At 42.1% G+C, this 210,993-nt stretch overlaps 7 protein-coding genes, 1 long non-coding RNA gene, 1 other non-coding gene and 1 pseudogene across 34 annotated transcripts; 5 read left to right on the top strand and 5 right to left on the bottom strand.

The window, feature by feature from the left end:
* Positions 1 to 5,949: 5,949 nt before the first annotated feature.
* STK36 (serine/threonine kinase 36) lies at positions 5,950 to 31,102 on the bottom strand. Of its 4 annotated transcripts, none has more exons than XM_020904759.2 (27): positions 30,956 to 31,102; positions 30,151 to 30,325; positions 29,084 to 29,224; positions 28,887 to 28,964; positions 27,651 to 27,781; positions 27,161 to 27,410; positions 25,948 to 26,041; positions 25,498 to 25,667; positions 25,145 to 25,332; positions 24,536 to 24,635; positions 22,601 to 22,744; positions 17,465 to 17,644; positions 16,544 to 16,641; positions 15,999 to 16,104; positions 14,392 to 14,542; positions 14,077 to 14,204; positions 13,124 to 13,228; positions 12,672 to 12,770; positions 12,497 to 12,585; positions 12,156 to 12,219; positions 11,861 to 11,971; positions 10,595 to 10,669; positions 9,984 to 10,158; positions 9,572 to 9,719; positions 9,236 to 9,383; positions 7,945 to 8,691; positions 5,950 to 6,529 (listed from the first exon to the last, which is right to left on the bottom strand). In XM_020904759.2, exons 2-27 carry the CDS (start codon positions 30,232 to 30,234, stop codon positions 6,386 to 6,388), a joined length of 3,948 nt encoding a protein of 1,315 aa, XP_020760418.1. In that variant the 5' UTR covers positions 30,235 to 30,325; positions 30,956 to 31,102; the 3' UTR covers positions 5,950 to 6,385. The 4 variants fall into 4 exon arrangements, with proteins under 4 accessions (XP_020760418.1, XP_020760417.1, XP_020760420.1 ...); XM_020904758.2 differs by lacking the exon at positions 30,956 to 31,102 and adding an exon at positions 30,783 to 30,891; XM_020904761.2 differs by lacking the exon at positions 30,956 to 31,102 and adding an exon at positions 30,783 to 30,891 and having other exon boundaries at positions 16,544 to 16,638.
* Positions 31,103 to 31,124: 22 nt separating this feature from the next.
* Positions 31,125 to 40,022, top strand: RNF25 (ring finger protein 25). The gene is made up of 10 exons (XM_020904763.2): positions 31,125 to 31,257; positions 33,646 to 33,720; positions 33,947 to 34,049; positions 34,138 to 34,205; positions 34,304 to 34,373; positions 37,235 to 37,306; positions 37,403 to 37,546; positions 37,877 to 37,969; positions 39,030 to 39,164; positions 39,379 to 40,022. Exons 1-10 carry the CDS (start codon positions 31,217 to 31,219, stop codon positions 39,943 to 39,945), a joined length of 1,368 nt encoding a protein of 455 aa, XP_020760422.1. The 5' UTR covers positions 31,125 to 31,216; the 3' UTR covers positions 39,946 to 40,022.
* Positions 40,023 to 40,466: 444 nt separating this feature from the next.
* On the bottom strand, positions 40,467 to 45,288 carry BCS1L (BCS1 homolog, ubiquinol-cytochrome c reductase complex chaperone). Of its 7 annotated transcripts, none has more exons than XM_020904755.2 (8): positions 45,200 to 45,288; positions 42,590 to 42,958; positions 42,349 to 42,488; positions 41,947 to 42,141; positions 41,666 to 41,729; positions 41,266 to 41,435; positions 40,923 to 41,040; positions 40,467 to 40,779 (listed from the first exon to the last, which is right to left on the bottom strand). In XM_020904755.2, the coding sequence occupies exons 2-8, from the start codon at positions 42,907 to 42,909 to the stop codon at positions 40,527 to 40,529; spliced, it is 1,260 nt and encodes a 419-aa protein (XP_020760414.1). In that variant the 5' UTR covers positions 42,910 to 42,958; positions 45,200 to 45,288; the 3' UTR covers positions 40,467 to 40,526. The 7 variants fall into 7 exon arrangements, with proteins under 7 accessions (XP_020760414.1, XP_020760413.1, XP_020760410.1 ...); XM_020904754.2 differs by having other exon boundaries at positions 45,117 to 45,204; XM_020904751.2 differs by lacking the exon at positions 45,200 to 45,288 and adding an exon at positions 44,161 to 44,248.
* Positions 44,219 to 63,301, top strand: ZNF142 (zinc finger protein 142). 4 transcript variants are annotated; one of them, XM_020904729.2, is made up of 10 exons: positions 44,219 to 44,308; positions 44,816 to 44,968; positions 47,533 to 47,846; positions 49,998 to 50,597; positions 51,899 to 52,033; positions 53,178 to 54,002; positions 56,522 to 56,699; positions 57,640 to 60,571; positions 61,325 to 61,430; positions 62,364 to 63,301. In XM_020904729.2, exons 3-10 carry the CDS (start codon positions 47,567 to 47,569, stop codon positions 62,831 to 62,833), a joined length of 5,526 nt encoding a protein of 1,841 aa, XP_020760388.2. In that variant the 5' UTR covers positions 44,219 to 44,308; positions 44,816 to 44,968; positions 47,533 to 47,566; the 3' UTR covers positions 62,834 to 63,301. The 4 variants fall into 4 exon arrangements, with proteins under 4 accessions (XP_020760388.2, XP_020760387.2, XP_020760389.2 ...); XM_020904728.2 differs by lacking the exon at positions 44,219 to 44,308 and adding an exon at positions 44,398 to 44,560; XM_020904730.2 differs by lacking the exon at positions 44,219 to 44,308 and adding an exon at positions 44,567 to 44,648.
* On the bottom strand, positions 63,090 to 87,048 carry PLCD4 (phospholipase C delta 4). Of its 6 annotated transcripts, XM_070458641.1 has the most exons (16): positions 86,846 to 87,048; positions 82,018 to 82,118; positions 81,725 to 81,883; positions 80,300 to 80,528; positions 79,062 to 79,197; positions 78,264 to 78,495; positions 72,194 to 72,395; positions 71,109 to 71,253; positions 70,147 to 70,299; positions 68,360 to 68,527; positions 66,993 to 67,149; positions 66,560 to 66,676; positions 66,151 to 66,323; positions 65,264 to 65,399; positions 64,789 to 64,938; positions 64,002 to 64,700 (listed from the first exon to the last, which is right to left on the bottom strand). In XM_070458641.1, exons 2-16 carry the CDS (start codon positions 82,037 to 82,039, stop codon positions 64,594 to 64,596), a joined length of 2,286 nt encoding a protein of 761 aa, XP_070314742.1. In that variant the 5' UTR covers positions 82,040 to 82,118; positions 86,846 to 87,048; the 3' UTR covers positions 64,002 to 64,593. The 6 variants fall into 6 exon arrangements, with proteins under 6 accessions (XP_070314739.1, XP_070314742.1, XP_070314738.1 ...); XM_070458638.1 differs by lacking the exons at positions 80,300 to 80,528; positions 81,725 to 81,883; positions 82,018 to 82,118; positions 86,846 to 87,048 and adding exons at positions 63,090 to 63,717; positions 67,277 to 67,372; positions 79,923 to 80,213 and having other exon boundaries at positions 64,556 to 64,700; positions 79,062 to 79,182; XM_070458637.1 differs by lacking the exons at positions 80,300 to 80,528; positions 81,725 to 81,883; positions 82,018 to 82,118; positions 86,846 to 87,048 and adding exons at positions 67,277 to 67,372; positions 79,923 to 80,212 and having other exon boundaries at positions 64,002 to 64,350; positions 64,556 to 64,700; positions 79,062 to 79,182.
* On the top strand, positions 85,203 to 93,894 carry LOC110144744 (uncharacterized). The gene is made up of 3 exons (XR_002315962.2): positions 85,203 to 85,289; positions 87,590 to 87,723; positions 93,611 to 93,894. It is a non-coding gene; the product is annotated as an uncharacterized lncRNA (long non-coding RNA).
* A 341-nt stretch (positions 93,895 to 94,235) lies between these two features.
* CNOT9 (CCR4-NOT transcription complex subunit 9) lies at positions 94,236 to 123,110 on the bottom strand. 2 transcript variants are annotated; one of them, XM_020904756.2, is made up of 8 exons: positions 122,943 to 123,110; positions 112,448 to 112,627; positions 111,145 to 111,260; positions 108,440 to 108,549; positions 103,318 to 103,427; positions 98,495 to 98,593; positions 97,968 to 98,059; positions 94,236 to 96,563 (listed from the first exon to the last, which is right to left on the bottom strand). In XM_020904756.2, the coding sequence occupies exons 1-8, from the start codon at positions 122,964 to 122,966 to the stop codon at positions 96,395 to 96,397; spliced, it is 900 nt and encodes a 299-aa protein (XP_020760415.1). In that variant the 5' UTR covers positions 122,967 to 123,110; the 3' UTR covers positions 94,236 to 96,394. The 2 variants fall into 2 exon arrangements, with proteins under 2 accessions (XP_020760415.1, XP_070314746.1); XM_070458645.1 differs by lacking the exon at positions 122,943 to 123,110 and adding an exon at positions 121,677 to 121,778.
* LOC110144743 (small ribosomal subunit protein uS19 pseudogene) lies at positions 99,010 to 108,197 on the top strand (annotated as a pseudogene).
* LOC139032305 (small nucleolar RNA SNORA72) lies at positions 109,569 to 109,700 on the bottom strand. Its single transcript, XR_011484835.1, has one exon. It is a non-coding gene; the product is annotated as a small nucleolar RNA SNORA72 (small nucleolar RNA).
* Positions 123,111 to 123,197: 87 nt separating the features above from the next.
* On the top strand, positions 123,198 to 207,486 carry USP37 (ubiquitin specific peptidase 37). 8 transcript variants are annotated; one of them, XM_020904737.2, is made up of 25 exons: positions 123,198 to 123,266; positions 128,602 to 128,742; positions 133,213 to 133,436; positions 136,825 to 136,996; positions 140,143 to 140,243; positions 142,817 to 142,995; positions 143,313 to 143,390; positions 153,485 to 153,582; positions 155,576 to 155,660; positions 163,361 to 163,522; positions 173,256 to 173,387; positions 173,546 to 173,669; positions 174,488 to 174,678; positions 176,425 to 176,542; positions 177,779 to 177,858; positions 182,014 to 182,178; positions 183,677 to 183,742; positions 186,497 to 186,638; positions 188,536 to 188,791; positions 199,106 to 199,272; positions 201,415 to 201,475; positions 203,764 to 203,879; positions 205,192 to 205,261; positions 205,996 to 206,134; positions 206,631 to 207,486. In XM_020904737.2, exons 3-25 carry the CDS (start codon positions 133,281 to 133,283, stop codon positions 206,716 to 206,718), a joined length of 2,946 nt encoding a protein of 981 aa, XP_020760396.1. In that variant the 5' UTR covers positions 123,198 to 123,266; positions 128,602 to 128,742; positions 133,213 to 133,280; the 3' UTR covers positions 206,719 to 207,486. The 8 variants fall into 8 exon arrangements, with proteins under 8 accessions (XP_020760396.1, XP_020760393.1, XP_020760392.1 ...); XM_020904734.2 differs by lacking the exon at positions 123,198 to 123,266 and adding an exon at positions 123,533 to 123,745 and having other exon boundaries at positions 128,602 to 128,697; XM_020904733.2 differs by lacking the exon at positions 123,198 to 123,266 and adding an exon at positions 123,533 to 123,745.
* The last annotated feature ends 3,507 nt before the right edge of the window (positions 207,487 to 210,993 follow it).

Here is a 210,993-nt window from a genome sequence, read left to right as displayed (position 1 = left end):
GTGTGTGTGTGTGTGTGTGCGTGCGTGCGCACTTTAAAATACTACAGCAAACACTGTAGTAGCAATAAGCACACCTAACACCCAGGTCTTAGTTTCTAATATCACTCCATTACCAGGAACCAGGGCTTCCCTGGTGGTAAAGAATACACCTGCAATGTGGGAGACCTGGGTTCAATCCCTGGGTTGGGAAGATTCCTTGGAGAAGATGATGGCAACCAACTCCAGTATTCTTGCCTGGAGAATCCCATGGACAGAGGAGCCTGGAGGGCTACAGTCCATAGGGTCGCAAAGAGTTGGACATGACTGAGCAACTAAGCACAGCAGGAACCAGGGCTCCTCTGAGAAATGGCTGATTCTAGGACTAGGGCAGGAAATACACAAAATGAGCCGGAAGCGCCTGGTGGTGCCAGAAAGAAAGTTACCAAAACAAACCAAAACAACAGACTGGTGGGAAGATGTAACAGGAGCTAACTCAAAGAACTCCCAATGACCAAAGTTGCAATACTTGGAGCAATAAAATTAAAGTAACAGTGCTTTTATAACCCAAAGTATAAAACAAATATCCATGAGTCATTGGTATAAATAAATGGTTGAGGACTCCCCTGGTGGCTCAGTGGTAAAGACTCTGCCTACCAATGCAGGAGACATGGGTTTGATCCTTGGTCCAGGAAGATCCCACATGCCGCAGAGCAACTAAGGCCTTGTGCCACAACTGCTGAGCCGATGTGCTCCAGAGCCCATGCCCTGCAGCAAGAGAAGCCACCGCAATGAGAAACCGACTCACTGCAACTAGAGAAAGCCTGCATGCAGCAATGAAGAACCAGTGAAGCCAAAAATGAATAAAATTTAAAAATAAATAAATAAATAAATGGTTGAATGTGTTCACAAATGTGATAAAGAGCCAACTCTCCTATGCAGAAGAATTAAAAGAAAAAATGTAGATATTCAGCCCTAAAGGTGGGGAAGCATAACCCACATTCCTTAAGTTTAGGGTGTGCAGAGTGACTTCTTTCCAAAGAGTACAGTATGGAAGGTGGGGGGGGGGGGGGGAGGGTTTGGTAGCGTAAGGCAAAAGTAGTAACAGTAGAAAAATCTGACAAACACTTCAGCCAGGTGATCAAGGTCGATATCACGTAGATAGTATATGCCCTTGATAGATGATGAAAATGGCATTTTGCTTTTGTGATTTCCCTCCCCAAAAGTCATTAACTCCAGTCCAGTCGTGAGAAACACCAGGCAAATTCCAGTAGAGGAGCATCCTGCAAAATGCCTGACCAGTACTTCTCAAAATTGTCAAGGTTATCAAAAACTAGATATTTCTAAAGAAACTCTTACAGCCAGAGGAGCCCAAGGAAACAACTAAATGATGTGTAATGAGATCCTGGAATAGAAAAAGGACACTGGGTAACAATTAAGGAACTCTGAATAAAATGCAGGTTTTAGTTGATAATACAGTTCACTCTTAATGTTTGAACCACATGAATTCACTTATTCGTGAATGTTTTTCAGTAAATACACACTACAGTACTACATAATACACAGTTGGTTGAACCCTCAGGTATGGAGGGCTGACTATAAAGTTATACTCAGATTTTCAACTGTGTGGGGGTAACCGCCCCCCCAAGCCCTAAGTTCTTAAAGGGTCAACTGTGTATCAATGTTGATTCCACTAACTGTAACAAATATATCAAAATAATGTAAGATGCTAATAGGGGAAATTGTGTATAGATAGAGGCAAGGTATAATATATGAACTCTTTGTACTATGTGCTCAATTTTTCTGTAAGTCTAAAACTGTTCTAAAATATAAAGTATATATAATCCTAAAAAAAAAAACTAGCAATAGAAATTTGCCTAGTCCACCTTAACCAAATTATAGATGTAACTTCACCAATAATGGGAATAAGTAACATCATCAGCCTCCAGATACAATGTACTAAGAGAACACATCATCACTTACAAGTGTTTCTACCAAAAATGTATAACCAGCATCAAATCACACACACAAAAAATCAGATACACCCAAACATCAGATTTACACAAACCAAAAAGAAATATCAGACACACACAAAATATCAATCACTATCATAAAATTAAGGAAGGAATGAGGAATGGTTCTAGATTTGAGGCAGAAGAGATCTCATAACCAAACACAAAGCATGATCTTGGGTTGGAACCTAGACCAGGAGAAAAACTGGTATAAAGAACATTATTGGAACAACTGGGATATGATGGCTGTAGGTTAAATCATATTATATCAATGTTGAATTTCTTATACTGTGATTATGTAAGTAAATATCCTTGCTCTTAAGAAATACAAGTCTTGGGGGGCTGCACTGCATGGCATGCAGGGAAGTTCCCCAACCAGGGATCAAACCTGTGCTCCCTGCACTGGAACTGCAGAGTCTTAACCACTGGACTGCCAGGGAAGTCCCCGAAATGCAAGTTTTCCAACAGTAAAGGAGCATGGTATTTACAGCTTACTGTCATATGGTTCAGAAAAATACGATAAAACCAACTGTGGCAAAATGTTAACAGTTCGTGAATCTGGGTGAAGGGTGTATGGGAATTCTTCACACTGTTCTTATTATTTCCAAAAAATAATTTAAAACTATAGCAATAACAGGCTGAGCACCAAAGAATTGATGTTTTTGAATTGTGGTGCTGGAGAAGACTCTTGAGAGTCCCTTGGACAGCAAAGAGATCAAACCAGTCAATCCTAAAGGAAATCAGCCCTGAATATTCACTGGAAGGATGGATGTTGAAGGTGAAACTCCAATACTTTGGCCACCTAATGTGAAGAGCTGACTCACTGGAAAAGGTCCTGATGCTGGGAAAGACTGAGGCAGGAGAGGAAGGGGGTGACAAAGGTTGAGATGGTTAGATGGTATCACCAGCTCAATGGACATGAATTTGAGCAAACTCTGGGAGATGGTGAAGGACAGGGAATCCTGGTGTGCTACAGTTCATGGGGTCACAAAGAATCAGACACAACTCAGTGACCCAACAACAACAGATAGCAATAACAAAATTTAAAATGGAACAGGTAGAACCAGTGTGACAAAATGTTGATGGCGGCTGAATTTGTGAGATCAGGATATGGGTATTTCACCTGCCATTCTCTCTACTTTTTTTGTGTTTGAAAACTTTAAGCTCCCACGTTCACTTTCACTGAAATGAGGTGTCACAGTGGTATCAGGAGTTGGAACGTGGACAAGTCAGGCTGCTCTGAGACCTGCTTGTGATTCTGCCATAATGCATCTCAGGGCAACTGTGGTTGTAAAAGAAGTGAATCTGACAGCTGGGGAAATTCTTCCCAACAAGGTTTTCTTTATTGGGCTTGCCTGAATTTATAGATTAGAGAAGGTCCTTTCATAGTAAGACAATTAATGAAAGTGAAAAAAAGGGTTTAAAAAAAAAAAGAAAACTTTAAGCTCCTTCTCCCCTCCCCAAAAGTTAAAATACATACACCCTTGTATGCACATATGCTCAGTCACTTCAGTCATGTCAGACTCTTTGCAACGCTATGGACATAGCCCACAAGGCTCCTCTGTCCATGGGATTCTCCGGGCAAGAATACTGGAGTGGGTTGCCATTTCCTTCATGTATGCATGTAAAAGAAGCACAAATCCTCAGGCCTTCCAGACATTCTCTAAATTCCAGGCACCACTCAGACTTCACTCCAAATCCCCTCAGCACTGTGATAACTGCTGGGTGTAAAACTGTTTACACATTTCTAATCCTCTAGATTGTAAACTCACAGGGATGGGAACATATTTTCTAATTATGCTTCCTCTAAACTGATTGTTGTTTGATGCAATACATAGCCTAGAAAGTTTTCATGTGTGACTTCTCTACATTAAACTGTTTCTGTACCAGACAAGCAAGATATTTCAAGCTAGTATTTAACAAATTATTTGGAAAAGACAATTCTTTTACAAGGTAATTTCCCCCTAATTTATCACTTAAGAAAAAAATATCCAGATTTAAAGACACAATACTGTATACATATTTGTCTTAATGTAGACAGGTCTTAGGGAAGTACTGCTGTTTCGATAAATCCAAAAACCCAAAAGTTCTGATTTCTTAGAGATAAAAGTACTCAAAGTAATCAAAGTACTCATGGATAGCATTATATGTTGTCCAGGATTTGTTTTAAAATACTCAAGTAAAAAAAGGATAAGGTAGCTACTGAAGTGGCGATGGCATTCACTGAACTAATCTTTTTGTGTGTACCTTTGAAAATTTCCAACTAATAGACATACATGTTCAAAATTAAACTCGAGCTTCCCTACCCATTACCACTTCACTAATGGCCTTCCCCATTTCAGTTAACAGGAATTCCATCCTTCCAGCTGTTCAGGCCAAAAAGTCATCCTTGACTGCTTTCCTTTGTTACATTCTCACATCCAGTCAGTCCAGAAAAGTTATTTTCTCCATGTTCAGAATATATCCAAAATCTGGCTACTTTTTACCATTCCATTGGCACCACCCCAGTCCAGGACACCACTATCTCGAGTGAGGAGTATTACAAAGCCTCCTAAGTACTCCCCACTTCCCATCCTCCCCACTCCCCTGTCCGTTCACAACACCAGAATAAAGGGCAATCTTCTAGAACATAAGGTAGATCTTAGAACTCCTCTGATCAAACTCTCTAATAGATCCCTGCTCTGTGTAAAGTACAAGGTCTGCAAGGCCTACATCTGGTCCCCATTACCTTCCTGTCCTCATTTCCTATGATTCTCCCCCTTCTTCACTTCTTTCATCCAAAATGGCCTTCTCACAGCTCCTACAGCACTCCAGGCATACTTCCATCTCAGGGCCTTTGAAGACCATTCTCCCTGCATAGTTGTTTTCCTGAGAGAGCTGTACTGCTTCACTCAAATGTTTTTGTTCAAACGTCACCTTCTAAGTAAGGCCTACCCCGGCTATCCAACTCAGCTCTCCTCATCCCCTTCTTCCTGCTTTACATTTCTCTGGAGCTTTTATCACATTCCTACATACTAAAAACCCTACATACATACTAAACAATTCACTCAGTTTAATAAGCTCTCTACCTCCCTGACCAGAATGGAAAGTCTCTGACAAACAAGCACTGTTTTACCTCCAATGCCTAGAATGGTATCTGGCATATAGAAAGGACTCAATAAATACATGTTGTAGAAAACAGACTGGGGGTTGCCAAGTGGGGAGGGGCCTGGGTGAGCTCCTGAAATGGGAGAGGGCTGGATTGGGAGTCTGAGCTTAACAGATGCAAACTGTATATATAGAATGGATAAATAAAAAGGTCTCACTCTATAGCACAGGCAACTATCTTCAATATCCTGTGATAAACCATAATGGAAAAGAATATGAAAAAGAACTGTTGTTCAGTTGTCTCCAACTCTTTGTGACCCCATGGACTGCAGCATGCCAAACTTCCTGGTCTTTCACTATCTCCCGGAGTTTGCTTAAACTCGTATCCATTGAGTCAGTGATGCCATCCAACCATCTCATCCTCAGTTGCCCCCTTCTCCCCCTGTCCTCAATCTTTCCCAGCAAAAGAATACATATATACATACATATATAACTGAGTCACTTTGCTATATAGCAGTAATTAACACAACATGGTAATTCAACTATATTTCAATAAAAAAATAAATGTAGGGACTTCCCTGGTGGTCCAGTGGTTATGAATCCACCTTCCAACGCAAGGAACATGAATTCAGTCCCTGATTGGGGAACTAGGATCCTACATGCGTTGGGGCAACTAAGCTGGCTCACTGCAACTACTGAGCCCACACACCCCACAACTAGAGAAACATGTGCATCCTGAAAAAAAGATCCTGTGTGCTGCAACAAAGACCCGACACAACCAAATAAATAAACTAAAAATAAATAAGTGTTAAAAATAAATTTAAAAACAAATAAATATGTTGAATTGAAATGAAATAATCTGGATAGGAAGAAATTATGGTGGTCTCTAGAAAACATGTTATTTTTGCCAAAATATAAATACAGACAATGGGCAATGAAAATAAGGTCTAAATAAAAGAACCTGCTGGGAAGATTTCAGGAGCTCCAGAAAGGAAGAAAACCTCTCAGGCAGAAGGTGTCCTGGAAGCATGTCCCTGGGGTTTAAAGGCACATTATTGGAGAAAAGACCCTTTGATGTAGAGAAGAAACACGTCTCCTGTGGCACCAACAATCATGAAGTTTACTGGTTAAAATCATCCTGAATCTGGGGGAAAGGAGGAGCTTTATACATAAATCTCTTCTAGGTTCTCCTTCTCAAATCAGCTGATTGGCGGCTTGTCTGTTTCAGTCTCTTTAGTAGGTGGCTTGTTGAGCAGAAGGAAGGGTTGGCAACAGTAGGGCAACAAAGGTTGGACCCCAGGAAGCTGGGGTCATGTACTATGTGTTGGCCTCAGGAGGTGGATGAGTTTCCTGCAGTGTTTGGCAGAGGCAGGCCTGGGACTGCTGTGTGGGAGTAACTGATTCCCCAAAGAGAGCAAGGCTAATTTCTCACTGGCGCCCAGGGATACCAGCGCCTGTGGGGCAGAGAGAGATGACAAAACACAACATGCAGAGTACTCTCATTTGGCCCAGCAATTCCCACTCTAGAAAAGAAAGAAAAAGAATATGAGCTCTCGGGGATTGAAAATAGATTATGTGGGAAAAGACAGACTTTGGAGACAGGAACCACTAGGACCAGACTACTTCCATTCTCTTTGGTCACAGACCATGAGACCAAGGCACCAAAGGACCCATGAACTTGTCCCCAGGAAGAGATAATAAATGCAGCAACCAGAAGGTGAGACTCCCAACCATGGGTCTAGGCCAGTGGGAATTACCACCAAAAATCTCTTTTATTATTTCCTCACACAGACTACAGAAAATTCTGTAGTATATATCATCACCATCCTGTTAAAACTTCTCTTCTGCAAGAACTGCCCAAACGCCACCACATGGAGCTATTATAATTTGGGGGGTTGGCTTTACCATGGGCTTCCCTGGTGGCTCAAGACAGTAAAGAATCCGCCTACAATGTGGGAGACCTGGGTTCAATCTCTGGGTTGGGAAAATACCCTGGAGGAGGGCACGGCAACCCACTCCAGTATTCTTGCCTGGAGAATCCACATGGACAGAGGAGCCTGGAGGGCGACAGTCCATGGGGTCTCAAAGAGTAGGACACGACTGAGCGACTAAGCACACATAGCATACAACTTTATCACAGGTAGATGTGTGATTTTCAATTGTGCTGTTTATATACTGAAAATTGAGCAAAAAAAAAACCACAACAGAATAAAGCAGTGGTTAAGAGCATGGGCTCGAGAGACAGTCCAATGGTTAAGAGTTCAAGCTTCTACTTCAGGAGCCACAGGTTCAATCAGGAAGAGAACTAAGATCCGGTATCCCAAATGGCATAACCGAAAAGAGCATGGGCTCTGGACTCAGACTCTTGAGTTGAAAAGCCCATCGCCACATGTTAGCTCTGTGACTGGGACAAGTGATTAAATTCTTTGTGCCTCAGTTTCATTGCCTGCCAAATGAGAAGGATAGCTTAAACCAGATAATAAATGTAAAATGCTTAGCATGGTACTTTTCACATGGTTAAGCGCTAAAAAAGATAGCATCTTCACGGCCCTCAGTAAAAAACGACTCTATGCCTCAGCACCTCTAGTCTTCCCTCCCCCTCTCCTGCACAGCCTCCAGAAGACAGCAACACTGCTCCTTGAAAACCCAGGCATTGCCAAGCCCAATGGAGCCCTCTTCAGGCCCCTTCCCATCTCCAGGTGGGAGATATTAGGTGAAAAACTCATGTCCAAGTCATGCCTCCTGAGTTTCCTGCTCCCAGAGAAGGAGGCAGCTTGGGTTTCCAGATGTCCCAATTCCTTAAAGACTATCTCAGAAAAAATGTGAAAACAGCCCTGTCGTGGTGATTCACATGTCCCCTGGGATGTACCTGATGGATGCAAGGCTCCTGTCGGAGGCTGCGGAGAGCAACGAGGGCGGCTTCCTTCACACTTGGCTGGGGGTCTCCACATGCCATCTCCAGGAGCCGCTGGGGCACTTGGCACTGTAAAAGCTCCTCCCCCAGACCCTCAGGCCCCAGGTTGCCCAGAGCTGATACAGCATTGCGCCGGATACCAGCCTGAGGATCTTCAAGCAACTGGGTCATACCAGGTACTGCGGCTGCCAGGGCAGGTCCCAGGGGACCAGCTTTATAGGCTGCGTTGCCTACAGCAAAGCTGGCTCCACGCCGCACAGCAGGGTCCTTGTCTCCGAGCCCCAGCAGCAGAAGGTTGAGCAGTCCTGCCTGGCTCTGCAGGGCCCCACGCAGGGCCATGCTGTGTTGGAGCAAGTGTCCCAGGAGCCCATAAGTACGAGCCCGCACAGAAGTCTCTAGGTGGCTCAGGAGGCTGCGCAGGGGCCGATAGGATTCATCAGAGCCAGCCAGGAGTTCGTGGATAAAAGACAAATGGCTAGGAGACAGTAACCGGGCAGTGTGGGCCAGGAGGGAGAGAAGGTCAGACGTCAGCAGAGGCTGGTCACCCAGGAGGGCAATGGAGAGGAATGAGACGGTGGTTCTAGGGGAGGCAGCCACTGTGTTCACAAACTGGTTGAGAAAAGCAGGCTCCGAGAGGGCCAGGCGTGTGAGAAGACTGATGGGCAGCTCAACTTGTGTCAGAGGGAGATGGTGACAGCAGACCTGAAGAAGGGGGAGGGGTGCAGGCAAAACAGTTCAGGGAGAGGGAGAATGCACTGCTGAGAAGTTACTAGAAATAGCCCAAAGCCTGGGGGAGAGAGAAGCCAAGTTCTGCAGAGAACACCACAGAGGGTTGGAAGACCTGGGTCACAGCACCGCACGTGAGACAGACACCACCTGGAGCCTGGGAGAACATGTCCTTCCCAAGGCCAGGCCGTGGTCTGCAAGGCCTCAGTCTCTCTCTCTTCAGAGACCTACTCACTGCTTAGTGCCAACAATCGCCAGAGAAGCGATTCCTGGCTGAGGAGCAGCGTCTCCAGGGCCTAGACCAGGACAAGAGAATCAAGAGAATCCAGACAAGTGACTGATGGAGAGAGGAGTCATCAGCCCAGCTCCAACCACATGCCTCTGTTCAGGCTTGCATGCTTCCTCCACTCCAGTCTCAGATGCTGTATGCCTCCAGGGACCTGGGAGAGCCCTAGAGCTGCCAGGAAGTGAATGTGACACAAGGTTGACCACCTTCCTGCCTGGGTGGCTTCCCTCGTACCTGAAGTAGGTGGGCGGTGACTTCTGAGTCTGTGAGGTCAGCCAAGACACCTTCAAGGAGGTCAGCATCCACATCCAGGGCAAAAGGGAAGCAGAGGAGCTGGCAGACAGAGAGCACCACGACGGGGAGAAACTCAGACCCTTGTGGCCTAAGGAGGGCAGCGTGGAAGGATGGACTCAGTCTGGCTCACCCAGCCTTCCATTTCTTCCCCCATCCCTCCTTCCCCAACCTCAGTAATCACATTTCTTGCCTCACAGCTCAAGCTGTCAGCTCTCTCTCTCCTGCCTCCCCCCGTCCATCCCACCCATAATAGCAGAACTGAAATTTTCAACTCACGCCTGACCCAGGTGATGCAAGAAGCTGGGCGAAAGCAGATGCTTCAGGGTGGACATGAGGATACTTCCACGCTGAGACAGGTGACTCAGGCATAACTGGGGCTCCTGGGTAAAGGTGGCCATGGCCAAGCTCAGCAGGGCTGCCATGCCTGGAAACACCAACAGTGGAGACCCAGTGGAGCAGGCAAGAGGTCTAGGTGCCCCTGCATCCCCATGGTTCTCAGGGCCACCACCTGTTCCCTGATGCCTACCCCATCCTTGAGCAGCTTCCGCACAGACTCTGCCATCCCCTCCCAAGGCAGCTGCACTAGTAGCCCTCTCCGTGGGCCAACCCACTTCCAGGCTGTTTACTCTTGAAGAGGGATCAGTATGCTGGCCCGACAAAAGGAGCCACGCTGTCAGAAGTGAGATACCTTGGGGTGAGATCAGTGTCCAGTCTGGCTCTGGGCTTTGTGGGCTAGACAGCGACACCTCCTCTTCCTGTGTAGATGCCTCCCTGGGGAGCCTCAGAGCCATGAAGAAGCGGTGCCACAAAACGGTCCACATCTCTGAGCTGGCCACGTCCCTTATTGGATTACCCTTCCCCTGCTAAAGCCAAAATTGAGAAGGGGAGAAGGGGGAGGGCCAAGTCAAGAGTCAAAATGCCTTTTTTCCACTCTTCTTCCTGATCTAAAAGGAAGGGGAGTCCCAGAAACAATTATTTCTGTTTTCCGACCTAGGATTTCTGTGTTGTCTCAGTTTCCTCTCTTATCACATCTTAACCCCCCTGACCTCTCAACCCATGTGTATGCTTACTGGAAACCAGGCAATTACAGCTTTCTTTCCACTGAATCCCAAGGGATGCAGCTGAATGGTTCCCCTTAAAGGGTCTGTACTGGGGCAGATGGGCCCAATCTAAGGCCATCACTGGTTGTCTGAGAGGGGAGGTGACTATGTGGCTTCTTCCTTCCTCTTGGCCAGTGGCCCCCCAAAGCACCCAGTTTCTCTCTCCTTAGTTCCCACGCATCCTGGGATGCAGCTGTACCTGGGTAAGGAGCTGCAGCAGAAGGATGAGGAGGCCGTCATAGAATCCACAGCCACCAGGTGGAGTCAGCCGGACCTGGTAGAGAGAGGCAGGAAGAGAGCAGATCCCTGAGAGGGGTGAGCTGACCGCACAGACCTGCGCAGCCAACTCCAAGTCAGGCAGAAGGAGTTCTTCTTTGGCCCAGAGTAGTGGGGAGAGTTCTTTTAGACTTAGGAGTCTTGGGTGGATGGATGAACAGCGTGCTCAGTCATGTCTGACTCTTTGGGATCCCACAGACTGCAGTCTGCCAGACTCCTCTGTCCATGGAATTTTCCAGGCAAGCATACTGGAGTGGGTTGCCATTTCCTCCTCCAGGGGATCTTCCTGACCTAGGGATAAAACCCACATCTCCTGCAGCTCCTGCAATGGCAGGCAGATTCTTTATCACTCTGTGTCTTGGTTCCTGCCTATTCATTCAATGACTATCTCTGTCCTAAAGACACGCAGTTTGGTAGGGTAACCAGCCACAGAAACAACTACAGTTTAGGAAGACACTTATTGAGCAAGAGGCTCTGAGGTAGGGGCTATGGAGAGGAGGAGGGATAGTTGAGATGCTAACTTTGCCCTTAGAGGTAGGAAATGGATGGGATTCAAAGTTTCAAAGGCAGACAAGGGGGAGAAGGCACAGCTTATATAAAAGACAGGTCATGAAGGGCCACAGTGAATTTTTGAAATGTGAACTCTTTTGTAGAGGAGGATTAGACAGCCCAGGGCTAACAGATGAGCTCTGTGTAGCCTGCTAGCAAATGTGGACATTAACCCAGGAACTGTGGGAAGCTGCTGAGGACCTACACAAGCTCCATCCATATAGGCAAGACTAGTGCCTGGTACTCAGTACATATTTATGTGTGAAATAATGACTGGTTGAGCAATTGGGCAGGTTTTCCTTTAAGAAAGCTCACTTTGGCATCAGGGAAGAACACTAGAGAGTAGAGATCCTTCAGGAGGCAAGTGCCAGAGCCTGAGGAAGAGAGCAAGAGGGAGGGGAGGAGGGAGAAAGACGATGCCTCTTCCTCCCCCTTCAGAGGTCCTGTGTGTTAACAACAAATCTAAAGCCCCGACAGTCAGGGCTCAGAGGGACCTATTATCCAAGGGCAGAAGGACAGGACAGGAAAGACTCCTGGATTCCCTCCAGGCTTACTGGAACTTCAGGCTTTTCTCCCTGAACACAGACCTTATCTGACTCAGAGAAGACACATGTCTGCATTCGGCGCTGGTAGGACTCACCTCTGCAGGGGCGGACAGGGCATGTGTGGCTGCAGCGATCCACTCCACAGGCTGGAGGTCAAAAGGCACCCCTTGCTGACCAAGCTGCCCCAACAGACAGGCTGCCGCACTCTGTGGAGAGTCAGATGAGGAGGAGGAATGTCCCAATCTGAATGGTACTCAGGACAGGTGGAGAGGGTGTCTGTCTCCAGAAGAATGCCTCACAAACAGCTGCACATTAGGAAACAACTCTCCTGCTCCCAGAAGGAGGGATGATAGGGTGAAAAGGGGAGGAAGATGAAGGCTGAGAACTCACCACAAGAGAGACGACGTGCGAATGTGTAAAGACAGTAGCAATCTCACTGCCGAGCTTCTCCATTCTGGAATAAGGAGATACATCAGGGATGCAGCCGTGTGAAAGGAGGCTGTGAGTGACCTGCCCTCTCCCTTGGCTGGCGCTCTCCACCAAAGCTGCATGTCCACCTCCAGGGCACAGAGCTGGTGGGAATCTAGGTCTCTTCTTTGCAGAGAAACCTTCACTCTGTCCTAGTCCCTCCCAAGGACAGGCTGTATGGTGTCACTCCCCATAATCTATGTCAGGGTGACCTACGTGGGTGGAAGGTATCCATGTCAGGGTGACCCTACTTTATGACTCACCCAGAAGGCAGATCTTGGAGGCGGAGGACAAGAAGGGAGAGGAGGTAGAGAGTCACTTCAGTAGACTCTTCCCTATCCACTACCTTTACCTATAAAGGAAACCCAAGGCATCAGAGTGTCCTCTGATTGAGATGGTAGGACCCCTAAGAGATGCCCACTTGTGGCACTGGCCTACCTTGCCCTGGGCCAACTTCAACAGTGACTCCAAGGCCAGGGGTTCTTGCCCGAGAAGATGGCATAAGCGCTCACTGACGTGGCAGCAGGAGTACAGAACCTAAAGAGTGTGGGAAGGAGTTGGTCAGGGAGGCAGGTCCTAGACTGGAAGGCTCAGCTGAAAGCAGGCTAGCCTCTCGACAGATTTAGGGGTGTCAGAGAAATTCAGGCCACGTCCACCTCTTGCTGAGAGACTGAGATGCAGACACAACTCAGTTCTAGTGAGGACTGGCTCACATCTGGGCCATCTCAGCTGAACTGATTTAAAAGCAGGAAGGGGTCCTCCTCTCCGGGGGGGCAGTGGCAGGGGTGTCTCTCATCTCTCTCTGTTTCTCTCAGTGTCTCTTTCTCTCTTTCTCATTCCTGGAAGTGAAAAAGAAATCTGAGGGGCCAAGAGTTCTGGGCAGGCAGTACCTTGAGAAGGGGTAGGCACAAGATGGGATGCTGCAGGGCAGAGATGAGGGACGACCTCAGGTGGTTGCTGTCTTTGGTGAGCTGATCAGCCAGATGCTGAGAGATCTGTGGAGACATACCTGAAGACTCGATCCCATTCCCTTTATTCCAACCCTATTCCTCTCATATCTCCAACTAATCAGGACTCTTAACCCCTTGCTTTCCACTCTTTCCCAGATTCACCAGGAACCTCAGACCTCATTCTATCCCATCTTCATGCTCAGTGGAAAAGCAAGACAAGGCCAAGGTAAGTCCCACTGCAGGCGCGTACAGAGGAAACTGTTGCTGGCCAAAAGGGAGCAGGAAATCTGAACCCTGAACCCTTGAGCAAGCATCACTGGCGGCTTCAGATCAGCCACCCCACCACATGGGCAGTTTGTCAAGGAACTCTTCAATCAGCTGGCCAAGGGCCCTGGGATTCTGGCTACGTCATGTTCGACAAGTGGCCCAAACCTAGTGGTTAGCATCTGCTTCTGGAAGTACTGAGTAAAGGCAGGCAGAGAAGCTTGTTTTTCCGCTTTTCTGAGACACTGGGGCCAACCTCCCCAACCCTGGCAACAGCGACAACAAGAACAAATAACTGTAGTTCAGGATTTCCCGGGTGGTCCAGTGGGTCGAGAATCTGCCTGCCAGTGCAAGGGACATGGGTTTGATCCCTGGCTCAGGAAGATCCCACATGCAGCAGGGCAACTAATCCCATGCAGCACAATCACTGAATCCCCACACTATAGCCTGTGCCCTGCAACAAGAGAGGCTACCCTAATGAGAAGCCCACTCGTCGCAACCAGAGAGTAGCCCCCGTTCTCTGAAACTAGAGAAAGCTTGAATGGAGCAACCAAGACCCAGCGCAGCCATAAATAAATAAATAAATAAAACTTAAAATAAAAATTGAAAAAAAAATTTGTAGCTTAGACCTGCTCCTTGGCTTCCCAGCAGCCTGGCAGCCCCACGGGAGCGGTGCACATGGCTGCCAACGCCGAAGAAATGGCTCCAGGCAGATCCTCACTCTGCTCCCGCACGGGCTGGCTCACCTGGGGGGCGCCTGTGAGAAAGGCAAAGAATGCAGAAAGGCATGGGTTGTTTCAGATTCTCTCTTCTTTCTCTCAGTTCATAGTTACTTAATACTCGCTAAATGCCAGACACTATTCTAGGCAACCGGCAGGATAAAGAGCAGGGCTGGTCCTGCTGACAAGTCACTCAAGAGAACCTCCCCTCCCCATTCCCGTTACCTGGGGGGCTATGGAAAGGGAACTGTGGAACTGTCAAGCCATGAAGGAGCCCGTCCAACACAGCCCGATGTGTAGTCAGCAGGCTGGAGTAGAAGGCTTTGGAGATGGTCCAGCTATTCCCGTCCATCGCTTCACACAGAACAGTAAAGCACTAGGGGAGACAGGCAGGGTTCACATTAGCACATCAGAAACCATACTGGACTCAAGGTAAGGAGCAAGGGTTCCCGGAGAACCTTAGAAAGGAGGAGGAAAACACAGGGGGACCAGTTGTTGAATTCTAAGTATTCCTCACACAGAAACTGCAGAGTAATTGCCTTCATGTTTGGGAACAGGAATTTTAGGTGTCAATCCTTCTATTTTGATCAGCTGCTCCCTAAATGATATTTTTCAAAGTAGTATCGTGGACCCCGAGTATAAGAATTCCCGGGGATTCGTCGGTCCTTCCCAACCTGGTCTTCAGTATTTATTCCAAACTCCCCATGCTACTCACTGCACAGTGACATATGAGAAGTGCTGACCAATAATGTGAGTCATTACTGGCCAAAATTTAGGTTAGACCTTAACAGCTTCCTGACCAGAAAGGATGAGGGATATTAAGACAAGCTCCCAGACTAGAAGAGATTGAATGGACTGCTAGCTGGAGGTAGGACTGCAGCCCACATCTGGGCTCCCAGTTGCCAGTCTGAAACTAATCAGACAATTGTTTCCTTCCTTGCACATGTTCCTCTCTTAACGGTCTCTTCTGAGACCAGTCAGAACTTGGCTATTTTCTCTTTCAATCCCCCCTTCCTGTCCCTCACATGCAGAGTCCAGGAGGGGTGACCTATCTAGGTTGCTAGTCTGTAGGACAAACAAGGTTGGGAATACTAGCTGATCTGTAAGTCTGTTCAAGAAGAAATCACTTCTATTTGTGGTTCCCTAAAATAGGTCACACTGCATACTGCTTCTGCACCTTAATATACATTACTGTTTCTGCCTGGAATGTCCTCCCTGCTTACTTTTCTCATCCACCTGGCAAACTTCTGGGCATCCTTCAAATCCTAGCAGAAACTATTTCCTTCTTCAAGATTTCTTCTATGACCCTACAGACTTCCCCAATGATCCACTGGTTAGGACTCCACACTTCCACTATAGGGGGGTCCCAGCTTGATCCATGGCTAGGGAACTAAGATCTTGCGTGCTGTGTGGTGCAGCCAAAAAAAGATTTTTCCTATGACCCTGCAGGTAGTGTGAATCTTCCTCAGTGGTGCTTCTGTGTTTTATATGAAGTTCTAGTATACTTTTATTTTAATATTTATTTATTTGGCTGTACCATCTTGGTTGCAGCATGAGGGATCTAGTTCCCTGGAGTCTTAGCCACTGGACCACAAGGGAAGTCCTTCTATTGTACTTTTCACACTGTTGTCCTTTATCACATTTATCCTACTAGACTAGTCCTGATCCCTTGAAGATACAGACTTCCTCTGACTCAGATGGTATACGGCACATAGTTGGCAGGCAACAAACATTTGTTGTATTACTTGATCTAACCCTATATAGCCATGAGAAGGAGAATGGGAGGAACATGGGGAAAAACAGAGAGAAATCTGGAAGGGAGAGCAGATTACCATAAGGCTGTCCCTCCGCAAAGCCTGCTCAGAGTCATCTGGCTGGGCCAGCAGTTTCCCCAACAGGTCCAGAAAGAGGCTGGCGGCCTCCTGAAATACCTGTAGGCTGGGAAAAAATGAGTCCTGGTTTCTTCTCATCTCTCTATTAAATGCCCACATGTGGAGAATGTGGGTAGGAAAATCTCTGCAAAGGAACACCTCAGAATGCTCTCCCTCTCTCTCTTCACACATACAGAGTCTCACATACACACCTCCAGGCCTCTTCTCTGCCATTTTCTCTAGCTTATTCCCACCCTGAGCCTTCCATTCAGTGTATGGTGACTAACGCTGACCTTTAGAACCTGAAATTCTGTGGGCAAATTTGGAGGTGACTCAAGATCCTTAAAAGGACTTGCTGGACTCTGAGAGGTCACTCAGCTGACCCCTAAACCTGTCACAAATCATGGCTTCTCCCTATTCAGCCTCTTCCTAATGGGGAGAGGAAGAAATGAGGGTAGAAACTGAAGCCAAACTGGCCAACAGCGCAAGACTGCCTCTCATCCCACCTGTCACCTGTCTGGCTCCTCTCCAGATTGAAGGTGCAGGCAAAGTAGGCCTGAATCACGGCCACCAGGTCCCGTACGAAGGCCCCATACCAACACTGCTGCCAGGGAAGAGGACAGAGAGTTAGGGCAACTCAGGGGACAGAAACAAAGACCAAGGGAAAAATGGGTCAGAGATCCAGTTAGGTGACCAAACAGAAAGGGACAGAGTGAAGTGAACCTTTAGACAGAGAGAGGAGATCTCAAGGTCACAAGTGGTGGCCAACAGGCTATGAACAGCCCAAAATGTGTCCTGTTTGGTTTGACAGCATTTTGGAGTGTAGCAGGTTCTATTTTTCAAAATAGCACAAATTCTCTTCTAAATGCCTTAAAAACATGCAAGACTAACACTCATCAGCAGAGTGCACTCAGCCACCCGAGCCTTGGCCCCAGTAAACACTTCTGCATTCCATCCTCTCGGTTCAGCTGTGGCGGGACACAGCATGGGCACATGGATGTGGAGTCTCAACCTGAGCTCTCCCGAGGATCGTCTCCATGACCATTTACAGGGTAGTGCCCATGGGTGAGTTAATCTCTGAATATTGAGAAATTACATAGAGAAATCTGGATTTCTAGCTTCTCTTAGAAAACTGGAGGATGTGGCACCATAAGCCCATTTTCCCACCGAGCAACAGTGAGCTGGATGGGCCTGGGCACGGGACCTCAATTCCTCACATTCCTGCTATTCAAACAGTCATACATGGTCTACTCCCCTGATGACATTATCTGCCTGGCCTCGGAAGGCAAGAGAATTTGCAACTCGTAATCTACTAAGTAGATAGGAAGAAGAGAAAGAAAAGGCAGAGGGGCCGATAGAGATGGCAGTTCGAAGAAAAGAAATCCATAGAGAAGAAATGCCGGTCAGTCCTGAGAGGCAGCACTTACCTGCTGGATACTGTTGCTCTCCTGGCTGTGTCTGAGGAGGCTGAGCAGCAGCCCGGGAAGCCCAGCCTCACGGCAGAAGGAATACAAGGGAATAGAGTCACTGCAGCTGGAGAGGAGACCGCTCAGGACCCGGAGTGCAGGAAGGATGCGGGAAGCACCCTCCAGGACGCCTTTTAGGATCTGGGTGACACGAGGGAAAGAGGCAGTAATCCGTGTCTTGAGAGATAAAAGAGAGTCACAGCAACCAAGTGTCCCCAGGACACTGACAAAGAAGATCCAATGTTCTTACTCCTTTTTGTGGAAATCTAAAACCCAGAGAAGGAGAAGAGAGAAACAGGGAAAGTGCACCAGGAAAGGGGACTACAGGTGGCCAGGGCCCCTGACGTAGAGGGGACTAAGGGGGAGCGGGGTCCCCCCTCAGTCAGGGACAGACCTAGTGGCCATTCCTACCTGCTCCCTTCCTTCTCCAGCCCTTCACCTTAAAATAAAATGAAATGAAACCACACACATTTCTGAAAATTAAAAACAATGGGCACAAAACAGTGCTGTTCAACTCCACAAAGACAAAACAGTATTATTCAGCTCTACCTCCGGGGTTAACGAACTGTGACCTGCAGGCCAGATCCAGCCTACTACTTATTTTCATACAGCTTATAAGCTAAGGACAGTACTATATTTAAATAGTTATTTTTTAAAAGGTTATTTTTCAAAAGAAGACTAACATTTACATCAAGTACTTTACAATATGCCACTCATCTTTCTAAATCTGCTCACTTATTTACTCAGTCTTTACAATAACCTTAGTTGCTGCTGCTGCTGCTGCTAAGTCACTTCAGTCGTGTCCGACTCTGTGTTACTGTAGAGTAAATACAACTACCAACTTTATGGATAAGGAGACTGAAGCTTCCAGACAGGTTAAGTAAACAGTCAATAATCACACACGGGGGCTCCCCTGGTGGCTCAGTGGTAAAGAAATCCTCCTGCCAATGCAAGAGACATGGGTTCGATCCCTGGTCCAGGAAGATCCCACATCCCAGGAGGAGCAACTATGTCCATGCGCCACAACTACTGAGCCCTTGCTCTAGAGCCCAGGAGCCGCAAGTACTGAAGCCCATGCACCCTAGAGCCTGTGCTCCACAACAAGAGAAGCCACCTCGATGAGAAACCCTTGTACTGCCACCAAGAGTAGTACCCACTCACCACAACTAGAGAAAGCCTGGCAGCCAGAGACCCGGCACAGCCATAAATAAACACACACAGTAGTTAGCTGGAATTCCAACTCAGAAAGTTTTACCCTGGAGGCAGAATTGTTAACCTCCTTTCCCAGTGAAAAATTATCTGACACAAGGAGGACATGTAGGGGCCAAACGAGAGATGCAGGGTGCCAAGACAATGCAATGGTAAAAGGAGAGTCTTTTCAACCAGTGGTGCTGGGGTGATTATATATCCACATGCAAAAAGATGAATTTAGATCCCTACCTCAAAATATATGTAAGAATCAACTCAAAATGAGTCAGAGACATAAATGTCAGAGCTAAAATTCTGGAAAGTTTTAAAAAAAAATAGGAGAAAATCTTTAAGACTTTGGGTTTAAAAAAAGATTTCTTAATAAAATATCAGAAGCAAAATCCACAAAGGGAAAAAATGGTAACTGGACTTCAAAATCCAAAACCTTTGTGCTTCAAAAGACATAAGACTAAAAGGACAGATTAAGACTGGGAGAAAAAATTCACAAATTGCACATCCAATAAATGTCTTGTATCCAGAATACATAAAGAACTCTTGCAACTCAATAAGAACTCAACTTTAAAATAAGCAAAGGAAATAATTAGATATTTCACCAAAGAAGATATACAAATGGCTAGTAAGCACATGAAAAGATGCTTACATTAGTCATTAGCAAAATGCAAATTAAAATAGCAATGAGATACTATTTTACACTCACTAGGATGACTACACTCAAAAAGACAGATAATAGTACATGTTGGCTGACTTTAATTTTTTGGGTTCCAAAATCACTGAAGATGGTGATTGCAGCCATGAAATCAAAAGACACTGATTCCTTGGAAGGAAGGTTATGACCAACCAAAAGAGCACATTAAAAAGCAGAGACATTACTTTGTCAACAAAGGTCCGTCTAGTCAAGGCTATGGTTTTTCCAGTAGTCATGTATGGATGTGAGAGTTGGACTATAAAGAAAGCTGAGTGCCAAAGAATTGATGCTTTTGAACTGTGGTGTTGGAGAAGACTCTTGAGAGTCCCTTGGACTGCAAGGAATCCAACCAGTCCATCCTAAAGGCGATCAGTCCTGGGTGTTCATTGGAAGGACTGATGCTGAAGCTGAAATGCCAATATTTTGGCCACCTGATGTGAAGAGCTGACTCATTTGTAAAGATTGAAGTTGGGAGGGATAGGATATTGGGAAAGATTGAAGGCAGGAGGAGAAGCGAACGACAGAGGATGAGATGGTTAGATGGCATCACCAACTCAATGGACATGAGTTTGGGTAAACTCCGGGATTTGGTGATGGACAGGGAGGCCTGGCATGCCGCGGTTCATGGGGTCGCAAAGAGTCAGACACGACTAAGCGACTGAACTGAACTGAACTGAATACCTGTTGGCAAAGATGTAGAGAAATGAAGACCCTCATACATTGCTGGGAATGCAAAACGGTATAGCCATTTTGGAAAACAGTTTAGCAGTTTCTTAAACATAAATTTACTATCTGACTCAGTAATTCCACTCCTATGCATAGGCCCAAGAGAAATGAAAAAATCATTTCATTTCAAAACTAAACGTTCAGCTGTTCAGTCGTGTCCAACTCTTTGCAATCCCATGGACTGCAGCACACCAGACTTCCCTGTCCATCACCAACTCCCGGATCTTACTCAAACTCATGACCACTGAGTCAATTATGTCATCCAACTATCTCATCCTCTGTTGTCCCCTTCTCATCCTGCCTTCTATCTTTCCCAGCATCTGGGTCTTTTCAAATGAGTCAGGTCTTCACATCAGGTGGCCAAAGTACTGGAGTTTCAGCTTCAGCATCAGTCCTTTCAGTGAACATTCAGGACTGATTTCCTTTAGGATTGACTGGTTTGATCTTCTTGCTGTCCAAGGGACTCTCAAGAGTATTCTCTAACACCACAGTTCAAAAGCATCAGTTCTTTGGCACTCAGCTTTCCTTATGGTCCAACTCTCACATCCATACATGACGACTGGAAAAAACATAGCTTTGACTAGAAGGACCTTTGTTGGCAAAGTAATGTCTCTGCTTTTTAATATGCTATCTAGGTTTGTCACAGCTTTTTTTCCAAGGAGCAAGAGTCTTTTAAGTTCATGGCTGCAGTCACCATCTATAGTGATTTTGGAGCCCAAGAAAATTAAGTCTGTCACTGTTTCCATTGTTTTCCCCTCCACATGCCATGAAGTGATGGGATCACATGCCATGATCTTAGTTTTCTGAATGTTGAGTTTTAAGCCAACTTTTTCACTCTCCTCTTTCACTTTCATCAAGAGGCTCTTCAGTTCCTCTTTGCTTTCTGCCATAAGGGTGGTGTCATCTGCATATCTGAGATTATTGATATTTCTTCCGGCAATCTTGATTCCAGCTTGTGCTTCATCCAGCCTGTCATTTCGCATGATGTACTCTGAACAGAAGTTAAATAAACAGGGTGACAACATACAGCCTTGATGTACTCCTTTCCTAGTTTGGAACCAGCCCATTGTTACACGTCCAGGACTAATTATTGCTTCTTGGCCTGCATACAGATTTCTCAGGAGGCAGGTAAGGTGGTCTGGTATTCCCATCTCTTGAAGAATTTTCCACAGTTTGTTGTGATCCACACAGTCAAAAGCTTTGGCATAGTCAATAAAGCAGAAGTAGATGTTTTTCTGGAGCTCTCTCACTTTTTCTATGATCCAATGGATGTTGGCAATTTGATCTCTGGTTTCTTTGCCTTTTCTAAATTCAGCTTAAATATCTAAGTTCTCGGTTCACATACTGTTGAAGCCTGGCTTGGAGAATTTTGAGCATTACTTTCCTAGCCTGTGAGATGAGTACAACTGTGCAGTAGTTTGAATATTGCCTTTCTTTGGGATTGGAATGAAAACTGACATTTTCCAGAAATGAAACAGAAAACATGTTCACAAAAAGATTTCCTCATGGATGTTCAAAGTAGCATTGTTTATAAAAGCCAAAAAGTGGAAACAACCCAAATTTCCATCAATTTGTGGAACAAATAAACAAAAACATGATACATACATACAATAGAATACTAATTAGTAGTAAAAAGGAACTAAGTACTGATATAGGCTACAACGTGAATGAAACTTCAAAAAACATTATGCTAAGAGAAAGGAGCCAAATACTATCTATTGTACGATCATGTTTATGTGAAATATTCAGAAAAGACAAATCTATGAGACAGAAAGCAATCTCCTTGTAAGTGCTATGAGTAGGAATGATGAGTAACTGTAAATAGCTAGGGATTACCTTTTTGGGGTGATGGAAATATTCTAAAACTGAATTATGGTGATCATTAGTATAGCTGTATTAGCAAGTATAATAAATTGTTACATCTGTATTTTTAATTTTGTCAAAAATTTTGTATAAATGTGTTTTCTCTCATTAGAGAAGTAGCTATGGGGCTACCCTGGCAGTTCTGTGGTTAAGACTTCGCCTTCCAGTGTAGGGAGTGTGAGTTCAATCCCTGGTCAGGGAGCTAAGCTCCCACATGCCTCTGACCAAAACACTAGAACATAAAACAACAGAAGCAATACTGTAACAAATTCAACAAAGACTTTAACAATGGTCCACATAAAAAAAAAATCTTTAAAAAAGAAGCAGTTAAATGATACCCTCCCTTTTTTTCCCTCTTGGCAGTCAATGCCTAAAAAGTTTACAGCTGAAAGCTTGCTTATCCTTGCTCTGAAGAATCCTTTTTCCCTTTAGAAAAACCCAAGGTCTGCTCTTTCTGTAAACTAAAAGAAGTTACCGAACCTACCTGAATTAAACAGACAGTAGTGAAAGAAAATTGGAAAGGGAATTTCTCCTTATGCTGATTAATGTTTTCTAACACCTCATCTGTGAAAACAGTCTCCAGTCCCATCCATGGGTATCCTTCTGTCGGTTACCTGCTCTCCAGTCTCATGCAGCTGACTCTGGATGCGCTGGCAGAAGTCAGGATTGCACAGCAGGGTGAGAGGGGCCTTCAGCTGGACGGGCACAGGTTCAGTAGTCTCTAGCAGGTGTTGCCACTCATCATCGCTGTCTTGCTCCTGAAGCATCAGGGAAAGAAAGAGGTCAGGAGGAGTGTGTCAGGTTCGAGGCAATAGCTCCCACCCTGGGGAATCATTAAAGTAAAGTGAAAGTGTTAGTCGCTCAGTCATGTTGGACTCTTTGCGACCACAGGGACCGTAGCCCCCCAGGCTCCTCTATCCATGGGATTCTCCAGGCAAGAACACTGGCATGGGTTCCCATTCCCTTCTCCAGAGGATCTTCCTGAACCAGGGATCAAACCCAGGTCTCCCACATTGCAGGCAGATTCTTTACTCGGGAAGACCAAGGAATCATGAAGTAACTGCAAAAAGTCAGTGACTCCTTTGGCACAGTTGTATTTTTTTCAGCCATCAATTTAAAAAGACACAGTTGGCAGTATGTGAGAGGTCTTGAAAAGTCTCTTGGAGAACACTAGCATGTGTACATAAAGAGATATCTAGGAAAATGTCCACTGCATGGTTTATAATAACAACATCATAAAGCTAGTCAGTAAGGGAACAATAAATCATGGCACATCCATGTTAGGAAACACTAAGAAGTTATTAAAAACACTATGATTTCCCTGGTGGTCCAGTGGTTAAGAATCCGCCAGCCAGAGCAGGGGACACAGGTTGGATCCCACATGCCATGCAGCAACTAAGCCTACATGCCACAACTACTGAAGCCCATGTGCCCTAGATCCTGTGCACCGCAAGAGAAGCCACCACGCTATAAGACTGCTCACTGCAACTAGAGAGTAGCCCTCTCTTGCCACAACTAGAGAAAGCCTGCATGCAGCAACAAAGACCCAGCACAGCCAAAAATAAACAAAGCAAATCTTAAAAAAAAAAAAAAGATTGTACTGACAGTGCATCACTCAGGTACCATTTCTACCAAAAATGCATGACTCAAATCTAACCATGTGGAAGTAGCAATCTGAGGAACATTCTACAAAATAACTGACCTGGGTACCTAAAAACTGTCAATCATGAAAAACAAAGAAAGAGTAGGAACTATTTCACATTAAAGGAGACTAACGAAGTACAACAACTAAACGCGGTGAACGACACTGGACTGGATTGTGGATCAGGTGGAAAATGTGTTTTTGCTATAAACATTACTGGAGCAACTGGGAAAATCAAAATATAGATTGTAGATTAAGGAACAAAATCATATCAATGTCAGATTTCTGACTTCTAGTGCAAGTGCATCACCTAGCTCTTAGCAAATATGCACTAAAGTCTTTGGCAATGAAGGGGCAGATCTGCAACTCACCCTAAAATGAATTTTAACAACTGGTGAATCTGAGTAAAAGGGTATATAGGAATTCTTGGTGCTATTTTCACAGTTATTCTTTAAATTTGAAACCTTTTCAAAATAAAAAGTTAAAACCCTAAAAAAACAAAAGATTGAAGTAGATGTAGAAAAATCTTTACAACAGATTATATGGTAAGAGATACATGAGGCAAAACAATACCTACAGTCTGGACTCAGTAATGTAAAAACAGCCAAACTATATATTCTATGTGGCTACATACATATGTATAAACGCACAGAAAGTCTGGAAGGAGACAGACACCTCAGGACTGAGATAAGGCTCAAAGGGGACTTTCCTTTTTACTTATGTATTCCAATTTTTTATAATTAAATGTTCACACACTATGCAATTAAAATCTATGAATAAGAAGGAAGCACTTTTTAACACAAGGGGACTCATCCTTAGATGGTTGGGAATCACTGTTCCAGAAAACCGCTACTAAGACCTAACATCCAAGGCAGGGACAAAGCCAAGAGGAGCCTCTAGGGCTCACCTCATTTTCCAGATCCACCGCATCAAGGCTCTGCTGGCCCATCACCTCTGGCCTCAGCTCTGGGAGCGCTCGCTCACAGTCCTGGGTGATCCAGTTTTCCCTGCCAGAGGAAGCAGGGAGTAGGATGAGTACCAGACCTGTGAGGTTAAGGTTAACTTGTCCTTCCCTCTAGGTCCAGCGTAGGAATGGAAAGCCATAGAGGACTGGCAAGAGATCTCCTTCTAGGATCTGGCCAGGACAGCATATGTTCACTACACACATATCTTTGACTGCCCTCCCACTGTGAATCTTATTTTCAAATCTACCTTGGTGGTTTTCCCCTGGAGCTCTCAAATCAAATAATCTTTCCGTGTGTCTGGAGACGATTTTTTGTTTCCTTTTCAGTTAATGTACAACCGAGACATACAGAAAGGAAAGTTCCCATGCCTCCTGATAAAATCAGGAAAGCATATGGAATCAGAATTCAAGAGCCCAAAACTTAAGACTCCCAGGGCCCTGTCCACATTTAGGCAGTGATGAGTGACAGGAACCATTCTGCATTTGCTTTGACTGGAGCCAAACCTCTGCAAGTCACATCATCCTACAGATCCTGGGTTCTACCCTCCTCACCGAGGTGCAGGGGGTGCCTCTCCAGCACCCCACTCAGCCCAGCTGCTCTTCATTTCTGAGGCTACAACCCCAGTTAAGAGGCCTGGTTCCTGAGGAGTGTGCTTGAGTTTGGGCAGAGGGGCTGTGCCAGGAGCCACCTTGCTGGTCCTATCTTCTTGCTCAAGGGGAGGTCCTGTGTTCTGGTGTTTCTGCAGGAAATGGGCAGGAGACACTGAGTCAGAACTATCTGGCTGCCATAAGACACTATGAATTCCATTTGAAGCCCATTCCCAACCCTAGAAAGTCACCCTCCTGCTCTTGCTTCCCCAGTCACTAGTCTGGCTAGGTCACACATACCCCTCTGCCCCACTCACCTTCTGCTTGGCCTCCTCAGCCATACGTTTACAGGCTTGCCGCAATAAGTGAGATCGATTGCCCTTGGGTGCCAGCCGATGAGCCTGTTGGTCCTTTAGAACCTGAAGTTCTGGGGGTAAGCGACTGGTGAATGGGGTACCAAAATCTGGGCCTGCTGGCTCGGTTAGTACTACAGAAAGAGAAGAGGGAACACATGATCATACAGGAGCTGTGCCACTGTTTCCACTTGGCCAGGGACAATGGCAGCATCTTTAGGCTTCTGTGCAAAGAGGCCCTTTTGATAAAGTGACAAAGAGGAGAGGGGGTTGCAAGGGAAGTGCAGGGTCATGCAAAATGCTAAAAAGAAAATTCAAGCTGGAGGGGTAAAGAATATACGTTGGATCCAGATGTTGGGGCCAGGGGTTATACTGGGTAGAAGTGCAAGAGCCCTGGGAACCCTAAGGACTCACTGGTGACGCAACCAGCAATAAAGGGGTGATGTAAGAGGTCTGGCCAGGACAGACGCTGCCGGGGGTCCTTGGTGAGCAGTCCCTGAAGAAAGTTCTGTGGAAAGAAAGGGTACCTCATCAGTCTGCACTTCTCCATAGGCTCTCAAACTCATCAGAACTGGTCAACCAAGACTTTAAAAAACTTATTTATTTATTTGGCTGTGTTGGGTCTTAGTTGCAACATTTGGGAGCTTTTGTTGTGGAGCACAGAATAGCTTTGGCACATGGGCTTAGCTGCTCCATGGGATGTGGGATCTTGGTTCCCCGACCAGGGATCCAACCTATGTCCCCTACATCGCAAAGCAGATTCTTTTTTTTTCTTGCAAAGCAGATTCTTAACCAATGGACCACCAGGGAAGTGCCCAGAGTGCATTCTTACAGCACATGTCTTAAAAGCTGAGCACACACACATTTATTTATCGCATGCTCTCCATGCAGGGATCAAACCCATGCCCCCTGCAGTGGAAGGCCGAGTCTTAACCACTGGACCACCAAAGAAGTCCCTCCTTTGTTCAGATTCTTTTTGGTCATTCTTTGGGCCTCCTTAACTAAACAGGTTTGGGAGAAACCTGTCTCTTTTCATCTTAGCTAAAATAAAGGAAAGTTATAATGAGATTTTACTCTAGGAGAAGGCTGCATTTAGACTTTATTGAAGGCCCAAATCAGGCCCTTGAAACAAAAGGGTCAACTCTTTTTCCTCCCTCCCTGGCCTACTGAGATTTAACTGCAATGAACAGGCACCATCTCTATACTCTGCTCCTAATCAGTGAGCTAGCTCCACTAGCTCTGGCCATTTGGATATCTAAAGATTGTTCCTTTCAGGAAGAGGACTGTCGGCTATGTTGGCAAATCTAGAAATCATTCAGACATTGCATCTGATAGGAAATTAGGAGAATAGAGAGTGTGTAAAGGGACCAGTAACTGTTTCTGAGATTTTGAAATTTCTTCTTCATTTTAATATAGGACCACCTGGCAGACTCTTAGGACTGGCAGACCTTAGGTCACCCTCCCAGAATAAGCCCCTGCAGTACAAAAGCAAGGCAGCTTGCCTCAGCTCCTGCATTAATTCAGTAACTGTAAAGTGCAACCCCAGCTCTGGAAAAAAAAACTGTGGAAAAGGGAATAGGACAGAGACAGGTTTCTGATGCAAAAGCGATCTGTCAGTATCCATTACCTTGAAGCAGGGACTAATGGTGGGAGGCCAGCGCACAGGGTCCTTGAGAATAAGGCTGACCAGCTGAAAGATGCTCGTGGTATAGAAGGGAGGGGTGCCTACTGCCAGCTCATACAATATACAGCCCACCGACCAGAGGTCCGCAGTGTGGTCATAAGGTCGTTCCTCCACCAACTCTGGGGACATGTAGAGGGGTGTGCCTTTGATGGATGTCAGCACCATCGTGTTAGTGCTCATAGCCCGGGCAAACCTGCAAGGAGATGATGGAATGAAAATGGAGAGAAGATATTCAGTCAAAACTAGAGCTGCTCACTGCTAACTATTACTGTGTGAGATTGCCCCAACCTGAACAGAGAGAACGCCTTCTAAAAGACCCAGCAGGAATCCCATTCTGCAGCTCAGGTTCTAAAAGGAGGCCCAGGGAAGTCAAGCATACAGTACAAGCCTCCCTGCAAAACCAGAAGTGGCGACACAAGGTCAGGCTCCTCACCCAAAGTCACAGAGCTTGATACCACCACCCTTGGCAAGAAGGATGTTCTGAGGCTTCATGTCTCGGTGGAGGATACGGTGGGAATGCAAGTAGTACAGGGCTGATACCAACTGGGCAGCAATGGCCTGAACCTACAGGTCAAACAGGCAGGCGGGAGGAAGAAAGGGGAGGTCAAAGGAAGGAGCCCAAGGACTCCACCCTAATAGTACTGTAGACATGACCTCCTCTTCCCTCCCTTTCTTCCAGAGCATCACACAATATCTTTCTTAGTTCTTGTCTTTCATTTGTTTATTCATTTGTTTGAGGGAAATACATTGAGTCTCACTGACTAGCTGCATGACCACAGGCAAATTATCTTGTGCCTCACAGATTCATCATCTATTGATAAGGCAACAATAATGATATTACTTGTCTCATAGGATCATTGTGAGGATTTAAATGAGTTCAAGCATGTAAAGTGATGGAACACTCAGAATGGTGCCTGGCACTTAGTAAGCATTCATATATATTAACTGTTATTACATAAGACGAAGTCCCTGTCCCAAGAGAAGTAGCCAGACAAACAACAAGACAGATAAAATAAACAAGGTGATGACTTACAAATAACGATGGTTGTTTGGAAGGAAGCAGAATGCTGTGACAGGAAGTCCTGATGGGGGCCTACTTGCCAGAGTACACAGAAATCCCTGGAATGAATATGGCTGGAGAATGTGTTCAACCTACTGCTAACCACTGTGTCTTGGTGGTGAATCCTGCCTTAACCACAACTCTTATCCCTTCCTATCTCTCTGGTACCACCACACCTGGACTTCTTTCCTAAAGGTGCCTAACAACAGGAATAATATTAGCCTCCTAAAATAATAGCTAACTATTGAATTAGTGTTTTTCAGGTGCTCTTTCAAACACTTTACATGAATCAACTCATTAATCTTACCATTAGTGCCTTACAAGGTAGACTTTATTATCATTTCCATTTTAAAATGAGGAAAATGAATAAAGAGAGGTTAAACTAATTTGCCCAAGAAGACCCAGCTAGAAAGTATCAGATCTAATCTCTGCATTTAGAGAACTTGGGTTCTGGTTTTCACATACTTTACTGTCATACCACATTACCTCCATATGTACATAGACTCTTATATTTTACTCAGGAGTTTCCAGAATAGAGACTCTCAGCTCTCCCTACAGTCCTTAACCTGAGGAGAAGTCAGGGGCGGGAGAAGTTTCAGCTGGGAATACCTGGTCTTCTGGAAGTTTTCCATCGTCTTCGAGGATCTGAAAGAGCTCTCCTTCAGCATAGTCTGTCACCACCACCACCTGCAGGGAATAGGCAGTGCTGCTGATGGCTCCAAATGTATGCATTTTGAGGCTGGGAAATTCCCAGGACTCTTCCTCTTGGGGAGAAGTGACCCCCCCCCCTCCAAACCAAAGCACACCTCTTTGTCAGTCTCAAAGCTATCAAGCATATGCACAATGTTGGGGTGCCGCAGACCCCGCATGATTTCAATCTCCCGTTGCAGATTCCTCAGCTCCTTCTCTGAGCGTCCCAATTTTGGAATGAACTTGAGGGCCACCACCTGTCAGTGGTAAGGTCAAGAGTCAAGGCCTAATCGCACTATTGAAACATTAGCCTCAGGGCTCCAGAGCTAACTTTAGATTGTCTGAGAGCAATTCTCACTGTATTTTGCTAGTCTCCCACTCCACTTTACCAATGGTACCCTCCATGGGTACCCTCCAACTGACCTTACCCCAGCTTCCCCTGCCTCTTGCCCTAGGAGGAAACCACCTTTGCCAGTTAGATTCTTTTGGTGGATTCTGGGAGAGGTGTTCTGATCTGGATAAAGAACTCAAGGTTTAAGGGATTTATGAGAAAGGGAAGGAAGGAAAAATGAAGAGGGCAGAATAGAGTTCAAGTGGTTTATACCTTCCTGTATGGTAAGTGGAAGCGTTAGTTGCTCAGTCGTGTCTGACTCTTTGAGACCCCATGGACTGTGGCCCACCGGGCTCCTCTGTCCATGGGGTTTCCCAGGCAGGAATACTGAAGTGGGCTGCCATTCCCTTCTCCAGATCTTCTCAAACCAGGGATTGAAACTGGGTCCCCGCACTGCAGACATATTCTTCACAGTCTGAGCCACCCAGGAAGCCCCAGACACTACTACTACTCATAACAATAATTTGTTGTTTGCTAGGTACCAGACACTGTGTCAAGTGATTCAGTGTGACATCACACTTAATCCTCAAACCCCATCACTCAGACACTGTTCTTAATTTCATTCTATAAATGAGAAAATTGAGACATAGAAAGGTTGAGTAACTTGTCTATAGTTCTAAGACTAGAAAGTGGTGGAGCTATGACCTGAACCCAAGTAAGCCAATTTCAGAGCTCATATTCCATAAATATGAAGGAGTCATATAGGAATACAGGTCACTGCTCTGGTCCCATACTCCACTGGGGTTCAGAGTGTGGAATCCCACCCAAGAGATGTCCCTCCTTGATCACCACCTGAGCACTGTATTTTCTTCGACCCTTGTACACCCTCCCAAAAGAGCCTTCTCCAATCATCTCCAATACGTGGTACTTTTCCATGACAGAGATTTCAGGATCCCTCAGAAGGAAGTAAGTAGAGATGGTGACGAAGGGCTACAGCTCCAAGGACAGTTCCACACATCTGGGAGGCCTGGCTCGGGCACGGAAGAAAGGGGAACGTTAGCCGCCTTGCCTTTTCTTTTTTTTTTCATAACAATCCAGGTCTCATAAACAAGGTATGGTGCAGTGGATGAAAAGATGATATCTTGGAGCAGACCGCCTCCTGTAGTTCTCCTTCCTTTTCTCCTGCTGCCCCCCAACTGAACCTCGTTCCCACCCAACCCCGAGACCCATACCCCGTCCATCCAGCCCAACCCATCCGACCCTAGGCCCCTTCACACGGCCTCTCCCCTCGGCCTCTCCCCTCGGCCCCGCCCTCTCCACTCAGCCTCACCGCCCCCCGACCCCGCCCCCTCCGCCCAGCCTCGCTCCCGCCGACCCCGCCCCTCTCCGTCCAGCCTCGCCCACCGACCCCGCCCCTTCCAGCCACCCCAAAGTTCCTGCCACCCCAAAGTTCCTGCCACTGCCACCCTCCTCAGCACCCTCACCCCGCGCGCTCAGCAGACAGGAAACCCTCTCTTACGCCCAGCCTAGGAGCTTCAAGCTCCTCAGGCCGAGGGACGCCGGCCCTGGCCTTCAGCTCCGCCCCTTCTGGCTGCCTTCGTACTTTGCCTGAGTTAGCGTTCTTCTCCACCCCCACTGCCGGTCTCTTTAGACTCACATTGTTACCAATTTTACTCGGTAGAACTGGTCAGAGGTTCGGAGAACAGAGAGGTTCGGGGGTGTGGGCGAGACAGTGGGCCGCCCATAGGCACTTCCTAAGGGCACTTCCGAACCGTCCCTTGGCCATCAGGACCATCTAAGGACCCGGAGTCGGCGGTTGCCTAGAAACGGCCGCTAGCCACACTCCCTCCCCTGTTTAACTCGACGCCTCCGACTGCCCAGAGTGTATTTCCGGTTCCGGCTGCGGGCCGCGGAAGACATGGCGGTGTCTGCGTCGGCAGCTGCAGGGGATGAGGACTGGTAACTTTGGGGGCATGGGCTTTGGCTGACCGCCTGGATCCGGTCCAGGGGACTAGCGGCAGCCGCGGACGGTCCGTACGGCGGGTGTGTGTGGCCGGGCGAGGGATGAGGGATGTTAAAGACGCTGACATTTCTACTTAAGAGAGTTCTGAGCTGAGGAGCGGGTGGGTGGTGGAGGGGCGTTTATCTGCCCGGGAGACTGCATTAGCGCCGGCCTGGCCAGTTCGGGCCGCGCCTTATCTGGTTCGATCATGCGACTTCACCCCTTGCCATTTTCTCTATCTGAAGTGGATTCGCTCAGGGTCCCGGTGCGGGGGAATGCTTGTTTATCACATCTCTCCCCCATGCCTTATCTCCGGAACCGATATCCTCCAGTCCCCCGTTCCTCATTCCCATTGAATCAGTCTATTTCGCTGAGGCTTTTCGCAGCCTCAGCCTTCTCCCTTAGCGATAGCACTAATGAGGATTGTTGTCTGAATAAAGCTTTACGCCTCACAAAAGCTCTCTTAGTCCTTCTCTTAAGCATTCTTAACAAGGGGACCATAACCTAGAAGGACTCTGAGGTTTGGAAATAGATAAATATGGGTTCACTTCACATTTTATTAGCTATGTGATGCCGACCAGGCCACCTAGCTTCTGTGAGTCAGTGTCCTCAAATGTTAAAATAAAAAAAAGTGGGTGTGTCATCCACCTCAGAATAGCTGAGAGACTCAAAATGGATTTGTAACATACAGAAGCCTCCTTTTCATTAGCAACTTTGTGCACCTGAGGAGACAACTTGACCTGAAGAGGTAAAATGATTTGCCAAAAGGTACATAGTTATCACTAGGTATCCAGGTTATCTGATTCCAAAACTTACGTTCTTAGTTCTAGGGCATTTTACAGTTCCCCCTCCCCTTTTTTTCTATTGGCATCTTACCACCGTCCCATCCCATATCTCACATCCAGAGCCCAAGTCACAGGTAGGGTGTGTGAAGTATTGAAGGAACTCTTAATGGAGGCTGTACCTCAGTGTTTCATTGATTCAGGGAGCCCAGCCAGTGCTGGCCTTTTCTGAGACCTCCTAGATGTGGTTTACAACTTATTCAGAGGGACTTTAAGATTCTAAGGGGACACTTTGTGCCATGACAAGGGCAGTATTGATTGTACAGTTAGTCTGTGGTGCTCTAACATTCTGACACTCTTGCCAACCAGAACCACTCAATTGTTATCTACATTATCTATTTTATATATTGTCTGCTTAAGACTTAAAAAGACTTTTAAAGTTTTGAGAATCAATCTTTCTCTGTACACACACACACACATATATCAAGCTAGGGCAACTCTGTTCTTAGTGAAGAAGGGATAAGATATAGGTATGAAAAAGCAAACCACACATGTATCTTTCCACATATTATCTGGGTAAAGCTGTGCCCTCAAGCCAGCCACTCATCTTCAGTGGCATTACACCTCCTGTTTCTTTTAAGGAAACATGTGTCTTCTGATTTACATCAGGACCACAGGATCTTGACCTGGACAGGTTGAGCTAGATCAGTCAGACTACAGGGATCATAAAGTATTGAGTATTAACTACATCCTTCTGTCTTTCCTTTTATGGGAAAAGGTTATACACAAACAGGAAAAAAAGGGGGACATAGACTAACTACTATAGTCAGAATACTATTAGGCACTTCACATGAACAAATCAACTTTCATCCTCATGATAACCCTAGAGTGGGTGATAGTATCTGTATGTGTTAGATGGGGTAATTCAGGCTGACAGATAAAAGAAACTACGCAGATCACATAGCTGGTAAGTGACTGGTACCTGTTCCTCATTCCAAGGCTGATGGCTCTTCCTTTGCAGCACAGCCTTTACAGCACATAGATATGTTCTGTTCAGGTTGGTACCTCCTTTGAGGAGGTTTGCAATGACTGATATTGGTTGGCAGTGTGCGTAGACTCTGGGATCCATGATGAACACTGGTGTAAGGAAAACCAGAAGTGGTACTGGTAACTTTAATGCCAATCAATGAATGTCATATTTCTGGATCAGGGAGATGGCCACTAACAGCCAACAGTGCAGTGAAACTTAAAACAGGGAGCTGAAAACCTTGCTCTGGTCCCAGTTCTGCCTCCGTTAAGCCTTGAAATTTGGGCTAGTCTTTTCATCTTTTTGGGAATCTGTTTCCTCATCTTTTGGCAGAAATGATCTTTAAAACTCTGATTCCCATGCTTCCTACCTGGCCACTTGACAAATTAGAAACATTTCCTGAATTTTTATGAAGGTTAGCAAGAGAATACACTCAGACAGATGGCCATTTTTCTACAAAGCCAGCCTTCGTTGACCTTAGTAGGACTTAATATGAAGAGTTGTAACAGTAAGTCAATCTCCCCCTGTCTCTCTAGGGTCCTTCCCTCTGAAGTTGAAGTGTTAGAGTCTATCTACTTGGATGAACTACAGGTGGTTAAAGGAAATGGCAGGTACGTGTTCAACTGGAGAGGGGCAGGAGTCTCCTTGGTAATAAGAGGATTCCATGCAGTATATGTGAGCCTTGATTCAAAAATACTTCTGTCATGTGGACAAACATTGTTCCTTTAATCACCCCAAAAGAAAGATCCTGATGCTCACTTCTTCTGCCCACTTCACTCGCTTGCCATCAAGCCCCTGCACAATCACATCCCAGGTCTCCACTTCATCCATCTGCAGGTTGTCACCGTGGGAAATCTACATCACCCTGCACCCTGCCACTGCAGAGGACCAGGATTCCCAGTATGTCTGCTTCACTTTGGTGCTTCAGGTCCCAACACAGGTGAGGCCTCTATGGCAGCAACGGGAGGAAGGGAAGAGGCCTTGGGGGCAGAGGGCTTTAGCAGTAACATGTTATTTTCTCCCTCTAGTATCCCCATGAGGTGCCACAGATCTCTATCCGTAACCCCCGAGGACTCTCAGATGAACAGATCCACAAGTGAGTCGGGCTAGTCAGAGCAGGGAAAACGTGGGAAGCAGCTCAGTCTGGAGAGGGAAGGGGGCAGGCCTCATGTCTGCTTTGCCCTCTCCCGCCAGGATCTCACAGGCGCTGAGCCACGTGGCTGAGGCTGGGCTGGGTACTGCCATGCTCTATGAACTCATCGAGGTAAGAGGTGTGCTAGCCTGTGGAAATAAACGTTCTTCCCTTCCAGCTACAGCAGTTTCTCTCAACAGAGGTTATGGGTCTAGAATCTTAAATGTCTGGAGACATTCATTTAGTTCTTGTTTAGGTAAGGCCTAAACTGATCCAGAAAGATGAGACTGTCTTCTGTTTCAAAAAATTACCCCAAAAGGCAGTTCTGTAGCTTCCCCAAGTTGCCTATTCCAGCATCTTGACAAAATTATTTTTCCTCTTTAACTTGTATTTTTCGTGCTTCACAAAGGGTGTGTTTCTTACTCTCCTGGCATTGGCAACTGATAGTGGCTGGAGATCTTGCCTGGAGGGTCTAGCCATAAATGAACATTTGAAGGGTAGTCTGCCATTTCAGTTCAGTTCAGTCGCTTAGTCACGTCTGACTCTTTGCAAACCCAGGGACTGCAGCACACCAGGCCTCCCTGTCCATCACCAACTCCCGGAGTTTACTCAAACTCATGTCCATTGAGTCGGTGATGCCATCCAACCGTCTCCTCCTCTGTCATCCCCTTCTCCTCCTGCCTTCAATCTTTCCCAGCATCAGGGTCTTTTCCAATGAGTCAGTTCTTCATATCAGGTGGCCAGAGTATTGGAGCTTCAGCATCAGTCCTTCCAGTGAATATTCGGGACTGATTTCCTTTAGGATGGACTGGTTGGATTTCCTTGCAGTCCAAGAGACTCTCAAGAGTCTTCTCCAACCCACAGGTCAAAAGCATCAATTCTTCAGCAGTCAGCTTTCTTTATAGTCCAACTCTCAAATTGATACATAACTACTGGAAGAACCGTAGCTTTGACTAGACAGACCTTTGTTGGCAAAGTAATATGTCTGTGTTTTAATATGCTATCTAGGTTGGTCATAACTTTTCTTCTAAGGATCAAGCGTCTTTTAATTTCATGGCTGCAGTCACCATCTGCAGTGATTTTGGAGCCCAAAAAAATAAAGTCTGTCACTGTTTCCATTGCTTCCCCATCCATTTGCCATGAAGTGATGGGACCAGATGCCCTGATTTTAGTTTTCTGAATGTTGAGTTTTAAGCCAACTTTTTTACTCTCCTCTTTCACTTTTATCAAGAGGCTCTTTAGTTCTTCACTTTCTGCCGTAAGGATGGTGTCTTCTGCATATCTGAGATTATTGATACTTGTCCCAGCAATCTTGATTCCAGCTTGTGCTTCATCCAGCCCAGTGTTTCTCATGATGTACTCTGCATAAAGTTAAATAAGCAGGGTGACAGTACACAGCCTTGACGTACTCCTTTCCCAATTTGGAACCAGTCTGTTGTTCCATGTCCAGTTCTAACTGTTGCTTCCTGACCTGCATACAGATTTCTCAGGAAGTAGGTCAGGTGGTCTGGTATTCCCATCTCTCTACGAATTTTTCACAGTTTGTTGTGATCCACACAGTCAGAGGCTTTGGCATAGTCAATAAAGCAGAAGGTGTTTTTCTGAACTCTTGCTTTTTCGATGATCCAACAGATGTTGCCAATTTGATCTCCTCTGTCTTTGGTTCCTCTGCCTTTTCTAAAACCAGCTTGAACATCCGGAAATTCACAGTTCACGTACTGTTGAAGCCTGGCTTGGAGAATTTTGAACATTACTTAACTAGCATGTGAGATGAGTGCAATTGTGTGGTAGTTTAAGCGTTCTTTGGCATTGCCTTTCTTAGGGATTGGAATGAAAACTGACCTTTTCCAGTCCTGTGGCCACTGCTGAGTTTTGCAAATTTTCTGGCACATTGAGTGCAGCACTTTGACAGCATCATCTTTTAGGATTTAAAACAGCTCAACTGGGATTCCGTCACCTCCACTAGCTTTGTTCGTACTGATGCTTCCTAAGGTCCACTTGACTTCACATTCCAAGATGTCTGGCTCTAGGTGAGTGATCACACGATCGTGATTATCTGGGTCATAGAGATCTTTTGTGTATAGTTCTGTGTATTCTTGCCACCTCTTCTGAATATCTTCTTCTTCTGTTAGGTCCATACCATTTCTGTTCTTTATTGTGCCCATCTTTCCATGAAATGTTCCCTTGGTATCTATACTTTTCTTGAAGAGATCTCTGGTAGTCTGCCAATGGAGCTGACTAGAAAGAGTCATGGTTCTTTTCCTCAGAGTTTCTACCCTAATGAAGGAAACAACCCACATGAAATTATGCCTAGAGCTACAAGTTAATATACACAGCTAACTTTTGTTTGAGATCAGAAACACAAATGCAGCCTTGTTTTCCTCTGCTTTCAGTTTTTAAGGAAAATGTTCATAAAAGAATGCAGGTGGGTGGCCTGGAGTCAGAATGGGCATGGAGCACTGTAGCATTTCTGAATCAGCCTCCAGATGCAGCTTTGAACTTTGTGGAATTCCAGAGTAGTCGCTATCCAAGTGATAGCGCACATGTGTATTTCATAGCTTGCTGCCTTTCCAATTCTCTGTCTGTCTGGGGTGTCCATGCCTTCCCTTTCTTTCTGAAAGCTGACTCCACAAGAGGCTCATTGAGGGAGAGATACTTAAAGAAAGGCCTCCCAGGAGATGTGAGTTTTACCTGAACACTATTTTTTGTAAGTTGTTTTTATTTTCATCCCCAGGATGTATTTCAAGTGGCTTAATGAGTGGAAAAACAATTAAATTGGGTTTTGGAGCTAGGTAGATTTGCGGGGGAGGGGTGGGGCATAGGGAGGGATTGATTCTAAGCAGAGATAATCACCAGGACTGAAATGTATTAACACAGGCAAACTGGCCCCGTGGGAGACAGCCCCACCAGTCACTCCTGGGAATAGCTGACAAGCTTCGTTCACCATTCCGGCCCCTGCCTCCCTATTTGAACAACTTTTTCTCTCCTCTCAGAAAGGGAAGGAAATTCTCACGGATAACAACATCCCCCATGGCCAGTGCGTCATCTGCCTCTATGGTTTCCAGGTGGGTTACTCTCTTGGGACCTGGGGGTCTGCAGGTGACAGACACAGGAGCTCGGGGGAGAGTGCTGACAGTGTCCCACCTCCCCCCTCCCTCCAGGAGAAGGAGGCCTTTACCAAAACACCCTGTTACCACTATTTCCACTGCCACTGCCTGGCCCGGTACATCCAGCACATGGAGCATGAGCTGCAGGCCCAGGGACGGGAGCGAGAGCAGGAACGGCAGCATGCCGCACCCGAACAGGTCAACTCCTCACCCGTTTGCATGACTCACGGCCTTTCTATCCCTCCATTCCAGGGCCTTCTTAGCTTTTTCAGGGTCATAGGTACCTTTGAGATGAATGAAAGTTCACCTCTGTCCAGGAAAAAGGGCATCCTTATAGCTACGTAATCATATTGTATGTGGTTTCAGAAGGTTCCCAGACCTCTAGCTCGGCAGCCTCTGCTCTGTCCCCGCTCACTACTGGGTGGGTAGGCCCGTGCCCCTTTGTCCCAAGCCTCCGCAGTTGAGGCTGGCCAGCTGGCGAGTGCCCTGGGCTGGGAAGCAGGGGTGTGATTTTGCCTCTCTTTACAGAAGGCCGTTGGTGTGCAGTGCCCGGTGTGCAGAGAGCCCCTTGTGTATGATCTTGCCTCCCTGAAAGCAGCCCCTGAACCCCAGCAGCCCATGGTAAGAGAACTCTCTTCTAATCTAAATCAAGATCAGTGGCATCTTGTCTGCTTCGAATGGGACTTCTGGAATTGGGCTTAAGCTGCCTGAGCCCTCTCTGTAAAGCGTGGCCCCCAGCAGAAATCTAAAGTTTGTTCCAAATGAGCCCAATCATTGGGCTCATTGAGTTCAGTTCAGTCACTCAGTCACGTCTGACTCTTTGTGACCCCATGAACCGCAGCACGCCAGGCCTCCCTGTGCATCACCAACTCCCGGAGTTTACCCAAACTCATGTCCATTGAGTCGGTGATGCCATCCAACCATCTCATCCTCTGTCGTCCCCTTCTCCTCCCGCTTTCAATCTTTCCCAGCATCAGGGTCTTTTCAGATGAGTCAGGTGTTCTCATCAGGTGGCCAAAGTATTGGAGTTTCAGCTTCAGCATCAGTCTTTCCAATGAACACTCAGGACTGAGCTCCTTTAGGATGGACTGGTTCGATCTTGCAGTCCAAGGGACTCTCAAGAGTCTTCTCCAACACCACAGTTCAAAAGCATCAGTTCTTTAGCACTGAGCTTTCTTTATAGTCCAGTCTCACATCCATACATGACTACTGGAAAAACTATTGCCTTGACTAGATGGACCTTTGTTGGCAAAGTAATGTCTCTGCTTTTTAATATGCTGTCTAGGTTGGTCATAACTTTTCTTCCAAGGAGTAAGCGTCTTTTAATTTCATGGCTGCACTTCTCCAAGTCTTCTCCAACACAACTTCTCAGTCATGTCCAACTCTTTGTGACCCCATGGACTATACAATCCATGGAATTCTCCAGGCCAGAATACTGGAGTGGGTAGCCTATCTCTTCTCCAGCGGATCTTCCCGACCCAGGAATCAAACCAGGGTCTCCTGCATTGCAGGCTGATTCTTTACCAACTGAGCTATGAAGGAAGCCCTCTAATGAGCGTAATCCAAGGGATAAAACCAAGAACCTTGAGCCCATCTCCTGAGGCAGTCTGGAAGAGCAGGGATTTCAGGTCTGCCTTCTGTTTATTCTTCCCTCCGTTCCACTCTGCTCCTTTCCCTCCAGGAGCTGTACCAGCCTGATGCAGAGAGCTTGCGCCAGCAAGAAGAGCGCAAGAGGCTGTACCAGAGACAGCAGGAGAGGGGGGGCATCATCGACCTTGAGGCTGAACGTAACCGGTACTTTATCAGCCTTCAGCAGGTGAGAGAAGGGTTTCCCTCTCCTCCCTTGATGACAGCTACCTTCCTAACCAGCACCCTCCTGCCATGGCCCGCGTGTGATCTTTGCTCTACCCTGGGAGGTCTAGGTTGATGGCGGTCGGCTTGGACTCTGGGCAAGGGTCCTGCAGTTCCCTGCTCTAAGGAACTCTGTCTCTAAGGAATCTCTGTCACTGCCTTTGCTCACTTCCTCCTAGCCTCCTGCCCCTTTGGAACCCGAGTCAGCTATAGATGTCTCCGGAGGATCCCATCAGCCCAGCGCCCTTGCCACCGAACCATCCACCACATCAGCTACTCACACTGCCCTGTCAGCGCCTCTGCCTGTGGCCTCCCAGTACACATGTGAGAAGACCCCAGGGGCTGTAAAGCTGGGCGAGACCCAGAAAGCTGTGCTCGATCCCCGCCGGGCCAGTCGAGGCTCGAGGAGACAGCCTGAACGGAGGCACCTGAAAGGAGGGGAGTGCAATATCCTCAAAGGTACCAGTGACACCCAGGAACTGCAGTCTCCTGAGGGGCCCCTCAAGGAGTCCATGGACCTAAAGTCAGAGTCTCGTAACCAAGGGGGTGAAGGTCCTCCCCAAGATAAGGGGCCTGGCGAATGGCAGGGTCCCCCACCGCGCAGGACTCGGGACTGTGCCCACTGGGAACGCGCTAAGAGTCGGATACCGGCCTCCTCCTACCCCCGCCTGCCTCGGGGTCGGGGAGCCTACCGGCCTGGTACTCGAAGAGAACCTGTGAGCCTCGAGTCAGAGGATGGTTCCTAGCAGTACTGTGGGGGGACAGGGAATTGGGTCGGGAGTGGGTAATAAAGAGATTGGCCTTGTTTGGCTTTCCTTACTCAGCAGTGCCTAACCCGTGAAGTATGGCTCTTTCTAAATTTCTAGGAAGATGAGCATGCCAGAGTAGCCCCAATTTTGTTCTGAAGTCTCTTCTAAGAGATCGAGGTCTAGGTAAAGGAAGAGTGACATCTCAGCTAGAATAGTGGGTTCCAAGGAAAACTAGAAGAGGCCAACATTTAAGCAGACTATGCAGGCCCCACCCTGCTACATAAGCCACTGTATATGGGGCCGCATCTCTGTCTATATGTATTTGAATACCTTTAGGTGGAGGATAGTACTTTCCTGTTTACTACAATCTCTTTTTCCCATTTTGTCTTAGGGAGGCTGTGTCCCTAGTATTTGTATACGTGGATACCTGAGGGTCCCTGGAGGTATCTATGTTTACAGCCCCAGGATTTTACTCAGGTGCCAACACGGGGAGGTAGGAGGGAAGTCAGACACTAGAGTAGCTTGGCAGGTGTTTATTGATCTCCTGGAGGAGAAGAAAGCTGGGCACAGCCCAGCTGTCAGCTTCTCAGAGATTCTGCATTCTGAATGGCCCCTACAGGGTCATTTTTATACAGCATGAAGTGGCCCTGCACCTGGGCAGGACTGATCTGCATTGTAGCTTGAAGGACACGGTCTGCAAAGGTCTCAGCCAGGGAAGTTGCTTGCCCGGGGTAGAACCTCTGGAACATCTGGGTCAGTTGCCAGCGTGAGCAGTGGCCCACGTACTCCTTCATGTCTACTCGCCCGGGGCGTATCAGGGCAGGGTCAAGCCTAAAAGGAGAAGGCAGCGAAAGCAGTCGTGAGCTGCAGCGCCACTGGCACCCCCCAAAATGGTTCCTCCAAAACTCCTGATCTTCCAGAGACGCTGAGGGGGGTGGAGTCTTGCCTCCAGGTCTGAGTACCTCATTCCTTACCTGTCGACATGGTTGGTGGTCATGAATACTATGCGTGCTTCGGTGGAAGCCACACCGTCCAGGGCGTTGAGCAGCCCACTGAAGGTGAGCCGGCCTAGACCTTGGTACTTTATTGGGTCTGGAGGAAGGCAGAGAGGAAGCATGAGTGAGCACAGCCCTGCTTCAAATTAGCATCCCTCTCTGCTCCCTGCCTACCGTGCCCCCTACTTATCCCTGTCTCCAGTGGACTGATTGCTAACCCAGGTGTCCCCACCTGCTCTCTGGATTTCTCCTTTCCTCCACTGTTCCTCATTTAGAAAAACCCCCTCTCCCCACCTGTGCCGTGAACATCCCCCTCACTCACTCTCGGCGGCCAGGTCTCGACTGAGAAAGGCAGCATCCACGTCCTCCAAGAGCACCAGGCTCTGCTGTGGGGCCACGCTCAGCAGGTGGTTGAGCCGGTCATCTGAGAGGCTGGAGTCTGTGAGACTCAGCAGGCAGATGCTATGCTGCAGTTCCCCAGCCAGGGCTGTGCTATGGAGGAGGGGTGATAGGTAATTGGCAAGCTGGGAACTGGTCCTTGGGTCTAACTGCTTGTTCCTCCCAGTACTAGCTTTGAATCCGAGGCCTAACCCTTCCACCACCTCACACTATTGTTCCATGTGTCTCATGTTTTCCTGTTCCCCACGTTTGTTTCCCTTTCCAGCCCCACCAGCCCAATTTCTCTCCAGTTTGAGGGTTAAGAGAAGTTTGACTCTACTCACATAAAACTGCTCTTTCCGCAACCAGGGGGCCCATAGAGTAGGTAGCCACGTCTGTAGGGAATGCCTAGGAATACACCCAGGATGATCAAGACAAATGAATCATGTACTCTGCCCTAGATGTCCACACTCATCCCCAACCCTGCTCCCTGGAGGCCTGATGGCCTTGGCATTGGAAGAAATCATTCCTTTTAGGCAACCTTTATTTCCCCTTCATCTATGGGGATGAGGATAGAGCTTTGTATGTGCCCCATCTGGCCACCAAGACCTCAGCTGCTTCTCACCTCTGTCAGTGTACCACTTGGGGTTATCAATGAATTCCCGGATGTCTCTGACAATTCGGTCAGTCAGACCCTGTTCGAGAACCACAGAATTCAGAGGCCGCCGCCGGCGTGGATAGCCAAAGGGGCGCCATTCAGAGCCCACAGCAGTGTACATCACTGTCTTCCCTTCCTCCTGCTGCAGAGCTAGTTCTCGAGCTGGGAGGGGGAAGATGAGACAAAACCCATAATTACCCTTTGCCATACTACTAGGCAGAACTTCCCAAACGGTCCCCTGGCCCTGCTCCCATGGGCCCAGATCCTCCTATTTGGCCTCTCCAAGCTTCTCTTCCTTTGATGTCAAATACTCCATCCCTGCAACTGCCACTCCCTACCCCCAAAAAGGCTGTCTATGCCATCCCACACCTTCCTCTAGGATGTTGAAGAAAACTTTTCTGTCAGTGCCCAGAGCTGTGAAGGTGACAGATTCCCAAGGAGTCCCCGTTTGCAGGTCTATCATCTGCATCTCTCGGCTCCGTTCCACCCGGATCCATTTCCCCTGATACCTGAATAAGAACGAGCAAAATGAGGTGAACAAGCAGGCCAAGTCCACCTCCTCTCATTCTCCGTTTCCACTCTCAGAGCCCTCTCTGGCTTCCAGCCTTACCAGATAAAGTGGTTTCCAGGGCTGGGGACAAATTCAAACTTAGTGGAGATGCGGCCACTCTCGTGCTGAAGGTACGACGTCTCGACACTGAGGTGCTGAGTTCGGGTACTGTGGCGGGTAAGCCAGCTAAGCAACCAGGCATAGCTCCGGTCTCGAGCAGGGACTTCCAGTGTGATCATGTAATGGCGCCGGAATGCCACCAAGCCCAGTTGGGCACCCTTCCGGGCCAGGGCCAGGGCAGTGCCCAAACCCACCAGCCCAAATCCAGCCCCAAAGTAGGGATTGTCCTTCAGGGCCAGAACAAAGTCTGAGAGGGGCATCTTGAAAGGAAAACACTGAACCTCACGGGCCCCGAGGCATTTTCAAGACCTGGAGATGGGATAAAGCACAAGATTAGTTTAAAAAAAGGACAAATTCCTCTCCCACCCCACAGAAGCTGGGAGAGGAATGACAGGTCAGTATTACAATGTGCTTCAATATCCTCCCTTCGTGGGGTGGGGCTGGTGCTGGACCCAAGGGATGAGACTCTGAGCCATTTGTCCCATTTTGCCTTTCATTATCCTGTTTCATACCTGTGTCCTGCCAGACGACTATTCTGGAGATTCCTTAAATTTGACTGAATGATATAACTGACTTCAGGATAATAGATGGACAGCATTTTTGTGGTCCCTGGGACCAGCTGAGATAGAAAGGGGCCCACTGGCCAGAATGAGCAGGGGATGAAGAAGTTACTCTCTTCTGTCAACCTGTCAATATCCTCATGCCTTGCTATCGCGGATCATGTCCTCCAGATATCCTCTCATCTACTTTACATGCTAATACCCTGTTAGCCCTGCAATTACCTCCCACCTAAACTGTCTTCAAAATTAATTTTAATTCTTGAAGTGGCATCTTAGTGGATCTCCACTTTGGTCATGCTTCATTCACCAAACTGCTACACAGGGGTCGATTTTTCTTCATAAGGCTCCGCTTCAATGCCATTAGTTTTCCCTCCTCCAACACCTCCCAATGACTGGCTCTCAACAGGTCTCTGAATTAGGTGAAAACTCCTCTGCCTACACAACAAGGGGCCCACGTAGCTTTAATGGCTTAGTTCCCAATATTCTCTGTTGAACAAATATACAAGCCTCCTTCCTCCTTGATTCGGAATGGCCATTTTATTTCCCCCGATCTCTATAGAGTTCAAATCTCGCCCATCTGCTACCTTCTCCACGGAGATATACCCGAATTCCACCCCCTGCCCCGCAAAAAAATATGATTGGGCCTGATTCTAGGCTGTAAAATCCCGAAGGGGTAGGAGGTCAAATCGTTTCTAGCACACTTCACTCGACCGCCCGCCGGTTTGCTTTCTGCCGGCACGCAGTGCGGTGAATTGACAGCAGTGACCTCTGCTGAAGCTCAGAACAGGATCCAGAATTCCAAAATTCCTATGCGTGGGAGGTCACAGACAAAGCCCTTTCCGCTCCCGGTCCTTGTCGGACGCCCAGAAGCCTCCTGCCGAACCCGCTCCACACCCCAGCTCGCGCGTCCAGCAGCGTGGTTTGCAGCAATCGCTCACTCCTCCCCCTTACCGCCATGACTCTCTGGCCCTTCCTCTCGATGGTTTCACCCCTCGGCTCTTTGGGGACTCTCCACTTGGCTTCGCCCCTGAGTTCTTTCATCTACTTCCCGTCACTCCCACCGAGACGGCCACACCACTCTGCTCCACAACTCTCGATGGTATTCTTTGGGCTTCAAGGCCACGGGCGGTGAGGACGGGGGCGGGGCGGGGGGGGGGGGGGGCGGGAAACGATAGGAAGAACCATAGAGAGAGTACTCCACCAGCCTCACAAAGGAAGAGAGAGCGGCCTCCATATGCCGCGGTCTTAGAGGTTTCTGGGCCGGAGGCGGTCGCACAAAGAGAGTCCCGGGAGGCCACTCCAGCCTCTGGACGACCATAGAGATGAGGCTCCTGCCCGCCTAGGGCCGGAGGTAAGCCGGAGGCTGCGGGGCGGGAACTAACAGGGAGTGCAGGCGGAGCAGGCCGGAGGCAAAAGTTTCTCAAACCGCAGGATGAGGGGTAGGCCTGGGCGATGGGAACGCTCGGGAGAAGTGCGGAAGGGAGCACAGCGACGAGCGAGGCCCCGGCGCATCAGATCAGCACCCCCGGCGTCATTGCTGTGGACCCCACCCGGTTACCCCCTGCCTCTCCTTAGGACAGTAAGCATGACGATGCTCCCTCCTTAGCCTTGCAGGTTACAAAACGATTTTCCCGTTTGCCGGCAATTGTGATTCCCGCTCCCGCCCAAAGATGTGGACGCTGTCATCGCCTCCACTTTACAAACAGGAAAGCTGACGTCCCGGGAAGCGAGGGGACTACAATCTGTCCAAGGCCACGCGGTGAGTAGAGCCCACGGGTGCCTTGGTCCCCAGACCCGATCTCACCCTTTCCCCAGGCCTTCCCTTTGCCTGAATGTGTCCTTTCTCCCTCGGTACCGCTGCCCCGAAAATAACCTCATTTATTCTCTTGTGCCCACCCGTGTCCCACCTCACTCCGCCTTCCAGCGTCTGAAGGTTCTCGGTCTAGACGACACCCCCTCCTCCTTGGCTCCCCGTTAAGGCAATTATTACCGGAGCTGGAAGATTCCTTAGAGCCGCGATAAGTGGAGTCTGTGGTTTCCAGAGAACCTTCTGAGGGCGGAAGTGCGCTGTCCTACCACCTTCTGAATTTCCCTAATCTGAGGCTTTCAGTTGTAGAACTCTCACCTACAAAATTATTTTCTAGCCCTAGGCGCCCCTTACCTGACCTTCATGGCTTAGTTTCATGAAGTGCTTATACTATCATCCTTAATTCCTAATACTCAGAGCAAACTAATTTTAGCAGTGTATAACAGGATATGCATTGACATTCACTTCTGAGTTGAGTTCCAGTGTTCAATATTAGGTCATAGTCAATGAATGAGAAATTTCTCCAGGTGTGTTACTTTATACATAAGGCACCTCTGGTTAGTTACCTTAGTAGAAGCCTAGCCTTGCATTTCTGTGTCTGCAGTTCTTAACTGTGTGTGAGTGTGTGCTCAGTCCTGTCCAACTCTTTGTGACCACATGGATTGTGGCCCATCAGGCTCCTCTGTCCTTGGAATTCCCTAGGCAAGCATACTGGAATGGGTTGCCATTTCCTGCTCCAGGGGATCTTCCCAACGCAGGGATCAAACCTGTGAATCTTGTGTCTCCTGCATTGGCAGGCAGATTCTTTACCACTGTGTCACAGTTCTTCATTAGAATCCCTTGTCTTACTTGCATAGGCCGTTGTGGTTTATGTTCAGTGAAGTGATAACTTCAGTAAAATCCACTCAGAAAGCTCCAAGTCTAGGGAGGGAGACTGACAAATAGTGCAGTGTGACATATTTCTTTTTTTTTTTTTTTTTTTTTTTGTGATGTGTTTCTGATAGAGCTGTGTACGAGGTGCCCTGAGGACCCAAGAGAGAGAAACTTCAATGAACTGTGTCAGGACGCCACCATAGTAAAGTGACATTGATTTATTTGGCTGCTCCAAATCTGAGTTATCTTTGATCTTACTTGTGTGGCATGCAAACTCCTAGTTGTGGTATGTGGGATCTAGTTCCCTTACCAGGGCCCCCTGCATTGGGAGCACAAGTCTTAGCTACTGGACTACCAAGGAAGTCCTTGTACAGATTCTTAAAGGATAGTTAGGAGCTGGTGAACCAGACAAGAGAGCTGGCAAAGGGGAGAAGGCCCATCAGGCTGAGAGATGTATAGTATATAGAAGCAGAAGAGAATGTGGTGAGTCTGGGAAAGGGCAAATCAATGAAAAGTTGAATCACTGGCTCAGAGATCTTCTGCAGAGAGAGGTGGGAGATGAATCTAGAGAGGGCAGCAGGGCCAGATCATGAAGGAAGGGCTTTGAGCTAAGAAATAGTGAGATCCTAATATGTTAAGAGGGGAAGGGACCGCTGAGATCCCTTGAAAGTGAAAGTCGCTCAGTTGTGTCCGACTCTTTACAACCCCACAGACTATACAGTCCATGGAATTCTCCAGGCCAGAATACTGGAGTGGGTAGCCTTTCCCTTCTCCGGGGGATCAATCCAACCCAGGGATCAAACCCAGGTCTCCCACATGGCAGGCGGATTCTTTACGAGCTGAGCCACAAGGGAAGCCCAAGAATACTGGAGTGGATAGCCTGTCCCTTCTCTGGCCAATCTTCCCAACCCAAGAATTGAACTGGGTGTCCTGCATTGCAGGTGGAGTCTTTACCAGCTCAGCTATCAGGGAAGCCCTGATAGCTTGGCCCCACCCAATTTTGTTGCAGATAAGAGAACTGAGATCCAGATTGCTTACTGATATGACAAACTTCACTTAGCTTCAAGAAACAGTCTTTATTATATGGGTCACAACTTCTTGTCTCTTTCCTATATTCACTCCTATTATCATTTTTATGCTTTTTATTCTAAACATTGTCTCTTTTTTTCTCCTTTAGCCATGAACTTTATTGTTTGAATATTTGCAACTATTATTCTATACACAAATTTTAATTTCTTACAAAGCTCTGTATTCCATATTGCTAGGTCACTTCACTTTCCATTTTATGCCACATTTCTATCAAGAGATATTTCCCCAAATCACAATCTACCTGATTGTGTATTGCTGTTGTTGTTCAGTTGCTAAGTTGTGTCCAACTCTTTGTGATGCCCTGGACTGTAACCCCCCAAGCTCCTCTGTCCATGAGATTTCCCAGGCAAGAATACTGGAGTGGGTTGCCATTTCCTTCTCCAGGTAAACATTGTCTTAAAAAAAAAATGTCTGTGTTAACTAAGTATGGCATGCTGCCATGCAAGGAGATGCCTAATTGGGGCAGGCACTGGGCTGTGCACCCACACCAACTGGGAAGAAAGTGAGAGATCTAATTATATGTTGTTTGATTTTTCTTCTGGTTGGTTTATCAGCATATAAGAAGCCACAGCACAGAAACTGGTGGTGATGACAGACACCGTGTTGGACTCACAGCCAGCCAACAGCACTGGGGAGATGGATGGACTGTGCCCTGAGCTACTGTTGATCCCCCCACCTCTCTCTAACCATGGAATCCTAGAGCCTGTCCAGAGCCCCTGTCCTTCTGGGAACCCTCCACCTTTGCCTCCTGACCCAGGCTGCCTGTTGGTAGAAACCACAGCCACTGAAGAGGACACAGGGAACATGGAAATCATTGTGGAAGCAGTAGCTGGAAATCTGTCCCCAGGTGCTCCTGGAGAGACTCCAGGTATAAACACAGTTGCTAGCAGGGCAGTAGGATAAGCCAGCCTTTTTTTTTGTCTGTGCTATTTTTAATCCTTGTCTATAAACAAGATGAAGACACAAGATAGCATCCTATTTTTATACTTAGAGATGTTGTAATTTGATTTGCAATTGGTGAATGTTGATTGGAGGCTGGAAAGTTGACTGGTGCACAACTTGTACCAAGCTCTTGGCAGTCTATCCCTGAGAGGGCTTCATGTCTGCTAGGCGGTAATCCAGGAGGGTAGACCTTTCTGACACCTCTGCCCAATTCTTACTGCTATAGTCTTCAGGGATTCTTTTCTCCACATTTACCCTCCCACCCAGGGACTGCAGCCAGGGTTTAGGCAAAAGGCCCAGCCTCTCTCCACCACCCAGGGCTTGGCAGGGCTTCCTAGAGGTAATCTGCTATTTCCCTGCTCTGATTTCTTGTGGATAACATATTTAACTCACCCAAGGCATGCGTTATGACTGGGAGTTGAACAATTTATGTTAGAAGAAAGATTCTCCCTGTTATTCTTCCTACAACTTCTTATTTTGGGGTAGCTTCCCTGTTTTTTAACTGTCATCTTCCAGCTACAATTGTACCAGTTTTCCTTGGCAGTGTGCAAAGAATACAGGGAAGGATTAGCTAGTTTGATCATATAATATTTCTAAACTTTAATGTGGTGAAAGAAATAGTAAAGAAATTGAGAAGGAACCTAGAAAGACATTTGCAGTATATAAGAGTTAATATCTTTAAAATTCAAAGAGCTTTACAATAGGAAAAATAAACAGTTTTTTTTTTAAAAAAAGGGGGGAAAAGAAACCTACATGCAATTCACTAAAAAAAAAAAAAAAAAATAGTCACTAACCATAATCTCACTAAAAGACAAATTCCAGTTAAAAGTACCTATGAAAAAAAAAAGTACCTATGAGATGTCACTTCTGTTTTGCAACACTTGGGCAAAAATTAAGCTTTTTTTTTTTTTTTTTTTTTTAATAAAACGTGTTGGTAAGGCTATGGGAAGCGGACACTATCTTATATTTTATGGAGAGTATAAATTAGTGTGATCTTTTGAAGGTCAATTTATCCACATAACAAAATTTAAATGAGTGTACTTTGACCCAGTAATTCCACTTCTAGGGATCTGTTCTATAGAATGTGTCACATACACACACAAAGATACAAGAATAACGATATGTGGGGCAGCTTTCTATACAGTGTTTGGAAACAACCCAGATATCCATCAGTAAGAGTGATTTCATTTTGCTTTATCCATGCTCTGAAGTATTGTGAACTGGACAAAAAAAATATGAGCTAGATCTAAATGTACTACTTTTAGATAAAAATGTCTTTGATATATAGCGAGTAGAAAAAAGAAAAAGCAAATTATGAAAATGTGACCCCATAAGGCCTGAAAGGATATAGACCAAATTGTGTGTGTGAGCTGGGAGGTGGATATTCTTATATAGATGTGCTGTTGCTCTGAATTTTTATTTAAACAAAGAAAAATATAAAGAGAAAAAGACCACCAGAATGCAGGACAAACCTGGACTCCACCATTAACAAGCATGGTGGCCTTAACCTTGCAGAATCCCAGGTCCCTCTTCTCATAGGGCAGTTGGAGGACCAAGTGGAAGTGTTTCCTAAGCCTTTCTTTGTCAAGGTCCTGCCATTACTTAAGAAATGGCAGCAATTACTATGAATGTGACTTGGCTCATTTCAGAAAGGATGTCCTCCATTTTATGAGTCACTGTGCATTTGAAAGTCTTTTCATAGAATATAAAAGTAAATGTATATATCATCATGTATGTCACAGAGGTTACCCCCAGATTGTCATTTTCTTCTTGTGAGAGTTTCTAATTTTTTATTTGGGCAAAATATATCACCTTTTCTTAATGCTTTTTGGATTTGGTTAATGCTTGTTACTTTCACTTCACAAATATTTATGAAATGCCTACTTTGTGCTGAGTATCATGTAAGATAGACCATCCTTGACCTTAGGGGCGTACAGTCAGGTGTAGAATCAGACTTAAGTCCATCTCCATTCCACAGACATGAAAAGATCCACTTATATTTTCTGCTGGTAACTAACTCCTCTGAGTCTCATTCTTTCTGATTCTGTGCCTTTCTCTGTCGGTCCTCTGCCTACAGGTGTCCTGGTAAAAGTGGTGGAGGTGTACTTCTGTGAGCGCTGTGAGCAGAGCTTCGCAGAGCCCACTCTGCTGGCCCTGCACCAGTGCACTGAGACCCTTATTCAGCCCGTGCAGGGCCTCCCTACCCCACCCTGCTCTGTAGAGCTGCCCCCCAGCAACCTCACTCTCCCCAGCCCTCTGCAGGGCCAGAGCCCACCAGATAGCCCCCTGCAATGCCCTGTGTGTAGACAAGAGTTTGCCCAACCCCAGGCCCTGAAGAGCCACTTCAAGATGCACCGGGGCACCCCTGACACCTTCTCCTGCCCAGAGTCTGGCTGTGTGTTCTCCACTCAAGAGCGCATGGGGCTCCAGCAGCACCTGAGGCAGACCCACAGAGCACTTCCAGTGCCCTGTTCCTTCCGGGGCTGCCCCCTGCTCTTTGGGAGCCAGCAGGGCATGGAGCTGCACCGGCAGGCCCATTACCCTTTCCACTGCAACCGCTGCAGCTTCGTGGGCTCCAACGTCAAACTCTTCCGGCAGCATCAGCGGAGTCATGGGGCCAGGATGCAGCGAGAACCGTCTGCTGTAACAGGTCTTCCATCCCAGGAGCTGCTGCCAGGTATGAGGTCAAGGGCCTAGCAGTCCCCTGACTGTTCTAGGCAGTCCCCTGGAACTGCCTGGAACACAGTTGCAGTCGGTCTGTAGAAGAGGCAGTTGTTACAGATGCCATGAATGTATGCATGAATTTAAGAGAATCCAGAGTAGTGGCTCAGGAGGTCAGAATTACTGACTGATGTGGGAAGGCATCTAGACATCCTGGACCAGGCAATGAATGAAGATTGGCTTAGGCTACACTGAAGTGATTTAACCAACATCTCTTCTGATCCATCTCAGAACTTTCTGAGGGCGGAAGCTAAAGTGCTCTGCCCGTCAGTGGCTGTAGCCACTGGTGGAATGCCTGTGGACTCCTGTTAGAGCAAGTGGAATTGGGCAGGAGAAGCTGGGCTTATTTTAAAAAGAAACCTTCAATGGAGGTGGTGCTTTAGTCATTCTTATTCCTGGTGGTCCCAAAAAGAGAGCATGAGGTAAGTAGAGAAGCAGGAGGAAATAGAGAAATCACACCAGTGGGGCCAGGGTTCTGATGAGAGAATTTGGCTTGCTAACACTGATTTGTGCTATGGTGCAAACAGAAGATTCTTCTTTCCTGGAATGAAAAAGTCATACATCTTTGCCTTACCGTGACAGCTGCCTCTATTGAGGGATAGAAGGAATGGGTTTAGGAGCGCAGGGTGTGTCCCTGAGTTGCTGAGTTGGATTTTTCAGTAGATGTTTAGCTCAGGGATGTTCGCCCGCATTGAGCCACCAACTGTTGGCCCTGGGGACCTGAGTCAAGGAAGTACCGTCTAGTCTGTCCTCTACCTCTGTGCCCCTCTCCCCACTCCAGTGACCTCAAAGCTCTTACCTTCAAGCGGTCTGAGTTTGGTGTTATCCGAGGTTTGATTTACTTTGAGAAAGTGAAAGTCTCTCAGTCATGTCCAACTCTTTGCAACCCCATGGACTATAGCCTGGCAGGCTACTCTGTCCATGGGATTCTCCAGGCCAGTATACTAGAGTGGGTAGCCATTCCCTTCTCCAGCGGATCTTCCCACCCCAGGGATCGAACCCGGGTCTCGTGCATTGCAGATGGATTCTTTACTGTCTGAGCTGCTAGTGAAGCCCTTGATTTACTTTAGACTGGAGCATTACTAACAGCTTAGCTCCTGGTCTTTCTGTCCCCGTGGGAATAAATGTATGTGCTTAGAACCCAGGATTTTCTTATGCTACACGGTGAGAGGTGATTCTTCCCAGCCAGTAAGAGGGAAATTCGAGCACTCAGTGCTGCACTGGCTTCTCTAGTCATCAAGTTGTTTGTACCTACAGCTCCCAAAGTGCCTCCAGGAACAGGAGGGCCTTCAGAGGAGACAGGAGCACCCTTACCTGGGCAGGAGTCAGCGGAAGAGGAGATGGAGGAGCGTGGTAGCCTGAAGAGCTCCCAGAAAGCCCTTGAGCTGGAAGGTAATGACACGATGGGCTTGAACCTCTCGGTGGGGAGGAACAGACGGAGGGGGCCTGGCATTGAGGCTCAGGGGTTTGGTTTTCTGAGTTTTGGTTCACAGCCTTCCGTTCCTAACATTCTTCTTCGACACAACTATGGGGAAGTGATAGATGGGCACAGTCCCTGGTGACACAGTGCATGTGGACTAAGTCACTTCGGTCTGACTCTGCAACCCTCTAGCCTTCCAGGGTCCTCTGTCCATGGGATTTTCCAGACAGGAATACTGGAGTGGGTTGCCGTGCCCTCCTCCAGGCGATCTTCCCGACCCAGGGATTGAACCTGTGCTTCTTAACGTCTACCTGCATTGATAGACAGATTCTTTGTCTACCTGCATTGACAGGCGGGTTCTTTACCGCTGGTGCCACCTGGGAAGCCCCTGGTGATGCAGGGGAAAGGTAAATAGCATTTTCTTTCGGCGCTGGCTTTCCTCAGGCAGAAGGCTCTTCTGTGGGGAGAGAGAGGGTGATATTCATAGTATGAAGATGCCAGAGGCTGTTTTGTGTGACATGGAGCCCCCTAGGACTGCATTTCTGAACCCTTGCATTCCCGGTTTTCCATCTGAGTAGAACAGCATTTGAAGCCCATCCCACAGGGAGCATATTTACCAACAAATGACCAGGAAGGATCTGATTATATTTATTACCAGCTCTCTGACTAGAGTATTCAGAAGTAGGAGTACTTTATCTTGTCTTCCCTCTGCTCAATCCCTGTGAAGTCCTTCTCCTTCCAACCAGCACTCCTGATTCTTCTGCCTGCCCCCATGGAGGGCAGGAGGAACAAGAATGTTCCATCAAGATTGTTTTGAGCTTTTCTGGATAGAGGCACAGGGATAGAGGGTGGCTGGGTGAAGCACTTCTTACAGGCCACAGCATGGTCTGAGAAGTCCTTGTGATTTTCTTTCTCTAAATACTTGAATGTCTTGTCTCTTCTTTGAGCCTGCAGAGTTTGAGATGCTACTGTTTGGTTTCCCGGAGAGAAAGGAGCGAGACCATGCAGGCATGCATGTTTTTTCTGGGCAAACTGTGGTTCTCCCAATATCCGGTCAGTCCCTGGCCTATCGAAGAATCTCACTGTCAACCCTCCCCGCCTTTGTCCCTCTCCCAGGCACTGTGGCTTCTGGCACCGAGTCCCTCTTCAAGACCCACATGTGTCCAGAATGCAAGCGCTGCTTCAAGAAGCGAACTCACCTGGTGGAGCACCTACACCTCCACTTCCCAGACCCCAGTCTCCAGTGCCCCAACTGCCAGAAGTTCTTCACCAGTAAAAGCAAGCTCAAGACCCACCTGCTGCGGGAGCTGGGCCAGAAGGCCCACCGCTGCCCGCTGTGCCACTACAGCGCTGTAGAGAGGAACGCCCTCAACCGCCACATGGCCAGCATGCACGAGGACATCTCCAACTTCTACTCGGACACCTACGCCTGCCCCGTCTGCCGGGAGGAGTTCCGCCTCAGCCAGGCCCTGAAGGAGCACCTCAAGAGCCACACCGCGGCCGCCGCGGCTGAGCCACTGCCCCTCCGCTGCTTCCAGGAGGGCTGCAGCCACACGGCACCCGACCGCAAGGCCTTCGTGAAGCACCTGAAGGAGACCCACGGGGTGCGGGCCGTGGAGTGCCGCCACCACTCCTGCCCCATGCTCTTTGCCACGGCGGAAGCCATGGAGGCCCACCATAAGAGCCACTATGCCTTCCACTGCCCCCACTGTGACTTCGCCTGCTCCAACAAGCACCTGTTTCGCAAACACAAGAAGCAGGGCCACCCCGGCAGTGAAGAGCTGCGCTGCACCTTCTGCCCCTTTGCCACCTTCAACCCGGTGGCCTACCAGGACCACGTGGGCAAGATGCACGCTCACGAGAAGATCCACCAGTGCCCTGAGTGCAGCTTTGCCACCGCCCACAAGAGGGTACTCATCCGCCACATGCTGCTGCACACTGGTGAGATGGCTTCCACCCTTTCCTCGCTCCATGTCGTGGGGGCGATGACGGTGATGATGGCGGCAAACGGGAGCTTTCCATGTGTGCCGGGCACATGGTGGGGTTTTGCATACATTGCATAGGACTCATGAGGTAAATCTAGCATCTGAAGTTCACAAATGAGCCTTAAGCTGAATGTCCATCAGCTCAGAAAGTGGTCAGGCTGAGATTTGAATCCAGGCCCTCTGACCCAGGGGCTTCCCTGGTGGCTCAGACGGTAAAGCGTCTACCTGCAGTGCGGGAGACCTGGGTTCAATCCCTGGTCAGGAAGATCCCCTGGGGAAGAGAATGGCAATCCACTCCAGTACTCTTGCATGGAAAATTCAATGCCCAGAGGAGCCTGGTAGGCTACAATCCATGGGGTCGCAAAGAATTGGACATGACTGAGCGACTTGACTTTCACTGTCCTCTGACCCAGACCCTGTGCTCTTGTGCCTCACCTTTAATGCCCTGGTGGGTTTTGCCCACCCCTAGTCAGGCATGTTTGGGAGAAGGCAATGCCACCCCGCTCCAGTACTCTTGCCTAGAAAATCCCATGGATGGAGGAGCCTGGTAGGCTGCAGTCCATGGGGTCGCGGAGAGTCAGACATGGCTGAGCGACTTCACTTTCATGCATTGGAGAAGGAAATGGCAACCCACTCCAGTGTTCTTGCCTGGAGAATCCCAGGGATGGGGTTGCAGAGTTGGACACGACTAGCATGACTTAGCAGCAGCAGCAGCAGCAGCAGTCAGGCATGTTTACCCAGCCTGTTAAAGCAAAGAAGCCCAAACCAGGACAGATGCCTGCCTTTGTAATCAGGTTCTGTGATGTGCTGTGAGAGATGGGGCTGAGGGGACTGAGCCATCCTTATATGTTATAGCCTTGGCAGCCATGACACTGAAACATGATGACGTCTCATGACCTGAAAGTTGCAGGTTTTTCAACTCAGACTCTTTAATTGGTTATTAGCATTACTGATACTTTGAGTAAAAACCAAATCAGGCTCCCTGGCTATACACCATCTGCCCATTTGTGATCTCTATGTAAGCATTGGTGGATTGACCAGACATTTAAAAAATCTCATCAAAGATTCTTTAATTTGGGAGGACAGTTTTTAGGCAGCTTGTGACAAAGCCATTGTTTTTCCCATTAAACAGTTCATTTCTATACAGGCTTTAGTCACAAAATCTCATTTTGGGGGAGGGGGGGCCTTTCCTAAAACCTCACATCAATATAGGCATATTTTCTTTTATTGTACTTCACTTTATCATTCTTAGCAGATGCTGTGTTTTTTATAAATCGAAGGTTTGTGGCAACCCTGCATTGTCAGGTAATGGTTGGCATTTTTTAGCAGTATTTTTTAATCAAGGCATGCACATTGTTTGTTAGAATGCTGTTATACACTTGATAGGCTGCAGTGCAGCATGTAAACATAACGTTTTTATGTGTACTGGGAAACCATGAAATTTGTGTGATTCACCTTGTTGCAGTACGTGCTTTACTGCAATGGTCTGGAACTGAGCCCACAGTGTCTCTGAGGTATGTTTGTGTAGCACTTTACAGTTTACGGAGTTCTTTCGTATTTATTATTCATAACAATCTTGTGAGGAAGGCAGGTAAAGATGAGAGACCTTGAACATTTAAATGGCCTGTTTCAGGATCCCACAGCTGGTACGAGAACCAGAGCCAGCTGGGTGCTTTTCTTTCACCGTCAGGGGAGGAGCTGAGTGGGTGGCAGGGGCATCCAGGAAAGGTCTTGAAAGGAGTATGGCCCCAGCCTGAACAGCCAGTGCCAGGTCTTGACCAACTTACAGGGACAGCTCGCCCTTGAGTCCTCTGGGGCATCTTATTTAAACTTCACGTCTACCATGTGAGGTCAATATTTTTGTGTCCCCCCCCCCACTGCCCCCCGCCTTTTTGGAAACCAGGAAACTGAGACTTGGAGGGGATAAATGACCTGCCCAAGGCCACAGTAGAAAACTGGACTTTCAGCCACTGCCTCATAGCTCTGTGGTTTTTCTGCTCTTCAGCTTCTTCCTCTGTAAAATGGGGTAATCAGAACACCTGCCTCGTAGGGCTGTTGTGAAGATTCAGTAAGGGGAGGCATTTTTATAAGGTGCTCAGAAAGGCGCCTGGCACATAGCACTGTGTAAATGTCAGTTGTTAATATCTTTATGACTGTGTCGGACTCCAGAGTCAGAGTTGTTAACCACGATGTCGTACTGCCTAATTTCTTCCTCCTCCTCTTCCACAAAACTAAGTGGATTGGGCTAAGTGGAGCAGTTGGCCATCAGTGCCAGTAAGCCCTATAACGAATCTAGAACTGACTTTGAAAAAAGCTGGGTCTTCGTTTCCGTCCATCTTCCGTGGTGTCGGGGTGGAGGCGTGGTCATCCAAGAGGGCCGTGGGGCAGCGCTGACTCTGCCATCAGCACCTCAGGGCACCCCTCAGGGGATCCATGTCTGACTGTGTCCTCTCCCCGCTCACCCCACCCCCACAGGTGAGAAGCCCCACAAGTGTGAGCTGTGCGACTTCACTTGTCGCGACGTGAGCTACCTGTCCAAGCACATGCTGACCCACTCCAGCAGCAAGGACTACATGTGCACCGAGTGCGGCTACGTCACCAAGTGGAAGCACTACCTCAGCGTGCACATGCGCAAGCACGCGGGCGACCTCAGGTGTGAGCGCGCGCCCCCTCCCTCGCCCGCGACCTGGGGTTAAGCTGGCCGCAGCCAGCTCCCAGCCCCGGTTCTCTCCCGGCCCTGAGAGACTCCTCCTCACACCCCTCCGCTCCTGTCACCGCCGTTCCACTGCCTCCAGCTGACCTCTGCCTGTGGCCCAGGCCGCACAGGGAGACCCCTCTGGGCTCAGGGAAGGGAGTGCAGACCCAGAGGGGAGGCCCGGAGACTGAGGTGACATTTGAGCTCTGAGCCCAGTCCTGGTGACGTAGATGGGCTATCCTTGTGACCCCGATCCTGGCACTTCCACATCCCAGCAAGTTCCCCTCTGACCCGTGGATACAGCTGGCTAGGGAGTCTGTCCTTAGCTTTCACGCCTCTGTGGAGAGTGGGCATTCGGTGCAGAAACCTGCCGGAGGGGCTGTAGCCATGTCAGCACCCTGGAAGGCTGCAGAAGTTTGCTGATTCATGATATCTTAAATTTAGGAAGAAACATAGATTAAGAGTTGGAACACAAGCCCTGAAGCTAGGCTGTCTCTGCCCTTCACTTCCTTTGTAACTTGAGACAAGTTATTAACTTCTGTGCCTTAGTCTCCTCACTGATAAAATGGAGATACCTAGTTCATAGGGTAGCAGAAAAGACGATTCAGTTAGACGATGAGGGATTTCCCTGGCAGTGCAGTGGTCAAGACTTTGCCTTCCAACGCACCAGGTACGGGTTCTATCCCTAGTTGGGGAACCAAGATCCCAATGCCTCGCGGCCAAAAAACCAAAACATAAAACAGAAGCAATATTGTAGCACATTTAATAAAGACTTTTAAGAAAATGTCTTAAATAAATCAGATGACACATATACAAGTGAGTGTGGAACCTGGCCCATGGTATGAATTTATGAGTGACTGGTAGTGGCTAATAATCGTGATCTTTCCCTCTTTGCCAGATACCAGTGCAACCAGTGCTCCTATCGCTGCCATCGGGCTGATCAGCTGAGCAGCCACAAGCTGCGGCACCAGGGCAAGTCCCTGATGTGTGAGGTGTGCGCCTTCGCCTGCAAGCGGAAGTATGAGCTGCAGAAGCACATGGCTTCCCAGCACCACCCCGGTACGCCGGCACCGCTCTACCCCTGCCGCTATTGCAGCTACCAGAGCCGCCACAAGCAGGCGCTGCTGAGCCACGAGAACTGCAAGCACACCCGCCTGCGCGAGTTCCGCTGCGCCCTCTGTGACTACCGCACCTTCAGCAACACCACGCTCTTCTTCCACAAGCGCAAGGCCCATGGCTACGTGCCCGGCGACCAGGTCTGGCAGCTCCGCTGTGCCAGCCAGGAGCCAGAAGGGGCCAGGCAGTGCCCAACACCCTCACCAGACTCAGAGCCTGCAAGTCAACTGTCTGCCCAGCCTGAGGGACCGGACCACGACCCAGGGGCTGTGATGGACCCCACCCTGATCCAAGCCCTGCCAGAGACCAGCGAGGAGGGCAGTGCTGGGAAACAGGACAGCAGCGAGGTTCCCCAGGGGGATGACCTGGTTGGCAGCCCCAGTCCAGCGGAGGTAGACGAGGGCGGCTGCACACTACACCTCGAGGCCCTGGGAGTCGAGCTGGGACCTGTGGCTGACCCGCCCCTTGAGGAAGTCACGGAAACAGCTCCTGTGGAGTTCAGGTCCCTGGACCCCTCTGGGCCCCTGAGCCTGGAAGGACCAGAGGGAACTTTGACAGAGCTGTCTACCTTTGAGGGTGCTGGAACTTCCGACTTAGGTACTGAAGAGCCCATTCTGGAAAAGTCAGTCTCTCAGCCCCCAAACAATCCCCCTTCCTCAGAGGAGCCCTCAGATGGCTGGGTGGGAACCTTCAAGGCAACTACACCCACCGAGACAGCACCCCTGCCCCAGCTCCCTGAATCCGAGTCATTACTCAAGGCCCTAAGGAGGCAGGACAAAGAGCAGGCAGAGGCATTGGTGCTGGAAGGGCGAGTCCAGATGGTCGTGATTCAGGCAGAGGGGAGAGCTTTCCGCTGCCCACACTGCCCATTCATCACCCGCCGGGAGAAGGCCCTGAGTCTGCACTCCAGGGCTGGGTGCCAGGGCCGCCGAGAGCCCCTGCTCTGCCCCGAGTGCGGCGCTAGCTTTAAGCAGCAGCGCGGCCTCAGCACACACCTGCTGAAGAAGTGCCCTGTTCTGCTCAGAAAGAACAAGGGCTTGTCCAGACCAGATTCACCCATCGCTCTGCAGCCTCTGCCCCCGGGCACCCCGGCCTCAGAGGGTGCAGAAGGTGGGAAGCCCCCAGCTGCACCATTAGAAGAAGAGATCGTGCTCCCAAGAGATGCTCCTTCAGAGCCTTCTAGGGAGCCAGAGAAGATAGGGGAGCCTCTTGCTGTGCTTTCTGGTTCTACAGTCCCTCCTGTGGGAGACTCCTTGCCCTCAGAGGCCCCTGAGAAGTTCCACTTCGAGCAGGGCAAGTTTCACTGCAACTCATGCGCATTCCTCTGCTCTCGCCTCTCCTCCATCACCTCTCATGTGGCTGAGGGCTGCCGGGGTGGACGCGGGGGAGGAAAGCGAGGGGCCATCCAGACCCAGCCTGCCCTGTCCCCCCTGAGCGGCAGGGATTCTGCACCCCTGAGCAGTGGGAGTATGGAGCACAGCCCGGGGGATGGGGAGCCGGCTCTGCTGCCAAAGCAGAAGGCGGCCCGCTTCTCTTGCCCCACGTGTCCCTTTAGCTGCCAGCAGGAGCGGGCTCTGAGGACTCATCAGACCCGGGGCTGTCCCCTGGAGCCCTCTGGAGAGCTGCGCTGCGGCCTCTGCCCCTTCATCGCTCCCGCTGCTGCCGCCCTGAGGCTCCACCAGAAGCGCCGGCACCCTGCCACCGCCCCGGCCCCAGCCCGAGGCCCCCGGCCCCCTCTGCAGTGCGGAGACTGCGGCTTCACCTGTAAGCAGAGCCGGTGCCTGCAGCAGCACCGACGGCTGAAGCACGAGGGGGTGAAGCCACATCAGTGCCCCTTCTGCGACTTCTCCACCACCCGACGGTACCGGCTCGAGGCCCACCAGTCCCGACACACAGGGGTTGGCCGCATCCGCTGCAACTCCTGTCCTCAGACGTTCGGTACCAACTCCAAACTGCGCCTGCACCGGCTGAGGGTGCACGACAAAACGCCGACCCACTTCTGTCCCCTCTGTGACTACAGCGGCTACCTCCGCCATGACATCACCCGCCACGTCAACAGCTGCCACCAGGGCACCCCGGCCTTTGCCTGCACTCAGTGCGAGGCCCAGTTCAGCTCCGAGACGGCGCTCAAGCAGCACGCGCTGCGCCGGCATCCGGAGCCCACGCTGCCCACCCCTGGCTCTCCGGCGGAGGCTGCCGAGGGCCCCCTGCACTGCACCCGCTGCGGGCTGCTGTGCGCCAGCCCCGCCAGCCTGCGGGGGCACACCCGGAAGCAGCACCCCCGGCTCGAGTGTGGGGCCTGTCAGGAGGCCTTCCCCAGCCGGCCGGCACTGGACGAGCACCGGAGGCAGCAGCATTTCAGCCACCGCTGCCAGCTCTGTGACTTTGCTGCCCGGGAGCGGGTGGGCCTGGTGAAGCACTACTTGGAGCAGCACGAGGAGACTTCCGAGGCAGCGGCAGCCTCGGCCGGGGAGGGGGACTCCGGTCAGCCCCCTCTGCGCTGCCCCTTCTGTGACTTTGCCTGCCGCCACCAGCTGGTGCTGGATCACCACGTGAAAGGGCATGGGGGCACCCGGCTCTACAAGTGCACGGACTGTGCTTACAGCACCAAGAACCGGCAGAAGATCACCTGGCACAGCCGTATCCACACCGGGGAAAAGCCCTACCGCTGTCACCTCTGTCCCTATGCCTGCGCGGACCCCTCTCGCCTCAAGGTAAGGTCAGGGGCCGTGGGGTCCGGAAACGGAAGGAAGGCAGGCTGCCCAGTGAAAGCCACCTGGGTTCTCTAATCCTGACTCTTCCATGTATTAGCTCTGTGACTTGGGTCAAGTCCCTTAACTTCTCCAAGCCTCAGGTTGCTCATCTGTGAGAAAAGGTTATAATACTGCATAGGGTTGTTACAAAGGTAGAATTCCAGGACTTCCTGGTGGTCCAGTGGTTAAGACTCTGTGCTCCCAGTGCAGGGGGCGTGGATTCAATCCCTGGTCAGGGAACTAAGATCCCCCGTGCCACGTAGCCAAAAAAGATAGAATTCCATAATATATGCTTGGCATGTGATAAAGGCATTGTAGATAATCTAGATAATAATAGCTAACATTTTTTGAGCACTTACACTGTATGTTGTGCATTAATTTTAATCCTTATGAAAATATGAAATATACTTTTACTGTTTCGCATTTTTAATAAACTGAGAATTAGGGGTTAGGTTGCCCAAAGACACAGCTAAATGAGTGGCACAGCTGAGATCAGGTATACCTGAGGTTGGCCAAATGGATCAGGGTGGTGTCCGAGTGACTGGCCTAGGGGACCTGATTGGCAGTTGGGGGTGGGGGTGGGATGGGTCAGCTTGGTGCAGGGAACAGGATTATCTGCCAGCAGTTTCTCTGCCTGCTTGCCCTATTTCCATGTCCAGTGAGTACCCATTAGGCACATGTTCTCTGGGTGCTCTCTGCTCTTCTCTCCTCCAGTACCATATGCGGATCCACAAGGAGGAACGGAAGTATCTGTGCCCTGACTGTGGCTACAAGTGCAAGTGGGTCAACCAGCTCAAGTACCACATGACCAAGCACACAGGTCAGTCTGCGTGGTTTCCACAGGCCCAAGGGGCTCCCCTGTGCCATGGCACACCCAGCCTCCCTGAGTGTGGTGTATGTCCTTATGCAGATTTGGGGTGCATATCAGTTTTCACATCAGGGGTAGTGGGTCAACTGAAAGGCCAGAATAACTTCCCAACCCACTGAAAGCCTATGAGAATCAGGAGAGGTGAACCTGGGGGTCTGGGCATGTGTGCTTTGCAAAACCTTCTCAGGGGATTGTGGCACAAGGTCACCCCTTTCCTGTTGAGAACCCCCAACTCGAGCATGAGGAACCAGATCTATCTGATTCCTATGGAGACAGGATGGAACTATTGTGAGTGAGGAGGCGAAAAGTAGAGGGGTTGCCTGTTTTAACTTGTCCTTTTTTCCCCTCCTGAGTAGAGTCCATGGACCACAGGTTCTCAGAACGGTTAATGATGGTGTGTCTTGATCACTGCATATGGCCCACCCTATAAGGGAATTAACCAGGTGCATTTCAAGACCTTCTGCCTCTCTGGATGGCACTACTTTTTACCTCTACGTCTTCCCTCTTAAATATTTTCTTTTACTTCCTGAGTTGAACAAGGAACTGTATTTAAATAGATTCCCAGTTCCATGAGTACTCTAGGACCAAAACGAGGTTGGAATTCTGCTTGTAGAAAACCTAGCATATTTGAGTCTTTATTGCTGTCAGATGGCTACTTAGGGGTCCAGTTAGTTACCAGCATCCATTGAGCACTCACTGTCTACAAGGGGTTCTGTGGAAGAAGGGCAGCACATCAGACAGGATTGGAGCATTCCAGAGACACAGTCCTTAGCTTGCTGGCTGTGTTCCTTATGTCCCAGGATCACAGTGGCACTTCTGGTCCACAAATCTGTGTTCCACCTCTTTCAGTGGCGACCTGTTCCCTGTCCTTCCCCCATCCCACAGGACTGAAGCCATACCAGTGTCCCGAGTGTGAGTACTGCACCAACCGGGCCGACGCGCTGCGCGTGCACCAGGAGACACGGCACCGGGAAGCTCGGGCCTTCATGTGTGAGCAGTGTGGCAAAGCCTTCAAGACGCGCTTCCTGCTGCGCACCCACCTGCGCAAACACAGTGAAGCCAAGCCATACGTGTGCAATGTGTGCCACCGGGCTTTCCGCTGGGCTGCCGGCCTGCGCCATCATGCCCTCACCCACACCGACCGCCACCCCTTCTTCTGCCGCCTCTGCAGCTACAAGGCCAAGCAGAAATTCCAGGTGGTCAAGCACGTGCGCAGGCACCACCCTGACCAGGCTGACCCCAACCAAGGCGTGGGCAAAGACCCCACCACCCCCACGGTGCACCTTCACGACGTGCAACTGGAGGACCCTGGCCCACCTGCTCCCGCTGCTCTGCCCACTGGACCGGAGGGCTGAATGCACCCCCCTCCCAGACACGAGGAGGGTGCGGACCCATGTGCAGACTGGACCTAAGGGCTGAGCCCCCACACCTCCCAGACATGAGGAGGGTGTGGACCCATGTGCAGACTGAACCCAGAGCCAGCCTTAGGAGCTCAGGGCTGTGGGAGGGGCTGGCTTCAGGGCATAAATGAGGCTGGAACTCTCTTGGGAACCCTCCTGGCCCGTAGTACTTGGAAGTTGATATAAAAGAGAGACCTGGACCACAAATTGATTTCTGTTGAGGCACACTGTGTTTTTGACCTGTGTGTTCCTAATTTCTTCACCATCGCCCCACCAAAGTCCTATAAGATCGTGGATTACCCATTTCATCTTCTCTTTCCTTCTTAACTGTGTCAAGTTCCTGTCTCCTCAGCATCCTCAAAACAGTTGTATCTAACCGCATGTGCCGTTGTGCCCACTGCTCCATAAAGCATGGTTAAATGATTCGTAGCTTATATAGACTCTTCCATGTCCCCGACTTTAATACTGCCAGGCTGTCTCTTAGTCCTGTTCCCTCTCAGGCCTCCGCCTCTCCTTTGTCTCCTTGCATCTCCGCTGAGTGATTGGTTCTGAAACAGGACCAGGTCTATCTTGTGTCTGTCCTAGAGCCTGAGTCAGCCCTTGTCCTGCTCCTTATTTCCAAGTCCCTTTGTCTTCTGGTAGATGGAGGATTGCTACCCACTCAGCCTTCTCGTGGAAGCAGCTTTAATTCAGCATCATCCTCAGACCAGCTCAGCTGCTGGCCTGGAGTTAAAGCACAGAATAGTGGAAGACAGACAGTTGGGGAGGTAAATCTCTCACCCAGAATTCTGTCGGTGCTTCACAGTGACTGTATCATGAATCATCTAAACTGGGACACACTGGGGAAATTAAAGAGAGTACTATTAATAATTATGCTGAGACACCAGACATAAAGCAAGACCATTCCAAGCCAGCTCTTTAGGAGGGCTGGGATCATGTAACTCTGTCTTCTCCTTTTACTCTGCCACTTAGAAGTCATACTTCTTACCCTTTCTGTGTAGTGAATGTTGGGGGGCCTGGGAAACCCTGTTTTCCCACTTTTTTCCTACCCCACCTGTCTTACCCAAATGTCCCCAACCCCTCATATCTCCTTGCCCAACAAAGAGACCACACTCATGCCAAATTGAGAGAGAAGCTCTATTTATACTGGTGGCACAAGTGAGCAGGAGTCCAGTGGGGAGACTCTGGGCCATGCAGTGTTCTCTTGAGAGTCGTAATACAGGGGATCAGATCTCCTCCCCCAGCCTTTGCCTGGGGAGACTTGAGGCTCAATTTCTCTTTCCCTTGGCTCTGGACTTTGAGGAAGTTAGGGGTGAGAAGTTTGGGTTTGGAGTTTCTCTGCCCCCAAGCCCCTCTTTGGATTTCTAGCTGCAATCTGCTTTTGAGCCAGAGTTGGTGGGAAAGCGCTGTACTAGATCTGGGTGTGGTGTTGAGCCTATAACCAGAGGAAGGAAGGAATTCCAGTGTAGAGTCTGCAGAGGAAAAGGACAGGAATGATGCCCAGAGTCTTGTGAAAACGAAGAAAGGGAAGAGAAAGAAGGTGAAAAATCAGGCCCTACATTTGCTTGTCAGGAAGGACCAAGTCATTTTGTGCCTGAAAAGGCATAGTCCAAAGCTCGAGTTTGTACCACTGTTTGCTTTCTGGAGCATCCTTCCAGGTTTTTTCATTTTTCTCACCATCTACAGCCAGTGAATCCACTCCTCCTGTGGCCGCCTTAAGATTCAGCCTCCTCTAGCACTTCCTTTGTGCAGATGTGCACGAAGATGGAAGCTGGGTGAAGGCTGAGGCCGTCCTTGGAGAGCAGGTGTATGTGGCGGTAACCTGGGGGGTGGTTGGAGGGGTGGAGAGGACAGCATCAGGAAGACAGCCAGAGCTGGGGTGTGGGCCGGGAGAGGGAGGACCGACTCACCTTGTTGCATGCAGCTCCACGGCAGGGTGTACTGACCAATGAAGTCGTTTCGGGATTTCCAGTCATAGTCTTTCACCACAAAACGCAGCAGGGCCAGTTCAGGTACCAGGACCCGGAAGCACAGCGTCTGCCCCCAGTATGGATTAAAACCTAGCCACAGAGGGTGAGTGAGGGAAGGGACGAAAGAACAGACATTGCTGAGTGCTGGTGAGTTGCTTGCCCCGAGTTCCTTTGCTTCATTTTCAGAGTGGTCAGCACTTTACAGGTGAGGAAACCGAGCGGATAAGCAGTCTGCTTAGGTCACTGTAAGTGAACCACCTAGCTGCAGACCCGAGTCCTCATCCTTTGTCCTGTCTGCAGTGCTTCCCATGGAGGTGGCAGAAGGGGTGATGGACCGTGCTTAACAGAGACCTGGACAGTGGGAAAACCACAGCCAGACTCCTCCCACTTTCCCCAGCACTGCCCAGCATCTCACCATTGTTCTCCACGTAGCTGGTCTCTTGCCGGGTTGTGTCCGGGCGGACGCCAAAGATCTCCACTCTTACCAGGGGGTCCACAATGGACTGTTCTTTGGTGTTGTCCACTTTGGGGAGTTGCTGACCACTGATTACCTGCAACCAGGGCTCTGGAACCTCACTAGTTCCTGCTCAGCCCAGCCCCCCTCCAGCTCTCACACCCTGGGGGGAGGAGGAAGGCTGAGGGGAGGGGGAGACACAGGACCTTGCACTATACACTTATGGTTTGCAAAACTAATTCTCATGGGTAATAGATTTTCTTCTAGTACCTCACCTGCAATTTAAAATGCATCCAAGTAGAAATTTAGTAAGGTCTGAAAGTGGGAAAGTTATGACAGCAACCCTTCTATAGCACTTACTGTGCCCTAGGCACTGTTGTCAGCACTTCAGATTAACAGGGCTTCCCAGGTGGCTCAGTGGTCAAGAATCTGCCTGCCAGTGCAGATTCGGGTTCAGTCCCTGGGAAGATCCCCTGGAGTAGGAAATGGCAACCCATTCCAGTACTCTTGCCTGGGAAATTACATGGACAGAGGAGCCTCGTGGGCCACAGTCCATGGGGTCGCAAAGAGTCAGACAGGACTGAGCACACACACACACAGATTAATCTCAACAGTCCTGTACAGTAATATTACCCCAGTTTTGCAGGTGAGGAGAATAAGGTTAAGAAGTTTGCCAAACATTACATGACTAGTAAATGGGTTTGAACCTAGTTGATTGACTCCAAAGTCCACGCTGCCCCATGAGGAAATTTCCCTGTTACACTCCTGTCAGACCTAGCCGCCCCTGCCCCCCAGGCTCTATTTCAGCTATCCCAGTTTCTTCCCAGTGGCTTTTCTTTCCATTATACCTGGATTATGAGGGTCTGGGCTTTGAAAGGGCTGATGGGCCTCTCAGGGTGGAAGGAACTCTGGGCATCACGCAGGAAGTCTGGCTTCAACACATAGCCACAGCCAGCGTTCTCGCGGAAGAGCCCATCACACAGGTCCATCTCCAGCCCGGCTGTCTGCATGTTCATAGCCACTGAGGGCCCCAAGAGAAAAAAAGGGAAGAGTCACCTTGGGGGTCAGGCAGCCGTCTTTCAGGGAAAGCGGACTGAGAGCTTATTGGGTGTAAAAGGGCTGCTGGCAACACTGGAGAACGTCTTTCTCAGCCCAGTGCTCCCCTTGAAGCACTCTCTGGCCCCACTGCCACCCAGGAACCGACTTCCTATCCATTGCCCTTGCACTCCCTCTTCAGTGTCCCTACCACTCCCTCACCCATCTGGCAGCCTGCATTCCAGAATTCCTGGGGGTTGTAGTTGGATGAATCCGTCCTCAGGCCACTGGGATATACTCTGCTTAACTGCCAGGTATTGTGCTGCACAAACTCATCGCCTGTAAAGAAGGTGTGGGTACCGAGATGGTAGTGAGTGGAGTGGACCCTCCTACTTCCTTAGTCCCAAGGGCCCCTGCCCACACACTTCACTCCTCTCTCCAGCATCTCCTAAGGCTGTGCCTGTCTCTGCTCCATGCAGACCATCTCCCCCAGCTGTCTTCCCCCTAGAGCCTTGAGTCCACTGTTCACCTCCTGTCCCCATACCTAGTCTGGGAGTTCCTTAACTTCCTCCCGTGTCCCTCTGCTCCCTCATCCTCCTGCCCATCAGACCTGACTTGACTCATCCCATTTCCATCCCCCCCTCTTGGTCCTGACCAGCTTCCTTGATAAGACTCTTGGCCTTGGTTTCAGAGAAAGATGATGTTTCATAGAAGTGGTAGTGCTCCCTCGAGTGAGTGAAGCTGTAGAATGTGACAGCCTTCAAGTAGACAACCAGGGCAGAGAGGGCTGGACACAAGATGGCCTTGGGTTTCTGGAAAAGGAGAGAGAGGATGATAGAGTCGAGCCATTAGCAATCCAAGAGGGAAGAAGCCAGGGGCCAAGATCTGAACTTTCCCACCCAACCTAAGGCTCTGCCCACTGCCTCCCTCCTGCCTCACCTGCTTGGGAAAGAGAAGAAGCCCAGGCCTGGAAATAGGAGCCTGGGCCATAATCTGACAACACAAAGGCCGACACAACAGCGGGCACATCACAACCTGAGGATGGGAATGGGAATAAAAGCAGTCTACGTATACTAAAGGGATCAGTTTCAGCCTCTGGGCTTGAAGGGTTACTGTGCAGGTAACATGTCTTTAATTTATTATTGCTAAACAGAGATGTCATCCTCAATACCTCTCATCTTTTAAAACAAATTAATTTTTTATCAAAATGTACATGAGTCCAGATACATCAAGGTATGCAAATGGTCATGGAACTCACACCTGGAAGAATGTCAGAGTCCCAGAGTAACATCTATAGATTTTTCTCCTGAATTCCCATTTCCATCCCTGGGCATGGCAGCAGGTAAGACAACACAGCTCCAGCGAGAACAGGATAATAAGCTAGAAGTCATTCAGCTGAGCCAGGCAAGTACACAAGAGAGAGAAATGCAGACTTCAAAACAAGATCTTGGTGGTCCCACCATTGGCACCCCTTCCCCAACCTTTCATGCTCCTCCTCTTTGGCTATTTCTGGTCCCTTTTCAGACTCACCTTTGCCAAGAAACTTTCTATCAATAAACCCACTTTAGTTGAGGTCACAGCAGTCACTCTACTAAGCCCTACTTACCTAATATGACAACACATATATCAGTAGTTTTTGAAATATCACTTAAAAAGACTGGGAAGTAGTACAAAGATGTCTCAGAAGTCACCTGGGAGACCCAGGAGAGAGCCAAAGAGGTGCTTCAACCAGAATCACTCTGCATATATCTATTTTGTGTACTGAGCTTCCATATAAAATTTCATTAAAAAAAAGATCTCACAGCACAAAGAAGTTGGAAAGCCACTGCCATATGTCTGTATATGGCAATCTATATGGTGATGCTGTGTATGGATTCTCATGCCTCTTGTCATTGGAGGCAAGGAGCATTTTGCTCCTTGGTTCTCCACCCTGCCTGGCTCCAGTTTCTTCACACATGGGGTCTCAGCTTGTAGTACTGACTGATCAAAGGCCAGAGCAGAAAGACCACCTTCCTGGCCTACCTTCTTTTTGTCCTCACCGCGAGGGCTCAGCTCCTGGGGCTCAGACTCCAGCTGGGCCTCCAAGTCCAGCTCAGCCTCCTGCCCTGCCTCCAGGTCAGCCTCTGGCTCTTCCTCCTCTTCCTCAGCCGTTAGCTTCTTCCCCTTCACAAGGATCTTCCTCCGAAGGTCCTAGGGGACAAAAACAGAGGGGCCTGTCTGCCTCTCTGCTCCGGGCCCCTCCTGGGGGTCCTGCAGCTCCTATGCAGCTCTCACAGGACCACCTCAAAGGCAAAGGAAGCAAGTGATCGGAAGTTCCCACAGGAAGGCTACTTGATACACAGAGCAGGGATTTCTTATGGTTAAGCCAACCTGCGACATCTCTAAGGAAAAAAATACATGCGAACCCCTACCTCACATTTGACACATAAAGATTCCTCGTAGATTCAAGATTTATATGTAAAGAACGTTACAGTATTAGAGGAAGATAGAGAATCTTTCTGAATAGCCTCAAGGTAGGAATACCTTTGAAAACTCAGAAGACATAAAAAATGATTGGCAGAGGTGACTACATAAAGCTTAAAAACCTCTGTAAAGCAGAAGAGGTTATGAAGACAAAAAGAAAAAATAGACTACAAGGGGAGTTTCCTGGCAGTCCAGTGGTTAGGACTCCACATGGCTGTGTCCTGGTTTCAGTCCTTGGTTAGGAACTGGGTCATGCAAGTTGCAGTGTGGCCACTCCCCACCCCAATAGACTGCAAAAAAGTATTTTTAAAGCATTAATATCTTAAACATTTTTTAAAGTTATATATCAATAAAAATTATAAACTCGAATATAAAAAGTTTGTAAATATCAGTTAATTTGAAAGAATAAAACAGACCTTTGTTTTTTAAAAACTTGACTTTTTTCATGTTTGCCATTACGAATCATCTCACTACTGGAGTTATTTGTAGTCATTCTCTTACACTGTTCAGTTGGAGTGAAATTTGGTTTTTTTTCTGCCCCTCTGAGGGCAACTTGACAATAATAACCAAAAATGTCAACATGCAGTTCTCAACCCAGCAATTTTGTTTCTAGGAATCCATTTCAAAGAAAGAGTAAATGAGCAAAGCTCTATGTACAAATGAAAAATTATAAACAACTTAAATGTTTACCATTTACTGGTTATTTTTACCACCTACTGGTCGAGTAAATTATGGTCAGTAACATAAAATACAATACTATAGAGCTGTTAAAAAAGAAAATATACATGAAAAGATATTTGTAATATATATAAAAGGAATAGGAAGGATGATCCCATTCACATTTTTTTAATGTGACTATATATACATATATATGTCTATATAATTGTGTAAAAAATCAATAATGTTGGCAGCTGTTCTTGGAGAGGTTGAGATTATGGTGGGGGAATCTCCCTTTATCTTTGTAGAGCCTATAATTATGAACTATCAGGGGGAAAAAATGAAGATCTTCCATTGAAAAAAGAAATATAAAGTAAATAAATGGTTTTAAATTTAGAAAGCTATATCTAGAATTTTATGTTGAATTAGATTTTTTTTCTTTTGGCCATGCCACTCGGCTTGCAGAACCTCAGTTCCCGGAGCAGGGAATGGCAGTGAAAGCTTGGAATCATAACCGCTAGGCCACATGGGAGCACCCTGAATTTGATTTTTTTAAAAATTAAAGTTGTCTCCAAGAATATTAAAGAGCAAGATGGTCCATCTGAGGGTGAGAAGAAGGGAACAGGTGGGCCTGGAAGAAAGAGCCAAGGCCGGTAGGGAAGCCTGGGCTGGAAGGGCAGGGTCCCTACCTCAGGGGAGGGCAGCTGAGTGAGAAGCTGCCCATCCAAGGCTGTTGTCAGTAGCTGATCCCCCAGGATCTCCGTCAGATGGTGCACTATGATCTCCTGCTGCTCCCGGCTGCAGTGGTTCTCCAGCGACAAGATGACTGGATAGTCTGACGTCTGGTCAGGAGGGGAAGGCACGCTGGAGCCAGAGTTCTGAGGCCTATAACCTTCTTGCCTCTCCAGCTCCACCTCCACCCACCACCCCACCACCCCACCCACTGCCAATTACTCAACTGAGTACCCTGATTGCCAAAAGTCCTCTGACCCCATGCCAGGCCTCCCGGAGATTTGCCTGGGTCTAGGCACTCCACATCTAAAAGTCACTCTTGGAACCCCAAATCTCAGATCTGTGCCAGGTCTGACCCAGGTCCTTCTGGGACCTTTGAGTTTTCAGGCTTAGAGTGGGAAAGCAAGGCCAGCGCCCCAGTCATGTTCACGTTACACTTTCAGACTTTCGTCCCCAGATAACTATTGTCTCCCAGCTCTACCCACCAGTTTGTTTCCTCCTCCGCCCTCTCCCAGGTGGGTGACAGAAGTTTTTAGAAGTAATCATTACCAGTTAGCAATTACTTCCATGACTACTACTTAACTAGTAACACATTAAACACTTATTATTATATAATAATCCCTTGATGTTTGCCTGATGCTTCACAATTAAAATCTCTTTTATGTATACATTTGACATCACCTAGGTCGGGAAGATCCCCTGGCAAAAGGAATGGATACCCACTCCAGTGTTCTTGCCTGGAGAATTCCATGGATAGAGGAGCCTGGTGGGCCACAGTCCATGGGGTCACAAAGAGATGGACACGACTGAGCAACTAATACTTTTACTTTCCCCTGCATCCCTCCCCAACCCCAGACCCAGAGTCTCTTCCTTCAGATCCTCTCGCCAATCACCAGTATTTCCATCCCAAGGCTCCCACCTGGAAGGCATACTGTCCTATAGCGGCCACAACATCTTTGAATGGGATGCGGGAGGTCAGGGTGTGTCCGTGGTAAACAATAGGTTCCCCGCTTGGTCCATCCCATATATCCACCTCCACACAGCGGCACCCCCGCTTCAGGGCCCTGCAAGAACCCCACCCCCCAGGGACGGGAGGGGTCAAGGTGTGATCTTCCACCTAAGGACCCTCTTCCCTCTCTGGAGAAAACAGTGCTCACCGGCACTCACCCAAGACACCCATCAAGACCTGTCAATTTACATCTCCATGGACCCCTCTTTGTCTGCTGGGATACACCTGCAGCTCACACTGATCTCCACCCCGCCCTACTCAACAATCCTCCCTTAGGGAGCCATCACATACTGCCTTCTGTTGTTCTGCTTGTGTATCTTTATATGACACCTGAGTTATTCAGACTCTCAGTAAATTTACATTTTACTTCCTTACTAGGCTTTCTAGGGAAGTTGCACTTGAAGCAACTAGTTCACCTGCTGGCATTACAAAGCTGTCTTGACTATTTGATCTAATGCACGGTTAATCACAATAAAAGCAGGTACCATTTATTACCTACTGACACATAAATTACCTTATTGAGTCCTCACAACAAGCCAGACAAAATAGAATAGTAATCATCTCCGTGTCTCAGATAGGGAAGCTGAGGCAGAGAGAGGTTAAGTATTTGACCTCAGAGTACCAGGTGAGGAAGCTAGTAGTTGATCTCAAATGGTCTGACTCCAGAACCTATGTTTTTAAATCCTCTCCACTACTACCTCCCATTTAACACTGAGTTTATTTATTTGTTCAAAATAAATCTGTCAGGACCTCTGGTGCCAAGGGAATTTCATGTCCTATGAAAGAGAAGCTCTGTTTACCCACAGGGTTTCCATAGCAGTCTCCTGCCAGTCTTCAATATCTCCTTCAAGCCTCTCAGGGACCCAGGAATCCTCAGCTCAAATCCCCCCACAACAGTGTTTCAATTCCTGCAGTCCACTAACAATTCCCCTCCAACTTCCCACAGACCTTCCCATCTCATGAGCTGGACCCCTTCACCCCCCAGCCCACAGCACCGTATGTATCCCTCCACGCTGCTCTGGCCACAAAGCTGGTCCCCCACCAGGTAGGTGTTGTGGGAGGAGTTGATGTAGTACTGGTTCAGGGGTTGAGTCATGTCCTGGTAAAGGGGGTAGCAGGTCGGATTGAAGATGTCTCCGTCCTTCGAGCAGAGGTAGCCCAGGAAGCCGTCCATGCTCAGCACATGCCGCAGTTTGCCTGGGGTGTGGAGTGGCTAGAGTGAGAAGCTCACGGCGGCAGTGCTCAGAGCACCCCACCCCTCTCCAGGGCCTGGCCTTTCAGATGGTGTCCACTCCCAGCCTCCAGACCCAAAAATTGCCCTATCCAGCTTGTCATTTCAAGCATCCCCATCCTCAGAGAAGATGCAAAGGGAATCATTAAGATCATGCTAGTCCAGTGCCGCCCAACAGAACTTTCTATAGTGATGGAAGTGTTCTCTGGTCTGGACAGCCCAGTACGATAGCCTTTAACTAAATAAAGCTACTGAGAATTTTAAATGTTGCTGTGTGACTGCGGAACTGAATTACAGTTTTGTATTCACAGGAGATTGGCTCCAGGACTTCCCCTTTCCCCACAGCAGATACCAAAATCCATGGACGCTCAAGTGCCTTACACAGAATGGCATGGTACAGTCGACCCTCTGTATCCGCGAGGTGGCACCTGTGGATACAGAGAGCCAACTATAATTTAAATTTAAATAGCCACATGGAGCTCAGGGTTACCATGAAGGACAGCACAGTATTTAGTCCAAAGGAGTAACTTCATAGATGGGGCAACCGAGGCTCAGAGAGGATCAAAGTCAAAGACTTGTTAGTGACAAGACCAAGGTGCGTGCATGTATGCCAAGTCACTTCACGACTGAAGACTCTTTGTGACCCTATGGGCTGTAGCCTGCCAGACTCCTCTGTCCTTGGGATTTTCCAGGCAAGAATACTGGAGAGGGTTGCCATGCCCTCCTCCAGGAGATCTTCCCTGGGGAAGATCGAACCTACATCTCTTACATTTCCTATAGTGGCACAGGGGTTCTTCACCACTAGCGCCATGTGGGAAGCCCCAAGACCAAGGTACCTGTGTGTTATGCCCTGGGCTGTGTAGCTACTGCCTACCATGGCCTGAGGGTTTCTTGAGCATTGCTCTGTGCCAAGGACATAACATGAAGCATCTCCCTCAATGCTCTCACCAACACAATCAGGTGGATATAACATTATCTGCCCTGTGAGGTTAGGTAACATACCCAGGGTCACATCTGTGGTTGTTGTTCAGTCGCTCAGTTGTGTCTGACTCTTTGCAGCCCTGAAGCATGCCAGGCTTCCCTGTCCTTCACTGTCTGCCAGAGTTTGCTCAAACTCATGTCCATTGAGTCAGTGATACCATCCAACCATCTCATCATCTGTTGTCCCCTTCTCCCCCTGCCTTTAATCTTTCCCAGCATCAGGGTCTTTTCTAATGAGTTGGCTCTTCATATCAGGTGGTCAAAGTATTGAAACTTCAGCATCAGTCCTTTCAGTAAATATTCAGGGTTGATTTCTTTTAGGATTGACTGGTTAGATCTTCTTGCTGTCCAAGGGACTCTCAAGAGGCTTCTCCAGCACTACAACTTGAAAGCATCAATTTCAAGGCGTTCGGCCTTCTTTATTGTCCAACTCTCACAGTCGTACATGACTACTGGAAAAACCATAGGTTTGACTATACGGACCTTTGTCAGCAAAGTGATGTCTCTGCTCTTTAATTTGCTGTCTAGGTTTGTCACAGCTTTCCTTTCAAGGAGCAAGAGTCTGTTAATTTCATGGCTGCAGTCACTGTCAGGTGGCGCCAGTGGTAAAGATCCTGCCTGCCAATGTAGATGACATAAGAGGCCCTGGTTTGATCCCTGGGTCAAGATGATCCACTGGAGAAAGAAATGGCAACCCATTCCAGTATTCTTACCTGGAGAGTTCCATGCACAGAGGAGCCTGGCAGGCTACAGTCTACAGGGTTGCACAGAATCATCATGACCGAAGTGACTTAACACGCACACAGTCACTGTCTGCAGTGATTTTGGAGCCCAACGAAATAAAATTTGTCATTGTTTTCACTTTCCCCCCTCTATTTGCACAAAGTGATGGGACCGGATGCCTTGATCTTCATTTTTTGAATGTTGAGTTTTAAGCCAGCTTTTTCACTCTCCTCTTTCACCCTCATCAAGAGGCTATTTAGTTTCTCTTCACTCTCTGCCGTTAGAGTGGTATCATTTGCATATATAAAGTTGCTAATATTTTTCCTGGCAATCTTGATTCCAGCTTGTGATTCATCCAGCCTCGCATTTCACATAAGATACTCTGCATGTAAGTTAAATAAGCAGGATGACAACATACAGCCTTGACATACTCCTTTCCCAATTCTGAAGCAGTCGCTTGTTTCATGTACAGTTCTAACTACTGCTCCTTGTCCTGCATACAGGTTTCTTAGGAGACAAGTAAGGTGGTCTGGTATTCCCATCTCTTGAAGAATTTTCCACAGTTTATTGTGATCCATACAGTCAAAGACTTTGGCATAATCAATGAAGCAGAAGTAGATGTTTTTCTGGAATTCCCTTACTGCTTTCTCCATGATCCAACAAATGTTGGCAATTTGATCTCTGGTTCCTCCGCCTTTTTTAAACCCAGCTTGTATATCTGGAAGTTCTCAGTTCGTATACTACTGAACCTTAGTTTCAAGGATTTTGAGCATTAAAAACTTGCTAACATGTGAAATGAGTACAATTGTGTGGTAGTTTGAACATTCTTTGGCATTGCCCTTCTTTGGGATTGGAATGAAAACTGACCTTTTCCAGTCCTATGGCCACTGCTGAGTTTCCCAAATTTGCTGATATATTGAGTGCAGCACTTTAACAGCATCATCTTTTGGGATTTTAAATAGCTCAGCTGGAATTCCATCATCTCCACTATCTTTGTTCATAGTAATGCTTCCTAAGGTCCACTTTACTTCACTCTCCAGGATGTCTTGCTCTAAGTGAGTGACCACACCATCGTGGTTATTGAGATCATTAAGACCTTTTGTACAGTTCTTGTGTGTATTCTTGCCACCTCTTCTAAATCTCCTCTGCTTCTGTTAGGTCTTCACGGTTTCTGTCCTTTATTGTGCCCATTCTTGCATGAAATATTCCCTTGATATCTCCAATTTTCTTAAAGAGATCTCTAGTCTTTCTCATTCTGTTGTTTTTCTCTACTTCTTTGTATTGTTCTCTTAAAAAGGTTTCCATATTTCTTCTTGCTATTATCTGAAATTTTGCATTCAGTTGGGTATCTTTCCTTTTATCCCTTACCTTTTGCTTCTCTTCTTTTCTCAGCTATTTGTAAAGCCTCCTCAGACAACAACTTTGCCTTCTTGCACTTCTTTTTCTTTGGGATGGTTTTGGTCACCACTTCCTGTATAATATTATGTCACATAACTAATAACTAATAAGTGAAGGAGCTGGGATTTGAACCCAAAGAGTCAGATGTCAGAGTCTGCCTTACACTGCTGGACTGTGAAGTGTCTCACTGAGGATAACTTTGCTACTGGGGAGACAGCTTGACTCTCATGCCTAGCTTCCTCACTCCAGGTGTGACAAGGCCTGGCGATGGTGGACAATGGCAAGAAGTTGGGCACGAAGTTTCATTCTTTCTATATTTTGGCCATGACTTGAGGCATGCAGGATCCTAGTTCCCCGATCAGGGATCAAATCCATGCCCCCTGCAGTGGAAGCTCAAAGTCTTAACCACTGGACTGCCAGAGAAATCCCACATAGTTTCATTCTTGACTGTAATGACTCAAATTGCAAATTACTAAAGTCTATAGCTACCAGGTACTTTTCATGTGCTTTATTTCATTTGATCACCAGTTAGTTTACAAATGAGAAAACTGAGCCTCCGATAGGTTAAGTGACTCAGTACTCCGTAAGAAGCAGAGTGGGGACTTGAGCCCCTGTCTCTTGACTGATACCACACTTCGCAGCCATAGTGTTGTTGTATCTGATAGTCAAGTGAAAAGGAAAGGAACTCCAAAAAGGGTGGATAGAATAAATGTGGGGCTTCCCAGGTGGCTCAGTGGTAAAGAAGCTGCCTGTCAGTGCAGGAAATGCAAGAGACAAGGATTCAATCCCTGGGTTGGGAGGGTCCCCTGGAGTAGGAAATGATAACCTACTCCAGTATTCTTGCCTGGAAAATTCCATGGACAAAGGAGCCTGGTGGGCTACAGTCCATGGGCCACAAAGAAATGGACACAACTGAGTGACTGAGCATGCACACAGGCAGAATAAATGTAATGATGTATGCTGAATTCTGCATTGGGAATAGAGAATCCTGTCTTAACCCTTCAACTTCCTCTTCTGTTTAGTTTTCTGAAAAGATTGTTTCACAGCCCCTTTCTTCTCTGAGCACCCACATAAATCTGGAATCAGTGATTCCAACACTTTGTTTGGCTCCACGGTCCATGAGAGTAGTGTCCTTGTCTGATGTACTACTGTGTCTCTGTTGCCTACCACTGGTCCTGGCACATTACAGGCACTCAGTGAGCATTTGCTGAAGTAGTGAGTGAATGAATGAATGAATGAATGAAAGGGAATGAGAGTTGAGACCTAAGAAACCTGGGTCACCTGTCCAGCTCACATTCCTCTCACCTCTTATCCTCATTCTCAAGAGAGGCACCAGGTAAGAGTCAATGATCTGGCTTTGAATTGCAATTCCTCCTTTCATTAGCTGTTGACTTTGAGCAAGTCACTTAATTTTTCTAAATCTCAGTTTTCCTCTTCTGTACAACTGAGTTGATAATGAAATCCACTTCCATGGGTTGTTGGAAGAATTAGAAGAGAAAAGGCATGTAGAGATATCATCAGAACATTATGGGATGCTTAGGAAAGGCCCAATAAAGATTATTGCTTTTGATTTACAAGGATGTAGTGAGTACTAAGGGCTTCCCTGGTGGCTCAGATGGTAAAGAATCTGCCTGCAGTGCAGGAGACCTGGGGTTCGATCCCTGAGTCAGGAAGATGCCCTGGAGAAGGGAATGGCTACCCACTCCTGTATTCTTGCCTGGGAAATACCATGGACAGAGGAGCATGGTGGGCTATAGTCCATGGGTTTGCAAAGAGTTGGACACAACTGAGCGACTGAACTGAGCTGAACTGAACTGTGATTCTCCAGGCCAGAATACTGGAGTGGGTAGCCTTTCCCATCTCCAGGGGATCTTCCCGACCCAGGGATCAAACCTAGGTCTCCCGCATTGCAGGTGGATTCTTTACCAGCTGAGCCACAGGGAAGCCCAAGAATATTGGACTGGATATCCTATCCTTTCTCCAGTGGATCTTCCCAACCCAGGAATCAAACTGGGGTCTCCTGCATTGCAGGCGGATTCTTTACCAACCGAGCTATCAGGGAAGCACTCTTTTATTAATAATGTAAGTTTTTCATGCTCTGCAGGGAATGAAGGGCAGGAAGGTGCCTACTAAAGGGGCAAGGAGAAGGTTTGAGGGCAGAGAGGACATATTTTAACTGCTTGTTAAGAGCTAAATGATTGTCTACCTCATCATCCCCCTCAGCCAGGGACACACTAGTTGACCAGCTCAGGGACTTAGGACTCAAAAACCACCTGGGAAACTTGGAGAAAGTCCAGGAAAGGGCAGAGAGCCAGCACTTAAAGAGACAGCCAACAGGAACCATGAAGGGAACTAAAGGGAAAGGAATCATATGCACTAGAGAAGAAGCCAAAAGTAAGAGGAGTAGGATTTTATGTTTCCATTGAAGACAAAAGTTGATATCAGGAAGAAGAGTTTGAAAGTGAAGGATGAGAAATATGAGCATGGTAGAGGAAAGGGGACTTATGGAATGTTCTTCCTCCTAAGAGATAAAGCACTACAGAGGAGACTCCTGTCTTATGTGGGCAGAAAATGCTTTCTCCTTCTGGAGGAGTGATTGAATGAGATGAAGATGATTGGGAAGGGGGTCTGGGTAGGACTGAATTTTCCCTTAGTTAGGCAGAAGGTTAGTTGTCTCTTGGTCCCCCTATCTGGCCCCCATGTGTGGTGCCTCACCACCCTAGTCCTCTTACCGCTTTCTGAAGGCTCATAGCGGTCGATGAGTTCCAGAGCAAGGTCAGAAGCCTGTTCTCCTTCCTTCTGCTCCTCTTGGAGGAAATCCACAAATTCCAGCAGGGTCAGTTTCTGCCCATCAGATGAAAACTTTTCAAACAGTTCCTGCACCTCTGGACGCTGAGTCAATGACTTATAGAACTCTACAAATTCTTCTCCCTCCAGAGTCCCAGACTGGGATGTGTCTGCTGTCTGCAGAAGAGGGTTTAGAAGAGAGTAAAAAACCCTTTAACAGCGATGTTGCGGTTTTGACTTTCCCTGTAAGGGCGATACTATTGATGGAGCCAGGCAGGCTTCCACAGAACTCCTGACATTTAGTTTTCATAGGAGAAGCCACTACAGGAAGTAAAAAGCAAAATTTTGGCCATACCATTTGCTACTGGAGAAAAATTTCAACTAGAAAGAATTAAATGCCCCCAACATATCCCTAAAAGATCAGAAGATCCCTTTTTCTATTTACTCACATGCTAGTTGGAGTTTTCCACTGTACTAGGCACTTGTGAAATCCTGGCCAAGGACAGAGAGGTCCCTGAGGTCTGATGTAATAACATGTTGTTATTTACCTTTCATAAGATTATGAGTCATCTTTCCAACAAGACTGAAGGGTAAGAACCATGTCCTACCCACACTTCCCAATGAACCTGGCATAGCAGGAGAGATTCAACAGCTGTGTGTTGATGGAGAGGGTTGGAGGACTTCTGGCTAAGGGAGAATGTGGCCTTGGTTGGCTTCTGCTAGCCTTTCCCCAGAAGACTCACCTGGAAAAGCTGAAAGGCATATTCTTGGTCCATTTCCACATTCATCAGGTGCAATAACCGTTGGACCTCTCCGAAACTCATCCGACCATCCTGGTTTTTGTCTCCACGCTGGAACCAATCACTCAGCCATCCAGGTCTGAGTCAAGGCAAAAGCACTGAGTATGTTTGTATGTGCAGATGTGTGTGCACATTCATCCGTTGACATCTGCTCCCCTGTCTTTGTTGCCAGTCCCCTCCCCAAAGCCAATTCATTTTCCACATTAGCTTCTGGAATAATCTCCCCAGAGCACCAATCTATCTTGCCCCTGCATGGCTCAGGTGCCTTTGGGGACTTCCCTGTTGCCTGCAGAAAGAAGCCCAACTTCTTTAACATAGAAATTAAGATCTCCTACACCCCAGTGATCTGGCCCCAAACCAGCCTTCTCAACACAGAAATGACTACCTTGTACCTCAGACAGACTCAGCAAGCCCCTGCTCACTGATGTCCCAGCTCTTCAGCTTCCTACCTCTGGGCCTTTATTCATGATGTTTCCTCAGACATGAGTGCCTTCCCCTCCTCTTCCCTTCAGTTCAAATTCTACTCATTTTCAAGGCTCAGCTCAAATGCTGCTTCCTCCCGAAGCTTTCTCATGACCATCTCAGCTAGAAATAAGTATTTCTCCTTCCTTTGAACACGCACATATCAGCTAAGTACTGTAACGCTGGTAAATTAAATTATTTACACAATTCTGTTTTCTCTGCTGACTAAAACAATATCTGAGTCTCATTAATCTTTGTATCTCTAAAGCCTGGCATAGTGCCTCTTACATTCTGCTTAATAGATGGTGAATAAATGAATGGACCAGCATAGAAGGTGAATACAGTCTAGGAAACTTGAAGTGAGTTGATCCCATTAAGCCCTCTCAGGAGTTGCTCCCCATCCCTGTGGGAGTTAATGCCACTTTGATCTTCTGTTCAGCTCTCAGGATCAGCACCTAGTTTGCCTCTCATGGTCCCTTTACCCAATCCTGGGGGCCCTGATTCCTGTCCAAACTCTGTGTGACTCTGCCTATGCCATCACAGGCCTCCATTCTTCCCTCAGTATTTCAGCCTCACATCTGCCCAAGCTGTCCCTGGCCGCCCCATGTGGACTCTCGGGCCCCTCTAGCCCTGGGCCCCCTCCTACTTGTCCCTAGCCCTTCAGCATCTGGCTCCTTCAGTGACCCCTGGATTCCACTCTGACTCCATCCTGCTGATACTGGTCCAGCCTCTCCTGTTGGTCCATGTTGGTGACAAAGCTCACCAACAGCTGGAGCCCCTGCATCCAGGTCTGGGCTTCCTGGACACTGTTGGCCACCAGGTCCAGGTTGGAGCGGCGGCCATGGAAGACGATGGTGAAGCCCTGCTCCAGGGGGAACTCCTCTGCCAGGTTGCGCAGCAACTCAGACTCGTGGCCCTCACGTACTGTGTCCACATCGGAGATTGAGACTGCCGGGGAAGAAGTGAGTGGGGGGCCTTGAGCAAAGGGTCCGTCAAATCACAGCAGCTGAAAGCCAAGGACCAGTACTCCCCCTCCTTCTCTCTGAAACCACAGGAGGAGGGACCCCAGCATCCACAGACTAAAATCCCCAGAGCCTTAGTACAGGGAGATGCAGATTCTTGGAATTCAGATTGCCACATGAGTCGTTTTCATAGCAGCATGACAAGGGGCCTGTGCTGGGAATGGCAAGACCTGGCTTTCAGTCACCAACTGGCAGTGTGACAGGGATGAAAAAGACGTAGTCCCTTAGTGTCCTAATCTTAAATAAGGGATGGTCCCTTCCATAGCCAATCCACATGGTGACCAATTACAGGAGGACTGGCGGGGCTGACAAGTGGAAGCACACTTGCAGGATAGAAGTTACAACAAAGCATGGTGCACCCAAATTCAGTTCTCTCTTTCTAGGTTTGAGGGCTTCCTCTTTCCAGATGTCTGGAAGGGAGCCAGAGAAATCCTTCCCCCAACTTCTTCAGCTGGGGCTGGTATAGATCATAAGCTTTGGTTATGTCTCTAAAGTCGATTATCTTAAGTGAGTCCTGTGATCACATTTTTAGAGGGATCACAAAGTGGCCAATAGGAGGCACACTGTTATGACACATTTACGATATTTAGAAATATTCACTATAATGGTTAACACATTAAATTCATCCGGGTTTCAGGCCTCATGCTAGGTGGTTTATATACATTAACTTCTTGAGCTCCTGTAATATACTAGGCTGTTTAATCTTCATTTTATAGATGAGGAAACTTATATTAGCTTAAGTTAAATAACTTGTCCAAAGCCACTCAGCTAGAAATTGGCAGAGCCAGGACTTTAATCCAGATAGTTGGCTACCCGAGATCATGCTATAATAATGATGATGATGATGATAGTAATAAGATAAAACCTACGATTTATTGAGCCTTATTATTATGTGGCAAAGACTCTTTGAAGATCTTTGCATGCCATAACCAATTTGATCCTTGTAACACCCTGAAGAGGCTAGTACAGTTATAATTTCCATTTTAGAGGCTCAGATAAAGACACTAAAGAGACCAGAGCAGGGCACGTCATAAGACACTGGTCCCTCCTTTGCCTTCAAGCTGCTGGGCCTGAAGGGTCCTCTCCACCCACATGCCCACCCTGGCTATCCACATCACTCACAGCTGGGCTTGGCCCTGCCTCCGGCCTGCCGGGCATGCCAGACTGTCATGCCATCATCCTGAAGTCTGAAGAATCTTAGCTTCTTCCAGCTTTTGGACCTCACCTTGCGCATTAGTGTGCCTTTCTGCATCAGCAGCAGATCTTGATTGATGGGCAGCCCTGAGCCAGGAGAAGCAGGGACTGAGTAGCTGGTGGGGAAGGTGGAGGGCCCAGGAGGAGCTCTGGAACAGGAGTCCAGCCTCCTCCCTGTCTCTCGGATGTCTCCCCAAGCCCTCTTCTGCAGGGGTACTCACGGCCTTGCAGCAGATACGCCATCACCCACTGCTTCACCAGCTGATGCTAGAGTCACAGAAGGAGCGAGGAGCAGCAAGAGGTTTCAGGTTAATCTTGAGGTCTTAGAGTAATAGATCAAGGGAGAAAGAAGGAAATTAGTGTTCCTTGACTGCCTGTGGTGTGTCAGCTACTTCATCTACATAATTTGTAGCTCTTTTCAACTTCTAATTTGAGTTTAGGGATTAAGGCTTAGAGAGGCTAAGAAACTTGTCTCAATCACACAGGGACTCAGAATTTAAATCCAAATATATCTGATTTCAAACTTTCTGCAGTTTCCCACAGCCATCTCCGACAGGGTCAACCCAGGGGTTTCTGCCAAACACCCTCTTCTTTCCCAACACCCTACAATCCACGAGGTCACGTTTACCACACCTCTCTCAGTTCCCCATTATTAGGAATCACCGACTTGCTGGCTGCCCCCTTTCAGAACTGGAAATCTCTCTGCATCCTAGCCTTCCCTTCTCCAAGCGGAAGCATCTCAGCTTCCCTTCCAGGAGCCCTCTCCACGCTCCGGTATGGATCCTCCAGCTCTGGACAGGCTAGGCCAGGGTATTTCTTTTGTCTCTTCTACCACACTTGGTGCTGCACCTCGCTAAATAAGCCACTTCTACCTTCACATGATAAAGTATAGCTCATACACTTATTCATAATAGTAGTTCTCACAGTTTTAATGGACCAGATAAGTTACAGTCTCAGAACTGCATGTTCAAGTTTTCTCTACCTACTGAAAGAGAGTTCCTACCGTTAAATATGTGCTCATTTAGGACTGGTTAAGTTATCCTAAGAGCTAACAACAAACTTGCCTTGAAAATAACTAGAAGATTTGATTTGTGGCCACTTTGATCCTAGCTTTGCGCCTAGAAGAAATGTAACTCAGTGCTTAAACCAAATCATGCTGAAACTGGTGAAGTCCATGGAACATAAAGCTTTATGCTTTTGTTTAAGCAAAGGATCTAAGCTTGAATCAGAGAAATGTTGTGGGTTTTAATTAGTAAGTTTAAACTTTAAAAAAAAGTCTTTCTGGCTGCCCTTTGCAACATGTGGAATCTTAATTCCCCAGTCAGGGATGGAACCTGTGCCCCCTGCAGTGAAAGTGTGAAGTCTTAACCCCTAGACTGCCAGGGGCGTCCCTAAATAAGTTTAACAATTTGTCAGTGGTGAACATCTTAAAAAAAAAAAAACAAAAAAAAAAAACAATGGAAAGAATCCTTAAACTATTCAGTTTGTCCTCCATTTAAACATCATGTAGTTTAACTCCCTACATTTTACAAATGAAAAGCACAAGTCCAGAAACATGATGTGACTTGTCTAAGGTCACACAGCATATTAGTGTCCCATCTTTAAGTAGGGAGAGCCTGTAAAGCCACCCAGGGTGACGGTCTTCAGAAATGACGTAGAGGTCACTGAAATTACAGCTCTCCTGACTTAAGGACCTAGAAAAGACTTTCCAAAGGAGTGGGAATGTGCAGGAAACCAATCTGAGTCTAAGCAGAAGAGATAAGGCAACTCTCAGGAGAGCAAGAACACAGCTTCAGTCCCAAGAGGGAAAGGTTTATTGGCTGAGGCTGAATGTAGAAGCCTGAATGAGACCAGAGGAGACCTCTGGATGGAAGAAGGAAGGAAAGAAGACAGGAAACCATCTCTACTTTGCTGGGTGGTGTTGCACAGTTTGGAATCCAAGGTTTGCAAAAGTTCTATGAAGACTAAAAAGTAACAGATCTCCACTAAATGTCTTAGAGTTTCAGACTCTAAGAGGGGTTGGGGTCAACCTGGGGCTGAAGTCTAATCCCCTTTGCCAACATTCTGCCTCCTCTCTCCTCTGAACTTCTGGGATGGGTGGGCTTTGGCCCTGGGAGAAGACAGAATTACCTTCCCTTATGGCTGTGTCTGGGAGCCTCACCACGATGTCCTGAGACATGGGAGGTCTGAGAACAGTCCCAAGCACAGGGACACCCCTGCCTCGTCTCAAACCAGACTTAGAAAATGATTTTATACTCTTTTGTCAAACTCTTTCAACCTCACAGCTTGGCGTGCTCTGCTCCCATTCCTGAGTCACTGTTTTAAAACTGTATCTAGGTTACACGTGGCCGAGAGAGGGCTAGGTTCAACTCAGGGAGCCACAGGATGTCAGAGCTGGACTTCATTTTGTAGAAAGGGGACAGAGGAGCTCTTTTCTCTGCCATCCTACATGTGATTGAGTTTGCGCCTCACCATGTCTTCTTACAGGACTTTCAGGATCAGGCGACTCCTGACCACGAAAATAAGCAGAATCATCCCATTCCTCAATAGATTCCAATGAAAACAGGTAATCAGATACAACTCCAAGAGAAGACACTGGAGAAGAACCACGCTGGCTGTGTCAGAAGCCTCACATATGAAGTGGCACACGTTTATCCTGTGTTAAGGTTGTATGTTAACCAACCAGATCACAGAACACCACCAGTGTCTGAACAAATCACAGGGGAGACAAGAAATGCTTGGCTCCCGGTGCTTTCTGTTTCCCCACCATCAGTCTATGCAGCTCAGTAATAAGTATGGGAATCCTTTTGTTAGCAAAAATAAAGGGGACAGAGGCTAGCTGAACTGCCAGTCACCTAATGAATTAAGAGGCAGAACTAGGGCTAGAACTGAGGTCTCCATTTGACCAACTCAGAGACCTCACCGAGACTGCTCTTAGAAAAGGCTTTCTCTAGGAAGCCGATGAAAGCAGAGCTAAGACTCAGTGAGGGACATTGTTCTCCCTCCCCGCCACCCCATCATTTTCTGTTCCTACCATATCCCACTCAACAGCCTTTCTTTTCTTTCTTCCCATTTTCCTCCCCTTCCCCCTCTTCTACCTGACCCCTTCCTTTTCCTTTCTTCCTAGCTCACTCTGCTCTCTCCTGACCCTCCCTTTGTCTTCCTATTTGCTTACCTAAGTCAGCCTCTCTCTGCTCTGGACTTCTCATCCTTCTCCTCATTCCTCCTTGCTCTTTTGTTTCTCCTCTAATTTGCAATGGCTCAGATTCTCGTCCCCTGAAAGGTGCTTGAGTCTTTGGTCCAGGAAGGGGGACTCTTGGGTTGGGATCCTGAGTAACAGATCCTTCCGCTCAGCTTCATTTTCCCCTGTATCCTAGGAGACTTACTAAACAAACTGCCCAGAGAATGCAACTTAGAACCTAGGTGTTCTAGGTCTTGGTGATTCCTCTGGCACCTGAAGGTGGAATGGGGAGGATGGTCACAACTGAGGCAGGTACAGTTTGGAGAGGAGGGAAAAAGGATTTGGGAGTGGGAGCAAGAGAAAGAGGCAAAAATCAGAGGATAATGACTGAGAGAGAGGTTGAGTCTTAACTGTTTACGCCTAGGCACATATGTGGAGCTCCCTGAGGATACAGATAACTACCTCTACAATACAGATGAGAAAATAGACACACAAATAGGGCAGGAAGTGGCCAAGGGTTGCTAAGCAAGATTTGGTCCTCAACTGACAGGCTTCATGACACCTGGAGATGGACTTTGGTAGAGTTGCCAGTGGCTTATAGTGGAATTTAAGGTGTCCACAGTCTCTATGAGGGCAGGAAGGAAGAGAATCATCCTGTCTACTTTCTTTGGAGCAGGATTATGACAAACCTGGTTCTTATGAAGAGGACAGAATGGCTCCAGTCACAGGTCATAGCCCTCAGAATGTTAGAGCTTGAAGACTCATACAACACATTAATCTAGTGGTTCCTGGTTATATCAATGTCTCCTGTAGTGTCTTAAAATAGAGATTCCTTAGCCCCACCTCAAATCTACCAGATCAGAGTTTCTAAGGATGGGGCCCAGGAGTATTCGTTTTTAACAAGTGCTCCTGAGACACAAGCAAATCTAGGGAACCCTCTACTCCCTCCCACAGTAGATCAGGAAGCCGTGGTCCAAAGTCACAGAGCTAGTTAACATCAGAGACACAACTAGGAGTGGGTACTCTTCCCAATATTTTTTTTTTATAATGCTTCCCCCAAAAGGCAGCTTTATTTAAAGAGAAGTTACAGTAAAAATGAAAGAATATTTCCTGTGCCTAAAAGATTCTGTTGTGCTCTTGCGCACATCAATTTAATGTTCTCATGGACGCCTGTGAATCAATCAGATTCATTCATGCCTCCACTCATCCCATAAATACTCAAATGCCTCCTATTTGACAGCACTTGGTCAGACCTAGGAGGCAGCTGGAAATAGGTCAGACTGAGTCCCTGAAGTGTGAGTTGTTGTTTTGGTCTCAATACCAACTTGTCTGAAAATCATAGTTTTTCGGTTCTGTAATCCTTTCCATTAGGCCTCTCTTTCATGCGCGCGGACAAAGTACCCTGGATCATTGAGCAGGCTAAGAATGAGGCATAGAACTCAAACCCTGGCTCTTTCCAAGGAAGTCTCACAACTCTCTGCCTATCGTCAGGGGTTTCTGTATCCCCCGTGGGTCTTGGCCAGCTCTCATGTGGTAACCCTCAACAATCTGTTAATGAATTTGTGCTGAAGCATGACTGCTCCAGGTCTCTCTCTTCCCTTCCTGGGGTGGGCTCACCACTTAGCTGCACAGTGGCAGCCCTGGGTAGCTAAGAGGTCATCATATAAAAAGATGACTGACATAGCTAGTAGGAAAACTGTAAGTGCAAGTGCATAAGCTAGAGAAAACCAGCAGGTCCGTAAACCTGTTCGGGCAAAGGAGCCCAGGGTATGATTTAGTCAGGGCGGATAAGCATGTGGAGGGCACGGGCAGGGACTTGGGCAGGTCAGAGCTAGGAGCAGAGGCTGGTCAGAGCCTCCAGCCCTTACCGTGGGCAGGATAGCCGTCCTACGTCTGAGCTCTGGGATGCTCTCCGCCGTGGGGCACGGAAATCCAGTGGGGCTCCTTTGCGCTTCTTGCACTCACTGACTTCCTCCCCTCTTCAGCTGCAGCTTGCTGCTGTCGCCAGCCAGATGGAGGGAGTGGGGTGGAGAGAGGTGTGAGTTCTCTCCTCAGTCCAGCCCAGCCAACCCTTAAAGGCCCAGGACACTGGTCAGTGTGAGGGAGTCGTGGGGGTGGGGTGGGTAGAACAGGATTAAGGGGAGGGATTGACGAGCAGTGCATCTCCAGGGAGGAGGAGCGTGTCTGCCCTTCATCTCCATGCCAGCCCTCACTGACCTCAATCTCGCAGTAGCTCTCAGAGCGAAATCCAAGGAGTATCCGAGTGGCAGTGCTCCATGAATCACTGCTTTTCATTCTGGTTGGTTTCTCTCTGAATGTTGTACAGCTGTCTTTGCCCTTATTTCACCTGGCTCCCTTCCATGGTGTCTGTTTCCATTGGCCTGCTCCTGTGTCTCTGCCTCCTGTCTTGCTGAGCACTCAGCCTAACTTTCTGGCTTAGGAAAAGGAGAAAAGATACGGTGGGAAAGGAGGGAGAATGATTTTAGAGTGTAGAGGGGAAGGTTGGCGTCTCTATATATATTAGGTACCTGCTGAATATTGAAGGAAGGTATATATGAACGTAGGAGACAATTTGTTTCATATATTCATTCATCCTACAACCGTTTGTTCAGCATCTCCAACAGGCAAGGACATATCTGTGTGTTTATAAAGGTACATGTGGAAATGAAGCACATTCACAGTGTATAAGGATCAAAAGCAAAAAGAGGAACACAAGACTGGAAAGCCATCCAGCTGGGAAAGCAAGGTAATGAACTTCTGAAAGCATGTATAAATAGGAAGCGAAAACAGACACCAAGATTGAGGAAAGGGGGCCAAGTTAGGAGAGGAACAGGGGATTGTTAAGGGCTTTATTATGGCCCCATACTTCACAGTGAGAAATGGAGGCCCAGGGAAGTTTTAGCAATGACCTGGACTCACAGGTCAGAGCAGAGACAGCCATTCCCTTACACTCTCCCCAGCACTGTGAGCTGGGACCTACTTTTGCTCTGCGGGGTATGGCTCTTTTTGGATCAGTGTATGACAGAATGGAGCTGAGGGTAGGGGCACAGCTCTGTATTTGGACTTCTGTGGGGTCATCTTCCAGTGAGTTATGTCTTAATCACAGGCACAGAGGGAACTAACTGTACAAAGTGGAGTCATTTCTGAGTGTGCTGGGACCTGGCTGCCTCTCGTGGCTCCTCCAAACATCACTCAACTGCCTAATATTCTGCCATTAGCGCTTATTTATAGCTAAACCTTCAGCCCCATTAAAATAAAATCCTCCTGAGTGATTCCCATAAACGTCAGGATAGCAGTTACTTTGGGAGGAGAGAGGTGTTTCGGTGGGATGGGGCATGTAGCCGGCTTCTGAAACAGCTGGCCAAGTTCTGTTTCTGGTCCTGGGTTGCTGATAAGGGTCTTCATAATAACTTATGAAGCTATACATTTTATGTAGCTTTCTATAGCTTTGTTATATTTTACAACAAAAGGGTTTCACGTTTTAGTAACTGGTAATTTCTGAAGCCTTATGAGTCTCAAAATTTATACCTAAATGTAGTTTACTGCGCTGAGAGCAGGTTTTAACAAAGGAAAAGGAGTATGCAGGTAGTAGAGGCAGAAGAGGGAAGACCATTCCCAGGGAACAGGAAGGTTAGGAGGCATTAAGGTTTAAACTGTGCTGATTTCATATGTTACTTCATAGAGGCCATTTCCCATGCTTGTCTTATTCTCCCATTTCCACTTCTCTAACATTGTACTGTCCTTATTTTTCCATACTAGCCCTTCTGCACTCCCCTTCTACACTCCAGGTTTTTTTTTTTTTTTTGGCTACTTTGGGTCTTAGTTGCAGCCTGGGGGATCTTTGCTGCATCATGAGGGATATCTCGCAGATTCTCATGATCATAATCTCATGATCTCTGGTTGTGGCACATGGGCTTAGTTGCTCCACAGCATGTGGGATCTTAGTTCCCTGACTAAGGATCGAACCCAAGTACCCTATATTGCAAGGCAAATTCTTTTTTATTTTTTATCTTTGGTTGCACTGGGTCTTCGTGGATGTGCACGGGCTTTCTCTAGTTGCAAAGAGCATAGGCTACCCCTGGTTGTGGTGTGCAGGCTTATGGTGGTGGCTTCTCTTGTTGTGGAGCACAGGCTCTAGGCGGGCAGGCTTCAGTCAGTTCACAGGCTCTAGAGCACATGGGCTCAATAGTTGTGGTGCAGGGGCTTAGTTGCCCCATGGCAGGTGGGATCTTCCCAGGCCAGAGATTGAACCCATGTCCCCTGCATTGACAGGTGGTTTTTTATCCACTCAATCACCAGGGAAGTCCATACACTCCAGTGGTACATATATGGTTTGCCTCTCTGAATCACCATTTGCCTCACCTAGTTGCAGCACAATCTCGCTCTCTTTTGAGTGTTCTGTGAGAGGTGTTATCACTCCTCCTGGATTTTCCAATGGAGTTCAAATCTCAAACCTTCTGTTTCAGTGTTCTTATAAGCACCCCAGATCATGTACTCTGATTTTTGGGAAAGCCATTAGAAAACCTTCACATGGTTACTGTGGCTCCAAGGAATGGTTTAGAAGACAGGTCTACTGCGGGATGTTCTTCAGATCCAGGACAGGAGCAGACAGGGCCCTGAGCACAGGAACTGTCCATCTGGTTTAGTTGCTCTTCTTTCCATAATGATCCTGTCCCATCCCCCGACTCCTGTCTATTATTAACAGATCCAGAAACCTGATCAGGGCAGCAGCAGCAGCAGAGGGATTTTCTGGGAACAATGCCCAGGAAAGGCCTAGAAGCCCTAAATTGAAATGAAGGGGCAGCTGGCAAAGAGGAAGAACTGAACAGTGTATCCTGACTCTGCTGCACAGGCAAGCCTAGGCTCTCCTCCTGACTCTCAAAGCAGAAGCCTTAAACCTCTGTTTCAGGGTTGGGGTTTCAGAGACTTACTTCCCAGACCATCCAATCTAACTTCTCAAACTTCTGAAATAAAGCTCTCCTTTCTCATTGGTCAAAAAGGAATACTCAAAATATTAAGGTCCACCTAAAAAATAATCTGTGAGACCACTTGTTGATTTGGGCTTCCCAGGTGGCGCTAGTGGTAAAGAACTCACCTGCCAATGCAGGAGACACAAGAGACTTGGGTTCGATCCCTGAGTTGGGAAGATTCCCTGGAGGAGAGCATGGCAACCCACTCTGGTATTCTTGCCTGGAGAATCCTATGGAAAGAGAAGCCTGGCTACAGTCCGTGAGGTCATGAAGAGTCAGACGCAATTGAAGTGACTAAGCACACCTGTTAAAAGCCAGGATATATAACTTTGAAAGACAATACAATATATAGACACTTCCATTCCAGAGAAAACACTCACAAAAACCTCCAAATAACCCCAAAAAATCAAGGTGGGGGGGACAAGGAGGTATAAGAGAAACCAGAGATCAAGATGATAGAGATTAGAACTTAAAATGCAAAGGATGGGGCTTCTCTGGTGGCTCAGTGGTAAAGAATCTGCCTACCAAAGCAAGAGACATGTGTTTGATCGCTCATCCAGGAAGATCCCACATGCCTCGGAGCAGCTAAGCCTGTGCACCACAAGAGAAGCCACAGTAAGTTAGAGTACTGCAACTAGAGAGTAGGCCCCACTGAACACAACTAGAGAAAAGCCCATGCAGCAGTAAAGACCCAGCACAGCCAAAAATAAAATCTACAATGCAAAGGGTATAATATACCACTGTGAGAGAGAAAACTCTCAGAAAAGTTCACAAAGTAAAATACAATTTTATGCTATTTCTAAATCATGTCTCAGAAAGGTGGGTCTAAAAGGTTGACAGATAAAGGAGGGTATTCTGGGTGTGGAAGGACTCCAATCTCATTTTTCTTCAAGACGGTCTTGGCTGTTTTGGCACAATGCATTTCCATGAAATGAAAAAAGAATTTATTTATTTACTTTTGGCTGAGCTGGGTCTTCATTGCTTTGCTCAGGCTTTTCTCTAGTTCCATGCAAATTTTAGAATCAGCTTGTTAATCTTCACAAAAATAAACCTGCTGGGATTTTACTTAGAATTGAGTTTCACTGGCAGATTAATTTGAGAGAACATGTATCCTTCCAATATTATTTTCTAGTCCATGGAAATGATATGTCTCTTCACCTATGTCTTTTTTTTCCCTATAATTAAGATATCTCAATTTTATTTTCAAAATGTACTTACTGTCAAGATTGTAAAGTCATCCCTGAAATTTCATCAGGATTAAAAATGTTTCTCTAATGGTATCTTATATACAATTTAAAGAAATAAAACTAAGTTATTGTGAAACTTTCATAGTGAGATTTCTAAATAGCTGAGATCATAGGCAAGTTCCCACTTTGTTTCCAACAGATATAAGCTAACCTATACCAAGGAAGAAAAATACTAGGTGAATTGACATATATGACTTGACCACACACGTCAATCTTTCTTTCCAGAATGTTGTTTGCAATGTAGAGTCTGCATCTTTCGGCCTATCTATTTTGAGCTATTCAATTTATTATGCTATAATAAACAATACATTTTTGAATTTTTCTATTTATTGTATTTAGAAACACACAATTGACTTTTTTGAGGTGCATATTGACTTTGTATTCTGTGACCTTGCTAAGTTCACTTAATTCTAAGAATCTGTAGATTCTTTTAATTACTTATGTACACAATCGTGTTGTCAGCATGTTTTTTTTTTTTTTCCCTTTATTATTTTCTTGACATCACACTGGCTGGGACCAGTTTAATGATATATGGAGTTGTGATAGTGGACATCCTTATCATATTCTTCATCTTGTGGAGAATGATTTCAGTATAATTGAAAAGTTTACCACAGGTTTTTAAAAAATACAGTTTGGCTGTCGGGTCTTAGTTGGCAGCACTTGGGACCTTTCCTTGGGGTGCACTCTCTGGGCGTGATGAGTGGGCCTACATCCTGAGGCATGTAGGATTAGTTCTCTGATCAGGGATCAAACCTGCATCCTTTGCATTCCAAGGTGGACTCTTAACCACCGGACCATCAGTGAAGTCCCAACCAGAGTTTTTATTAAGATTTTGTGTTTTCATGAATATGAAGCCTTTTCTCTTAAATCTTTAAATTATAAATGAATTTGAATTTTTAGGTCAAAATAATTATACACAGATATACACATATATCTACATACACACATATCAAGATTTTTATTAGATTAAGGATATCCCCTTCTATTCCTGGTTTTCAAAGGTTTTTTTTTAAACTCATGAATAAGTATTGAATTTTTCTTCTGTAATACTTATTTAGCTTTATCAGGTCTTAGTTGCAGCACGGGGGATCTTCGATCTTCACTGCAGCATGCAGGATCTTTAGCTGTGGTACATGGGATCTTTCGTTACCAGGGATCAAACCCTAGCCCCCTGCATTGGGAGCATAGAGTCTTAGCCACTGGACCAACAGGGAAGTCCCAGTATTGAATTTTATAGTGCTTTTTCCTGCATATATTTATGATTGTGATTTTTCTCCTGCTTTTTGTTAATTGAACTCAGGCATCAAGTCAATCTATTTTTGCAGTAAACCCAAATCAGACTTGACCCATTATCTTTTCTGTACGTTGCTAAATTTGACTTGACTGGAAATTTTACATTTACATTCATAGAGAAGGTTAGCAGCTAGTTTTCTTTCCAATATCCTTGATAGTTTTTGGTGGCTGGGTTATACTGCTTCAAAATTTAATTAAGACCTGTTTTTTCTCTGTAGTTTCTTGAAGTTCATGAGACCGGTGACTAAGATACGAGTGATGTCCCTTTATTTCATTTCTAACATTGACTTTTTTTCCAGATCAGCTTTATCAGTTTTACTATTTTCGAGAGAATGACTTTTGGTTTGTTACTGTACATCTGTTTTTTATTTCAATTTTTTTTTGCATTTCTTCTACTTCTTGAATTTGCTATTGTTTCTTTTTATGTTTTATTTGGCTGGACTGGGTCCTAGCTGTGGCACTTGGGATCCCCAGCCACAGCATACAGGGTTTTTTTCTTTTAGTTGTGCTAGGTGGGATTTTTAGTTGCAGCACATGTGGGGTTCAGTTCCCCGACCAGGGACTGAACCTGGGCCCCCTGCCAAGTCCTAGCCATGAGACTATCAGGGACGTCCTTTCCCAGTTTCTCGACATAAGGTATCTTCATTACTATTTTTTTTTCTCCTAATTTCCTTTGTACTTTTTTTTTCCTGTGACCAGTGGGTTATTTAGAATTATACTGTTTTATAAGTTAGGGACTTTCCAGTTTTCTCCCTGCTAGCTTAATCCCGCTGTGTTCAGAGAACACTGTATTATTTTAATTTAGGGGGGAAATTTCCTTACTTACAGCTTACTTGATAGTTGAGCTATGATCAACTTTGGTGAAAGCTTTTGGTGCAATTACAAATATGTGCATTGTTGGTTGAGTTACAATATTTAATGTATGTCAGTTAAGCTAGGTTTGTGTTGTTCAACTTAACCTATTATATCTGCTTTTGAAATACATGCATTTATTTTTAAAAAAATGAAATTCTGCAATATTCAGGGAAGAAAAATGTCATTTCGTACTATTGTTTCCTATTTCAAATATTTTCCTTGGACTTTTGATAGAGTAACCTTGCATATTTCTCCTCTTCCCCCTCAGGCTTCCTCAGCCTTTGAGCAGCAGAAATAGTCAGCAAGGGAATCATACATACCGTTAGTAAGGAAGGCATGCTCTGAAGGCTACCAGTACCTCTCCTTGTCCTGTTCCACAACTGAAACAAAGGCCCTAAAGCCTCACAAAAAAGAAGCTGGAAACAGAGGTTGGCTCTGTCTCACTGAGAGCCAGAAACAGAGATGGAAATAAGTCTGGAGATAGAAGTCTTGAACTCCAGAAGGAAATGGATATTAAAGTTGGTGAGAGAGAAAAAAAAAATAAAGTTGGTGAGAAAATGTTTGAAGTTTTATCTCTTCATTTAAGGAAGCCTCTCCCACACCAGTACTAGGTTCTGGCCACTACAGCCAGGAGTGAGGTTCTGTTCAAGCAAGACACTTTTATCAGAAAAAAGAGGTCATCCCAGTCTCCCAAACAGCTTTTAAGCATCAGTGAGACTCTTCCAAAGGACCTATCCACAAAGGAACCATCACTGCCCTCTTGGTAGGACAGTGTGTGTATGTAGGTGCACAGAGGTAGTAGAGAGGCAAGGTTGACGAGGATCATCTGACCGAAGTTCCTAGATGTCTCCATATTGACAAAATCCAATCTCCACAGTTTAAATGAAAAACTATTGTTACAAAAACAGAAGCATTTTTATTTCAGTCCTGTTGAGGGAGTGAGAGGGATGGAACACACAAAATGAGGGGAGGGGGTCTCTTTATTCATACACGACATCAGGACCAACTACAAGGAACAATACCCATTTCCATCCCTCCCCCCAACTCCTAGGTGGGGTCCAACGCCCGCTGAGATTAGATGGTACAAGAATTAAGACACTATTGGCACAGTACAATGGCCAATGCACCAAAAGATGGAGAAGAGAATTTCTCAGGGAGCATGGCCTGGGGCCTCAGCTGCTTCCCCAAAGGAGAGGGAATGAGAAAACTTTGGCTCAGCAGGAAGGTGGTTAGCAAAAATCAGGGTTACCCTTGCTGGACTCTGCAGGACAGAAACTGTCGGCTGAAGGGAGTCAAGACGTTTATCCAGTCCATGCTGTTCTCTGCTTTCTCCAAGGCCTTCTCCTCAGGCTTGAGCTTAGTGAGAGCTGGCCTGGTTCTCCTCTTCATTTTTGAAAGCTGGGGAGTAAGTGCTCATTCTACTCTTCCTAAATCTAGGCTATTTCATTACTACTTTCTTGGCTCTAGAGAGACAGAAGCCAACTAATGAGGCCGGCTCCCTTTGTGAAAGTCGGCCTGAAAGAGCCCTTGGGTTGGCAAAACTGCCCCTGCAAAGGTTTTTCTGAGCCTGCCCCCTGTAACTCTCCCCAAATGTGTTCAGACTCACCTTCAACTGTGTAAGATGTGGACTGAAAATATTTGGTCTCTCTAGTTGGGTTACAAATTCCATCTTTGATTGGAGATGGGGATTAGAGAGACAGTAGGTGATGGCAGGTGGAAGGGCTGGGGGAAAGCAAGGCAATTTAATTTACATTGGATTGCAGATTCAAACCTCTGGATTATGAATAGAGTCATTTAAAGATCCAGAGCAGAAAGGGAGATTCTCTGACACAGTACGAAAAAGTGAAAAATATTATAGGGACAATCTCGTAATTCCCATGGACCATAAGGGAATGTGTTCAAAACAAAAGAAACAAAAAACAAAAAACCCAACAAGACTGACTGAGCAAGCAGAGTCCAGTCCTCTGTCTTAAATCCGAATAAAATTAACTCATTCAGTTAATACTGCTTCAAGTACAATCAAGACACTTGGAATTGTAGATTCACACCAAAGCAAAGAATAGGATCAAGAAGCCTATCATCGTTAAGCCCAGATAACCTTCCTTTGAAAAGTCATCCAGAAAATGTCTCTGAGGACTTGAACTGAAGGTGACATTATCATCTCCTCTCAATACAATATCCTCCCAGGACAGCCTGGTGAATTAAGACGCCTGTTTTAAGTTTAGGCAAGTGAAGAAGGGAAGAGCACTGAGATTTGGAAAAGCTAGCAGCGAAAGCCAGAAGCAAGGTTAAGGTCCTTGTGGCATCCAGAACTGGGGGCAGAAGAATGGAGAAGGGAAGGGAAACAGGTGGTGGATTCCTGCTGTCCTTTGGCTTCATATCCTTCCCCTGCCTCCCAATTCCCCCAACAGCTCACGCAGCTATTGGCCTCCTAGAGGGGATATAATGCCCAGACCAACTTTTTATTGAGCTTATGCAGCTAACAGACTTGTAAACAGTGCCAACTGACAAAGGTTTGCTGAATATCACAGCTTGTGTTCACTAAACACACCTCTCTCTAAGATTAAAAACAAAAAACCAAAGTAAACAAATACTGAGAGAGAGGATGAAGTGACACATCTTGAGTCTTCCAGGAAGGCAAAGTAAGAAAACGCCACACGGCTTGGTCCCAGGCGTTCACTGTGCCTAGAGTGCTGCTGCTGCCACCAGTCTCCCCTCCCTGCCAGTGGCTGGGAAGAGGTGAGGGACAAGGGTCATTGTGGGCCTGCTGCAAATACAGCATTTGCTGGTGTTGACACCCTCCTTGGCTGTGGTGGCAGACTGCTGTGTCAGGAGCCCGTTTCCTGGGAGTAGCAGAGGAGCCCAGGTCCTCAAGATGGCCTGAGATGGCAGTTCATACACCTCAGCGGGGGTCCCGTGCCCCTTTCCTCCAGAGCAGTTCAGCATTGAGGTCGTCTATCCCCAGTCGGCGATAAAACCTGAGCTGTTTCCCTTGCAGGTTCCCCCTCCCTTCCCCAACTTGGGGGGAGTAATGGGAGGGGATGGGAAAGGATCACTGAGGGGGCAGGGGGATCCCCCGGGGATCAGTGACCTGACCCTCTTGCAGGTTCTTCACCAGTTGTGCAAGCCAGCGTTTGGTGGTGGTGTCATCTTTTAGCACCTGGGCGAAGGTCGTATCCTTCAGCTGGTCAGGGAGGCACTGCCTGAGTGCTTCACGTGCCCTACATCAAAAACAAACAAACCGACCAGGGAGACCAAACAAATAAACCCACAGTGGGGGACAGGGAAGAGCCCTTTTCTTAGATATAAACATATAGAATCCTGGGAATCTATAGCTCTGTTAAGTACTTTAAGAAGCCATTAAAATTCTCTAAAGCTTATATTAGACATAGTCTTAGAGACCTCCAGGATCTGTTGTCTGTAAACATTTTCAGAATGTTTCCCGTACATTGAATTTTGTGACAAAGCAAATAGAATAAAATGATGCAACAATTTACTTCAAACTGCTTTCTGATTTATTACAGTTGTTGAAATACTCATGTTAAAAATATATGGGTGATAGAAAACAAAACATTCCAAAATCAGAACATTAACAGGGGATAGGACCTGATTCATAGTAGGATAAGTTAATGAACTTTTAACTCTAAACTGATATAAATTTGTGTCTTTCCAAAAACAGCTTCAGTTTTATGTTAAAACTCTTTTAAGAGATGAGCAGTAAAACTGTCGTAAAGTTATTATCAGATGAACTTTCAAATATTTCATTTTCTTTAAAATATTACCAGTAAAAGTCTGAAAACTTTTATTGAAACTTTTCTGAAAAATCTGAAAACTCATAAAGGTAAATGTTAACTATAAGGCTTTTTTCTTTTTTTAAGTTATGGCTTTTGTACTTTAGCCTAATTTCTTTTACAAGAAGAGTTTTAATAAATGTATTTTCAAACTTGGTGAAATCAGGAACCACTAAAGAACAGGAGAAAATGGTCAAAGAAATACTTAAGGCTTAAATAACCTCAGTGGCAGGAGTTCACATTAATCAAGTTATCCCCATTCCTAGGAACATAGAAATCATCCCATTATGTGGTTTAGCAGAATATGAGCAAGTGGCTTTCAGCATGAATTATGGATTTACAAAGCAAAAGGTCAAATTTTTCTAAAATGCACTGTATCTACATTGTATGATTTCTGGCAGAGAGAAATAGGGAGGTAAAATAATTAGCTCAAGGACTTTACAGGAATCAAGAGGAGAACTACAGATACAATTCAAGAGCCCTCTGGGTTTGTTCCTTTCTTAAGAGATCTTTGAAAATATACTTTTGTTTCTGATCACCTAGAGTAGAACAGAAAGCTCAAACCACAGGAGTAATGGATCATAAGATTCACTGTCTAAACTCTTGGGAATTTTAGAGTAGGGTACAGAGTTTTGGTGGGGAGACAATACTCTGATGGATTTTGAAATTTAGCATTTCAGATTTTAAAAAGAAATTAATCAAGATCTGTCTCAGACAAGCTGAATATAGTTTTATCCCTTCCCTGTCCTAAAGATACAGAAGCCATGACATGAGATGGGGCAGACGCTCATCAGAGTATTTCCCCAAAGTCCTATAAATTCTATAAATGTTTACCTGGGGTTATCTGAGAGTCGAAGGTAACATCTTACTACGTGCTTCAGCAAACGGGCAGAAGGTTCTTTGGATAGCTGCAGGACCATCTTACCCTGTTTCCCCCAAAACGAGGTGGAGTAGGAAAGAACATACAAAACACAAAATAATCCTAGTTGGTATCAGAGACCAGATATTGCAAGAAGTGTTATACAAGGTTTCGTGGTAGTTGTTTCCTGTTGGGAGACTGAAGTAGCTCAGTGTCGACTGCAAAGGAACTAAGTTGTGTGAGCAGAAGCCCTGGCGGTCCAGTGGTTAAGAATCCTCCTTGCAATGCAGGGGGACTTGGGTTCAATCCCTGGTTGGGGAGCTAAGATCTCACATATCCTGGGGCAACTAAGCCTACCCAACTACTGAGCCTGTGCGCTCTAAAGCCCAGGTGTCACAACTAGAAAGAAGCCTACGCGCTGCAACAGAAGATCCCCCAAGCCACAACTAAGACCCAACACGGCCAAATTAATAAAATTAAAAAGGTAAAGGAAAGAACTCACCAAGATCATCGCAACATGGGAGAAACGCTCATATGTCTGACATATATAAGCCAAACCAGTGTCATCTAAGAGGATCTTCTGGAGGATAAATGTGGCAACCTGGAGTAAAACAAAATTAAGAGTCTAAAACATTGCTCAGACTTGTCTTCCAACTGTCTACTCCTCTCCTAGGAATAACCATGAAGCAGAAAACTAAGAAAATGCCCTTGCATTCTAGATAACTTACTTATGACAACTTTTGCACAGTACAAAAAAATAAATATATTACTATATTCAACAATATATGCCAGAATTTTTCCTAAAGCTATAACATGTCTTATCTTATTTTCACAACAAATCTATGAGGTAGGTACCATTGTTATTTTACTTAAAAAGAGTAGGTAATCATCAGAGTCTTAAAAACAGAGAGGTTTTCTTAGTTACTGAACACCTATGTGCCAGGGACAACTGTTAATCAATAACTTGCCAGGTTAAGATCCCAAGCAACAAAGTGACTAAATCAGAGTTGAGATCCAAACCTAGTTAAACACAGAGCCTCTCACTTTTCCATGGGCCAAGATGATTTCAGAAATGCAGCCATGCCTCATCCCTTCCAAATGAGTTAGGTAAGATTTTTCCTATTCTTAAAAGACCTTTAAGAAAATAAGATTTTTAAGCCTCCCTTCAAAAATTGTTCCAACAGTAAAAAAGAATACACTCAATTTAAGCTCATTAACTCTTACACAGACGGGGTTAAAAAAGTTCTAATTCAAGTCAAATGATTATTATAATGATTCTCTTCCTTAGCTGCTCATCAGAATCAACTGTGGGAATTACTTGTTTTATTTTACTATTTTACTGGTGTATAACATTGTGGTTAGCTAAATAATGGCCCCCGAACATATCCAGGTCGTAATCACTAAACCCTGGGGATGCTACTTTCATAAGGCAAAAGGTACTTTGCAGAAGTGATTGTTAAGAATCTTGTGGGGGATTAACATCTTGGATGATCCAGGTGGGCCTTAAAGGTCATTATCACAAGGTTTCTTATAAAAGGGAAGTGGACGGAGATGTGACCATAGAGAAGGTGATGTGACAGATGCAGAGATTTGAACATGCTACACTGCTGGCTGTCAAGATGGAAGAAGGAGGAATAGCCAAGATATGCAATTCTAAAAGCTGAAAAAGGCAATTCACCTTCCAATGCAGGAGACATGGGTTTGATCCCTGATCTGGGAAGATCCCACATTTCTCAGAGCAACTGGGCCCATGTACAACTACTGAGCCTGTGCTCTAGAGCCCAGGAGCCTCAACTATGGAAGCCTAAGCCCTAGAGTCTGTGCTCTGCAACAAGAGAAACCACTGCAATGAAAAGCCTGCACACTACAACTAGAGTGGAGCCCCTGTTCTTCACAATTGGAGAAAGCCCGTGTGCAGCAACAAAGACACAGCACAGCCAAAAATAAATAAAATTATATATATATATATACATACATATAAATGAAAAGAAAGCTGGAAAAAAAAGCAAGGGAAGAGATTCACTCCTAGAGTCTCCAGAGGCAATGCCATCCTTATGGGCACCCTGACTTAAGCTGGTTAAACTGATTTATGGTTTCTGATTCCAGAACCATAAGAGAATAAACTGGTGGTGTTTTAAGCCACCAAGCTCGTGGCAATCTTTTACAGCACCAGTAAGAATATCAAACAAACATATACACAGTAAAATGTGTTAAATGTACTAATCTTAAGTGTATTTTGATTTTTACCTGTTCCACATCTGTGAACCACAACCAGACTAAAATACAGAACATTACTAAGTTGGGATTAACATATATACAATACTATAAGCTGGCTCATTAGAAAAGACCCTGATGCTGAGAAAGATTGAAGGCAGAAGGAAAAGGGGACGACAGAGGACGAGATGGTTGGATGGCATCACCGACTCAATGAACATGAGTTTGAGCAAGCTCTGGGAGATGGTGAAGGTCAGGGAAGCCTCGAGTGCTGCAGTCCATGGAGTTACAAAGAGTCAGACACAACTGAGTGACTGGACAACAATATAAACAGATAACCAACAAGGACCAATTGTATAGCATAGGGAACTATACTCAGTATTTTGTAATAATCTACAGTAGAAGAGAATATATATCTATATATATATAGATATATATATACAAAAAAAGAATATTTATCTATATATGAATCACTTTGCTATATACCTGAAATTAACACAATATTGTATAAGTCAACTATAAACTATACTTCAATAAAAATTTTAAATATAGAACATTTTCAGCACTCCAGAAGATTCCCTTGTGCCTTCTCCCAGTCATATCCTTCCCTGAGAGGGAGTCACTACTCTACTTTATCCTCACTGACTGGTTCTGACCACTCTGGAATTTCACATACATGGTCATACAGTGTGAACTCATCTCATCATATGTGCCTGGCTTCTTTCATCTGACGTAATACCATCTATGCTGCCTATTATCAGCAGTCCATTCTTCTTAACTACTGCGTAGCTTATTTTGTAAATATACTAGTTTATCTTCCATGAGCAGAAGTGACATAAACACTCCTATACATGTTCTGATGCCCATAAGGGCTCATTTTTGGGGGGTGTGTGTGTGCCATGTGACTTGTCGGACCTTAGTTTCTCGACCAGGGATCGAATCTGGGTCCTTGGCAGTGAAAGCATGGAGTCCTAACCTCCAGGGAATTCTGTAGAGCTCATTTTTCTTGGGTATATATGTAGGAGTGGGACTGCTGAGTCATACGGTAGACATGTTTATAGTGGGTACCACTGAACAGCTTTCCAGAATAACATACTATACACTTACCCAGAGGGATTTAAAAAAACAAAAAACAAAAAAACACACAAATGTCCATACTTTATCACCCTGGACAATGGTTCAGTAGGTCAGAGACGGAACCTGGACACTGATGTTTTTAAAACACTTGACAGGTGATCATGTCACATAGCCTTGATTGAGAACCTCTGTTTTACCTGGTGCCAACTATAGCAAGGCCTGAAACTCAGGATTTGTACATGAAAACTGAACACGACAAGGTCTTTGCTTGCCAAAGACCTTGGAGCAAAAGAAGACAGACATGCCAGGAACTGACTATAAACCACGTAATAAGGCAGGATAGGAGAAGCATTCTAGTTGAAGTGTAAAGGTCAATGGGAACTTCTAAACATCAAGGATGAATTAATTTTAGTAATGGGGAAGGAATGAAAACAGGGGAGGGATTATTAGGATGGGGGTTCCTGGAAGAAATGTCACAAAAGAAGAAATGAATCTTTTTCTGTCTCAGCCATAAGAAGCCAACTTGAACAACACCTATTCACAGGCAACTATGGATTTAAAAACAAGAGAATTCAGTTGTACCCATTCCAATCCTGTCCCAGAAATCCACTGAAATTAACAAAATAATAAAATTAAGGAAGAAATGAGAAAAGAAAAGCATGAACACAGATCACACATCACTTATCCTTTGTGTGTTTAGTAGAAAGTTGAAGACAGAGGTATAAATCCTCCCTAAAACACACACCCTAAACTGGCAGGCTGGGTGGAAAAGTATTCAGAGGCAAAACACTTGACTTAAAAACTGCCAAATTCAGCTCATAACATCTCTCTTTCTATCCATTATTTTTAAGCAAACAGCAATCCTGGATAGAAAGACTCCCACAGGGAAACCCTTATAGAGACATAACCCAAGAAACAGTAGCAAGTAATACTTATCTGCATTTTCAAAGAAACAGAGCGAATATGAACTTTAAAAAACATTTTTAAAAAGTTCAAAGAAAATACAAAATTCAGAGAAGAGCTGAAACAAAAAGAGAAGTGAGAAGCAGAGACTAGAGGAAAAAAATTAATACAAAATTAAACTGCTACATGTATACATAAAATATTTATAGAAAGATTCTACAAGAAAGTAATAATACCGGTTACTACCGAGAAGAGCTGAGAGGTAAGGTAGAAGACTTACATTAATTTGCTTGTATACCTATTTGTAGTAGCATATGACTTATTACTTTATTTGTATTGCATATTCACAACAAATTTTAAATCATTACATCTGCTTACATCCAACTCAGCAATGACTTACCTAATTAAAAATTAAAGTAACTAGTCGATGTGACCAGATATACTTTAGAAGCAGAGGTTAGATATTGCTAAAAATAGCAACATGGAAAAGTAGCCTTGAGAAAAATCACATTATATGAAATTAAGGATAGAAAGTAATTAGAGGGTGAGAAGAGACATATGAAAAATAGACAATACAGCATAACCGATGTTGCTTAAGCAAGAGGCCAAAACAAAGGGGAAACTATAAAAATTAACAACAGAAAAGACACAATGAGTAGGCTCTTTCAGAAAAAAATCTGACAAGGAAAATATTAGGCTGACTCAAGATTTCACTACAACATTTAGTACCAGAAGACAACATGGCTATGATAATGGAGTTCTGAGAGGGAAAACAGAGGTGAGAATTCTATAACCAGTTACATTATCATCCATGGTTAAAGTACAAAGCAGGCAGAAGCTCAAGTATATATATACATACTTGATTATGTATAAAAAATGTCTGGAAAAATATACCTGTGGAGTCATAAGGGGGTTCAGATAAAAGGGAGAAATTTAATGTTTAACTTTATATTCTTCTGATGGTTCTAGGTGCTTAAATCATCATTATATAACAATTTTTATTCAAAAGAGAAAAAAACATTGACGGAAGTTTCAAAAACATGAAGGGAGGCAGAAAAAGATAACTCAAACATAAAGTAGTCGTCCAACAGTCAACACAATGTAGAATCTAATTAAGATAAAAACACACACCGTTTTAGAAAGTTCACTTCCAGATTCCATAATTCGCAAACACAAAGGGATGATTTCTGTTGTCAATAGAAAGTTGATTACTTCCTGCTCATCTGTTTTCACCAGAGCCCCTAAAGAAAATATGGACAGACGAAATTATTTCAGAGTCACGGTTTCCAGCTAAACTTGTTCATCCATCTAATTGTGGAACTTAAATAACATACAACAGAAACTGTGGTTTATATGTCAGAGAATCAGATTCAAACCCTGGCTTAAAAAAAAAAAAAAGGAGCAAGAAAAGCACAGGTTGACTGTCAACACTAAAAGATCAGGTACAAAGTTTGGTCCATCACATAATTAGCATCAGTTTAGCTACTTAAATAATTGTTCTATCACTTTGGTAGACAATCACACAATAATATCACCATCTCTTCTCCATGTACTTTAGATAAGAGAAAAGAATTCTTGTTGTCACTGTTGTTTTAGGTTCTTAATCATGTTGGACTCTGTGACCCCATGGACTATAGCCCACCAGGCTCCTCTGTCCATGGGATTTCCCAGGCAAGAATACTGGAGTGGGTTGCCACTTCCTTCTCCAGGGGATCTTCCTGATCCAGGGATCACATCTGCATCTCCTGCATTGGCAGGTGGATTCTGTGTCCCTGAGCCACCATTCTTCAGGCAAGAAAACTGTAGTGGGTTGTTATTCCCTTCTCCAGGGGATCTTTCCACCCCAGGGATCAAACCCAGGTCTCCTGCATTGCAGGCAGATTCTTTACAGTCTGAGCCCCCAGGGAAGCCCTAGTGAGAAAAGTTCTACATCTGTATTAAAGCATACTCCCAGGTACAAAGAAACAGTGCCGTCTAAATCCTACTCACAACAGGTATAAACAAACATGACTTCCTGGTTATTTAACTGCCCCTCTTTCCCCAAAAAGCAAAACACTGTAGGGCATACCTAAACAAGAAACACATACCTAGATTCTAATTCTGGTTCCACCAAAGTTTGATAAAGTTACCTTCACTTTGCAAAACCTCTGCTATTTTAATAAAATAAGAGGTAGACAAACAGTTTCCAAAATTATCCCAATTCTACTACTCTGCTGGTTTCTAAACTGACACCATTGATCAGGTGACAGACACAGTTCAGTGATATCCTCTCCATTCTGTATACAGGGAGGCAAAGTCCCATTAAACAAATGACTGTTCCCTGAGTGGTCCAATGCTTCACTAGCTTTTATATCAAAGGCCTTAATCAAAGGTCTGTAATAACAAAAGTCAATTAATTCAGAAGAGAGTGGTATCATTTGCTTTAACCAGAACTGGTAGTCTACAAATACTATATCTTTAAACAGCACAAACCATAACTAACTAACATGGCTTACAACAGATGTCAAATTATTATCTCATTTAGACTTTTTACATGTGGGTCTAAAAATCCATCTTGAATTAATTTTGTATAGAGTACAAGATAAGGGTCATGGTTCATTGCTTTACATACGAATATCCAATTGTTCTACCACCATTTATTGAAAAGACTATCCTTTCTTCACTAAATTCTCTTTGTGCCTTTGTCAAAAATCCAATTGACCTTATTTGTGTGGGTCTATTTCTGTACTCTCCACTCTGCTCTGTAAGTCCATATTTTCTCCAACACCACAATATCTTGACTTTTGCAGTTTTCCAGTCGATCTGGAAATCAGGTAGATTATATCTTCCAACTTTACATCCTTTTTTTAAAAAAATGGATATTCTAGTTCATTTGCCTTTTCAGATACAATCTTAGGATCACCAAGGGCTTCCCTTGTGGCTCAGCTGGTAAAGAATCTGCCTGCAGTGCGGGAGACCTGGGTTCGCTCCCTGGGTTGGAAAAATCTCCTGGAGAAGGGAAAGACTAACCACTCCAGTATTCAGCGTGGAGAATTCCATGGCTCACAAAGAGTCGGACACGACTGAGAGACTTTCACTAGGATCACCAATTTCTATTAAAAACTTCTACTGGAATTTTGTTAGAATTGCTCTAAAACTATACGTCATTTGTGAGGAGAATGACATCATAACATTGAATCATTGATATACCAATTGATAAACATGGTTTATCTCTGCATTTATTTAGGTTTTCTTCGATTTCTTTTATCATTGCTTTATAGTTTGTAACTATAGACTTTGCACGTATTTTGTAAAATTTACACCCAAGTTTTTCAAATATTTTGGTAAAATTCCTATTTAGCTCAAGCATACCAAAATATGACTAAGTTTTGTGTACTAATTCTGTATACTACAACCTTATTAAGTTCACCAGTTTTAGTAGCTTTTTTCTGTCGATTCTTCAACACAGGCTGTCTGTGAATAGACAATCTTGTTTTTTCTTCTTTTAAAAAAATTTTAACTGAAATATAGCTGCTATACAATAATACTATATACCATATTGTCGCAAGTTTCTGCATCTATGTTTATGAAGGATACTGGCCTATAGTCTTTTTCTGTTTTTATTATCAGAGTATTGCTGGCTTCATCAAGAGTTGAGAAGTCCCGTCTGCATGTTCTGGAAAAGTCTTACACAATTTTTCTTTTTTAATGCACTTTAGCAGACTGTATTTTTCAAAGAATCTGTCATTTCACCTAGGTGGTCAAATTTATGGACGGAGAGTTATCAGCAGTATTATCTTATTATCCTTTTGTCTGAGGAGTCTTACACATGTAACCCCTTTCATTTATCACATCTGCAATTTGTGTCTTCTTTTTTTTTCTAGTTTGTCTGGTTAGAGGTTTATTAATTTGTTTTTTTTCAACAAAAAATTGGGGATGGATGAAATGGGTGAAGGTGGTCAGAAGGTATAAACTTTCAGTTACAGGGTAAGTAAGCTCCAGAGATATAATGTATAGCACTGTGACTACAGTAACAATACTATAGTGTATGTCTGAAGGCTGCTAAGAGAAATCTTAAGTTAGTGATTTAAAAGTTCTTATCACAAGGGAAAAAAAAAGTGTAACTATGTGATGATGGATGTTAACTAAACTTACTGTAGTGGTCACTTTGCAGTATATACATATACCAAATCATTATGCTGTATACCAAAAACTAATACAGTGTTTTTGTCATGTCTCAATTAAAAAAAAACCTGCCATTGGTTTCACTGATTTCATCTATTGATTTTCTGTTCCCATTTTTATTGATATCTAGTCTTTATTATTTCCTTCCTTTTGTTTGCTCTTGCTCCTTTTTCTAATTTCTTAAAGAAAAGCTTAGCTTACTGATTGAAGACCTCTTTCTTACTTTCTAGTATAAACATTTAATTATACAAATTTTCCTCTAAGCTCTGGTTTAATTGGATCCTACGAATTTTGATAAGCTGTATTTTTATTTTTACTCAGTTTCAGGTATTTTCTAATTTATGCTATATATCACTTCATTTATATTCAAACTGATCTGATAAGCCTTGAACTGTAGGAAAGAGTCTAGGCCCAAACATGCACCTTCTGCTGTTCTTTCAAATGACTTGGGAGAAACTGAGTTTCTAAAAATATATGCAAGGGGAGACAACTACCTTAATACCATCCAACTATTTTTTTTTTCACACCTCCCCATTATCAACCTTTATCTTAACATAAAGGCATCATCCAACGATAGCAGTAGGATGATCTGAATTAGAATAATGAACATAAATGTTCCCTTTCGCTAGAATCATGCTGATGTATCAAAGCCTATATGAGAAGTTTTTATATCTTAAAGCAGAAAAGAATATACTGGGGAAAAAGTTTCTTATCAGGACGACTTCTCAGAAGATGTAAAAAACCATAACATGCTTAACAGCTACTCCTTAAAAGTAGAATAAAATATTTCTGAGAAATACCAAACTTTCAAATTATACTTCCTGATTCATGGTTTACAATCATACGGATGAAACATATGCTGAATATAAAAATAATAATTTAACTCTTTTCTGAAGAATCGGCAAGATGGCGGAAGTGGAACAGAAGAAGCATCGGACCTTCCGTAAGTTCACCTACCGCAGCATAGACCTCGACCAGCTGCTAGACATGTCCTATGAGCAACTGAAGCAGCTATACAGTGCGCGCCGACGACAGCGGCTGAACCGCAGCCTGCGGAAGAAGCAGCACTCGCTGCTGAAGCGGCTGCGCAAGGCCGAGAAAGATGCACCGCCCATGGAGAAGCCCAAGGTAGTGAAGATGCCCCTGCGCGACATGATCATTCTGCCCGAAATGGTGGGCAGCATGGTGGGCCTCTACAACGGCAAGACCTTCAACCAGGTGGAAATCAAGCCTGAGATGATTGGCCACTACCTAGGCGAGTTCTCCATCAACTACAAGCCAGTGAAACACGGCCGGCCCGGTATCGGGGCTATCCATTCCTCCCGCTTCATCCCCCTCAAGTAACCTGCTGACCAATAAAAGCAGAGATTTCTCTAAATAATAATAATAATAATTTAACAAAACAAAGTTTCTATAATTGATGTTCTTATTACTTGGTTATTATGTTAAGCAAAAACTATGAGGAAAAAACACTGAAAAAAGGAAGGGCAATTTAAGGAAGAAATTTTCTTGAATGTATTTACATTTCACAAATCTACAGATTTTATTATCTAGTAGTATGAGATCTGAAATAGCTAATATAATTTTCTTGAGTAAAAAATATTTTAGATACATGTCCAATAATAAATGTATATGAAAACATTAACTTTAACATGCAAAAATTCAACAAGGTAAAATAGAAGGTAAATCCCTGGGATTATGGGAGAACCACCTAAAAGTGAGAGATGAAAAATCAAACCAAAATAACAAACTCAAACTCTTATTCCTGTAATAATATTCTTTGTTGATTAATGCTCTTTTACTTTACTTTTCCTACAATTAATAAACATTTCTACATATGCACTGAATTTAATCCCAGTTATTGGGCCTCATAGCCTTACTAACACTCAGGATGGTACTTGGTAGGAGCAACCATGTTCCTGATATTCATTTATTAGTAAAAACTGTTTTATTAGACTCAACCCCAAAGACAAAAATAAACAATAGGTGAACAAAAGCTATAAAAGACCAGACAAAATACCTAAGCCAAGACCACTATTATGAATGATGATGATGATTCCAGGCTTGCAGAATGATCCTAATAACTTACCAATAACTCCAAGACTGGTTAGCCGAAGATACTCAAAGGGTCGTGTTTTGCTGACAGTGTGCAAAAAGGGGTACAAAAAAAGTGGGATGTGTGCTGCAAGAAATGCTGACCTGAAAGAAAAAAAGAATTGCATTCAGAGCCTAGAGTTAATTTCTAAGGATTCTGAACATTCAAATTTCCAGGTGGTTTTAATTTTGTAAGGCTTTTAACATTGCTTGACCAAGGAATCTCTAGGGAAGACTGTTACTGGTCTTTAATCTAGCCCAGTGGTTCTCAGCTGGGGTGATTTTGACCTCCTGGGGCATGTGGTAGTATCTGGAGATATTTTTAGTTGTCACAGCTGAAGTGACTGACATCCAATGGGCAGAGGCTGGGATGCTGCTAAAAATCTTACAGTGCACAGGACAGTCCCCTGTCTTCCCCCTCCTCCTACCACAAAGATTTAATCCAGGCCAAAATGTCAACAGTGTCAAGGCTGAGAAACCCTAGTCTAGACCAATAGTTAAAAGAACACAAAATTTCCCCTGAAACCAGTACCAAGTATTTAAAAACTGATAAAAATATCCAACTGCAAATTTTAAAAATAGGTCATAAAATGTACTTAAATGCACAAGAGATTCTCCTATATGTCTTCTCTCATCTAATTTATGAGTGAATAACAATATTAATAATATTCACAGGTACAAGCTGACAAAACCTTATAAACCAAGACAACAAAATAAAGCAGCCACTATCAAGGTTTATCTGTTACACTTAAATACACTTCTTTGTTAGAGCTTTCAGATAAACCAAGTATCCTAAAAACACTGTAATCTGCAGCTAGTATGTTTAACAACTAACATGGAATCAGTCTATTACTTTATATAATTTATAACAGTTACACCTTACAGGAGAGCCAATACCCCAAAATTTTAACCAAATACTATTGTACTTTTCTTAAGTACTTAAAAGTAATTCTTTTTTTAAAATAATTTTTACAACTCATTTAATGGCAACTGGTAATCATCAAACTAGCAATGGTTATCTTCAAAAATTATCACACTAGCTGTGCTACCATTTCTCAAGGTTGATCAGATACCTAGAGTCACAAACAATTCCCACACAAGATACGTCATGTAAATCAGACTTGGTTTATCACCAGCGTTTATAAAACCAAACCTAGGCAAAGAACTAGGTCTGGGGACACATGCATGGTCTTAATATAGCGAATGTTTAGCCTGCCCTGATTATTACAAAATCAGAACAGCGAGAATATTCGCAGAAAAGTAATTTTCTTAACAAAGTTTCTACATTCCAAAAGGTCAGTGCCAATCCAGCACTCAGATTTTATAAGGAAAACTAGACAAAGAGAGGAAAGGCTTTAATAAGATGACTATTAAGCGCCTTGAGGCCATAAAAGCCACAAAGCAGATTTCTGAACAGAATCTCCCCGTTCTTAGTCAGATATAGCAGTAAGGGAAAAATTTCTCAACTTGCACATCAATTCTCATTTATGACAGAGGCTGACTAGAATCCTGTTTTCAAAAAGTTCTGAAGCCAAATCTGGCTTACCATGTAAGAAAAAGTGCTGAGTATAGACACTTACTGAATTCCAACTAAATACCATGCACTGTGCCTCATGCATGGCATAGTGATGCCTACCAGGATTCAGGAGCAAGAAGTAGCTATATACCTGACTTTTCCTGAGAGGTGATCACCACTCCTTTAAAGTTCCTTGCTACCAACAGTTAAAAAGTAAATGAGACAATGCAGTATTATTCAGCCTTAAAAACGAAGGAAATTCTGACTTATCCAACAGTATTGATGAACCTTGAGGACTTTATGTTAAGTGAAATACACCAATCACAAGAAGGCAAATACTATGTAACTCCATTTATAATGAGGCACTCAGAATAGTCAAAATCACAGACAGAAAGTAGAACAGTAGTTGCCAGGAGCTAGAGGACAGGGGGATGGGAAGTTATTGTTTAATGGGTACAGAGCTTCAGTTTTACAGGATGAATAGAATTACAGAAATGGATGCTGGTGACAGTGGCACATTATGAATGTATTTAACACTACTGAACTGAACACTTAAAATCGGGACTTCCCTGGGGTCCAGTGGTTAAGAATCTGCATTGCAATGTAGGGGATGTGGGTTCAATCCCTGGTTGGGGAACTAAGATATCACATGCTGCAGGACAACTGGGCTCATGTGCCACAACTATTGAGCCTGTATGCCACAACTAGAGAGAAGCCTGCATGCCACAATGAAAAGCTTACATGTTGCAACTAAACCTAACACAGCCAAAAATAAATGAGTAAAATAAAATGGTTCGAATGATATATTTTATGTTATTTATATTTTACCACAATTTAAAAAGGCAAAAAAAAATCAATTATAAAAGAACATGTTACTATGATTAACTCATGTTGATGTCTGGCAGAACCAACACAATACTCCAAAGCAATTACCCTTCAATTAAAAAAAACTTTAAAAAACAAAAAAATACCCCACAACATGTTAAACAGTACCATATTGCCACTACACCAAAATTTGGTGAAATTAGACACCAGAAATTCTCCAGGAATAAAAAACTCGGAGTCCTGAAGATCCACACCCACATAGGTGTGCCCTCCTGCAAGCCCCTCCTCTCATCATTCAGAAGTAGTTCAGGACCACATTCAATCAAAGCTCTACCCACACACCCATCCAAAGTATTTACCTGGTTTCTGGATGTGATGCCACACATTGCAATAATGCTAGAGCATTGCAAACTCTGTTAGATTGGTGTGCTGTCAAGGTGGGTGGGTTGATAGATGGATAAATATTTACAATTTCCTAAAAAACAGAAATCAACACCATATGAGCATGGAATAACTTTAATTCCCATCGTATGAAAGCAAACAATTTTAATTCTGCATACCCCATAAGAACAGAACCATCAAAGAGGGGGCAGAAATAAACAATATTCCTTTCATCACAAATATACCTGACTGAGACTATTTGAAACATATTATCCCTAGGAAGATTTCTAAGGAGGGAACTGTGGTTACCCACACTTTTTCCTATATTCTGCACCATCTGCTGAGGCTTTCACTTGAGGGACTCCCCTTCCCCCACTTTTGTCAACACCCTACTTTAGTTTGTAGTGATGAGACAGTTGACCAGGCAATGTCAGTAAATCAACCACTTTAGCTCATAAAGAAGTTTCTGTTTGGTGATGTAGCAAGTGCAAAAAGGGGGAGATAAGAAAGTGCGTACATGTGCGGGGATATGTACAAACAGCAGAGAACATATGTATTCTCTGTCAAAAGGTGATGATTTGCTGAACACAATTCCATTTATCTTAACTGTAAAATTTACACAGAAAATGTTCCCATAAGAAAGACTAGTTTCCTGGGTACATGCAGTACAGATAGAATATGAATTTACTCAACAGATTTTAAAAATTAATCTAATTATTAGGAAGGTGGACAATACTTGGACAATATCTTGGTTCTTAGGACTACATCATATCAATTTATTCCCCGGAAATGACTGTTCTAGTCAGAATCAAATATTATTTATTCTTTAATGTACAAGTATATCCAACTTTACTCCTATGGCTGTTATATCTTTACCCTAGCATTTTCTTTACCCAGAATATACCTTTCAGTTCTTATACCTCCCTTTCCACCACCATCCCCACTCCACCTCGTCATGCAGTATTATTTTACAGTACTCCTAAAGCTGTGTTTCTCAAAGTGCAGTTCTTACATCACCTACATCAAAATCATCTGGGAGTGGGGAGCTGCTTGTTAAAAATACATATTTTTCATTTTAGACTAAATAAATCAAATCTCCTGGGTAGGATCCAAGAATCTCATTTTAATGAGTATCTTAGATTTTTCTAAAACAAGATTCTTACAAATGGTAACACTTTAAAAAAAAAATTACCAAAGTTTTCAAAATCATTTGTACAAAGGCAGAGAGATATAATTGTGATAATTAGGAATGAAATGCAACTCATGGATATATATACCCACCTGTAAAAGTGCTGCAATAGTACCAAATGAATGCCACAGCATGGGTGCAAGGTCAGGAACAGATTCTCGCTTCTTACTTAACTCCAGCAAAGCATTTTCCCTCGTCTCAGGACTGGACAGCTCGTTGATCCACTGATAGATCTTTTCTCTATCCACCTGAGCCAGTGCAGTAGGCACAGGCTTCAAGTGAAAATAAGAAGAGTAAAAGTAAACATGTGAGTTTCATCAGCATCAAACCAAGTCTTACTCTGCTGTAGCCTCTAGACGGAATATATTTTTTGTAAATAACAGGGCATCTTTTCTAGAAACATATACTTGACGTAAACTAATTAAATCTATCAAAATTTAAAACACACACACTCCTTAATAATACCATATTTAGAAATTTACCCCCCCCCAAAAAAAGAAATTTACCCCACAGGTATACATGGGCTGTACTGAAGACATATCAGAATGTTTACTGTTGTACTATTTTCAAAGCAGAAAACTTGAAATCTATCAATATCTATCAAAAAAAGAACTGGTTAAATATGTATGGGTACATCTTTATTTGGAATACTACATAGCCCTTTAAAAAATTTATCTCTATACTGTGCTGATACTAAATAAGCAAAAAAAAAAACAAAACAAAAAACCCAGAGTATAAAATAGCTTATACGCTTCCATTAACACACACATGTATTCTTACATATTTACATACAATATTTCTAGGACACATAAAAAACTGCTAACAGTAGTTACCTTTAAGGTTAAAATCTATATGGGAGACTTATTTTTCATTGTATACAATAAAATCTTTTACATACAGTTTAAATTTTTTAACCACGTGACTATCATGGTTTTTGAAAGAAAAAGTCATCCCCCTACTGCTCTTCATTCCCCAGTAACTCCAGCATCCCCCTCCATGAAGGAGAAAACTTAACATAAATTGGAAAAGCTCCTCACTCTAATGATTCTTATACAGACTCTACCTCCATCCCTTGGAGATTTACTCACTACTTCAGTTCAGTTCAGTTCAGTTCAGTTGCTCAGTTATGTCAAACTCTTTGCGACCCCACTCACTATTTACTCATGTACAACCTATATAAAGAATCTTTCATTACTGTGCTATAAAGAATCTCAATATTTCAATAAAAATTTGAGCACTTCCGTAATTCTTCACATTTTCAAATAGACTTGGTTAAGTTCCTTAATTATTCTTACGTGGAAAGTAAGATCAAAGACTAGAAAAATGATTACCATTGCTACTTCAGGCTCTAAAGTCCTAACAAATTTATGGCGATTTCTATCCCTAGCCCAATACTGTTTCACTTCATTCCCTGCACCCCCTAACCATGAGGAGTAGATAGACAGAAAAGAGGTCTATACTTGTAGATGAGACTCATAATGCTCAGAGGAATTAACTTGCTCAGCTCACCCAAGTACAAAGTTGCATATTCTAATCTTTCTTAAACCATATTACACAGCTTCTTACAGTATTTATTTGTTCCCATAACACCACAGTGTGATAGAATACCGACCAACCCATCCCACATGATATAAAGATGAGGAACAAAAAGCACAACTGTCTTAACTGAAAAACAGAATGAAGTCTAAGGTGGACTTTGAGGAGTACTCACATTTACTCTACTCAAGCTGAAAGACCGCCTTCTATAATTAGAAGCTCAATTAGATGCTTTTAGCTTACTGTTTATCATTTCTCTTGCGCTAGAATGAACCACAAGGTGTTCTGCTAAATGGACTATAAATCCTGCAGCTTAAGTCCTCCTTAAGTGCCTCAGAGTAATCTGCTAAAAGCTGTTTTGTAATTCCCATCAGTGATGCTCAAGAAAACATAAGGTTCCTAAATGATGTAGAAGGAACAGGGTAGTTTTTTGATCCCCATTCCCAACAGCAAAAACAGTATGGTCCACCCATCTGCCTTTTCTACTGCCACAGACAGGCCTTCAACTTTAAAAATTATTTTTGGAAATGTAATTCCACCAGAAGATAGGACATATTTATTTAGAGTATTACATCACCTTAAAAGCTCAGTGAAAACAAGGGCTAAAATTGTAGCTTGGGCTTTCCTACCCACAATCTCTTGGACAACCTACAATCCTTAAGAGAGCCCCAGGACAACGTTCTGGCAATATAGCATCTATCCTCATTAGTCATTACTCATTCCAGAGGCCTGTCATCCAGATACTAGCATCAGTAAGCTCCACCACCCTCTCCAGAGTCAATCTGTGACTTGTATCCAGCACTCCTGTACCCTATCCTGTTCTGCGGAACTCTAGGTGAACACCACCAGGCTGCAATGGTAGATACCAGCTAGCATATAATGGATTCAGGACTCCAGGCCCTGTCTGCACATATTCCCATTTCCAGAGCTGGTTTGACTCCAGCAGAGAAGACTGTGCCCCTGGAGTGATGCTGGCACGCTAAAGGGCCAATGTCTGGTAGTCCCTAAGGCCATGACCACCGGCTGCCAGTAATACTCCACCTTTTGAAACTACTTGTGGGAATTTTAGCCTCTATGAGACTTTGGTTCTAAGAGAGCTAGGGAGGTCAGTCAGTTCAGTTGCTCAGTCGTGTCCGACTCTTTGCAACCCCATGGACTGCAGCACACCAGGCTTCCCTGTCCATCACCAACTCCCAGAGCTTGCTCAAACTCATGTCCATCAAGTTGGTGATGTCATCCAACCATCTCATCCTCTGTTGTCCCCATCTCCTCCTGCCTTCAATCTCTCCCAGCATCAGTCTTTTCCAATGAGTCAGTTCTTCGCATCAGGTGGCCAAAGTATTAAGAGTTTCAGCATCAGCATCAGTCCTTCCAATGAGTATTCAGGACTGATTTCTCTTTTGAAAGCTGAGTTTTAAGCCAGCTTTTTCACTCTCCTCTGTCACTACCATCAAGAGGCTCTTCAGTTCCTCTTCACTTTCTGCCATAAGGGTGGTGTCACTTGCATATCTCAGGTTATTGCTATTTCTCCTGGCAGTCTTGATTTCAGCTCATGCTTCATCCAGCCCAGCATTTCACATGATGTACTCTGCATAGAAGTTAGATAAGCAGGGTGACAATAGGCAGTCTTGATGTACTCCTTTCCCAATTTGGAACCAGTCTGTTGTTCCATGTCCAGTTCTAACTGTTGCTTGTTGGCCTGGATACAGATTTCTCAGGAGGCAGGTCAGGTGGCCTGGTATTCCCATCTCTTGAAGAGTTTTCCACAGTTTGTTGTGATCCACACAGTCAAAGGCTTTGGCATAATCAATAAAGCAGATGTTCTTCTGGAACTCTCTGCTTTTTGGATGATCCAATGGATGTTGGCAATTTGATCTCTGGTTCCTCTGCCTTTTCTAAATCCAGCTTGAACATCTGGAAGCTCACGCACGGTTCATGTACTGTTGAAGCCTGGCTTGGAGAATTCTGAGTATTACTTTGCTAGCATGTGAGATGAGTGCAATTGTGGGGTAGTTTGAACATTCTTTGGCATTGCCCTTTTTTGGGATTGGAATGAAAATTGACCTTTTCCAGTCCTGTGGCCACTGCTGAGTTTTCCAAATTTACTGGCATATTGAGTGCAGCACTTTCACAGCATCATCTTTTAGGATTTGAGCACTGGAATTCCATTACCTCCACTAGCTTTGTTCGTAGTGACACTTCCCAAGGCCCACATGACTTTGCATTCCAGGATGTCTGGCTCCAGGTGAGTGATCACACCACCGTGGTTATCTGGGTCATGAAGCTTTTTTGTATAGTTCTTCTGTGTATTCTTGCCACCTCTTCTTAATATCTTCTGCTTCTGTTAGGTCCCTACCATTTCTGTCCTTTACTACTCATCTTTCCATGAAATGTTCCCTTGGTATCTCTACTTTTCTTGAATAGATCTCTAGTCTTTCCCATTCTGTTGTTTTCCTCTATTTCTTTGCACTGATCACTGAGGAAGGCTTTCTTATCTCTCCTTGATATTCTTTGGAACTCTGCATTTAAATGGGTGTATCTTTCCTTTACCCCTTTTCCTTCGCTTCTCTTCTTTGCTCAGCTATTTGTAAGGCCTCCTCAGATTTCCATATTCATTTATACTACTAGACAATTGACAAAATACTTTGTACATCATCCTTGAATAAAATCCCAAGGCACAACTTTACCATCTCACTAGATCTTTAATTTTATTTATTCATTTTTGGCTGCACTGGGTCTTGTTGCTTCGAAGGGCTTCCTCTAGTTGCAGTGAGCAGGGGCTACTCTTTGCTGCAGTGGGCGGGCTTCTCACTGCAGTGGCTTCTCTCGCTGTGGAGCTCTAGGTGTGTGGGCTTTAGTAGTTGTAGTATGCAGTCTTGGCAGCTGTGGCTTGCAGGCTCAGACCCTTCACAGCATGTGGAATCCTTCAGGACCAGGGATCGAACCAGATTCCCATCCACTGTGCCACCAGGGAAGTCCTCACTTGATCTTGATGGCAATATTAACTAAAAGCCCAATGCATCTGCCTCTCCTTCTGAAGCCCATAGATTATTTAGGTACACCTTTCACAAAAATATTAGAATCTGAAAATTAATGACTTCCTAAAAGGGAATGGGATGTAAATGAGAGGGTAGGGTAGATGAGGAAAGAGAAGGAACTGTATTGTACTTTAATTAAAAAAAAATTAATTTATGTATTTAGCCTGGGCTGGGTCTTTGCTGGCTGCTCGTGAGCTTTCTCTAGTTATAGGGAGGGGGCTTCTCATTGCCATGCCTTCTGTTTCAGAACACAATCTCTAAGGCACTTGGGTTTCAGTAGTTTTAGCATGGGGGCTCAGGACTTGTGGTTCCTGGGCTCCAGAGCACAGGCTCAACAGTTATGGCACACTAGCTGTGGGCCTAGATGCTCCATGGCATGTGGGATACTCCTGGATCAGTTCTCAAACCTGTGTCTCCTGCACTCACAGGCGGATTCTTTACCAGTGAGCCAGTAGGAAAGACCTGAATTGTACTCTTAAAAACATGCTTTCATTGAATGATCACAACAGCATGGTATCACCCTTGTTTTACAGCTGATGGAACTATGAGTAAACAGTGGGCAGATATCCACCCTCCTCCAGTTCTCTATTTAAAGAACACCTCTAAAGATTCTTAGTTCAGTTGCTGTAATTCTTCTAATTTATAATTTACTAATATACCACTGAGGCTGTGGCTGATACAAACTCAATCTACTAGCACATAGCATCCAGTGACAGAGAAGCAAATTCATCTAACTTACCTTGTGGAGACTGGGGCTTCCCTGGTGGCTCAGATGGTAAAGAATTTGTCTGCAATGCAGGAGACCTAGGTTCAATCCCTGAGTTGGGAAGATCCCCTGGAGAAGGGAATGATTACCCACTCCAGTATTCTTGCCAGGAGAATTCCATGGACAGGGGAGCCTGGCAGGCTACAGTCCATGGGAACACAAAGAATTGGACACGATTGAGTGACTTTCACTTTCACCTTTTGGAGACTACCTAACTTAAATGCACTAACAGCAGAACACTACCACACGAGCAGACGTTAGCAACTTCTGAATCAAAAGTAATTTCTGGATCATTTCCTCAGAAAAATACACAACTGTAAACAGCCTTGCATGTGATTTATGTTTACCTAAAATTTACAAATAATTCCAGGGAATTTATAGAGTCTACCTGTAATCCATTAATAGACCTAGGATTAAGAACCTGTTTATCAGGTTTAAGAATAGGAAAGACCCTGGGACTTCCCTGGTGGTCCAGTAGTTAGAGGACTCTGCACTTCCACTACAGGGGGCCCAGGTTCAATTCTTGGTTGGATTGAGCCTCGAGTGTGGCCCAAAAAAGTTAAAAAAAAAAAAAAAAAAAAAAAAAAGAATCAGAAAGACCTCAATTAGCAAGTAACAACACAGGTACCTAACTGGAATGCACACTAGATCGGGAGCTAGAAGTGGTTTCAAAACAGTTTTGCCATTTCTAGAATTGTGTGACCTAGGATAAATCACTTACTTTTCTGAGCCTCAATATTCATTGGTTAAATGAGGGAACTATATTAAATAATTAAGTTTTAGTTGCCTCTAAAATCTCAGAACTATCTTTCTTTAGTTAAAAGTGAGAGACCAAGTGGCTACCAAACAATTTTTATTGAGGCATAATTTGCATACAATAAAACTTTCACACGTACTCATTTAAGTATACATGTCAATGAATTTTGAGATATCTATATACCCGAGTAACCACCACTACAATCAAGATACATTACCGAACACTCCATTATCCCCCAAAATTCTCTATACTTCTTTCAGTAAATCCCACATTCAGCCCTCCATAGACTAGGTTTGACCTTTCTAGGAACTTTTAATAGGAGGCAATATTTATTGAACATACTAAGTGCCAGTCACTGTGGATTACCTCAAATTATTCTCAAAATTCTAAAAGGAGACAGGTTCAGGGGATTAATTTACTGGAGTTCACATAAGCAAGTATATGGCAGAATTACATTTAAAATCTAGTCTACTAATATTTGTCTCTAAAATCAGTGAAACCTACTTAGTCCACAGGACTGAAATCACAAATATCCCAAGCTGAAGAAATTTAATATTTAAGAACCCAATACAGAACTTTAACCTTGATATTCTGTTGCAGTTGGGTATGAGTAAACAGTGGGATCAATGCACATACCCAGAAACAAAGTCATCTATGAGAAGTCTGATTTGGACTATTAGTTATCATCCTCAACACTTTGAAGATCAGAAACAAGATCAATTATATTTAATTATATGCTCATATATAACCTGCTTAAAGTCAGTAGTCCTTTTAATAGATTAAAGGAAAAAAAATGTTTAAAAAAAGTTTGTACAATCAAAATTCAGGAAGGACTCATTCTCTTCTTACCTGTCTATTCGTTTCTATGTGGAAAATGTTATTTCAAGTAAAGTTTTTTCTTTCAATGAAGCCTAACATCCAAGGGCCAAAAAAACAGCTGTTGGTTTTCTTATCAATGAATGTGACAGTGAATACAAAATGGAATTAGACTGAAATAAAGATTATTTTTCAAAGTCTGGAGAAGGCTCAACACAAGGCTTGTGGTGTCTATATAATGATGATACAGTAAGAAAACTCACTTTCTTAACAGTGTCAAAGGGAAATACCAAATTAGCTTAAAATTCTTATCTTTATAAAAGAAGGGCCAGAATGTTCTTCAAAATAACTCTTTAAAAATGGAAGTGAATAAACAAAGAAAACTTGGTCAACCTGCTTAAATCTTCAACAGGAGACAAAGAAGGAGAAGGAGATAGTGTCTAAATTAGATACTTCAGAGTGCATAATGTTCTTTTTACTTTCTAAAGAGGAGGGTATCTGGGTGTCCAGCACTGCTTCAACAAAGAGATATGAAATGACTAATGCAGCTGCTGGTTACATAGAAAGGGAGGGAAAAACAAGGATTTAAGGTTGTTAGAACTGTCACTAGAAATTTTTTAAAAAAGCATACACAGTGCATCTCCTAAAGGCTTACCTTTGGCTGTTTTAGGTCACTAGCATAACATTCGTTACAGAAGACCCACGTTGTATGTGAAAATTTGTGGTTCTATTAAGCTGACGCAAACTTCAAGGTCCATAGCAAGTGATTTGTTACTTTGCTGACACAAGAATTAGAGTCCCAAGGCTGAAGTCTGGGAGCAAGTCATTTAACCAGTGAATAAACCCAGTCAACCACTAAGCACTTTCTTACTCTTATTTAATACAATCCTGTGTGGTACTTATGTTTTTATTTGTCAGATTTGAGAATGTAATTATATTCTGTGATGGCAATAATGAAGATGTTAGGACGAAATATTCTGTAAAGAATGAAAACAGTCTGACCTACTTGAAACTATTGGCATAATAAAATATTAAAAGAGTAAAAATTTAAGATATATCCCAAATGATCTCAATTCCTCCAACCAGTGAATAACAGACTACATTCATATGTGATCACATTCTCCTTTGATACTACTGTCTCCCTAGATGAAGTCATGATTTATTTGCAATTTAAAAAAGAAATAAAGGTATATACAAATACAAATTTTCATCATTAGACAAAAAGCGTCTTCTCAAGCAGTTTAGATTATTGCAGGCACTGTTGCATGTCTTACTGACACAATTTTTAGTGAGGAATATACACCACCAGAAGATGAGATGGCTCGATGGCATCACGGACTCAATGGACGTGAGTTTGAGTAAGCTCAGGAGTTGGTGATGGACGGTGAGGCCTGGTGTGCTGCAGTCCATGGGGCTGCAGAGTCAGACGTGACTGAGCGACTGAACTGAACTGATACACCATCAGTGTCCCTCTACCCAGATAAGAACAAGACAGTCAGTTTAGCTTAAAGGAAGGCACTAAAGGATTGGGAAAGGGGTGGCTCAACTTTTTTTGCTTCAGTCTCTTCATTAACCAAATATTCCAGTGAATAAGCGGTACAAATGAGCTTAGAGATTTTGTGTAGTCCAAACAGCAAAACAGGTGAAAAAAGCACCAAAAGTTCAATTTCTTAATAAAAGTAAGTCACCGTAAATTTAAGTGAAGAAACATGCATTGAATATTTTAAGTAATGAACCAGAGCTCTAATGGCTGTTTGAAAGATGTATTAGGGAGCAACTGAAAAGAAAAGAAGTTGAACAGGCAGAGACTGCTGAGGCACAGGGGAAACAGCAGCTTGGTACCAAAGCCTAGAGAAATCACAATCAGCTTCTCAGACACAGACAAGCCAACCTTAGAATTGTTTAAACCGTCCCCTCCAACCAGCAGCAACCTCCTTTTCTGACTCACTTCTTCTCATGTTAGTCACTGAGTCCTGTCCAACTCTGCGACCCCTCTGTCCATGGAATTATCCAGGCAAGGATACTGGAATGGGTAACCATTCCCTTCTACAAGGGGTCTTCCTGACCCAGAATCAAAAGCCAGGTCTCCTGCATTGCAGGCAGATTCTTTACTGTCATATTACATGTAAAGTGTGGAAGAAACAAAAAAGCTGGAGAAACTGCAGTCACCTAGGTAAGAGATTATATAAAAGGTATCTCACCCCGTGAAAAGTTTCAAACACTTTAGAAACATGGTGCCAGGAGGCAGAGACGCCACTAGCCCTGGCAATGACAAGGCTGTCTGTAACCTAGTCACACCCAACTCACTTTTAAACTTTAAATTTAACTTTTGTTAAATTAAACTTTTTTAAATTTAACTTTTGTTAAATCTAATTTTTGCCCTCTATTGAGGATTGATGTCATTTTACCTGGTAATGCAACTTCAGTATATTACTCTCTCTAAGCCACTTCACCTTGATGCAACTGAAAAAAGCTGGATGAGCATTCAGAAGCATATGCTCAAATCACATGATCCTGTCTGCCCATCACGGCTATTCGCTCAGTTGTCACCGCCCTCATCAATACCCAGGCATTCAGCAAAAATATTTGAGCCCTTACTTAGTGCCAGGAACTGTCCTGGCACTGAAGTAACCATGTAAACAGGATCTACATGATCCCTGTCCCTGACCTCAAAAGGGGGACAAATATGAAACAAGTAAATGAAGCAAAACTTGGGAAAAGCTTAAGTAGAAGAGATGGAACGGTGGCCAGTTGTAGCTAGAGCCTGCAGAGCAATGTGAAAGTCGAGACTAAAACAGGGGTAAGGAACATAAACGCTCAGGTAGGGCCTTGTAGGCAATGCAAAGTGTTTGGGTTTTACTTCAACAAAACGGCAAACCGCAGGATTACTTCAGCTAGGTTGTGTTTGTATGTTTGTCGCTCAGTCGTGTCCGCGACCCCACGGACTGTAGCCTGCCAGGCTCCTCCGTCCATGGGATTTTCCAGGCAAGAATACTGGAGTGGGTTGTCATCTCCTTCTCCAGGGGAATCTTCCCGACGCAGGGATCGAACCCAGGTCTCCCGCATTGCAGGCAGACTCTACCCTCTGAGCCACAGTGCATGGTTATTAGGAGTTTACACTGTTTTTCTTGGTCAAAGATCACGCTGGTAAAACGAGATGTGTGAAAAAAGGTTTTAAACGCAGAGGACCGTAAGTCAGACATCCTAACTAGTCACTTGTTCAGGTCTCGGATTTTGTATCTGTAAAGCAAGTGGTTTGAGCTAGAAGCCATTTCCTCCCCGACGCGATGTGCCTAGGCAGGGAGTATCAGAAGCACCTCGGAAGTCCCCTCGCCCCCGCCAACGCCCGCACGCAAAAGGCGGCCTAAAACTGTTGGTAGAGCAATGAATCAATGAATGGCCCTTCTGGGCCGCAAGGGAGGCGCTCCAGCCGCGCGACCAGGCCCCGGGGCCAGAAAAGAAAGCGCTACGCGGAGCCAGAGGCCGCGAGAGCCGGCCGGCGGGGAGAGTGGAGGCCGGCTCCGCCACAGCCAAGCTCGGTGAGGAGGGAGGCCGGGGCCTCGCGGGCTGAGGGCTGGAGGACTCCCGGGCTGCCATAGGGAGCTAGGAGAGAAGGCCGAAACGCGGAGCTGAAGAGGGGTTTGGGGCCCAGGCCGAGAGGCTCAGCCACTTACCGCAGCCGTCGCCAGACTGTGCATGTTGGGAGCGGACGCCGCTCTCCTCCCACCGCCGGACGCGCCAAGCCGCGTCCCAGCTTCAGCGCCTCTGCCGCCGAAAATGATGAGACGTCGCAGCCGCCATCCGCCTCCGGTTCGCTCCGCCCCCTCCGCAGCCCTCTGACCTTTCACCTCTGACCCCGCCCACACAACCTCTTCCCGCCCCGCCCCCCCCGCCCCCCGCAGCTCCTGGAGTTAACAATCCTCGAGTCTGTTTTGTCCCTTCAGGACCGGAAGGACACCCGCCCCCTGCTAGTGTCCCCCATCCCCGGCTTGGAGCAGGTATCTCCAGAGAGGGGCGTGAACTCTGACCTCCCTCCGGAGGCCAGTGAAGGGCGGGAAAAACCAGGCAGTCCGGGAGGACAACTAGTGCGCATGCCCAAGTGGACTCTGCAGGAGGGAAATGGTAGGAAGGCGAAAGTGCGTGAAGTAGAAAGTGCGCGTGCGTACTACGGTCAGGGCAGGGGCGGGGCTACCTCGGCGAGATTTCGCCCGGTACTGGGGCGGGGAGAGGGCGTAGAAAGGGCGGGGTTTCCAGGCTTGCGCGCACGCGCTTCTTCTGGTCGCGTCGGGTGTGCGTGCGTGCGTGCGTGTTTGCGTGTGGTCACAGTTCCCGCCATCAGCCGCTCTCCCTGACTGGGGGAGTGAGCGGCCCCTCTCCGTGCCCGGTGTCCCTTCCTTGTTGACCCCCAGCTCCTCCCCCTTCACGCGGACTCCGAGCTTCCGGCAGGCCTGTCCAAAGCTCCGACTAGCAGGCACAGGTAAGGCGGGCACGGCGAGCGTCTCAACGGGGCCGTTTTACCCTGCCCACCCCCCCCTTTCTCGCCCCGTTGTGGTCCGCCCACTCGGCGTTCACTCTCCTGGAGTTCGCCGGCTGCTGTTCAGCCCGCCCCCATTCCCGCGACGCCCCCTGTCGCCTCACAGGTACTCCACTTGGCTTTCCCCCACGCTTTTCATATCCTTTGACCGGATCTTTACTGTCACTCGCTCCCCTCACGACCCGAACCTGGCCCCTCTTTGCTGGGGGGCTGTCGTCCGTCACTCGCCTCTTTGCGAGGCCTGCTATCTCTTCAGGTGACTTCCGTTGCCGCATGTCCATCGGGCCTTGGGATATGATACTGTTTCACTTTCTTGGCTATTCTTCAGCTCTCTCCTAGTCATCTTTCACTCAAAGGCATGGATTATATTTTTTTTCGTGCCTTTGGTTGTTCCCCATCTCTAGCCATCAAATCAGGTTGTCAGGTTTACCTAGTTTAGGTCATGATCTGTGAAAGGAAATAATAATTGATGACAAAATCCTCTGTCTAGAGAGTTGGTCTGTGGGTGGTTTTGTAATCCTTTGAAATTTAGGCTCTGTGTAAATGCCTCTTGGGGGTGGCACTGTCTGACATGCCTCTAACTGTAAGAGCTGTCTTAACCGAGGATGTCAAGTAGGCAATTGGATTATACTGGGGTTGGAGCTTAGCTGTAAGCTGGGTGCATAGATAAATGTGTGTGTGTGTATATATATATATATATATAGACATCATCTGCCATGTTGATAGTAATTGAAGCCATGGATGTGGATGAAATTACCTGAGGAGAGTGCATTGCTAGAAAGGAAAGGGACCTAGGATGGAGCGCTGAGAGATTCCTGGTGTTTAGTAACCGGATAGAGGAGTACAAGTTTTGCCGAAAAGGTGAAAGAAGTTATCAATAATGTTGAATTCTGTTGAAAGGTAAAGATAAGTGAGGACTGAAAAGCCTGTTGACATCAAAGTAATCGGTGATTATAGTGAGAGATGTTTGATGGAATAAAATGGATATCTGGGTGCAGTCTTGTTCTCCTTTTACTGTTCCCTTCCACCCTAAGCTTTAGATTCTACCTGTATGTTGATGGTGAAGGAAAGGGAAGCCCAGTGTGCTGCAGTCCATGGAATCGCAGAGTTGGACACGACTTAGTGACTTAATGACAATAGACGACTTGAGAATTTTTATTTCCAGTGTGTTTCCTCTGTTTTCTGTCGAAATCTAAATAGCCAACTGTCTGCTGGACATCTTAATTTGATTTTTTTTTCCCTTAGGAGTTTCAAAAGAACGTACCTGAAACCAGTCTTCTCTCCATACCTAAATGTGTTATCTTCCAGTATCCCATTTTATTAAGTGGTATATCCATTTACATAGTCTAGAACCTTGAAAACCATTTTTGCCTTCTCGTCATCCCATGTATCTATACCCTCTTCAGGTTCTATTTATTGTATTTCCATTATGTGTCTTGGATTTATTTCTGTACATCTTCATTATCACTTTTGTAATTCAAGCCACAACACTTTTTCACAACATTTCACTTACTGTTCCTTATATTCTCATTTGTAAAATGGGAATGATCACCTTGTTGGACTGCTATAAGGGTTAAATGAAATAGCCATGGTAAGCACACCACATAAAATAAATAGCCAGTGAGTATTTTTTTTTTTTTTTTGCCAGTGAGTATTAACTATTATTGTAATTGTTGTTATAAGCTGAATCACTTCAGTACTGTCCTATCTGGTTCTCCTAATTTCTTTCATTCTTGCTCCTGTCATTCTCTTCCCCAAACCCAAACAAACCACATCACTTTTCCACTTAGCAGTAATATGTCATTTGTCTGCTTAAAAACCTTCAGTGGATTTCCCATGACTAAATATTTATTACATTTAGGGTAAAATTCAAAATCTTTACTATGGCCTGTAAGATTCTGCATAACCTTATTCTTTCCCGCTTCATCTTGCACCATTCTCTTTTCCCTCACTAAACTCCAGCCACAGTGTTTTTCATTTGTTTAGTTACACCAAGTTATTTCCCATCACAGAACCTTTGCATGTGTGGTTCTGGACTGTTCCAGCATGATTATCTCTCAATTAACTCATTCTTCAATTTTCACCTGAAGTGGTACTTCCTTAGAGAAGCCTTCTCTTGATACTTTCTAACCTGTATCCCCCTACCCCATCCTAAATTAGGTACCCTGTGATAATTTCTCACCATGCCCTGAACTTTATACCATATTTCAGTACTTTCAATTATATATTTACTTGTGTGGTTATTTAAAGTCTTATCTTTTACTAGAATATGGGTTAGAAATGATTTCATTTCTATTTCTCAAGAATTTGTTGGAATGAATAAGTAAATTGGAGCTTGCTAGAAGAACCATCATGTCTTTGGGAAACACCAGCTTACTGATATTTTTGTCATCTGATGACAAGCACCTTTTTTCACTCCGCAGACAAAGGATGCAAAAAAACAAAGAGTTTCCCTCTTTGGGCAATATTACCTGTTCTTAGGTCAGAATCATTCAGATTTCAGATTCTTTGAATTGGAGAAAAACTTCATTGAGGTCAACTTCTCTTTTTACTTTCAGCCACCACACAATTTTATCTCTTTGTGCATTAGTTCTATGGCTCATTTTAGGAAAGAAAGCCCTTAGAAATCAAAGCGGTGGTTTACATATTTTAACAACAGGTTAAACTGTGAGACCAGTAAAGATGAAGCTTCCAAAAATACATAAAGGAAAATTTCATGTTTAAGTAAGTGGCTGGTGGTGGTTATGGAAGAGAATACCAAAATTTAATAATTTGTGTGTGTAGAACAAAACTTGTGTAGAGAAATAGAAAATTAAAAATAGGAGTGCCAAACACAGAAGCATTTGGATTTATTTGATAGGTAGTGATGAACTGTTAAAATGTTTGAGAGAATGTTTCATTAAGCAAGATGAATAAGTTCTAAAGATAAGCTGTACAACATTTGTGCTTATAGTTAACAATACTGTATTGTACACTTAAATGTTTGTTAAGAGGGTAAATCTCGTGTTTTATATTCTTACCATGATAAGATTTAAAAAAATTTTTTTTAATGTTTGGGAGGGGAATTAGCCTCAGCAGCAAGTATTTTAGCATTTACTAAGTACCTGTTGTTTTGTTGGAGTAAAAAAGAAAGTAATAAGACAGGTCCCCTCCATCTCCCCCTTCCCCTTTAGAGAGAAAGTTGAGGAGAGAACTAGTGCACACTTTAGTGGATGTGCTAAGTCAATTCAGTCATGTCTGACTCTTTGCCACCCCATGGACTATAGCCTGCCAGGCTCCTCTGTCCTTAGGATTTTCCAGGCAAAGATGCTGGAGTGGGTTGCCATTTCCTCCTTCAGGGGATCTTCCCAACACAGAGATCAAACCCACATCTCTTATGTCCCCTGCGTTGGCAGACGGGTTCTTTACCACTAGCACCACCTGAGTTGGTAAGAGATTAAAAAAAGTCCTTAGAAAGGGTTATTACAAGATAAATGATTTGTTGGATAGAAAAATCTTGAGAGAATGAAGACTGGAAAGTGGTTGCTACGAATCTTTGAGGATGCAGTATAGTTAGTTAAGTCGCTCAATCATGTCCAACTCTTTGCAACCCTGTGGACTGTAGCCCACCAGACTCCATCCATGGGATTCTCCAGGCAAGAATACTGGAGTGGGTTGCCATTTCCTTCTCCAGGGGATCTTCCGACGCAGGGATTGAACCCAGGTCTCCCGCATTGCAGGCAGACGCTTTAACCTCTGAGCCACCAGGGAAGCCCGAAGGATGCAGTGTGGTAGCAGTTAAAAAGATGAGCTCTGGTGTGTGTCTTACTGACTCTAAGTAACCGTGGATAAATTACCTAATCTGTCTAAGCCTCAGTTTCTTCATTTGTAAATTAGTGATATTAATAATCCCTATTCTTCAGGATTATTGTGAAGATTATGAAATATTGCATGTATGGTGCTTCATACTGTGCTTGGTAAATGTTGCATAATAAATACCAGGTGGGAAAGATTAGCGAAGTGATATGTTTCTGAATTAGGGTGGTAGTGATGAATGACTTTCAAATAAATAAGAACAAGGCTAAAGCTGATGAGATTTTTTTTTGCCTAAATGACAGTGGAAAGACAAATGTAGGAGAGTCTGGGGAATCTCTTAAAGAGGACATGGACTGTGTCATGTTCACATTTGTGTCCCTACCATAGTGCCATCAAATTGTAGTAACTCAATAAATGATTTTTTACCAAGTGAACAAAGGAGTTTAGAGTTGATGGCAACAGTCAAGAACGTAGTGAGATGTGTTTGGGTAGAACTTCAGGGAAAGTTGAGGCTTCTAAGAGGCCTAAATTTGAGAAACAAGCCCATGAATTTAGTTTTGAAAGAAGAGTAAAAACCAAGTTTACCCACCTTTTGAAATTTGTATCAACATCTTTTGGAAGTGGTATTTTAAGATTTAAAACCATGATATGTAACAATGTTTATGAAGTGAACAAAAGAAATACTGTTTATTTCACTGCCTGCTTAGTTTCAAAATGTAACAGGAATAAATAAACCAAGATAAAAATTGATCTAGGTGCAGGCTCTGGGAGTCCCTCATTTTGCACAGCAGATATATTCCTAAAGTTGTTGAGTCTGTGTATGTGTGCATGTGTGGGGGGTATGTGTACAAGTGTATCTTGAGCATTATACTTTAAATGTTTTCAGTAGTTTATGATTTTTAAATAGAGAGTTAATCTTTGTTGTGTAAATGAGCACTTTTTGAAAATTGTAATTTTGTAAATGAGATTTTTTTTTAAAAAAGGCACACTTATATTTTCTTTAGCTGAGTTGATGGCACCTGGAGAACTGGCATAGCTGCAGAATATGAGTAGTTCCCCAAGAAGAGTGCATTGCCTTTGGCACAAGGATCAGAATAAAGGTGAATTGTTATTACATAGGGTTTTTCAGTAAAAGTCTCTGAAAAGTAAGTAATGTTTTTATTTTGGATATATATGTTTCCATGAGTATGCTAACTAGCAAGAACTGACCATTTTCTTCTATTTTGTAGTAGTAATTTTTGTGCTTTAGCATGCTTTCTTAAACCACAGAATACCCTCTGCATAAGAATGTTTTCAAAGCAGTACCTAAAATAAGAGCATTTAAATAACTGTAGAGGGTATAAAAACATTTTTGCCAATGTTATTGAGCTTTCACAGATTGCTCACAATTAAACAGTGATTTCCAAAATGGTGAAGAAATTTAGGGAAAAGCAAATCTCTTTGGATGTACCTAAAGAATAATTGGTTTTTCTTCTACTTTGTCTTCCTAATATCACTTTAACAGTGAATTAGCATTACAGAGTTTAATGAAAACTTGTCTTTGTTAGGTTCATAGAAAGTTGAACTGTTACTGGATCATGCTAGATACTTGAAGGGAAACTTAGTGTCTTTTTCTCTTAACCAAGTAGGGCAAAGTCTGATAATATGATCAGTGTACAAAAGTAAATGCAGTTAACTCATTTAATGCAAGAGCCGACAATGGACTGGTTTGAGACATTAAGAAAAAGTTTTATTGATTCTGCCAATTTTATGTCTTGTACCTTTTAGGCTTTTTCTCTTAGAGATTACTAGTAGAAATGGTTAAGAAAATGTTCAATATCTGAAGTAAAATTTTATACACTTAGCCAGAACTCTGCATCAGAATATTTGAGAATTTTATCTAGAGAAATCATGTATTACATGTAGAGAGAATTATAGAGGGAAACAGAAGTAATCAATAAAGTTTTTTCTTCCATACTTTATTGAACTTTGAAATCTTTATCTCCAAATCTTGTTAAATAATCTAATTTTTTAAAATATGTTTTTGTTGGAGGAACTCAAGATCAATGTCCTTTATTTACTTTTGGGTCTGTAAGGAAGACACTGAGACAATGGGGTTTTAACTATTCCCTTATAATTTGGCATCCTAAATGCATAAGAAAAGATGAGATAATTTGATAAGCCTCTTAAAGTATAGTTTCTTCATTGAGCAGTAGATTGTATGAATCCTGGTTTAGACACATTTGCTAATGTTTTTTGTTTTAATAATGCATTCTGCAACTGCATATTCTTGTTTTTCATAAATGATTTTTCTCATTGATATGTGGACAGCTTTGCATTTAGGAGAAATTCAGATGCACATAGAAAAAGCCTGGAAGTAGTTTTCAAAGAATGAGATATATAGCACAGAATGATGCTCCTGTAAAGAGCTTAGTAAATGTAATCCTATATTGGCCATATAAAAGGGATTTATGGTTCTAGTATCTCCTGCTGTATATTTTAACTGTAAAATGATAAAATTGATTGTACTATTATTCTTGAATAATGAGGTGGTTTCTTGTGTGCCAGACACTGTCCTCGTGGGGATGCAAAGATAAAGAACATATTCCCTGTCTTCAAATAACAGTTTTGCATTTTCATTTGGTGGCTCTCTGTGGGGAGCACTGGGGTGGGCTTCTCAGCATCTGTCACACCCCACCTGCTAAGTCTAGGACAGTTGGGCCTGTCTTCTATCCCACATAGAAGAGAGAGACAAAGGGGCAAATAGGTAGTTTATAATACAATGTGATAAATGCTCTACTAGAGGTAAACGCAGGGTACAGCAGAAGAGCAAAGCATTAAATGCTCTCAGTGTGTGTATGGGATAAGAGAATAATTGAAAGATAGCTAGAAAGGGCTTCTTAGAGAAGATAATATCTAAGTTGAGTTTTTATATTATAGCCAGGAGAATTTAAAAAGGGTTGTTGTGGAGGATGGGGAGAGTAGGTAAAAAATTCTCCAGATGTAGACCACAGTGTATGCAAAGGTATAGTGGCATGAGAATATATGCCTTTTTAAGGAAAATTGTAAATCGTTTAGATGGCTGAATTTGGAGAGTCTCTTGGGGTTAGAGAGGTAAGCAGGGCCTGAGTCATGAATGGTGTTTATGTCATGTGAATGAGTAGATTTTATTGTGAGAGCATGTGCTGTGTTGTGCTCAGTTGTTCAGTCATGTCCAACTCTTTGTGACCCCATGAACTGTAGCCCGCATGGGGAGCTGTTGAATGATTTTGTGGATAGTGATGTGAGTTAATCTGAAGTTCATTATGAAGATGTCTGGAAGGTATATAGAGGTTAAATTGACAACTTTACCTTCCATTTCCAGTCCAGTACTAATAATCATCAAGAGAGGTGTTAAAGATAACTCGTGTTTCTGGCATGGACAACTGGAGTAGAAGAGGGATCACATATTCATGGCAGTGCTATGAGACAGAGTGGAAAAAATCTCAAGGCTATATCCAAGCAGTAAAGCACTAAATTATTAATTGTTTAAAAAAAAAAAAAGGCTTCCCAGGTAGCTCAGCGGTAAAGAATCCTGCCAATGTAGGAGACTCAGGAGATGTGGGTTCGATCCCTGAGTTGGGAAGATCCTTGGAGGAGGAAATGGCAAACTATTCCAGTATTCTTGCGTGGAAAAATCCCGTGGACAGAGGAGCCTGGCAAGCTACAGTCCATGAGGTCACAAAGAGTCAGACATGACTGAGGATTTAAAAAAAAAAAAGTATTACAAACACATTGCTGATTTTGTAATTACTGGTTGGAACAAAATGTCACATTAACAGACAGGTCTGTGAACAACAGTGGCCTCTGTTACTTTGATGGATTCATACACCCAGCTAATTAGAGTATATAAATCTGGCCACAATTAGGCACACAAAAAATTCGATCAGTGAATAATAGTAGAGGACTTACGATGCAAAATACCCTATAAACAATTCAAAGTGTTTTCATATCTCTCTTTAAATTTATTCCTAGCTGTTTGATAATATAGCACTTAGGGGCCTTGAACTAGGGTTCTCCAGTCTATATGCTACCTCTAGGTGGGTTTTGTTTGATTTGAAACTTTGAATTCATTGTCCAGAATTTAAAATGGGCAGTTTGACATAAAAATTTGATTGCATTTTCTTGAAGAATTAGGTGATCTGGTAATGCTGGGTTCATGGCAAAGCTGGCTAGATTTGAACAGACATTTTCATATTTTGCCTGTCTAAATCGTTTGTGTCACCTGTTTAGCCTCTATTTAGCCTCTGTTTAGCAGTGAGTTGGTGACCGTTGTTAACGAGTTATTTGTCTGGGATCTTTGGAATAAGAGGTGTTGCAGACAATAAATTCAGAAAGTGGGCACTAATTTCATTCATATTGAAGCTGCTGTCTATTGAATGTCTAATGAGTGTTAGCAATATTTCATTTAATTCTGCAACACTGTAGCATTGCTATTTTACAGCTGAGAAAACTAGTGGTGAGGAAAAGTAACTTAAAAGTTAGTAAGTGATGGAGCTGGCTCCTGATACCTAGATCTAGTATGTTTTTCCTTTGTACGTATATTACTGTTTTTAGCTTTTCTAGTTGAGTTTTTTAGGCAGAGGCAAAGTATAATGGTTTTTAACTTATTAAATTATAAACAAGAATCTGTATTAGAGGCCATGTTTTTAGAGATTTGAAGGCTGTAGTGTAAATTTCATTTTAATTTTATTTACGTATATGTCTATAACACTACTTGATAATCATTTTCTGCTGTTTAATCGTATTTACTTGCTGACATCTGTTAAGCTAGTTTTAAGAGTCTTAGACATTCTGTCATATCTGTAAGTATCAGAAGTTCACTTGGGAAATTTAAATATTTGTGAAAGATAAAATTGGTAAAGATTCTTTGCAGGAATGGTAGAGTTAAACATAAATGGTAGGTGGATCTTAGGAAGGGGTTTTTTTTGTTAGTTTTCCCTAGAGAATAAATGATTTTCTCTAATAATATAGTTGTTTAGGTTAAACTAATTTGATTATTCTCACAATTATTTATTCATATAATATGTTTTATACATGTGGATATGCTTAGACTACCAACTGATAGAAGGAATTGTTTGGTGATACAATTTGATGTTTCATTAGGATCTCAATTTTAAAAACTGGAGTCAGCTGACTGAATTTTTTTTTTTTTTTTTTTTTTTTACTTGTATTTGAAATTCAAGATCCTTTAGAATCATGAAGGAAGGTAAAAGTTGGCCATATTGCCATGGGCACTCACATTGAGAATGGAATCTTTAGTATTCCTAATTGTCATACAGTGACAGCAGTATGGTTGTTAATGCTGCAAAATGCAAAATTTAGACACTAAATGGACTCAGGTACGTGGCTAAGGAGAGAACATGTACAGAAAAAATAAAAGGTGGGTAAATTCAATCACTGAACATCAGTGACTGCTTCATTTGTTCTTCTTACCAGTACTATCCAGCTAATCAGAGCCTTTGAGGATATTTAATAAAAGGTAGTTTATTGGAAACGGAGAAAAGGACATATGATGATTCATTAAATGTTCTCTTTCAAACTCTTGTTTTAATCACTAGTAAGTTGTAACTTATTATTTTATTTTTCTTCCTTAGAATCTGTCAGGTGAAGGTGTATTTTTTCTTTTTAATTTGGCTAGAAGCAATTTATTTTTAAAGAAAATATGTCTCCTCTGAAGATACATGGCCCTATCAGAATTCGAAGTATGCAGACTGGGATTACAAAATGGAAAGAAGGATCCTTTGAAGTTGTGGAAAAAGAAAATAAAGTCAGCCTAGTAGTTCACTACAATACTGGAGGGATTCCAAGGATATTTCAGGTATTACAAAATTTTGATTTGGAATAGACTTTCAATCACATGCTTTAGTGAACAGCTATTCTCCGCCACACTAAGTATCATAGTACCCCTACTAGATTACTATTTGTTTAATTTTCAGGGCACCTAATATTGTTACAAACTATTCAGCAAAATTGTTTATGGTGTATAATAAAGAGTAGGAAGTAGTCACCATTGTTGAAAAGAAAGTGGTGGGAAGAGGAAGCTGGGAGAAACTGAGTCTGGATACTGTCTAAGCTATTTTTAAAACCACATTAGGATAACTTCAGTTATGTTCCCCCCTTCCGCACCACACCCCCCCCACCCCCCGGCAACCAACATATGTGATAAATTCATCACTATTTAGTATTAGCTTTTAATAGGACTCATTAGTGTCTTTTTAATTTCTTTTTCCTAATTAATCCTGCCAAAGGTTGTGGTATGGACTATTCAAGACTGATATTCAGGGTCATCCTTACAGCTGTTTTCTTCTGTTAACTTTTTTAAAAAAATTATTTATTTATTTGGCATCATTGGGTCTTAATTGCAGCACATAAGATCTTCATTGCATCATGCAGGATCTTTTGTTGCAGTGCAGAGATTCTTTAGTTTTGGTGTGCAGACTTAGTTTGCTTTGAGGCATGTGGGATCATAGTTCCCTGACCAGGGATCAAACCCGAGTTCCCTGCATTGTAAGGCAGATTCTTAACCTTTGGACTACCAGGGAAGTCCCTCTTGTTAACTTTTGAAGGACCTCATTATTTTATCACTGTAAAAAATAATTTGTTTTCACTTCTTTCTTGTGCAGCCAAGAATTACTTCTGTTGAAATGAGTTGAATTTAACGTGTTACATTTTCTGCACTTAAAAATGCTATATTTGTTAATTAGAGTATATAAAAGTAATATTCTAAAGTACTCTTTTGAAGAGCAGTTTATAAAACTTTATGCTTGAGAACTTGAGCTGAAGTAAAATTTCCATTTATATTTGCTTCTAAACTATTGGAAGTAAATTGGTTATGATTTTATGTATCAAAAGTATTCTTAAATAGATTGTAGGTGGTGACATGGGTAGTAGAAACAATAGTTTCTACCACATTTATATGCATATGACCATCTCAATGAAAGATTTTTTTTTAAAAACGGATTCAGTCTTTCAGTCCTCAACTCAAATTAGCACTCAGTAAGTATTTAAATATTTAAGCAAACATAGGTCTTTAGAAGCATGATGAATCTACCTGTGATTAAACTGTCATCTCAGTTCTAGATCAGTTTTGCATTCAGCATTCATTTGTTAACCACCTGTAGATTACTGTGATGGGTACTGTGCTAAGGGCTAAGAATACAGAGCTAAGTGAGGCACTTTTCCTCTCAAACTTAAGAGTAACCAAATGCATTCTCAGCTGTAAAAATACCTCAGAGATACTGATGTAACAAAAAGAAGGAAGTATTTTGTGCTCTGAGGATTTAAAGGGTAGGTAAGAATTTGCTAGACACAGTGAAGTTAAGGTGAAGATGATTTCTATGATGTACCATGCTAGTGTGAATCAACATTCAGGAAAACAGAAAATTATTTTAAAGTAAATGCACAGTAGAGAATGAATGGCAGTAGTAGAGGGTAAGAGCTACGTAGAAACCAGATCTTGGAATATCCAGATCTTCTATGTCATAGTAAAGGGAACTTAGTTACTAGGGAACCAAGAATCTTAAGTTTAAATTCCTTTGGCAGCTAGGCAGATGACTTTCAAGAGGTAGTGGGAGAATAAGGACATGTAAGAGGTTATTGTGGAAGTTCGGATGAGAAATGAAAGTCTTGAGCAAAGGATAAGACAGAGGAAGAAGCAAAAGGAAGAAAACAGATTTAAAGAGATTTCAAGATTTAATACATTAGATGGGGGAGGTGAGAGAAAGACCTACTTGAGTCTAAAACCTGTCATTTAAGTTTGAAATATAAATTAAGTCTGGTAAATTGTTTTTTCACCTTTATCTAAAAATTGTCACAAGGTCAGTTCAGTTTAGTTGCTCAGTCATGTCCAACTGTTTGCAACCCCATGAACCGCAGCACACCAGGCCTCCCTGTCCATCACCAACTCCTGGAGTCCACCCAAACCCATGTCCATTGTGTCAGTAATGCCATCGAACCATCTCGTCCTCTGTCTCCCCTTCTCCTCCTGCCCTCGATCTTTCCCAGCATCAGGGTCTTTTCCAGTGAATCAGCTCTTCGCATCAGGTGGCCAAAGTTTTGGAGTTGCAGCTTCAACATCAGTCCTTCCAATGAACAGCCAGGACTGATCTCCTTTAGGACAGACTGGTTGGATCTCCTGGCAGTCCAAGGGACTCTGAAGAGTCTTCTCCAACACCACAGTTCAAAAGCATCAATTCTTCTGTGCTCAGCTTTCCTTATAGTCCAATTCTCACACCCATACATGACCTCTGGAAAAACCATAGCCTTGACTAGACAGACCTTTGTTGACAAAGTAGTGTCACAAGGTCAATTATCCCTAATTTTAAAAGTTGTGAGATGCTTTTACTTCTTTCTTTATGCTGTTCAAAGGGTATGTCTTCAGCAAAAGGCAACTTTAGAAACCTCTGTATATGCCTGCTGAGGGAGAATGTTAGAGAATAAGGGTGACTAGTTGGGAGAATTAGTAAGATAAAAAATTCAAGATTTATTGATTTAGTCTTGGAAAAATTTCAACCAAGAAAAAATAAAAGTGATCACTTAATAGCATATTTCCAGAGTCTGGAAGAGTATAAGAGAAATATTGAACCAGTTCTGGGGAGCGGGAGAAGTAAGCTAAGAGAGTTCCAGAGAACTTAGGAGCATTGTGATTGAAAGTTAAATGAGCCTGCTTAGATAGTTAAAAAAGAAAACAAAAAAGATGTTCTGATTTTTGTAAAGGTTTATATTGATTTATTTTTGAGAAATAGAATTCTTTTGAGGAATATAGTTTGGATCAGAATATCCTTTTTCATTGCAGCTACATAAACCAATTGCTAGATATTTTATAAGCTTTTGTTTAAAAAGAGAAAAAGCCTCTAATCCAATATGACTTTCTAAATTGGTGATGGTATAACCATCAAGTGTTAGAAAATTAACTTCTTTGTTTTTGTAACTATACCTGAAAATATTCAGTTCCTACCAAAAAAGTCAAGAGTGTTTGGATTACTGTAAACTTTTAATAGTGTGTGCCTCTCCAGAAGTGAAATCTATGATTTAAGTGTACCAAGAAATGGAAACTCTTTTTGGTTGGATAAAGAAAAAACTAAATTAATATGGAAAAGAGTAAGAAATGTTATCTTAGAGCATATAAAGTTTAGTCTTCATTGTACAACTTACTATGCTTCATTATAATTCATTTTTAATGATACTTTTCCTTTTGTGTTGATCAGCTAAGTCATAACATTAAAAATGTGGTGCTTCGACCCAGTGGAGCAAAGCAAAGCCGCCTAATGTTAACTCTACAAGATAACAGCTTCTTGTCTATTGATAAAGTACCAAGTAAGGATGCAGAGGAAATGAGGTTGTTTCTAGATGCAGTCCATCAAAACAGACTTAATGCAGGTAAGCACTAATCATCTGAGGGTCTAACATTAGCAGTTATTAAAAAATATTACTAGATTGTAGGCCAGTATCCTTCATGAATATTGATGCAAAAATTTCAACACAATACTAGGAGACCTAATTCAACAGCACATTGAAAGGATTATACACCATGGCCAAGTGGAATTTGTTTCTGGAATGCAAGAATAGTTTTAAGATATGGAAAAAATCTGTCAGTGTGATACGTCAAATTTAACAGAATGATGGACAGAAACCATATGATCATCTTGATGCATTAAGAGCATTTGATAAAATTTAACTTTGTTTCATGATGGAAACACTCAACAAAGTTGGAATTAAAGGATCTGTCTTACCTCAACATAAGTGCCTTATATGAAAAGCCCATAGCTCAGTGATGGAAAACTGAAAGGTTTTCCAAAATCAGAAACAAGGCAAGGATGACCTCTTTTACCCCTTCTGTTCAACATAATACTGAAGTCCTAGGCAGAGCACTTAGGCAAGAAAAAGAAATGTAAAGCATCCAAATTGAAAAGGAAAAAGTAAATTTGTCTTTGTTCTCAGATGACATGGTTGTTTATGTAGAACACCCTAAAGATTCCACAAGAGTGTGTGTCTAAAGAAGGAGTAGGATTTAAATTATGTTTGGGAAAACTTACCTTGTTACATAAATGTTATATAGTTGCTTTTTTATATGAAACTTTTTCTGCGGTTTTATTTTTCTATAAAAACAGAAGGTACCATAGAAAATCAAGTAGTGTGATCAGATTCCCCTACTTCCTCCAACCCCTTTCATGTAAAATGTTTTGACTTTAAAGAATACATATTTATAAGCATCTTTTTAGAAGTAATCTGTTGCTCAAAATGACTTTTTCACTCTTCTTTTTATTACTCTCCAGCTCTGTCATCATCAGTACTTTGTTATTACTGGTATTTTATAGTTAACAAACTGCTGAGTTTTTTTTTAAACAAATATAACACATTAAAAACATTTAGAAAATAAAGATGTAGCAATGTCTCCTTGCTTGTATTTAATAGCTATTTGATAAACTATTTTCTTGTTTAAAAAAATTTTTTATGGTTGTTTGCCATTTGGTTCATATTCATCATGTGTTCATGTTACCAAATCTGAATAAACCATGTCAGTTTTCTAAATACTGAATTTTAGAATTGAGTTGAGTGCCATTTAAAAGTTTTAGAATATGTCAGGGATTATGTCTACATTTCTGTATTTGTTTTATTCCATCATATTAATTGAACCACTGTTTTAAAAATTGACATGTGTAAGAAAGTATGTCTCTGAATGCATTTAAAGAGTGGAAAGCACAGCAGACTGGCGCCCAGATTTGAGTCTGAACAACATGGCGTAATGGAAAAACACAAACTTTGGACCTAAACAGATTTGGGTTTGAATCCTATCTCTGCTTGTTATATCCTGTGCAGTTTAGGACAATTCCTTTGATAAATGAATTTCAGTTTCCTCATCTCTAAAATGAATGTTTTCTCACCTTAATTACAGTGCTTAGGAAAAAATTAAGAGTTCATTAATGTCAGTCACAGCCGGTATTTGATAGGCACACAGTAAGTCATTACTGCTTTTAGAGTGACTAGCTGTGGACTTAACTTATTCTGTATTCTTAGGTAAGTTGTTTTAATCTTTTAGGTTAAGTTGCCGTAACTGCCCCAAAGTGTAAGCTCATGAACAATATAAGAACACTTTGAAAGCTGAAACATTTAAAGTATAATGTTGGTGTTTGAAATTAATGGGAAAAAGACTAATGGTTGATGAACAGTGTTGTCTATAAATAGGACAACTAGCTAACCATTTAAGAAGACTAGAACTGAACCCTTAACTCCTTCATCTAAATAGATTTTACACTGATCAAAGATTTCAGTGTTAAAAAAGTGATAAAAGTATTATTAGAAGGGTAGAATGGATTTTAACATATTATGTGGATGGGAATGATCTTTCTGAGTATGACATAAAACCAGAATCAATAAAGGAAAAGATTAATAACTTGGACTGTGTAAAAAATTTAAATGATCTCTGTGACAAGGAGAGAAGAAAAGATGAAGAAAATATTAGTCACAGTGACAGAGTTAATATTGCTAATATATAAATACTGACTGTCCAAATCAGTAAGAAAAAGACAGTTCAGTAGAGAGATAGACATATAGGAAAATTCAGGAAGAAAAACAGGTGTCCCATAAACATGAAATAATTCTCAACTTCACCAGTAATTAAACAAATTCAAATTCTTATTATCACATTGGCAGTAGTGTGAGGGTAGGCAAGATACTCTAATATACTTGGTAGGAGCTTGGAGATTTTTTTTTTTTTTTTCTTGAGGAATAGTGGTAATATCAATTTAGTTTAAAATTGTACATCCTTTACCCCAACAATTCTTATTCTAAGGAGTTTTATCCTATGAAAATTGTTGCATTAGTGCAAGAAGATATGTAAAAGGATGTTCAGTGTTATTTGCAATGTTTCTAAATTAAAACATTCTAAATGATCTTCAGTGGGAAATTAACAAAATTAAAATATAGACTACTGGGGGGGTTTTTTGGCCACCTACAGCTGATGAGATCTTGAGTTCCCCAGCCAGGGCCACTGGCAATGGAAGCACAGAGTCCTAAGCACTGAATTGCCAGGAAATTCCATTGAAATACTTTTGAAAGTATATAAAATTCCATATTTATACATTACCTTTCATGTCCTTTAAACTAGCATTGATTTCTTTAAAGAAGAAGCCACTTATTCTGTTTTCTGAACTTAGAAAGTTTTGGGGGTATACATTATTAGAAGTATGTCTGTCACTGGTTCTGACATGTGCTTAGCATCCAGTGTCCAAAGTTATTTCACTGACTGACTTTGCTATAGTGTTAATTACCAAATGTTTATACAGGAGTATCTCTAGCATTCAAAAATTTATCCTTCTATTACATATTTCCAAATTTTTCCATTGTTGCTTAATTTTTTGCTTGATCCTAGCTCTAAATTCTTACTGTACATATCGGAATTAATTTCTGTGAGATAAGCACTTAGATTTGTTTTATTTTTCCTGTTTCTGTTTCCTCAGTATTAAATAATAATAATGACAAATCTCTTAGTTAAAGTAATTGGATTTTTTTTTTCCCCCCACCAGCCATGAAACCTTCTCAGGGTTCTAGTAGTTTTGGAGCTATTCTGGGCAGCAGGACCTCACAGAAGGAAACCAACAGGCAGCTTTCTTACTCAGACAATCAGGTATGTTCATTTGAATCTTTCTAGCTTTTTTAAAAAAGATGATAATCTTAGACATTCTATAAGGTAGTTGCAGGAAGTAGAATTTAGACTGTAATGTCTAATAATTCTGACATTATCACAAGGATATTTGCCACATACCTGAAATTTATCACAGTGTACTTTTTGAAAACATAGCTTTGAAGTTAGATGTGGGTTTGAGATTTGGTGCTGCCTCTTACTAGTTGTAGGCCATTGGAGAAGCTCCTTCTTAAGTATCTCGAGCCTTAGTACCCATCTGTAAAATTGAGACAGCAAAAATACTTTAAGCGTTGCTGTGAAATAATGTGTATTATAAAAGTGCTTAGCCCCCCATACCATGTACTAACAACCCTGTAAATATTTGCTGTTGCTATTTCTTTGATGCTTTTCTGGATCTGTTCTACATTATGAACTTGACCTACACTATATACTAGACTGCTTTGTTGGGTCTTCTGTTTGATTTTTAATAATTTTTCTTTCATAAATACTCAGCCAGTCCTGAGACTTACTTTGCACTATTGCACCTTAGCAGTCCTATGTCTCTTTTAATTTGTCTTACAAAGGTAAGCCAGGTGTATAGAGAAACTTTGAAGCTCTCCTGTAAGTAATGAATTCTGTTTGACTGTGTGGAGGTGGGTTGATTACTTAAACCATTTATTGGACTAAGCAATCAGTGAATAAGGTTTCATTTTTGTTAATTTCTTTTTACAAGGTGAGTTCTTTGTTTTGGGGTTTTTTTTTAACATTTTAATTGAGGTATGATTGATATCCAGTAAATTGCCCATATTTAAAGTGTGCAGTTTGATATGTTTTGATTTATGTACATACCTGCAAAATCATTACCATAATCAACCTAGTGAATATAGCCATAGCCCTTAAAAGCTTCTTCATCCCCCTTTGTAATCCTTCTCTCCAGCTCCCTGTCTGGCCCCTATCCGTAAGCCATGAGTGAATTGCTCTCTGTCACTCTAGATTACTTTGCATTTTCTAGAGTTTTATATTAGTGGAATCAGTGTATAATTTTTTGTCTTGGTTTTTCACTCATAATTACTTTGAGATTCATCCGTTTACAGGTAGGAATTTAAAGTGTTAGAATATTTAAACTGTTAAGTGTTAATATGTCTAGCAGAAGCAGATATTTATACTTTCACAAATAATGATTTCTGTTATTAGTGGGATTATAAATCAGTTTTGTGGGTTGTGACTACCATTAAATAAAATAGAATAGAAAGTAATAGAGAAGGTATTCTTCACAATAAGGATAAGTACTGGTTTTCGAAATTTTCGGTTCTATTTGTATGTATATATAATAGGTTGTGATGTAAAATATTTCTCACTGTGGGGTCATGGTCAAAAAAGGTTGAAAATATGCAAAACAGTATGCATATAGCCTGCTACCATTTGTGTAACTAGAAAAATAAAATACTGATTTTCATTTCCTTAAAAATGTAGAATAATGTAGAATACTTACAAGGTGTAGGAGGATGGGAAGTAGAAGAACTGAGTGAATGGCATTGGGGTGATAAAAGAGACTTCTCAGTATGTGGCTTTTATAATAGTGTTTTGATTTTTTTTTTTTAATCTTGAGAATCAGTTATCCATTTGAAAATCAACTTTTTAAATCATTCATCCAGATGACCTCAGAGATTCTTTTTTCTTATTCTAAGATTGTAATTCTGTGGAAAGTAATTAGAAATCTTCCATAGAGGTAAAGTGTGCATTCTCTCTGAATATTTTTGCTGTGTTTTGGGGTAGACTCTTTGATTCATCTTCTGCCAGTAGGTTCTGTCTCACCTTCAGTCTCCCCATCATTATATATATTTGTTTCATTTCTCCATACTAGAACCCCCTCAAAAATCATATGCTCTCTATGTGACTTGGCTTTTAAATTGTGGCAGCCAAATGTCATTGTTACTCCTTTTTCTCATATTCATATCACTTTGCTGTAATGTGCTATGCTAGGTCACTCAGTCATGTCCAACTCTTTGTGACCCCGTGGACTGTAGCCCTCCAGGCTCCTCTGTATATGGGGATTCTCCAGGCAAGAATACTGGAGTGGATTGCCATACACTTCTGCAAGGGATCTTCCTAACCCAGGGATTGAACCCAGGTCTCCCATATTGCAGGCAGATTCTTTACCAGCTGAATCACCAGGGAAGCTCACTTTAAATATTCATAATTGGATTTTCTTTCTTAAAGATCTACTTTCATGTGACTCTTACGTCTATGAGGTTATTTTCTTTTTTTAAAAATCAGTAATTCAGAGCAAATTCTTTTCTGCTTCCAGGTATGCTGTGGAATTTCTAAGCTTACAAGAGTACTACAGGAAAATACATGTCAAGCTCAATATCTGATACTGATTAGAATCACCTAGTGTTCTTTAAAAAAAGAAGTACTGATGAATGGACCTTACCCCCAGACCAGATAGGCTAGAATCTCTGGAGATGGGTCTCCAGTTGTGGATATTTTTTAAAAGTTCTGTATAAGAGGATCACTGGTCTAAACATATGCCAATTAATGTGAAGTATTAGCTATGTTTAACTTTATTCTTATAGGTCTCTTCAAAAAGAGGAAGTTTGGAAACTAAAGATGATACTCCATTTCGAAAAGTTCTTGGTAATCCAAGTAGAGGATCAATTAAGGCTGCAGCAGGAAATGGAGTAACTCCTACCCGGACAATTCCCTCTTTGACATCTACATCCACTCCTCTTAGATCAGGGTTATTAGAAAATAGGTATGAAAGATTTTTTATTCCTTTCTTAATCATTAGCTCTGCCTATTTAGAAATATCTTTTAGGCCTTTTAGAAGTCCAGTAACTTGGGGAAAAGAAGGAGACTTCTAGTTAAAAGAAGAATGTGTAAAGTGCGTCTTTTGGAGATAATATTTGTCTTTTGTGATTTATGTTAGTGACATGTATAGAGCTTGCAGATACACAGTATATTTAACTGTGGTGTATAGAGTTATAACAGTAGTCACAACTCTTGTTCTTGAGTATGTTGGTTTATACATTTTAATAATGTGAAATAACTGTTTTTCTCTGTTCTCTGTAGGACTGAAAAGAGAAAAAGAATGCTGTCATCTGGCTCAGAGTTAAATGAAGATTACCCTAAGGAAAATGATTCTTCATCGTAAGTTGCCTTAAGAACTTTCATAACATTTTATTGGTATTTCTTTTATTAATAATTAAAACCACTAGAGAAAATTGGGATGATCTTCAGTTTATGGAAATCTCAAAGACAGAAGAACAGGATTTAGAGTATTTTGATAACAGTACATTGTAGGCTCAATAGAGAGAGGATTTGGCCATTAGTATTGCTTTGGTCATTTTAGTGCACTTCTCCCATTAGCTTTATTCATTTGCAGGACTTATAATAAGGATAGAACTGAAGAGCTCTACGTAAGTGTTTTTTGTTTTTTGCTCTTTTAGTATGAATGCCCTTCCTTCCTTCTTCTCTTTACCTGTTTAAAAAAAAAAAGTACAGTTTTTACCTTATTCATGTGAAAAGTTAACTTAGGGGTAAAAGGGTATTAAAACCAGCCTAGGTTCTAGACTGAAGCATCAGTCTTTTAGAGCTACTTTTGGGGTTGAACAAAAGAGCATGCCTGCAGTCGGACAGTCCTCTTCCTCATAATAGGAGACGTGTGGATTTTGTCTGTCTTGTCTTCTGAGTGAGAAAACGTATTACACAGTTACCAGTTAATACCTTAACAGAAGTCAGTTGGTAGTCAATTAACTGGTGTTGAAGGCCAAAGGGTCACCAGAAAGAAGCTGGGAAAAACCTAAAGAAGCTTTTTATAGTTTGAGTTCTTGATTCTATTGCTGTAACAGGTATAAAAATCTAGGTAGCTGATAAGACTCGTGTGTTCTCTTAAACTACAATCACCATAGTCTCAGGTTCCTTCTGTCTTCTCTCTGCCATTCTTAATAAGTATCTTCCCTTTTATGAACCAGGATAGCTTCAGCCTCCACTCTCATATCTGTATTCCTACTGGGAAGGAGGAAAGGAGCAAAGGGAGGGCATACAGCTTTTGTGTAGGCTGAAAATTGTATACATAACTTTTATGCATATTGCATTGGCCAAAACTTGGTCATGTGGTTATATCAAGTTATGAGGAGATCTGGGAAGTATGCCTAGCCCAAATTCTACTGTTATGACAAATGAGTACAGTGGTTATTTGGGGACAACAGTCTGCCATAGTTTACCCTTCTAGCTAAAGATTTACGTTTGTTCATCATTCTTCCCATATGCAGAGTACCCCTACCTTCACCCTGATGGAGACAGCCTCTAAATCTCATTTAGTCACTATATCCAGCTCAGAATCCAGGATCTCTGGGTTATGTGCAGTTCTCTCCATAAGGTCCAGGTGTGCCTTGGACTATACGCCTTATGGTCTTGTTCACTTTAGTTCAGTTGCTCATTTGTGTCTGACTCCTTGCAACACCGTGGACTGCAGCACACCAGGCTTGCCTGTCCATCACCAACTCCTGGAGCTTGCTTAAACTCATGTCCATCAAGTGGGTGATGCCATCCAACCATCTCATCCTCTTTGGTCCCCTTCTCCTGCCTTCAGTCTTTCCCAGCATCAGGGTCTCTTCTAATGAGTCCATTCTTTCACATCAGGTGGCCAAGGTATTGGAGCTTCAGCATCAGTCCTTCCAATGAATATTCAGGATTGATTTCTTTTAGGATTGACTGGTTTGATCTTGTTGCCATCCCCAGGTCTCTCAAGAGTCTTCTCCAACACTACAATTCAAAAGCATTAATTCTTCTGTGCTCAGCTTCCTTTATGTTCCAGCCCTCACATCCATACATGACTACTGGAAAAAACATAGCTTTGACTCTAGGGACCTTTGTTGGCAAAGTGGTATTGTATCTAAAAACTAAAAAACAAGTTAATCTGCATACCTCACTCCTGTCTCCACACACATAGCATTTATTATACATTGCTGGAGTAAGCACAGGATAACCACAGAAAAAATTTCCATTTAGAAAAGACAAAGATTGGGAACTCTGAGGAGTCACTGGTCTATAGTAGAGATAAAATCTTGTTAGGCAGAAATTGTGAAGACAGTGAAAGCAGTGGAATAAGTTCTTAATTAACCCCTGTAACAGTTTCTGTCCTATCCTTTGGAAGGAACCCTTGCTCATTGTACTCCATATGACTCGTGGCTTTGCCCTTTAACAGATTCCCTTTGTCTGTTATCTTTCAGGGCCATAGCTGAAGGGTGTTCTTCAGAGCCATGCAGCTTTGTAACCTACTTGATGCCGATGTAGTTCTGGAAGTTTAGAAAAGTCTAGAAATGTAAAAGTTTTAGAAGTGTTTTTAAAGGTAGACCATGCAGGGTATTATAGGCTTGAGAAAGAATTAGGGCCAGTATTTTTGTTATTCTTTTAATAAATTTTTAAATTTTGGAATAATTTTAGATTTACAGAAAAGTTGCAGTGATAATGTTGAGGTGTACCTGTATACCCCTCATCCAGTTTTCCCTAATATTAACATCAGTTTTTTACAAACTACTTCTCCATTACCTCTTAGCATTGCCTCAGTTTGAGAATCAGAAGCAATTGGATTTTTTTAGTCCCATATGACCTCCAGTTACCACACAATTTTAATTCTAGGCCATTGGCACAGAGAGGTATATTCATTTTTCAACCTTGATTGCAAACCCGCTAATTCTAACCCAGATTTATCTGTCTTGAATAGAACCTTGCTGAGAGCAGTAAAAAGCACTAACACAGACCAGTGTTCTTAATTGTCTCAGTCTTTTCCTTTGAGTTCTGCCTCCTAAGACGTTACAAATAACAGTTCTGTGACTATTTCGCTGAGATATAACAGTCCTCACCAGCCTTCCAGTCTGTAATACCTGTATTTTTACCCTCTGTCTTACTGCTGAGCTAGTTCTTCCCAGAACAGGGATCTAACCCATGTTACCTGCATTGGCAGGCTGATTCTTTACCACAAGACCACCAGGAAAGCCCCACCATCTTATTATAAGTTCTTCACATCAGTGCTTTTCAATTTCTGGGTGAGAATATTAAAAAAGGAGTGTTAGTGGGATGAGCTGTAGCTCTTTTTGTCCTTACTGCTACAAATAGCCTTGAGGCTGTAACTGATATAATCTACTTCTAGGATCCATTCTAGATTTGTTGCATTTTTCATTAACACTTCTGATGGTGTTGATGACTTTCCTGGTGCTATGACTGAGATCTTTTTCCCTGAGGGATCTGAGCCCATGGTCACTGTGTACTTGTCAGGCTGTGGTTGCTACAATTACCCAATCAGAGTTAAAACTGAGCTTGAAAGCACCAAGAGATTCCCTGGTGAATTTCCTTTATACCAGACATATTCTTCTTGCCCTTATCATGTAGCAGCAACCCTGCCCTCTTATAATAATTAAAGTCAGTTACAGCACAGTAACTCCTTTCTTTGCCTGTTGATGTGCCAACATGAGAAGCCCAAAATGAGTAGCAGCCATTGCTTTAGATTAAATGGAATTCTTCTTGTCCTCTCTTGTGAAAAATTTCCTCCTCTGGAAACCAGAACCTCTAGATCCACAAAATCTAAATTGAAGGAACAAGAAGCACAAATTCTCCAGGTGTGTTATTGAGACTGATAGTGGAGGCATTCTTACTTCTTGGTTTCCAGACCCATGTATTCTCTATAACTGTAATGGCCTGTTGGTTTATGTTATATATTATATCTTGAAGGGCTCCCAGTTCCTAACAAGATCATCTCTATAATCTGCACCTTTAAAGGCTGTTGGCCGTCAGCTTTGAGGTAAATATGATCTATGATAGGACCAATGGACCCTTTGGTCATATGCCCTTATTGTACCTCCTTTTCTTTTGTGTAAAGTGGATCTCTCATTCCACAGTGATGTTATGTGAGATTTCATGTTAGTAAATCATGTACTCTTATAAAGCCCTCAGATAGCAGTGCAGCCAAGGCACTGTGGGCAGGAAAGGAAAAAGCAAACCTTAAATATATGCCAGTCCCAGCCAGAATTAATTGCTACCCTTTCTGGGATGGAAGGAGTCTAATGTAATCATCTTATCACCAAATGTCTGGTTGGTTTCCTTAAGGGATAGTATTCCTTCAAGTGCCAGGGATCAGCTTCTAGAATAGCTGAGCAATTGGACATTGAGCTGCATAAGTTGCTAAACCAGCTTATTGAAAGGGAGCCCCTATTTTAGGGTGCACTTAGAGCTTTTACCTCTACTACCATGCCTGTTACTCATGGGCCCTTTGTGGAAGTATTTGGACGGCTGAGTACAGAAGTTGACTGGCATCTACTAGACAAGTTACCATGGGTGATTGTTTAATGTCTCTTCAGTGGAGTTCTCTGTTGAGCATTAACATGTGAAACAGAGCTTCACCCTTTGTACATACTATGCATAAACCTCTTCCATAAATTATTTTCGCCTGATTTTCCAGGCTTATTCCTTCTAGGCCCCTGATCATCCATCTAGACTATTTACCACCATCTGGGGGTCCCCTGGCCCACGTTTCTCTCCGTACAAAATGGACAGTTAGGTGAACTTCTCAAACTCTGTACAGTGGAGGAATTCGTTTTAGTCCTGTGTTCCAGGGCAGTCCCTTAGTGGAGCTACAATGCAGCAACAGTTCATTTTCAGCTTGTATCAGTGTACCGAGATGATCCATCCATGAATCAGGCACAGTTTTTCTTCTTTTGTCTGGTCATCAGAATGCTCATAGATCTGTTCTCATTATCTATTCTTGTTTACTTGGGTCATCAAGGAACTATGCAACCAGAGCAAGCCATCATGAGCTGGGTGCTATCATACCCATGAAGTTGTAAGATCAGGAAGTTACAGCATAATCTTACAACTTCATGGGTATGATAGCACCCAGCTCATGATGGCTTGCTCTGGTTGCATAGTTCCTTGATGACCCATAGTCTTTATGATTATTATTACCCCATATGACTGTATCAGTTATCTAGTGCTATGTAACAATATACTTAAAATAGTAACTATTTATTATTGCTTATAAGTCAGTGGTCACTTAAGTGGTTCTGTTTATCTGGGCCTGTCTTGGCCAGTTGTGACTGGATTCTCTCATTTTCTCATGCATGCGTGGTCATTTGGTAAGTTGGCTTGGGATTAGCTGGTCCACAGTGGCATTACTTGTATGACTGGCCGTTGGCTGTCTAGTGGTTGATGTGATGCAGGAGACTAGCCATGTTGTTTTTTCTCTTGATAGGGTTGCCCTGGAATTACTCTCATGGCAGTGGTAGGGTTCCAAAAGAATGAGTGAAAATTTGCAAGGTACCTGTAGCCGTAGAATCAGGACTCATGCACTGTTATGTCTGTTACATTCTTTTGGGAAAAGGAAATCACAAGCCCAGTCTCATTAAACAGATTGCATTTCTTAGTAGGGGGCTTGGATACAAGGAAGGAAATAATTTGGGATTTTTTTTTTTAACAGTTTTATTGAGGTACAGTTTATACACCATAAAATTCACCTGTTTTAAATGTATAATTCTGTATTTTTGGTAAATTTTTTGAGTTGTGCAACCATCACCATAATCCAGTTTTAGAACATTTCTATAATGTTAGTAGGGTCCATTGTGCAGTCTACCACATTTTTCAAATGCTGGAAAGATTGCATGAGCTATATCCTCTTCTACTTTATCCCAACCCAGTTCACTACAGATGAAAAACCTTGCTGGTATTACACTTTAGGATACCAAAGATTTTACCACCAGCCAATGGTATTTCTGCTACCATTGCCAAACAGTTGATCCAGTTCCAGAATCTTGTCCTTGGAGTGTGCTTCCTAGACCCTCTTCTAGCACTAACTGTTGTTCAACTTCCTCAGACACAAACCCTGAAATGGAGAGTAGTGTCCAAGTGATTAGTTTGGAATTATTTCCAGGGGATACCAGGAAGGACTGGGGGAAGCAAGATACTGCAGTGCAGGAGAAAATGAGTGAGTGTGATCTCAGACAAAAATCTGATCTCTGACCAGAAAAATGCAGAGTTTAGGCTTCAACCTAATCCCAGAAAGAAAATCTGTTATATACATTTCACCTTAAAACTATTCTAATCCAAGGCAGGGGAGCTTGGCTTCTATACTTCAGCACCTGACCTTACTTTTGACTCTGAGAGTGCAGACAAAGACTCTGGTAGCTTGAGGACAATCTTGTGAAAAGGAACCCTAGGTAGTGGCTATCAAAAAAATTTTAAAAACAACCCAAATAGAAGAACTTGAAAAAGAATAGATACATGTATATGCATAACTAAACCCCTTTGCAGTACACCTGAAAGTAACAAAACGTTGTTAATCACCTATACTCCAATATTAAAAAAAAAAAAGGGAAAAAACCCAAGTTGGTGTGCAAGAGAGGATACAAAAATAAGACTAGAGGGAATCCGGGTGGAGCATCTACATTATCTGCTTGTAGGCTTTATTCATGATGGATCTCCTAAAATAAGCACTTTAATCAAAGTATGAGCATGTTTCTCAATGGACCCTCTTTACTTAATATAGGTTCAGGTATTTGGGAATAATAGATCAGAGGAATGTGGTCCACTGGAGAAGGGAATGTCAAACCATTTCAGTATTCTTGTCTTGAGAACCCTATGAACAGTGTGAAGAGGCAAAAAGATAGGACACTGAAAGATGAACTCCCCAGGTCGGTAGGTGCCCAGTATGCTATTGGAGATCAGTGGAGAAATAACTCCAGAAAGAATGAAAGGATGGAGCCAAAGCAAAAACAACACCCAGTTGTGGATGGGACTGATGATAAAAGCAAGGTTCGATGCTGTAAAGAGCAGTATTGCATAGGAACCTGGAATGTTAGGTCCATGAATCAAGGCAAATTGGAAGTAGTCAGACAGGAGATGACAAGAGTGAACATCAACATTCTAGGAATCATCGAACTAAGATGGACTGGAATGGGTGAATTTAACTCAGATGACCATTGTATCTACTACTGTGGGCAGGAATCCCTTAGAAGAAATGGAGTAGCCATCATAGTCAACAAGAGAGTCTGAAATGCAGTACTTAGATGCAATCTCAAAAACAACAGAATGATCTCTTTTCGTTTCCATGGCAAACCATTCAATATCACGGTAATCCAAGCCTATGCCCCGACCAGTAATGCTGAAGAAGCTGAACAGTTCTATGAAGACCTACAAGACCTTCTAGAACTAACACCCAAAAAAGATGTCCTTTTCATTATTAGGGGACTGGAATGCAAAAGTAGGAAGTCAAGAAACACCTGGAGTAACAGGCAAATTTGGCCTTGGAGTACAGAGTGAAGCAGGGCAAAGGCTAATAGAGTTCTGCCAAGAGAACGCACTGGTCACAGCAAACACCCTCTTCCAACAACACAAGAGAAGACTACACACTGACATCACCAGATGGCCTACACCGAAATCAGATTGATTGTATTCTTTGCAGCCAAAGATGGAGAAGCTCTATACAGTCGGCAAAAACAAGACCGGGAGCTGACTGTGACTCAGATCATGAACTCCTTATTGCCAAGTTCAGACTTAAATTGAAGAAAGTAGGGAAAACCACTGGACCATTCAGGTATGACCTAAATCAAATCCCTTGTGAGTATACAGTGGAAGTGAGAAATAGATTTAAGGGACTAGATCTGATAGACCGAGTGCCTGATGAACTATGGACGGAAGTTCATGACATTGTATAGGAGACAGGAATCAAGACCATGCCCAAGGAAAAGAAATGCAAAAATGCAAAATGGCTTTCTAAGGAACCCCTTGCAAATAGCTGTGAAAAGAAGGGAAGCAAAAAGCAAAGGAGAAAAGAAAGGATATACCCTTTTTTTTTTTTTTAGATATACCCATTTAAATTCAGAGTTCCAAAGAATAGCCAGGAGAGATAAGAAAGCCTTCCTCAGCGATCAATGCAAAGAAATAGAGGAAAACAATAGAATGGGAAAGACTGGAGATCTCTTTAAAAAAAATTAGAGATACCAAGAGAGAACATTTTATGCAAAGATGGGCTCTATAAAGGACAGAAATGGTAGGGACCTAATAGAAGCAGAAGATATTAAGAAGTGGTGGCAAGAATACACAGAAAAACTGCAAAAAAGATCTTCACAACCCAGATAATCAGTATGATCACTCACCTAGAGCCAGACATCCTGGAATGTGAAGTCAAGTGGGCCTTAGGAAGCATCACTATGAACAAATCTAGTGGAGGTGATGGAATTCAAGTTGAGCTGTTTAAAAATCCTGAAAGATGATGCTGTGAAAGTGCTGCACTCAGTATGCCAGGAAATTTGGGAAACTGAGCAGTGGCCACAGGATTGGAAAAGGTCAGTTTTCATTCCATTCCCAAAGAAAGTCAATGCCAAAGAAAGCTCAAACTACCGCACATTGCACTTATCTCACACGCTAGTAAAGTAATGCTTAAAATTCTCCAAGCCTGGCTTCAGCAATGCATGAACCGTGAACTTCCAGATGTTAAAGCTGGTTTTAGAAAAAGCAGAGGAACCAGAGATCAAATTGCCAACATCCACTGGATCATTGAAAAAGCAAGAGAGTTCCAGAAAAACATCTATTTCTGCTTTACTGACTATGCCAAAGCCTTTGACTGTGTGGACCACAATAAACTGTGGAAAATTCTTCAAGAAATGGGAATACCAGACCACCTGACCTGCCTCTTGAGAAACCTGTATGCAGGTCAGGAAGCAACAGTTACAACTGGACATGGAACAACAGACTGGTTCCATATAGCAAAAGGAGTATGTCAAGGCTGTATATTGTCACCCTGCTTATTTAACTTATATGCAGAGTACATCATGAGAAATGCTGGGCTGGAGGAAGCACAAGCTGGAATCAATGATTGCCAGGAGAAATACAAATAACCTCAGATATGCAGATGACGCCACCCTTATGGTAGAAAGTGAAGAAGAATTAAAGAGCCTCTTGATGAGAGTGAAAGAGGCGAGTGAAAATGTTGGCTTAAAGCTCAACATTCAGAAAACTAAGATCATGGCATTCGGTCCCATCACTTCATGGCAAATAGATGGGGAAACAGTGGCTGACTTTGTTTTTCTGGGCTCCAAAATCACAGCAGATGGTGATTGCAGCCATGAAATTAAAAGTCACTTACTCCTTGGAAAGAAAGTTATGACCAACTCAGATAGCATATTAAAAAGCAGAGACATTGCTTTGTCAACAAAGGTCCATCTAGTCAAGGCTATGGTTTTTCCAGAGGTCATGTATGGGTGTGAGAGTTGGACTGTAAAGAAAGCTGAGCACAAAAGAATTGATGCTTTTGAACTCTGGTGTTGGAGAAGACTCTTGAGAGTCCCTTGGACTGCCAGGAGATCCAACCAGTCTGTCCTAAAGGAGATCAGTCCTGGCTGTTCATTGGAAGGACTGATTTTGAAGCTGCAACTCCAATACTTTGGCCACCTGATGCGAAGAGTTGACTCATTGGAAAAGGCCCTGATGCTGGGAAAGATTGAGGGCAGGAGGAGAAGGGGAGACAGAGGATGAGATGGTTGGAAGGCATCACCAACACAATGGACATGGGTTTGGGTGGACTCCGGGAGTTGGTGATGGACAGGGAGGCCTGGCGTGCTGCAGTTCATGGGGTTGCAGAGAGTCCGACACAACTGAGCTACTGAACTGAAGAGATAGGGGAAAGGGGCTTAAGAAATTTTAACTTTGTGTTCATGAACTTAAAGTAGTTTAGTCACTATGAATTGAAATGTTGACATTTAGTAAATAACATTTCAAATTACATAAACTATAAGAACATTTTGGATTTTGTTTATTTTACTTTTAGAGCTGTTCATTATCAAGCTCGAATGGTTTGCTTCTTTTTATTATTTTCAATTTTTTTTAATTTTAATTTTTTCATCTTAGTTCTTAATTGATTCTTTTGCTCTTAGTAGCTGAATCATTTCATCTGGGCTTGCTTTTGGCAAAAAAAACCTATATATTCTTGCTGTCTCTGGTTTGACTTTTTTATAAAGGAACTGCTCTTTCATTTTTGCCTAATTACCAGGGTTTTGGATTGGATTGACTTTTGACTAGGTAATGAAAAGCTTATTTTTATGATTCTCATTTGCATAAGGCTTTAACACCTTGTAGCGTAACTTCCAAGCGCATCAATTAATTCAGTAATTGAAATGTAAATTCTAATGACAACTATTTAAAATTAAGAATTATATCTTTATACATATATGTTTGAATTAAATTATTAACTATAGGAACAACAAGGCTATGACAGATCCCTCAAGAAAGTATTTAACCAGCAGTAGAGAGAAACAACTGAGTTTGAAACAGTCAGAAGAGAATAGGACATCAGGTAAGTATTTGGTCTTTGCATAATATACTCATTTATGATATGATATATTGTATTAGACTAGAAATAGAAATGTAAACTGGGGCATATTTCTCACATATTTAAGAACACTGGGTAAATTTTGGACTAGTTATCGGGTGCCAGTTTATATCCTGTTTTTGCTGTTTAGTTGCTCAGTGTGTTCAACTCTTTGTGACCCCATGAACTGTAGCCCACCAGGCTCCTCTGTCCATGGGATTTCCCAGGCAGAAATACTGGAGTTGGTTACCATTTCCTTCTCCAGAGGATCTTCCCAACCCAGGGATCAAACCCATGTCCCCTGCGTGGCAGGTGGATATTTTACCACTGAGCCACCTGGGAAGCCCTAATTTGTATCCTAATACTTGGCTAAACTATTTTTTAAAATATTAGAGCTACAAGGGAATTTTTATTTTGCTTACGAGGAATTTAAGCTTTACATCTGCCTCTTCAACTACCTAGAATTAGGATTAGAATTAGAATTAGAATTGTCAAAGTACCTGGACCATGGAATGAATCCAAAGAGTTAAAGTTATTGAAATTAAATTATCAGTGTTGCTGGTGGTTAGAAGTTCCAGAAGATCTTGTAATGATCACATAAAGCAGTTATATACGCTCACCTTATTTTTAACAAAAACTAAAAGATTGTCCCTGAAGTTTTATTGCTGCTTCCTATACTTAGCATAACTCTGGTCCTCTGAACTTCTTAGAGACTCATGTATCTAGTATTGATTTGAATATTGTGTTTAACTTGGAATTGAAGAAAGCTAATAAAATATGGCATGATTTTGGTAATTTGGGAGTTTGAGAGAATTCATTTCATCTGGACTCTAGAAACAGTCTGCTTTATGGGTTCAGACATACATAAATTGGACTCTGACAGAAAGAGAAAGCTCTAATATAATTCTCACCTTTGAAGTAATAATTCATTATATAAATGCTATTTTTTGGTTTTCAGCTTTTTCAAGCAACCTGTATTAGAAAGGACTTCCCTGGGTAGCTCAGACAGTAAAGCATCTGCCTACAATGCAAGAGACCCGGGTTCCGTCCCTAGGTCAGGAAGATCCTCTGGAGAAGGAAATGGCAACCCACTCCAGTACTCTTGCCTGGAAAATCCCATGGATGGAGGAGTGTGGTAGGCTACAGTCCATGAGGTTGCAAAGAGTCAGAGGCAACCGAGCGACGTCACTTTCACTTTCACTATAGTTAGAAAACAGAATACTTAAAGATGTATTAATACTTAATAGATGTATTAATACTTAATACTGTTGAAGTTATGGTACATCTTACAGGTGTTGATGTGGAAGAGGAGAGCGAGTGGAAAGTATAAGGGGTCAAGTGGTAAAAAGTTTCATGGAACAAAATGTGGAGAGTTTAAATGTGTTAACTTTGCAAAGTTAATCAGTAGAACTCAAATAACACAACTGATGGGGAGTTCCCAAGCAATCCAGTGGTCAGGACTTGGTGCTTTCACTGCTGTTAGCTGGAGTTCAATTCCTGGTCAAGGAACCAAGATCCCACAAGCCACATGACGCAGCCAAAAAATAAATAAAATCATAAAATAACACAACTGATAATTGGTTTGGAGAGAAGAGAAGAGTAGAGGTGGTATAAATGAGAAATTATTTCTGATTTTTCTTGAGGGAGCCAGCTGATGCTGTTTAAAATTAATAAATTGAGAAATTTTATAAACACCTAATGTTATGGAGGAAATCAGAGAAACTGAGTTTCAAAAAATGATTAGAAATTGGAGAAAAATTTGTGGAGCTTTAGGGCTAGAGAGTATTCTTTTGTAACCTCTTACAAACTTTTTCACAGTATTTTGATCTTCAGACATGCATATGTATGTATTACTTTGATGAAAAGAAAGGGGACAATAGAGTTAAATATAAACAAGCCCAATGTAATTTTATTATTAAATGAACTTGAATGATTGATTTAGGAATTAAGTTTTTCCTGTGTCTGTTCATTTTTTTAGGGCTTCTACCTTTGCAGTCGTCATCTTTTTATGGTAGCAGATCTGCAGCCAAGGACTATTCTCCTGGCAGCACTAACCTAGACAGGTATGCATTGGCTATATGCCTTGTGAAGAACTTGAAGAGCTTTCTTCAGAATATTAAATGATGGGAGGGTCTATGTGTTGTGCTCTACATGAATACATTGATTTACCAACATAGATGAAAATTTACAGATTCGTGACATTTTAGTTACAGGATACTCTAGAAGTGTTTTAGTTCAAACTATTACTTTTTATGTTCTTCAACACATGTATAAACCTGATGTCTAGGAAGACTTGTACTGAGGACACAGGTTTGACTGGCAGTGTGATCATATTTTGACCAGTGTATTTTCCATCCTCCCAAGTAAAGTAATTCTCCACTGAGACATTTTAAAATTGCCTTTATTGTTTGTTAAGCTATCTACCAGAATTTAAGGTGTTTTCCTAAAAAAGCAAAAAGTTTCCCCATAGTATCTTTTACTGGAAAAGGCCAGTCAGAAATGTAATTGGTGATTCTAGAGATATAGCTCAGATGGTAAAGAATCTGCCTATGATACAGGAGACCCGGGTTTGATCCCTGGGTCAGGAAGATCCCCTGGAGAAGGAAATGGCAACCCATTCCAGTGTTCTTGCCTAGGAGAATTCCATGGACAGAGAAGCCTAGAGAGCTACAGTGTGTAGAGTCGCAGAGTCGGACACAACTGAGTGACTGACACACAGATTTCGGTTAAATTTTTGAGGTTTGTTGAGTATGAATATATAAGACAACTGCTAAGCACTTGTCAAAGAGACGTGTTCATAGAATGCCACACAGAAGGGCAGTTGTAAAAAGTGAGAGTAGTAGTATAAATAGATATGCTACTATATAGCATAATGACCAGTCATAGATAATGACCAGTTAAGCCATATTTTATTTTTTGCTAGAATTTAATTCAGAGTGGTAAAAACATCTAGATTATTTGTGTTAAATGATTAAGGTGAGTTAAATAATTTGATTTATGTATTTAGATATACTCAGCCTTGGGTGGAATCTGTCAGTCACTTTATGACTGCAGTTGTTAACTCTTTGAATTTAAGAGAGGAAGCTTAATATATTTCTGCTTATTAGAAGAATCTTAAAGGAATCCAAGTTGAAAAAAAACTAAATTTGGTTTTCAACTGTTTAAATACAATACAGATTTCTTTTCAAAATAATAGAATGAGCATATTCATTGCACATAGGAATTATTGAAGAAATAAAAATATCTTTTAATACAAAACTGCCCTCAAAGATAAGATGAAAATTTTCAGACCGGTAAGAAAAATAATGCTGAGTAAAGGCTGAAACCATAAAGCAGGTATAAAACTCAGACTGGAGTCAAGTATTTAGGGCTGGATCTTCAAAACCAGCATGAGATTAGAAACTGAACATGACCCCCAATCAGAACTTGATTTCTTACCTGAAGATACATAAAGCTGGATATCTCGAACTGCCCTCTGTGCTAGTAAGTAAGTGTTAGTCGCTCATTTGTGCCTGACTCTTTGCAACCCCATGGACTGCAGCCCACCAGGCTCCCCCGCCCATGAGATTCTCCAGGCAAGGATACTGGAGTGGGTTGCCATTTCCCTCTCCACTGTGCTAGTAAACCAAGCCCAAACACTTCTATGTAACTGCCTGCATTTGGAACCTTAAATATGCTGCTTACCTAATGCTCCCTCTAGTTGTGCTGTGACTTCAGTTGTGTTCAACTCTTTGCAACCCTATGGACTGTAGCCCACCAGGCTCCTTTGTCCATAGGATTTTCCCAGCAAAAATGCTGGAGTGGGTTGCCATTCCCTCCTTCAGGAGCTCTTCCCGACCCAGGGATCGAACTCATGTCTCATGCATTGCAGGCAGTTTCTTTACGACTGAGCCACTGGGGAAGCCTGATCAGAAAGCAAATACCCAGAAATGGGGTTTGCAGTGATTGGTATCTGCTTTAATGTTCCCTATGTAGGGGCAAAAATTCTGAACCCCTGATATAAAGTCCTATGCAGATTAGAGGTCCAGACTGAGACAGCTACTAAACAAGCAGAAATGCATGATCATGGGATGTAGCATAGAGAGGAGATAGTAAATGTAAATGAATTTTATTTAAAAAGGTTTACAGAAAATCTATTTCAAAATTCATTAAAAGTCTATGAATTTATAAAAAAGAGATTTATGTAGGGCTTCTTGGTCTACCCTCCATTTTTTTTTTAACCCTCTATATCTTAATAGCATTTTGGAGAAAAAAAATAGACTAAGGAGAATAAAGGAAGGGAATTTGTCAAAGAAATACTGGATGAAAATGATGGAAGTCCACATTGAAAAACCTCAACAAATGCCAAACAGCAGATACATATTTTTTAAATCTACCTTGTAGATGATGGGTAAAGAAATTTTTAAAAGCTGCCAGAAACAAAAATATCATCTACAAAATGAAAACAGACTGACATTAGCAACAGTAGGAACAGATGATATCAAAGAATTACACATCCAGTTAAATTTTAATTCAAGAGTGCAAGGACAGAATTTCTTTAGCAAGAAGAAAAGTGAACAAAGGAAGGAGTAGAAGTAAGAAAAATCAGTGAGCAAAAGAATTTTTAAGCATATTAAAAAATTAAGTACCTTTAAAATTTATTCTTTTGTAGAAGTAATAAGGGAATATGGTAGAAACTTCAGAAGTTACAGAGTGCATACAGTGAAAAGTAAATCCTAACTCCTACTTGTTCATTTTCTTTCAGGATGCAACTGCTATTACTAATATCTTTCCAGACTTATTATGCATCTAAATATATTTTGATAGTTTTTATAAAAATGATAGGGTTGAAAACAAAAAATTAGCAGAATATTATACCAATAAGAGGTTAAAATAAATGAGTGGAGAAGAGTATGGGAAATTAAAACATTTTAAGTTCCTTATTTTGTTTGAGAGGAAGCCACAGTTAACTTTGTTCAGTCTGTCATTTGTGTCCAACTCTTTGCAGCCCCTGTGAACTTCTGCACACCAGGCCTCCCTGTCCCTCAACATCTGCTCAAACTCATGTCCATTGAGTCAGTGATGCCATCCCACCATCTTGTCCTCTGTCATCCCCTTCTCCTGCCTTCGATCGTTCCAGCATCAGGGTCTTTTCTAATGAGTCAGCTCTTTGTCTCAGGTGGCCAAAATATTGGAGTTTAAGCATCAGTCCTTCCAATGAATATTCAGAATTGATTTTCCTGCAAAAGTCATAGCTTTGACGACACTGACCTTTTCAGCAAAGTAATGTCTCTGCTTTTTAATATGCTCTTTAGGTTGGTTGGTCATACCTTTTCTTCTAAGGATCAAGCGTCTTTTTTAATTTCATGGCTGCATTCACCACGTGCAGTGATTTTGGAACACAAGAAAATAAAGTCTGTCACAGTTTCCATTGTTTCCCCATCTATTTCCCGTGAGGTGATGGGACTGAATGCCATGATCTTAGTTTTTTGAATGCTGAGTTTTAAGCCAGCTTTTTCACTCTCCTTTTCCACCTTTGTAAAGAGGCTCTTTAGTTCCTCTTCACTTTCTGCCATAAGGGTGGTGTCACTTGCATATCTCAGGTTATTGCTATTTCTCCTGGCAGTCTTGATTTCAGCTCATGCTTCATCCAGCCCAGCATTTCACATGATGTACTCTGCATAGAAGTTAAATAAGCAGGGTGACAATATACAGCCTTGATGTACTCCTTTCCCAATTTGGAACCAGTCTGTTGTTCCATGTCCAGTTCTAACTGTTGCTTCTTGACCTGCATACAGATTTCTCAGGAGGCAGGTCAGGTGGTCTGGTATTCCCATCTCTTGAAGAATTTTCCACAGTTTGTTGTGATCTACACAGTCAGAGTCTTTGGCAACATCAGTAAAGCAGAAGTAGATTTTTTTTGGAGCTCTGTTGCTTTTTTGATGATCCAGTGGATGTTGGCAATTTGATCTCTTGTTTCTTCTGCTTTTTCTACATCCAGCTTGAACATCTGGAAGTTCTAGGGTCGTGTACTATTGAAGCCTGACTTGGAGAATTTTGAGGATTACTTTGCTAGCATGTGAAATAAGTCCAATTGTGCAGTAGTTTGAACATTCTTTGGCATTACTCTTCTTTGGGATTTTAATGAAAACTGACCTTTTCCAGTCCTGTGGCCACTGCTGAGTTTTCCAAATTTGCTGGCATATTGAGTGCAGCACTTTCACAGCATCATCTTTTAGGATTTGAATTAGCTCAGCTGGAATTCCATCACCTCCACTTGCTTTGTTTGTGGCAATGCTTCCTAAAGGCCATTTGATTTCACATTCCAAGATGCCTGGCTCTAGGTGAGAGATCACACCATCATGGTTATCTGGGTCATGAAGATCTTTTTTGTATAATTCTTCTGTGTATTCTTGCCACTACTTCTTAGTATCTTCTGCTTCTGTTAGGTCCATACATTTTCTGTCCCTTACTATGCCCATCTTTGTGTGAAATGTTCCCTTAGTATCTTTTAATTTTCTTGAAGAGATCTCTAATCTTTCCCATTCTGTTATTTTCCTCTATTTCTTTGCATTGTTCACTTGGGAACGCTTTCTTATCTCTTTACTATTCTTTGGAACTCTGTATTCAGATGGATATATCTTTCCTTTTCTCCTTTGCCTTTTGCTTCTCTTTTTTTCTCAGCTGTGTGTAAGGCTTCCTCAGACAACCATTTTGCCTTTTTGCATTTCTTTTCTTGGGGATGGTTTTGATCACTACCTCGTGTACAATGTCCCGAACCTCTGTCCATAGTTCTTCAGGCACTTTGTCCATCAGATCTAATCCCTGGAATCTATTTGTCATTTCCGCTGTATAATCGTAAGGGATTTGATTTAGGTTATACCTGAATGATCTAGTGGTTTTCCCGATTTTCATCAATTTAAGTCTGAATTTGGCAATAACGAGTTCTTTATCTGAGCCACTCACCTCCCAGTCTTGTCTTGCTGACTATATAGAGCTTCTCCATCTTCGGCTGCAAAGAATATAATCAATCTGATTTCAGTATTGATCATCTGGTGGTGTCCATGTGTAGAGTCGTGTCTTGTGTTGTTGAAAGAGGATGTTTCCTATGACCAGTGCATTCTCTTGGCAAAACTCTGTTAGCCTTTGCCCTGCTTCATTTTGTACTCCAAGGCCAAACTTGCCTGTTACTCCAGGTATCTTTTGACTTCCTGCTTTTGCTTTCCAGTCCCCTATGATGAAAAGGACATATTTGGTGTTAACTTAGACATATTAAAAAGTTAAAGATGACTTCCGCTTCTGTCCAAGATGGACCACATTATCCTCCTTCCTGAAACAACCAAGAACATGGACAAACTATGTGAAACATTGCATCTCAAGACATTGGACATGAATCAGTGAAGGACAGTGATCCCTGAGAGATGGGAAACAAATTAGCCTTACGACTATGTTAGCTTGCTTGGTAGTGGAAGTTTCTAGGTTAACACACAAGGAGGGGGAGCCAGGCAGAGCCAGTTCTGTACTCTTCCTGAGTTGAGGAAGTGGTCTAGGAATCTAGGGAATACAAGGTGGCTAGAATTTACAGAGCAAAGTACCAGAAGGGAAAGCTACACAAAGAAGGAATTATAGAGACCTGCAGAGTCCCCCTTGAGTATTCATTTTGAGTGCTGAGCAGCATGTGCAGGTGAGGAGACTGGTCAAGGCCAGGGAAAGAATCACCCTAAAGGATCTAAGTGGATGATACTTAGAATATACATAAAGCCAGGCATAGTTCCTGTTCTTAATGGCAGTTTGAATACCTGCAAAAAGACTTGCTTCATTAATGAGGAAAACTGTCCCTAGACGAATTGCTGCTCTGCTCCCAGATAACAAACCTTAACTGCAACATTGTACTGTTTCTGGGTAACTTAACCACATCCCAGAACAAAATTTAAGACTGTTTATAGAAATTAAAAGTATGCAATACCCCGCAAGATAAAATTCACAGTACCTGGCATCCAAAAAAATATTATGAAGTGTACAAAGAAACAGGAGAAAACAACTCATAAGGAAGAGAAAAATTAATAAATACTGACTCAGAAATGACACATATGATAGAATTAGTAGAACAAGGATATTAGGTTATTAACCTAAATTAGTAATGACACTAAATATAAATACACTAAATGTTTCAGTAAAAGACTGGATTTTAAAGGAAGAATAAAAATAATCCATATGCTATTTAAAAGATAACTGCAGTATAAGGATGGACAAAAGTTGAAAGCAAAAGGATGAAAATACACGTTTGCCTTGTCCAAACTACAGTGTATGGGAGTACATAGTAAGGAATAAAGCTGATAGAAAGCTAATGATAACTTCAGGGTTGTGATTGGAAAGGGCCACTTGGAGGTTTTTTTACATTAATGGTTCTTATGTCTTTGCTTTATAAAAATATGTTAAGCTCCACACTTTATTTTTAATAAGTTTTTTTAGAACAGTTTTATATTTATGGGAAAGTTGAATAGAAGGTATAGTTTGCCTCATATCCCCCATCCTCACACACGAAACTTTCCTCACTATTGACATCCTGTACAACAGTGTTACACATCGAACTTCTATATACTTTTCTATTTCACAATTTTTTTTTTAAAGTAAAAAACTAAACAGTGGCTAACAGATGTCCTTGGCACATAGTAAGTTGTTTGAAGACAGTTGGTTGTTCCTTATAAAAAAGTGTATCATATTCCTGTTTTATAGGATGCAAAAAGTAAATGTCCAGGCAGATTAAAGACCTGAATAGGAGGGAAAACAAGATTTTAAATTTTTAAAAGAATATAGGAAACCATTTTTCTGACCTTTATAGAATGATTCTTTTTTTTTTTTCCATTTATTTTTATTAGTTGGAGGCTTAGAATGATTCTTAAGACAGAAATTGAAACCATAAAGACAGATTGATATGTTCAACTTAGGTAATAACGAGGAAATTATAAAATAACAGTGAAATCATGTTCCATTCATTAGAGGGATAATATTGTAACGGAAATGGCACCCCACTCCTATACTCTTGCCTGGAAAATCCCATGGACAGAGGAGCCTGGTAGGCTGCAGTCCATGGGGTCGCGAAGAGTTGAACATGACTGAGCGACTTCACTTTCACTTTTCACTTTTATGCATTGGAGAAGGAAATGGCAACCCACTCCAGTGTTCTTGCCTGGAGAATCCCAGGGGTGGAGTCGCACAGAGTCGGACACGACTGAAGTGACTTAGCAGCTTAGCAGCATTGTAATGGAGACTATGTGGAAAGGGGAAATTCTCTACTGGTGGAAATATAAATTGGTACAGCATTTTTGGGGAACAGTCATTAGCTAAGAAAATTGAAAATATTCCTAACATTTTCACTGTATATAAATTAGAGTAAGTTCTCAAGGAGATTGGGTACGAATATTTGTTGCATAATAGTGAAAAGAGTTCACTGCCTAAAGGTTTTCAAGATTAGGTAAACTGATGTATGATAGCCATCAAGTGGATAAAAGTGAATAAAAAAGTAAAATTATGTTTTTTCTCAAGCCATTAACTTGGCTTATTTTGATTGCACATTACCATACTATTTGCCTCTTCAGCTCCCTATCACCAGATTTGCTAATTTACATTGTGAAATTTTTTTCCCAAGTGATCATTAAAACTGATATTTCCTCAAATTTAGGATATTTTTTTCCCCATAGACAGTGACTTCTCTGAATCTAGTAGGGGAAGAAAGCAGCATTCAAATTTGTTTTGTTTCTTCGTTATTTTTTCTTTTTCATAGGACTAATATTTCAAGCCAAACTCCGTCTGCCAAAAGAAGTTTGGGATTTCTTCCTCAGCCAGCTCCTCTTTCTGTTAAAAAACTGAGGTGTAACCAGGATTACACTGGCTGGAACAAGCCAAGAGTGCCCCTTTCCTCTTACCAACAGCAGCAACTGCAAGGGTAGGTAAATTATTTTATTTTGCTTTATTTTTATAAAGTGATTCAACTGAAGTATGTTCTACTTGGTATGTGTTCATGCTAAATCTCTTCAGTCATGTCCGACTCTCTGTGTCCTCGTGGACTGTAACCCACCAGGATCCTTTGTCCGTGGGGGTTCTCCAAGCAAGAATACTGGAGTGGGTTGCCATGCCCTCCTTCAGGGGATCTTCCCAACCCAGAGATCAAACCCACATTTCTTACATCTCCTGTATTGGCAGACCAGTTCTTTATCACTAGCACCGCCTAGGAAGCCCTGTAACTTGGTATACAAGATGATTAAAAGAGTCATTAATTATAGTTCTCAAATATTTTTCATTTACTAAAGATTTATCATGTCCATAAAGTTCAGTTCATTATCTGGTCTCTAATTTTTGGACCTTGAAAACAAAATTGCGTGTGTGTGTTTCTCTGTAAATGTATATATATATATATATAAAAAACATCATAAAGCAGAAAATGTGTATTCTTAAATCTCATATACTTCATCCATCTCTGTAGATACTTCAGTATTAATTTTATTTTTATCTTTCCCAGCCCCTTCATGCTTATATTTTTAATAACCATACAGAAATGAGATCATGGTATAATAGCTATAATAATGATATCAATCATAGCTGAAGTGTTTGTTATGTGCCAGAAACTGTGTTTCAATGAATTTTTTCTTTAAATTCTCACAGTAGCTCTCTGAGCTAGATGTATTAAAAAAATCTGTTTTTGTAGATTAAGGAATTACGACTTGAGCTTCCCTGGTAGCTCAGCTGGCAAAGAATCCACCTGCAATGCAGGAGACCCCGGATCAATTACTGGGTCGGGGAAATTGCCTGGAGAAGGGATAGGCGACCCATTCCAGTATTCTTGGTCTTCCCTGGTGACTCAGATGGTAAAGAATCTGCCTACAGGCCAGGAGATCTGGGTTCGAGACCTGAGTTTGATCCCTCAGTTGGGAAGATCCCCTGGAGGAGGGCATGACAACTCTCTCCAATATTCTTACCTGGAGAATCCCATGGACAGAGGAGCCTGGCGGGCTACTGTACATGAAGTTGCAAAGAGTCAGATGTGACTGAGCACCTATTCACAGCACAGCACAACTAAGGCTTAGAGGAATTAATTAACTTACTTGAGGTATTTAATACACTAATAGTGGATCTAGGCAGTTGGAGCCCTCTTGCATTTTTTTCCTTCCAGCTTTATTACAGTATAGTTGAAATACAGCACTGTAAGTTTAAATTGTACAGCATAATAATGTGACTCATATGCATCATGAAATGATTACCATAGTGAGTTTAGTGACTATCAATCATCTTATATAAATATAAAAGAAAAATTTTAATTGAAGTATAGTTGATTTACAGTGTTGTGTTAATTTCTGCTATACAGCATAATGATTCAAGTTATACATGTTTAAAATTTTCTTTTCCATATGGTTTATCATAGGATATTGAATAGCTCCCTGTGCTATACAGTAGGACCTTGCTGTTTATCCTTTCTGTGTGTAATAGCTTAGATCTCCTGACCCCAACCTCCAACTCTATCCCTCCCCCTTGGCAACCATCAGACATTGTTTATGACCTTGACTCTTGTTTCATAGGTAGGTTCATTTGTGGCATATTTTCAGTTCCACATATGAGGGATATTATATGGCATTTGTCTTTCCCTTTCTGATTTACTTAGTGTGATAATCTCTAGTTGTATCTGTGTTGCTGCCTATAGCATTATTTAATTCTTTTTTATGGCCAAGTAATATTCTTACACACACACACAGGACATCTTCTTTATCCATTCATCTGTCAGTAGACGTTGGGTTTGTTTCCATGTCTTGGCTATTGTGAATAGTGCTGCTGTGAACCTAGGGCTGCATGTATATTTTTTAATTATACTTTTGTCTATATATATGCCCAGGAGTAGGATTGCTGGATCATATGATAATTCTACTACCACCACCATCCATTAAGGAAAGTGCACTTTGTTAAACTGATGGAAGAGGATGTGCTTGAATTTGTCACCAGATCCACAAAATGAATACAGATGTTAAAAAACAAGCCACCTCTGTACAGACAAGAAGTGAAAAACAGAAAACATGAATCAAAATATTTAGTCCAGTAAAAATTCTACCACAAAAACCAATATGAACTGCAAGAAAATTGTTATATAGCACTTAAAACCGAATGAAATATCCTCAAATAAGCATTTTAAAATATAAAAAAAGCAACATAAATCAATAATTCAGACCCAGAATCAGAAAGGACCAGCAGGAAGAAATGACAGCTGCTTGAACACAAAAGAGAGAGAGGAAGAAAGGCAACATCGTATCAAAAATTAAGTCTAAACGAAAGTTCCCCAAGGGAAAATAAGTTCAAGTGAAAATTTAATAAGAAACTTTGAAGGAAAAAACAAGGAGGAAAATGAGATAAGTATAAGCGATCAGAGAGGAAGTGGTTGAATTGGAAAACAGGCAAGGAAAGTCCCATGGTACATATAATTAGAATCTCTGACGAAAAAAAATCCTAACAGTGAAACATAACTAGTATTTACAACCATAACCCAAGAAAACTTTGAAATAAAATTTTCAGAAATAAAAATTACTGAATCTATACATTCAAAGAGCCCTCCAAGTACCTGGAAAATTGAATGAACAAGACATATCTTAGTACAAGTATTAGACTTTAAAGATGAGGAAAAATACTCAGTGCCTTGAGTCAAAAGATGAAATAATTTGTGAGGGAAAGAGGAGTAGACTTATCGGTCATCATTCAAAGCGGATGAAAAAAGAACATTATTTTCAAGAAACTTGATGAAAGAAAGCATAAACAGACATGCTAATCTAAGCTTTCAGGTATGTGGGCTAGGGGAAAAAAGTTTTAAAGTGGAAGAACTTAAAAAAAAAAAAAAGTGGAAGAACTTGGAATAATTACACATAAGCTCTTCCTGAGGACTCTATAGGGTATGAGCTTCATCCAGCCAAGAGGTAATGAAGGAGATACTGGCAAAAGATAGATGATGAATATTTCATATATTCAGTTATAGAGATAAGACTAAAACAATGGTGGAAACACCAGTATATAAGGATGACATATAGATATTATGTCTTCTGACAAAGGAGTATGATTGTAACTAAAAATGGAAGGAGAGAGAAAGAAAAGTAGAATAAATAAATTTACTGAAATCAGTAGTAAGTGCAAGTCAAAAAGTACTCTTTAAAATGGACAGATTAGATAATTAAAAAAAAGGATTATGAGCACTATAAAAAGTACAATAACCACTTAAAAAAATTTTTTTTTAAATCAAGAGATATTTCTAAAACACCAGATGAATAAATAAAATATCGCATTGTGACACAGTTGAGTCCGAATATATTTGTCACATCAAGAAATGTAAATGGGCTGACACATCTAATAGAAAAATATTTTCAAATTAGCTCAGGAAGCAAAACCAACTCTATGCTGTATACTAGAGATATACCTAGAACAGTGATTTTTAAAGTTGTAAAATAAAGGGAGGGAAAGCAGTTTGGCTGTCTAATGGAAACAGTTAAGAAACCAGAGGTTGCAGTCCTAATAGCTGATAAAATAGAATATTTAAGGACATAAAAGATCTAAACAACATAATCAGATAGATCTGTGGAAAATAGTAAATGCCATACTCCGATCATAGAGTATAGACCTTTTCAAGCACATACGGAGCATTCACAGAAAGTAATCATATGTTAGGGCACAAAGGAAAAATCAGGAGACACCCCATGAAGTAGAAATGGGACAACCACCATCTTTTGATCACAGTGAAATGAAACTGGATAATAAACATGAAACTGAATATTAAAAATGTAACTTCCAACTATAAATCCTAAAAACCCTATAAGTGACCCTTGGGTCGAACACAAATAACAGATGTTCTGAAGATTAATGATAATGAAAACCCTGTTTATCAATATCTGTGGGTTACATTTACAGCAGTGATCAGAGAAAAATTAGTCCTAGACACCTGTATCAATACAAATGAAAGGATGAAAATATGAATTCCAAGCTCAAAATGAGCAAACAATATAAAAGAACAAAATAATCCAAAAGGAAACAAAAGCAAGGAAATAATAAAGATAAAAGTTAGAATTGCATGTAACAAAGAGCTGAAAAATAGATTAACACATTATTAACCAGAGACATATTAATGCCACAGATTTTTGTTTCTGCAAAAATCACCTGATCAGTCAGTAACAAAGTATAAAAAAAGTTCATGAAGTAGATATATCATTAACCTTTTATCTTTTAGTCGAGATAAAGAGGGAAGAAATACATAAAATGTGATAAGGGAGAATTACTAATGTAGAGGAAATTTTAGAAATAATTTGAGACAATTTCATATTTCTCTTAACAAAAGAATTAGAAAACTTAAATGAAATGGACATAATTGTTTTAGAAAAGACATCAATAGTTTATTTAAATTGATCTCAGTAGAGGTTAAAAAATACTTTCACCAGTTTCCATAGAAGGAAAAATAAGCCTATCAAGGTGCTCCCACTGATAGAAGAAATTAATAGAAACTGTTCCTGGGAAAGCATAGACATTAGTTTAAAAGATAAAATTTTAAAAGCAACTGGAGGGGGAAAAATAGAGTTGTAAAAATAATAGCTGGAGACATCAATACTTCACTTCAGTAATGTATAGAACATATAAACAGAAAAGTCAGTAAGGAAATACAGGAGTTGACCAATACTGTGAACTGCTTAGATCTAACTAGTACATTCAGTTGGTGCAAAAGTAATTGCAGTATTGCATTGTTGAACTTTGTTGTTTGATATTTGAATACATTCTTAAATGTGGTTATGTTGTTATACATCATTTTAATGCACATTTCTTGCTTTATGTTTTGCTGTTTATTTCTTACGTATTTTAGATTAGGGAAATGATGTTAGACAAAAAGCAAATTCAAAGAGACTCAGATGTATAGAATAGACTTGTGGACTCTGGGAGAAGGCGAGGGTGGGATGTTTCAAGAGAACAGCATCGAAACATGTATATTATCTAGGGTGAAACAGATCACCAGCCCAGGTTGGGTGCATGAGACAAGTGCTCGGGCCTGGTGCACTGGGAAGACCCAGAGGGATCGAGTGGAGAGGGAGGTGGGAGGGGGGACCGGGATGGGGAATACATGTAAATCCATGGCTAATTCATTTCAATGTATGACAAAAACCACTCTAATGATGTAAAGTAATTAGCCTCCAACTAATAAAAATAAATGAAAAAAAAAAAAAGCAAATTCAAGCAATTTTCTTACAAGTTCAAATGGGTCATAAAGCAGTGGAGACAACTCACAACATCAACAATTCATTTGGCCCAGGAACTGCTAACGAGAGTACAGTGCAATGGTGGTTCAAGATGAGGAGTGCAGTGGTTGGCCATCGAAAGGTGACCACAAACAGTTGATCCTCTTAAAACTGTTGGACCATTCTACAGTCATTTGGCATTTGCAGCAAATTAGAAAGGTGGAAAAGCTTGGTAGAGGGTACCTCATGAGCTGACTGAAAATCAAATCATCATTTTGAAGTGTCATCTTCTCTTATTCTACCCTACAATGAGCCGTTTCTCAATCGGATTGTGACTTGTGATGTAAAGTGGATTTTATACAACAACCTGCAATGACTAGCTCAATGGTTGGGCCTAGGAGAAGCTCCAGAGCACTTCCCAAAGCCAAACTTGCATCACAAAAAAGATGATGGTCACTGTCTGGTGATCTGCTGCCAGTCTGATCCACTATAGCTTTCTGAATCCTGGCAAGACCATTACATCTGAGAATTACACTCAGCGAATCAATGAGATGTATTGAAAACTGCAGTGCCTTTGGTCGTCATTGGTCAACAGGAAGGGCCCAATTCTTCTCCATGATAATGCCCCACCATACGTCACACAGCCAACGCTTCAAAAGTTGAATGAGTTGGGCTACGAAGTTTTGCTCATCTGCCATATTCACCTGACATCTAACCAACCAACTACGACTTCCTCAAGTATCTCGACAACAACTTGCAGAGAAAACACTTCCACAATAAGCAGGAGGCAGAAATTGCTTTCCAAGAGGTCGTCAAATCCCAAAGCACAGACTTTTACATTACAGGAATAAACAGACTTATTTCTTATTGGCAAACATGTGTTGATTGTAATGGTTCCTATTTTGATTAATACAGGTGTTTGAGCCTAGTTATTTAAAATTCACAGTCCAAAACTGCAGTTACGTTTACACCAACCTAATAGAACACTCCACCCAATGGCAGAATATGCATTCTTCTCACATGCACATGAAACATTTTCTAGTAGAAACCCTGTTAGGCCATATAGTAAGTGTCAATACATTTTAAAAGATACAAATCATACAGAGTATGTTCTGCAGTCACAATAGAATGAAGTTAGAAATAAGTAACAAAAAATTGGAAATACGTGAAAATTAAACATCATACTCTTAAACAACCAGTGAGTCAAAGAATAAAATCACAAGAGAAATTAAAAATTACTTGAAGATAAATGAAGCCTATAACAGCATACCAGAACTAATGAGATATGGCAAAAACAGTACTCCTAGGGAGATTTCTAGCAGCAAGTGCCTGGAGTAAAAAAAGTGTTTATGAGAATGTGGAGAAATTAGAACCCTTGTACATTGCTAGTGGGAATGTAAAATGGTGCAGCTGTTAATGGAAAATAGTATGACAGTTCTTCAAAAAATTAAGAGTAGACTTACCGTATGATCCAGCACATATATCTGTAATAATTTAGAGCTGTGACATGAAGAGGTGTTTGTACATCCATATTAACAACAGCTTATAAACAATAGTCAAAAGGTGGAAGCAGCCTAAGTGTCTACCAGTGAATGAGTAGATCAACAAAATGTGTTATTAATGTATATATACAATGGAATACTGTTCATCCTTAAATAGGAAAGAAATTCTGACACATGCTACAATGTGAATGAACCTTGAACCTACTCATTATGCTAGGTGAAATCAGTCACCACAGGGCAAACACTGTATGATTCCACTTAAATGAATTACTAGAGTAATCAGTTCGTAGGATCGGAAAGTAGAATGGTGGTTGCCAGAGAAAGGGGAATGAAGAATTATTGTTTAATAGGTACAGAGTTTCAGTTTGGGAAGATGAAAAACTTCTGGAGATGAATGGTGGTGAATGTACTTAATGCCTTGTAAGCTGTATACTTAATGGTTTTTTTTTGTAAATTTTATGTTTTATGTATTTTACTATGATTTTTTTTAAATGACCTCAAATCAGTAACCCAACTTTACACCTTGAGGAACTAGAAAAAGAATAGCAAATGAAGACAAAATTTAGCTGAAGAAAGAGAATAATAAAGATTAGAGCAGAGATAAACAGAATGGAGAGTAGAAAAATAATACAGAAAACCAAAAGTTACTTCCTTGTAAAGATCCAGAAAATTGACAGATCTTTAGATAAACAGGCAAAGATAAAAGAATGAAGACTCAAATCACTAAAATAAAAAATGAAAGTACATTGCACCAACATTACTAAGATAAAAAGGATAATAAGAGAATATCCAACAAATGGTAACTAGGTGAAAGGGTCAAAATCCTGGAAGGAATGGAAAATTGTGAGGTTGTGGGGGAAAAAATGTAAAAAAAAGTAAGAAGTAGGTGTATGAAATTAAAACCAAAGTGAGGTACCACTTTATACCCACTAATATGGCTGTAATTTAGAAAGAAACAGAAAAAAACCCTGAAAATAACAAAGGGTATCTTGGTAAATTAGAAAAGACCACATTGCTGAGTAGTATACAGTAGTATACTACCTTTGTGTAAGAAAGAAGGGGAAAAATATAAGATAGATAATTCTTTTTTGATATTTCATGTTGCTCTATCTTCAGATTCATTATTTCCTTCTTCAGTGTTTAATTTGCTATTAATTTCATTTAATAAAATTTCATTTCAAATATTTTTTTCATCTCTTGAAATTCAGTTTTTAATATCTTCCATTTCTTTCCTTAGTGTTTTAGTTTTACTTCACATCCTTGATCACATACATCCTTGATCACATATTTCACATCCTTGAAGCATATTTATAATAGCTGTTTTAATATCCCTGTCTGCAGTTGGGTTTGTTTCGGCATTTGTGTTTAAGCTCTTTGGGGTCAAATCTTAAACGACCTTTATTCTAAGGCTGATTTAATTCCTTTCTTGAAGCATAGGCCTTCTATGGTCTCTGCTAATGCTCCATGAATTCATCTATGTCTCTCTACTCTGTTGGGAACCTAAAAACTCTTAGATTCTGCATGAGCTCTGGAAAGTGTTTGGCTAATAGCTTCCCAGTAATCATCCTTTTCCTTGAAGTTCTTCTTCCATGCCATCTTGGGGTTTCACCTTATGCATGCACAAGTTAGTTTTTCAGTCTAATGCTCTAGCAGACCCCTGTGCAGATTTCTGTAGCTCCTCCTCTGTACAGTTCCTTTCTCCCAGATTCTCTGTCCCAGAAACCTTAACAGCTTCAGCATCTCAAACTCCAGTTTCTTTCAACTCAACTCAGCAAGATTTCTGGACTCTGTTTGGGTACCATGCCCTGAACTCCCCTGAACTCCAATTCACCAATTGCCTCCAGGCTGAAACCCTGCATAAATGGTAGGGCTGATAGCATTTGCTTGCCTTCTCTTAAGGATTGCAGTCCTGTGCTGACTGTTGTCCAGTTTTTCTTTGTGTGATATTCCAGATCCTGATACTTTCTCACAGTCTGAAGTGGAAGTTTTTAAGGGTGTTTAAAGTTGACATCACTGATGAGCAACACAGAATTATTATGTGCCTCTGAATGTGATACCCTTGGAAGGACACAGTAGCACTATGTATCACTATGTGGACTTCAGTGTGAGCTGACCTTATCATAAGGAAATAGCAAACCCAATATGAGGAACATTCCATTAACCAGGGTGGATGGGGCGCATGGTGTGGGGAGCAGAGGGGTGTGCTGCATTCTGCACAGATGTCAGTGTCTTGAAAGTAAAAACTGAAGAATCATTCCAGATTAAGGAAAACTGAATTTTGCATTATGTTATCCTGGACTGAATTTTGTGCTTAGGGAGAAAAAGTACATAAAGAAACATTGGGTCAATTGTTATGAGATATATCCTAGAGCTAAATGGCTATGATCTATCTCAAATGGGTCAGGAAAAATATATAGGGAGACGTGTTAAATGATAAAGCATATAGTAAAAAAGGGTTAACAAATTAGTGAATCTGGGTAAAAAATATTTTTCTGTGCAACTTTTCTGAAAGTTTGAGAAAGTTTACAAATAAAAGTTTTTTTCAAACTTTGGAAAAAAACAATGTACTTTGGAATAATATTTGACAGTGCCCATTAAGCATACATATGTTCTAAGTCCCCAGTCCTTTTTAGCTTTCATTTGAAAACAGAATTTTCCTTAAGTGTAATAATGTTATATTGTGGTGGTTCTCTAAGTGTGGTCTCCATACCAGCAGCGTCAGTGTCAACTGAGACCCTTTTAGACACGCACATTTTTGCATGTTTCCTGTCCAGACCTACAGAATCAGAAATTCTGGAGTTGGGGCCCAGCAGTATGTAGTTTAACAAGCCTTCCAGGTGATTCTGATGCATGCTATAGTGGAGGACCCCTGCTCAAGTGAACATACTTTAGGAACTACTGTTGTCTTCAAAAGTACCATTTCTTTCATTTTCAGCTTCTCCAATTTGGGAAATACCTGCTATATGAATGCTATTTTACAATCTCTATTTTCACTCCAGTCATTTGCAAATGACTTGCTCAAGCAAGGTATCCCATGGAAGAAAATTCCACTCAATGCACTTATCAGGTAATTGTTATATACTTACTGAGTAACTTCTTAACTATCGATTATAGAATAATGGTGTTTTAGATACTTAACATTTTATGTGCCATTGTTAGCAGTCCTTAAAATATACCTTCAGTGTTTTGTAAAACCTGCTAAACTTGTCTCTTTTGTTTTATCAGACGCTTTGCACACTTGCTTGTTAAAAAAGATATCTGTAATTCAGAGACCAAAAAAGACTTACTCAAGAAGGTTAAAAATGCCATTTCAGCTACAGCAGAGAGATTCTCTGGTTATATGCAGAATGTGAGTACTAATTGTTTTTAAACACCTTAGAGATTGGGAAAATAGAAATGATTTTAGTGTGTTACCCAATTGTAATTTATCTTATTATTTTATTATTTATCTATTTTTGGCTGTGTTGAGTGTCTGTTGTGGTACATAGGTTCTTTGTTGCTGCGTGTGGGCTTTCTCTAGTTATGGCAAACAGGGGCTACTCTATAGTTGAAGTACGCAGGCTTCCCATTGTGATGGCTTCTCTTATTGTGGAGCACGGGCTCTCTAGCACAGGCTCGATAGATGTGATGCACGGACTTAAGTTTTCCCACAGCATGTGTGATCTTAGTTCCCCAGGCCAGGGGTTGTTCATCTCCCCTGCATCGGCAGGCAGATTCTTAACCCCGGGACCACAAAGGAAGTCCCAATTTTATTTTAAAATGAGATTTGTGTACATGTGTTCATCACAGGTTGGAGGACTTCCAGTAAGGTTCAATATGACTCTGTGTATTTTTTTTAATAATATAGATGTGATTTGCCCCAATGTAGGACCTTAGACTATTTTAGTTACAAAGACTATTTTAGAAAAATCACTCTTTTTTAAAAAACAAATGAAGGAACGATTCACTTTATTAGTCATGCTAATCTAACTTATAGTTAGGAACATAAAATCTGTCATTTGTTGTCGTTTTTCGCAGAATATGTACCCTGAAGCACTAGAGTAAATCTGACATTTTCCCACACATTATTGACTTTCAAGTGCTTTAGTTTTATAGATCACAATGTTACTAACCTATTATTGTAGCAAGAAATGGTTTGATCTGATTAAGGATATTATACCTTCTTAGGATGCTCATGAATTTTTAAGTCAGTGCTTAGACCAGCTGAAAGAAGATATGGAAAAATTAAATAAAACTTGGAAGACTGAACCTGTTCCTGGAGAAGAAAGTTCACCAGATATTTCAGCTACTAAAGTATACACTTGCCCTGTTATTACTAATCTGGAGTTTGAAGTTCAGCACTCCATCATCTGTAAAGCGTAAGTAATCTCTAAAAAAAAACCTCTTTTCCCTTTTAATTCCTTATGGCAAGTAACTGAAACTTCTCTGAGAGTGTTAATTGCTCAGTCATGTCCGACTCTTTGCGACCCCATGGACTGGGACTGTAGCCTGCTAGACTTCTCTGTCCAAACTCTTCTGCTGCTGCTGCTAAGTCACTTCAGTTGTGTCCAACTCTGTGCGACCCCATAGATGGCAGCCCACCAGGCTCCCCCGTCCCTGGGATTCTCCAGGCAAGAACACTGGAGTGGGTTGCCATTTACTTCTCCAGCACATGAAAGTGAAAATTGAAAGTAAAGTCGCTCAGTCATGTCCGACCCTTAGTGACCTCGACTGCAGCCCACCAGGCTCCTCCGTCCATGGGATTTTCCAGGCAAGAGTCCTGGAGTGGGGTGCCGTTGCCTTCTCCACCAAACTCTTCTAGAAGGTTGTAATTCTTATCTTCATTCCTGTGTCATGGGGAAACATGAGTATAAATATCTTTGTTCATTATCTTTATCCTCTATGAAAATGCTTGGTGGGGTGAGAACTAAAGCGAACTTAAATAGTTCGTTAAATGCTTTAGTGCTGACCGAATGGTTAATTTTGCTCTACTTTTTGTGTGTGCCCATGTCCTGAAATGACCCCCTCTTATTAGTTTATTTTGTTGAACCAAATTGTTTTTATTAAAAATGTGTTTTCTATAAAATACTTTATGAATTATTTTTAATTTTTGCAATGCTTTTTAATCTTGTTTATACATGGGGGTTTCCCTGGTGCCTCAGTCAGTAAAGAATCTGCCTGCAATGCAAAAGACGTGGGTTCACTCCCTCCAGATCCTCTGGAGGAGGGCATGGCAACCCACTGTAGTATTTTTGCCTAGAAAATCCCATGGACAGAGGAGCCTGGTGGGCTACAGTCCATAGGGTCGCAAAGAGTCAGACACGACTGAAGCAACTGAACACGCACGCACAGTTCCAAGACCAGAGAGCCAACAAAGTAAGTACCGATCCCAGGATAGGAGACTATGGATGTCCAGCTCTAGTAGTTAGGCAGAGAGAGCAAATTCTCTCTTTCTGTTTATATTAATTATTTTTAAAATAATTTTATTTATTGTTGACTATGCTGGGTCTTCATTGCTGCACAGACGTTTTTATAATTGTGGAGAGCAGGGATTACTCTCCAGTTGTGATGCATGGGCTTCTCATTGCAGTGACTTCTCTTGTTGTGGAGCATGAGCTGTAGAGTGCGTGGACTTCAGTAGCTGGGGCGTAAGAAGTCATTGTGTCTCCCTCCCAGGCTCTAGAGTACAGGCTCAGTAGTTGGGGCACACTGGCTTAGGGGCATGTGGGGTTTTGGAAAATAAAAAAATTTAAAATTCAGCATTTATCTCTCATGCCTGCGTACATACTTGCTCAGTCACTTTAACCATGTCCGACTCTCTGTGACCCTGTGGACTGTAGCCGCCAGGCTACTCTGTCCATGGGATTCTCCAGGCAAGAATACTGGAGTGAGTTGCCATGCCCTCCTCCAGGGGATCTTCCCAACCCAGGGATCGAACGCAAGTCTCTCATGTCTCCTGCATTGACAAGTAGGTTCTTTACCACTAGCGTGACACTTTAAGCTCCTTCTCGTGCCTAGTCATGAGAAATTCTTTGGGGGAACACTGTTTCTGAAGTATATTTTTGTTTAGTATTGCATAGTTAGGCTTCTGAATTCTTAACATTTGTCTTCTTTTATTGTTCCAGATGTGGAGAAATTATTCCCAAAAGAGAACAGTTTAATGACCTCTCCATTGATCTTCCTCGAAGGAAAAAGCCACTCCCTCCTCGTTCAATTCAAGATTCCCTTGATCTTTTCTTTAGAGTAAATACAGCCTTTTGGTATTTTCACATAACTGAATTTTATGTATCATAGATAATTGTATTTGAAGTTGCTTTCTTTAAGGCAGAGTTTGACAAAACACTTGCAGGGGAAACAAATGAGAAATATTTATAAGTAGTATTTATTTTTAAAAGCTTAATAGATATGGTTGTTAACTGACTGTAGAAGAAAATTCATTGCTCAAGTGGATTATACGTTAACTCAACAGCAAGTGTTTTAGGCAACCTTAGAAACAAATAATACAGAGTGACGCATGCTAAAATTGGGTAATGCCAATCAAAATTGGAGGCACTAAGCTAGTATACTAAGATCTTAGGAATGAAAAAATACTCTGCTTTTCTTTAGGTTATATGTACCTTGTTAGAAACAGAAAGGGGGAGTCATGTTTGTTTTAGAGCTGTAGAGCTATAGATAAATATTTGCATATATGATACACTGCTATAGATATTCTGAAATTTTCTGGGACATAATTGAACTGTTGTAGTAGTCCTTATAATTGATGGAAATCTGCCAGGATCACCTTTAGTCTATATAATAGTGGTTCTTATTTTATTGTAGCAGATAGGCAGGGTTATCACTCTTAAGATTCAAAAACAAAAAAACCTCTGTTCTTGAAATGATGAAAATTCAGCTCCACTCAAATACTGTTTTTCTTTTCTTATATCATTCCTTACTATTCCTGTTGTTATCATAGAATTTGAATCTTTTCCTGTGTATCTTTACCCCCGATTTTTTAAGGATTTCTTGTTTCAGTTTTCTCTAGGTAATGAGTGGTATCTGCCCCAAACTTTGGTCCTTTTAGAGCAGTTGTTCTTAGTGGGCTGTTACCAGAAGATTGAGTTCCATTATAAGAAAGGGGTAGAGTTACACCTAACAGACCAGGAACTCCGCCTAACCTGAAGGTGATCTTATCTCTGCTATGGCCAAATGTTAAAATCTGGATATACTCTTAGGAGTGGTTCTTGTGTATCCATGGGGAAAAGGTATCCATGGGGAATCTGCTACTGTGGTTACTATCATAAATTCAGCTGTTACCGTGGTTAAAAAAAGGAAATTAGAAATTGTGAAACAGGGCATGATGTTACACTATATGTTGAGGATTAGGTCTTAATTTAGTAAGGTTTGTGATTCTGGACACAAAATTTAAACTGGTTGGAGTTGGGGCAGTGCTAATTCATCTTCATACTTCTTTATTTTTCCCTCTTGTCTTTTTAACAGGCAGAAGAACTTGAGTATTCCTGTGAGAAATGTGGTGGGAAGTGTGCTCTTGTCAGGCACAAATTTAACAGGCTACCAAGGTAAGATTAATTGTCTCTTCATTTTTTCTTCTTTAAAGTACTGAAAAGTATTAGTGAATAAGTGAGGCTTATCAGATGGATTGGTAAAGAAGGTTAGCAAAGCTAAGATATGAAGAGGGTAGAGAATGGAAAGCTAGAATTCCCTTGTATCAGAAAGGAAGAGAACTTGGAATGTTGAAAAAGAGAGGGAATCTGAAAGCCCCAAGAAGTTGGCAACAAGAGGATGAGGCTGATGAGATTTTGGAATAATGATAGAAACTAAAGTAAAATTTTAATTCTATAATGTGTAACACTCAGTTAAAATCTGTCATGGTCTAATTTCCTTCTCTTATCCCAAACCTTCAATAAAAATATGCTACAGACACATACACATGTGCATGTGAAAATAAAATAGGAAGAGTAATTTTTTTGCAATTTGTGCTATATTTTTTTTCCAGAGGGTAAGTTGGTAAGTTTCCTGTAGTCATAAAAATTCTGAATTAGGAAGGAAATTAACTTATATTGTATTATCTGTATAAACAAATACAAAGCCAAACTAGTTAGAAAAAATATGATATGATTATAGAACAGCTTTCAGTTCTTTCCAAGAATAGATCTCAACCACAAACAAGATTATTATCAACATTAAGTATTTATGTGGCACTTTGCCTGCGGAGTGCTTTGCTTTATTTTAGAAGCTTCAGTTTTCTATGAGTGAATGTGGAGTTTCTGGAACCAGCCCCCTAGGGACTAGTTCTTTTACATCCTGTATCTGGACCTTTCTAGAAAATGAATTTCTTTGAAAGAAATGGCTTTCTAAATCATAGCAGTATTATGTTGACCATAGTCTGTCTTTTTTTTCCTTAAGAGACTTATTCTTTCCTATCTGTGAGTGTTTTAAGACAAGAGAACGTTAGTCACTCAGTCATGTCTGACTCTCTTCGACGCCGTAGACTGTAGCCTGCCAGGCTCCTCTGTCCATGGAATTCTCCAGGCAAGAATGCTGGAGTGGGTAGCCATGCCCTTCTCCAGGGAATCTTCCTAACCCAGGGATTGAATCTGGGTCTCCCACATTGCAGGCAACTCTTTACTGTCTAAGTCACCAGGGAAGCCCAAGCCGTCAGGGAAGGCAAGAGAGTCGGGGGAATAAATCTTAAGGAAAAGGATTGATTGTTACCAGCTGTCACTAACTAAGGAAATCAGTCATAAATCCTAATTACTGGCCTTGCTCTATTTTTGTTCATTTCAGGATTAAACCAGTTTGTTTTATTCTTGAAGGCCCTGATATCTATGTCAAATCTGTTCATTTGTAGTCCACCTCACCTTTACAGATGAGTGATAATTTGACTGTTTCATATTACTTTTATTTTAGTGGGATCATTTGAAAGTTTAGTCAAAATACTTGACATTTCACATTCATCTTAGTCTCTTCACATCAGTTGGATTCTTGTACTCTCTCAAGTTGTGATTTTGAAGGCTATGAATTCTAGCATACTTTTTAAAGAGAAATACAGTCACTAACTTCAGTTTATGGATTTTTGACTTTGTGGTTTCTTTGGTGAAGGTATATACAGTAAGAAAGGAAACAGTTTTCCAAAAACGGTATTCCCATAGATGTTCTGAAATTCAGTTTTGAAAGTGTTCTTGTAGGCTATGAAATATGTTTAGTCTATCAAACAGAGATTATATTCTTTATTAAAGGTAAAAAGGTTACTACAGTAGTAATTTAAAAAAACCACAGTGCTAAAAGCCTTTTCAGATCCTCAAACCAGATTGGGCATGTACATTTTATAGAACTTTTTTTGAATGTGGAGAAAACTTTGTTTCTCTCTTTTCTCTAGAGAAAAGAATAGTTCTCATCAAAAGTCATCTTTAAAAAGTTTCACTATCAAATATAAGGGCTGTTTAACACTTAAATTACCATCTATGGTTATATAGTAGTAATATTAGTCACTCAATTGTGTCTGACTCTTTGCGATCCCACGGACTGTAGCCTGCCAGGCTCCTATGTCCATGGGATTCTCCAGGCAAGAATACTGAAGTGTACAAAGGAAACTATAAGCAAGGTGAAAAGACAGCCCTCAGATTGGGAGAAAATAATAGCAAACGAAGCAACAGACAAAGGATTAATCTCAAAAATATACAAGCAACTCCTGCAGCTCAATTCCAGGAAAATAAATGACCCAATCAAAAAATGGGCCAAAGAACTAAACAGACATTTCTCCAAAGAAGACCTACAGATGGCTAACAAACACATGAAAAGATGCTCAACATCACTCATTATCAGAGAAATGCAAATCAAAACCACAATGAGGTACCATTACACGCCAGTCAGGATGGCTGCTATCCAAGGAACCCTCTTATACTGTTGGTGGGAATGCAAACTAGTACAGCCGCTATGGAGAACAGTGTGGAGATTTCTTAAAAAACTGGAAATAGAACTGCCATATGACCCAGCAATCCCACTTCTGGGCATACACACCGAGGAAACCAGATCCGAAAGAGACACGTGCACCCCAGTGTTCATCGCAGCACTGTTTATAATAGCCAAGGACATGGAAGCAACCTAGATGCCCATCAGCAGACAAATGGGTAAGGAAGCTGTGGTACATATACACCATGGAATATTACTCAGCCGTTAAAAAGAATATATTTGAATCAGTTCTAATGAGATGGATGAAACTGGAGCCCATTATACAGAGTGAAGTAAGCCAGAAAGATAAAGACCAATACAGTATACTAACACATATATATGGAATTTAGAAAGATGGTAATGATAACCCTATATGCAAAACAGAAAAAGAGACACAGATGTACAGAACAGACTTTTGGACTCTGTGGGAGAAGGCGAGGGTGGGATGTTTCGAGAGAACAGCATCGAAACATGTATATTATCTAGGGTGACACAGATCACCAGCCCAGGTTGGATGCATGAGACAAGTGCTCAGGGCTGGTGCACCGGGAAGACCCAGAGGGATGGGATGGAGAGGGAGGTGGGAGGGGGGATCGGGATGGGGAATACATGTAAATCCATGGCTGATTCATGTCAATGTATGACCAAAACCACTACAATATTGTAAAGTAATTAGCCTCCAACTAATAAATAAATGGGAAAAAAAAAATACTGAAGTGGGCTGCCATTCCCTTCTCCAGGGGATCTTTTTGACCCAGGGATCAAACCTGGGTCTCCTATGTTGCAGGCAGATTCTTTACTGTTTGAGCTACAGGGAAGACCCTTATGGTTTTATAACATCCATTTTTTGATTATAACACTGAAGTAAATAAGGATTTGACCCAGTATCAATACAGTATTTTAAAATTCAGTTTTCTTGTCTGATATGTTTTGGTTTAAAAGATGCTTGCTCCTTGGAAGAAAAGTCATGACCAACCTAGACAGCATATTAAAAAGCAGAGACATTACCTTACCAACAAAGGTCCGTCTAGTCAAAGCTATGGTTTTTCCAGTAGTCATGTATGGATGTGAGAGTTGGACTATAAAGAAAGCTCAGCACTAAAGAATTGATGCTTTTGAACTGTGATGTTGGAGAACACTCTTGAGAGTCCCTTGAACTCCAAGCAGATCCAACCAGTCCATCCTAAAGGAAATCAGTCCTGAATATTCATTGGAAGCACTGAGGCTGAAGCTGAAACTCCAACACTTTTGCCACCTGATTCGAAGAACTGACTCATCTGAAAAGACCCTGATGCTGGGAAAGATTGAAGAAGGGAGGAGAAGGGGACGACAGAGGATGAGATGGTTGGATGGCATCACCGACTCAATGGATATGAGTTTGAGTAGACTCCAGGAGTTGGTGATAGACAGGGAAGCCTGGCATGCTGCAGTCCATGGTGTCGCAAAGAGTCAGACAGGACTGAGGGACTGAACTGAACTGATGTTTTGGTTTTTTTCTGGTAACATTATTTTACCCAAACCTCCCAATTAATAATATCTACCCAGTGTCTGTGTTTTATTTTTATTTGTGTTCTTAGTATCTAGCACAATACCTAGCACATGGCAGGTATTCAGTAAATGTTTGACAGATCTTTAACTTGGCCTATTGTAGTCTTTGAATCAAAAGCTGTCTAACATGGTTAGTTAAGTGATCTCTTGTTAGCTGTAAAAGAGCTACCTCTGTTATATTCAAACTAGTAATGTCATCATCTTCTGTTTTTCAGAATCCTCATTCTTCATTTGAAACGATATAGCTTCAATGTTGCTCTCTCACTTAACAACAAGATTGGGCAGCAAGTCATCATTCCAAGATACCTGACCCTCTCATCTCATTGCACTGAAAATACGAAACCACCCTTTAACCTTGGTTGGAGTGCACAGATGGCAGTGTAAGTCCTTGAGAATTTCTTTCCCTTTTGAAGTAGAAAGACTTTACTGTCTGATCAGAAGAATGACTGAATTAGATAACACGACTCCAGGTAAAATCATATCAACAAGGAGATTTTAATTTTGCTTTATTTGAGGATTCTGTGCTAAATTACTATGTGATTTCAGTAATTGAAAAAATGCTTTAATAATAACTTTCAATGAGCATTAATTGCCTTTCATAATAAATTACCTTTTTAGGGAGTACTCCTTCCTCTTTTAGATCACTGGAAGACAGTTTATACATTTGATGAATACAAACCAAATTTGCATGGTCTTGAGAGTCCCCTGAACACTAAAAATACCAATTCCTGTGTTTGTTCCCTAGAAGTTCTGTTTCAGCAAAGCTGATATAGGACTGGGGAATCAGTACTTTTATTTTTATTTTTATTATTTTAGAATCAGTATTTTTAATGAATGCCTTTGCTGACTCTTTAGAGTATGCAAACTTAAGAAACAGTATATTAAATATTATGCTGGGACCTTTAAAATAGATTATGTCTTCATAAAAGTATTATTACAGTTTGAGCAAAGAACTTCAATGGTGCCTTAAGATTTTTCCATGAGAAAAGAAGTAATTTCTTATTTTATCATCATGAATCCTGGGAAAACCTTAAGATTTCTTCAGATGTTGCTTTTGCCTCTGCATACTTGCATTACTTTGAGCCATATGTTGTAGTTCCATTTTATACTTACACACTAAGTGATAAACATTTGCTAAAATGAATTGATGAAGTTTTGTAAAAATTATTTCCTTTTTGGATTAATAATTGAAATATATTCTACATCATATAGGTTTACACTGAACATCTTACTGAGTCAGTAACATGTTCCCAGAGAGTCATTGTTTCTGGATATTCTCTTACGGCCTTTCTTTAGAATGGATATTTTTGAAGTTTTGCAAACTGCCCTCTACTGGTAGAGCTAGTACTCTTTCTGGCAATATTACCATTTCATACCATTAGCCAAGGCTCTTTACGATCACAGGCCTGAAACTGGGCTCTCTGACTGTACAATTTTTAATACCTTTGAGACTTTGGACAAATTCCTTGACCTGTCTGTAGGGAAAATAACAGAGTAGTTGTGAGCTTTAAATGAGGTAATACGTATGAGTTTTTATTATAGTGCCTAACATCTAGTAAGTCCTCAATAAATGAGAGCTGTTACTATTGTATTGCTTAAAAGAACTGAGACAAAGAGAATTTCCCAAGTTGTTCTTTTCCTGTTGTATCAGTATTTGACTTCATTTCCAATGTTGTTTATTTAGATCATTAGATAAGGCAAAGCCTAGAGAAAGTGTTTTGTTTTCTCTTTTGGCCTCTATTATTAGTTGAAAAATATAATTGTTTGCTTTTCAAGAGGATATATAAAGGACTGTAATACAGGATAATTCATTTTATAAGTGTGTATTTTTTTAGTAATGTAATTATATACATTATATATTTTCTAATTTTCTGATAGTTCTAGACCATTGAAAGCCTCTCAAATGGTGAATTCCTGCATCACCAGCCCTTCTACACCTTCAAAGTGAGTTATATTTCTTGTGTACCCAAAATTTGTATTTTTAAGGATTTGGCTTACCCTAATTTCCAAGATTATCCCCTCCCCTTTTCATATTGTTTCTCTTTTTGCATGATAACTGCTCTGCATTACTATATTTTGGAATTTCCCTAAATCTGCTTTGAACTGTAAGTAGGGTATATCAAGTTTTAACACTGAAGCTAGTTCTGATGATCCTCTCAAAATTTTGCTTTAAAACTTCTTAGATCATCTTTTGTATGTAATATTTTCATCCTACAACTCTAGAAATTGACTGATGACAAAGAATTTTAAGGATTGAAGGGTTAAAGTAACCCTTACTGGTATAAAAAGCACCATTCTTCAAATACATGCATGGAGATCTCAAAATATCTTTTCACATGTTGCTAACTAGTGTGGGACTTCTTATCTTAGACACTGAACTGGAGCCATTCTGAAAGGGGACAGGAAAACAAATGCATACTAGAATGTAGCTATTCTACAAATATTTTATATATTTTTGCTTCAGACCAGAAGTTTGTCCAAGAAGGAGACAAATGCTATTTTTTTTTAATATACCTCCTCTATGATTTGACTAGAACTACAGTTCCTGATTAGACATTTCTAAATGACTTGGTTGTCATTTGACTTTAAAACTAGTTTTTCTAAAGATTTGATGTCCCAAAGTACTTTTAGAAAAAAGACACTTTTGTTGTTTAAGGGCTTTTGGGGGGCTTATATAACCATAAAATGACATTTGGGAACTGCTATTTTCTTTTCCTCCTGTTAATTATTTTTCAGTGCAATTAGAACCAGATGACTAACTGACTAGAAATCTGACATGGTACCGATATGAATACTCTTGCCCGTTCTCAAGATACAAATGAGCAATACCACTTGGCTGCTTAGAAAGTGAGCAAGTGATGCCTTTACAGGATGAATATTTTTCCTTACTACAGGCAAGCTGCCTTCTGTGAATATAGTAACTATTAATGGAATGCACTCTTTATGTACCAAATCACTATAGTTTCAAGAAAGAGATGGTTTCATTGGGCATCATTATACTTGGCATGGTCAATCTGTTCTCCAGGGTCTTACTGGTATGAGAATTTGAGAGTTGCTCAATAAAGATGATTAGGCCCTAGAAGACCTGTCATGCCGATCAAACTTAAAAGAGGCTGAATTATAAACCAAAATACCATTGGTTCTTCTGTAATATTCTTTGTCACATTTGACCCTGGTATATTAGTAGCCAGGTGTCACCCTCCTTTAGCAAAGAATCTACATAGATAAATAAATAAACAGTATGTTCAGTTTTGCTTGGTGAGCATGGAATCAGAAATGAAGAATTAAGATGGCTAATTGGCTTTTTCGAAGTTATATTAAAAACTCTTTTTAAATACATATTGGGAGGCTATTCAAGTGTTCAGGCTGAAGTGCAGTGATATCCTGACTGCTCTCAGCCAAAGACCATGGTTGGGCTTATCGCTGACCACTTGCCTCTTTTCTTTGATCTACATTGCTGCGCATCCTCCTGGTTTCCACTGTGGCCTCTTGTTTCTTGATGCCATCATTCTATGTTTATTTATAGTTTTCACATTTAGATTATTGCATTTTCTAACTTCCATTTGACATTTTTTTTAGTATAGCATATGAATTTATGTTAACCTTCATCAAAGAAAGTTTGTGCTTTTTTACCTTTACCACTTTTTCCTTTAGTTTATTTTTGGCTCACTTAGAAGACAACACAGTAACACCTTACTTATCTAGTATCATTGAAAAATATTATTTCATATTCCAAATAAATGAATTTTTATATGATTGAAGCTTGCCTTTTAAAACATTGCCTTTTTAATTTTAATCTTTAAAATGTTTTAACCATTTTAGATGGTTATACCTCTGTAACCTTGCAGAATTCCTTATATTATTAAATGAAATACACTGAAGATAATTTAAATATATTGTAATGACTTAGAACCAGCATTGTAAGTATCCATTATTACACTGTGTATTAATATGGTAATGCCCTCAGAGGCTCTTAAGTCTTATGAGACAGTTTGCCTTTACATTAAATTACTTTATAGTTCTTTATTGTCCTTTTGGTGGTTATTCTCTCTCATTTCTTAGCTCTCATTTCTTGATGAACTTGCTACATTATTTTGTTCACCATTTCCTGGGGAAGAAGGGTCTCTGTTTAAAGAGTAAAGTTCATTAGCTTTGAAACTACTGCCTTCCTCAGAAGCTTTTTTTTTTACCTTTTGAGTCTCTCTGTTCTAGAAGGTAGAGGTTGCCAGAAGTTGGACGTGCATATAAATGGATAAGTGGAATGTTACTGTTAATTTCAAAGTACATGGATCATAATTTAAAAGAGCAAAAATTAGTCCTCATACACTCTGTTGTCAAAAACATATTCATTGCTATGTCTGCATGCATTCTAGTAGAGTACTTGCTTTATAAAGACAGTGACAATCTTCTTTGGAGTTGATCATTAAAAGAAAAAAGGCACGAAGTGATTGGTTTACTGATAATATAAAATAGCATAAGAGTTGTCTTATTTTCAAAGCATGGCTCTTTTGGAGTAGGGCAAAGGTAATGCTTTAAATATACCTCTTTTGATATTTTTTTTCTCTGTTAAATCATTCTCCATAATGGAAAAACTTTTTGTTTTATTTTGATATTTATACTTCAAAGAAATAACAAGGACAGATATTTACTTATCACTTACATAGAGTTGTCTGTTTGTTTGTTTCTCTTAAATTATAGGAATTTCACCTTCAAATCCAAGACCTCCTTAGCTTTATGCCTTGATTCAGACAGTGAAGATGAGCTTAAACGCTCTGTGGCCCTTAGCCAGAGACTTTGTGAAATGTCAGGCAGTGAACAGCAGCAGGAGGACCTGGAAAAAGTAAGTGATTTCTTATCGAAGTATCTGGCTGTATAAACAAATGCCTTTCATAAGCAACATGGGCAAACTTAATAAATACATATGATAGATCATAAATTTAATGCACCTGTTCAAACACTGATTTTAAGAGTGTGCTGTTTGTAGCTACAAAACTTGTGTGTTTAAACGTGGATTGAGACTTTTTTAAAATTGAGGTGTAATTGACATAAAACATGAGATTAGTTTCAACTGTATAACATGATGATATATTTGTGTATATTTATTGCAAAATGATCACCACAAGAAATCTACTTAACATTATCACCATACTTATTTACCAAAAAAATTTTTTTTCTTGTGAGTGAGGACTTTTCAGATGTACTTAGCAACTCTCAAATATGCAATACAATATTATTAACTGTAAATTACATCCCCATGACTTATTTTATAACTGGAAATTTGTACTTTTTTGCCCCTCACCGATTTCATTGACTCCCTAGTCCTCACCTCTGGCAGCCACCGTCTGTTCTCTGTATCTTTGGGCTTATTTCATTCTTTTTCAGTTTTTTCTTGGTTGAATAATGTTCCATCGTGTGTGTGCATGCACACTTACACACACACTCATTTCACATCTTCTTTATCCATTCATTCATCAGTAGAAACTTACGTTGCTTCCAAGATAGATACTTTAAGATATGAAAGTTGTTGTAAATAAATAGCTTCCTCCTATTAATATTAATCTTCAGAGCTACTTTTACATGTGCTGTGTGTGCTTAATCACTCATTCATGTCCAACTCTTTACAACCCCCTTGGACTGTAGCCTGCCTGGCTCCTCTGTCCATGGGTAATCTCCAGGCAAGAATACTGGAGTGGGTTGCCATGCCCTCCTCCAGAGGATCTTCCCAACCCAGGAATTGAACCCAGGTCTCCCGCATTACAGGCAGATTCTTTACCATCTGAGCCACCAGGTCCTCAAATAATTAATTGCATTATTTTGATACTAATTATTAATATGAGGGAACCATAGTAAATATTTTAACATCAAAGGCCAACTAGGTAATCTAAGTTTGATGGGTGTGAAGGCACAACTTATAGCATCTTCAGTCTTGACACATAATAATGATAGTTAACATTTTTGAAGATATAAGCTTTTCTAGGAGTTTGCATCATCTCATGCAACTGATTTTAAACCTCATTTCAGTAAAATAGCAATTATTTCAGTAGTTATTTTTTGTTCAGACTGTTTCCTGTCTTTAAAGCTAGAGGTAGTTTGTGGTTGCCGACCTTGAGTGAGAAATGACAAAGTGAAAAATTCTCCCAGAAATCAGAGAAATTTATACAGAAAATAGCTTCTAAATATTTACAAAATCTTTATAGTTTTTATCTTTTTCATCTATTCAGAAAAAAGGAATGAGAGCTACCCACATTTTAAAAAGAATGTTAGGTTTAGTGACAGAATATTTACAGTGTGATCCATGTATATCTGGAAAAAATACACCAGAAACACTTAAATATCTCTGAGTGGTAGATTTTGAATGAAATTATTTTTATGTATTTTCCAAATGTATACAAAGAGTGTACTTAACATTTGTTATAATCAAGCAAGTGAACATGTATCTTTATGTAGTTAGTACATAAAGAATTAAAAGAAAATTAGGCTTCCCACTGAGTTTATTTATTGGTTATTAGTTGGTAAATAACCCAAAGCATCAAAGAAAGGAAACTTTGGGAATTCCCTGGCAGATGAGTGGTTAGGTTTCCACGCTTCCATTGCAGAGGGCTTGGAACTAAGATCCCACATGGCACAGCCAGAAAAAAAAGAAAGGAAACTCTAGAAATAAACATATCACTTTAAACTCTAGGATTGCTGTATTTGTAGGCATTCTGTTTTCTTCTAAAAGCAGTCCTGTTCTTCAGGATTCAAAATCATGCAGAATGGAACCTGAGAAGTCTGAATTGGAACACTCGGGATTTGACGGAATGAGTGAAGAGGAGCTTCTAGCAGCTGTTTTAGAGATAAGTAAGAGAGAAGCTTCACCATCTCTCAGTCATGAAGATGATGATAAACCAACCAGCAGCCCTGATACCGGATTTGCAGAAGATGATATTCAAGAAATGCCTGAAAATCCAGACTCTGTGGAAACTGAGAAGCCGAAGACAATCACAGAGCCTGGTAGGTTTAACAAAGATAAACACCTGTTAAATAAGACAGAACTGTTTTAAAAGCTTTGTAATAGCAAATGACTTCCACATAATGGGAGGTGAGATGGATCTGTATAATGGAGCTATAATATTTTTATGCTCTTTCTCTTTTTTTCTAACAGAAATGAGAAGTGAATATTGTGAGTTAGTGTCAGAGGCTAGTGGTAGAGTATTCCTTGTCCCTTTAGGTGTCAGTTCAGTTCAGTCGCTCAGTCATATCCAGCTCTTTGTGACCCCATGAACCGCAGCACACCAGGCCTCCCTGTCCATCACCAACTCCCGGAGTCCACCCAAACCCATGTCCATTGAGTCAGTGATGCCATCCGACCATTCATCCCCTGTTGTCCCCTTCTCCTCCTGCCCTCAATCTTTCCCAGCGTCAGGGTGTTTTCAAATGAGTCAGCTCTTTGCATCAAATGGCCAAAGTATTGGAGTTGCAGCTTCAAAATCAGTCCTACCAATGGACACCCAGGACTGATCTCCTTTAGGATGGACTGGTTGGATCTCCTTGCAGTCCAAGGGACTCTGAAGAGTCTTCTCCAACACCACAGTTCAGAAGCATCAGTTCTTTAGCCCTGAGCTTTCTTTATAGTCCAACTCTTACATCCATACATGACCACTGGGAAAACCATAGCCTTGACTAGACGGACCTCTGTTGACAAAGTAATGTCTCTGCTTTTTAATATGCTCTCTAGGTTGGTCATAACTTTCTTTCCAAGGAGTTAAGTGTCTTAATTTCATGGCTGCAGTCACCATCTGCAGTGATTTTAGAGCCCAGAAAAATAAAATCAGCCATTGTTTCCACTGTTTCCCCATCTATTTGCCATGAAGTGATGGGACTGGATGCCATGATCTTAGTTTTCTGAATGTTGAGCTTTAAGTCAACTTTTTCACTCTCGTCTTCCACTTTCATCAAGAGACTCTTTAGTTCTTCTTCACTTTCTGCCATAAGGGTGGTGTCATCTGCATATCTGAGGTTATTTGTATTTCTCCCGGCAATCTTGATTCCAGCTTGTGCTTCTTCTAGCCCAGCGTTTCTCATAATGTACTCTGCATAGAAGTTAAATAAGCAGGGTGACAGTATACAGCCTTGACGTACTCCTTTTGCTATATGGAACCAGTCTGTTGTTCCATGTCCAGTTCTAACTGTTGCTTAAGAGGCAGGTCAGGTGGTCTGGTATTCCCATCTCTTGAAGAATTTTCCACAGTTTATTGTGATCCACACAGTCAAAGGCTTTGGCATAGTCAGTAAAGCAGAAATAGATGTTTTTCTGGAACTCTGTTGCTTTTTTGATGATCCAGCAGCTATAGGCGTACATCAAAAGAAAAGTTGGTATTCCTGCATTTAAAAATTGTCTGTGTCAATTTTTGGTCACTTTTTTCTTACCACTTCTCTCAGAAATTTGTGTAATTCTTTCTTCATTTTTTTCATATCTGAACTTTTACCAAGTTTTAATGTATAAATCAAGTTCTCCATTCTTCTTTGGGTTCATCCCTTAAAAATGGTGGAAAGACCACTGAACTAAGAGAGCAGGTCTTGGGTGTTTAGCCTTAGCTATACCACCTACTAGTTAAAAATTATTAGATAAATGATTTAACCCCTTGATAGTTTTCTTATCTCTATGGGGAATCTATGACACGTACTTCAGATGGTTGGGGTAAAATGTTAAATAATACATAAGTGTTATGTTAAGTGCTATACAGATACAAATATTTTTGTGGTAATTATTACTCACATTTTGTTGTTTCTCAGGCTGTCACTGCAAACAACAGAATTGAACCTCCTTGCCTTGCGCTATGGGTGTCTTAAGATTTTTAAGTAAAAACTTTTCACTGCCTCTCCTCTGGCCATCTCTGACTTTTTTCTACTGGTACTAAATACTAAGGATTTAGTATCTATATCTATATATCTAGCTAATGTGTTTCAGTATGTCAAGCCTAGGATTTTGAAAGTGAAGGCAATACTAGTATATGATAGAATTATTTTATTTATTCTTGGGATTGTTAGGGCCTTGTCAGTTTTGAATTTTATATACAAGCAAAATAATTAGTATGCCTTCAATTTAACTGGAAACAAAAAGCTTATGATTTTTGTATATGGATGTTTCCTTTTTTTTTAACATGTTTTTTCTCTCTTGATGCTAAGTATCCTTATGAAGTCCCCTTCTCTTACTAAACTAACAATCACTGCCTTTGGAAGTGAATCCTAGATATTAGATCATTTCATCAGTAAGGATGTCAGTATCACTAGAAGATAAGAACTCTTTTCAAAATAACATATCCTCCATATCATTATCATACTTTAAAAATTAATAATAATTCTAAGGAATGATCAAATATGATCAAACCCTCCATAAGGTTTTTATTTTGAAAATTTTAAACCCAGAGAGAAGTTGAAAAATAAAATATACACTTTTATACCCATCACCTAGATTCATTAACATTTTGTTACTTTCTTTTTCCTCTCCCTTCCACACCGCCCTCATGTGTATGTGTAGTTGTGCAACAGTTACCCCAAAATTAGTGCTTTAAAACAGCTATTTTAATATGTCATAATTCTATAGATTGACTGGTCTTAGATGGTAGTTCTTCTTCTCCCTGTATTGCTGGCTGGGCTTTGACTGGGCTGTAACACTCGAGATGGCTCACCTTGGCATCTTGGTGGTGTTGATGAGAAGGGTCAGCTGGGATGCCTAGATAGCCTCTCTGTTCTTCTGGTCCCCTTTCCCTGGCCATCTCTCTCCTCCTCTTCTCTTCATCTTTTCCATCTCTTCATATAATCTCAGGGACTCTCCCTTTCCATGTGGTCTCTTCAGCATGGTAGCCAAACGTCTTACATGGTAGCTCAGGGCTGTCCAAAACACAAAAGGGGCGTCTGCCAGGTCTTCTTAATGTATGAAGTGAAGTCTCTCAGTCATGTCTGATTCTTTGCAGCCCCATGGACTGTAGTCTACCAGGCTCCTCTGTCCATGGGATTTTCTAGGTAAGAGTACTGGATTGGGTTGCCATTTCCTTCTCCAGGGGATCTTCCTGACCCAGGGATCGAACCCCAGTCTCCCACATTGCAGGCAGATGCTTTACCCTCTAAGCCACCAGGGAAGCCCTTAATGTATAGGCTCAAAATTAGGACAGAATCAGTTCTGTCACATATTCTTAAAACACTCACAGGATCTGCAAGTGTTCACTGTGAGTTGGACTACACAGAGTTATAATACCTATATGCATGGTTCATTGGATGCCATCTTTGGAGAATGAGCATGCACACTCTTCTTTTTTAATAGAACTATTTGAAATTGCAAGTATCATAGCAGTTTACCCTGAAACACTTCAACCTGACTCTCCTAAATACATGGAAATTTTCCTATGTAACAGTTAGCATACCTCAGAATGTTAAGAGTGATTCCATATATAATTCCATAGAGAGAGAGCCCACATACGCATTTTCCCATTTATCTGTAACATATTTTTTACCCTTAAAAAAAAAACTCAAACCCAAAGTTTACCCACTGCATTTGGTTGTTAGGTTCCTTTAGTCTCTAGGCAAGGCCAATTTTCCTTTGAAAAATTCCCATTATGAATTGTCCTACTATTCTTTAACAGCCGTTTTGGATTTTTCCCCCCATACCCTGAAATTTCAGAGTGTGGAGATGGGATCATTTTTCTCCTTGTTGCAAATTACCAATTCCAACTGCTTGTCTCCTTTCATCCTACAAAAATCCCTGCTCATTTGAACTATGTAACTTCAGACTTTGCCATATTATTTCTTTCTATAGCTATCTTTTACCTTCCAGTCATTCTGTTCCCATCAGCATTCTTAGGACTTTCAGCATCCTCCTAAATGACCCTGTCAACCACCTGGTGTCTCAGTTCCTAACCTCAGTTCCAAAGAACTTTTCTTCTTCCCATCTTGACAACTGACTTAACTCAAACCAGTAGTTCTCAAAGTATGTCTCCAGGCCATCAGTATCATGTAGGAACTTGCTGGAAATGCCATTCTTGACCCCCACCCCTCACCTAATGAATAAGAAACTCTGGATGGTGGGGCTTAGCATTCTGTCTTTTGATTCCAGTTGATTCTGATGCTAAGGCTTGAGAACTACCTCCCTAGATTTTGTCATCATCAGTAACTGTATCACCTTTGAAATACTAATTTCAAATATCTTTCTCTAACCCTTTTCTCCCCCTAGCTCAAGTAATGTCATTCTTTTATTCTGTTTATTTCTTACCAGAGAATGTTCAAATTACCACACAATTACACTCATTTCACATGTTAGCAAAGTAATGCTCAAAATTCGCCAAACTAGGCTTCAACAGTACATGAACTGAGAATTTCCAGATGTTCAAGCTGGATTTAGAAAAGGCAGAGGAACCAGAGATCAAATTGCCAACATCTGTTGAATTGTAGAAAAAGCAAGAGAATTCCAGAAAAGTTATCTGCTTCGTTGACTACACTAAAGCCTTTGACTGTGTGGATCACAACAAACTGTGGAAAATTCTTCAAGAGATAGGAATACCAGACCACCTTACCTGCCTCCTGTGGAACCTGTATGCAGGTCAAGAAGCAACAGTTAGAACCAGACATGGAACAACGGACTGGTTCCAAATTGGGAAGAGTACATCAAGGCTGTATTGTATGTTGTCACCCTGCTTATTTAACTTCTATGCAGAGTACATCATGCAAAATGCCAGACTGGATAAAGCACAAGCTAGAATCAAGATTGCCGGGAGAAATATCAATAACCTCAGATATGCAGGTGATAACACCCTTATGGCAGAAAGCAGAGAGGAGCTAAAGACCCTTGAAAGTGAAAAAGAAGAGTGAAAAAGTTAGCTTAAAACTCAACATTCAGAAAACTAAGATCATGGCTTCTGGTCCCATCTCTTCATGGCAAATAGATGGGGAAATAGTGGAAACAGGGACAGACTTTATTTTCTTGGGCTCCAAAATCACTGCAGATGGTGACTGCAGCCATGGAATTTTAAAAATGCTTGCTCCTTGAAAGAAAAGCTATGACAAACCTAGATAGCATGTTAAAAAGCAGAGATATTACTTTGCCAAAAAGGTCCATATAGTCAAAGGTATGGTTTTTCCACTAGTCGTGTATGGATGTGAGAGTTGGACCATAAAGAAGGCTGAACACCAAAGAATTGATGATTTTGAACTGTAATGTTGGAGAAGACTTTTGAGAATCCCTTGGACTGCAAGGAGATCCAGCCAGTCCATCCTAAAGGAAATCAGTCCTGAATATTCACTGAAAGGACTGATGCCAAAGCTGCAACTCCAATACTTTGGCCACCTGATGCGAAAAGCTGGCTCATTTGAAAAGACCCTGATGCTGGGAAAGATTGAAGGCAGGAGGAGAAGGGGACGACAGAGGATGAGATGGTTGGATGGCATCACTGACTCAATGGACATGAGTTTGAGCAGACTCGGGGAGATGGTAAAGGGCAGGGAAGCCTGGTGTGCTGCAGTCCATGAGGTCACAAAGAGGTCTAAGTCATGTCACAAAGGACACGGATGAGTGACTGAACAACAAAAATTTATTTCAACAATTACTTGATCTCATTAAGACTTCCAGTCTGTTGTCTTCTATTTTTGGCTCTTCCTCACCTCCCTCTTGTTAATCACGTGCCTCCCCAGCATATATGGCATATTTTGAGTCTCTTCTCTCTGTCCTCTGTTCCTTTGTTGCCTAATGAAATCCCATTTCCCAGCTCAACCAGCTTTTTACTCCATACCTTCACCCAAGCAGCTAAAGATTGCTGGAGAAAATTCACAGACCTGTGATGACTATACTTTCCTCAAATTCACAGCCACATTGTAACATGGGCACTAAATTCTGCTTGTCATTTCTATAGTTCCTTAGTATTCTTTTCTTGGTCTCCATAATGTCTTAAATCTATATTTCTCCTTCCACATATAATCTGGGCTCACAACTTAGCTGTAGATCTTCCAGAGGAAATAGATGCAATCAGATGAAAGCTGTGCCTTCACCTTTGTTATGGAGGAAATGTCCTTGTTCTTATTTAAGGCCAGTCCCTTCATTCATTCATATCCAGGATCTCATCTACATCTTCTAAAGACTGTTTTGACATTATACTGTTTCTCTTATACATCTTTTCTAAATCACTCTGTTGTTTTCTAAATATTACCCATTTTAAAGAACCTTATTATTACCTTGTGTTTCCCTATAGCTGTTGCCTCTTTTGTTTGCTCCCCTCCCAGAAAAACCCTTTAGAAGAGTCGTTTTGCTCATTCTCTCTTTTTTCTTACCATTTCCCATCCTCTTGTCTGCGCTCTCAAAGTGGGCTTTTACCCCCACGACTCCACTAAAATGATCTCTATCAAGTTTACAGTAATGATATTTCATAAAATCCACCACTCCCTCCTTAACATTTAAAGCTCTATAAACTTTTTTCTATAAACTAGTCTTGTCTGGTTTTTTCTTCCTGCTAAACCAACCATTCATCCTAGGGTTTTTTGGTTTTGATTTTGCTTTCCTCATCAGAACTGTAACTGTTGGAGTATTCCCAGAACACTATCCTTAGCTGTCTTTTATTCTAAAGCGCTCTCTCTAAGGGATCTCATGTGTTCCCATAACCTCACATACTGATGGTCTATCAAATTCATATCCTTGCCTGGATCTCTCCCCTAAGCTTTAAACTTACATATTTAAATGCCTGCTTGAAATGTCCATTTGGTGGCTGATTTTTAGCCGCCACCCCCCACCCCGGTAACCTTGCACCATATCAGCAAGTGGTATCACCATCCACCGTTTTTTGGTTCAAGCCAAAACTATATCTCACTTGATTTGTTTGTTTGTTTACACCTCATATTCAGTCCGTCAATAGGTCTAGTCTACTCTACCTCCAAAATATATCCTGAATCCAGTCACTTATCAACATCTTCATAACTATAACTCTTATAGTCTTCCAGCTTTCACTTGGGCCACTACAGTTGATTCCTAATGTCTCTTCCTTCACTCTCACCCCACTGCAGACCTTCTTTCATGAACAAAGCTGCCAGCGTAATCTTTCTGAAGCATAAATCATACATTACCCTTCTGCCTAGAACTTACTGTGATTTCCCGTTACACTTAATCCAGGCTTCTCACTATGACGTCTTCACCTAGCCCCTCTTTCACTCTACTGCTTTAGCCATACTGATATTTTCTCCCTGTGTCCCTCATGCTAGGCTCGTTTTCATCTCCAAGCCTTTGCACTTAAGCTCCTTCAGGGCAAGTGTTGTCTTGCCTTAATTATCACTGTATCCTCAGCTTCTTCAGCAGTATGTGGCACTTAGCTTGATTCTCAGTAAATATTTGGAGCTCATCTCTTGAATCAACTGAAGAGGGAAAGAAAGACTGGTTAAGTAAGATTTCACTGTTAACCAAAGACGGGGAGAAGAGTGTGTGTGCAAAGGTCCGGATGTGAGGAAGGCCATGGTAAGTTAGTGAACCTTAAAAGTTCAGAATGATCTGCATGACTAGAACATAGTGTTGAGGGGGGGGAAAACAAAACTGAGACTGGAGAGTTTTTACCTGGCCTAAAATCATGTTTAGAAGTTGGGACTTTGATTTCAAAACCATTAGGAAGTTATTGAATAATTTTAAGCAGAAGATATTTGATAAAGATTTGTATTTGAAAAAGATAATTCACTGCAATGTAGTGCATAATTTAACGAAGAACCAAAGTACCCTGTGAGAACTGTTAGAAAGTTATTACAGTAGCCCAAACCAAAAGTTAACATTTGGTTAACATTTGGCATTGGGGGGGGGGGTGGGGAACTGTTGATGGATTCAAGAGAGAGATGGGAAGTAGCAATGTATCCAATATGAGCAGGTAAATGAGAAATCAGAATGAGTCCCAGATTTCTGTCTTCAAAAAAAAAAAAAACAAAAAACACTGGGTGGACACTTACCCCTTGGCTGAAATACAGAATGTAGGAAAGAAGCAGCAGCTTTCATTTGGGATGGGAGAAGCAGCAGATGATCTACTTAGTATAAGAATGTTTTTATCACATGGACCCCCTCTGATCCATTGTGCCAGTTCCTTTAAAGTGTGTTTTTTATTTCATGGTCTTATTTGTTCCTAGATCTGAAGTGTTATTTGTATCCGTCTGATAATCTTGTTCTGAAGACAGATGTATATTGAGCTTTTTAGCATCTCAGAGTTTCTTACATCTGTTTGCTATCACATGCATTAATTGCTAGTGTAATTCTAGGATTGTGTAAGATATATTGGTACATTGAGTGCTGAAAATTATTGGTTAAGTAAGAATTGTGCCTCTGTCACCTTTTTTTATGAGTATGTTTTGAATAAAAGTAATAATGTTCATCTTATTTCCTAAAATAGCAGCCTCAACTCCCAAATCTTTTTTCCACTTGAAATGCTTAACATCAACTAACTTTGAACATCTCAGTTCCAAATTTCCAGAAGTGGTCTAATTGATTAACTCTCTCAGATATTCATTCCTGATCCAGTAAGCTAAGGCCAAAGGGACAGGCAGGATCTTATATGCTTCAGAGCCACCCCTTCCAGGCTTTGGAAATGATTGTTTCTCCAAAATGGAGGAGTAAAAAAAATTTTTTAATTGTAATCATACTGCTTTGTGCACCTAATATATCTTGAGTTTCTTTTAATGAATATTCAGAATTAGTTTTAATGGTAAATATTCATTCAGTTGCTGCTGCCGCCAAGTCATTTCAGTCATGTGCGACTCTGTGCGACCCCACAGACGGCAGCCCACCAGGCTCCTCTATCCCTGGGATTCTCCAGGCATGAACACTGGAGTGGGTTGCCGTTTCTTTCTCCAGTGCATGCATGCATGCTGAGTCGCTGCAGTCATGTCCGACTGTGTGCGACCCTATGGATAGCAGCCCACCAGGCTCCTCTGTCCACAGGATTCTCTAGGCAAGAGTGCTGGAGTGGGTTGCCATTTCCTTCTCCATTTCAGTCAGTAATTCAGTTCAATTAAAAAATGACTAGTTGCTGATTGAGTCTAAAACAAAGATGCTATAAGCTTCAGAGTTGTCTGTATTATGGAAAAGTATCTACCATTTCAATGGCTCCAATGAAGTATTGGGGCAGGTAAAGAGTACACACTAATTTTAAGTCCATATGAAATAATCCTGTAAAGTCAAAATTCTTACTGATTGGCTAAACTTTTTTTTATGAGAACTTCCTTAACTTGTTAAGGTGAAAGTTTTTGCTCTGGTAAAATGTTAGAAGGGAAGGAGGTGCCTTGCTTTTCTCCCCACTCTTACCTGTATTAAAAATTATAATGAAATTTCAGGTAACCAGAATAAAATTATACCTATACTGTTTATTCTGGCTAACACTAGAATAAGGAGAAAATATATAATAGATGCTAATTGTCCAGTAGTGATGAATGGGTGCTCCACTGGGCTGTCCTCCAGTCCATGTAAGTGTAAGGAGATCTGCTACTAGAACTCAGAACTAGCACTGACTGAATGGTCGGAACATCATGCTTCATTGTTTGGACGTATGAAGCAGTGGCATTAGCACTAGGAGGCTCTAATCTAGAAACTGAGAATGAACAGAAACAAATGAAGGTTTAATTTTTTTCTTCTCTCCCTGGTTGAATGTTTTAAACATAATATGTTGTCATATACTTGTATGGTACATGAAATGTTTATTACATATTTTAGAATATGCACAAGGCTCATTTGATTGTTAATGTAAAAACACTCATGATATACAATGTAGTAACGGAAAATCTCAATAATTGGCCTAATCATTTCTATCCTAATTCTTACTTTATTTACCCTAAACAATACTTTATTCCTAGTAATTGGTCATGTGACATAACCTATGAATATGGCTATTTTTTTGTCTCCATCCTTAACCACGGTGCTTCTAATGATTGGTCAAGTTTCAGAACCATTACTGTAGGCCAGTGGTTCTCAACTGAGGGCAGTTTTGTTCTCCAGGGGACATTTAACAGTGTCACTTCTGGTTGTCACAGCTGGGGAGGGTGGAGTTGCTACTGGGATCTGGTAGGTAGAGGTCAAGGATATTGCAAAATATTATACAGTACACAGGGCAGCCATCTCCCCCATCCAAACAAAAATCCCACCCAAAGTGCCAATAGTGCTGAGATAGGGAAGCCCTGATCTAGATGTAGCAAGGGGAGATTTTATGTCCCAATCAAGTTATGTCTGGGGTTAAGATACATTACTCTTTGAATAGTACATGTCACTATAGTGCAGAGATTTCAGTTTATAAGAGGATTTCCCAGTGATGTTCTGTTCTGCTTCCTCAGATCCTGCCAGTTTTACTGAGATAACTAAAGACTGTGATGAAAATAAAGAGAACAAAACTCCGGAAGGATCTCAAGGAGAGGTTGATTGGCTCCAGCAGTATGATATGGAGCGTGAGAGGGAGGAACAGGAGCTTCAGCAGGCATTGGCTCAGAGCCTCCAGGAGCAAGTAAGAGATATCTCCATATCTGTCTTTTCCGAGAGATAGAGCAATAGTAATAGTAAAAAACATTTGTTAAGCACTTTGTGTCAGGCATTGTTCCACATGATTTATGTACAGTAAATTGTTGAGCCACCTAAACAAACTAAACTTGCTTTGGGCCTTTTCCTTAGGTTTGAAACAAATACTGATTTTTTTTTTTTTTTTAATACAAGTGCAACAAAATGTCTTGTTGGTTACCTCCTGTTCCCATGATTTGTTGCATGCTAAAGCAAGATGGATTATTGGAGATCATCCCCAGTCCAGATTTATTTTGTAAGCAGTTAAAACAGCCAATATGCAATCATGATTTTATCATTGATATTTTAAGGCAAAGAATATCGGGTCATAATTTTAACTATTTTATCTGGGGAGCTTTAAAAAGAGTACTGATGCCCAGATGGTTCTGCCTCTCAGAAATTCTGGTATAATTGATCTCAGATCTGGTCTGGGCGACTAGATTTCTTTCTTCTTTTTTTTTCTCCTAAACTTCCACCAATGATTCTAATGTGCAGGCAGTGTTGAGACCTGCTGCTTTAAAACTGTTTCAGAACCAGCTGTTCTGTATCCTTTTATTTATAAAAAGTACCTCCCTAGTTGCCTTGTCATCAAAAATATATATATGTCAAACTGTTTTACAAATTATTTATAGTAATCATTTGTTTCAGAAAAACTTGCTTTCAGTGGAAAATAAGTTTTATTTCTTAGCAATAGTTCAGGCGTGCTCAGGCATGCCCAACTCTGCAACCCTGTGGACAGTAGCCCCCCAGGCTCCTCTGTCCATAGGATTCCCCAGACAAGGATACTGGAGTGGGTTGCCCTTTGCAGAAAAAGAAAAAATTCAGAGAAAAGAAGGGAAAAAAAAGAAAAAATTTCAACAACCCTCCTTTTCACAGACAAAGACTTATTTTTCTTGTCAGCTGACCTGGTTAAAATTGTCTTATTTTTCTCAGATGTGAGGATTATGAGATGAAGGTTTCTTTAGTTTGGCACACCTTCTTGTTTAGTCGCTAAGTTGTGGACACAACTTTTTGTGACCCCTGGACTGTAGCTCCCCAGGCTCCTCTGTCCATGGGATTTCCCAGGCTAAAACACTGGAATGGGTTGCCATTTCCTTCTCCAGGAGATCGTCCCAACCCAGAGGTTGAACCTATGTCTCCTGTGTTGGCAGGCAGATTCTTTACTGCTGAGCCACCAGGGAAGCCCTGCATCGTTCTATGAATTACTGAGAGAGTCCTTTACCATCTTGTCTCAATGTAAACTTTATATACTTGGATAAATTTAAGTAATCATGTTTCCTCTTAGAGAACACCTCTGTGACTTTCTTGAACACAGTATTATTGTTCCCAGGACTATAATGCAGAATAGTTCATTCTAAGCTTCTTATATATTAACTCTAAAAACAAGTCTAGAATTGAGAAAAGTATAAAAAGTTTTATATTTTTTTCATTACTCATGCATCCTTTGTAAATTATCTTTTCTCTCAAGATGAAAGGGAAAATTTGTAGTCAACATTTTCCTATTCCTTTTTATAATTAGTCATCTAGTTGAGACATTTTCAGAGGTACTTTTTTTTTCTCTTTAAAGAAAACCTCAGGGACTTCCTTGACGGTCTAGTGGTTAAGACTCTCTGCTTCCAAGGCAGGGGGAGCAGGTTCAATCCCTGTTTGGAAAACTAAGATCCCACATGCTGTGGGTCATGGCCAAAACAAACAAAAAACACTATGATAAAGAAAACCTCAGATATATTAGAAAAGCATAGAAATCTCTGAATAGTATTTTGTGGAAATTTTGTTTTATCTTGTTGTCATAGATGTAGGCTCAGTGATGTGGTAGAGCCAGCTCCCTGTCAGCTTAGGAGAACCCATTGTACATAGCTGTTCCCAAATCTGCAGTCAGAGTTACATTGGTAGCTTAAAACTGGCCATAGTAGGAAGACAGTTTTGGAAAAAGTAAAGAACTCCATCTCTCTGAAGAGGTCATATTCGAAACATTCATACATTTATAGAGAGCATTATTAGCAAATACGTTCAGAGCAACTGGTTTTATCCTTATTAAGTAAGTTTAATCAATACTTCTTTAAATACTTTAGTTTTGTCCTTGTTCCTTTAGGAGGCTTGGGAACAGAAAGAAGATGATGACCTCAAAAGAGCTACGGAGTTAAGTCTTCAAGGTATGGAGATTACTTTAATTACATTTTTTTGTATGATGAAATGTATCACACACAGAGGAGTATATAAAATGTTTTTGTCATTTTTAATAACAATAACAAATTTGAACACCTCCCAGGTAAAGAAATAGAACCTTAGAAGTTACTTGTATATCCCTTCCCTACCCTCCCTCCCAGAGGAAACCAAACACTCAAACATAATTTTCTCATCTCTTCAGTTTTTCTCTCTTTTTTTTTAATTTTTCTCTACTGTCTGAAAAGTTTCTCCAACATTATCACCAACTTCAAACTTTTTTTAGTATTTTATGTCTATTTCTAATTTGCAAGAACTGGTTTGTGATTGCTACTTTTCATAAAATTTTGGGGTGGGGTAGTTCATGAAAGCAATACCATCTCAACTCTGAGAATATTAAACATACTTCATTTTTTGTGTGTGTTTGACATTTTCATCTCCCTGAGTAGATTCTCTTTTCTCCATTTTGCTCTGTCTTGTGTGTTATTTTGGTCTTTATATTCCGTGTTAGAGCCTTTCCTCAGTTATCTAGTAATCCTCAGTATCTGGTAATCCTTGGCTGTCAATTCATGATTAAGAGTAGGGGACTAAAGACTTCCTGGTGGTCCAGTGGTTAAGAATCTGCCTGCCAATACAGGGGACACAGGTTCAATCCCAGGTCCAGGGACATCCCACTTGCTATGGAGCAACTAAGCCTGTGCGCCGCACCTACTGAGTCCACACTATAGCCTGAGAGCCGTGAACAAGAGAAGCCACTGCAATGAGAAGCCCATGCACCACAACAAAGAGTAGCCTCAGCTCACCGCAACTAGAGAAAGCCCACGCACAGCAGTGAAGACTCAGCACAGCCAAAAAATAAATAAATAACTTTTTTACTTAAAAAAAAAAAAAAGAGTAGGGGACTAAAAAGATTATTGGAAGCTCTGAGTATATGAATAGCTAGAGCTTGTCAACTTTGAGTTTTATAGGATTTTACTATTTAGGGGATGGTATTAATATTTTAGGCCTCCCCTTGGGCTGGTAAGATTCCTAAAGAAAAGTGTTCTAGTTTTATGCCTTTGCCTAAAGATAAAAAGATGTGGCTGCCAGAGTTCTGGAAGCCAAGTATAGGAATAGGGCCTGTTGGGGGTCAGGGTGGAAGTTACTCACATCTTTGAATATGTACACCGTGGTCTCCTCCCATTTTCGCTATGGTAGTCCTTTGTGCCTGGAATCCCCCAATGCAGAGACTGTTTTACCAGCTCTCCAGAGAGCAAAGCTCCAGACTTCTGTCATTGCCCAGCAGCATAAAGTAGCAGGGAGTGGCTCTAAGAGTCTGTAACTCAAACAGCTTTTCCCTAATCCTTATTTTTATCCTATTCTTAGCCTCCAATTTCAGAGGTACCTGGTATTTCCAAGTTGTATCTTTTGAAGACCCTGTGATATAAATTGGATTGATTCTCAACTTTTCCAATACCAACTTAGGTTTTGGCTTTGACTATCTTAGGTCTGCTAAGTCTTGTCACCCCTGTATATTCCAGCTTCCAGAATTTTGATGCTATAATCTCTTCCTGTTCTTCCCATTTTTAAGTGTTCATAACTTTTAAACAAGCATAAAACAAGGCTTCGTTTCTGTACAAACGCTCCTGGGATTTTTTATTTGAAGCCATTGAGTAAAGATGGATTCTTCCAGTGAAAGCACATCATTAAGGAGGGAAAAAAAAATGGATCTTGGATTTATTTATCTATTTAGTGTGTTTTAGGTAAAACTTAGTTAAATTTTGAATTTCCATTATTTTTGTTCAGTTCCAAAGTATGATTTAATATTGAAGAAAATGAAAGGATATTGATCTTTTTATGGTCTCTTTTCTATGAGATACTTTATGTTTGCTGGTGGCACTTATAATATGCACCAGATGTGTCAAATCTAACATATACTTACGGGTATTCAGTGAAACTGAATTATCTAACATATATTTTTTATTATATGTTAGAACAAATTATATTCTAGACAAATAATTTATATGTCTAACAAATTATACTCTCTTTTTCAGTTTCATTCCTTTCTTAAGAGTATTATCCCCTTTGATATACATATGTTTAAAACAAATGGGAACATTTCTTTTACAGATAACTGGTCCCTAGAGTAGGCTGGGTGAGTTGAAACCCTAATAATAGTATGTCTTTTGTTTCTTAGGATGATAAAATGTGTACTTCCAGCTGTTTTTCATCTTCCCAACTGTGTCTCTTTGTGTCTATTCTGAGAGCTTTTACAAGACTTTGTCTTTGTGTTCTTCAGAGTTTAACAGCTCTTTTCTGGATTCATTGGGCTCTGATGAGGACTCTGGAAATGAAGATGTTTTAGATATGGAGTACACAGAAGCTGAAACTGAGGAACTGAAAAGAAATGCTGAGGTGGGTGACATTATATTCCTTTTGTAAAACAACTGGTCATGTTGTCAGTACTCCTCCTCTTGCTCCTTATCTTCAAAGGACATGGTCATTGTCCATTGCAGGTTCATTTCTGCCCCTTTGGCAACCGTCAAAAGGCCCTCGCTTTCTCTTGAGCTTTACTTCTCATTACTTACACAGAATATTCAAAACAAAATGAAAGAGAAAAACAGAAATACATCCTTGACAGCCTTATGTACATGTTAGGTAATAACTAGTAATAGCTCTCAAAGTTACATATATGTTAAATCACCTTCAGTTTTACCAAAACTATTTTATCTTTTAAGGTTAAATACTAAAATTAGTTGATTGTTACTCAATGAAAACTGTTGAATTATTAACATTTAACTAGAGCACTTGGAATCTTTTTTTAACCCTTTTTTGCCCTACATAATTGCTTTTTTCCCATTTTCCAATTTTTTTTTTATAATTTTAATTACCCAGATCCCACTGTTCTAACTACTGTTTATTTTATTTAATTTTTAGCTAACATTGAGCATTTAAATTTTCTTTTTTCATTATAATATCAAGGAACTGTATATGATTATAATGTTTCTATATTTAAGATTTTCTTCTTTAAGGAAATCCTCAGAAATAAATTACTGCATCAAAGTATTTGAACATTTTAATTGTTTCTGGCTTACCTATAGCTATATTTCTTCCCAATTTCTTCCCAAAATTATGTTCTTTAGTAATGCCTGAAGTGCATGAATATCACTTTTCAGTTTTCTTTTCCTTAAAATATTTAAAATGTAAAAGTTCATCCATAATCCCTACATCAATATAGCAACTCTTTTCATTATTTTCATTCTGTTTTTTAGTGCTTAACCATTAACATTATCTTTTCATATAGATCTATAGTTATATTGTGTGTGCTCATGTAGGTTTTAAAAACAAATTAACATTTTGCAGAACCATGGTTCCCCCCGCCCCTTAAATAACTGAATAATATTGAACTGAGTTGAAATACCTGTAACCTTTAACTATTACTGGGTGTATTTTTAGTTCCAACTATTCATTATTAAAGATAATACTACAGTGAATAGTTTTATACATATATACGTTTTCTTCTTTTGAATTATTTTCTTAGAATAAATTCTTAGTTGGGAGTAGAATTCTTGGGTCAAAGGACATGAACAGTACCAACCACTGAGTTTTTTATTGAGTCTAACCCTCCACACATTGAAACTTCCCCATGTCAGCTCTGATAATAAATTTAGTGTTTTGCTTTTATACAAATTAAGAGTTAAAAGTCATGCCCACTTCTGTTTTCCAGACAGGAAATCTTCCTCATTCCTATCGGCTCATCAGTGTTGTCAGTCACATTGGTAGCACGTCTTCTTCAGGTAAATGGACTTTAGGATTTCAGCATTTTATAAATGGACCAGTCAGCATTTACTCCTTATTGAGTTGCTCTGAGCCTAGCTTTGTGAGGTGTGAGTTGAATGCATCACGGAAAACTTTGAACCCTGGGGGCCCCTTCTCAGAGCCTTAGCCAAGAGGCAGACTGCTGAGGAGGAAAGAACGCCAGCTATGAGATTGGGCCCAAGTCCACATAAGTGACCCCAGCCCAGGGTCATCCTGGGGTGCCATGAGGCACCAGAGCAAAGGTGTGTCACTTGCAGGAGGTGCTCAATAAATGAATCTTGGGAGAAAAAAGAAAAACTTTGAAATCTTTTCTTTTATCACACTGTGTGTGTTAATAGGTGCAGCTGTTCCGATTTTTCTATTCACAAATGACCCAGATTTCCCTAAGCAAAATACATGTATCAAAAAAGTTGTCCTGGCATAGCATATTCACCCTTTGCTGTTTAGTCGCTCAGTCGTGTCCTACTCTTTGCAACCCCATGGACTGTAGCCCGTCAGACCTCTGTCCATAGGATTCTCCAGGAAAAAATACTGGAATGGGTTGCTATTTCCTTCTCCAGTATTCCCCCCTTAAATTTTTGTAGTTTTTAAATGGGTTTTAGAAATATTGTTGGAAGTAAGGTGAAATGGGGTTAACTGTTTCTGACATTTCCTATACCTGAGAAAAATTCAGTATTTTATTTTTTAAAAATTTAATTTTTATTTCTTTCAGGTCACTACATTAGTGATGTGTACGACATTAAGAAGCAGGCATGGTTTACATATAATGACCTAGAGGTATCTAAAATCCAAGAGGCTTCTGTGCAGAGCGATCGAGATCGGAGTGGCTACATCTTCTTTTATATGCACAAGTAAGAAGCGTTGCCCAGTCTGAAGTTGTTGGCTAAAAATCTCCTGAACTCTTTTCTTTTTCCTTTAAAGATAAATTGTGCCCATCAGTTAAATTGGTTGACAATTTATTATTTTTATTAGGGCTCATATCTTGATATTTCCAAAATGTTTTTTCTGTTAACTCAGCATTAGTTACTCATCTCACAGTAAAATGTAGATACAGAGCTTAAGACCTTATTATGATGGAAGCTGTCCTGTTATTGTCTTTCATTATATCAGCTAGAAGATCTGAGTTACATGGATGGGAAATACATAGCCTTTCTATCAAAGCTAGCTGTTGCCATTCCCCCTCTAATTATTTTCAAGAATCAACACATGGGGTTAAGATGATAATGAATGAGCTGCTTATTTAATACAATTTAGGCATCAAATGGGATAATGCAGGCTTTATCAATGTCTATTTTCTGTCCTTTTATTTGCTCACTGAATTTCCTGTTTAATTTTTTTTATTTTAAGGGAGATATTTGATGAGCTGCTAGAAACAGAAAAGAACTCTCAGGCACTTAACCTGGAAGTGGGGAAGACCACTCGTCAGGTTTCATGAGGAACAAACCCCTGGGTTGGCAGTGTGCACTGCGTATTCTCTCTTACTGCCACCCACTTCTCTTTGCTCTGCCTGAGAAGAATTTGCAACTCTACTTGATGCGGGAGCAACAAACAGCTCAGGGCCAAACCAAAAGACGAAAACTGCAATTATGCGGAACGCTCCATATTAATTGTTTTATGGAAACTGGTCTCACATCTGTAGCTGATTATCCGTTTTTTCCTCCTACAAGAATGGCACTTCCTTTTGTCTTAGGAATACATGTTGTAAATATATATATATATATGTACATACACATATTTGTGGAATGAATGGAGCCTTAAAAAGATAGAATAGGCCACCAGAGTATGCCTGCCCAAAATTAATAGCACAGCAGTTTGGAAAAGAAACATTGTCAAAGAGTCCATTCACCTGAGAAATGTATGAAGATATGCATATCATTTGGCATTTAGCTTTTACGTTCCTTGAGTAATTTCACTCAAGTCTGTAATCTTTCATGTGTGTTTCTTTTTAGTAAAATTCACTGGAAAGCCAGCTCTCCATGTTACACTAATAACAGTTTGTCCATCTGGCAAAGGAGGGGCATTTCTGCCATCTGACTTGAGGAGCTTTTATTAAAAAAAAATATTTCCTGGATTTGTAATGCTTTTGCTGTTTACATGCAGTCCCAAGAAATGGATTTTTGGTGCTTTGGAATGTGCTGTGTTGCCACATTTGATATTCATTGTACACTTTGTGTTTTCTTTCAAAAGAATCCTTCACACAGTATGTTCATTGTATATCATTTATATTATTGTGGTGAAGATAGAATCTTTTGTTTTTCTTCTGTGTCATTATTCCATGGAGCAAGCATTACCCTAACAGACTGAAGCAAAAACTTTAAGAGGTAGGAAAGTGATGTCCCAATTGGGACTCCCCAACAAGAATACGTAAGGAATATGAAAAATACTAGCATCTCTGTCTCCCAGACAGAGAGAGGTCAGGAGGAGTATTCTTGTGTTCAAGCTGAAACTCGACCACTAAAGCTGAAAGCCCTGCTGCAAAGGTGAAATTAAGCACGTGAGCTGTGGGAAAAGCTTAACCATTAATCATTTGCCTTGCTATTCAAACAGGGTGAGAATTAAAATGTGATAGGTTTAGGTGATTCCAAAAACTAACAAATAACAAAGGTGGGTAATAGATTTATTACTTTCTAGGTGCTTTGAGTTGAGGTCAAATGGGGGTGCAACATTTAAGTGAGTTATATCACTCAGCTGACATAACCTGCTTCGTTAAGCAGCTTGTGAAACCATATAAAGAATGAGTTTGAGAGTAGAATTCTCTGTTCCTAAAGTAATTTTGTGAGCCCAGGAATCATTAGGATCACACAGAGTAATGAAACCTTCAACATTTTCATTTTTAAGTCCATCATCACAGAAGATGTAACATCTTTTCTAGAAGATTGCCTTAAGAGAGCTCCAGCCCTACTCTTGAAACTTGGATATGTTCTGACACAGTAACCTGTTCTAAAATACTGAATCTTTCTATTGTAAGTGGCCCCAGCACTTTTGCTTAACTACTGATGAAAGCTTTGTCTCCTACCTTGTTTTACCTACCTGTTAATGTAGTGAATGTTCCAGAATGGTGTGGTGGTAGGATATGTAGGAACAGTATAGAGCAGGGGAAAATACTTGTTTAAAAAACTAGCTTTTAAAATTTTGTTTCCACTTGGGAGCCTTTTTTTTCCCCTTGGGAAAACAACTATTTTCTCATATATGAATGAAGTGATAATCAAATTCTTTAGCTATTTATTACTTCTCTGTGTCTATACTTGAGCGCTTTGAGTGAGGTGCTTTTAAAAATGATTGGGAATGATTTGACGTGAGTGCGTGCATTTAGGGCATTTAAACAAATAGAAGTGATGCTGTAAGCCCAGGTTGCCCGTGAAGTACCCTTGTTTGACTTGCTTTTTGTAGCTTGTGTGTGTGGTTTTGAAGTACACTTGGCTCAAACTTAATTTGATTTGCTCTTCATGTCTCGGGCAGGACTTACTAGATCAAACTAGGAGATGCGTTATCTCACTGCTCATATACTTGCATGTTTGGGACTTGAAGTTTCCTTGATATGTCTGTTGTTCTGGCCTGGTCAGCCTTCCTTTCTCCCTTCACTCCTTCAGCTATTACTCTTTTCACTACTAAGTTAATTTCTCATTTTGGTTCAGTGAAGGGTTAATGACTACAGATGGAAAGCTCAGCCAGACTATATTGATGGGGTTTGTTTTTTGTTTTTTTGAGCTGACTGTGTTTATCTTAAAATTACCGGTAGATTTATATTCTTTGTGCAGTTTGCTCAGAATCAGGAGATGGGGCACTTTACATGTTAGTGCCAGAAAGGGACAAAGTAGATAAGGACAGAGTGCTTCAGTTCCAGGCAGTTTGCACAATAACTAATATTCCTGTTGAAAATACCAAATACGGTTACGTTACTTTAAATGACTTTGAATTGAAACTTGACAGTACTTAATTTTACACACAGTTCATCTTAATTGGAATATTTTTGAAAGGGAAAATGAAACTAAAATTCAAACACTAATTCTTACCATCTAACATTACAAAGGATTGAAAAGTTGCATGTGGCCAGATGTTACTATCATTTTAGAAGTCCTAACTATAATTTAGGCCTACAGGAAGATAGATTCTGTTGTGTCGGGAATACGTATGTGTGCACAAACTGAAATTTTGTCTCAGCAGAATAGAATAAGAAACAAATCCATGAATTATTCTTCTATTTATATTTTGATTCAAAGAGCTACTTGTTTACTTGCCGTGGTCTGTGGTCTGTTAATTTCAGACCTAACTTAATGGCTCAATAACAAATGTAAATATGTTTACATTTTAAGAGGTATACAGTGATACTTAAAGATCAGTTCATTAACTCTAGGAGGTAAATACTAGATATTTCCTTATTTCTCTTCTTGATCAAGTGTAAAATTCTTCTAAAAGAAAAACTTGTAAGACCTCAGCAAGTGAATTCATGAATTTACTTATTCTTCCATACTGCAGTTACCATTATGTATCTATATAAATACAGCTCTACACATGTACAGCTGAATATATAGTTGTATAACGAAAACTATTTGGAAGCACCTAAATTAAAGAGATTCTTGTCAGTTTCTCACATGTAGTTGAGCATGAGGAGGGTACAGAGAGCATGGGGGTTGGAGACAGGCAAAGAAAAGGTACTTTGTAAACCCATTTGTGATCTACTGGAAAGAGATTATGCCAAGTAAAAATTACCCTTCTTCCTCTTTCTTCTGTGTCCTCTGGAGTGACTATAGTGGATGCTCTTAGTCAATACTTTTTGCCCTGTTTAAGTGATTCCCCTGAAGTGATCTTTCAAACCAGGGAAGCAGAGCTGGATCTCCAAGTGGATCTTGTATACACGGAGATTGTCAGAAAAGTCACCAGCAACCCAGTACTAGATGCAAGTCACATAAAAGTGTCCCCCCAAAACGTCTTTTTCTTTCTCCCCATCTTGCTTTACACCAAATAATGCTCTTTAAGTTGTGTACAAAAACTAAACAGATTTCCTCCCTCTAACATCTTTCTGATGTGTTACTTCAGAATTCTAATTTTGTCTCTATCAGTGTCTTATTAACATCTGAAAAAATATATATATATATTTTATTGGAAGACAATAGTTTGTTAGGCCTTGAGAATTTTGTGACAGGTTTCTTTTGCTGTGTCTCACCACGACCACTGACTCCTTTATGGCATGCTTTGATTACTAAACTTCAGACAGACTCTTTTGTTGTATCACATATATTTATACATAGTAAATGTTCCTTTCCCTGTGTGCTATGTATCTGAGGTTTTGAAGCTTAAAAAATGTGTCAGTATGGTTATAAGCAGTTGATTTCAGTCATTTGGACTTAAAAAGCGCAGAGGTTTGAAGTAGAGAGATGTCCACTGCTGTCTGAATAGAGTAGATGAGGATTTGGGTCAGGACTGGAGTTCACTGGGTCCAATGCCAAAATGAGCGATCATCTGAACTGGTCTGTCTCAAGAACAGAGGGGTGGAAGAGTGAGACACAGTGGCTGTACACACCTCTCGTCTTTAGGTTTACCCCCACTCTCTCTCCCTTCCATCTCCAACTTCTCTGGCCTATCTCAGTGTTGTTTATTTATGCTGCGGAGCGAACAGAAGTAAGCTTCTTCATCTTTCCCTAGTTGAGCCACTACCAGGTTTGCTGGCAGCTTTGGCCACACTGTATGTGAGGTGATTTTCTTTATGTTC

This window comes from Odocoileus virginianus, chromosome 30 (genome assembly GCF_023699985.2).
Source record: "Odocoileus virginianus isolate 20LAN1187 ecotype Illinois chromosome 30, Ovbor_1.2, whole genome shotgun sequence".
NCBI lineage: Eukaryota > Metazoa > Chordata > Mammalia > Artiodactyla > Cervidae > Odocoileus > Odocoileus virginianus.
The sequence above is the reverse complement of the archived record's forward strand: the minus strand, read 5'-3'. Positions and strand labels throughout refer to the sequence as shown.

Bases quoted from the DNA above. Each gene is read 5' to 3' on its own strand.
- RNF25 (XM_020904763.2), top strand. From the start codon at position 31,217: ATGGCGGTGTCTGCGTCGGCAGCTGCAGGGGATGAGGACTG. The intron at 37,970-39,029 runs GTAAGAGAACTC...CTTTCCCTCCAG, and splicing joins CTGAACCCCAGCAGCCCATG to GAGCTGTACCAGCCTGATGC. The intron at 39,165-39,378 runs GTGAGAGAAGGG...ACTTCCTCCTAG, and splicing joins ACTTTATCAGCCTTCAGCAG to CCTCCTGCCCCTTTGGAACC.
- PLCD4 (XM_070458641.1), bottom strand. From the start codon at position 82,039: ATGGCGTATCTGCTGCAAGGCC. The intron at 79,198-80,299 runs GTATCAGCAGGA...GCCTTGACTCAG, and splicing joins CAACAGGAGAGGCTGGACCA to ACCTGGATGGCTGAGTGATT. The intron at 71,254-72,193 runs GTGCTGTGGGCT...GGGTTCTTGCAG, and splicing joins AGCGTGGAGGGATACATACG to GGCCCTGAAGCGGGGGTGCC.
- BCS1L (XM_020904755.2), bottom strand. From the start codon at position 42,909: ATGCCCCTCTCAGACTTTGTTCTGGCCCTGAAGGACAATCCCTACTTT. The intron at 41,730-41,946 runs GTGAGAAGCAGC...GTGTATTCCTAG, and splicing joins CAAGTGGTACACTGACAGAG to GCATTCCCTACAGACGTGGC. The intron at 40,780-40,922 runs GTAAGGAATGAG...TTCTCCTTTTAG, and splicing joins ACCACCAACCATGTCGACAG to GCTTGACCCTGCCCTGATAC.
- CNOT9 (XM_070458645.1), bottom strand. From the start codon at position 121,763: ATGCTTCTGAATGCTCATCCAGCTTTTTTCAGTTGCATCAAGGTGAAG. The intron at 112,628-121,676 runs GTAAAATGACAT...TTTCACTTGAAG, and splicing joins TACTGAAGTTGCATTACCAG to CCTGTGCCTACTGCACTGGC. The intron at 98,594-103,317 runs GTGTGTGTTTTT...GTTTTACTCCAG, and splicing joins GAAGTGAACTTTCTAAAACG to GTTGCCACATTTATCCTCCA.
- ZNF142 (XM_020904729.2), top strand. From the start codon at position 47,567: ATGACAGACACCGTGTTGGACTCACAGCCAGCCAACAGCACTGGGGAG. The intron at 54,003-56,521 runs GTGAGATGGCTT...CCACCCCCACAG, and splicing joins CCACATGCTGCTGCACACTG to GTGAGAAGCCCCACAAGTGT. The intron at 61,431-62,363 runs GTCAGTCTGCGT...CCCATCCCACAG, and splicing joins CCACATGACCAAGCACACAG to GACTGAAGCCATACCAGTGT.
- USP37 (XM_020904737.2), top strand. From the start codon at position 133,281: ATGTCTCCTCTGAAGATACATGGCCCTATCAGAATTCGAAGTATGCAG. The intron at 173,670-174,487 runs GTGAGTACTAAT...ATACCTTCTTAG, and splicing joins TCTCTGGTTATATGCAGAAT to GATGCTCATGAATTTTTAAG. The intron at 174,679-176,424 runs GTAAGTAATCTC...TTATTGTTCCAG, and splicing joins CACTCCATCATCTGTAAAGC to ATGTGGAGAAATTATTCCCA.
- STK36 (XM_020904759.2), bottom strand. From the start codon at position 30,234: ATGGAAAAGTACCACGTATTGGAGATGATTGGAGAAGGCTCTTTTGGG. The intron at 24,636-25,144 runs GTGAGGAGGGTA...TTCCTCTGGCAG, and splicing joins GAGGCACCCCCTGCACCTCG to GGAAAACTGGATCACCCAGG. The intron at 16,642-17,464 runs GTAAGTGCTGCC...CTTCCCTGGCAG, and splicing joins AGAGCAACAGTATCCAGCAG to CAGTGTTGGTATGGGGCCTT.